Source organism: Calonectris borealis, chromosome 2, assembly GCF_964195595.1.
Source record: "Calonectris borealis chromosome 2, bCalBor7.hap1.2, whole genome shotgun sequence".
Classification (NCBI taxonomy): Eukaryota; Metazoa; Chordata; class Aves; order Procellariiformes; family Procellariidae; genus Calonectris; species Calonectris borealis.
In genome coordinates, this window is record NC_134313.1 from 79,668,051 (window position 1) to 79,908,914 (window position 240,864).

General features: G+C 39.2%; 1 protein-coding gene across 1 annotated transcript; it reads left to right on the top strand.

The window, feature by feature from the left end:
• The first annotated feature begins 4,510 nt into the window (after nucleotides 1-4,510).
• Nucleotides 4,511-234,670, top strand: ADCY2 (adenylate cyclase 2). Its single transcript, XM_075142429.1, has 25 exons — nucleotides 4,511-4,968; nucleotides 25,025-25,222; nucleotides 72,691-72,852; nucleotides 110,583-110,732; nucleotides 153,859-154,007; nucleotides 155,255-155,366; nucleotides 156,417-156,544; nucleotides 163,211-163,369; nucleotides 163,738-163,870; nucleotides 164,200-164,376; nucleotides 165,696-165,739; nucleotides 168,392-168,472; nucleotides 173,914-173,983; nucleotides 176,974-177,071; nucleotides 183,683-183,767; nucleotides 195,033-195,170; nucleotides 203,774-203,893; nucleotides 209,705-209,889; nucleotides 211,427-211,511; nucleotides 217,470-217,628; nucleotides 224,973-225,119; nucleotides 226,280-226,387; nucleotides 228,462-228,576; nucleotides 232,435-232,559; nucleotides 233,885-234,670. The coding sequence occupies exons 1-25, from the start codon at nucleotides 4,738-4,740 to the stop codon at nucleotides 234,035-234,037; spliced, it is 3,312 nt and encodes a 1,103-aa protein (XP_074998530.1). The 5' UTR covers nucleotides 4,511-4,737; the 3' UTR covers nucleotides 234,038-234,670.
• Nucleotides 234,671-240,864: the final 6,194 nt, after the last annotated feature.

Sequence of the window (240,864 nt, forward strand, 5' to 3'; positions counted from 1 at the left end):
CCATCTGTGAGGAAAACGGGGAAGAAAGGAGACTACTGAGGTATTTTCAGATCACCTGGATGTTGAGTAGTTCCTTCAGTAACCTCAGAACTTATTAGTAATTACTCTTAAAAGTTTATGGAGGCTGAATGGGGCCCAAAGTTAGATAGTAGCTTCAAAAAGGGGGAAGAAAAAAAGTAAAAGAACACAAGGAATTACAGATCAGTCAGTCTGTAATTTAACATCTTAAATAACAATGTTAAACACCTCAAGCAAGAATGTATCTAAATCAAAGGTGAATTTCACCAGGTTCTAGATGTGTGAAATCGAATGTATTTATGTAGGAAATTCTGTCCTTTTTTGCAGAGCAACAGTAGCACATAGCTGTAGTTATAAGCCTTGAGAGAGCAAGTCCTGATAACTGAACTCAGTAAAATGATTCCAGAAAGATTCAGTAAAAGAAGTTTTGTATCCCTGATGGAGAAGTTAATGTTGTTAAGTAATTGTCCACGCAGGTTTACTATTCCTCAGCCTATGGGTTTCAAGGTCAAAGGGAGAACCAGGCCCCCTGCACAAAATTTAATCCCCCCTTCTACAAGGGGGGAATGGAGAAGCCAGATGTATTGCTCTTATGGCAGGGATAGCTCATGGGTTGGTGTACCCCAAGAGCAGCACTAGGCAGGGCTTGTGGACCTGCCTTTGGCCGTGCTGCCACAGCTGAGCTCTGGAAGTGCGTTTCACTTGGTGGTCGTGTGCCATCTCACTGGCAGGGCAACTTGCCCTGCAACTGCAGCTCAGCGTAAGGTAGCCTGACGGACGTGGGCAGTGGCAGTACAGTGTCAAGACTATAGCAATGGGTTTGCTCTTCTGGGCAACTTCGGTGGCCAGCTGCTGGGGAGGGGAATGTGGCCACCAGTGGACTTGTGGTATTTTGCTCAGGCAAATTGCTATGGCTCTTTTGAGTGCTTGCTATGTTGGAGGACTGTGGGATTCAGCATCTCTTCACTGCAGTTTATCTTCTGTGGCTAGAGATGTCCTAGTGCTGAGTAACTGAGAGCAAAGGATCTGCCTCTCTTCTCCCTCTGCTGAGAGCTAGTGTACTTCCCTGACCAGAACATCCATGCAGGAGAAGACAACAGGGAAGGGAAAATGAAGGAAAGGGGTGATGGAGATTGATCGAGCCCGAGTGGCAAAGAGAGAGGTGCAGGGAACAGGAGCTTCCCCTGTATCTCCTGTTCCTATTTAGCTCTCTCCCTAGGACCTATCACAGATCCCTCGACACTAGTAATAAGCTGTGATATCGCAGAATCACAGAACAGTTGAGGCTGGAAGGGACCTCTGGAGATAGTCCAGATAGAAGTTTTCTAGGTTAATCAGTCTGCTACTGGAAAGTGTAATGCCTCTGGCACATGGTTGCTTTGACAAGCAGCTGTGGACCTCAACCTTTTGTTCTGTGTTGTTTTGCTTCTCCAGAGGGGTACAGCAGACGCTTAGCCACCAGCTGCTCAAGGAACAAATTCTTTGACGTTGTTGGAGTCCCAAGGGTACACAGTAGATAATCTCTGACAATCTTAAGTGCTAGCTTTGCTTTTTTCCCTTTTAGAGAAATAAGGTGGAATACATGGAGAACTTTTTTTCTGAAGGTCTTTGGCTTTTCAACACCAGATTATAAAATTCACTGTACCTTCCTTTTCCCTGAGGCACAGCAAACTTTCAGGTTGAGCCAAGTAAGGATGTATATTTTAGGCTACCTAGGGAAACTGGTCTCTAAAAACTTGGCATTTCAACTTAGCAATAATTGTCATTTGACTGTAATAATGTTCATTTAATTAAATGCATCCTGGGGAAAAAAAAAAAAGTGTTAATATTAGTTAAAAAGCAGAGCATTCAAATTAGAAAGTCAAATTCAGATTTAGGTACCGTGCAGTTTTAATTCCCTTGTCTGTATATAGAATCATGCAGTCGTTAACTACCTGACAGTATGGCATTTTTTTTCACTGGATCTTTGCCTCTAACTATAGATCTGCTCTAAGGATTGATGTGGGTTCTAGACATTAAGGTGTGGGGTGTTCCTAGCTGGAGTTTGAAGAATAAATTGAAAGATGCTGGTTTCTAGTTTGGAGAGGGAAAGTAGAGGGGGTGAGTCCTTCAGATCGGTAAGAAAAACAGAGTCAAATGGAAATGTAACTTGGTACTTCCTCTTGCTCAGTTGTTGAAGCACCTTATGTCTGGTCTTTCAGAAGAGAGATATGCTGAACTTATCGTTCTGGAAAGGCATGAGATACCACTGGGCAACCTTTGGGCTAATTAAGTTTTTGCTGTGGAATTATAATTTTATTTCCTGAGAAATTGCATGAGACTAATATAATGAGGAATTAGTTGTTACAGGCATAAGATCTTACTGAAATAATAAACAAATGACATGATCGTCACAGTAAACTCTTTGGAATGGCCTTTTCTGTTCGAGCCCAGAGAGGCAGAAAGTAGTGGAAAGCCATTAAAGCAGAATCAGCTGGAGGAAGAAAGACAACCGGTACCGTCATCTGTATTAACATACTGTGTCCGCTTCAAGTACTTTTTTGGGGATGGTTGTTGTATACATGGAACAGAGAACATGCTTCATTTTGCCTGTTCAGATCTTTTACACTTTTGTGAGTCCGTACAGAGTCATGTAATTATTCTTGTACTGTAAGTACAAACATATGTGATATTGGTCTTCCCACCCTTGAGAGATCAAAACTCAGATGCCTTCAAACCCCAAATATCATGATCTGCTTTTAAAAGAAGTTTTAGATTGTAATTCCGGTTTGTCTCTTGATTTTTTTTAAACTCCCCTTGTTTATCCCACTATATATGTGTGTGTGACAGTGAGGGTAGCCAACTCCATCATTTTGAAGTGACTGCAAGTAAAGTTGAAAAATTCTTACACCCACCTCTATCTTTCCCAGCAATTAATTCTGCCAGAATGTTCTCCCCACATAGATTTGTGTTCATCCTTCAATCTTATCACTGCTGCCTCTGAGAGTTTTTCGCTCCCTCTCTCCCATAACAGTGGGCGCAGTTGTAAGTTTCCACTTCTCCTCCTCTGTTTCTTCTGCCCCAGCAAGCACTTCAGGGGAAGGAAGAGTGAAAGCCAAAGAGGTTTTCTTTCTTCCAGCCAGCTGAGAGGAACAGGGGGCAGGGAAGCTCAGGCCTCATCCTTGTTTCAAACCTGAGAAATCTAAGAAGTGTAACTGTACAGACAGGGCCTCCGAGTTATATGTACTATAAGTTTCTCTGCTTTTTACACCGGTGGTTGATGCACCTCTTCTTCTGGATAAAAACGCAAACAGTGGCAGAGAAAGAAGGCAGTATTAGGTGTTAAAGGGGTAGTTTCGGTCCATATCATCCTAGTTACCTGCCTTCTCTTCCACCTAGTTAGCCCTCTGCTCTGAATCTCTCACTTACGGCCACTTATGGCAGCCCCAGATTTTCACCTTTTGTAGTATCGTAGTAGTCCCAAGTCCCTCTTGCTCCTGGCATTACTCCAGTCACCAGGAGCCACCCTTGGGACATTTAGGCCCAGTAGCATCCATGTTGCTTTGGTCTCTTCCTCTCCCTGGAGAGCTTAGGCAGCCCTGCATCCCCTGGGAGATAAAGGATGTGGCAAAGCAATAGGAGAGGCTGGAGAATGGGTCAGAAAAAGCAGAGAGGGCTTTGTCCTGTGACATTCAGTGAGGCAGTGGGCTGGGGAAGGAGAACTGCATGCATGTGCTTACAAAAGTTTAGCTGGTAAATGCTATGCATGATGGATACGTAACTTTAGTGAGTTACATGCCCAGTTTGTTTCAAGTGCCTGCTTTGTTAGGGATAACTAAGTCCTTCAGAAGAAGGAAAGCTGGGGAAAATGTATCTTATGCTGCTTCCTAACTTGAATGTCTGTTTTTGGCACAAATTGAGGTATGATTTTTAAAAAGGAGATTCAGCCTCCGGGAAAGGTAGCCATCGAAACAGACCTGCCAAGCCCTCCGCCCGTGGGAGTAATGTCAAACAGATTTTCAAAGGCATCTCCCTCTTGCGTCGGGAGGTGCTGCCACGTACCCGCGGGAAGGCGCGACGCGCCCCGGAGCTGCCCCGCTGCGCCGTCCCCTCGGGGAGCAGGCCGGGGCCGGGGCCGGGGCCGCGGGAGGCGGGCGCGGGAGCGACAAACGGCGCGCCCCCGGCTACCTGCTGCCGCACTGTCGCCGTCGGGAGAGGCACCTGCGGAGGCACCGGACCCCTCCGGGGGCAGCCAGGTCTCCCGCCCGGACGCGGGCGGGGGCCGGGCGGAGGGCGGCGGCGGGGCGCGGTAGCCGCGGCAGGCGGCCTTGCCCCCTGAGCATCTCCGGGCGCCGGGGCGGAGGGGCGCGGGGCAGGACCCGCTTTCACGGTGACCCGCGGAGGCGCCTCCCGCTCCCGCCGCCGCCGCCGCCCTTGGGCGCTTGCTCCGGGTGGCCGCCCGCTCCCCTCCCCGGCAAGGAGGAGCGAGCCTCCCGCCCCCACCTCCGGAGGAGCCGGGCAAGGCATGTGCGTGCGGGGTGGCGCTTTCCGGAGCCGCACCAAGCCCCGGGCTGGCTACGCGGCGGCCGCGGCCGCCCGGCGCACCATGCCGCCGCCGCCGCCGCGGCTCCTCCTCTCCGCCTCCCGCGCGGGAGCGCGCCCCGCTCCACTCCCCGGCTGCCTCCTGCAGCAGCGGCGGCGGCGGCGGCGGCGCTGAGGGAGTTGCGCGGGCTCTGCCCGATGTGGCAAGAAGCGATGATGAGGAGGAGGAGACGCCGGTACCTGCTGGAGCGGGCAGAGCAGGCGGGCGGCGGCGGCTGCGGGGCGAGCGGCGAGCAGTCCCGCTCCCGGGACTGGCTCTACGAGTCCTACTACTGCATGAGCCAGCAGCACCCGCTCATCGTCTTCCTGCTCCTCATCGTGATGGGCGCCTGCCTGGCCTTGCTCGCCGTCTTCTTCGCCTCCGGGCTGGTAAGAGACGCCCTCCCGGTCTGGGACCCGCACTGCCCGGCATCCCCGCTGCCGCCGCCCGGCTGGCATCGCCGCAGCGGGCGCCCTCCGCCGAGCCGAGCGGAGCCGAGCCAAGCCGGGCCGGGCGGGGCGGGACGGGACGGGGCGGGCGAGAGCCGGTGCTGCTGCTCCTGCGGAGGAAAGTTGGTGGCGGGAGGCGCCGGGGTGGCGGCGGGCAGAAGCTGCGGGACCCGGGGACCCCCCGCCCAAACTTTGCTGCCTGATGTTTTGAGGCGACGCTGGAACAGCGGCAGAGCGGCTGATGGGGCGAAAACTGAGTCAACAAGCGCAGCGAGTTTAATTCACTTAATTCATTGGCTCTGCTCCCTTCCAACTGGCAGCTTAGCCGTATTGGCCTTTTTAGTGGCAGGGTTTAAATCGCCGCACAAAAATGCAGAACGTACCGGTATCTGAAGTAACATTTCTAGGGCAAGTAAGAGGCGCCATTCCCTCCTTGTTCCCCCCCTCATTATACCATTTTCTAACGTTTGACCGATTTTCTCGAGAAAGCGTTTGGGGCAGCGCAGCCTTCGTTTTTAAGGGAGGTGAAGTTTGGTCGGTCGGATACCTTTTCTGCGTGTCCAGTGCGGGGCTTCCAGCCTTTGGGAGAAAAAATATGTCACAGCGGCAGATGACAGTCGGTGTCAGTTTATCTCACCCAGAAATCTGTGGCGTTTTGCCCTTGCGTTGAACGCAAAGGAAAAGCTGCAGAGGGCAGTAAAATTCTTGCTCCTTACAGAGTTTTCCTGCTGTTAATGATTAGAGGCAGGCTGTTTGCATTAGTGTATACTTCTGAAGTAAAGAATGGGGATTTGAGGGGTCTGAGACTTTTTATCTTGTTCTTTAAAAAAAAAAAATTCTTCTGATAGTCTTCTGGCAAGCTTAACGTTTATTAAATAGAGCTAGTGATCTCTAAGAGCGAGGATAAGTAGGTTAGTATAATCTAATGGATTCTCTTCTAGAGACACTGCACATAACAGTGTTTGCTTAAACAGACAGAGAATCCTGCTTTCTTGCTTGTTATGACCAAACTGTTGTCTTAAAAACTGCAGGAACTGCTTGCAGGATTCGCTAAACTTAGAGTTAATTGGTGGTTTATTTCCTGTTGGTATTTGTGTTAATCGTTTTTCAAGCTTTTTGTTTAAAGTGCCATTCCTACCAAATACAGAACAGTTGTAAAAGAGCTAATGTGAGGCCAGTAATGGTGATGCCTCATAATTCAGTTGTTTAATGCTTAAATGTTTCAATTTTGGAACTCTGTCTACAAAATACAGGTTCGACACCTTATCTCATTCTGGTGTATTAATTTGGGTGCTTGTCTATCAGGGCTGAAGGGACCAATGATGGAAATGGAAGCCCGTCAGATACCAAGGCTGAGGCATAGTTAGGTGTGGAGACATACATGATACTTGCTTACAGTCAAGGCGGCAGAACTTGGCCTTGACAGTGTTTAGCACTAAATTGCATACCCTTTGGTCATGGTACGATCTACAGCTTGTTTACAAGTTGCACATGCTTATTTTTGTGATTCCATTTCTTGAGGTAAATCATTTAGGATAACAACAGTGGCATAACACTGGACCCAGATCAAAGGACTGCTGAAAGTTATGGAAACAAAACTGTGAGCTGGCCAAATCTTGCTGGGCGTTACTACTTCAGAAAGAGTGAATTTTATAGTTCAGTCTGCATTTGGAATTCCAGACATACCGGAAGAGGAAAGAAAATGCTTTTAAAACCTTTTTCCTGAGCCTTTATCTTCCTGTGGCTAACAACTGGATGGGTGAGTGGAGAGAGAGGTGGGGTTCATCCTTCAAGTTTCCAGTCAACGGATGAAAGCAACTTCAGGCAGAGAGAAAGCTTGCCTGTACAGACTTCCAGCCACAGGATGTTGGGCAGAATCCTTTGGAGCCCTGCCCAGAGTTTCACCTAAAAGCGTTTTATTATAGTCTAGCTCTGGTTGCGTTTGTGATTAAAATATTCCTGAAAGTTTAGGTCTGTTTCTCCCGCACCTGAATAAAGAATACTCTTTTTATATAGCTGTGGAATCTTAGTCATTTTTTTGGTGCCTGATGATATAAAAGGGGCACGCAGTTATGAGTGCCTGAGCCACAAGAACCAATATTAATATCCTTGTCTTTATTTTGCACATCCAGTAATATGCGATTATTTTGACAGAAGATTTAATTTTGTAAAGGAGGCTCAATAGAAGTGACGTGGGGTAGTTCTGTGTAGGTCTGTGCTGTGCATTTGAAGTTAAAGGAAATCTTTCTTAACAGTTGTTTCCTTTAGATTTCGTACAAAGCAGTTAAGATTTTACTGAAAATTACTTAAACCTGTTGTGGAACCAAAACTCCAAAATGACTCACCATAACACTCGATTTGTATTTCTCACTTGTACTTCAAAGAACAGCTTAGAACGTGGAATGGGGGATCAGACATTGTTTGGAAAAAATGGATATTTGTGAAGCATGAACTGTCTTTATGTTCTAGGCTTTCTTAAAAAAACCCTGAAACCAATGGAAGTGAGAGGCTTTCCTTCTATTTTAATTTTTTATTTGGTTGTTAAAATATATCACTGTAATGTCTGAGTTGCCTTTTTTTTTTTTTTTGGCAATGTATTCTTAAGTGTTCCCAAACACAGCCAACCACACGGGGATGTATTCCACTTACTCAGCTATTTCAACCTGTCAGAATACGAGCTGTAGCCTTCCTGATTTCAGATGAAAAATTTATAAAAGCTGTTGTAAAATTACAGTAAAGAAGATTACTTACAAAGTGTGCCTGGAAATCTGATTTCTTTTCTTTCAGACAATGTACTGCTATCGTTACTGAGAGAGGTTTCTTGGGAGATTTTGCTTTTGTTTGTTTCAGAAAATTATTGTGATTTTGACCTTTGGAATTAAGCACCCTATCTTCTCAAACACTAGATATAAGACTCCCAAAGTCTGCTTGAAAGATGATCATTCAGAGCTTGGAGTTTTAAATAATGCAGTGATAGTATCAACCTTTGAATTTCCTGTGTCAAAGTATCCTCTGTATTTTTCTGTACCTGTTGTGAACTGAAAACTCTCAAACTGAGATCAGTCATCCATTTTAGCTGCTGCTTTAATCAATAGAGAGTAAATTATTTTCCCAAAGCTGTGAAAGCCTTCCAGTGCTTAGAAATGCCAGAGGTTAGCTTCATTTTGTCTCGTTATTGTCTTGTTCTTTCAATATAATATGTAGACAAACTCATTATTTGCCCCCCTCTCCCTTTTTAGTACTAAAAACTTATGACCATTTTTAGTGGTATCTAAAACAGTCTTGTCTCTGGCCAGAGCATATCTATTATAACTGCAATTTGTAGGAGAAAAAAAAATGCCATTTCTAAATTCATAATGTAAAATGTGAGTGTGTCTGAAATATCTGCAGTTGTGATGTTTTGTTTATTACATGGTTAAACAAAACTCTGACTGAAAACACCCCAGATTGTACAATTTACAATGTAAATTGTAAGATGACACCCAAATTGTACAATTTATTGGAAGGCCATAACTTTCCTTTGTCCATGTATTTTCTAGACATGAAGAGTGCCCAGTCCATAGATACAGGCTTCAATAAAAACCTACAGTTCAGGGATATCAGAATCTTTTAGCACTTGTAGCGTAAGTGGGAGAAGACCTAAGTCTGTCAAGATCTTCTTTCTGTCCCTTTTCCCAAAACTCAAGGTCTACCAATCTGCTGCCAGATATACGTGTTTTCTTTTAGACTGGCCCGTGCCCTTTGCTCAAAGACTGCAAGCCTGCTATGTGGTGTTTACCTTTAACACTAGTCTGCAGCCCTTATCTCTGTCCCGGATCCTTGCTGCTACATGTGACCTGGTAAAGCTCTTAAGATGTGGTTGTCGATGTGTTGACGTTGATGTGGAGCTGCATGCTTCTTGATGATATCATTGGCCAAGTGGAGCATGTGTTGAGTGAAAAGTGCTTCTACAATGGGGCATTCTGATGCCTTCCCTCTTCTAAAGCACCATGAGATGGCTTTGGGTTAGCTGCCTAATCATTGTCTGTGAAGCAGAGATATTACTTCAGCCTCTTCTTCAAAGTTCCTGAAAAGTTCATTATCATGCTGGTAGGCTCAGTTATGATTCCTGAACCTTTCTACTGATTCATAAATCCAAGAAATTAAAGATTGGCTGCACACCTACATCACTGACATGCCCAAATACCTTCTGTAGCAGAAATGGGAGTAGGCAATCATTCTTAAAGGGGGAGTACAATTAAGTAGGGAGGTGAATGTGCAACATGGCAGATGTACATTCTGCAGGAACTGGTTTTCTGGCATCAGACTAACTGAATTTACCTTCAGCTGATCCTGCATGGAAGTAGAGGTAGCTGCCTCATTCTGAAGGAACACATTAAGACACATTAAGCTGCCAACCTGGCTGGCAGGGAACTGTCTCTGTGCAAAGAGAAGAGGATCAGAAGAGTCCTGTAAGCCTCCTGGGGGTTGAACTGGGGTGTGCCATTTCTTTGGGCCCTTGGTCAGAATGACAGCAAATCCTCCCTCCCTCTAATTGGTCTTACTCTGTCTAAAAGAAATCCTTGCTGCTTCTGGTAAAAACTAGACATCAGACAAACCCTTCCAAATTTCCACGATCAGAATCTCATCCTGAAATGGAGGGGGAAAAGTCTTCAAATCTATGTGGAAAAAGTAGCTTTGGAATCATAGAATCATAGAATCATTAAAGTTGGAAAAGACCTCTGGGATCATCGAGTCCAACCATCAACCCAACACCACCATGCCCACTACACCATGTCCCTAAGCGCCTCATCTACACGTCTTTTAAATACTTCCAGGGATGGTGACTTAACCACTTCCCTGGGCAGCCTGTTCCAAGGCCTGACCACTCTTTCAGTAAAGAAATTTCTCCTAATGTCTAGTCTAAACCTCCCTTGGCGCAATTTGAGGCCATTTCCTCTTGTCCTATCGCTAGTTACTTGGGAGAAGAGACCAACACCCACCTCACTACAACCTCCTTTCAGGTAGTTGTAGAGCACGATGAGGTCTCCCCTCAGCCTCCTCTTCTCTCCAGGCTAAACAACCCCAGTTCCCTCAGCCGCTCCTCATAAGGCTTGTGCTCCAGGCCCTTCACCAGCTTCGTTGCCCTTCTCTGGACACGCTCCAGCACCTCCATGTCCTTCTTGTAGTGAGGGGCCCAAAACTGAACACAGTATTCGAGGTGCGGCCTCACCAGTGCCGAGTACAGGGGCACGATCACCTCCCTGCTCCTGCTGGCCACACTATTCCTAATACAGGCCAGGATGCCATTGGCCTTATTGACCACCTGGGCACACTGCCGGCTCATGTTCAGCCGGCTGTCAATCAGCACCCCCAGGTCCTTTTCCTCTGGGCAGCTTTCCAGCCACTCTTCCCCAAGCCTGTAGCGTTGCCTGGGGTTGTTGTGGCCGAAGTGCAGGACCCGGCACTTGGCCTTGTTGAACCTCATACAGTTGGCCTCTGCCCATCGATCCAGCCTGTCCAGGTCCCTCTGCAGAGCCTTCCTACTCTTGAGCAGATCAACACTCCCGCCCAACTTGATTGGGACATGTTCCATCATTCTCATCGCAGTGTCTCAAGTGATTAGGTGTCTGCATAAGGGCGTCTGCTGCATGCTTCTGGTAATGTTCTCATCAGTACTCTGGATCTGAAAAAGTCATCCGTCCACACCGAAAGGTCACCACACTGACGTTGTGGTGATGTTATATCCCTATTCGTGAGATGCTCTGTTATAACCTAATTGCATAGAATAATACAGTCATATTGTAAGTTCACTTGTACTCTCAATTTTTGGAAATCTTTTGAGATCAGCCCTGTGTTTTTAAAGCTTTTTTTGGTTCAAGAGCACCAACTGTCTTCCCAAAGTCCAAGAATACCCAAGGTCTGAAAGCATTCCTTGGAATCCTTGCAGACTGAAAGTGAGCCAAAGCATCTGCTATACTGTTTTCAAACTCCAGCATATCCATTCCCCCACAAAGAAAGTTAAGTCACAGCAGAGGTAATGAAGTAGGAAAATCCTCACTAATTGAAGGACAAGCAGAGACAGGGTTGTTTGCATGCTTGATGCTGTGGTGGTTGTGCCCAGGAGGTATCCTACCTCTTCTTAAACTCATTCTGCCAGATTATTGCTACTACCAAGATGAGGAAGAATTCAAAACAAACATTAGTGTATTTATAATGCCTTTCCTTTCCATAATTCCAGCTATAATTGAGCATACAGTTCTGCTTTCAAGTCCCCTATAAAAATGTTCCATGAGGAAATCCTATGTTTCTAATTTTTTTTCTTGTCTCTAGGCACCATAATATTACAATATATTCTTCCAGCTATAGTTGCTGGCTATTTGGCAGCTATAGTTGCTGGCTATTTGATACAGTCTCAGGATATTGCTGTCCCTGCCAAATGTTCCTTCCAGTAGTATCTTTGGTTGTCTGAGCATGACTTCTGTAGCCAGTATTACCTCTTTAGACAGGCCTGTAAAGGTTGCTGCACCTTCCTGTCTGAAGCAGGAATTGCCTAGCTTTGTGTTTGGTTTCATTCCTTGGTACTACATCAGTCTGGGCCTTTTCTTGTTTCATTTGCTAATGACACTCCCAGTACATCTGTGGTTACTTTTAATGCTGCTAAGAGCTTGTCTCATTTGCCATTTGTTTCCTTAGCAAGCCTGGAAACAAAGAGCCATCAAGATAATGAGGTGCCGGTAGCAACCTCACTTTGCATACCTCTGTTTCATTCTTCATATTGAATAACCTGATCGCTGAATAAGAACTGGATGAACCCATAGGTATGGCTATGTTGGAAAAATACTTAGCCTTGAACTGTAATCTTAATAAATTAAAGTTTTGTGGATACCCTGGCAATGGAAAGCTTATTTAATATCAGAAATTGTGACTCAAAACGGTGGATCCACAACTCCTAATCATTCCTGCAGCTGACAAAAATGACAAATAACGTACTGACTAGAGCTGTGTTTACTGAGGTGCAATGGGAATAAGACAGATGATGGATTGGGCTACGATTGTCTGCTGTCTTTATCAGTATCAAGCCAGGTATATGGATTCACAAATCATGTATTGGTAACTTCATAGTGGATCTGCCCTGGACCTGTGAATACCTGTCTGCTTATCTTGCTTAAAATTTTTTAATTGGTTTTAAGTTCTTTGTTGCGGACAAAGATATCTGACCCATTTGTGGGGATCTTATAACTCCTATAAAAATGGTGAATAGCTTTCTTTGGTTGAGCCTTCAAGAGGTCTCCTAGATTAAGGACATTAACCAGAGATCACTGTCCCTATGTTTATGCTGCAAATAAGAAAACTTCTCCTCGTTATAATGGTAGCAGTCACTGGAATCTTCCAGACTGCACCGTGCATCACTCCAAGTTGATGGCGGCATGGACATTTAACGTAGATAGAAGTGATCTGCAAATCTCTTGAGTGGCTGGCTGTGCCAGCATCATGAGAACAAAGTGCAGCTGAACACCAGTAGTGTTTCATCCTGTGCCTACATCCCCAGTCATAGCCAAGCTGTAGTCCCAAACAAGCTAAGTGCTGCCACAGTGGCTTCTGCATATTTCAGAAGAACTGAGTCACCTCAGGCCTTATTGATATGTGACGATGAGAAGATGCCAACAGGTTAAACTTCTGGTTTTGGGGATCTGGACCCCACAATAAGCGAATTAGCACAGTTCTGCCCCTTTTCCCTGCCTTCTCTGTTTTTCTTTGAGCATCACGCCTGATCCTATTGAAAAAAAACAGCTCCACACATTTCTTTCTCCAGATCTTTTATTTTTGTATCTTGAATAAGCAACCCCCGGACACTGAACCTTATTCAGATGATGCTGAAAATTCAAGGGACTATTGCACCATCTGTGCAGAGGAGTGTGAGGCTGTCTCTACACTTATCCTCCCAGTTGTCTGTTTCTCCAACTTGTATAGAAACATTTTCTTTATCTCTTCTCCCTAAACAGAACTCTTGTTCTTAATGGTGCCTATGTGATATAAAAGTCCCTTGCTGTTCCTGGTGAGAACCTGTTCCAGACTTGTGTCTGGGAGAAGCCGAGGAAGCAGCACCCATCACCACTGGCCTCTCAGCCTTGCCCTCAGGTCTGTTGTCTGAGCATCCACTTCTTCCACCATCCGTGGTTCCAGTTTTGAAGTTTCTCTAACCTGTAAGATGTGCTGCAGAGTGCAGGAGCAATGGCTTCTGGTTGTATTCTCAGAGTGTGCTCCAGAGGGCAGATGGGGTAAGATGTGCTCTGGCCCAGATGTGTTTCCCTTATAGCTTCAGGTGCAACCAGTCTAGTGTTTGATCACTGGATAGTCCCATGAGATCCCATGTGGACTGATGGCTTTTCAGAGCCACTCACTGGGGTTTGCAAAAGTAGTTAGAACTTGCTTTTTCCACCTGCCTCCTCAGGCGGCTGAACTGCGTGCTGTGGGACCTCTTGAAAAACCCAAATGCTATGGCATGCACAGTGGACCTGCCCACTGACTGGGTAAGTGGGATTGCTGTCCTTCCATTCCAGGTAAAATTTCCCCATCCATGTCTCCAATTTGCTAGTACTGTGGTCAGCCCTGCAGGAAAATCCTAGGAGGACTGATTCCCCCAGCTCCTTTTCCAGCAAGACTGAATTCAGGCTGAAGACTCGGACACCTTATTTCTCCTGAGAGGTGTGTTAGGAAAACAGATGCTCTTTGAACTTGGCTCAGCATGTGCTTGCTAGTGCTCCTGCTCTCATAGAATCATAGAATCATTTAGGTTGGAAAAGACCCTTAAGATCATTGAGTCCAATCATAAACCTAACACTGTCAAGTCCACCACTAAACCATGTCCCTAAGCGCCACATCTACACGTCTTTTAAATACCTCCAGGGATGGTGACTCAACCACTTCCCTGGGCAGCCTGTTCCAAGGCTTGACAACCCTTTTGGTGAAGAAATTTTTCCTGATATCCAATCTAAACCTCCCCTGGTGCAACTTGAGGCCATTTCCTCTGGTCCTATCACTCGTTACTTGGGAGAAGAGACCAACCCCCACCTCGCTACAACCTCCTTTCAGGTAGTTGTAGAGCGCGATGAGGTCTCCCCTCAGCCTCCTTTTCTGCAGACCAAAGAACCCCAGTGCCCTCAGCCGCTCCTCATAAGTCGCTCCTCTTGCTTTATATACCCTGGCAGGTGGATGGATTCCCTTTCTTTGATGCAGCCCACTATGGGGGTCCTTTCTAGTGGCATGGTGGTCTGAACAGAGTCTACCCTGGTCAAGACCTAGGAGGTGGTAGGTTGGCCAGACCAGTAGCTGGTCCTGTAATCCCCGCTGGCACCCCACTAGCTTGTGCCAGAAAGTTGGCTTGTTTTCTGCCCCAGTGAGTCCAGGCAATTTCCAAGCCACTGGTAGATGGTGGGATTTTAGACACTTCTTCAAGTGGCGTGATGTCTGTTTAACACTAAAACAATTTACCAGGTGGTTTTTGGTTTCTTTGATTTTTAATATTTTCTTGCCTGTGCCTGAATGATATGGGGTAACAGTACTGGTTAAATAAGCCCTCAGCTAGCACTGAATAGAAGTGCCTGGATTTGCAGAAATTTTTTTTCTCTATTTCCTATGAATGCGTCTGAAGTTTTGCTCCTTTATAGAGATGTTATTTGGCAAGGTTGTATTTCAAATGTAAGTTAACATGTTGGCTACCTTTATTTGAAATTTTATCATTATAGAAGTGATACCCATTGCAGAACGTGAGCCTGATCCTGGAGTCAAAAATGAAGTAAGAAATCTCTTTGATTTGAAGTCAGTTGAACTGAGACACGTATGAGAGTGTGGAAAGTGTCATTAGGGGAGTAAACTTGAAGAACCTTTTCTGCGATAAGAACTGTGTTTAGTAAGTAACTGCAAAACCTTAGGAAAAACTTGAAGAATAATTACACAATGACAGTATGACTTTTCAATATTAAAACTATTTTTCATGGTACCTTATTATGCCAATACGTTAAATCTGTGGAATATTCTTGCAAAATGTATTTTTAAAAGACCCGGTAGAGAAAGAAGCCTAAGCTTACCTTTTGCTTCATTAAACAGACCTTTAAAATGAGCGCTGTTTCCTCGTGCTGAAACTCGTGTGCTCCCTCGTTCAAATTTTGTGATCCTTACTTTTAAGCAAGTTCCATCTTGACATTTTTTCTTTATTACAGCCAGATTCTTAAGTTATTATGTCAGGAGTAAAATAGTGAGGGTAAGCCACCTTTTAGCTTCGATTTAAAAGTGACAGCCAAGGTATGTAACTGTCAGTATTAAATACTGAAAGAATCGAACGAGTGCTTCAGTATTTCTGACTTCCTTGGGTCTATATGGGTACAAGGAAGGCCATAATTTCACTTGTAATATGTGTTACAGTGCAGCTAATCTGAAAAACCTGTCTTTGAGTCCTGTGAAGTAAGTTATTATCCATAATGTTTAACTGTTGGAGCTCTTTCAACAATGACGTATTTTGAATATATTTAACTGCAAAGCATACATTTTTCATAAGTGTTTTACTCTATTTATCTTCGTGTGTCCACATTTTGGGATGTTGCATAAATAGCTGTGTTTACTGGAGAGTTTCTTTAAGATTATTTTAATAGTAAGAGGAGAAAGATGTGGAGAACATCTGGAAAACAAGCTAGTTATTAAGCCATATTTTTGGAGAGGAATTCAGAACTAATACACATAGAATAAAGCATGCAGGAAGGATACGTTGATCACTACATTTACATTAAAAATAATCTAATTGATATGAGTAGGTGCTAATTAGCTCTGGAGCCTGAAATAATTAGTTTCATCAAAGTACAAACTTCTGCTCACTTTGCTGCGTATTGTTTCAGCCCTCTTCTGAAGAGAACACTTAAGGGAGCAGAATGTAATTAACTGCCGTTGCTCTCTGGGACATGGTTTATCTTCTGTGGCTGCCAGCTAGTGTCACCGGGTAGGACAGTTTTATAAGTGCACCAGCTGACTGTTGTAGACACTAGTAACTGGGTTGGACCATCTTGTTCTTCTCTTTAGGCTGTTAAATGTCTTAAAATAGAGCTGCTTTTGATAATTGCCAGCCGGAGAGGATTGAGATGGTGCTGGGTGGCCAAAAGGCATGACAGTCCCGTTCCTTGACCCGCTGTGGGCCCTCTGAACCCCAGCCTATTAAATAAATGGTTGTATGCACTGACAGATTTTTTATGACATGTGGTTAACAAGATGAGAGGGTACAAATCGATGGAAAATAAATCAAGAGAGAGAAAACTGCCAATGTGGCAAATGAGAATGTATAAAGAAATAGGAAAACCTGCTCACCATTCAGGTTGGGTGCGTGGGGTTGCACAGGGCATATTTATGTACATAAAGTATACAAGCACACACACCCTGATTCTGCTAATTATGTTTTTGGCAGATATAGGTGTCTGTCCTCTATCCCATGGCATACGATACAGTAGGAATGGTCACAGACTCATGGGGTTCCCCAGCTACACATTTGCATGCAGGCAGCTCCAGTGGAGGTTGTTCCCTGTTGGTCTGAGATGGACACTACCTTTAAAAATCAAAAGAGCTGTATCAAAGGACTCACTCCATGCAGAGAAGAGAAGCCTTAAAAACAAATGTTACTCCATCAGTATCTAGCCACTGTGTTGCAGCTTTGACTGTCCTTGGAAACCTATCTTTCCCAGTTCTTTTGTATTAATTTGGAAGTGGTGGTGGTGGTAGGACCAGAATTGTTTAGCGCGTTCATCATGCATTGAGGTGGCATCATGATGTTCTTTCTTGTTTATTCTTTTCCTATGTTCCATATTTTGGGTTGCTTTTTGACTGCTAGTGAGCACCAAAGTGATGTTTTCATGGCTCTACCTACGATAAACAGCAAATATCTTAATTTCTAAGTGTTAATAGTCAACCAAGAGCCTGTTTTCATGTGTATAAAATTAGGATTGTTTTGTCTGAGCTGCATCACTTCACATACATCTCCACTGAAATTCATTTGCCATTTGCTTGCTCAGTAGTGACTATTATGAGATGCTTTTGTAATTCTTCATAGTTGGCCCTCATCTTTGACAGATTGCCATTCACCCCTTTTCCCAAATTGTTTATGGATATGCTGAACAACATATACCCTAGGATTCCTGAGGACTTTTGTGGGCACTTTGGGGCCTTTGTTTTTAACAAATTTTCCCAGGAGAGACAGATGTCGCATCACATTCCTGTCTTTGGGGCACTTTTGGGTGGAGGTTACATGTTACTACAGTTTTAGCTCTATCTCCTTTGAGTCCCATTGGCCCTTTCTGGTGAACTCTTATCTGCTTGTGGTGATTCTTCTTACATTTTATGTTCTTGTTTTTGTCTGTAATGCCTTATACTGGCGATACTTCAATTTGAGACAGATCTTCTGAAGTGTTCCCCCTGTATAGAATATTCTGGAATGAGAATTACCCCACGCTGAACACAGATACAAAAAAAACCCAACCCCGTTCTGCTGCAGTCTGTTCTTCTCTAACTGTTCTTTTTAATACTTGCATCATCTGTTTGCTTAGAAGCCCTTTAGCAGGCTGCCAACTCCTGATTAAGTTTCAAAAAGAATATACTACTTATTTTTATACTCTTAAAAATGACTTCTCAAGCTCTTTTCTTGACCTGCATTATTGAGTCTTTATATTAATCCTGATAAATTTTATGATCCTTTTTATTATCCCCCCCCTTTTTTTTTTTGAAAGATAGTTTTTAGAAGCTTCACTGCTTGGCTGTTCAGGCATTCTGGTTGTGTTTCGGTCTTTCTCAAGTCATTTTGGGGAATTGATTAGCTTTTGGCCTGTGCCTCTGAGTTTTACAGCATCTTCATGCCATCTACAAGGATTTTAATCTGTAAGCTTCTAGCTCCCCCTTTCAATTTTAGTGTTTGGGTTTTGTTTTTCATTTGTTTGCTTAACAAGCTTTGTCATTGTTATAAAGCAGCTCCTCAATAGTAATGTTTTATGAACCAGGTTCTTTCCACTTCTTGAGCTCAGATTGAGTGGGTTTTTTTGTATGGGTGTTTTTTTGTTTGTTTGTTTGCTTGTTTGTTTGGTTTTTTTTGTTTTTCAGCTGTGCATGAAACATAGACAGTGATCTCCGCTTCCATCTGCTGTTGCGATCCTTAGCCAGTCTAGCTGGGAGTCACTGAAGTATCCCTTGACCTGTTGTGTTTTCTTCTGCATTTCACAGAATCTCAAATAGTTTCCGTCCTGGTTGGATGACCAGTCCTCTAGGTCATTTATTTTGATAAGCCTTTGCTGTTCAGTCTAGTTTTTTGGTTCATAGGGACTTTATGCTATTTGTTGATTCTCCTACATTGTTAATACAAGCCTTTCTTCAATCCCTGCTGGAGTGTATGGCTTTCAGTCTTTTCTGCTTTTTCAGTATTTTGCTGATGGTCTTTTTTTCCACCAAGTTTTCAGTAAGACTATTGTGTAAATAATGTTGTTTTAACAACAGGCATTTTAGTTCTTCCATCTAGCTTCTTAGGCTTTTAGTGTTTATATAGAAGAAAGTATGCTTTCACATGGGTGTTTTATTTCTCTGCAAAATATTTAAAAAGAAATCTGTCTGTTCTGGCTTTTCTTTGCCATTTCCTTCTTGCTTGAGTTTAATCAACTTCTGTCCCTTACTTTAGTTGAGAATTACAGGTCTCCATGACATTACTGCTTCTCTTAAACCACGTACTATGTTTCTATAACCTCTTCAGTTTGAATGTTTTCCTACGACCTCTGAAGTGCCAGCAAACTCATTCTTTTCTGGTTTAGATTAAGCTACCTTCTAGGGGCTCCCTCCCTATTCCCAAAATTTCCCTGTTTCTTTGAATTTCCTTTTTAACACATTTTCTTAGTTGCTTATTGAACTTTTTTTTGTCAACCTGTCTCGTTTTGGGAGCATTTCTGGGAATGCTACCATAGTTCTCTGCTTCTTTACTAGCAACCAATATTTTGCCTCCAGAACTTTTCTTTTAACCTTCCTTATGTTACTGGTATGTGCACAGCAGCCATGGCCTTTGACTCATCCTCAGCACCTCCAAGGAGCCTTCCCAAACCCTCTGTGAGGCCTGATGTTTTTGCATTAAGCAGAGAAGTCTGTGATCTCTGGTATGTCAGACTCCTGGTAATCATTGCTGCAACAGTGAGGCAGGCGAGGTTTGCTCATGGCTATCAGGCAAACTTGGAAAAATCTGGCTGCAATTGTTTTCTACTGGGTAAGTGAGAAGATGAAGAACATCTATATGTAGTTGGACTCGCTAAAAAGAATCCACCGGCAAAAAGTGCTTGGCACTGTAGTCAAGCACATAGGTGGTCAGAAGGGTGTTCACAATACCTATGTGGCTGGTCACTGTATTGTCACTGTTAGTCCTGTGTGCTCACTAGGACAGACCCTGTAAAGTCAAAGAACAGTTCCTGTTGATTTCAGCAGAATTACTGCACTGCTGCAAAATGCCACAATTCTCATACGGAGGGGATTTTACAGCGCACATTGTTCACGACTTTCAAGTTTGAGGAGAGGCTCCAGGTGACCAGAATGTCATCTGAAGGATTTGAATGAAGTCTTACTACTTTAATAGTGCCACAATATACTAACAAATACAAAATGATCTAGAATCTGGCCATGACTGCAGAACTGCTTCTTGCTGGTTACATATGACATCACGCAGCAACTTGACAGTGGTAATGCCGGTCAGAATTACCTGATACATGCGATGTACAAATTGTTGGACTGATTGTGGACTAGTGAGGAGTCAAATATCACCGTGTGCTAACAGTGTAGACTGCACATCAGACTCATTAATAGAGAGAACTGAATTTCTCAAGACAACAGTCATCATGAAACAACTGGATTTGAGTCTGATGCTGTTACCATTGATCTACCAAGCCAAACAGGGAATGCTGAATCAGAGGGAAAAAATCTCAGGCATGCAATTACATAGGGCCTTAGTGAAAATCAAAAGCTTCGTTGACACAAACTTCAGGAAAGCTTGATTAAAAGGTACAGTTCAATTAATTTTCTGCTAGTGTCCTTGAACACGTTGCACAAAGCTCAATAAAAGCTTTTAAAAAAAAGGCACATGAGAAAGCTTCTAACCAGGCAGCTAAGCAAGAAAAACAAGTAAAGCTTTGTGTTATGAAAGATATATGGTGGGCACGAAAGGCAGAGGAGTTTTTCTAAGTTGTGGATTCAGAAAATACCATGTGGGCTTGGAAACAGCATCTGGCCTTAAAGACACTGCGCCATTTCTGCAGTGAAGATGGACTAATAATGATGGAATTGATGGAAAAGAAATCTGAGGTGGCGGGCCAAAGCTTTTCAGTTGTTGTCCTAAACGATGAGGTCTTAGATGAAGCTGTACAGCTACTTGGCCAGGAGCAGGGCACGACACCTCATAATAAAATGGAGATTTTTCCAGCTGTCTAGCAGATGGCACACAGTGCAGTCAGCCGTAAGCAAATTCACTAAAATATAAAACCATGGGGTGAGAGTCATAAGTAGCCAGAAGACTTTTGCAGCTTTTTGGCTTTGTAGAGAACTATTTCTTGAGGTGTTAGAGAACTGAAATGCTGTCCACTTTTACGAAGGGAAGGGTGATGATATGTCTTCTGAAAACCGTTCTAATTCTCTCAAGTCCTGGAAAAGGCTTTACAGGAAAAATGGGCAGTTTTTGCTATAAATTCTTTCAGTCAGTTAGTCTGGTTAAAGGAAGATGTTGTCCTGTTTTGGTAGAGAGGTCAGTAAGTTAGTAATCCTTGAGCCCTGTAACATTTTTTTTTTAACACTTAATATCTTTGAAAATAGAGGTATGAAATCATACATAGTTCTAATGTCTGAAGAAGATTACTCACTTGTTTTTATATTTACATTTAAAGTGTTTCACTGATCTCAGCAAAAAGTGATTTTAGTAGGAATTTAATATAGTAAATGGTTCAAGTTAATTCAAAGCGTATGGTGTTTCAGATCCCAGCAGGAGTCCTCTGTATATAGACTGCTGTCAAATTCCAGTACATGAAAAGAATAAAGGAAAACGTACCAAAAGAATGGGGGACCATGGTAAAAGATTTTATGCTAAAACTGGTATTTTAAATGCTGGTTTGTTCATTTTTATAGGGTACTTTGTCAAGCTGTATGGTTTTATATAAAACAGTGAAGTACTGTACAGCAGTTTTGCTGTTTAAAATTAATCTGAGGGCATGGCATTATCTGGAAAAGTAAAGAGGATGTAGAATGAGGGAAGGTTGTGGGCTTTGGAAAGATGAGTGAAAGTGATTCTTCAGATTTTAGTGGTGATAAGATTATCACACTCTGCTGAAGAATTTATGGGGGTTGGAAAAATTTCTAACAGTAGGCTTTTTAATTTCTTCAGTAATTAAAAGACAGCAAGATAGAAAACAGTCAGGAAGACAGAGCTGTCAGGCAAAATCCATGTATTGCAGGCTTAGCCATTATGTTTGAAAGTGTCATGCTGATATTTTAATTCCATTAGCTCTGGTGTATTTTAATTTCTGAGACTAGCAACAAAAAAAGAAGGAAAGTGTTTTGTTTGTTTGTTTTTCCCCCACCTCCTTGGGAAATGGTTAGGGAAACAGAACAGTTAGCCTTCAGGATTTGTCTGGGTATCCAACATCATCTTTTAGCCTGCTAAGCACACTGATGATTGCAAATATTGATCAGGAAGCTACAAGTTTTAAATGTCCTGCTCTCCAAGTTACAATTTCATAAACATTTAGCTCCTCTGAAGTAATAGGAAAATATTGTTAAAAGTTGTTTCCAAAATAAACCCTTGCCTCACAAGGCCTGCTTTTGTTGACCTGACATTAACGTGTATTTTACAGGCAGAATTGTGAAAAATCCCCCTGTACACATTAAGGCTTTCTGGAAAGGATTCAAATTGTAATAACAATTGTTTTCTCATATATTTTTAATTGCTGAATGTGTATACTATTCTGTGTTTAAATTTCAATTTTACTTCAGAATTCACACAGCTGCAAGCAGCTTGCGGCATCGGGAGCAAGTTGTTTTGTCGTCAGCTCAGAGGAGTGATGTCCCCCTGCAGTCAGTGAGGTTGCATTCACTTACCTGTGATGAGGAGCTGATACATTGTGGTCTATTTTTTTTCCTGCATATGTTTATACTAAAACAAAATGCAAAATTATGCAATAGGCAACCAGAGAAGGGGAGAAAGCAGAGATAAAATTTTAGATTTAGGGATCAAAATGGCTCAGCTAAGTGTTGAGGTCAGTGTACGCTTTAAAAAAGGAAGTTGACTGGTTAGCTGTTAATTTGGAACAAAGATTTTGATGGATTGATCTAATGGTAGAATACATCTAGAAATATGTAGCTATGTGACCATATATATGCTCTAAACTGAAATCTAAAAAAACATTGATTTGTTATGAAGCAAGATTGTCCTAGAAAGCACAATACTTTTTTTTTTTTTACTGAAATGGAGAAGAGTGCTGTTGAAGTGCATGTGGATGTTCTCGCTAGTATACTTGTAGCATGATCGTTATCACTGAAATACCTATTTGCCATCATTTAAATGTGTGGTTTTCCTGAGTCCTGGCTGCCTCCAGGAGCTTGCAGGTTCCTTCGGTGATGCAACCTTGACTGCATGGCAGATGGTGCAAGGGACGTAAAGTTGTCCTGTCACCAGTGAAGGGACTAATTCCTCTGACCTTGTAACAAGAGTTTTGCGATCCCACCTGGAAGCGCAGAAGTCAAAGGTCGAAATTAAATGCATTTGGTGTTATCTGGGCTGGCAATGGTTGTGACATTACTAAATCAATTCACTGAAACAAATTTCAGATATGGGAATGATCAAAAATCACAAAATTCACAGACACAAATCAGTAGCTCTTACTACTGCCAGTTAGGTTTTATATTCTGTCTCTTACTATGCAAGGTTGCACGTATCTTACTTCATACAGCTCTGTACTCATGGGGACACTTACCTCTATGCCTAACTTTAAGCCCATAAAGTCGTTTTCAGTACGACTACCTGAGTGCTTGAAAGCCTTAATGTGTGTATTTAATGTTTGGAAGATTAGTGGTTGCATTTCAAAGATAGCACCATCACTTACAGTTTCTCGACTCTTCTTTTGCTTATATCCCGATCATCAGTGCTGCAATAGTAATTGCTTCAATGTGTGACTTGGTAAATTTAAAAGGGAAGAAGGAATAAGAAGAGTTGAAAGATGAGCTGCCTTTTGTCAGGCAGGGTAGGGTGCGTGAAAGATGATCTGCAGTCTGCACAAGAAGATGGGGACCTGCATCATGGTGTTTCCTCTTGGTGTGAACCTGCCGGTGTCAGCACAGAGTAGAGCCTCGGCTAACGCGCTCTGCAGAGAGGGGGACCTGCGCCTCTCCTCTTCTGCTGAGATACGGGGGTTCTTGGTTGCGGTTCGGTCGCGGGGTTGGGTGTACGAGTGGCTCCTGGCGCGGGGCTGCCGGGTGCTGGGGTAGCTGCAGGCGTGGCGGTGCTGGGTTGGCAGCAAGGGGGAGAGGGCAGACCTGCCTGGTGCAGCAGGTGGGTGTTGCAATGTGCAGTACAAGGGCAGTCAGGACCGCAAGCAAAAACTAAGGAGTTTGAAGAGAGAAGGGGGAAAGAACCTTACAGCAAGTGTCGGGTTGTAAAACTTATTAGATCTGGGAAAACAAACAAACAAACAAAAAAAAAATGCTGGCAGCATTTGTAAACTTTTGTAAATTTACAAATTTATTTGTGAATTTTTAGTTTTGCTCTAACTGTAGCAAGTCTAATACACATAAGAAAGGAAAAAAAAGTCACATCAAAAAGCTTTTCAGTAAGCTGTTAAGTATTTAAGTTGAAAACCCATCAATAAACAAGATTTATCAGGGCACTAAGGAAGCAACTACAAAACTAGGGAAAAAAGAAATGTTATTTCTTTGTGCTTAGATGTCTTACAAATCATCAACTAGGTACTTTCAGATTGTTCCCGAGATTTCACCAGCATGAATAAATGGATATGAGACTTTTCTGCGTGAAGTGTGTGGTTAGTGGAGGATTTTATACTGTTGCAACAGTAGCATTTGGGGCCTGCTTTTGCAATCCTTGTTGCTACAAATGAGGCTGTTAAAATTCATAACAGCTGCCGGAATGGGTAAGGATCCTATGAGCAGACTTTGATATAGTGCTGTTGTACTTCAAACAGAGATACTTTTGAATACATACAGGAATATAAAATCAAATATTTATTCTTTTTTAATGCATCTATCACTAGATGATTTAAAGATATTAGTGTAGTAACTTCTATGTAAGTTCTGTAAATAAATTTAAATATTGTTTATTCTGAATCTCACTTCAAGTTAGATTCTAGTCCTTGCTCTGGGTGATGTTTGCGCATTCTGAAGTAAGCAGTTGCTAGGAGAAAATGTATATATGGAGTCTAGAGCCCATCCTTGCAGATAAATACTTCAAACAGAAGCAAAATGTATAGTACCTGGCAAATACCACTGTCAAAAAGGCTTTTATGGAGTTATGGACACATAGTTGATTTGGGAGACATTCTGACAGCTGCCATCTTCAGTGGGGATGCTTGAATTTCACCTGCACACCACTTATCAGAGATATTTTTTGAATTCTGGAGCAGAAAGGCTATGACTTTCTGCAGATTGGGTTTGCCTTTTAGTTCTCTCAGTGCTACGGGCCTGGTGCATCACTGTAGTGTGATTTAGTTTTCTCAATCTGCTTCAACTCCTTAATTTAGTAAAAGAAGTACCATGCAGTAGTGTGGTTAATAGTTGTTTATGAAGTTACTACTCCAAATAACAGCTTCTTACAGTGAAAGAAATCCTATTTTGATTCATCTCGCTTTTGATATTCAGCCCTGTCTTTCCGAAATCTCCGTGTGCAATCAGTTTAGGGTATGTTATTGCTGTCTGACCTGTAAGAACATTAGTTTTTAACTTCCTTTTCATTTTCCTCTGTTTCCAGGAAATTGAAGACCATGTGGCATTTTTAATAACTGTTCCAACGGCCCTAGCAATTTTTTTTGCTATATTTATCCTTGTCTGCGTAGAACCTGTATTTAAGAAGCTGCTTCGTATATTTTCTCTGGTGGTCTGGGTATGTCTTGTTGCCATGGGATATCTCTTTATGTGTTTTGGAGGAATCATCTGTCCCTGGGACCAGGTAAGACTGTCATTATTATTAATTTTACTTCATTGGGTACATTTCCAAGAACCAATCTATGCAAAAGTAACACTAATTTTTGTGGGGCATCTCATAAAATGTTTTTGTGACTAAGTGTTTGCATGCTGAGACTCCCCGCATCTATTTTATAAATACCAAAGAGACGTGCATACTTAGGATATGGAAATATTTGAAGGATTTTGCTTTTATAGTTTTAAGCTCCTTTGCATAATGAACATTTGCTTCCAGTCACCAACTTCTTTGTACAGTGCATATTTGATTCTAGTGACCAATTAACATGGCAGAAATGCCAGTTTTGTTCAAGACCGCTGATGCCATCTTCTTCAGTTTAAAATGTTCGAGCTCTCAGTGTAGGCTTTCTGTGGTCTTCAAGATGTTCTCCAGCAATGTGTGAGAAAAAAGGACTGGGAGTTTCCTTGCATTTCTAGGGAAATAAATGAGTAGAGAAACAGTGAAGTACCCTTCACGTTTTTAAAATTTTGTAATGAAGACAAAGCAAAAATATAATTGCATTTTAATAGCAGCACTTCTGAAATATCAATAAATGATGTGCAATATTCAATGCTGCGCCTGGTCGATTCTTCTGTGTTCTGCCATATCCTTTTCCTTTTCCCAAGCCTCTCTACATGGGAATACTCCTGACATAATAATTGTAAAACCCTTCAAAGGATGAAAAAAAGCTTTAAAATATATCAATATGAATCATGCTGATTCCATGAGTTTGTTATAACCTTTAAATGGTAGTGCTGTTTCTGGGGTGCCTTCTAGGTCTTTAAGATAAACTTGAAACAAATTCTCTGACTTGTTACTCAGATCTTGCAAAGACTTATGCAAATACTGAACTTTAAGCATGCAAGTAGTTCCTTTAAAATCTTTAATTCAAATTATTTAAATTACTGGTGTATATTGGTAATATTAGTTTTGGAGCCCTTACCTTTGTGGGTGACTTTTATATTCTCATTTTCTTGGAAAGTTCAGGGATTAATTAGCTGTGAAATTGCCTTCCTGGTTTTTTTTCTTGGTTTTTTTTTTTTTTTTAAAGTGTTTGAAACCACCAAACCAGGCCACACTTGCATATAATAAAAACCAAATCAGAACATGTAATATTTTTCTCTAGAGACAGATTTCACCATGGGAGTCCCTGATATCAAGTCTAGATAATTCACATGGTTTTACTTTTTTGATTTGTTTATTTTCATTGCCATTGCCAGTTGCGGGATGTCATGCTAGAATATTTCAGGCTTTCAAGCTTAGATGCAAATATTTAACTAGCCATATTGTTTGTTCATTGCAAATTCTACTGAGTTTAATTTTGTTATTTGAAAGATACGATAATGATTTTCAAAAGCACGTGGCATAAAAGAGATCTAAGAGGGATGCTGATGTCTCGGTCCCGGGGTTGTATTTAGCCTGTGAAGATGGTTTGTCCCTTGCTCTCCCCTGAGGAAAAAAGCAGGCATTCCCACAGCATCCGAGGGACGTGGCTGGCCGTGCGAGGCAGAGCTCCAGGGAGAGGCATTGTCTTCCCGCAGGTTGCCAGGACACAAGTCCTCTGATGTTTCAGCCTGCTCCTTGCTCGGCCTGCCAGCGTTGCTTGGAGAAGAGGGTATTTGGGAGGGAGCCGCACTGATGGCTCTGCCAGCAGCAGCCGGGCAGCTGCCGGGCCTAGCGCTGCGCAGGCTCCGGCCCCGGGCGGGCGGGGCTCTCCCAGCCAGCCCGGACCCGGCTGCGGGTTCGTGGAGCCCAACTCCACCCCGCAGGCGTCTGGCGGGAGAGGGGCTGCGGCAGGGGGGCCCCTGGCCGCTGCCAGGAGTCGGGGTCGGGGCCCCCGCAGCGGGACCCTTTGCTTCCCCAAAACCATTTTTTTTCCCCCCCTTTGAACAGCAGAGCTGTTTCGTGGATCACTTTGTAGGTATACTTTCGCCTAGTGCCTGTTAAGAGTAAACGACGGAAACATGGGAATCTTTCTGGGAATTTGACACCTTCCTTACACAATAGACTAATCACATGTTTTTGGACGTTTGTAAAAAAGCGCTGAGCAGTAAAAGTGGATTCCTGTGATGCTGGTGTTTTGATTGCTCTGCATCAGGAATACCTGGGTCAGTAATCAGTGTTCTCTCCTATAATTACATGTGAGAGCAAATCTGAAAAATCCTTCCTCGGTGATCGCTGACGGTTTCTTTGTTGAAGTTTTACTTATTGGGAATTTTAAAAACATTTTGCTTGGCTTATTAGGGTGGTTTTGTTGTTCCTTTATCCTTTTTATGAAAGAAAAGAAATATGATGTAAAATTTAAATTAGTTCTGTTTCAAATATGTCTTTGTCAATGTAGCTAATTAGAAAGTTATTAAAACAAAAATTAAAGAAGAGCCAGTTCGTGCACACTTGTTTACTAAACAAGTGCTTTATTTTAATTTTCTTCAAATTACAGCCTAACTTTTGTTCTGGTCCAGCAGAGTTTAAAAATACTCTTTTCATCATATCTTTCATGACTTCTGAATCCTAAGCTTGTTAAAAATATGGCATTTCTTAATTGTATTAGTCACTACTGAAAGACGAATTTTCTGCATACCATACTTTATAGAAAGAACATGTTATTCTCTCGTTTGTGCACAAGCCTTCTCCCTTTAAAAGACAGCCCCGCATCCTTTAAATTTTGGCTTGATGATTTTAATGTTCCTTTTGGCTGTTTGCAAGGGCTAAATGCAGTTTTTCTCTGTTGTCTGAAGGCACTTTAGGTGTGAACTTTTGCAGCTTTTGCTTACAATAAAAATACCACTTCAGAGGAACTATTTTGGTTATGAACTCAATATATATTTAACGTGGAGCAGTTCCCCCTGAGCCTGCAGGCACATAGCTCAAATAACTTTCACCAACAGTAGAGGGCTGGAAATGAAGTGGCTGGTCAGGGCCATTGTTTTTTTGTTAGAAACCTGTGGGCTGATGTGAAATAAGTACAAATCGTAATTGGTTTGAGCTATCTTTTTGCTGTCCCTGCAGACTGCTTTTATCTGTCTGCATTTCCTTGTCTCCTGTTCGGCTGCCGCTACAGCTTTGGAGAGAAAGCTATTATCAGGTAGGCATCTGGCCGCTGTTTGAAGGGGGAAGGCAGCACAGCGGTAGATGGCTACTCCGTCCCTTGGGCCGGTCTGCGAGCCCCACGCTGGCTCTGTAATTGCCTGCTGAGCCTGATCCAAAGGCTGTAATTGTCACTAGGCTGCGTGGGCATAATCACAAACCCATCTACGAGAGGAGCCTGGATATTTGCACTATCAACCGCACCAACTAACTTACCTCTTAAGTTAGTCCAAGCTCCCTTACTCCTCTATGTGGACGATGAAGGGAAGCAAGTACATGGAGAGGGAGATGGAAGGTGCCTTAGTGAGGCAGTGGGTGGCTTTACATGAAAAAAATTAGGACAGTGATGGCAAATCTCTTTGGTACCTGACAAGCTTTTTTAAAGAAGTCTGGCAACCCTCTCTTGTTGCTGTCAGCCCAAGCTCCTGTCACCGCCAAACTTGGCAGAGGAGTCCCTGGTTTTCCCTGGCGGCCTGGGGGACTTGGCTGCTTTGATAGGACCTTCACGCACCACACCGTGTTACAGCCCAGGAGGGCGGCTGGGCTGTCTGGTAGGAGTTGTGGGACGCTTGGCCAGGGTTGGTAGGAAAGAAGTAGAGCAAAGGAAGTCATGAAGAGGCTCAGAGAGAGCAATTGCCTGCTGGCAGTTCTTTCCAAATCTTAGGTGTGAGCAATGATGCGGGGAGATGGTTTCAGTGAGGAAAGGCCCAAGGACGATGCTTAGGAAGGTCCGTGTGGAAATCAGTGGATGGTGTGTTTGGTGGAGGGCCAGTAGTGCAAGGCAGGCACGCTGAGGAAGTCGTGCTGGTGGAAAAAAGTGATGTGTTGATTTTGACATGTTAGGACTTTTCCCTATTATAGAAAGGAGCACCTTTCCTTATAAAATGTAAATCCAGTACCTATCTGTAGAGTTACATGCCAGGGAATGAATTTAAATTAGTTTCCTCTTGTTTCACTGACAGTGTAGTTATTGTACAACAGTCGCCTTTCCATGTCATCCTCTGACATGTCTAATACTTCCTCAGCCTTTTATACAGGGTGTATGTAAATATGTCATAGCACGTTGATATCAATGGGTAAAAAGATCTCTTAAAGCATACAGCGGATGATATAAAAAAAGAGAGTAATTATACAGCATTATACTAGTCTAATGAATTCTATCATTGCTGGATTTTGGTATTCAATTCTACTTAATTATAAATACGTTTGCACAGCCCAGGCACCAGATGTGTTCCTCCTTGTCTATATTCAGTTACAGCACAAAAATTACTTCAAGCAGGATTTGACACTTCTGGTTTCCGAAAAAAGTTATCCGTAGAGTGATGTGTTTAGAATATATGTTTGGCTATTTTAGCCTAAATGCTACTTTTTGAGCTGAATCTAAAGCACTTTTTTTGTTTTGTTTTAATGTTTTGGTATGGAATGGTTCAATTCAGGCCTTGGAGCTGCCCTGGTTTACGAAGTGCGGGCAAAATTTTCTGTTTTAGTATTTATAATTCTCATTTTTTTGATACTTTCCTGGCACCGAAGGATATCAGTCTTGTCGTGTGCTGAGGGGTGAGGGCCTGCACAGAGTTTCTGCGGTTGTGGTAATTAGCTCCTGTATTAGGCAGCAGGGTGAGCCGATGGGTCCACAGAAAGGGAAGAATTTTCTTTGTACAGAATTGCATCGGGTCCCATTGCTTGGGACCTGCCTTATCTAAAGTCAGCCCTGCCATAAGTTATTAATAACGTGTTGTGTGGTTAAGCAGTGCAAAAAAAAGGAGTTAGACATTTGAGAAGGAGAGCAGGGCGGGTGTCAGTGAAGTCCCCGCAGTGCAGGAAAGCGAGGATGAGTTGCTGTCAGCTGTACCACCGGCTCAGGGGCCGGAGTGCGGGGAAACTTGACATTTTTTCAAGTTCAAGATTAATCAGACTATCAGGAATGAGTATCCCGAGCAAGGAACTAAATCTTGTAGGAGCATGGTTCAGCACCTTGTAGGTGAATAGTCACCTGAAAAAGGACACAAGGAAAACCAGGAGGCTTGTAGGAAAGGGGAAGATACTGTCCAGCAGATGATACTGTGCTTTAGGAGTAGGTGTGATAGAAAAGGAGGAAACTCACAATCCACAACCCACCCCAAACCCACAATCCACAATAAGCCATATTTGCCATTATATTTGAGGAAGGAGAAGAACAGATGATTTTTATCTTAATATTCATTTTTTATAGACATATAAAGTCACAGGCTTAATAGCAAGACATTTAAATGTGTTTATTAAGTGTGGTAAATGTGCTTATCAAGTGTGGTATGGCTATATCTGTACAGGAGAGAGGATAAAGCTGAGCTATTAGAGACCTGCCAGTTAGTCATTAAAATCAGTAATATAGTAGATTAATATAGTAAAAGAGCATGTGGAGCTTTGGAACACCCTGTTAGCACTCAGGTGCCATTGTTAACCTTTGATATGTCATGGCAATGCATTGTGATAGAAGTTCATGGAAAGAGAACTGATTTCTCTTTTAAATAGGGAAAGCAGTTTTGTTAAAAAAGAATAAATCTGGGTTAGTGCCAAATGGAAGACTAGAAGCACTGCTAGAGGACATGAGCATTATTAAAGCAACTGAACATATAGGCGAGGGGAGATGGCAGCTGGTGTGACTTCAGAGAGCGTCAGGCGGGAGGAAGATTGCTGGCTGAATTTCTCAGGGAGCTCTCTGGGGAATGTTTGCCTTTATTAGTGCTTTTTACTAGTGGTGGGGTGACAGAATGTCACTGCTGTAATGAAATTTGTTGATGACCCAGTTAAAAGATTCCTAATACAGCAAAAGATCAGAATGTTATGGGGAAGAAAAGCATGACCTTGAGGACTGCAGTAATAGCAACGAGATGAAATTTAATAATAGGAAATGTGAGGTACCTGCATTTGGGAACTAACAGCAGAAACTTCAGCTATAGGCTGGGAGTTCATCAGCAGAAAATGAGCAGGGATAAGCAGAATGAAGAGGAGAAGCATTAGTTGGTCACTGGGTCATTAGGATATGCGTCCAGAAAAGACTCAGTTACGATGGCAGAGTATCCAGCTGAGGATGAAGCCTCACCGGGATCACTATGTACATTTCTGGTCACCTGCATTCAAAAAGATAAACTGAAACCGGAACAAATGCAGAGAGTGCCAAGCGGAATCGCCAGGAGAAAGGAGAGTTTTGTGAGAGGAGATGGGAAGAGCTTGACTTGGGTATAGATCAGCAGAAGAGAAGAATGCTGAGTGATGTGACTGCCATCTACAGATAATCTGTGGTTGCAAACATCAGATTTGAGAAGAAGCTGCAGAAGATAAAGGATTATTGACACATACACACACCCCTAAAAAAAAAAAATCAGCCAGCCATTAATGAAATTTAAACTGGAAATTAGAATAAACCCCTCAGCCATTAGGGCACTGGATTTGTGGAGTGGCTAATATCCTCAGGATAATAGGGATTAAAATAATGAATTGGTTTTACAGTGGAATGCTGACCTTAGCTGAGAGTCATTCAGTGTCTTTGATAGCAGGGACATCGACTTCAGTGATCCAGGAGCATCCTTTTAGTTCTTTATTCCTATGAACTACTTACATCTGGGGACTACTGAACTAGTTTAAATGACAATTTACTTTGACCTGTGCCTGAATTTCATCTAAAAACTGAAGAGATGGATTTTCTGAGTTATAAAAGTTCACGGCTTTTTGCTATTTAAATGTTTTTTATCCTTCTAGCATTCTTCTGGAGCAGTAGTCTCAAAAATTATAACATAATAATCTTGCTGTATTTCTGATCTCTTCAGGCATTCGTTATAAGGCTTATGAGAGAGGTTTAATGTCATATAAAGTAGAAGAGACTGAATGTGTCCTGCACCTTTATCAGAGGAACCTGACGAAACCCTTGTTTCCCTGCTAGTTTATTTTCTTTACTCCATTTCCTGTAGTGATTTTTCCATCTCGGAGCGTACAATTAAGTACAAAGGCTGAGCTGATTGTAGATTTCATTGAGATTATTGCATAGTTTGTGTGCAGTATGATATTTGCCATGCAAGTCATGTGAATGAATTTTGCTAAGGGAAGTGTTAAGGTAACTCCATCAAAGTACAATAAAAATGTGAGTCTCAGATAAATATGCAAAACCAAATGTGGCAAGTTTTCCTTCTGATGGGAAATAACACTTATCAATAAGTATAATTAATGTTTCGGAGAGTACTGAAACTAAGCAATACTAATTTCAAGTATCATCATATTGTTCGGGTGTTGCTGAAGTCAAGAGACCAGATGACAAATGGAAGTTAATAATTTAAACCATTCATAAAGCTTCTTATGTGCTTAATAATTGATTTGACATTAGGCAATAAACATTCTAGTAATTTCATAGTACATATTAGTTAACAATTACTTGTGTGATGGAGCTACCAGAGAACCATTAAAGAAGCTATCCAGAATTTCTTGTTATCAAGTATGATTTAGGGTAGTCAAGCCTTTACCTTTCATTGGAATTGTTTTCCACTCAGAAATGTGACAGTTTACCTGACTTCCAGGAGGAAGGTTTTGGCATGGCACTGCATGAGTCTCTTGGTTTGAGCTCTTTGACTTTGCTTACCTGCCTGCCATGGAAAAGCTTGTACCTGTACATGGCCATTGGATATGCTATTTTTGGATATTTTTGTGAATTAGATAATGAAGGGGTGTATCATCATAGATCCTGACCTTTGGTCATTTTTCACCATTTGTCTGAAATCTGTTTCTGTTCGCAGGTTTCCAGTGCTGTAATAATTCAGCTAGCGAGCTGTTACACAAAGAAAAAATAAAACAGATGGTGAAAATGTTACCTACAAACTGCATAAGAAGACTTCAGTTTACTTGTTTGAGGGTGTTCCCTGTTTCTGTAGCTTTTATGGAGTCTTAGGCACAACTGTGGTGCTAAATAAACGAATCTTAGTATCTGGATTATCAGGGGATCACTTCTCTTTTAGTCTAGGAAGCAGGCAACAGAATTTCCCCCCATGTGCTTGCAGTTTGTGGTACGCTGGCTGTGAAATACCTTTCCGTTTCACCTGCCAGTATACAAATCTATAATGCTATGCAGATATTAGAAACATTGCTTACATGAAATTAAGCAATATTTGAAAGAAAGCGATATGGTCTGCTGGTTACAACTTTGTTGACAAGCAAGGTGCTAAGCATACTTTTCATCCTGGTAACTCCATGAATAAGGATGGGCAGGTTCAGTAATGAAATGGAAATAAAATATATGAGAGAAATATATCTCCTACATTAATTAGTCACAAATATTTGTATTATAGTGGTCTTCTATTTCTGGTTACTAAAATTAAAAAACTTGATCTTAGAACTGAATTTAAACCAATTTTGTGGCTTTAGCACGTCTTAATTCTGATAGATGTCAGAAAGAGGTTTTGTAGCACAGAAGACATTTTAAGTTTTTTAGTAGCATTTACAATTGATTCGTCAGTGTGGTTAAACCCTCTAAACCGTTTATAGAGTTTTACAAAAGTAAGAGATAAAGAGGGAGAAATGCAGTTGATGTAGTAAGGCTCACTCAATAGGAGTTGTAGAAGATGTATGTTTAAGTTTTAAATATTCATATATAAAAATATAATTTGTAAAATCTACATGAATACATTTTTGCAGATATCTTAAATGCACAAATATAATTATGTCATAGAATTGTGTTATTGTATGATTCCAAATGTGTTTAAGTTCAGGTTTTTAAGAACAATGTATAATTAAAATGTAAGTTATATAATGAATAGATAAATTATAAATTGTAGAATTACTGAGAACTAGAAAACAGATGTGCTTTCAAGAGATTATTCGTGTTCATTTAGTGATTTTTTTTGTTTTGTTTCATTTTACTGTGTGACAAAATAATGTTTTTGTATACAAAGCACTGTGTGTTGGTTGTTTATTGGGGCATAGCTTTTATGTTTATATTGGCTTAATTCAGCAATAGGTTCTCTAGAAAAACAGGAAGGAGAAAAATAATGGACCAAGATAATAGTCAATTCTCAGAAAACATTTCAGTGTTGTAGAGGAGAATCCCAGAAGTATTTATCTTTTATGGTTTTGCTACCTCTTTAGGTAATGCGTGAGACTGATTTACAGGTTGATATGAGAAGGGCTGAGAACAGGAAAGGCAAGAGAAGTTTGGCAGGTTTCAAAAGGAGCAGTCTTTCAAAAGGGAACCAGTAAATATCTGGGAGATCGAAATCGTGGAGAAGGACACAACATCCCAGCTTCATTACTGTGGAAAAGCTAAGCCTCCTGGGTCACTATCACAGGAACTTAGATACCAGTTAGGACCATGTTTGTCTTTTAAAAGCTTTGTTTCTTCTGGAAAAATAAAAAGTGCTTGAGTGCTAAGAAGCAGCATTGACTAGACTGCCTTAGCCTGACCACGGTAGTTGTTACTGCTCATCCTCACACAAGGAAGAGGCACAGTCACCCCAGTTCATCTGAACTTGCAAGGTGAGAACAGTGAATATTAGTAGTGCAAGTGAAAGCCCAGGCTGGGCTTCATTGGTTTGGGGAATCTGGGACGGGGATATGTTTTTAAAAAAAAAAAAACACAACACAAAAAAAAACCCAGAACAAACTGAAATGGTAGAGGTTTCATTCAGAGCAACCGAAAAGCCAAGAGAACCGCACACAGCCCAGTGTCTGTGACAGTGGGAGAAAATCCTTTTCAGTCTATCAGGGAAAGAAACCCACCCTCTGTCCCTCCACATACATGCATTCACAAGGCTTAAAAAAAAAAATCATGTTTTCATGCAATGCAACATGCGCTGTTGTGCCAGTTAGGAAAAACGTTTTCTTTTTGTTACTATTACGAAGCTTCATATTGATAGCTTAAAATTAACGGTAAAATAGCATATTTATCAGTAGTGTCAATTTTGTATAATATCTTAAGTTCTTGAATGATATTGTTCTGGCAGAGTTAGTTTGAACAGTTTAAAATTTGACTGCATATTAATTATGTTGGATTGCATTTTTCTTATTTGCTTCTTGTAAATCCCGTTTTAGCTAAGTTATATATGTATATAAATTCTGTATCTTACTTTTCAGGGCATTATCTTTGCTTAAGTTGCCAAACCTGAATCTCTTCTTAAATGTTCTGATTTCTGTAACATTTGCAAAAATTCCTGCAAATATCTTTGCTTTGCAAGAATGGTATTCAAGATGGCAGGTGGAGTGATGACTTAGACAGTAACTACAATCTCCCTGTCTCATGTCTTCATTGCAAAGTCATTTGCATTTTGTAATCTGCAGTGTCTCTTTCCACATGAGTGCTTTCTAGGTTTCTTCTGTGTTGTAATATCCCAATTTGTGATGGTTTCTATAATTTATCAGTTTGCACATTTGTAGTATGAATGTCCTTTGACTATTTTCTGCTTGTTTTAGTTATTTCACAATTCCTTTGTATTCCTTTTTCAGCACTTCCTTTCATACATTTCCTCCTAAGTTTGCATCACCTTCTCATATTTACCATGACAGTTGTCTCCTCTCCCACTTATTAATGAAGGCAGCCTTTCTTCAATTTAATACACTGTTATTTTTCACCACCCTATATTCTTTGTCTTGCAGACAGCTGTAGTCTTCATGACAATATTTTTTGCCTCATTCAATACGGATGAGTTTACGTAAATAACAATTTTTAGCTGTCATTAGCGACAATGATAGTGTTGCAAGTTCAAATATCCGAGGGCTCAGTTAGAGTTCTGTCATGTTCCCCTTGACCACACTTACAATTCTGCCCCCCCAAAAAAAGAAAAGAAAAAAGCTGTGTGGCAAGGTTTTTTTCTCTTTGTTGGTAATATAAGCAAGCAAAAGATTATGGCTTTATCTTCCAGATTCTGTTTTTGTTTTGTTTTGTTTTGTCAATTTGGGATAGAATTGATCCTAAGTAAATAGGATTGTATTTCTTATGTGACAGTATTGTATACATTTTTCTTTATCATGCTGTTGTTAGTCTTGATCATCAAATTTTTTTCCAAATAATTTGCAGTGATGAAGGAAATGGATTAAACAGTCTCTCGTATAAAGAAGGTGAATATCTAAATAAATCATATTAAACATACATGTGCTTGAAAACTTCTACTTTCCATAAAGAACAAAAAAAAAAGGTCTTATTGCAATTAAATGAGGTAGAGATTTGAGTAAGTCTTTTTTTCTCCTGTCACGCTCTGATTACCCATTATGACTGCATATGTTACCTAATGACAGTTCCTGTCAGTGTGTACATATTACTTACACACATATATAAACAAGTGTAATATGGTGTTTTAAATGACTTTCACATAGAGGAGATTACAGTCTTACTTAGATACACATGGATGCTTTTTATTTTCTTCTTGCAAGAACCTGAATTTACTCAGCATTTAGAAACTTATTTAAAAATATGAAATATGATTTGGGGTCTTTGTCAGGTCCAATGTGGATAAACTGCCAGGTCTACTGGATGACCCAGGGTATTGACAAGGGAAGGAAAGTATGTTGTCTGCATGACATTAATTCGCATATTAAATTCCATTAAAAGGTCAGGTTGGTGCACAAGAAAAATTGGGAAAGATCATGTTTCTTTGGTCAGATGCAGACTGGAAAGCAAAATTCTGATTGATAAGAAAGCCCCAAATGCAGAAAAGTGCAATAAATGCACATTATCGTGTGTGAATCATGTTTATTTCTATACTACCACATAATTTGCTCTAGATGAGCACAAGAGTTTCATACTCATTGGTGATGTAGGCAGATGGTTACAGGATATATTTCTCCACAGGGGCCAGCAAAACAATCTGTACTTTAATATCTCTTAATTCCTTTTCTTCTCACCTCTCCATATTTACTTTTAACCACATTTCAGTAAGTACTACTTTTCTCAAGCTATGTGAACATTCTGCAAACAGCATTTTACAGTATTGCAGGGACATGTAGTGGCCACTGAAGCTACAAGTGGAAAATCTTTCTGGATCCACAGAATTTGCAACGTTTCTGTGATTCATTACTTCGCTAGCGGTAGTGATTTCACATAATGGAGAAATGCAGAACAAAACAGCTTTGCCTCTTGTGTTGTTGTAGGGTTTGTATTCGCCTTTTTTTACCATGCTGAGCAACCACATATCATAGGGATTTATAAATAAAATGGGATTTATTTAATAAAATATCAGGTTTCAGTTTTCAGTACTTTTGCAATTGTGTTGCAATTTTACATGACAGTTTTTTGGGGTTTGTTTGGGTTTTTCTTAACCTGTTTTATCGAAACAGAGTGAGATTGCCAGGCCCTTTGTTGAGGATGGCTGCAGTCTCAGTGATAGTGGGAGAGGACTGAAGTCAGGACGAAAGCCACCACCACCGTGTCTGGCTTCTGCCTCCCGCTGTTCCCATGCAATGAGACCTGTGCCCACGGGCAGATGGCTGCCATTCGGGGTGTGCAGGCTGAGCACCAGGTGCTGGAGAAGTGTTGGAGTCGCTGCGTAAGGTTGTCAGGGAGGACGGAGCAAGCAAGTTAGACTGGCCACAACCCTTCGGGGTTGATCCCAGGTCCTGGGGTTTCAGTACTTGGAAGAAGCCGCCTAGAATTGCGGTGAAAGCTGTGCGCCTCCACTCCTGCAGCGTGGAGATCGGGGCATGCAGGCGAAGTAATGGTGCCTAGTGATTTTTTAACAGACGGCTTTCCCCGCTACTCTTGTGTTTTCCTTCTTTCTGGGAGCTGGGAAAGTTGGTCACACAGTCGTGGACAATAGATGGTTCCTGGGCAGCAGCGTGGAAGGAGAATGGCGGCAGGAAAAGATGAAGAAGAAGGGTTGAGTTAAAACTGTAAAAGAAATATAATCCTTAGTTAGGGATAAGTTAGTGTAACCCGATGGTAAATAAAATCCCCGGTTGGGTAGGCAAGGAGCAGTGTGCGTTTTGTGCGTACAGGAAATAGACTTTAAACTCTTGCTATTTGTATACTCAGTGGCAATGGATAGAAATGGGATGGCAAACAACAATCTGCAAAAATACTATAGGAGTTATAAAAATTGGAACAATTTTGAAGTACAGAAGGTCAACAATATTGTGTATTTCAGGCTGCTGTGTCTTACTGTCATGAAGCTACAGTAAGGTTTCTTGCTGTTAAGGAAATTGCTCCTTAAATACACCACATATCAAGTACTTTACATACTGAAATTTATCTTTTATATTTTTAAATACAACTTAACGCTTGGCACACTAATATTAATATGACTCTCCAGGTGTTTGAGAAAAAAATAATGCTAGCAAGAGGGGGTGTGTGTTTTGAATAGATTAATTTTAATGCAGAATATGCATAAGGAAGTCATTCTTTTTAGGCAAAGTCTGTTGTTGGAAGTCATGAAATATGAAGTAATAAATTAAGCTTGTCACAATTTTAGAATATTTTTTAAAGCAAAGAAATTTCTGGGGAAAAAAAATTGTCTAAAAATGTTCTTCTTATGAAATATAGCTGAAAATGTGATGGCTTCAGTGACTTACCAGTAATAAAAGTGAAGCTTTTGCTTTTCCCCCAGTTGACTTTTCTGTATTTTGTTATACTTTGAATTAAAAAAAAAAAAAAGTTTACAAACCCAATGTAATGGTTTTTAGTGAAGTTACCTTTTCAGTATCCCCTTAACTGGCAAAGTATCATCATCATTATTGAACCATAGAGTAGCTAAATGATCTCCCAACACTTATTTAAAACTGCAGTGCTCTAACCCTCCTTCACCCTGAGCAGTCTTAACCTTGAGATCCTCCAAAAGAACCCATCACCTAAACTGTAACTGCACAGTAAAGGACTCATAGCTGTGTCTATGCAATTAAAATGTTGCTCTAGCTAGGTTTCTTCTTACTATTAAGTAGATTACTACTTGAAGATCCCATTTTTCAGTTCTCAAACTAGTGACGCTTTCTTAGTGTCATTGTTTTTCTGACTAGAAATATTGGAGTATTTTTAGTGTTGAATTAATTTTACGGAACTTTAATATTTAGGGCTATACATTTTTCATGACTAAAGCCATGAGTTAGGGAAGAGGCAGCACTAGGCAGCTGGTGGGGTGAGTAGCGCTGGTGCCTGAGCAGGCAGAGCTGCCAGGCTGCCCTGTGGGAGCCCAGGTCCTTGTTATCCAGAAATGTCTTCTGCTCCTGGACTCCCACCCCTTTTCCTTGAAAGCTCAAATGTCTCATTCATCCAGCATACTCCAACTCCTATATCCAACCCCTTCTGTTCCAAAGGATCTTGTAAATTATTCCCAAACTTCTCTCTCAGTAATTCTTCCTGTTCCTTCCATTCTTCCTTTTTAAGTCCTCCTGGCCAGAAACCCCATAGTCAAGGTTCCCTGCTCCCGCCTCGGGCCATGTCTCTGTCCCTTACTTCTTAGCCCCTTAGGCTCATCCTCAGTTTTTGCCACAGTTTTGTCTGCTCAAGCATCAATGCTACTGTAGTTTCTCACTCCACTGTGACATGGTATTCCACTGCTTGCCAGCAGATTAGCAGTCTTTAGTTGGTCTTTAAAAATAGCTGTGCCTGATTTATCAGGTTGGTCTTCAAAGAAGCATAGCCACAACTTCTGCTCTGGTGTAAATATCTCAGAAGTGTGTTATTTATCAAATCATTTTGGGCAAGATTCTTGAGGGCAGGAAAAGCAGTGGGACACAGCAGGTCTGTTCATGATGCAGTTAAACTTGATTATAATTTCTGAAACATTTGAAATTATTAATTCTGATTTTCAAATTATCATCTCACTAATTTTCATTTAAATTTGTAGGATAGTGCATACCTGAAATATTTAGGCAACTTTCAGAGTATGCTAGTTTACGTCTCTCAGGTTTTGTTAAAAAGGGAAGGTTTCTACTATTAGAGAAAAAATAATACTAAAAAAATGTGGGCAGTTAAAAAAACTTTAAGGACTGAAGTATGTAATTTCTGTGAATGCATAAAAACATCTGTAGTAGAGCAGATCAGAAATCATTATGCACCACCACTGTTTTGTGAGAGCTTCTTCCCCGCCTCACTGCCTAGTAATTTTACGGTGGGAAGTCCTATCTGATCCCGAAAGTCTGGGAATCACTGACAGTGGACCTTGTCAACACAGTAAATTAACCCCATTATAATATTATAGTTAGCACACTGATGCAGCCTCTGGTACTTGAGTTAATTCAGGTATAGCTGAAGATAGAGCTGAAGCGACTGTCTGTTTCTACAAGCCTCTTAGTATGCAGGACCCCCAAAATGGGGCAAGCATGATGTGAGACAGTGATTCTTTCCACTGATGTATCCAGAGTGGAATCTTTCCCAGAATAGCATCTCTGATCCAATCTGTCTATCCATCCTCCTAGCGAAAGGCTTTGTTCCATCCCCAGTCCAGAAAACTGGCTTAAAAGCTATAAAGAAGCCTCCTGTAAGATCGTTCTCGAGTTCTTCATCACAGTTTAAACCTCTTGCACTGAGAAAACAATGTTATAAAGGTTGTAATTAGATTACCACAGTTAGAAATTCCCAGATGATGTATTGCTGTTGTCCACTTTGACGTTTACACAGTTTTAATGTTGACAAACTACCGTAGAAGAGCTCAGTTGAGAGTATGTTGCAATCATTAATCCATTGTGCCTGGACAAGCGTTTTATCATGATTATCAGAAGATATTTGCATGAATACAGGCAAAAGTGACATGTGATCTGGCCTCTTTGCACTCAGGGGGTAATGGCTTTTCAGCTTACTCTAAGGGAAGGGAGAACAGCTGAGGAACCAACTGGAACAATTCCAATGTTCCGCAGGGTCTGAAGCCAAGTAGGAGATTTTCGCTGGAGCGGCATCTCTTCTGAACATTCAGGAATGGCAGTAGTTCAAAGCCCTTCTGTGCGGTATCTCATACCCCTGTTTTGTCCTTTTTGAATTTCCTGAATCTTAGTATGATATTTTTAGATGTAATGCAATACCCGGTCTTGCGTTACACATGCTTATTTTTATTTTAAATATCTGACTTTCCTTGAATTTTGGAGGATGCGTCATGTCCCCATTCATTTAATAGGTCATCATGAAATTAATGCTAAGCAGGGATCATTAAAGGGGATATTGTGTGTGACGAGTGGAAAGTTATTTTTAACCACAAGACTGAAGAGCAGTCTCTTCTATCCTAGTCCCCCAAAAGACAAGAATGACTCATTTACATTTCAGATGAGATACAGATACCATCTGTTACCAACTTCATTCAGATTTGTGATGAAGCCTTCAATAGATTGCTTTCAGATGAATAAAAAAATGACAGGTTATTAAATATGTCAACAGTAATGTTTGCTCGGCTCCGATTACACTGGGTTTTCAAGAGATAACGTATTTGGCCAAATTGCATGCCATATTGCAATTATTTTTTAAAATGTTTTATTTATTTTTATTTTTATTTCAGTTCCTTACAAACAGTAAGGTACACAGAAAAGCCTTGGTCTCGGAAGCCAAGAAACGTTGAATGCTATGCTTAGTGTCTCAGCTTCCCACTTGATGTGCTTTGATGGGAGAAAGATCAATTTACCACTTGCAGAATATGATGTTTAATAAGATACCTTCCCTCTCCCCCGGAATAGTGCCCTTTTTTGAGGTAACATGGCATAGTGAATTACTTCATTTGGCATCTTTTGTATGTTTCTGTAAAAGAAGCAGCTTTTATGTCTAAAAACTGCTGTTTTGTCTATATTGATAGTCAAAAATGAAGGTTTTACCTGTAGGAGAATAAATTCAGCTACTTGTAACAACAGCTACAATTTTGATGGAAGTACTGGAAATTCCTCATTGGATCGTATTGGTGGAGCACCAGCCGTCACGAGCGTTTACCTCAGATTTTTCAGGGAGTCCTCGCGAAGCAGAATCGATCACTTGTCACAGCAGCGTTTCGGCAACGTCCTACTTTTGCAGTTCAATAGCGGCGTAAAATCTCCAAGGGCCGCTTTGAGATGGATCAAGGTAATGCTGTAGAGAGAGTATTCCTGTCAAGTGTTGATTTGGGAGCCTGTACAAGGTGGCAAGCCCAGACGAAGGCAGAAGCGGCAAAGAGCGTGCAAAGCCTGTGCGGGGCAGGCTGAGGAGGGACCGTGTGGTGCTGTTGGAGCTCGGGCAGGGCTGACGAACCGGCAGCGATGTCGTGCGACCAGTGCTGCCACCGTTTGCCTGCCAGTCCGCTGATCAGGAACTGGCTCCGGCAGCTCTTCCAGCTGGACAAGCCTTTGCGGCTGCGTCAGAGATGTGTTCGTGGTGTTGGCTGAAATAATTAAATAGTGTAGGAAAACAGATAAGAAAGAAATCGGAACGCTCCCATTTGGCTGAGGTTATCCAAGGGGTGATTGCTCACCTGCAGCATAGTTTTGCTAGTAGCAAAACATGTAAACTGACAAACTGGGGAACAGAGTGGCTGGTCTGATGCACGCCTGTGCAGCTGGTTATTTGGAGGACAGCTATAGTCATAGAATCATTTAGGTTGGAAAAGACCCTTAAGATCATCGAGTCCAACCATAACCTAACACTGCCAAATCCACCACTAAACCATGTCCCTAGGCGCCTACATGTCTACACGTCTTTTAAATACCTCCAGGGATGGTGACTCAACCACTTCCCTGGGCAGCCTGTTCCAGTGCTTAATCCATATGTATGTGAGAGAAAGTGGGTATGGAGAATGCAGTATGTTTTAGATCAAAGGATGGTGATAATCAGCTTCTGTGCCATCAGTACAATGAGAAAAGGAAGAGCATGTTTTATCCTCAGTGGTACTTGAATTGTTATCTGGAGCAAGAAATGGGGTACCTTTTGCTGAATGAGGGTGGGGTCTGGCTGCAATCACTGCAGACAGACCTGTTCTCCTCTTCTGTGCCCCCCGTGCAGCAGGCAGGCGTTGCGCTGCACCAGCCCCAAGCAGCGTGAAGGAGCGTTGCGTGCCACTGGTTTGCTCAGCGTTAGGCTCGCGGGAGTGCTGGGGGCTGCCGGCTGCTCTGCATGGTGGCCCGGGGGCACAGCGGGGAACGGGCCGCGGGGCATGCCAGAGAGCGGTACAGCACGGGGGTGACGGGGAACCTGGTGTGTGTATTCCCTAGCAGAGGAAATCTTGAGTGGTATTTACAGCAGCAGGTACTCAGTCTAAAGATACTACTGTGGGAGAAGAGCACGCATTTCTGGAGCTGTATCTCTGCCTCTCTTTAAGTGTTACCAGCACTGATCAGTTCTCACTGCTGGTGGAGAGAGCACCGGGCTATGGAGGGTTGGTGACATGCTCTGAAGGTGGGCATTAACATGTGTAGCAACACACAAAAAGTAATTCTACTTAGTGTTGATTGAAGTGAAGGTTTCCCTCATAGGATCCAGGCTAGGACATCGCCACCTTAAAAATGACACAAATGAATACTTCCAGTATAGTCTTGGTGAGTGTAAGGATGATCCCCAATCACTTACACAGTAGGAAAACACTGAATTTATTTAACTGTCTTCATATGATACTGGAGAGTGATGATAACAAACACACAAGTAACCACACGCATGGAATAATATATACATATTTGCAGCACAATCTTGACCCACTACTCCTGTCAGATGCATCAGAGCCTTGACTTCAGTCGTACTTTGTGAATATAATCTTCATGTAGATACACATTCTGTTTCCGACTGCAACAAAAGGCTAAATGAATATGCACATTATTGAACCGTAGAGTAGCTAAATGATCTCCCAACACTTGTTTAAAACTGCAGTGGTCTAATCCTCCTTCATCCTGAGCAGTCTGTTAGGCGGTCCCCAGAACATGGGCATAGATATATGATTTATATATATCTAGCTATCTGTACTTGATTGGAGCTTCAGAACTGTTAATAATAGCTAGAGATTTCTTTCCTCTAAAGGATAGGGAAGGGATTCAGATGGAAACAAAATGATGAATTGCCAGTCAACGTACAGCTTTTCTGTCAGTGCCATAAAGATAATACTTGCTTTGCTAGAGGTGACCTGTTTTTTTTGAAGTAGAAAGGATGGAGGAAATTAACATATATTTTACAGGTGTATGATTACAAGGAACAAATTAAAGTAACACAGAGAGGAATGTCTTCTTTAAATGTGGAAAAACTGATTATGTAAATGGTATTTGGGTAATGCAGTTTCTTCCCCCATACCAGCACTTCAAAGAGATACACCAGCACTGCAGGATAAATGGGATGAAGCAGGCACATATTCCGATCTTCCTCCACCCACCATCCCCCGCTTTAGTGTTTCTAAATGTTCATTTGAGTACTTCTGAATTCTCATTTTCATCACTGAACAAATCTAAATACAATCCAGGAACTATCAGCAAAATAACACGTCAGAAATCAACCTGGAAACATCCTAGTAGTTATGGTACTGTGAAATCAACGTAATGGAGGCTAGAATAATATTTTGCATGTCTTTCAGTTATGTTTGGTTAGTTGATTGACCCATGTGAAAGAACTACTGCTTAGTAGAAAGTCTTGCTGTTTGTGCTGCCTTACATCACACTGGCTGAATTGCTACAGGAGGGACACTCTCCGATGCAGGAGGAAAGCAACTGATGTTCCAGATGCCAATTTGAGTATATATTTGCATTTTATGGAACAATGTTTCTAAAGCTCTACATCAGGGTTTTTAAAGCATTCCTGTTTGAATGCTTCATTTGGCAACAGCAGCAGCAGCTCGAGGAGCCTGGGAGTGTTTATGTGCCATCCGCTGTTTCGGAGCCCTTGTTCTGGATTTGTCAGGAGTTTAGCAGATGAAAAATTAAGATTGAATGATTATTTTGATTTCATAGTCACATACTCATTAGGGGAATACACCTGGCCTTTGTTCTGTGCTACTTAAAGAATAAAGTATATGTCATCTGTTTAAAAAAAAAAAAAAATAGTATCAGGAAAAAGAAACCTATCAGAGCTTTCAGGAGTTCTAAAATAACTAGCTACCTGAAACACCAGGTAGCTGTATTCTGTGTAACACAGAATTTTCCACTATGTGCTCATAAGTCCTGTGCCATTTAAAGCGTGGTATATTGCTTTTCCCATATTTCCCAGTTGTCATTGCTGCTCCCTCTGCCACTACAAGCATGAAGGGCTAGCATCAAATCCTCCCATCTTCTTGTCCCCATTCCTTACAGCCTCTGTCAGGTGCAACTGCGTATTTTCAAATTCCAAATATCTAACTATCTACATAGATATATAATGTCTAGATAGTTTCTAGATATCTGAATCTGAAGAGCTGTCAAAAAGAGTCAAAGATATCCTCTGTCTTTAAAATTCCCAGGCTTCTTTCTCTGCCTTGGTGGGAAATTCCATTCTGCATTCTTCTCTTAGGAGGTAGGAAAAAATTCCTGATTCCCCTTATCATAACTGTTGCTTGAAGCAACGTCAAAGGTTGAGGCTTTGCAATTACCCGTTAGCTAGTAGATGCTACTGGAGACGGAGAGACCTTTTGGTTTACAGTTTTTAAGTAAAAGCTGCATGCTGACATCACAGAATTGATCAGAATTCCTAAGTCATACGTAGGTTATAAAGATCATCACAAATGAGCCATAAGATGCCAGCAAATCAACACAAATATGTGTTTATTTTAGCGAAAAAAACCCACAAAAGAGACAGAAAATATGACATTGAATAAGGACCAGGTATGACTGGTTTCTTCTTTTACTGTTTCTAGGTTTGTCCTCTGTAGCTGCCCCCTTGTACAGCCCAGTTATGTTTGTGTGAGCAGCACATACACTTTATTGCAATGTAACGTGTTTTATGTATGATTAACTTTTATCTGCGTATCCTTTTAATTATTTTACCTATTGATAAAAAATACTAAATACAACCATTCAAAAAAAATCTTTATATTATGTGATGTATTTGAGATTCCTATTTTAGCAGGACAGGTGATATTTTCTTGCAGATAACTGGTCAGTAATGAAAAACAGGACTGCCAAGGAATGCTTTCTTCAAGAACCACATTTTATCCTAAAAAGTGCACAGAGAAAGCAAGCAAAAACTACCAAGAAGTTTGAAGTTTAAACAATTATTCTGTCTGAAATTTCTGACTGATTTTAAACATCAGCTTTTAGAGAAAACAGGACTGCAGATATCATTTGAAGCTGGTTTTAGAATGCCAGACTTAAAATAGAGTTGTTCCCGGGCACTTCTGCAAGGATTTTGTGCATTCAGAAACTTGAATTGTTCAGAGAAATTGTATGGGTCATTGCTTTGCCTGAATTCATGTACGCTCTTTCATAAAACTTACAGACTAAATCTCGCCTAAGATGGTAGCCTCTCCCTCTCCCAAACCCCAAACCACTAAGGACTGAATTCCTCTGTAACAAAAGACCAGTGTAAAATATGACTGACTTTGAAGTAGATATTTTACCTTGTATTTAAATTCGTGTTTCATGAGCACTGAAGGCCAGACACCAAGTGTGTTTAGACTGATACGCTGCTCTAGCTTTATTGAGTGGATACCATACTGAAAGATGCTATACTAGAAATGAAAGTCGTTAGTCATGAAAACGGGGTCAATGAAAGAAGTTACACCAACAGCAAACATTTATGAGAAACAGACATCTTTTCATTGACCATGGGCAGCTGCAATCCAGACAGCAAAATAAACAGAGAGGACTGTTAGTGCTTGGTATGTTCCTGGATAAGACTGACTCTGTTGCTAGTATATATTGATTTAAATCTAGAGGACGCTGAGGGAGGAAAAAACCAACCAGGACTGATGACAAAACTATTTTAGAACTCGTTATGAGTAAATCAGTAACGTAATTTTATTTCTGCCTCAGTGATTGATAATTGCTAATTTTCCCCCCAAACTCTCATACTATCAATATGCAGGCATGTTATACACATGCTCTTCTTCTGGACAAGTATTACCATTTCTCAGCTTGTTCCAGTTTATGGTAATCAGCATGGCTTTTAATCCCTGTATAAAGAGTAGAAGATGACTTGTGCATAGGTCTTTTCAAAACCAGAAATGGGCTCAGCAGAGTTTAAAATTTTTAAATATGATCTCAATGTTGTTTTCCCATACGTAAACAGCTCCTGAAGTTGCTAGGGGATGTTTCACAGTTGGGAATGAGTTTGGCCTCTGCAATTGCCAATAGGTGAGTAATGGCTTTGTGAGATAAACCATCCCTATAAATATGTTGCCTGTACTGTAAAGACATCTGGGAGCCTTCTGCAAAGCACTAGATCTTCCTGTTCTCCTAGGAAGGCCTGTAAAAGAGGTTTCTCATTTCAAAACAATTATTATCTTGCAAAATATGGCTTCTAAAGAGAATATCCTTATGGAATTTGATATGTAAATTAATAGTTTATTGATTCATTTGCAGGCTAGCATAAGGGATAAGAGAAAACCTGGTTTTCCCTTCTGTTGAGCAAATAATCTCAAAATGATATGGATTACTTAACAGAAAACAATCCTTTTTTGCCTGATTGTGTAAATGTGAATCAGGCAAAGAATTGAGCTTTGCTTTTCTTTTACTTAAAAGAAAACTGATCTATGTGTTACAGATTTTTGTTACCTATTTTTTGTCAGTGTTGAAAAATACGTATTGTATGGCATCAGTCATGTGATCACAACTGGCGTTAGTAACGGAAGGAATACAGAAGTGCAGCACGTGTCAGTACTGATTGATCTTACGGTTATCATTGCTTGAATTGTGTTGAAAGTAAAGTTTTTAATATTTTCAGTAGCTGTGGAATTAATTTTTTTCCAGATTTGCATGGAATAAACTGGTACTCTCGATGGACAGCTGTCTTTCATACGTGAGGGGAGAACTGATTTATAACTGGTGCTTTTACTGCTGACGAGAACTTAAGTAGGAGGTTTCATATGATTAAACCTAGGCAAGTTGTTTTGATATTTTCTGTATGGTCTGCAGGGTACTTAAAAATAACGTGCTGCATAATACTCCCTGGTTTTTTATAACTCTAATTACTAGGTGAAAAATCTCCATTGCTTAAATGTTCAGTACATCTTAGGTGTCTACATAGTAAAATCACGTGAGTGTTTTTTGACATTTTGGCAGCCATTTTTTCTCCAAAATAAGTTTTTCTGAGCCTTGAATGGGTAGAAGTTTCTGTTTCCAAAGCTTATTCTGATATGGTTGGTGATGGTTGAGAAGGTTTGTTCCCCATTTTGTACACCCCTGAAGTTGTTCCTGGCTAACTGATACGGTACGGCTGGCTGCAGATGTGTTATATGTTTGATAATCTGCCTCGGAGATGAGCTATCATCTCTCTCCCTGTATGTTTCCTCAAACTCTTCCCCTCCTGGGTGGCCTCCTGGGCCCTCCTGTGTTTGAATCATTTCATAAACTCTTTAGTCTTGTCTTTGAGAAGTCAGAGTTTCATTTTGACACCGGGTTGAGTCTTTCTGCAGGTTAGCATTATGATCTAGTTCAGATTGTTCAAAGCTCTTCTGAGGCTACTCTCCATGTTTCTGATAAATGACTGGCCATTGCAACGTTGCCTAACAGTTTCTTAAATGGTCTTTGTTGTTGCTGTTCTTGAGCAAGAAGAAGGCCTCAGAGAAAGAGAGAAAGACAAAGAAAGCAAGCCAGCCTTTATATGGTTTAGGCCTGAGAGACTGTATCTGATTTACTCTGTGGTACGCCTTGTAGACCTGATACCCATGGTTGAATCCTGGCCGAACAGCATATTTTGGCAAGACCTGGCTGCGTATCGTTCTTTCCACGTTGCCATTTCCTTTGGAAGGAAATCCAGACACATGGGGAAGGAGGGAGCTGCAGTGCACTCTACCAGGAGCAATGGGTTTATCTTCCCAGGTAGGCTCTAGGTGCACATCTCTTCCACTCAGCACGGCGACTTTCACTCGGGTGTACATTGTGCGTGCCCAGTAGCTGTTTTTCCAAACGGACTGCTTGAGCTCTCTGTCTTCGGAGTTTGTATTGTAAACTGGGAATTCACTTTCAGAGGTAGGAAATACTGATTTCCTTCAGTAGAAGAGAGCACTGGAAGGGGGAAAAAGCCCTGATGTTTTGGAACATTCACAATGTTGGGGAGAAAGATGAAAGATGAGCTGAAAAAACGTGTGTGGGGTTTTTTTTTAGAAAAGTAAATAAATAAAGGAAATAAAAGGCAAATTTAGGAAAAGGAGAGAATGTAAGTATTTCTAATTTTTGTGTCGTAGGATTCTCAGTAAAACAGCTACAGACTCTAGCACCAGGCAATCCTAGCTTTCACCTAAGAAGAATAAATCCCTCGCCTTGATAATTGCAGACAGAAGAGCTAGGACAAAACAGTATAATCTGCATGTGAGTAAACCAGAAATCAGGAGGAAGGGAGTCTTTTTGTGTGTGTGTGTGTCTGAAGCAAAGCCAGTCTGATGATTTTGTTTGGTTGGTTGGTTTGTTTTCTGGGTGGGTTTTTTTCACTGCTTGGGAAGCAGTACAGCAATAGAAAGATAAAAGATTATCTTTGGTTTGGCAGCAGCAAGATTTGTATGAAGAGCGCTGAGCCTGAGGATGCAAGGACAGTTCAATAACATGCTTGGGAAAGGACAGTTTGGGAAGTAATCGGAATGTGCAAAAGGAGCCTGGTCTATTGATAAGAAAAAACACCCACCAAAAAACCCCAACAACTGGGACCGTTTTCCCTTCTAAATCAAGTTTCATCCCCTTCCAGAGGCCTTTTTTCAAAGGACAGCCTAAGTAAGCATACTAGTACAACTGTACTGCCACAGAAAGAAAAGTGTTAGTTGCATGGATGAAAGGCCCTATTTAATTCCCTACCCTGCGAATGAGCAACCGTACTGTGCCACTGCATTGTTCATCCTTTTCCCACCTTTCATAAAACAGTACAAAACATAAAGCATGGCAGCAAAAAAAGAAGATGGTGGCATGCAGCATGTTTAACTGGACTCCACAGTAGTTAGTGATTTGTCTTTACTTCACAAGTAAATCAACACACCATTTTTCTTGATTGCCATAAGCTGTAGGCAAGACATTGTCTCAGGAATGGAAGTAAGAGGAATGTTTGCATCAGCATGAATTTGTTCTTGGCAGAGATGCATGGGGAGCTTGCTGGCAGAGTGAGTAACTCTGGATGCCGCATCTTAGTTCCTTACTCTTGGAAGACATATGTGGAAGACACCAATCTGAAAATGAAGCATCAGTAGAATTTTGCATCGCGTTAGCACACTTTTTTTGATGAAAATTCCAGTAACATTTCATTAACGCGCACATCATGAGTTAAAATTGCTGTTACAGAAGAGCATTTGTACTAGAATAGTAAATGGAAGCATATTTTAGTATAGGGCTCCTGCAAGACCTTGATAATTATGTTAAGAAAGCATTTCACCAGTCTTGCACAACTTGATTCTTCTCACATATCAGTGGTAGCAGGCAGCTGCGCTAGCGTCAATAATGCAAGCATTCACGGAGTCAGTGTAAATAAGGAAAAGAATCGGGTCGTCCGGAGGATCCATTTCACTCCAGTGAGCACTGTGTCTTATTTCAACAGTACATACGCACTGTAATATTCTTGTGGCCCTCACAAGAGGATGTCTCTGAAAAGGCCATTTTTGGGAGGTCGTCCACTAGCTTTCCTTGCATACGTTAGCATGGGGATGTGCTATGGAAGAAGACTGAGGGTTCAGAGAGGCGATTTTTATACCACCGCTGCCGAAATGTAAATACGCCGCTGAATTGGCAGCGTTTGGGAAGCTGCTGCTCTGATTTCCCTCGAGGAATGAAGATGATCGCATTGAAGAAAGCAGAGTGGTGACCCTCAAGACCCTTTGCTCCCCTCCTCCTGGCTCCTTCTCTGTTCACTCTTCAAGGCTCTTTTTCTCTCCAGGCATCTAGTCTAACAGTTTGTCTGGGGGGGGTCTTTTTTCTGCACAACTCCCACCGCAGGTTTTAATAGTGCTTCTGTATTATTTAGGCTTGCTAGCTTTTTTGAATGGGGAAGTGTGTCAGAGAGAAGACAAAATAGACTAGAAATGCTGTAGCACTGTCTTCTTGTCACTGTTCTCATTTTTGGTTGGGAACAACTGGTAAATGGGGTTCTAGAGAAAGACAAGTAAGATAAGATGTTTGGATTTTGTTAAGAAGTAAAAAAGGTCAAATTTTTGATTGCTAGGATACTATAACACCTGTCTTAAATAAGCCTGTGAATAAGTAAATTACTGTGAAACAATTTAAATGAGAACAGGAGAGAAACCATAGTATGTGCTGCTGGTAACTAATCTTGCCCTCACCCACGTCACTTACATCACGTGATGTGACATTTCTCTGGAAGTACTTTTAATTGTGTCAAATAACCTGGCATTCTGACAGCAATGTCTTTGTTTATCCTTGCTTTACAAATCTATAAAGAAAGAAAAAAAATGAGAAAAGCATTGAGAAAGGTGTAAGGGAGAGAATGCTGAAGAGCTGTATTACTGTTCCTAGGGAATTTTAGCTACCTTTCCAACATTACTGCCTTACATTAATTCTTCAGAGATGAAAGCAAATTTCTCTTCAAGATTTCAAGAGTTGGAGTATAAAGTGAAAATTCACTGATTGAAGTGCAAATCCCATGTGGTTTGAAAGTTCTTGTAAAAAAGTTAGGTTTCATAGAGGAAAATTAAAAGAAGAATCCTTTTAATGAAAGCAGAATCTATGTTTGAGGCTTTTGTTTGACATATAGACTGGCGTTTCAAGAGAATATTATTATTGAGCGGAGATGTGGGTCCAGATTTGAAGTTGGCAGTTTAAATCAAAAAGCTATTTACTATCTCCATTAAAAAATAGTGACCATTGATTTACACATTTAATAAAAGGAAAATAACTAACACATCAATTGGTAGCTAAGGAAACAGCCTTAAATCTGAGACCATTTTCTGGCACTACATTAATTATTATTTTTCCATCACCTCTCCAGAGGATGGAATTAATGACACATCAGGAGGTGTGAAGTGTTTTATTTCTAAGGTCAGTGGACCTACTTATTTGTCTTAGAGAAGTGCTTAAAGCAGCAGATTTTATTTTCTCCAAGGGAAACCTTTGAAGGAACAATGCCATTAAAAAAACCCAACAAAGTTTTAAATTATTTTCTTAGTTTATTATTAATGTAATCAAACTGAATTAGTTTTGTAAACAATGGAATTTTTATTTGGATTTTCATTTCCTTATTTATTAAGATCAAAAGGAAAATTTGAAAGTCAGTTTGACTTTTACTTGTTTTAATGGCTCATTTCAGAGTTTCTGGACAAACAAGGTCACATTGATAGACTATTTCACCTTGAAAAGTCAAACAGATTTCTTTTAAGTTTGTTTCTACAGCATTAGTAGGGCACTTGTCATAATTACTGGGCTAAATGAACGAGACCTGTGGCTTTGCCACTGTGGAATATATACCCAGTTATGGTTTGCTTGGCTTAGCAAAGCTTTACTTAACAAAGACTTTACTTAGTCCTTTCTTAACATTGATACGCTAGTTGTCTTTATTTCTGCTCTGTAAAAACTCTAGTATGGGGTTTCTGATATGGAATTACTCATCCGGGAGTGAGACTAGCTCACACGATCCAGTAGGAGGAGCTTTTTGTTATGAATGAGAAACAAATACATCTGGAGCCCAGGAACCTCACTGGAGCTCAGTTTGGGTGCAGACCGCTGCCTGCCCAGCGCTCGTTCATTTTTAAGCTTTTCTGCAATACAAATCACTGAAAAGTGGCGAAGTGGAATGTTCCAAAATACTGGGTTTTAATAATTTTTATTTAATTAAGTAGCGCTATGAATATGTAGTGATATTTATTACTTTTTTCTAGCCTCATAATTAAATTATTATCACTCTTTGTTTTCTGTTTCTGGCCTTAATGGAAGGCTTTTGTCCTGTTTAGATTTCTTTTCCACGCCGCTAGTGCACGCAGAGGTATCTGTGTTGCAGCATATTTAAAAGTGTAGGCATTTTTTGTGTGATAAACAATTCTTCTGCCTAGTGCTGACAGGTTTGTGTGGGAAAGCGCTCGAGAACTTTTAACTGGCTTACTTAGAAATAAGTTCAAATATTAGCAGAGCTATAGACACTTGTAGATATGTATTTGCACATTTAATTATTTATTTAGTACCCTGTGAAAAGGGCGATTCCGGGTTTTTTATTACCACTCAGAACCTGTGTCTATCCCTAGCAGAATTGAATGTATTCAACCTTTGAACTGTGACAGTAGATATTGCTAACCCATCTTAGGTAGCTGCCTAAGAGCTATAAAACCTATCAGTTCTTCTCCATTTAAAACTTCTACTTGTGATAGCATATGCAGAGCTCTGTCGAATATCTTTAAGGTATTTTTTCTGCAAAGCATGTGGAATATTGCAAGACAGATGAAATCATTTAACATTATTAGTTACCTGAGTACTGCAGAGGTTGCCTCGATCAAGGTGGAGCACTGGAAACATTTACAGCTCTGTGGGCTGCCTGTCAGGCTCCACATTAGAAATGGTACTGATGCTCCTCAGTCTCTTGGCAGATCATCAGTGATTCTTTTGGTTAGGCAAAATTTGGATGTTTGATTCAATAAGTGTTTCCAAACTGAAATGGGAAGAAGTGTGAGGAGAGAAGATAAAAAATAAAGCATACTGAAAACGATCGGTTCTGCAGAAACTGATGTACTGTTTCATTTATTCCAGTGCCTAATCCTAAGTATGTGAATAAGTCTGTAGGCCTAAGGTAAAAGTATGGGAGAAAGATAAGTGGATTTAAGAAAAAAACACTGCACTATATTGCAAAAGAAAAGCATTGTTGATAAAATTACACTCTAGCTAATGCATGCTGTGATTTCTCATTCATTTTAGACATACAACATGGTTTTCTCCCATCTGGTAACATTTTAACTTAAATGTTTTGACCTCTACTGCTCTACTTATTTGCATTCTGAAGTTTTGAGGGGTTGTGCCTCTCCGAGCTTCGATTTCACCTTATCTATGATTTCTCCAAGACTTCTTCTAGCTATTGCCCAGCTACCAAAATGAGTTTAATGAGCATACTAAAATATGCAAAGTCAATAAAATATAAAAATGAACAAGTTTAGAAATTTTAGTTTGACTGCCTGAATCCAAATCTGCTCCTAACTTATCAAACTTGATTCTGGTCTCATACTATTGTATATCAAAAATAACTCCCCTTCTACCCACTTAGTATAACCAGGTAAGTGAGAGCAGAAATTAAGCCTGCACTTTTTCCCTCCCCAACGAGATTTTCTGTTCTGCGATTTGTGTAAAAGTAAATCATGGAATAAAAAGAATTATTATTTCATGAACAGTGGCAAGTATAGTATCTTAAATGTCATTTTGAGATAAGTCAAGCTTGTAAAACAGCTCAACTATAAAGTTTCAAAGGGCATGAGAGATTTGGCTTCTCGTGCGTGGGGATGGAAGGGGACTTTGAACTCTTGCATTCTCAACATTTCCTAGTCCTATTCAATCCCATCTGCATTAAATTGTATCTTTTTTTCCCCATTATGTAGTATGAAAACATCTGTCAGTGTGGCAGCAACAGAAGAACGGTGCCTTTTTTTTTTTCCCTTTCTGTGGGATGTGTGCTGTGATAAGAGTCAAGTTAATTTACTCTGTTTTTTTAATATTTGATAAAGATACACTGACTCCGGAGGGCATAGTTTTTGTATGTTGGGGAAAAAAAAAAAATCTCTCATGTTGATAACACTTGAAAAGAGGAAGGAAATTACTGAGAAAGAAGTACATCAGTTCTATAATTTTACATGACAACAAAGGAAAGCTGATGTATTCCAGTAACATTGATAGGGACGAAACGAATTGGCAAATTTAATCCTTTAGGCCATGAATCTCCAGGATGCAATCTGAGGGAAAATCCTTGCACACATCTGCAGTGATATCACTGGACATGGTACTGTTAGGCTTTGGTGCCAGGGGCCAGTAGGGTTTTCCTACTCTTTAAGAATTTGTGTGTTGGAGTATAGTAGAGAACATATTCTCTCATATGAAGATGTAAATGAAAATGCTCTGATCTGGAAAAGAAGCATTTGCATGGCTTTTATATACACTAAAAATGTCTCAGGAATAAAAATTATAATGTCTGTGGTAAAAAGAAAATTATAATTGGAATAATGATAATTTCACCTAGAAATAAATGAGGGGCTACATAAATTATCTTTTTATTCAACTTCAGTACGGTGATGACAAATATTGCCTGCCTTGCAAATGTAGTTAGCTTTCTCTTATGAGAGCTGTTTTTTAGAGAAGCAACGATTGTAAAAGTGCCACTGAAAGCCCCACTTTTTATAGTAGTCTGTTTTTAAGTTTTAATCCTGTCATCTTTAATTCATCCTTCTTTCCATCTGTACCTAAAGCTTTCACTAAACTATTCCTTTAGGAAAAAACTGCTTGCAGAGATGGACTCGATGCAGAATAATGCTGAGATTCGTCCATTAGTACCTCAAAGTGTAGAAAATTGCATCTCGGAGCTGTGGAGTTCTGTTTCAGATTTCTGCTGTCATACTGGCGAAATAATTACAGTGTCTGTAAGATGTGTATAATTAGATGTTGTAATGGGAGTTCAGAAGTACTTCTATGAATGTTTAGAAGTATGAGTATGGGAACGCTGAAGTCTTGTGATACCTGATTTTCTCTCTGCTTCCCCTTCTTGGTAAGTACTGATGTATCTCTTTCAGATGCTGTTAGGGTGTACTGGCATACACTGGCTTGTTTCAAGCACCGAGGATAATGATATTTATCTAACCTGTCTGTGCCTCTTCAGTGCTTGCCATTTGCTAAATCACATTCGTGATGTAGCTGTGTTGCACCTTAAAATAGTAGCATCTGTAAAATTTGCAGATACGTAACTAACAACGGATTTGAACATCCAGTGTATTAGAATTAGTTGTTCTGTGTCACCCGCTTGGCATTTTGATGCAGCTATATTGCTTCCATTGACGTCCTTAGCATGAATGGAAAAAAAACAGATGTGAATTATGATTCCTGATGCAAGGGACTAGATTAAATAAACTGAATTATCTTCATAGGCACTCCAAGCTTGCTGGAAGACTCTTGGAGGTAAAGCCATTGCTCATGTGTTTCTGAAGTCATTGGTCTGTGCTTATCATGATAAGACATCTCTTCCATACAAACTCCTGCTGACCCAGTTTCCAAGCATTTTATCTAGCTTGACACTTACTTTTATATTCTCTGGAGTTGTACTGAACAGTGTGAGAGTGTGATTCAGTATCTCATTTTTAAGGATTACCACTTTGGCAGGTTTTTGCCAGTTACCTACCAATCGCCCATAACACAATCCAGGTTAAAATAATTGTAAAATAAGTAATTTATTTACAAAATAGGAAAGCAGAAAGCTGCACAGTTGCAGATGTTTTTGAGATGGGATACAGCAAGTAAAGGAAGATACCACTTAGGTTTAGTTATCCTTAGATCAACTCCAACGCTTCTCTCATTCTGTCTGGTTGTTTGCAGCATCCATCTAATCATGTGGCTGGGCATCATGTTCTTATGCACAGGAAACCTGTTCTTACGCAAACTCTACGTTTTTATTCATGGAACAGAAATTTGATCTGGACGTGTATGTTTCCTTTACACCCAATCTGGCCTATGGTTCTGTTCAGATTCACGTCGTCATCCTTTTCTCCTTTCTTGCCTGGATAAAGCCGTTCCTACCTGATGGCAGAGATGATAGTTATTAAGTCCCCTCTCACTGGACTGTTGAAAGACGCAGTGCTGCGTTAAATTATTAACCTACTAATTGCCTGCCTAGTATGAGGTGAAACACTCTCCAGTCAGGGCAGTGTTCATGCTCCGTGTATAGTCTTTTCAGTCTTTGAATCTTATATTGTATGTTACAGTTGTAGCTTGTCAGTCTTGCTTTATCCAGTCATTTAAGTGGAATTAATACCTGTGGCTTACTGGTTTAGATTAGACACAGTGATAATCAGTCACTTTGCTATGGCTGACCTTTAACCTGCCACAAGAGCGGGAGACAGTTGGCATGCTAATCAGTAGAAGCAAAAATATATCCCATTGCTCCCAAGTAGTTCCCTTTTTTTTTTTCCATCTGAGAAAACACAAAGAAAAACAGAGGAAACATTTCCCCCTGACCTGAATGAAGCTTTCTTTATGCTGGGTGTTGTAAGATTCCTCTGTGCCACTGATCAGGCAGCTGAATCCATTCAGGGAGAAGGCATGAGGCAGCTCAGTTTGTGTAAGAATACATTGGCATAGATTTGGTGGTGGTGGTAGTGTGTTAGTCCTCTGGATAGGCTGCCTGGGAAAGAAATGCAGGATGCAGGACCTATGTTTAGTTTAAACTTTAGTTTATTTCTCGGGCTTATTTAAATGCTCGGACCTTTGAATTGACTGCAGAAATAGTTTTTTTCACTTCAGCTGTCATGGAGGTAGTGTGGAGTCCAGCTGCTTCTGAAGTGCACGGCATATTTTTTTCATTTATTTTGTTAGCACTAAATCAGGTCAGCAAGTGACTTTGGATTTGACATAGAGCACTCATTTGTAGTTGGTCGGTCTCCTCAGAAATATCTTGAGAATATCATCTCATGACTGTATTCTTCTTCTACAAGCCATGCATGGTTTCCATTGATTTCTATAGTATGATCCACAAACATTTATAGGAGGTAGCATTTAGCCATATCTGTTAATGTGGGTATTTGTGTGCTTCCATCTATTTCTGTGCGTGTGAACAATCCGACAGCGAAAAAAAGGAGAGAAGATCACTACTGTATTGTTGTAATGACTGCGAGGAGCACGTTTGTACTTCATGCTTCTGTTGGAGTGTCTCTTTCGTCATTGCGCTGTCAGCAGTATCTGGAAATTCTTGCCTTTATTTTCCAGCTATTTTTACATGGGTAAAGTTGTGTGGTTCCATTGAGTAAGACTGTGGCATAATTTAGGTGGAATGTGACCATTTGCTTTTTAACTCTTTGCGAATCTTCTAATTTTGGCAGTTGTTTTCTTCCAGTCATATCTACTAAGATCAGGAACTTGATTAGATTTGGGGGTCTGGATTCAATAGTGATTGGGGATTGGGTATGTCAAAAAAGAGATGAAAAGTATTCCTCTCCTTTTGGGGGAATTGCCTTGTTCTGTTCAGTTGCAAAATTGAACGTCATTATTGATAATACAAATGTTATTTCCTACTATAAGAAAAAAAATTAAAGAACAGTTCAGGTTTTTATGTTATATTTCTCTGTTTAAAGCTTTTCTTTTAATTAACTCATCACTGTGTAAAAGCACATACAATTTTGGTAAACAACAAGAAATTAATTCAAGATTTGTTATTTGAAGTAGTCTGAACTTTAGCTACCTTTGAAACCAGCCAGGAGGTTGGACTGGATGACCTCCAGAGGTCCCTTCCAACGTAAATTATTCTATGATTCTATTAAGTGGAGAAACATACCTAACATTTCATTGTTTAATTCAGATAAATTTTCCTGTGATGTGTGTGGTATACACTGCTTAGACACATTTCACTGTAAAAAGATGCTATTCTGATTCCTGGAAATATGTGACACGTTTTCTGGGATGTTGAGTATGCTGTTATTTCCTTTGGGGACCCAAACTTCCATACAAATTGTTCCACTGAAAACTTTTGAGGAGAAGAAGCTTTGTGGTGTGAAAGGTGTGAAAAGGAAGGTGTGAAACAAAATAGCACAATCTTTTCAGTGAGTAATGGCTGGAACCTTCTGCAAAACAACATGTAAATTAGTTGTTGATTAATTTTAATATTTGCAACACAGTGATACATGAAACCCCATGCTTGTTAAAACAGACTGGAATAACTTTTTCTCTATATTCATCCTGCTGGGATTAATTTAGTCTACCACATTTAACTAATCCTACAGCTACATAATGAATCTCTTTGTAATTAGAAGATAGCTACAATTAAGAGTTGCATATGAAATCAGATCACTAGTCCATGAGTATCTGGGCTTGCATTATTCATTAAATCAATAAACACTTTATAAAAATAATTACAATATTTAGAATGTGAAGGACTCTGTATTTAAAATCAGGATTATTAAGATCACCCAGCCTAAGGGTGTGCTCCACTGCTGCTCTCTATTGCAAAATTGCTTTAAATTCTACATAATATTGTTTTAAATACAGATGTTACATTAAAGTAGTATCTGTTTATAATTATTTACCTATATACTGAAATGACCAGGATTATATTTTTCATTTCCATAACAGAGTGTGTGTGTGTGTGTGTGTGAAATATATCTGAAAATTTCTCAGTAACAAAGACATTATCTATATTATAATTTTTCATTGATTTCCACATCGCTATACTCACAATTCCAAAAGAAATCCACAAAAAACTCTGGAGAACAAACCCCAGCTGCATGAATGCAACAAGGTTTGGATTTAGGAGGAAAAGAAGCTCATTGTGAAAAACCTGGGCTGAGAAAAGCATTTGACCTTGAACAATACACAGGCAGGAAATAAGAGAAGTTTGGGATGACTGTGCTAATGGTGAATCTGCTTGGCTGTCAGGTTAAATTCAAGCCTTAATATAATTTCTGTGTAACTTCTTTCCAGTTTAATCTTCTTTCTTCTTTCAGTCTTTACACAAAAAAGACCAAACCTCTGACAGACCTTCTCAAGTGAAGGCCTATCTATGTCATCAAAACAGGTCGAATTTCTGTGAATTACCATGAAATTATTTTACCGACATCTTTTTCTTGAATTGCAATTGAAATTAAATCCCTATAAGAGAAAGAACAGCTTTGATCTGTAGGGACGAATTTAGTAGGGATTAGCGTTCCTCAAAAAGGCTGTTTGAAAAATGGGGCAGTGGGAAATAAATTTATGAATACCCTCTCCCTCTTTCTGTTTTGCTTGGGGGAATGTTATGAGTAAAATACATGCCATTTTCACATGTCAAAACTGAAAAAGAGATGATGATGATGATGATGATGATGATGATGATGTGACGATGATGGTGATTACTAGGTTTGGTACACGTGTCCATTCCTACATTAATGTTCAACCTTTGCATCTACACCTATGCCTTTTGCCCTGCCAAAAGGTTTGTCTGGAGTGAAAGGGGAAAGGAAACCTGGGCTGCCTCTTTCACAACAGCAGCACTTTCTTCACAAGGAAGTGGCATCCAGGCTGCTAGCACTGCTGCTAGGGTTCATGTAAAGGTTGTAGTCTTAGTGGCCACCAAAACCTGAACACTTTCTGAAGCTGGAAATCACTCTGTGGTTTTCAAAAGTTGAGGGGAAAAACAATGTTGTGTAAAGGATGTTGGGACAAGTTCATATGCACAAATATTTATTGGCAGGGTTTGTAGCTGAAGACATGCATTGACTCTAGTGGTGAAGAAACAAAAACAAAATAGGAGAGAAAAGGGAAGGGACAAACTCTCTTCAGTGGCCAGCTGGAAGGAGAAACATGAGGGCACCAGACGACATCCTAGTCCTCTCTAGTGCAGTGAGTGGTTCTCCCTGTAATACTTTTCCCATGGTGACTATATGGTTTTCTTCAGGACCTGCTCAAACTCCCAGATGACTGTTCCTGCATGTGATGCTCTTAGTATGTCAGGGGCAGGTGCTGCACACTGCTTATTGGGTCCCCTAATATAAACCAAAACCCACAACTGAAGAGAGGGAGAAGGGGAAAAAAGAGGTGATACCCACACCAGTGGCAATCCTTTCCCATGAGAACCCACCACAGCAACACTGTTTGGGTTGGCATGTGCAGATCTATGGGCATAACAGCCAGGGTTGCAAATAGAAAGCTCTGAGCAATACGAAAGGCTGAGGTCCCAAGGCCACTGTGCAACAACCAAAGTGGTAATCTCACCCTATACTGAAGTCTTTGGGAATGTATCGGCAGATAATTTGAAAATCTTTGGGAAAGGCAGGTGTTGCAGGGGAATAAAATAGATTTTTGTGTAAGTGCTACAGAACCTGTCTTAGCCTCCTTGTTGTTCCCCCCCCCAAAGTTTAGATTATCTTAACATGGTTTTGTTCACTCTTCTGACATCATACACTTCTAGGCATATTGTTTCTATGATTAATAAAATTTTTCAAGGAGGTGTTATGTCCTGTTTTGGCAGCTCTCCTAAAGAAGAAGTCTGTTTCCTTCCTTTCTATTAGCATTATGCTATTACCACTCTGTACACAGTCACAGTATGTCATGGCAGTCATTGTGAGGCTCCTTTCTTTGGCAATTTCTTGTGTTTCTTCTCTGGTTTGCCCAAAAATATATGCTCAGGAAAAAACATAATTTGCAAAAAAACAGCCATTCAGGTTATCAGCTTTCTTTAAGTGGAGTCATGCTGCTCAGTCATTTCAATTTACCATGTCTTTCCTTTGCAGCAGATTCTGTCTTGAGCTGTTAAATGACACTATTGATCTGTGCACTATTGGTCTGTGCAGAGGAAATCCAAGTTTCCTATGTTTAAGCTCCTCACTATTCTGATTTTTTCTACCAGATATACCCCAACCATGACCCTTTATCACCCCTCTGGTTATTTTCCCCTCATTCTGACTCCTGCCACAGCAAATGTCAGCTCACCGGAGATGTTGTCCTTTGCTGACCCTTGCATGTCCCAAGAAAAGGAGGCCTCCTGCTCTCTAGAGAGTGACTACTCTTCTCAGTGTTATCATCTGCATGCTCCTGCTTGGTAGTCGGTAAGGTCAGGAAGAGGCATGCCTTCCTTCCATGGGAAGTGGCTGGGTTACTGGGTACCATATCCTGGGTACTTTTTTCTCTCTGAAACATCTTGTGCACCTCAGCGGGCAGAGCTGCAGTTACTCTGCTGAGCTGCACTACATTTTTGCTTCTCACCATAACCCCTCCTTTTCCCTTCTTCACTTTCAAGCATTGCTCTTGGTGGGTTCTCTGATAACCACAAACATAGAAGATTTCCAGAGCTTCTCGATGTGTTGTTAAGGCTACTCTGATGGTTGCAAAGTTCACGTGGGTCAGTATGTCAGAGGCATACATCTGTCAGGGCTTAGACTTCCGCAGGGTTTTGGGTGGTACTTTGCTGGACCTGGTCATGTGAACATGCTCTAGGCTACATTAGGAAGAGCCGTGCCAGCAGGTCGAGGGAGGTGATCCTTCCCCACTACTCAGCACTGGTGACACCACATCTGGAGTGCGGGGTCCAGTCCTGGGTTCCCCAGTACAAGAGAAATATGGACTTGCTGGAGCGAGTCCAGTGAAGAGCCACAAAGATCACTGAGGGACTGGAATACCTTTCATTTGAGGAAAGGCTGAGAAAGCTGGGGCTGTTCAGCTTGGAGAGGAGAAGGCTCAGGGGGATGTTATCGACATTATTTTTTTTTTTTTTTAAGATGGGGAGAAAAGAATTGCATGAACTATTCAAGAAATATGCACACCATGGATTCCTACAATGTCATTGTGACACTTGATTCTTTTCCTAATAATTGCTGCCCTTTTATTTACCTTTTCAACCACTACTACCATTCAGTTTTTCAAAGATCTGCTTGTAGTGACTCCTGTATCTTTTTCTAATGTTGTAGTAACTAAGGTGAGGCCTGCTTTTGTAAATGTTCAGTTAGAGTTGTTTTCCCCATGCCTGCTATTTCGCGTTAATCAATGTTGGATTTCATCTGCTATTTTATGGCCCAGTCACCTAGTGTGAGGCACTTCTGCAACTTTTCCCATGTGTTGTTGCTTTTGAATACCCTGAATAATATTAGAAACCCATCAAACATTGTCACATCACTATTCCTCTCCTTTTTACAAAACATTTAGGAAGACATTGAATAAATCCTCTGAGTCCTCCAACACAGTCCCTTCAGTGTAAAAATTGACCATTTATTTGCTATTTTTCATTTCCTATTTTTACCATTTACCAATCCAATTTGCCTCCAGTTCTCTGGAACTATCCTGGTATTTGGAATGTACTGAAAATCAACATACATAATCCAGAGCTCTTATAAGATGCTTGAGCATAGTTTATTGGACTCGCTGTTTAAAAATGTCTCAACATTAGTGTCTATGGGCTTTATATACTCGTGCACTAATATTTTGGAACAGAAAACTGTACCACAATTATTCTTCAGTGTAATGTAAATATATCATTTAGCTTTTCCCTTAATAGAGAACAGCCATTTTTATTTGATGGTTCTGCTTTTCCTTTATTATAATTAACAGTTTTACATTCTCTTATAATAGTTGATCAAATTCACTGCTAGACTTCTTTCATGCCTAACATGCAAAAAAACCTCCTTGGATCCTCTGAAATCTTCTGCCTTTACTAGCTTATTGCAATTCTGATTTAAACTAATTGCAGTCATTGCTAATATTTTCTGTGTATGTGCAAGCATGCATGTTTTAGCATGGACTTTCACATCCTTTCTAGCCGGTAAGGTTTTTATGCAATTTACGTTTTTTCCCAGTTGTGTATGTTTCTTTACTTTTAAGCTAACTTTGAAAATGTTTTCAATATATGTTCTCATTAGACTCCTCTTAAATTTGAGGCATAAGTGCTTGAGTGTTGTAAAATTAGCTCCCTAATAGTCCAAGTGAAATTATTTTTTATTGCTTTGGACTTCAGCCTGTTTACATATACTGTATAATCATTTGGATCTCTTTTGCTTTTCCACTTTTAAAATACATTAATTTAATTGCAGTTTACTTTAGAATTGTGTGCTGCTATGTAGTATTGTTCTGAAGACGATGCAGCATGGGCTTTGCCAGAGTTAAATATGTCTGGGTTTACTTTTACTGTGGCACAGGAAGACAAGGCTTTGGTTTTAACAATATGCTCTACTCCCTTTCCCACTGGCCATAGATAAAAAAACATTTTAAGAAAAATTATTAAGATAGCATTAAAGAGGGTATCGACTCTCCCTTTTAGAGAAAATGCTAGCTGCGATGATCAGGAATTATTATTGCTTTTGTAGGTTTCTGATCTTAATATTTATGGGCAAAACACAATAGGGAAGAATAACAAGGATGAAAGATGTATTCTCTACCTCTGGTGCTTTTCAGTTGTCTCATCACTGAAAAAAACAAAGGCATAGCTTATTGTCATCTGATCCAGTTGGAGACTCAAATCACTGCAAACACATGCAATTGTTGGGCTCTATAGTGCTTTATGAAGTTGCCTTTCTGCTTGCAGGGACTTATCAGCGTCGTAACAACAAATCTAGCCTCTTGACTAATTAGACTATACTGTGCTTGAAATAAGGCCGATGAGATACAGCAGAAAGAGGAGAATTAAGTGAGGAAGGAAGAGAATGATAGTACAAACAGGTGTTACGGAGTGAACTACGTTCTTTCTTTTCTGAGTGTGTTCAGGAATAACCTCAAAGCTGGTAGAGATGATGGTAGCTCAGTCCCTATTTCTGTCTCAGGAAGGACCAAAAATTGTTATGGATTATTGGGTCACTGCTGATGGTCCTTGGGTTACTGCTTCCAGATCCCATATCCCTCTTACTGATCCCATTCAGTGAAAGAAAAGATTCTTTGACACAGAAAGCAATCAGGCAGTAGACAATACGCAATCAGATTATATCTTGATTATTTCAAGTATGAATTTTCCTCCTTCTTCTGGAGTTTTTAATCTTATTGTCATATTAATCTGTGACTTCAGAAGCACATTTGAAGGTCCCTTATTGCTCAGTTATTTTAAAATATCTGTTTTCCTACAGTCAACTTGGTTTTATTCTATTCTATTTTGCTAATGGTTGTGGTTAATTTTTTGGCAGAGGTTGTAATGAATGTTTGTTTTCTGATGACATTTAAACCCAGACCACTACACAAAAGAAAGGGATTATTAGTTTGAGAGTTCTCCGTGATCAAGAAGAAGACATGATTTACAGGGCTGTTTACTATCTCTATGATAATCATTGGAAAATAAAAGTTTATGTTTGGTAGAAATGAGTGAAGTAATAATTTATTGTGGACATAATTTTGTGGAGTAAATAACAAGCAAATTCTTCCTTTTTGATTTTATTCTTGAGGTTTATGATATACACAACACTTGAGAAACATTGGTTTTATATAAATGAAAACGTAGCTTCTTGTATATTTGTGCTGGTTTTGGCTGGGGTAGAGTTAATTTTCTTCACAGTAGCTAGTATGGGGCTATGTTTTGGATTTGTGCTGGAAACAGTGTTGATAATACAGGGATGTGCGTTCTAGTTACTGCTGAGCAGTGCTTACACAGAGCCAAGGCCTTTTCTGCTTCTCACATCACCCCACCAGCGAGGAGGCTGGGGGGCCACAAGGAGTTGGGGGGGACACAGCTGGGACAGCGGACCTCAACTGACCAAAGGGATATTCCATACCATAGGACGTCATGCTCAGCATATAAAGCTGGGGGAAGAAGAAGGAAGGGGGGGACGTTCAGAGTGATGGCATTTGTCTTCCCAAGTAACTGTTACACGTGATGGAGCCCTGCTTTCCTGGAGATGGCTGAACACCTGCCTGCCCATGGGAAGTAGTGAATGAATTCCTTGTTCTGCTTTGCTTGTGTGTGCAGCTTTTGCTTTCCCTGTTAAACTGTCTTTATCTCAGCCCATGAGTTTTCTCACTTTTACCCTTCCGATTCTCTCCCCCATCCCACCGGGGGGGGAGTGAGCGGCTGTGTGGGGCTTAGTTGCCGACTGGGGTTAAACCATGACTATTTTATCCTGTTGTTGCTGAAAGTTGAACTTTCCTCTCACAATTCCCTTCCAACTAGTAGATGGTTCTACAATGCTTTCTGTTCATAGTCTGCTTGGACTTCCAGTTCTTGTTCTGAATTACCTTGCTTTGTTTTAAAGTCAGGGATGATACTGTGTTCTAACTGATCCTCTTTTCTTTTCTTCTTTTCTTTTCTTTTCTTTTCTTTTCTTTTCTTTTCTTTTCTTTTCTTTTCTTTTCTTTTCTTTTCTTTTCTTTTCTTTTCTTTTCTTTTCTTTTCTTTTCTTTTCTTTTCTTTTCTTCTCTTCTCTTCTCTTCTCTTCTCTTTTCTTCTCTTCTCTTCTCTTCTCTTCTCTTCTCTTCTCTTCTCTTTTCTTCTCTTTTCTCTTTTCTTTTCTTTTCTTTTCTTTTCTTTTCTTTTCTTTTCTTTTCTTTTCTTTTCTTTTCTTTTCTTTTCTTTTCTTTTCTTTTCTTTTCTTTTCTTTTCTCTTCTTTTCTTTTCTCTTCTTTTCTTCTCTTTTCTTTTCTTTTCTTCTCTTTTCTTTTCTTCTCTTTTCTTTTCTTTTCTTTTCTTTTCTTTTCTTTTCTTTTCTTTTCTTTTCTTTTCTTTTCTTTTCTTTTCTTTTCTTTTCTTTTCTTTTCTTTTCTTTTCTTTTCTTTTCTTTTCTTTTCTTTTTTCTTTTTTCTTTCTTCTTCTCTTCGAAGTATTTTTTGACTCAGCATAAGAACACAAGGAACTTCCTGCAGGGTCAGACCATGGTCCATCTAGCGCAGTATTCTGTCTCCGAGAATGGCAAGAGAAGCTGCTGTTAAAAGGCAGCACACAAGCTTGATCACTTTTTGTGGTCTGTTCCCTTCATACCTTGCCAGCCTCCACAGTTGTGTTAGCAATGTCAGAAGGTACATTCTGCCCTGCCTTTTTATTATTGGTTTATGGACAAGGTGTCCATGAATTTATTTAATCTCTTTTTGAACTTGCTGGTACATTATGACCTCCTGTGGCAACAAGTTCAAGAAGGTCACTATCTGCTAGATAAAGGTGTACTTTCTTTTTATCTGTTTTAAATCAATCTTCTACTAGTTTCGTTGAGTGTTCTTTTGTTCTAGTGTTGCAGGGTTTGGTGAACAGCAGTTCCACCTTCACCTTATCCAATGCTTTCATAATTTAAGCCTTTTTATAGATGTCTCAGAACAGAAGTTGATTTTGGTATTCAGTGAATTTTTTGTTTTATATGGGTAGCTTATTTTGTTCTTTGAACATTGCCCGGCTTTTAGAAGTCTGAGTTTGAAGATTTGAGGTCAGGACTTCAGAAGAAGTAGAATGGCAAAGACCTTTATGTATTTGCAACCTTTACTCTGCCTACACAAAATTTCAACATATTGTTTATAGCTTGTATAAATACCCTTCTGACACCTTAATACATACACTTTATTAAATCATGAATATAGTATTTGTAACTATTTTATAAGATTAGTAGGTCCTGCCAATTATGTTATGAAACCTAGTTACTTATTTGGAAAAACTAGGGTGTTTTCTTTTGTGCGATTATGTATACACACAACATTTAAAATCAGTAGCTGTAATCCAAGTGTCTTTCCAAGGGAAAATTCTTTAATTACCTGATTAATTTTTACTCCCTTTACACAGTAAGGAGGAAGCTGATCTTGAAAAACCTCTGAAAGTGATCCTGGAGTGGGCTGGCCCACTTAGTGTGAATATTTGTAGTCTAACAGTTTAATTATGGGAACAGGGTCTTTTCTGGTTACACAGTGAAAAGCTAGCACTACTTTCCTAAGTATTTTGCTGTCATTACACTTGTGTATAAGAAGTTGTCCCAAAGAACTACAGATATTTTATTAGCTGTAGCTTCATTACTACTGTCTGTGTCCAAAGCAGTGCTTTCCCCGAACTCATACAGAAACAGCACATTTAGATTTACATGCCTGCTTCAGTGCCAAGATGTCATACTCCTCAAGGGGAAATTCTGGTCAGAGTAACATTAAGTTGAGTGAATTTTACATATGCCAAGCCAGTTATGATTAACCATTTAACACAACCTTAAAAAGGCTGTCTAGCTGGGAAATTGTAAGTCATTATTGGAACATAATTTGTATAAAATGAATGATTAGTATCTTTTTGTACAGTTGTTTTCAGTGTCAAAAGCAACATCCCCTGTGGTACCTTATATGCTAGGAAAGACAATTTTAATGTGTAAAACATGTTAAACTTTCTACTCCAGATACCCTTCAGAGTTAAGGCGATGCCACTCAGAGTAGAAACCAGCGACACCAGGGTGACAAGGTTCGTGAGAACAGTTTGGGTCCACGGGGTCCAAAAATGGATTGGGTCCATAGGTTGTGTCCACTGCAGTTTGTGCCATCACAGTCCAAACCAAACCTTTCCAATAGCAATGTCTGTGAACCACCAAGTATTATCAACTTCATACCAGTTCTCCTAGATAACAGTCACCAATATAGGTCAGAGGCTGAAGTGGCCAACATACATCTGGAGATGCTGAGACAAAAATGCCATCATTAAAAATATTCAGAAAGGGCTTGATTTAAAGAAGGAACTACTTCTCTATCCTGTACAGCCAAAATCTTTCCATTTTGTAAGATGCATAAAGATGCTTACTTATAGTTCTATGTTGTGTTCTGTGACAAGAATGAGTGTTTGTGAGTGGTTGTGATCATCAGTGATATCCCATGCCATGCTGTCATTATACCATTTGGTGTCCAAGTCTGTCTAATGGCATCACTACAGCTATCTGTATGAGAACTTTTGCTGCCCTTCTGAAAGCAGCTGCACAAAATCTGCAGAAAAATAGTCTGTTACATACCCATCTAGACAGCCACACTATGGCAGCTCATCATCCTTTAAATCGCTGTGGAAAAGAACTGCTTAGATAGTAGATGAAAATGTGGCACTACTGAAGTGTGGGAGAAGAGATACCCAGAGCAGCAAACACATTCAGAATTTGCTAAGCTCTGACAGTCAAGAATGATGGGCAAGAGTCCTGGATACTCCTCAATCAAAGCAGGAAAGCCACATACTGCTTTGTAAGATGTTACACCAGAGTTAACCAAAAGCAATTGCTACGTGCTATGGTGCACACCATCAATGCCCAAATACTCCCCATCTCCAAGGTACGGATAACATAAACTCATCGAAAAAGTCTCTGACAATCAAATTCCTAAAGCAATCTAAGTTCAGATCAGGACAAAGAGCATGTTTCACCTAGGCAGTCATAGTGATGACTCACATCAAAGATTGCTTCCAACACAGTTTCAAAACAGCGAGAGGCTTTGTGGTTATGGCACACTTTGGTGGAATAAGATGCTTTTTATAGTGTCAAAAATAGTGCACTGTAAATTAATACTATGTTTGCTGACGGGTACACACACCAAGTGCAGAGTGCAGACACGCAGTGACGTGCGTTAGCAAGTCTCGCAATATAGTGGCGTCCTTCAGAGCTTGGCATCGCTGCTTTTTAATGTTTGTATCAGCAATATTCTGCTAATTCTTACAAAAAGGTCATGAAAAGGGTCAAGGGCTGCTGTCCATTCTGCAGACTGTGACTCAGTCCAGAAAGCCTGTCTCCTCTTTCTACCTGAAGAACCACCCAACTCAGAAGCCTTTGAGTATCGACTTCTACAGTATCAAACTTAAATACAGTGACATTCTGAAATATGTTGAAAGGTCTCAAGCCTTACATACTATGTATGTCCGCTATCAAGATGAAGGGTAGAAGCACCTTATTTCAGAGTACTTGGGGAGGATATGCTTGAGCCATGGTGAAATAAAAAAGGAACCTGTGATATACGGAGCTCTCAACTCCTTGAGTCATTAGACCATTACTGGAAATAAGAGAAAAAGAGTGTGGCCAAGAATCAAGAACTATTGACAGGAGCCATTCCTATGTACATTTTGGATGAGAGTTTCTGTCTTAGCATTACTGATACCTCTCCTGCTTTGCAACAGCATTCTCAAACCCAAATTTCAAGATGCAAATAGAAGAATTGACACGTCAATTTGTTATAAAATATTCTGTAACACAGTTCCAGTCCAACTCAGCTTGTTCGATGTTGAATGGAGAATTTGAGGTCTGAATATGTAGTGTCAAGAGGGGTTGAAACTTCTAAAAATTCTCTCTGTTTATAGTTGTGGAAGGTTGAAATTATCCATTTATTTTGACGAAGGACAGTAGTGGGGTAACTTAAAGAAAGGATACTTGTTTACAGCAGTATAACAAATTTGGAGCTGATACAGCTGATACCACTGGAAGCATTGCAATATACCAAAATCTTTTTTACATGCTTAGTAGTCTGTTTTATGTCAAAGTTGAAAAGCACCAGCATCATATTATATCTTATATCTACTAATGAGTTTTAGTAAGTACCTAGCATGTACCTCACAAGTGGGGTGGATCATTTAGTCTCGCTATAAAGTTGAACCATATTCAAACACAGAAAATATGCAAGTTCTATTTTTTGGAGACAAGATAGTTAAAGAAGGATAACATTTTATTTTCTAATCATAAAATTCTCACAAATACGTAAATGCCATCTTCCCCCAGTCAATTAGGAAGCTAAACTTAGAAACAACAAAACCTTGTTTTCATGAAAAGTCACTGGGACTGGAGGCATTTGAAATCCTTCTTCCAGGACTAGGGTCCAGGATTCTTTTTCAAACCATTTTTTAACTGGAAGCATGTCTTAGGCAGCTGGTCTTACATGCTGGTAAGGTATTTTGCCTCTGGCATCCATTCATCTTATGCCTATATTAGAGGACCTTTCACATCCCTTGTTGCTGCCTAACTCATTATTCAGGTTTTCCCCAAACCCTGATGCCTGTTATCATGACAGAAGAAGATGAGATTGCTTTAACATGATTTGTTCTCAGCAAAATCACATTGGCTGTTACTTAGGTTTTTCTTAACTTTCAGAGCTCTTGATTAGGAATTGTTTTATTATTTGGTGTCTTATTGCTCCAGGAATTGAAGCTAAACTGACCAGTTCTTAATTCCTTAGCCTTTTTCCCAGCCTTTCAAAGACACATGCTGTGTTTCTCTTTTCTAGCCTGCTCGAACTATCTATGTCTTTCCCAAGTTTTGAGATTATGAGTTAGTTCTCTCAGTATCACAGCTGATTTTTCCCAGCCAGGACAATTTGAAAACATCATACTTACATAATCCTTCTCTTACCTAGACCAAGTTTGTACACCCTTTTCTTTGCTGTTGGTTTTACTAACGTCTGATCTTAAGTTAAAAATTTTAGGGGGGACTGAAACTAAACAGGTATCAAACACTTCTATCTCATTGTGCTATCAGCTAGTAGATTGGAAGAGTAGAGAAGCAAAGTTTTCCCTTTGCCTTTTTGTTACTTTATTTTCTTATTATCCTTCATGTCTTTTGCAGTTCCGTTTCATTTCATGCCATTGAACTTTTTGACCCTTGAGCATACGGGATGGTTGGGCAGCATCAAAAACAGTATGTGTGATCAGGAAGAAGTTGGATTAATCTTAATGGAGGAATTGGAGAAGGATGAGTGGAGAACAGAAGTGAACAACTTCTCCATCCAATTCTGTCTCCATGATGGAGAGGAACACCTCCACTGTCTTGTAGATACACATAAAGTAGGGTTCAGTTTTGACTGTAGAATCATTACATGCAGGTGTGAAGAAAACAAACTGACAATAAGAGAGTGAGCAGCAAATTATTATTGCTTATACCTGCTTGGGAGCTTTCTGAGTTAAATACTGTGTGTATACAACTGTTAGATGGTGAATAGGCTTGTAAGTCAACTAAAACTGATGGAAAGGTTTACGTAGGGATATAATTATATGCAAGCTGGCACATTTTCAGAATTGCCTACTTACTTATGTGTGCAAAATCTGTGTTCCAAATCTAGTTACATTTTCTCAAATATGTGGTGGTTTGGAACATATGCATAGCATCAAATATATAATATTTTGTATGTATAGCAAAGGAATCCTTTTTGCTGTTACAGGGTGGGTTGTGAATTTGGAGAGTTTGTTCCATAAAGTTAGTGTGGATGCTAGTACCCTTTAAAAGAAGCTAACAGTAAATTCTGCTTATGGGCTGTGATTGTCTGAAGTTGTTTTTCGTGTCCAAATAAATGTATTAGCTTAAAATGTAGTGTTTTAATAGAAATTGACATACGTCATGTAGATACACATGTAGATACAATCTTATTAAACCAAAATGCTTGGCTGAACTTGGGCTTTTTTGTATAATGTCATGTTATATTAAATTGTGACTTTTTAGTGCATCAGGATGAATGAAATCTCTCTGCATTGAAATTCAGGCCCTGTGGAGGTGTTTGGCAAATTTTTTTGTAATGCAATTCACAATCAGAAACCACCAGTCCCAGAAGAACTACACTCTAACTGTAAACAGAGTGTTAATAAAATTAAAATTTGAAAAGATAAATTTGAAGTTAAATTTGAAAAGTTTGGGGTATTCTCAAACTATGATGTAGTTTCTTGAAACTGCACTTCTTAAATCAATTATAATGCAAATTTTCCAACACTTTTTAAAATGAATTCTTCCTAAATCAATTTTCTGCAGTGGTTAGCAGTAACTTTCCTGTAAAAAAAGTGATGTGTAACTTTATGCTGAAGACAGTTCAAAATTAAATGCTACTTTTTAAATGTTATTCCAAAGTGAATTTGACATGCTTCTTTTTTGTCTTGCTGTCTTGCACAGGTATCATTTTTCTTGTTCATTATTTTTGTGGTGTATACCATGCTGCCCTTCAACATGAGGGACGCTATAGTTGCCAGCGTCTTGACCTCTGCATCTCATACGATTGTGCTGAGCGTCTGTCTATCAGGTACAGCTGTTGTAAAGGAACACTTGGTTTGGCAGGTAGGTGCTTTGTGGAATTAATGATTAATTGTGCACTGAATAGTCTGGTAAATGAGCCAGGAGTGCCTCAGTGGGTGCTTGGGAGTATAAACTTATTTTTATCTTCATTTCTGAATTGCTACAGACTTAATTTACAGGTAGTCCCTTTCTAATAATGAGGATGTCAGTAATGATATGTCTTGCTGAATCGCACACTTAAGTGGTAGAATCTACAGCCCCGTAGCACTTACCAATGTAAAAAGTAACATTGCTAAAAAAATTATGTGATGCAGCTGTATTGTGGTAGGTGCATTACCACTCTGGTATGTAAACCACATTGCTCCTCTCCTCACCTCATTAAAGCCTAACTTCCAAGACCAAGGATTTTTTCCAGGTATCGGTGTTATCTTTGACTCAAAAAAGCATTGTTCCTTTGAATACCCTGAGGTCTGCTGGGTTAAAGATCTGTTGTGAAGACATTGCCCTCTCCAAGTCTGCTGTAGGGCTTGTCCTCCTTCTGTAATTCTCAGCCATTTATAGGAATTTTACAGCTTCCTCCTGGCTGGGCCCACTGATTGAAAGGGACTGGCTGGCTCCAGACTCCATGACATTTAAGGAACCCATCTGTGTTTGCAGTTGGGTCTTGGCTTGTAACTCAACTCTGATACTTTATTAATCTTTAAAAATCCAAATATTAGGACTTATTTTTCCTTACTGTTTTGCAGAAGATCTTTTAAATGGTGAAATACTACAGTTTTTGTTGTAGTACTGTGATGATCCCAGCTGTCATTGATAGAAATCTGTATTTTTGAGGAAAAATTTAGATATCATTTTGAAAAGCAAATACATGGGTTTTTTTAATATAGTTATGTCATTTTAGGGAAACAGAAATGTTTTAACTTTTGCATCAAAATGACACTGAAGCTTAAAAGTAAGTTCATTTTTATAAACATACCAGTAGAACAAGGAAGATAGACATCATGCTATTTATTGTGAATATCATGAAGAATGAAGCAAATAGTTTCTACTTACCTTTTAAGTTACTTGAGCCTTATTTCGAAAAACATTGTGCCTCAAAGGACAACGTCAAAATTGCAGTGATTTTGCAAAAGTCATGCTGTGTAAGTTGTTGTTCAGGAAAATACATTTTATTTTCAGATATGGCTGCAGATCTGTGTTATATGGAATATTGAAATTGAAGTCCTGTAAACAAAATATGTTCTAAGATGTAGTTCTCTGTAGAAATTTTAAATGGTGAGATAAGTGGGTTTGTTTTTCTCTTGCTGATTTGGGTTAATTGTGCGGTTTTTGTGGAGGTTGCCTAGTTGTCTTGTATGTTAAGCAAGGACTGTGGTCATCTGCAGTCAATGTAGTATTTTAATACTTCAGTAATACAGTTATTGATAATTGTAGTGGAATAAATCAGGGAGAATGTTATTTTTGGTTTTATGTCAACCTATGGCTTTTATTCTGGGCATAGATATGCTGTTAAAATAGTATTGTTTGCCACTCCTTCCCTGAAAGCGTTTTGGCTTAAAGTTGCTGTTTGCAGAATTTATTTATTTTTCCTGCCTATCTTTCTAGACCATTAAAATTTGGTATATCTAAATCAGTACTTTCAGAAGATGTTATATATAACATCAGAAGATGTTATATTTTTAGACGCATCATGTCTCCAGAATCAAAAGAAATAAATCATGGGCTGTGATGTACAGTTAGTGTCTTTCATCTCTTCTGTAATTTCCTGTTTTATTCAGAAAGAGTGGAAGTCTTTGAGCAATGTGTAAATTTGTTAAGAGTATTTAATTTCCAGGATGTTATTAATTTTCTATTCTCTCTTTGTAAAATGTATTAAATGTTCTGAACCGTTTGGCAGTTACTGAAAGTACTGAGTGCACTGCATTCTTACAAATGTGTGGAAGGGACTAAATGTCACTATCACAGTTCATTTGCCCTCTGTGCACTTTTAGATTACTATTGTTTATACTTTGGAGTGCAAGCAAAAAAATGTTTGGTTTGTGTTCTTTCTTTTGAAAATCGAGACCACAAATAAAGGATTAGATTAGAGATACTGATTACACTAAAAAGAGAAATAACATTTGTCAATTATATAGGTCAAGTTGGTATAGGATAAGTGTGTGTAATTAACAACAACAACAAAAAAGAGCTGGGATATAGTTGTTTAAAAGGACCATGCTATTGAATGGGGTTTTTTTTTTTGAAAAAAACTAAAATATATATATTGGTGAGGCCTGGACTAAAGCTGCTTTGCAGAGTTCAGTCACTAAAGCCCAGAGATGAGGAACTACCAGCAGACTGAACTTGGAAAGCTTAGAGAAACAGGTTCGGGGCTACGTAGAGTAAATCTGGCTTGCAGAGCTACACTTAGCTTTGACAAAAACGGATTATTTTGATTTCAGGGCTGCGGATTTGTCTCAACAAAACAGAAAAAAATACATGACAATGTTAGCAATGAACAGTTGTATTTTCCTTCTGGCATGGATTTTTTTTCCAGAGGACAGATAGAGAACCAGTAGTATGCACTTAAGAAGCAGAAAGACAGTGGTATAACAAATCTACCTGTAGGTAAACATCAGATATTATAGCATATATCCTGTATATATAGCAAGTATCTTTCTGTATAGAGTGCCTGCATCTCCTTTATAACTACTTCCTATTTATTGGAAGACTTTGATTAAATCTTCTCTGAGCTTTCTGTTCTCTTGGCTGAACAAACCCCATTCTTTCAGTCTTTCTTCCTATGTCAAGTTCTCCTGCCTTATAATGCTTTTGGTAGCCCTCTGCTGGACCCTCTCCAATTATTCATCTTCCAGTGACTCTGGTTGGCATCCCATAGCCTTTTAGAAGTTAATCATACCTTCAGTCTATCAGTAAAGAAAAATTGATGTTCAGAAGCATTTGCTTATTTTGAGATTTGGCAGAGCCTATCTTACTGGTTTTATCATTCCTTTTGTTGTCCTCTATAAAGTTTAACACCCAAAATTAGCTTCCGTAAAGCTGAAAGGCTTAGCATGCTCTTGATTATCCAGTGGTGGTTGCAGTCAGAGATACTGAGGTTAGAAGCCTCCTGCTGGGATAAAGAATCCTTCAACACGCTCTCTGCTGGTTACATGAACAAGTTTCTGTTTGACCTATGCATGTCTTTTGGGGGGAGGCAATCCACCTTGTTTAAAAACTGGCAATGATGGAGATTATCTTCCAGAAGCCTTCATATTTTTTCCACAGTTGTTGACTGTCAGTGTTAAAATTTTATTCCTCTTTCCTAGTAGGGATTTCTCTAGCCTTGTCATCCAGCTTCTGGATCTCACTTTTTTGGCCAGTAGGCTGACACACCCAATAGTATCCAATTTCTGTTTCTCCCATGGGAGTAGTTCTCGACTATCATGAATTTGCCTCATAACCTTTTTGTCGGTAAAATAAATGAGTTGCCTGCTTTTGCATTAGCTAAGCCTTTCATCACTTTCACGGTTCTTCTTTGAGTTCTTACTTGTGCTTCATCAACATCTTTCTTGCAATGTGGACATTGGCCTTAGAGGAACATGCCAGGAGCAGCGGCAGCAGCGCCAAATGCTAATAGGGGGGTAGGTCTACAAAGGGGTTAGTGTGCTGCAGGGCTCAGCATGGAGAGATAGACTCCAGTTAGTCTCTCTCGCGGTTCTGTAGGAAGTTTAATGCACAGCTATGGGATCTGTGACAGGGACGAGGAAAAAGAGCCCTGTGTTCCAGTCTCAGTTTATGAAAAAGTAACTGTGTATGTATGTTTGGTTCTTTTTTCTTCTGAAAATTTTAATCCTAACCCTTACAAGGCACACGGTCTGGAATACAGGACTCTGCCCCCTCTTTCCAGGTGAGCATGCTACTGCCAAGCAGAGGATGTTCTGTGTGCTCCTGGGAGCCTGGTGGTTAGGACTGCTGCAAGAGAACATGACTCTAATTATGGCGTTAAGGCATTTGGCTCAGAAGACTTTTGTGACTTAACATCCCTTTCAGTTTTTGCTGGAATGGAAAGTATTTCACTGCCGTCCCTTGCTATAAACACATAACCTGTTTCTCCCCAAACCAGAACAGATTCTAATCAAATACTTGTGTTTTTCCTGCTCTATTATCAACTGCTCAACCATTCTGATCTCATAATGGGTTGATACTATCATTAGAGGTAATTTTTGTTCTTAATTTGTTAAAAAAGAGCTAACAAAAATCATTAAACAACCTATAACCTTCCATTTTTCTTTTTCCCTATGTTATATATGAGGAGTGTGATATTTTTATTTTAGTCTTTTAAAAAAATATTGTTGTTTTACTCTCTCAACAAGCAATTTTCTTGCTCTTATAATCCTTTTTCATTAGCTGTGGCTAAATGTTTTCCAAACCTTGGCTAAATCACTACAAACTGTCATTCATGGGGTTTTTTTTTGTTTTGTTTTGTTTTTTTCTTTAAACTAGTGTTCCTTACCTTTTTGAATTTTTTTGGCAGCTCCTTGCAGCACTGTAAAAGAGGTCCCTTTTGGAGGGAAAAAATTGTAACTGGGCAGCATGCATGTGTACATATATATATTATTTTATATTTTTTCTTTGGACTCTGATCAAGAATGCAATATAGCAAAACCAAACAATTTGTAACAACTTTCATGTAAGTAGTGTTTGGTCTTTGCTTGTGTGATCAGTTCCTTTCTGGTAGCCTAGTATAAATCCTTATTACATCCTTAGATAATATTCTGTCGTGGTGGACAAAAACAGATGCTAAATGAAAATGTTGTTATTTTCAAGAACGTTTGAATTGGGAAATTCCAAAACTACATCCACAAGATCTTGTGCATTTACCATCAGCTAGGCTGAGGTCTCCTATTACAAAATGAATTTATCCTATGTGCTATGGATAGCTATCACATCTTATGTGATCTTCTGGTGTATATGCACTAACTTTTTCAACCCACTGTTGGTTTGTTTGTTTGTTTTTTTCCTGAATAGGCCATAGCCATTGATTTTTAACTTAGCAATCAGGCAAATCTTCCTGCCCGTTTGAATCTCTAACTTTCTTGCTGCTAGTTTGAATCTCTAACTTTCTTGCTACTGTGTTCCTGCGTAGAGGGGTCGGTGGCCCAGACACCTCCTTTTGGGGCCTGATTCTGCGGGCTGCAATGGGACCCTGCCTATTCTTTGAAAATGTTGATAGATTAAATTTTACGGACACTCTTCAAAGTTAGGTAGATAATTTTGATAGCAGGTGGCAGGCCTTCCTCTTTTTGGCTACTCACAAGCCTGCCGTTGGGGTCCTAGTGGCTGGATCATTAAGTGTTTCAACCCTCAGAGCACCTTCAGCAGGTACCCCCTGATGAACAAAAACCCCTCTGCTGTGGCTGCCTTTGCTGTACCGATTCTTCGAGACTGTCCCAGGTTCCCGCCAGCAAGGCGAGCCTTCTGGCTTGCCTTGTGTATCTTCTTCCACAGATGGCAGTTATACTGTTCCCCATCTTTTCTGGAGGAAGCAGTGGTTTTCTACTCTGTGGGGTTTTTTGTGAAGTTTAAAATATAAGATCTGCTGCGTGTGTGTTTTCTGTCTGGAAAATTCATGTGTTTTGTCAAGTGAAACCGGTTAATCTGATACGATCTGTATTTGGGAAAAGTGCGCTGCATTTGTACACATGTACACAACACACGTATGCATATATATACAGCTGGCCACACAGGCTGACACACACAGCACTCACACAAACACAAACAGACCCAATGGCCTCATCCTGCTCCCCTCTCCGGCTAACCAAGGTGAAGGTCTGTCAGTGGATATGGTACATTGCATATATCAATGCACATGTACCGTGCGGATCCCTCCAGCAGCTGGCCTCAGCACCCAGTCTGCCCAGTAAGCTGCCCCTGGATCCCAGTCTCCCCAGTTACTGGCACCTGGACGTGTGAGCCCCACTCCAGCTGCTGGTACAGCCCCCCTCGCTCGCAGCCATGCACACACACGTGGACATCTTTCCGGCAGTCTCCCAGGTCACGTCACCTACCCGCCAGCGCCCACACGCTCACTTGCACACCTGCACTTGCTCCAGTCGCTCACACAGGGGCCCCTGTGGACCATGGCCATACCCCAGTTGCTGCACAGAGACCCCATACACACAAGTTCACACAGAGTCCCTCGCCAAGAAAAAGAGTTAGAAGTGGAGTTTAATGAGAAGACAGGACAGACTGCAGCGGTCAGGCGCAGGGCCTGGCCAGGCCAGCGTACCAACAAGTAACCTGTTTACGTGCGACTGACTCCTTTTATCCCCTTGTCCCTCTATTTTCCTTCTATTTTGTTGTCCCTCCTCAAACCACCACAATCTCCCTTTCCCTACAATTGGTTCCTGCCCTAAACATCCCATAATAAGTCTTGCATTGCCCTGCATCCATCATGTGTCCCATGCCCCTGGGCAGTGACCTCCCTTAGTCCAAGAGATGATCTGGAGAGCTGTTCCTGGTGACCCATGGAGATGGTGTCACACCTGGACGCTGGGGCTGAGGCTCCCCTGGGACAGCCTGGAGAGGGGCTTGGACAGAGTGTCCCTTCCTCTGGGTCCATAATTTGGGTTCCTGCCTGCCTTTGTGCCTCTGTGCCCCTCTGGGCTTGTGCAGGTGGGCTGATGGCTCCTGTGATGGGACTGGGAGTAGCCGGGTGTTATTCAGGCTTCCCCCGCCATTGTCTCTGTGCTCCTCTGCGCGCGCGTGTGTGTGTGTGTGTGTGTGCAGCTTTTGATTACTTAACCTAACAATAATTAAATGATTATTTCTGTCAAGATTCATGAGATGATGCTTAACACGTGCTTAGCAATTCATACTTAAGGGAAATCTCTAAAAGAACATACCATATCTAAATTACAAATATTTCCATAGATCTAATTATTGTTTTCAGAGTTAATAGTGCTTCTTATGCTTCTATATCTCATCAGCCCCTAGAAGAATATATAATTGACAGTATCAGATAGTGGACCAGATTTTCAAAGACAGGCAACTTTGATATGGCATCTATAATATACATTTAGATGTTCTAATCAACATGCAGCATATAGGCATATACCTTTTGTTTAGACCACTGATTTAAACTCATCTGTTAACTGAACATCTTTAATAGGTGATGATATTTACAAAAAAATGTTTTTTCGTCAGTGTTCACTGGCTAATAAAAGAAGAAAATGTACAGCTCTAGGGCTCAGAAATAGAATAGAAGTTGGTTTATGCAGTTATTATGCAGGACAAGAAAAAATCATGTTTATTAAAAAAAAAGGCTGGAAAAAAAGACCGTGTCTTTAAGTACATTCATTATTGTATAACCCCTGAGGCTGTATAGCTACAGTGAAAGCGTAAATCACATAGGGATTTTAGTAGTCTGAATGGCTAAAAGCTATTGCTGTGGGTTGAATTTATCCTTCTCCCTTTTTTGAAGGAAATGGGGAATGGTTATTCGTGAAGGTAATGCAGCTTAAGCCACTCTTGCTTTCTCCTGCACGGTTGCACGAAATGAGTTGCTGTTATCCCTGCTGAAAGGGTGGAGGGCAGTAACTGCTACTGAAGGAGGGAGACTGTATTTCTCGTAGCAGCAGCTATTGCTGTCCCATCCCTTGCCCCTTTTTCCCTTTGTTCTCCCCACCCCGGCAGCAGTCTGCCTCACCACGTTGTGCAGCAGCTGCAAACCCGTTTGAGAGAGGAATGCTGTCCTGCATGGCACAATACAGTAGGCATATTTTTTATTATTGCACGTGTTTCTTTACTCTTGATTTTATTCTTAAATCTAGGCAGATACTGAAATGCCATCTGCTATGGTTTTTTTAACTAATTTTTACAGTCTGCAGGTATACTTTGGGTTTCACTGATTCTTTAAGACAATCTACACAGTTTGGATATGCTTATGAAGAGCCCACTTGCCTACAAGTGTATAGATATGTAGGAGAATGCATAATTGCATTTCATAGTATTCAAGCATTAACATCTTCCAGAAAGTCCCCTAAGGCTAAAGAGAAGACCTGCAATACTTAATGCGATGCAAAATTGAGCAAAGGCTGAGAATTGCAATGCCATGGTGAAATGAATCACGTGTGCAGGCAGCCATGTGGGTTTTCAAAAGCAGCATTTACCTGCAGCCCAAAATCAGCATCTACGAAATGCATAGAAAATAGTTCTGGTGAAATGTGTAGGAAATCATCAAAGCACAGAAGGTAAGTAATAAATGTCTCCTTTTTTTAAAATCATGGAAATATCTCCATTTAGCATTGATTATTAAGCTTTACTGAAAGGGTCAGATTGCCTTTTGTGTCCACTCCATTTAAATTAATATTTTTATCAGCAACGAATTTCACCTGAATATTTATTTGTCACTCTTACACTACTTTAGCTTACCTTTCTTATCCTAAAAATGACAAATTTTTTTAGCAGTTTTAACTTTCCAAAATATAAATTTATTTGATGAACAAGGCCACAGTCCTTCAGCATATTAACTAAATTAAATAAAGTCTATGTTAGAATGCTCAGTCCTAAGGCTGCTATACCTCCAAAAACTTGAAACCGTTAAAGAGGTGATTGAAAATTCCAGTACTTCTGAACTGGAACAGAAAGCAGCATGCTGTACTAGCTGTACCTTCCTCTCTCGCATAACATTGCTGGAGCAGCAACTAAACTCTCATCGTACAGAGTACCTTTTGCATGGGAGTTGTATTCCATATCCTTTTAAGGATGACATTAACATAAATAACTTACCAGTGAAAGGTTAAGTCTATACATTCAGAATTTTCTAATACTGACCTTCCAGGTAATTTTTCTAGAGTAAAGAATCTTTAATTCCTTCAGTTGAGTTAGTTTTGCTGTTTTCTTTCCATTTCCACAGACGTTGCCTAGCCTTTTCAGTTATATAGTGGCTTTATGGCTTGGTATTATTTGTCAAATTTACTTCTCTTCTTATTGCAGCTGAAGCATAAAATTCTGGGCGAGATACTCACTCTAGACATGATGCTTTGTCATTTTATGTACTCGTAGAGTTATCATCTATCCCTACACATTATTTTCAAGAATTCAGTAGAAGAAAAATGCCTTTCACTATCAAGATGTGGATACATTTCCCCATCCTGTCAGACACTTTTAATGCAGTATAAAATAAGAGGGATCAGGAGCACAAACACCTTTTTTTGCGTAGAGAAGCCTTTGATAAGTCAGAATCCAGCTGACATGCCACCCTCCCCAAATCACTGACTTCCCAAAGTTGCAGTGGTTCAAGCCCCCATCTATGCAGAGACACCTGCAATAAAATGTGATCTTTTTGTTTGTCCTCTGAGCCTCTGCCGTCCCCTGATGCTGAGCTGCTGGTCAGGCAGCAGAAGGCATTCCTCTTCCAGTCACCTTCCAAAATTTGCACTCCTGTGCATTCCTGCCAGTGCTCGCTCATGCGAGTCCTTGAATAGCCCTCAGCCCACTTCTACTATGTGTTGGTCCTCAGTGTGTTTCAGTAAAGCGCGGGCTACAAAGCTGTCTGGGTTTTAATTAATTACAGCCTCCAAGTGCCAATGTTGTAAGTGCTGTGGAAGCCTGCGATGGAATCGGTTAATGCTCCCAAAAAAGCAAGCAGAGGCCAGAAGCAAATGAGGTAACACAAACTTCTGCCACATGTATATTTTTTTCTTAGCAGGAACCGCTATGCTGCTGGTGGAAGGGGAGCCGTTCTCTGGCCCTGGAGCTGGGTGGCACAGCACAGCTCACGTTTACCTGCCTAAACTCTCACCCTCCCTTCCTTCCCCAAACAGGGTGGCCAGGTGTCAACTTTCTCTGAATAATTCCTGACATGTTCTGTCCCCTAAGACGTGTCAAGGCTCTGGGAAAATGTTGGTTGGCCCAGATCAAAACGGTGCTAGTGAGCAAGATAACAGCTATTCAGCAGTGATGATCATGGAGCTCAAAACTGCCTTCCAGTCTTGTTTGGTTTACCAGCGGAGACACAGCTGGAGGACATCATCTGCAATCCCTGAAGTAATTCTTAATTCTTCCCAGGGATTGCACCTTTGGTTATTACACAGCATATTCTTTCCCTTCTGCAGGTACACCTGTTACTGCCCACCCAGTGAATAGCATCAGTATTTGTTCTGTGTGGGCCTGAGAAGGAATCATGTCTCTCCCATGCCTCTCACTAGTTATGTATAATAAATCGTGTTTACCTGCTGTCAGTTTAGGCAGGTTCTGGGTGTACTAAAGACTATATGCTGCGTGTTTGCTGCAATGGTCACCCGCATGAACTCTGCTAGCTCTATCGGTTTCTGAGTGGGATGGTATTAGTTGCAGCTCGAGTTTGGCTCCTCCACTGTTACTAGTTTTGTTCTATAAGTTTTAACTTTGATAGCAGCAGTCCGAAAACAGCATAGGCTGTGGTTTGTCAGACATAAAGTTATGTTTGTGAATCTATTTGCAGTTTTATTTTCTTTGTCCCTTTAAGGATGTATTTTCTCATGGCTGTGTAGCAGTCTATTAGCTCAGAAGCCACAAGAACTCAGGACACAGGCTTGAAGTAAGCAAGCTGGCTCTGCACCGAGCTAGCTCAGGTCCTCGGGCTTTGGGAGTTCAGGCTGCGTGAAGGCACTTACGCTGTTCTGGAAACACAGAGCTATACTGGGGTACGTCTGCACCTGAACCTTAGGCCAGCTCCCATGTCTTTGGATGTACAATAGCACAGTTAATCCACAGCTCTCTATACTGTTTTAACAAATAATTTAGACTTATCAATGTCGAAAGAGTATAGGTCTCCAGAAGATTCAACTGCTTATAGATGCACAGAACTAAGACTCACAGGTGGTCAGTAATTGAGGCCTGAGCAGGGCAAGTAACAAACACCTGAGGAAAATCACCCTAAATGATCCCAGCAGATGTTTGTTCTCAGTGCTGAAGAAGGAAGCAGGTGGCTTCCACATCCTTATCAATCTGACCCAGAAAAAATTTTCTCCTTGATTCCTAAGCAAGAATAATTGGTTCCACTCATCTTTTAAGTAGGAAGACTTCCATGCATGCAAAAGACTAGCTATTCAAGATCCCAGTGCCTGTCCTTCCTACAGTTGTTGCCAGTATCTGCTACTTCAGAAGAGGATGAAAAGAAGAACTTAAAAGTTCATCTGACCAGTTTTAAACAGTTTTTTTTTATTTCAGCCAGTTCCCCTGCAAATGAGTAGCTCAGACTCTGAAGCACGAGATTTTGAGTTCCTCAACACAGACGCACTCTTGTCTTTTAGAAGCCAAAACTGAGTTTTGCTCTGAAGAGATTTTCTCTGTTTGTTTAAAAGATTTCTAAGGGCCACCTTTGAATAATCTTTGTCTTGAATACTGTCTCACTCTGTATGGTCTTAATTCAGCAACGGCTGTATCACAGCAGCATTTGGCTGTCCTATTTACTATCATTATTGGCCACACTTTGTCCCGACTCGTAGAGATGAGATCATGCCCAGATTTTTTTGCACACTGGAAGAGATTGTGTCCTGATAAGCATTTACTCACATACATACTTCAAGTGAAACTGTTTGGATTATTCAAGGAGGTTTGCAGCAGCTTCCATGAGAGCACATCACACTCTCAATGCAAATATGAGGTGTGCAATAATCCTGTTTCCTCTAGTATGTAGGTGGTGAGATGGAGTTTCAGCTTCTGTTGGAGGTCTGTTGGGGTTTTGCTGTTGGTCTCTGGTTGCTGACCTTTGCATGCACACACACGCACACTTTCTCTTTCTGAGAGAGATGTTTTGGATGCTTACTCACTGCTTGGCCTGTGGAAAGAGTCATTAAAATTTGGTGTGTGGAAAGAACAGCCCATAGTGACAACAATAAATGCTCCCAGGCTGTCTGCCTGCGCCAGCCAACTTGCACAGGCCAGCGGGCAGGAACAGGGAGAGGAGATGGTGTGCTCCCTGTGTGACACCCGGGGAGGCTGTTGCTGTAGTGACGGTGTCCTCTGAGCCTAACTGGGCAGGGAAGTGGTGGCATTTCAACTCCGGTTCTTTTGCACTAACGTGCTATTTAGGTCCACTCGTTTATCAGGTTTAATTAATTTTGTAACATCAAATCCACTCAGGTTGGTTAAGACACTTAGGGCTTGTCTTGGATTCCCCCCCGCCCCATTCTTTTTAGTAAAATAAGCATAGGATAACACTTTGAAAGTCTTAAAAGAGCAGAAATGGTCACGATGTAAAAAAAGAACATGCAGCAAAAAGGACAAGGGGAACAAGAAGAAACAGATAGAAATGATCCGTGCAAAAATGGTGATAAAAGCATAAATGCTAATAAGTAAGAGAAGTGGAATGCTGAAAAATAATAAGGCACCTTTGATAATGCTCTGCGTTATTTGCTCTAAGATTTTGCTTTATTAGCTGTTCAGTCATCAGTGATGACACCTTTTTTCTTCTGCTATCTAGCGGCTTAGACAGTGAATGCTTTCCTTGGGGTTTTGGCTAACTTTCTCATCTCAGTTCAGTTTATGGATGCTGCACTGATGACCTCTGAATGCAGAGATGATTCCCTTTCTACTGTTGTTGGTATTGACCATGTCACTTCAGAGTCTCTTGTACATGCTACGCATATAGTCCCCTAAATCATTATCTAGTTATTTTCTCTCTGCTACATTATTTCAGCATCCATTGAGCTGCATTAGCTAAAAATATTCCTGAGTCAAATCCTGGGCTTGCACGCGAGCAGAGCTGGCCTGCCCGGGACAGTGGAGGAGCAAGCAGCAACCTTTGTAAACGTGTTCTGAACCCTCCCTGGACCTATCTGTATCGACAGTCCTGCGCTTTGTCAGTAACCTTTAAGCTCCTGCTCCGTTAGAGCAGAGTGCAAATAAAGATCCCACTTTGTGACACCCCTTTCCTCAGCAGAGTCAGTGTTAAACCCAGCTCTGCATTTCAGCTGCCTGATGCAGGGCTTGGACGCGCGACTGATGCTGATGGGTCTCGAGTGGCAAAGCTCTGCTGCTTTCCCTCCTCTGATGAGAGGAGACCACAGTTAGGCAGCAGAAGATGTGCTGGAGAGCCATGTTCAGCTCTGCTGGATCAGCCCCAGCAGTGACTCCAACCCTCCTCACGCTGCTACTGGACTAAGAAATCATGGCAGCTGCACCCAGCCGGTCCTCTCTGGAAGAAACATGCCCCTGCTTTCACAAGAGATTTGGATACTTTCCTTGTCACAACCTTCTGCTGATGTCCATGTCTGTACTTTCCAAACTCCCCTGACTCTTCTCAGATTGGATCAGCTGGATAGACTGTTAGGTCTATGTTAGTTAGCAGCTAATCTGCAAAATTACGAAGGAGCAGGGAAACAATGACAGAGGAACCCAAATGACCCAAGCAGAGCAAAAAGGACACCCTGGCCCAGCTCCTCACTGGGCTGTCACAGGACAGCCATTAGCCCCAGTGTCTAGGTGTGACAACCATCAACCAGGTGAGTCAATGGGAATGGCTCCCCAGCTGACCCTACAGATGGAGGGAGTCACTGCCAGCAGGCTGTGGGTCTCATTATGGGATGCTGGGATAGAGCATGTTTGGATTGCACAAGACTTACTGTGGGATGTTTAGGGGAGGAACCAAACATGAGGGAAGGAAGGGATCATAGTGGTTTGGGGGAGGAACCAAAGATGAGGGAAGGAAGGGATCATAGTGGTTTGGGGGAGGAACCAAAGATGAGGGAAGGAAGGGATCATAGTGGTTTGGGGGAGGAACAAGTGTGGGAAAACAGAGGGATAAGGCGATAAAAGGGGTTGGTCATGTGTTAACAGGCTGCTGGTCAGTACAGTTATCTGGCCATGCCCTGTGCCTGGCCCATGCTGTCTGTCCTGTTGTCTTCTCAACCTCCATTTCTAACTAGACGAAGGGACTTCATATTCTGTGTGCATGTATATGCATGGGGGTCTGCGTGCAGCACCCACGGGTCACCGGGGCCCGTGTGTCTGTGGTGCAGCAGCTGGAGAGACGGGAGTGCATGAGAGGTCTCAGTAGCAGCTGCAGGGCAAGGGGCCGTGGGTCAAAGTGGACCGAGAGTGGGGGCAGCTGGAGAGACTGTACTGCATGTGTATTTTGTGGGTGTGTGTCGCAGCGTGTGTGATCACCGGTCAGGCCAGACTAGCTGGTGAGTGGGAGACGAGCCCGTAAGCCTGGGTCGGGTGCTGGAGAGGCCAGAGGCTGTGTGGCTTGGCTACTGGAGGAAGCAGGGGGTCCAAGCTGGACCAGAGAGACGTGTTTGGGGGGGGGGGTTGTGATTCAGGGGCCAGCTACTGAGCAGACGGGGTATCTATGGCCAGTTACTGGAGGGATACATAATGTATCTAGGTACGTATTTTGTGCTGAATTGCTTTCATCCTGGTCAGCCAGAGAGGGGAGCAGGACCAGGACATTGGTGCAGCTTGTGTTTGCCCGAGTGCTGTGTTTTCGGTCTGTGTTGATCTGTATGGCTGGCCATGGATATATGTATATATGTATTGTATATATGTGTGCCCACATGCCTCACAACTGGATGGACATGGGGACGTGGTGCTGCAGCGGCTTCGCCTCTGTCAGGCTACCGGATTCAGCAATGTCCAATGTAGACCAGAGCCATATATTTGCAAATAGAATTCTGTATATCTTTAAACAGCATTATGGCTTTTGTGTTGGAAGTGATTTTCTCAGTGGTCTTGATGAAGATTTAACTTTCTTCTCTTTACAAATGAATGCTTTAAATGTCTTGCACTCTCTTTTGGTCACTCGTAACAAAACTAGGTCACAGAATTATTTTCTGCCTAAATCAATCAGTATGACCACGTGTACTATGTAAATAAAACCATATACTTCTCCTTGATAACTGCACGTGATATTGTTTCTTTTATTAACATGGTTGTGGTTTTAAGTTTGTTGTGGTCTCTTTCCACCTGCAGAAATCTCCAGAGAAGGGATTCTGCTCTTTGGCACCACTTGAGGTGACGTACGGTCACGTGACATGGGGGCGGTTCCTTCTCTGGGCACCCTTTTTCTCCATATTCACATGCAGGATGTGCTGAGCCCTGAATCCATAAGCCATGGCCATAGTGAGAAACATTAAACTTTCATGTCTCCTCTTGGGAGTTGCAGGCATAGGTATTACTGTATGACGAGGTGATTGATTTTTCACTATACATTTGCTGATCAGTGTCAGAGTTCCATGCAACCACAGTAGTACCAGAGTTAAAAAGAATGAGAATGCTGCTCTGTAATTACTGGACTGATATGATACCTGACAGCAAAACACTGCCACAGGCAGGCCTTGTAGGTGTGCAGAGAGGAGGGACTGTGTATGTTGAGGGGAAGGCTTTCCTTATGCAAACTGCCAGAGTGGAAGATGCTGTCCCTAGAGAGATATTGAGCATCCATTCAGGTGGTGGGGTATGTTTTCTTTTCTCTTCACAAGCACTGAAAGAAATGTAAGGGTAAAGAGCAGAGGTGAGGCCAGGCTGTTAGAGCTAAGCCAGAAGTGTTGTTAAAACTTTTTGAGAAACAGATTGACTACTAAAGCCTCTGAAAAGGGATCTACAATAACGAATGCTCCTTCCATCCCTAAAATGACTGACATGGTTCCTTCTATTCTTATTAAAAATTGGTATTACTTGTTAGATAGTCTGTGACAGCAGTGTCCAGATTCTCATTAAAGCTAGGCAGAATTTCGATGATTTGGTGTGAGGCATAATGGGGTATCTCAGGGAACTGAGGAGCCAAGAGATAAAGCAAGAGTTGGAAAATCCATGGTTGGTTGCCTTAACTGCTTCAGGGTGAGGGTCCTCTGTACCTGCGATGCTCTTTTGCAGTCACAGTGCATGCAGTTAAATTGGCTTCTTTTGCACTATGGAAATAAAAATAAATCCTCCCTTCTCAAAAACTGTTACTGGTGGCCTTCATGTTGGTAGCTTGGAAAGTGGCACCTTTTGGTTCATATTGGCTACAAACTAGCAAAAGTCAGAAGTCTACCACTTTATTTTAGCCTTCCAAATTTGATGTTTTCCTTGTAAATTGCTGGAAGTTTTCTCCCACTATTTATTTCTTCTTTCTACTTCCCTCACACCCTGGTTTGTAATCCATTTTTGCTTATTTCTTGTAATTTCCTGTTTCTTACAAACCTATTTCTTACTTCTTTTTCTGATCTGGCAGGACCTTTTTTAGAATTTTTTATTTAGGGTTTTATTTTTTTTTAAAAAACCTTCAGTATACTGCATCTTGCTTAACATCATCTTCTGTCGAGGAGTTCAGCAGTTAACTCCATTATCAGAAGAACCATCTTTTGCTTGTTTCAAACCTGTTACCCTGTTTGTTTCACCCAAGTCCCCCAGATTCTTACAATGGAAAAGGCTGAACAGTTGATCTCAGTTCACCCTCTCTAGGGCATTTATGATTTTATAAACCTCTGTCACACCTCCCCTTTCATCTCTTTTCCTGGCTGAAGAATTGGAAATTATTTATCTTTCCCTATTCATTCTATACCTTTGATCTTCCTTGTTGCCTTTCTCTGATCTGAAAGTTTTCCCTTACACAATATGAAAGCACAGTCTGTAAGACAGAAAATCCATTAACACTTCATAGCATGCTTGTTTAGTAAGGAAGTAGGTCATTGAAAATTCTGATGACCCTGAATAAAGAGAAAAAAAATGAGCCTGATCCTCAAGGCAAGAGCAAGTTAGCGGAAATGTTACTAGTGAAGGAAATGAAAAATTTGTGACCTGACCCATGCAATTTTGAGGTGAAGACTTAGAATATTTTGCCTAACAAAATGCACATGCTTCTGTGGTTTGTGAAGGAGGCGCAAAAGAATTGTTATGCATTTATTAGAGTGAAGTAAGAGAAATAAATACATTCGCTTTTCGTGTCAGAAGTTAAAATGTACGGTCTTTTTTCATTAGAAATAATTCTAAATGAGAGAAGAGTGACTATGATTATACTGCATTATGCTAAAACCTGAGCAGTTAGGATTGTTTCCACAGGGCTGTTGCATATTGATTTTTATCATCATCATCATCATCATCATCATCATCATCATCATCATCATCATCATTATTATTATTATTATTGAATTATTGTTATTTGAACAATGCCAATTTAAGGATTGGGAAGCTGAATCTTTAAAAAAAAATTATGCTTCTATACCCATATTACTTGAGATGTCAAAAATGAAATTCCATATTTCAGAGCAGGCAAAGAATCCTTCCGACTAGGAGGAATAATTTGATATTCCTGATTTTTCTAAGATAACTGTATTCCTCTCTTAAAAAATTGTACCTACCAAAAAAGACATATAAATGGGCATGAATTTAAAAAAAGAAGAATTGTGGTGTATCTGAATGATAATGTAATTAGTGGCTCATTAACTGGATGCCAAAAGAAGGCAATGATAATTGTGTAGCTGCTGATGAGAGAATTTTCAGAATGCATTATGGATGTTGTGCCTCATCCTGACAAATTCAGTTCACAAAAGACTGAGCAATAAGCAGCGTCTCAAAGGGGTGTTACGTTTCAGATATTAGAGTCTTCCCTTAATAAGCGTCCAAGACATGGATCAAAGTAGAACTGCAGGGTGTATGGCTTGAACCTCATACATATTTCCTTGAACTCAGGCTTGCAGATCTGTTCGTATTATGGATACCAGATAGTTTACCAGGTAAAATTCATGATACATTCTGTGGAATTCAGCATTTTAGCAGTGAAGAAATGTTTCCCATTATATGAGGTCTTGGCAGTATTAGTGTGTGTGTGTGTGTGTACATATAATATGCAAAATTATATATACAAAAAATATATATAAATATATATATATTTATAGAGATAAATATATGTATTTTTTCCCTCTTCCTACACATGTAATTTTAGTAGCAAATCAAAGGCTCCGGACTGTATTTTGAGAATAATACTTCCATACAATACTGTTGTGTTTCAGCTGTGGCTAGCAAGGATTTTTGGTTAGGTTTGTGTGTCCGTACCTTTCATTTTAGTTCAGCTTAACCCCCAGCTGGAATTAGGCACATCTGAATACCATAGGGCGGAACCCAAGTACGGAAGTCTTTCCTCGCATTGTTGTTTGTCCATCAACCTCATGCCCTTTGCCATGAGGTGAGCAACAGACTATCAGGTTTGATTACTCATGGCTTAAAACACAGACCACATGATGAATGTAATGTTGCCTCTGAGAGTCAGATTATCTGGAGGGGGAGGATAGGCTTAGATGAGCAAGTAGTGTATATATCTCCTACATAGATTGAGAGTGTTGATGTTCAGTTTTCTTTCACTGCCATTTACAGCATTTGGCGGGGGGAGGTAGCAGAGGTAAGGGACAGTGCTAAACCCTAGCGTACATGAGAAAATAATTATTTCTCTTTAAAAACCCTAGATATTTTTAATACTTGGTAAGTCTCCTGCACTCTTACATTTACATAAGTAAGCTTCTGGAAAGAGAACAGCAAATACGATTAATACTGTATTGCGGCAGCCAGCTTTGCCTGTTCTGTTGTTTTGGATGGGTTTTTTTTCCCCTTTCCTTACAGTGTTGTAGAGAATCAAATTAAAAGACATTCAACGGAAGTTAATTCTCTTCAACTTTTTAAGAAGTTTGTTGAGCTGGATAAAAAAATAAATCCAAAGCTGTATTCAGTTACATAACTATTTTAAACTTCTGTGTTTTCTAAAGGTAGAGCAGTGATAACGTTTCATCAGTGCCAAAGTGCCGCGGTACATTGCTTTGGGATTCAGAAGAGCTGAGCTGTATCTCTGGCTTTGTCTCTTGAAGTCCTGTTGATTTATTTGAAGTCCTTTGAAATACATCTTTCTGCTATATGCCTCCATTTCTTCCATCTTCCATTATTGCTAAATGCTGATTTTAATATTTACCTTCATACAATTTGACTTCAAACATGCTATATAATGTTTGTAACATGTTATAATATTTTATTTTGAGGAAGATTATTGCAAAGGAAAAGCCAAATCGGGAAGCGGAAAAGAACGCCTTGTATTTGCCCGTATTCTTGTCTACTCTCAACAGATCTGATGAGTATCATTATTGTGTATTATTTTAAGATCTTTCATATGGTACATAAAGATTCATCCTGCTTTCTTAAAGTTTTCTAAAAATCAATAAAACTTAATGGGTTTCCTTACTGTGATTTTGTTTGTTGTCTCCTTCTGCACTGTGGGGAATGTAAATAGTTTTCACCTGGAACAGGAGGTGCATTGTATCATCAGTATGAGCCTGGACGTTATTATAACTCTTACTTGTCCAGGGCCAGAAAGTGCCTTAGGGTCTTAAGTGTGCCGATCAAGCAGAAGTAAAGGCTAACGTGTAGATTACCAAGCCAGAAGTAGCTGCGAGGATCATCTGGTGCCGTAGGTTATAGTCTTGTATAGCTTAACTGAATCAGTTTTCATTTGCACCCTAGCAGTGGCTCCCCCACTCTGAATCTTGGCCTACCGTGGGCCCACAGTAGTTCCTGTGGACCACCATCCATCTTTGTTATCGAACTTCTAGTTTAAAATACCGTAAAATCTGCTTGCACAGACGAGCTCTGACCATCTTACTGTAACTTTGCAAGATCGCTGTAACAAACAGCCCTCTTGCTACAGCTGTGAAGACAAGCACTCCTACACAAAACACCTTAGGAAGTCTGTCTTGCTGTCTGCTAGTGACACAAACTGACTCGTAGGCACCGAGCCAGGGCTGGATCGATAAGCAGACCAACCGGTGGTGGGTCTTAGAAAACCTGTGAGAGGCTGGGGCTTTTCTGCCGTGTGAGCTGCATCTCAGTGGCCTTGATTTTGAGAGGAGGAGTTGCTTTACTGACTTTCTCAAAGGCGAGGCATGGGCTCCAGATGGTTGAGACTGCTTCATGAGATGCATACAAACTCAAGGAGGGGGAAGTGATTGGCAGAAGGAAACAGAATGAGAGGAGTCGGAATAAAACAATCTCCCGAGCTGCTCGCTGCCAGACGTGACTGTAGTGCAAATAGGCTATTTCAATGTAAATGAACTGTGACCAAATTTTCAAAGATATTTGTGTGCCTAAAAGCCACTTATGAATATTTTATACAGTGCTTTGATTTCCACCTGAGTTAAGTACCTAGACATTTTTAAAACAGATTTCCCCTTGCCTTGCCATGAACTGTGAAGTTTTAGGAGCTAGTACTGCCAGAGCGGGGCGCGCGACCAGCAGGTAGTGGTCCTGAGTGGGCCTTTTGGTCTGAAGACTGACACAAGAAGAGGCTATTGGGGCTATGAAGAAAGGCTTACATCAAAATGGTTGATAACCAGGGGAAAAAAGAGTAAGAAATAATCTTAGGCAGCAGCCTGCAAGTGTTGCTCAGATCAATATTATGTTCTCACCTGACAAATCTCATAAAGGTTTTTGGCTCCCCCCCATGCAGTAAGTGTTGATGGTGATTGCCTTTGACAACCTTTGAAGCAGCACAAAAAAAAGAAAATCTGTTTCTGCTCCTCTGTCATGGAGCTTCTAAAGAGTCTTTCTGTATCCACTTTGACACTGCTATACCCATGCTTTAAAATCCAGATTGATTTGTTTCTCTTAACACAGAGGAAACTTGGTTCTATCTTGTGAATGGATTTTCCCATCAGAATTAAGGCTTGGAGATGTTTGCTATGATCTAGGTCATGCTGACCTTAATTAAAGACCAAACACCACGTGTCAGGTAAGGTCACACACTATTTTGATAGTCCCCTGCTGCAGTAGTTCCTCAAAAAAATAGCAACTGAGCAGAGCATAGGCAAGCTAAAAGATATGCAATTAATTTGTTTCCAAAACATCTTTATTCAAATGTGATTTAAATTTCCTCAGTTATGGCAACATTTCCCATGATGTGATAGAAGTTCCTGTAACTACCATAAACACTCTAGATGGCAGACAAATCTGGAGTATTTAATTTGTTTGTTTGTTTTTTTAACAGCAATAACAGGCATGTCTCGTCTAAAATGCAGCACATGAAACTTAGTTGTTTGCCGCCTACTCTCCCTTTTGTGGTTTTTTTTTTCCCCTGCAGTTCCTGTATTACATGCTATTTTCTGCAGCCTGTAATTTCTTCCTTGCCTGGGGACCCACTCTGGCACGGGATCTGGGCAGACTGCCTGGGGATCCCACGAGGAGAGCGGGCAAGGCACTGTTACAGCAGAGGAAAGGGCACTCTCCTTGTTAGGCACCACCTTCTCCAGCTACCTTACCCTGCGAGCCAGCAGGCACTGGCCCACCCCATCATGTGGTGCAGAGCAAGATGGTTGACAGCTCTGTAGTTTCCTAATTTTATTCTACTTTTCCTGTCGTGGATGTAAGGTTGTTAATTTTCTTTGAAAAATAAGGACCTGTGGAGAAAAGAGGTTGTTTGATGGGGTGGGATATAATATTTTTGATATTTTGAATATCAAACTATTAAAACAAGCTGACAATATCAAATGTGGAAAGCATAAAAATAATTTATGTGAAACAAAGTATTACTTTTGGGAGACATTTAGAATCCAGGATTCATCTTACAGCCATGTCTATAACCGTAAGGCATTTTCTTAAACATGTCCGTGACAGTTTTGGTGTTTTTATAACCACTTTGGTCAGCATCGTGTTTCAATCTGAGCATTGTCTTTAAGACAGTTGATTCGCTTTCAATATTTCTCCCAGGTATGAGTAATATAGAAGCTAATATAATGAATGAAATAATTTCTGTATTTTAAAATTTCTTACATGTTCTTCTGCTGTGAGATAATTTCTCAATAATTCTAACAAGTTTTTTCACTGTCCTTATTCTGTATATTTAGTTGCACCAATCTTTGTATTCCCTTTGTGCTTCAGTCCTTAATTATCTATCTGATACTAGTCTCTAGTTGTGGTAGGAGACTAATCTTTTCTTTCATCCATAATAGAAATTTTCAATGGATTTCCAGCTACTCGGCTATAGTTTGTTTATTTTTAGATGTGTTTTTAACCATATGAAATGATAATGGGTTGTGTTGTGAGGTGCATTTTTTTTTTTTTAATTTTTGTTTGAATTGACTACTGGTGGTTGATTGGATTTATCCATTGAGCATTTTCAAACCGACTATAAGCATGTTGCTTGTGATAAGCTCTGTATTGAATATTAAATTAATGTTGAAAGACTGGTAAAGGATCATCTAAAAATCAGATTAATATTGCCTACAATATAAAATAGCAGGCAAGCATACAAAGAACTTATGAAAGAATAGACTGCTGAATAAAAGTTCATTAAAGCAAGCTAGATCTTTTTTGAGATGGTTTTAGAATCAATTTTAATTTGCTTTTAATGCATAGTCATTAAATATATTAATGAACTGTTTGAACTCTGTTTTTATTTCTTGCTAGTTTAATTCCTGCTAAGCTCTTTCTTTGATTCTTCTTTGATTATTGTGGCATTTGTTTAAAAAAAAAAACTTATTTTAAGCTCCATTCATTTAATCATTTATTGAACACATATAGCAATTGTTCACTGGCAAGAAGTGTTGAAAATGTGCTAGTAAAATTTACATTATTTTAAAAGCATGGAGGAACTTACTATGTCTTTTTCAGCTAGGTTTGACTATTGATTTTTAAAATCTGAATAGACCAATATTTGGCACCCTCTCTTCTGATTTTTAATAGGTGTGTGCCCATCACAAACACCGGATAGTGTCATTTCCCTGCCTATAATCTGCAGCTAAAACTGCTCTTGGAACCCAGCTAGTATAGTAGATCCCTTTGAAATGCACCTGACATCCCTCATTTTACCCATTGAATGCCTGGATTATCTGTAAAGAGGGCAAAACATAAAGGTACTTCATTTATAGCAGTGCAGCTTTGATACTCTTTGTAAACAAAGAGAATTTTACTCCATGCTTACTTTCCAAAGTCTTATGGTTATTTTTGTAGGGTGGGAAGGTAACACAAAGTTGAAGCTACCTGCTCAGGAAAAGCAACTGCATGGTGTCTACATATACTTCAAATGCAGTTTTGCTGCCTCAGTTCTACCTCCGTTTAGAAGACAACAATTAGTAATGTTTACCTCCAGTAAATTCTGACTGTGTAAAGCACTTCCAAGCCTGGATAGTTTCCAATATGGCAGTGGTGGGATTCAGGCTAAACTATACTCATCATCCTGGAGTAACTCTTCTGTAAGAGAGTGTTTTGTACACCTCAAACTATGTTACCTCAAACCAAAAGTGGGTGACCATGGTGTACAGCTATAGCTGTGTCCCACAGAGGGTAACAGCATCCCAGCATGTTCTCTGTGACACCCCAAAGGATATCTGAGAGGAGAATTAAGGGGAGGGGAGTGGTAATAGGATTGAGAGTTACCTGCACTAGAGCATGGGATAAAATTTGGGAAGGGTTGCTAGGACACTTAATGCTGTAGTGTGCTGGCAGTGATAAATGACCACTGCTTTACTGTTGAGTTTTGTGTCCTTGGTCAAAGAAGTATATTTTCTAAGGCTTTAAACTTTGGGTTTTGGTCTTGCAGTTTTGTGGTTAGCCATTTGCCATACAGATCCATCTTGAGTTTTGTGTCCTTGGTCAAAGAAGTATATTTTCTAAGGCTTTAAACTTTGGGTTTTGGTCTTGCAGTTTTGTGGTTAGCCATTTGCCATACAGATCCATCTTTAAAGGATATGTATTACAACTTGTAACACACCAGTGTCTCTCAGCTATCAGTAGTGCTCATTAGTTGCAGGCTGTGCAACTAATTTGTAGTTTCTGTGTTTTAGTATACAGCAACACAGCTCATTGTTTACTAGAATGATGTTTTGTTTAAGCTTTTACCAAACTAATAAAATAATACTTTTTAAGCAGGATGTGTTTTGATTAAGATGAAACAACCATTATTCATAAATGAATACTTTATATGTGATTTGCTTCTTAGGATTTTAGGGTTTCTTCACAGCAGTATTAACTGTTTGATCATTTAAAAATATTTAGGATAAGTTAGGTATATTTTTTTTTTATAGTTTTAGAATTTTATCTTTTCTGATTTTAAATAGGTTATTTGTTTTCCCAATCTGTATGTAGCATTTATAACATCTAAATATATTTATATGTATAATAACATTATCTCTATAGTTTGCCAACATAGCATAAGATACGGCAGTTACACGGAAATTAATGAAAGATTTGATGACTGTATTAGTCATTTTATGTCACTTTTTTTTTTTAAATTGTTTCAACATATCTTGTAATTTGGCCTTCATAACTCCATGCTGGCTAATCCCAGTCACCTTCTTGTCCTTCATAGGGTTGGAAATAGCTTCTGGGAAGATTTGCACTATCGTCTTCCCAGGGATCAAGGTAAAGTTATCTGCCATGAAGATAGGAGTGACATTTGCTTTCTCTCAGATCTCAAGAATCTCCCCTGATCACCATAAGCTTTCAAAGATAATTGAGAGTGGCCTTGTGGTGATATCAGCAAGCTCTCTCAGCTCTTGTGGTTGCATCCCATCATGTCCTTGAATTGGACCTTCAACTGCAGCTCTACCGAGGTCTCTAACAACCTAATGAGAAAATAGTACGCTAGGTCTTTTATATGTGAGACCATCTCCAAGCATTCTGGTTTAGAAAAGACAAAGAAAAATCTATTGATCTGGTATGCAAATGTGAAGAGAATATAAATCAAAAGACAATTTTTGATGTGGAAATGGCAGATTGCTTTTGGAAAATACACCCTTTTTTTAACAAGAGAACCACATTCATCCCCGATATAACATTGCTGATTTTTGTGGTGATGTTGTAGGTAAGACATTGGCTCAGAATGCTTCTCCAGTTTCAGAACTAATGAAATTCATTTTCTGTGGTAAACGCTTGCTAAGAAAGAGAGCACTTCAATTTTATTACTGTGTCTCTTTAGGATAAGGACAGACACTAAAAGACATTTTCATATTATCTGAGAGGCTGTAGCTTCCCAAACCAGAATGGGATGAAAGAAAGAATGTTGAGATTTTGTTGGAGGAGAAAATACTTTTTCCAGGAAATAATCTCTGGGGGTCTGTAGCAGTGCTTGTACAGCTAGTGTGCACTGCCTTGGTGTGTTTTCTGCAAACATTTTTCTATTATTTGGCAGGCAATAAGTATGTTCAGCACAGCGCTAACTATAGAAACATATACACATTTGTAACCGCAATGGGGATACACGTGCTCTCAGCCACACAGGCAATGTTGGAAGCGCCACAAAACACCAAAAAAAAAAAAAGGCATACAACTGTTTTCTTTGTCAGCCTTTGAAGTAGTTTTGATGAAGATTCTTTCAGAGTAGGAACAGAACAAGAGTAACAAATATTTATTTTCTGTCAAGCGTAAATTCCTTTTCTATTCATTGATATTTTGCTTTGCATCTGGGTCTGTGTTTGCCTTGCTAAAGATGGTTGCCTCATGCACAACTTGCGCCTCTGTTAGCACTGATTCAGGATTCCAGGACTGATTCAGCTTTTCAAACTTTTTTTCAGTGCTGCCCAGCTAGCTGTCTCTAATAGCCATTACTCTTGCTGCTGCTTGCTTTTACTGAAGAGTGACTTGTAAAGGACCACTTTGAAGCAATTCACTGTCCGCTTTTGTGTTACCTCCGTGGACACTATCTGCTCTACCTGCACAGTTCAAACTGGGATATCTTTCTTCTCCTACAGAAGTGAACAAGTGGAGTTGGAGGAAGATGAAGAAATCTGTCGGAAGACAAAAGAAAGTCACAATTTTGAATGTATACACAACTGCAAACCAAGGAAACCCCGGAGCCACCAACTAAAAAGTCTAAACAAAGTGATTGAATTAAGGAGCACTGACAAAACCCAAAGCAGGAATTTTTAAGCCTTGACTAGAAGAAGCAAAATTCCTTACTCATTGCAATCCTTGCAAGCCATTACTTGTTTTGTCCCTCTTCTGGCATTTTAAGCAATGAAGTGTTGGGGTGTCTTCTACCTGTCCTATTGTGTGACCCTTACATGAGGCTCCCCTCATGCCGGCTTGAGGCCAGCATTTAAAGAGCTCTCCTGTGAGCTGCTGATCATATTCTTTCTCATGCTTTTGCTTCAAGAAGTCCTGATGGCAGGGGCCAAACCTGTCTTTGTCTTCTTGCAAAAGCCAGACCTACTGATGTTGCCCATCTAACTGGCCATTCAGAGCCTGGTGTTTACCTCGTAAATCCTGTCTGGTCATTTTGAAGTCTTCTGTTACAGTGTCCATAGCTATTTGCCATGAAACCTGTTGTTTGGCAGTCTTGGAACATCTTAATCAGCTTTATGTGTAGGAAAGAAGGGAGAAAACCCGTCTGTTTTTGGTAGGATCTGACAACACATAATGCACTGAATTAGCCACTGTACTAGCCTCCTATGACACTAGTACCCAAATACTAAGTTCTTCAACTTTGTGCCTGGATATCTAAGCTGCGTTTGTTTGCAGACTGTCTCAGAAAGCTGCTTGGAGAGAAGTTCTGTGCAGAGTGATAAACTTGTGCTGGAATGAATTTGGGAGAGAGGGAAGAGCTTAGGTTAGCCTGTGTTGTTCTTCAGCATCCCACGGCTTGTAGAAATGTCTAACAAGCAATGGGAGTGGGGAAAGAAAAGAGTCAGTTTGTGTGCTCTTTTAGAGACATTGGATAACTGGTGGTTCCTAGCTGCGATTTTGTCGCTTCCTCAAAGAGGAGAGTAGATTGAAAACCTTTTTCTGCAGAAGGTGGTGAAGGCGGTAGCCGAGTTTGCTGATCAGATTGGGGTATTCAAAGTAGAGATAGTAAGTGCCCATTGTAGAGAGCTGAGAAACATGTGAAGATGTTTAACTGGTGAGTAAAACAGAGCAGGGACAGTTCTCTAGCCCCAGTGGCGGCCCCCAAAATTCATCTGAGATGAATGTTAAGTGAGGAAAAATAGGGAAGGAAAAATTAACTTAATGTGTATGTGGATTTACAGATTTGGGAACCTGTGTTTACAAGATTGACTTACATAACTGAGATTCCTGCTTCCCTGAGATAGCACGTTACTTCACAACATGTGGATGCTCCAGCACCCTTCTCTGCTCCAGGCCTTTTTTAGTGTAGTATTACTTTAGATCTTCATGACATGTTGTCAAATCTTTCTAATGGCAGGCTGTACTATTAAAAGGTAGGTTGCAGAGTGAAACTTACTTTGCTGTAGAAGGTAACTTGTATTAACAACTGAAACTGGTGGGTTTTGAGTAGGAATTTTCTTTTTGTATGGGATTATTTTTTTTGTGGAGAATAAAAACTGTAGTCATTCCATACAGTAAAAAGCCCCACAAGTCAAATGCACTTTCTACATTGTTCATATTGCTTCTTAGGAGCACCTATGATGTAATTTTTCTATTAGCTTAGAACATGCTAGGTTCAAAACAGGCATCTTTTATAAATACAGGTGGGACATGAAAAACATTGGAGAAGGGAAATTGTTTCTTTATTTTTTGTTGCTACATGTACATCAGAATTCGTAAAAAGAGATTGTATTTTCGTGTGACTATTTCTATTTTATCCATAGTGTTCCAATACTATTTCAATCAAATTTGGGAATGAAGTCAGAAATTAATAAATATAATAACAATATGACTATATTCATCTGGAAATTGGAATATTCTTTCCGTCATATTACTGGTAACTTCTCTTTGTACGTAGGAAGGCCTGTCGGTTTTTGCAAAGCATCATGATGTATTTCAATAATAGACTCACAACTTGTCTTTTCTAAAATATGTAGAAATGTAGTATACAAACTGTAAACCAATCTGTAAGAAATGTGTTAAATACAAAATCTGCTAATAAGGCAGAGCTGTAGGTAATAGACAAGGTTATAATGGAAATGGCATTATTGCCAGTTTAGTGGACTTGTATTTGTCTTCATGTTCACAGTATTAAACCCATTTGATTTTTAAAATACATTCTTTGGAAAGGAAGACTTTGTCATGTTCACTGCCAGAATTTAATTTCCCCCCCATGCATTCAGAACCTAAAACCTGCTTCTTGTATGGTCCACAGAATTTGTAGGTTCATCCCTGAAGCAAAACCTCTAAAGAACATTTTGAACCCAGGAAAGAGTAAATTAAAATATAAGCCCTAAAGATATTTCACAATCTGTCAGAAAATGATAATATGGAAATTAAATTTTTTACTTTAAATATTACATAATCATAAACAGTTTTAAATTGTAATTCAGTTAAAATAACATTTGCCTTAGACGCACAGTAGTCTAACTATAAAAAAGGTTGTGGAGCTACCTCGATTCACCTTGTGTCTTGTGCCTGTTGTAGTTGCAATTTTTACTGCTAGAAAAAGTCATTCTGCTAATTAGCAACGATCTGGCATGCTTTATCAGCAATTTTGGAATCTATTTGCTCCACTGAATTTAATTAGCCGAAGTGAAAACGTTTCATCTGTGCAAATGTTTTTTAGGGTGTTGCAAAATACCTTTCCATGCAGTTACACAGGTCAGATGATAGGAGTTTAAAGAACATATATCTAAAAGTATGTAATTTATATTAGATACCATCTAGAGCCATGACAGTGAACAAAACCAATCTCCCCTTCCTTGCATGCTCAATCCTTCTTTCAGGAGTTGAGTAAAAGGACTTCCAGAGAGTCTGTAAGGCCATTTGACATCCAGGTTATAAAACTATTCAGGGAGGACAAGGCCATTGCAGAGAAACAATTTCTGTATCCCTGTTCAGTGAAGAAGAAACTGAAGAAATTCCCACATTAAAATCCTTCTCAGAGGGATGAGGGAAGGAGGGCATATATAGATTGGTCTGAAATAGACCTTGACTCCTGAAGACCATAAGGTAGCAAACACGAAAATAAACTTTAAAAAAAGGTTCTAGAAAGGGTCAGGGAAACGATAAGTCTGTAAACTCAATGTCTTCATGAGGCAAAAACTGAAGCTGTAAGAATAGAGAATGGGATAAACGCATCCTATTTTGAAAGAAGTAAAGGAAAGTTTTTTCTTAAAAACGTCTTGAAGTTGCCTGAAGGCATCAACAAACACGTGGATGAGGCTGATTTAATTGATAGCTCTACTTGGATTTCCAAAAGGCCTTTGAAAGAGTCCTTTTCCTAGGCTTTTTCAGTGAACTGAGTAGCTGGGAGGGAAGATCCATGCATGGATAAATAGTGCTTTAAAAGACAAGGAACAGAAGGTAGGAGTGAATGGTATGTTCTTATATTCAGACTTAAAGAATAGAACAAGTATGGAAAATGTCTCTTTCCCAGACAAGTACCTCCATTTGTTTAATCATTGCTTTCAGCTAGTTTAAGAATAATAGCCTATTCCTAATAACGCTGTGTAGTATTTTAGGTGTCTATAATGTATAATCACATATAGGGGTTGTCACTAATACTGGTATGAATGTGAGGTACTGTGCTAACTTTTGAGGTGTTAGTCAGAATATATGCCCACAAACCATGTGATTTAGAAAAAATTGGTTCAGGGTGTCCAACATGCTTCACACTAAGGCTTTGGAATAGAAAGTCTGACCTGACTAATGACGTCTTGGCAGTTTTGAGGCATGAAGGAGAGAAAATGGCATCTTTTGTGCAAAGATGGAATGAGTTGGCAGCAGCAGCATGAAGAGGTTTTAGCATTTACTTCATTCCTTCCTGAATGTAAACCAAATTAAGTACTTTCTTTGTCCTGACCTGCTGACTCTTGATAGCATTTTCCTGACACCAGAAAATTGAACTTTAAGGTTTCCTGAGAGTAAATTTTCCTGTTAGATGCCTTCCAATTAAGAATTAACCCAAATGCTGATTGGAGGTCTCAGTATAGTTCAAAATGGTAACCAAGGTCTTAAAAAACATTACAAACACATATAAGAGCATCATCATTAAAAACTTTGGCTCTGAGGACATTCTGGAATCAGTTTAATCCAATTCTGTAGGTCATCGCTTTCCTTGGTTATACACCACTATTGTTATTCTCCCTTCTGCTCCACACCATTCTTCACGAAGTAAGTAGCCAAAGACCACTGTTTCCTAGCACAGGCTGCCAAATTATGAAAAATGAACTTGATAAAAGTTCGTCGTAGTCATCAGACAGGCAGAACAAATACTTGAGGAATATTTCCTATTAAAAAGCTTATCCAGTTCATTATGAATACTGATAGAGGAAAATATTACCTAAGAAAAACGTTCCTATATAAATCATAATTTCATTTAATTAGAGATCATAAAAAATACTATTTCAAAATGTCTAATTACTGTTGTCTATCAATTAGATTAAAACACATATTAATTGCCAACAGTTTGCAATGCAATAGAAAAATTATGTTGAGTACATGTTCTTACTGTAATTTATTCATGTAATACTCAACTGTCTATTGATTTTAATTTCATTATATGTTGATAACTGAGAGTATGTAGCATATGTAATATGCAGTGCAGTTACACACAATATAAACCACAGCGATTGGGGAAGAAAGATGAAATCATCATTATGGTTTTGAGGGTAATCTCATTTTCAGTTAGGCATGCCAGAAGTTAGTACATTAATAAAGAGCACATATGTGATTATCAGTTCATTTCTCTGTTTGTCCTGCCTTCTGCTGGTAGCTTTTGAACCTATTGATTAATTTCTGTAAAACTTGCCAGAAGGGGAGATGTTTAAGGATATACAATATATGAAGAAATTTCATGAAGGCTGGTAGATAGTACAGGAGAGATGATAGCCTAGTAATACTCCTGTTGAGGGAAAGGAAGGAGAAATCTACTGTTACACGTTTAACTTGGCAGCATGTTGCTGGTCCTGTAAGTAAATATATTTATATTACAGATTTTAGTCTTTTTTTAAAGAGTAAAGCAGATTAATTTCTTGGAAAAGACTGACGATATCTCCAAAATCAAACATAGGATGAAATATTTCTGTAATATATCAAAGATTGATGTATTACCCTGTAGATTTTCTTTTTTTTTTTTAAGTAAACTGTTTAAATTTTATGGTATTAAATGCCTTTTTTTTAATATAGCACGCTAGTACTCATTCCTATATCAAATCCAGGACCTAAAAATGAATCTCAGTCTTTTGTGGATTACATTTTAGTTTTTAAGATGGATGAGGGTATCAGTTGTTTACAGATTCTGCTTCCAAAATTCAAGCCAAACCCAAAGTTACTGTTAGTTTTACCTAAATATATATATGAATAGATTTGAATTTTTGGTTTTGTTTGTTTGTTTGTTTCAATTAATTGTATATTCAAATGTGTTTGAGCAGTTTTAGTAGTAAAGAAATAAAATGATCCCAGAGGCGCCTGTAAACACAGAAAGAGCTCTCTGCAGGCAGGAAGGGGAGTGGAGTGGCTGGCTGGTTCCTTCTGAATGAAGAGAGTATGAGTTCCCCTCTGGCAAGAAATTATTTTAGATTCAAAATATGAAGAGTCATTAATTAGAGTCAGTGATATTGATTCTGTATTACACAGAAGTGATCTAAAGGGACCATAATTCTGATTCTTGTTTCTAGTGTATTTTTACTGGTTTTGATTCAAGAGCTTACAGTTTATGATCTGTTTTCATCTACACTGGCATATAGATAGGCTCTGTGTATGCACAGAGCTGAATAAAATAAATCCTGTCATTCCACAGAACAGCTTGGAGCTATGAGAAACTTCAATCTGTAATAATGATAAAAAGAAAATCACGTCAAATAACATAGATATTACAGAAAAGGAGTATCCTGCTGGTGTCCACAATACTCTGATTGCAAAAGCTACAAAGAGAATTACACATACAAATTAGAAGACAGTGTCACAACTTCCTGGCTTGTAAAATTACATCAATTCCCCTTCCACAAAGGGATTTTTTAGGAAGTTTAGTTTAGCAATGAAAATATGGAGCAGTTTGCTGACATCTGGAGTAATGAGTAATTCAAACTCTTATTTTTTTGTTGATTCTCAGTTATTTTGAGAAATCTTAGGTTGTTGGGGTTTTTGGCATTTTCTTTTTGTTTTTAATTGGGTCGTTTCTTGCAAAATTGCAATTTGTTTTTCTATTTACCTTTCTGAAAAACTTTTGAGATTCTCCTTGATATAGACAAAGGTCTGAGGATACTGGTGCTTCCTGTTTCTTTTCTTCATCTGTAGTGTGTTCTTATTGTGGCCTCCATGAGTATTTAAGGATTTAAATATCTTTTACCTTTCAGAGTACTAAATATAATGTTGCAGTCATTAAAGAAATTGATTTTTACTCTTAATTCCTGAGGAAGTAAGTCTGCAGTTGCCTATATTCTGTCTGTCCTTCAACCTGTAATGTTCTGTACCCAAATAAATTTCATTCATGAACTTGTACCATCAGCTCTGAAACAGAAATAGAAATCCAAAAGATTGTTACATTCCTTTATGAAAGACAGGAGCTTTCACGATAGAGACTCCAACTTAGTGATGTCACTAAGACAAATATAGAAAAAGGCCAGTTGTTACGCGGTGTAACAGCAGCTGGTGGACCAGGGCACCACTTGATCACTAGATTTAGTGCTATAGCTATAACAATCTTTGCCCTGTTTGAGGAGTTGGAAGTATAAGTAAGGAAATAAATGGGCAAAAGGATACAAATCCATAGGAATCCAGACTTCATTAATTTTGCTACTCCCCAAACTGCTTGTTTTTGAAACAGTGGTTGCCATATGGGCAACCATCTCCTGTTTTCAATTCTGTCATTCTTCTTGTTAGCTATCACATAGATATTGCTAACACTGAACTGTATTATAATGATAGAACTCTTGACTTTGGACCTCCATAGGAAATTGGAAATGTGAAAGAAAACAAATCAGCATCATATTACTGGCCAGAGCTCCATGGGCAAGAGTGTTCCATGGAATAGCTGGAAAACCTTCTGAACACATGTACTAAAATAATGGTATTTGGTCACCATTTGGTACATGGTGACCATGCGAATGACTAATTTACATGGTGGCTAATTATTTCCTTTTTAAATGCTGCTTTTCAGTTTCTTTTAACTGTACCCAGTGTTGTTCTTTCTAGCTGAATTTTGTCTGAATCTAAAACTGTACACGTTCCAAAGAAGTACACACTTGTTCCCTAGCTTGGCTAGTCACACCACAAACCATCAAATGAAAGATAAAATGGGGAGAGAGACTACTCATCTTTGCAGAGCTAAAGAATTTGCACCTTGGCAGTGACACAAGAATTCTTTTTTCTCCCATAAATTTCCATGTAGATGTTATAAATTATAACCTTTCTTGCCCACCCTTCAGCTTACATTTCCTCAGCTTTCTTATCCAGAAGAAAAGTAGAATCTAACTATTAAAAAAGTAATTAATTGTTTGTGTTGGGGGGGGATGGGTGGTAAAAATTCTGTTCATGCAAGAATTGCAGGAAGGATCTATACAATATCTAAGAGGAAAGAAATGCGACAAAGTAACTCATAAACTGGAGGGTTTCCACATAGGGAAACTCTGTAGACAACTGATTTTTATATTCAATATTTGAACAACAGTTAGTAAGATATTTAACAAATGATTTATGCTTCAGTTCAGAATCAGCAGCCTATATTATAATTCTTCTATTTTTATATAGCATAATTCTTCCTTGTATGCATATACCTTTGTAGGCAGCTTTCATCCGTTGAGCTAGGAAGATGCACCATTACTCTGTAAGCTATATAATACACTACATTTTCTGAGCAACTCCGTGAACTTCAGTACTCTCTTGAGAAATTAGTCATAGCTACTCATCTTTGTCTTCATTTGGTTTTAAATACAATCTATTTTGATAGTTAAGCACTAGACTGCGGATTACTTTATATTCACTGATACTAAAAAATACATGTGCTTGAATGTAAAAACACAATTTAGAAAATGCCCCATTGCCTGGAAGGGCATACAGTTTTCTGTATGTCAAAAGAGATGGAAGAGAGATCAGGTATGACAATGTGCCATAACTGATTAGAAGTACAAGCTGGTACTTGGAGTACCCAGAGATACTTCCTGATGGTATCTTGGTGTTCCTTGCATTAATTTTTGACTCATATTTAGATCACCTTCTGCAGACATTGAATTTATTCATTGATTAAGCAGAAACTTCACCACAGTGTACACTTAATAGATATATCTAAAGGGTGCAGATGGCCCAGGAGATGGGCTTGCCTCTCCACTGACTGTACAAAGAGCTTAGAACTTCTGCTGTGTGACTCAGTGTTTCCACATGGTGAATTGAGTGGGAACTTACTAGAGTTTATGTATATTGTGGTTTTTGTTTTTTTTTTTTCATGCAGTGTCTGTTTGTAAAGGAGATGAACTAGGTTCATGCAACACTGTCTTCGAGGTCACCTGGGTCTTTTTTTGCTGTTGAGTTGCCTTCGTTAGTTACACCCTTTTCCACAGCTCATGCTTGTCCTCCTTGGCAGAAGCCCTAACCGTGTTGTGTAGTCTATTCAGGTGCCCCTTAATTCCCTTATAGAGATTCTTGGCTACAGTTTTATCTGCACAGTTGATCAGAGCTCTCGCAGCAAGATGCAGAGTTTGTTGCCAGAAGAGCCACTGCATCTTCTCTTATTATCCAGCATTCGGGGGGGAGGGAGGCAGTGGTGGGGAGAAAAAAAAAGAGGAAAAGAGAAATCACTGCAGAGTCCTAGCCTAGAGAAATGACAAGACTGGTCTGACTCAGAATTTCATTCCAAGTGCTTCGGTTCAGGTAGGATTCACAGCATGGGATCTTCTCAGAGCAGGTGGCTGAACTGGAGGAACTTTTTGTACGATTGCATACTGATTAGAGTATTTGCTTAGGAAGTGGGAAGCTCAGTTACTTTTTTTGGACTGAGGAAAACTTTGGACCTGTTCTTTCTAGGAGAATGCCTATGAGACTTTAGGGCAAACCTGGGATGGCGCTTGTCTCCAGCTCATATGTTGAAACTGGACCACAGTTCAGAAGAAAATGTAAGACTTAGGAGAAGAGAGATACTCAGCAAGAAGTATATAGGTTGTTTATTTTGTTTAGTAATGGTAATTGCATTATCCATTGAACAGTCTATTGACAATATGTATTTCACTCAGTAACTCTTCAGTGACAAATACACCAATATTCACTCAAGCTAGACTCCATACAGGCTTGACTGAGTTAGAAACCAGTTCATCCATTTCTTGGAAATTTTTTCTAAGTTAATACCCTAGTGACACATTTCTGAATGAACTCCATGCTAGCCAAAAGAATTAACGATGTTTTGAACACGGTTTCTATCTATATATTCACTTATACACTTACGTGTTACGTCTACACTAAGTATGGCAATGGCTGAGGTATCTGAGTTGTCTTTGAACAGCCTAATTCACGTACTGGAAGCCAGCACAGAGCTTCATGTGGGCTGAATTACCCCACTGAGAGTCTGAAAAGCCTGGTTAATTAGCTTCCTTGACTGTCAGTCACTTGTTTCCATCTATTTTCTCACTTCAGCTAGTTCAGTCATAAAACTGTAATCTGTTTTTCTATGGCTGTGAAGATGATACTCATCATTTACTCCTCCATCTACCTATCACAGTATACTTTTTTAATTTCAATTGGTTATATTCCTGAAGTTTTGCTTTAAATAGTCTATAACTTTATGAAGCTGGACAGTACATTTAGTAAGTTTGTGTGCGGCTTTTCGACAATGATCCATACATAGAGATGATGACAGCACACTGTTGATTTCAGTTCAAATCAGTGTTCATTTTGTTCCTAAACCTTCCCACTGCATATCTGAGAATTTTCTATGTCCAGCAATCTTTATTTTCAGGCATTTGTTCTCATTTCATAATTTAATTTCAAAAACCAGCGGTGACTGCCAGTTGGAACACCCTACCCCTGCACTGTAATCTCTCACGCAAGATCTTTGTTCACGAATCCGTGTCTTCTAAGAGTACCGTGACGTTGCTGACATCAAAGCAGAATCAAGCAGTTGTGATTTACAAATATATATAAAAGTATTTTGAGTTCAAATGTTTTTCTGTTCACCATCATCTCTTATGGTTTTTTGAATTATTGGCTGTTGTGAAATGTTTCATTTAAACTATTTCTTATCCCTCTACTTCATAAAAGAGGTTCTTTGGAGAAAGTGAGAAATGTAGATTTTTCTCCTTGTTTTTACATTTATGTATTTTAGAAAATTTTAAGAACTCAAATGATGTTTTTAGAAACGTTATAATGCCATGATCTTAAAGTTTTAGGGAAAGAAAGAAAAGTTTTATCAAATTGAAAACATCAATCCTTTTTATGGCAAAGGTGTATAGTGCCTGCTTTTAGCTTTGTGGAACCGTGAGAGGTGAGATGTCAAAGATGTCACAGATGGAGGAACAAGTATTGCCTGTAATGATGTTATAATTTGTGAGAAAAATAAAAGCAATTTCTTTAAAACTGTCATATTAAAGTGTGCATTTATAAAAGGAGCATTAACACTTCATGTGTTCTTTTGTGAATAAAATGTATTCCTCAAGGAGATGGATTTCTGTTAACAGGACAATTTCTTTCTTTTCTCTGAACCACTGTAGCATACTGTCCAACTTTTTTTTCTGACATCTCTGGCTCTTTCACTACTAGTAGTCCACAGAGGATTGCCTGGTACATAAGTACACCAAAACCAACCATGAATGATCACTGGGGAAATCTATCATAAACCTCATGGTTAGATTAACTGTGGAGAATTAATGGAATTTTAGCCTCCTTCCTTCCTCCTTCTCTTCCAGACCATGAGCACTATGACATCATGTAGTATTTGTAATCCAGGGTAGATGATACACTAGGGCCTTACGGATAGAGACCCGCTCTGATCAGATTGCAGCTGTATCTCAACTTCAGTTCCTTTTTAATATTATCTTTTTTTATTGAATTCAGAATTGGTTTCATTACTCTACTGTGTTTCATCTGCTCTGAGTGAGCTAGGATGGGTAAATATGTCTCTTTTTGCAGCAATAAATTGGGGACAGCTGAAAGCGCTAGCATCACCACACAGTATTCTGTCCTTTTCGACGTTCAAGCACAGGAGAGGCCTGCCTCTCTCCTCTCTTTACTTTCTCTGAAATGTCCCAGACAATTAATAAATAAAACTGGATTTTTTAAGCAAACTTGTTTCTCGTGTTGATGTGTTGTGTACAGTGAATATCTGATGCTGTAAGTTTGACCCTAAATTTCATAGATTAAGTTTTGTGGTTTAGGCAAATGCAGTGTTTTGGTAGTAGTGAAAAGTATATACTAGTATATACTACAGATCTCCCTACTTAAACGTTGCTCACCGTCATCAAGGTTAATATTTATAGCCGACTGACAGATAGTAGTGGGTTAGGCTGAGATAAAATGCAGGTCAGGCTGTTGATGTAGGTGAATCTTGTCACCCCTTAATCATATGGCACTGCGAAAGAAAATGTCTTGCCAAAAGATCGTGGCAATAACATGGCTTCTGATGTTATTATTAGGAGCCATAGCTATTGTTTTCAGGTAGGTAGATCACGATCTCACCTAATTAATACCCAGCAGTGGATGTATAACATGAGCTGAATTTCTGTTTTCAGAAAATGTATACCTCATTGAATAGGCAAACATGTTATTCGTTATCATTCTTATTTAATCCTAAATGAAAATGGTATTATTGCTTGGGATTTTGCCACTAATTGTGAAGGCTGTTGGAAAGGTGAACCTTTGCTAGAAGTCAAACACAAGCAAAATACATAACTGCAGCAACCTTTCATCTCAGGCTGGGATTATGTTCTCTTAATTTATTTATATAAATTCCCTGACACTTCTGTTTTTTTTTAACTCCCTAGATATTGGCAAATGTAATCATTTTTATCTGCGGAAACTTGGCAGGAGCATACCACAAACACCTTATGGAACTTGCATTGCAGCAGACATATCAGGACACGTGCAACTGCATCAAATCCCGTATCAAGTTAGAATTTGAGAAGAGGCAACAGGTAAAGTCACACCCATGTCTGTTTTGCTGTTTTCACACTATCCCCCTATTCATCACTGTATAATCCAGTTTGCTAATGCAAAAACATTTACTGAATTACTGAAAGTTACTTAACGAAATATGCAGTCTTTTGAACAGGGTTGTGCACAATTTCTGTCTGAATATAAGAAGGTATTATAATTGTGTTGTCAAATACATGTTTTCTTTCATTTGTTCTATGAAAATATTTTATCATAAAGAAAGTTGAAAATGCTATGTAGGTTGTGTTTGCATACTCTTTTGTTGTCCTCATTGAATGAGCTGTGAGATGTACATGTGCGCTTTGGGAATTGTCAGTTCTTCATGCCCAAGACCAATAATGCAAAATCACTGCGAGAAGATATTACTGCACTGTTTTTGAAAAATATTTGAAACTACAATACTGATGAATCATGTGATATAGTTCTAGGGGTCAGGTATGTTAAGAGGAGCTAGGGGAATTGCATAATGAGACTATCTGTCATTTATTGTAGCAGTTGAATAAAAGGCTTCTCTGATTGCTTTATATAGTTCTTTTTCTCTTTGCAAGTTCTGTACAGTGCCTATCATCCTGACAGATAGGTGCTTCATTTAAGAGAATTTGAAATACAAATTAGTTCATCAAGTAGTAAAGAAGATAGGTGTATTTTGCTTTGAAGGTCACCAGACTCAAACTTCTACGAACTGTTAAGGGTCAGAGAATAGAGCCTTCACTGACACATTTCTGTTGTCGCAAAAAGTGCATGTAGATGTACACCTCGTATGTCCCAGCTGACCTTAACTGTCATGTCTGTCTCACAAATACCTGCAGCCATTTTAAATGAAGCTTTTCAAGATCCATCACCAACACTTTTTTGCAGAAAAAGCAAATGGTGGTGTGTGTTCAGAGGGCTAGCCTTATTCTGCTGGGCACTTGGGTTGCATGCTGGCTGAAGATGCTGCAAAACGTTTAAGGTAATTGTAAGGAGAACGTTTTAGAGTAAAGGTAGGCTTTGATGGTTAGATGCAAAATCTGCATAAGGTACTATTGCAGGATAGGTTGTGTAAGAGCAGTCATTTATAAGTTTCCACCTCTGCCTCCATGAGCTGTGTGCAGTGAATCAGTAGGCTTTATAACTGATAGTACACAATGCATATTTTACTATCTGTTGAGAGTATAGGCGAGAGTATCTCTAAATTAGTTCCAGTGAGACAGCTTGTGAGTGCAGAGCAACCAGTGCCAGGTATCTGGGAGCAGTACCACTCCAGATTGTGGAGTCTGCAATGATGTGGGGCTGATGTGATGGCTTCTAGGCTCATGGTGGCTTTGTAGAAGATGGTTAATACTGTTCTCTGTGCTTAGGCCTCAGCAGCCAGAAGGATGTATGCAGACCATAATCAAACAGCGTAATTCATAGCAGGCATCAAGGTCTCCCTTATTCAGGAGAGCCCTGAGCTCTGAGCTTCCTGAGCACAGTTGTAAGGGCCCAGGTTTCTACTGTTGGTTGCTTTTTCCTATAGGCATAGGAAATGCATTGGTGTATCTGCCAGAATCAGGAGGGTGTGTTGCCTGGACACTGTCAGCAGGTGAACTCTAAGGGTAAGGATGCTGATTGTAGAAGTCAGTAGTTAGAAGAGACATAGTGCTAGCTGGTGGTTTCTGTAAATGTGTATTATTTGCTAAACACTACTAATTTCTATGGAAAGACATAAGTAAGTAGTTTTGGTTTCCTGGCACTTCTGAAGGTCTTGCAAATATGGTTGAGAACCTGACAGTGGAGGGAACAAAAATATCTGGAATTCTGTGCCAGATGCTTCCTTTTTGTGGTTTGTAGGAGTTGGGTTTCTAATATGCTGGAACCCAGCAAGATGGAAAGCAGCAACAGCCATCTTTCATTGATAAATTGTGTTGTTGTTACAGAATAATGAAGGACGTTTTATGTAATTTGTTAAATATATATAAGTATGTGTTGTCATATGTGTGTTTTGATAGAAATAAATATATCAAATTAGTTAAGACATCTACACAGCTCTAAGTGTATTGGAGGTCTGGATTAATAACAGATGGATCAATGTCTCATTAAATAGAAGTAAGTGAAGTGTTCTATGAATGTTAATGATCTTTTTGACCTCTAGTGAACCATTAGCTCATCAGATATTCTTATATAGATTTCTTTAGCCTTTATCCTCTCAACCCCATACTATGTCCTTTATCTTGTGTCACAGCTTTTCCAGCCAAAAAGACAAGGAGGTACACATCCTTATCACACTTATGAATGCTAGATATTTAAATGTGAAAAGGTAAATGAGGATTCATTTGATAAGTTGGGGTTTTTTCCCCAGGGTTAACATACTTCTTTGTTTGCAAACTTTAGTTCAGAAGTGGATGTACTTTAGTCTGTCTTTTAATAGTGCTTGTTTTGCCAAGAAGGTACAGAAAATCATCCACGTTGTTAGTATTCAGGGAGCAAGTCAATCATATTGCTGGCTATGTTTAGAGGATTGGGATACATTGGAACAGTAGGAGCAGGTGCGTTTTAAAAAACATCGAGTTTGATCAAAGCCTTTATTAGGCTGTGGAAGGTTGTAGCACGACCCTTGATTCTACATCTCTTTAACAAGAAAAATTTAATTTACTTCAGTGAGAAGTAACACAAGCTACTTTTATACAAGTGCAGAGCGTAGGATATTCTTCTAAATGCTTAGGGTTCCAGATCAAATTTGCAAATTTGCCCAGATCGTGGACATCATGTCTTTTATAATTGTTTTGGGAAGATGTACAATTTATATTCCAATTTATTCCATGGGTTTCCTCTTATTTTGTTTGAAAGTACTCCAATACAAATGTAGCGAACTGTTGTTTTTCAGCTGGGTTTTTGTTTTGTGTCTTTGAATAGCCTTTTTGAGAATACCATTTTGATTGTATCAATAGATAAGTCTATCGAATTACCACTCAACAATTATGCCAAAGAACTCAAGAGAAACACCAAATTCATTGTTTTCAAGTGAGACCAACGTACATTAGTATCTGGTGAAATAGGGGTGTGCATATATATATCGAGGTACAAGTCAGACATATTGTACCCACACCAGTGTGTATTTCTGTTAGGGCACAGCAAAGGCTGGCTGCTCCCAAAGGGATGGGAAGCCATGGGTGATGACACCTCCCAGCAGGGCAGGGGCCTCACCAGCCGAGGCCCTGTCCCAAAGCACAGGGTGAGCTGGGCAAACCCGGTTGCTGGCAGCCAGGGTCGAGCAAGGGTCCAGAACACCAGCCAGGTTTGTGGTGAGGAGGCAGGTCTGAGGCCAAGCCAGGAGGTCAATCCACAGCTCTGGGTCGGGTGAAGGCCCAGGTGAGGTTGGTCAGGGCCAGTAAGACCAGTCAGTGCTCCCAGGGCCTTTGCAATTTCATATGATGTATGGCACAGGAGTCGTGCTTAGGCTTGGCTGGGGTTTGCACTATATAATGCGTGTTTGCCGGCAGGTGTAGATGTGTGGATATTTACGCGTATTACGAACCACACCTTTATGAACTGTGGTTTTGTAGTGCTGTGTTTGATAACACTGGGCACTCTGGATTTTATTTCCAGTAGTGTACTTTGTTGTGAGAGCCACTTTTAAACTCCTCTGGTAAAAGGCAGTATTTTCAGTGCCCATTTTGGTGTTTCTCACACAGCTTTTCTATCTTTTCAATGTATATAAGAGAAACATGAAATTATTCTGACCTCTATTAATTTGCAGCCTTATTTCAAGATATATATTTAAAATAGCCTCTCATAACGTTATTTGTCTCACTGATACAGCCTGGCTGACAGTTTGTAGGGGTAATGACTCACTAACACTGAGTGCAAGATCTTAACGCTGACAAGCAGTTAGCATAATTGGTCTTCTCTCTTTCTTCTGGTGCTTTTCATCATGAGACATAGGAATATACACTGAGAAATTCTTACAACATCGCAGGGAGATGTTTGTAAGGTGTTGGTGTTCAGTGAGTTCTCTAAAATGCTGTCTTTGAAAAGCAGGCAGTATAATGACGGTTTTAGAAACAACACTCAGGTAGCAGATGAAAATGAATGAGGTTTCAAATCATTGAGTGGGATTTTAATTTTTTCACCGAAACATGGTGAAACAATACCATTCATTACAGGAACTGAAATATTTCAAAATTGTTTTCAAATTAATCTAAAACAGAGAAACCTCATACATTTCTGAGACTTGAGGCTGCTAGTAAAGAACAGAAACATTTGAAATATATTATTTGGAACTAATATATAAAATGTGATTCCTGTAAGTTCAATTAATGCATTTTAAAATGTAAGCTACTAATATTTTCATGAACAAAGAATAGTTTTTCTAAGGGCTTCCTCATTTTCCTTTTTTTTCCCACATAACTTGAAGGCTAGTAAACAGGAAAAACAAAAAATAGTTTTGGTCTTTTAAATTTTAGAATCTATTTTCTACTCCAGGCATGTTCGTACACATACACATGGGTGAGGTGTCAATCCTTTCTATTAATCTACGTCATTACCAGAATTAAAGTCTGTTCTGAGGAAGAACTTAAGTGCCAAGTTCTGCATGGTAGACCATATGGAAGATGGATAGAGTATGCAAATAGAAACTGGAGAGAGTCCACCGAAGGGCTACAGGGATAATTAGGGGACTGGAGCTCATGATAGATGATGAGACTCAGGGAACTCGGGATGTTTAGCCTGCAGAAGAAAAGGTTTGGGGGGGACAGCTAACATCCACCTACCGCCTGAAGGAACTTACGGAGAAGATGTGATCAGATTCTTCTCAAAGGCACACACTGAAAGGATGAGAGGCAATAGGCACGAGTTGCGACAGGGCAAATCCTGGCTGGAAGGAGGTAAACAATTCTTCCTCAAGAGAGGGGTTAAGCACTGGGAAAGGCTGCCCGGAGAGGTGGTAGAATCTGCATGCAGGGAGATTTTCAAGACTCAACTGGACGAGTTGTTACTCTTCAACTCTTGTTGTGGGCAAAAGGGAACACACTATAAATACAGAGCTCAGAATCTATTATTAGTCTAATTGAAGTCTTAACAATCTAATGAAAATACAACAAATAATTATTAGTAGTATTTCCGTTACAATAATAATAACAGTCACAGTCCACATTATCTAATTAACACAGAAAAGCATAAATACAGCTAAAACTGTTATGCAGAAAATCTAGTATATCCTCTTTTCCTCTGGTATTATCCTCAGTCTTCTGTAACCATGTAGCCCTGGAATACAGTACCACCATTGTATGTGCTTTGTACTGAGTTTGCAAGGCCTCAGGGTTAAGGCTGTCTGATGTTTTTTTGACCTTCTTGGAGCTTTGTTTTTACTTGATTTAGCTGTAACACCATTCTTTCTAATGACAAGGTGGCTATAGCTAATTAATTTTACTTTTCTTATGGCATGGTACAATCATAGTTATTATATAGATAATAGTAAAGAACAACTATTCTGTGAAGAATGAAATATTTACAACTGTAACATAATGTGGAAAAATACAGACCTGGCGTCATAGTGGAAGTCTTAAGAAATGGAGACACAGAATGCGGTGCAGAGGAATACAGGCATGCGATAATCAGAGATGGGGCACAGGCTTGGCACTGGAGACCCCAGGTCTATAGATAGTTCACCACTGGTCAGTTAAAGAAATGCAGACCTGGACCTGGACGAAAGTGGTTTTTAGGGGGAACAAAGAACAAGTTCTAACACATATAAAACACCATATATATTAAATTTGGATGTAGCATGGACTTGCAGATGAACAAAGAAAGAGCAAGGTATAAATGCGTGTTATCATATACATAAAAATTACCCCAAGGATATCCTAGATTGAGGAAGAAGTAACCACCAGCATCAACATCAGCATCATACTTCTCCTCACAATGGACTCCAGATGCTGATGACTCGCTGAAAGTCTTCTCTCACCACCACTGCCAGGCTGAAGCCACCAACCTGAGGACCCACAGGAACAGTTAAAGCATGAACCTTTTACCAGAAAATGGTTTAGAAACTAGGAAGTGTATGTATAACAATTTAAACTGTATTATTACTATTGGGACTTCGCTTTTTTAATATAGAAGTATTTATTTCCTTATTTGGTTTTCTTTTCTTTCTTTTTCTGTAATAATTAGAGCAGGAATAATAATGATTCTTGGATTAGACTATTAAGATTTCAGTTCTACTAACAATAAATATAAATTAACAATAAATTCTTGGCTTTATATATGTGTGTGTGTGTGTGTGTGTGTGTGTGTTATCAGGTTTATTTCCCTTTTGTCCCTAAACAAGATTTTGAGTGTTAGGCTTCGTATGTCCCTCTGGGTCCTAGGGTGAATGATACCGATGTTACTTGAGCAGAAAGTGAGGGTGTCACAGCAAGTTGTCAGTGTCCCAAGTTCTTCATCAGGAGGAGGTAAACACTGGTGTTTTGGACCCCCTTCCTCATCAATTTTATTCCACTTGGGGCTGTATTAATAAGGTTTCCTATCACAGGCTGCCTCCTTCTCCCTTCTTCCCCGGCAAAGATCCTGCCTCAGCCCCGTGACCCCGGAGGGGCTGTTTGTCCCGCAGTGACTAGGTAGGGATGACAGCCCCCTGCCCCGGGCTGTCCCAGAGCAAAGCCAACACAGGAAAGCCACAGGCACATGGCCACCAGGCAATTGCTGCCATGACTGAAAATCAGGCCAAGGCAAGCTCAGAGAAGTCTGGAGATCCTGTGTTGAATACAGAGCTCGTGGTGTTACGGTAAAAATCATATTTTCTGGGCTACAGAGGCCCTGAGCGACTTCATCTAGTTTTAAAGTTAGCCCTGTTTGGAACAAGGTATTGGACTATACATCTCCAGAGGTCCCTTCCAACCCGAATCTTTCAGTGAGTCCATGGTTTTCTTTAATGTCTTTCCTATAGCAGAGTGCTGTGAAATACAGGAATACTGTGATTTCAGATAGAGAGAAATGAAAAGCCAAGTGTCCCCTTGAATCATGTCCTATAATGGCAGATGAATGTTTTTTATGTCAACAAAAAATCCTATCAGGTACTACTGAAATTCTTCCAAGTTTCTAATACTGACTCTTTGCTTACAGAAATGTAACACCAGAAATACTGCAGCCATTTTCGCTCCAACTTATTGATGAGTATAATAGTAATTTTTCAAGAAGAGTATATGTTTGGTATCAAAAGCTGAGTGATTTGAAAATTACATAGGTGCGTTGTCACTTCATTACATTCAGGTTGCCCGGTCACTGAAGAAGTTGAAATGGATTATGTAGGCATGATGATACTACAATAAGAAAAATATTTTCTGATATCTACTTAAGAGTCTGCAATTGATTTTCCCCCAAGGTTCAATATGCCAATAAAAATCTAAAACTTTGATTTCAAGAAACAGCTAAAAAATGTTCCTGGTTCCTACCTGGAGGCTTAGAAGTACTTCTGTTGATTCTGCGTTTTAGGATTGCTTCTTTATTATTTTCATGCTGCATCATTTCACATAAATGGTATTTTTAAATAGTAAATTTGTACATATTGGTAGATTTAAAATTAACAGTATTGTACAAAAACCTTCCAGATACAGAAACATTTAGTGTAGACTGTTGACAAAAAGTAGGTCACTTGTTAAGGGTCCAAAATGTGAATTTAAGAACCTGCTTTGGGCATTAATGCTTGATAGTCCAGCTGTCTTATTTTAGGTTTTGAGCTATGTCGTGTTTTAGAAAGTACATTTCACTGATAAATTTCATATGGCTAATAACATAATAATTTTACATCATACATCAGTCATTTACTGGTGAAAATAGACCATACAATATTTATGATACCTTTCAGCTTTTGCAGTCTCAGTTATCCTTCTTATGATATGGTAGCTGTTTAGCACTGTTACTTCTATTTATGACTGCCTATAATGTTTTTAATAAACATTAGTGGTGATTATAGTGTAATGCTACATGTGAAAGAGGTAAAATACATGTGAAATTTAGCATTAGCATTCTACAACCAAGTAGGAAGCCTGATTTAGCAGAAAAGGAACTATGGAGGATAGCTTAAAGTAGAATACTTTCGATTGTATGCTTCTCTATTCTTTGTCTCTAATCTAATGCGGAAGAGTGTTTTTAAAAGATTTACTTAAAAAATCAATGTGTCATATGCAACTTTTCACTTTTAAGTTTGTCAGAAAAATTGGTAAGTACATAATAGCACCACAGGTCAATCATTTTAAAATTACAATTATTCTTTTTATATTGTTCTATCGATGTTGGTGTGTGGTGGGTTGACCCTGGGTGGTTGCCAGGTGCCCACCAAAGCCGCTCTATCACTCCCCTCCTCAGCTGGACAGGGGAGAGAAAATATAACGAAAGGCTCATGGGTCAGGATAAGGAGATCACTCAGCAACTACCATCATGGGCAAAACAGACTCAACTTGGGGAAAATCAGTTTAATTTATTACCGAGCAAATCAGAGTAAGATAATGAGAAAATAAAAACTAAATCCTAAAACACCTTCCCCCACCCCTCCCTTCTTCCCGGGCTCAACTTCACTCCCAATTTCTCTACCTACTCCCCCCCGAACGGCGCAGGGAGACGGGCAATGGGGGTTGCGGTCAGTTCATCACACGTTGTCTCTGCTGCTGCTTCCTCCTGAGGGGGAGGACTCCTCACACTCTCCCCCTGCTCCAGCGTGGGGTCCCTCCCATGGGAGACAGTCCTCCATTAACTCCTCCAACATGAGTCCTTCCCACAGGCTGCAGTTCTTCACGAACTGCTCCAGCGTGGGTCCTTTCCATGGGGTGCAGTCCTTCAGGAACAGACTGCTCCAGCGTGGGTCCCCCATGGGGTCACAGGTCCTGCCAGAAGATCTGCTCCAGCATGGGCTCTTCTCTCCACGGGTCCACAGGTGCTGCCAGGAGCCTGGTCCCACGCGGGCTTCCCGTGGGGTCACAGGCCCCTTCGGGTGCATCCACCTGCTCCAGTGTGGGGTCCTCCATGGGGCTGCAGGTGGGTACCTGCTCCACTGTGGACCTCCATGGGCTGCAGGGGGACAGCCTGCCCCACCATGGTCTTTACCATAGGGCTGCAGGGGAATCTCTGCTCCGGTGCCTGAAGCACCTCCTTCCCCTCCTTCTTCACTGAACTTGGTGTCTGCAGAACTGTTTCTCTCACATATTCTCATTCCTCTCTTCTGACTGCTGCTGGTTTTGCACAGTTTTTTCCCCTTCTTAACTATGTTATCACAGAGGCTGATGGGCTCGGCCTTGGCCAGCGGCGGGTCTGTCTTGGAGCCGGTTGGTGTTGGCTCTGTCAGACATGGGGGAAGCTTCTGGCAGCTTCTCACAGAAGCCACCCCTGTAGCTTGCTACGAAAACCTTGCCACACAAACACAATACACGGTGGTTCAAAGACGGTTATTTTGGGCCTCAGAAATTGACACTTCAGAGGTTGGTAAAATAGAGGGATTTCAGTTTCTGTGCTTGTAGTCTTTGTTTACTCTCACAAATATATTTAGATTTTTGCACTGATGTTGGGATGTGGTATTCTGCTGCCTCTTCTACCAAGACGTCTATACCTTTGTGATTCTTAACAAGAACGGTCTTTGAAACATTTTTTTCAGAAGAAACTGCTGTTCTGAATTGGACAAGTTCTGATAAGGAGATGTCTTCAGAATGAAATTTTGGGCTTGTCCCAGTTCACCACCATTTCCCTACTAGAGGTATATCTACAAAGCCTAGTGCACCAGGGCTAAACGATCTGTTTTTCAGCTCTTTACAGCAAAGTTTTGTGTTCTCTAAATATATTCTTAAGGATTAGTTTGTCATAAAAGTGGTGGCTACTACGGAACAGTATTCTTTCCACTTTCTGGAACATACATTTAATTTCTGAATATCTCTACGGGAAAAAAAAAAAAACATTGGTGTATTTAAGTGCGTGTAAAGAAATCATGGAGAATAATTAGAGCTCTCCTGGCATTATTAGTAGAGTAAATGAAACTTTAACCATCATTCATAGTGACTCTGCACTAGCTACTGGATTACCCCAAAGATTTTTCCACTTCTTTAAATAGACTAATTCTCTTAATAGCATCATTGCATACGCTGTAAATGTATTGCTGACATTTATTCTGCTTTAATAGTGACTATACTGTTCATTCACTTCAATTGTATTTGGAGGCATCTCGATGTAGTCTATTTCATGCTGGCTTTTATTATTCATTAAGAAAACAAGAAAAAATGGATTTTAGTGTTTTCTTTTAGGGGGAGATACTATACAAGTTTAATACATTCTATATTTGGTAATAACAAGTATTTCAATGCAGTATTACCAAAGAAATATCTGTCATTTGTGGCAAAGAAGATGACGATATTTTAAGTGAGAGGCACCTAGAAAGCATTAAAGTGGATGGATTTCTTTTTGATTGCTTTGGATATACCATAAAAATATAATATTTCCCAGTTGTTTTCTTTTTCTTCTTTTTCCACATCCACATTGGATTATAACTCTTGGACCCTCTTTTTTAGTGCTGCAAACATTTCAATAAATGCATTAGGCAGTTTTCAGTTGACGTGGCTGCAATTGCCTTTTTTTCCTCTCTTGATTCCTTTTCATGCTGCTTATTGGTTCAGGTGATGCTTTCATAGTGCTAAATGCACCACTGTGTTTTTTGAAAAAAGGTCTGAGACAATAGACTAGCCAATAAATGTAATAGCCACTAACAAAATGATTTCCTGCTCCCTATGACTTGTGAGCCTCAAAAACTAACCGTGGAGCATTCTTTGCACAGCTCATGTTGACAAAACGGATACTCCAGGCTTTTATTATCCAGGTCAGTTACTGTGCTTTACTCTTCTGTCACGACCAAGACCTGTAGATCAAAAAATAATAGCAAGGGTAGTGATAGGAGGTACAGAGGCTTTGTATATGCCTTGTGTAAGGTAATGCCATGCTTTTGTAAGGTAAAAAAGATATTCAGCTCCTTGCCTGCAAATGGATCGTGTACTACATTAGCATCCTGCATGTTGTTTAAAGTCCTGGAGTTATTCTTTCATAATAATTCACTATTTCAAAAGTTGTTTAGGAGCTTCTGCCCTGTAGAGATGGAGTCGTGAAGAGGGGTGGTCGGTTAGCCCTCTTCGTCTGCAGCTTTTCAGTTTACCCCTTTGGAAAACTCCAGAGGTCCATCCAATGTGGGATACTGCCCTTTTGGTGCTTTTTTGGGGATCTGAGAAATGACCTTGAAATTTGTAGAGAAACACTATTGACAGAAGACCACTTTTCTTCAGCTATTTTCCGATTTTTGCTCTGCTAAATTGTTTTTAGGAGCTGTGAGAGATCCCTTATGTAGAAATAAGGCTTGTCATGTTTTGAAATGTTATAACCTGTGCCTTTCACCCCAGGGAATGTATATTTCATTGTTAGGAGGAGAGATACCATTATTGGAAGTCTAGTTATCTACATGAAGACACTCATATTGTCCACTATTTTGGAATGAATGGCTTAGCAAATGCCTTGCGCAAGTATCTACCGCACAGGTCAATAGAGACACTGCAGTTCTTGCATGTAGTGTTTTTTCCTAACTCAGGACTTCATAGAGAGAAAAGGTCATTTACCATTTTGCAATGAAGTAGATGAGATTTCAGCTGCCTCTCTATGTGTTGATCTGCAGTAATTTATTACATCTAACATCCTCAGATAAACCGATGAGTCATGCTGCTTTGTTTTAAGGGTAAAATGTGTAGTTTAAGCAGATACTAATTGCCACGTTTTCATAGATATCCTGATAATTCTGATTAAATATACAGCTGGCAGGCAAATGTTAATTTTTGTCATGCCACCTGCGATTTTGTCAGCCACATCACAAAAACTAAAATTAATAGCTAAAATGTAGTTCTTTTTAGAAAGAGAATGTCTTTCGACAGCAAGTCCAAAGTTTTCAATCGTTAATTATTCCCATAATAATTTGCCTCATTTTTAAATTGCCATTTTATTTCCAGTTAAAAATTATTTAAATCCAGCTAGATCTCTTTGTCCTTACTTTGCTTGCTATGTCTTTTTCATCTCTCTACATTAAAAAATATTCTCTACAAGTAGGGATTACAGGATATTGCCTACAGAAAATACACATAGATTTTGATAACCCAGAGGCCTCTTCCAATCTTATTTTTTTTTTACATACAGAATTGCTTGGTCATGCCATAAATATCCTTACAAATAGCTTGAAATTCTTAAAGGGTTCTCTGTAATGAAGATTTTCCAGGCATCTGATGATTCTTCTGCCATTTTACTGAATTCATTCATGATTTCTTATATCATTTTTATAGCAAGCATATCTGAACACACTGTTGTCAATAATGCTCTCAGTGAATATCCTATAAAGAGGTAAAGATCCATAAAGAAGTCTTTTTACAAGTCTATAGGTCACATTAACCTTGTTAGCAGCAGCATCATGCTGGGAGATCCTGCTTGTTAGGTTAAGTACCATGAACTCTATATTCTATCCAGAATTATTGCTTTCCAACATACAGGCTTCCATATTGTAAATAGGTGTTTTGATTCTGAATTAATTCCCTTTGGGTATTTTAAATACATTCTGTATTGCTGTTCACAAATAGTTCTGTATTTTTCTAACATTGTTAATAATCCTGTTATTCTTTTTGTCACTTCTAAATATTTTTTGTTCTTCAAGTGATTGTCCATATGAACATTCATATTGGCAGTGCACATGTGCTAAACAACTTAAGTTGGGGATATTTTACCCCTATGTGCCACTGTATTCTTCCTCCTTGCTCTATTGTCCACAGGTTATAAGGGGAAAGGTGTGCTTACTGTCTTAAGGTCTTCTCAGCAAGCTGGCTAAATTGGGACATCTTTTCTGGAAGTTCATATCCTTGTCAGTGGCCTAGTTAGATATTACTTCTAACTCTTTTCACATTGACAATTAATTACCTTTCTCTTTTTGTAGTATTCTCTTTCTTTCTTCTTCCCTCCAAACCCTTATCTACGTTTAGCATTTCCCTGAATCTGAAGGGCTTCAGACTGCAGCAAACACTCCTAGGAAAAAAAGATAACTCTAGAAAATATACTGTTCGCAGGTGCTTTCATACCAAGTGGTAGATGTCAAGGTTAGAAGCTCACTCTGCTACCTTCTAGGATCTCAGCTGGTTGTGTGCAAGGCCAGCTTGATAGTAAGAGCTCTTGTAAAGAAAGCTGTAAGAAGTTATAGTAGGGTCTCCTCGCTTCTTCCTTTAGGAGCTGCCTTTTTGCTGAAGCTCTCACCCTTGGTCCCCACCTGAGCTACATTGCAGCTGCACTGCAGTCATGTTTGTGCCATCTAACTTGTTGATCTGGACCCTGACCCTGACCCACAGACTTGACTTTATGGCTTGACCTCAAACCTGCCTGTCACAATATACTTGACTGGAGATCACTGGATTGTGGTTTACCCTGGTTACCGTCTCCAGAGATGATCACAGAGTCATCAAATCATTTAGGTCGGAAAAGACGTTTAAGATCACCAAGTCCAACCATAAACCTAACACTGCCAAGTCCACCACTAAACCATGATCCTTACCCTGACTTGCTAACACAACTTCATAGTTCTTGGTGAGATCTTGAGTCCTGCCTCTTAGCCCCCAACTCTTGGGGAGTCCTGTGACTCTTGGCCCCCAACTTGTCTTCCCTTGCAGAACAGCCTGCCCTTGCTGCTCAGTGACAGTTAGGGAGACTAATGCTTCATCAGCTCGTCTTCAAATGAATTGTACTTTGACTATTTCTTGGATGTTTTATCTAAACCCATCTTCTAGGCAGAAGAAACAAACATCTTCAAAAGCATTTTGTGGGTCTCAGGCAAGGGTTCAGTCTCCTGTGAAATTACAGGGAAGGTGTTCCTCCATCACTATCACTCCTTTTGGCCTTGCCAAATTCCTGCCACAAAAGGCTCCCTTCTAGCTGTGGTGAGTCTACCCCAACTTTGGGAGGTCACAGATCATTCAAGGAAAGCCAAAGACAGAAGGAGATGTGAGAATACCTTAATACCTATCAAACAGTGGCTACCATGGATCTACAGGATAATATTGTCATGCTGGACGTGCAACTCTTCCATCGCCTGGTTGTTCTTTGCTCCAGAGCCAATCCTGATGGACTATCTGATGTTTACTTTTTTGCTTATCCTCTCACCCCTAGAGTATTGTGCAAGACACATCTAAGGTAATTTTAATTGTCCCAGCACAGACAAGGCAGCTGATTTCAGGACTTTCTTCATCTGTTTCTGCACACTGTTGTGAAACTTGGCATTGGACTAGATCTCCTTATGAAGGAAAGGGAGAGAACTCTGCATCTCATGATCCAGAACCTGATAGGTTTGGGGTTTTAAATGATGTGAATGAAGAAGATCCTCATGGCTAGAACAAGAGTCCATAAAGTTTCTATGGGTGGCAATGTACTTTTTTTTGATTGATTTTATTTTCTGTTAAATATTCAGTAATTATTGAGGAAGTCCCTCTGCATTTGATTCCAAAATATCTTTGAGAATTAAGATATCCATTCCTTATCTAATCAGGAAAACTTCATTTCAGTTATTTTGGGCTTGCACTTGCAAAACGATGGAGTTGTTAAGATTTTTCTCATCTGCCTGCAGGATGTTTTCTTAGCAGACTCATTTGGGTTTTCCATTGGACAAAAATCTGATATTTGTGGTGGGATCTAAACTTGGGTTTGATTAGTGTAAAAGGAAAATCATCTGACCAATAGCTTCTTGTTTCCTCCTCAACCTTTTCATGAAATAAGCTGTGCTTTTAGTGATGATTCAACTACAAATATAGAAGAGGTAAGGTCAGCATAAGCAGTCCCAATTACACTAGGTTTTTCACAGCAGGGTCAGACACTGAACACAACTGAAGTTCTGCCTAGTGTTCCATTCTTGGTAGGTTTTATTTCACAGATGCCATTCAGCTTCAGCAGAGGCAACTCTTCGTAGAAGATATTGAAATGTCTTTGCCTTCTTAAATACAGTGTAATTTCTCAGAAAGATCTCTTTGGTTTTCCTTTATAAAAAGAAACCCTTTCCTTCCCTTTGGAATGGTCATTGGGTTCAGCAGTTTGTATTTAAAGACAGTGTTAAGAATATGACAGTCTTTTCCTGTAGGCCACCAGGCTTCTCTTCAGGCAACCCCTTTCTATTTGAGGTATTGGTTAGAATCGTGCATGTGGATGCTTACTGAAATGAGAAAGAAAAACTACTTACTAGTAAGTAGAGGTTCTGTGAACTGCGATGCCCTGAAAGATGTTCACAGCCTGTGTGCCTTGCTGATTCTCAGAGTTATGTTTTATGTTTTGTTATATTTTGTTTTTCTTTTAAATAGTCTTTCAGATTGAGAGGAATGTACTCAATTTATATGGGGGCAAGGGGAGGTGATATGGGCATGCTGATACTGTTGCTGTTAGAGCTAAAAGGTGCATGTCCAACCTCAAATACTTGGGCATATATGTACCTACAGCATAGTTATGTACAACAGCTCTCAAAGAATATGGACATTGAGGCAAGTAGTTTTTTGTTAAAAGCATTAAATTTATTTGTTCTTCCATATTATCAAATAGCTTTAAGGAAACCTGTGATGTCTCAGACTCAGATGCTACTCAAAATACTCAACATAAAATATGTTTCTCAGTAAATTGCATTTTAAAATCTCCCAGGAAGTTGGATTGTAAGCCATTCAATCTGCGTTACTGTGCTAATTTTTAAACCAGAATGTTGAATCAATGTTTGGATAAATCTAAATTATCACATGAACCATTGTCCTTATCGTCAACAAATGTCCTCTCATTAAAAAAAAAAAAAGTCTGAATGCAGCAGTAAAGGAAACAAACTCAAAAATTCCAGCTGCTTTAGTTCTTGAGGTAGCTCTGGTTGAAATGAAGCTTTGTGTATGATCGTAGTTGAAAGTAAATTTGACATCTTGATAAAAATCTGCTCAACCTTTTTAAAATGCTGTAGTGGTGACAGTAAACACCCTCCCTGAACTTCCTCTCCCTGTATTTCCTTATTTCGCTGAAACCTGATACTTTCCTTCTAAATCCTTATCAGAGCCACTAATGAATTCTTTTTGGCCTCCTCCAGTTTTAATTTGTTTTCCGATGACAGAGATTCAAAAAGGAATAAAGAGGAAAAAGAGGAGAGAGAAAGCAAAAGTCCACAGATTTACCTACATACCACTTTTACATTCACCTCTTACGTATCTACTGAAACCCATTTTGTGAACTTAATTTGTTCCTTTTAAAAAGAGGGATTTGTGTATAACTGAAATGTTCAATGGATTTTCATGAGCAGAAGCAGAATTGTAAAGTAGACCCTACTAGGTCGGTTTTCAAAATATAATTTATAGAAGGTTCTATTTCTACTTCAGAATTTGTTTGAAAAATGTAGAAAAAGAAGTCTCAAACTTGAAGAGGTTATTTAATCCTTCTCCTCGCTCGGTGGCAGGACCAAGTATACTTGAAACATCTTCAATAGATGTCTGTCTAACCAGCTCTTCAAATTCTGGAGCTTTTACACCTTTCCTAGATGATCTGTTCCCCTCAGTTTTTATCTTTGGGGAATATTTTCCCTGTTGCCCAGTTTAAAAATCCCATAATGCAATCTAGGCCCGTGAATGCAATTCACAGTGGATGTGAATAAGGTTTATTCCTTTCCTCTTTATTACAGCCTTCCGTGCACCTGAAGGCTGTTGCCCTCTCTCCCCGCAGTTATCCCTTTAACAGAGCAAACAAGCCCAGTTTCTTCCATTGTGGCTTGTAGGCCATGTTTTCCAGATCTTTGATATTTTGTGTTGTCATACTTTCTCCAGTTGGTCCAGGTGGTTTTCTGTAATGTTACAACGCTTTGGCAGCGTTATGTTTCTTGTTAAGTTCAATTTGACATTTCAGAGGACCTTGGAATATAACGTGCTATTGCCCTTACACCTTTGCATTTCCCAAAGTTTGTTTAAAAATCAAATTACTGGAGGTCAGATAGAATCAGCAATTAAATCTGTTCTGTTGTCTACCAGTGCTGGACTGGAACTTCACTGTTTAATTGATCCCTCACGTCTCCATTCTATACAGTAGATTTCCTACTTTCAGAGTGTAGCTACATAAACTACCGTGCACTTAATTGAAATACAGAAGGTCTTAATTCAAGGATAAGTTATTTTTGCTTATTTGCTGTAACCAAAATCTAAGAGAAATATGTAGTATTTATCCTTTTCCTCCTAAAGTGAGAAAATCTCCTCTGGCACTTTAAACTACTGTAATTTAAAATGCTTTCATGTATTAAATATTTTTAACACAATTCGGCTGTCTGTGTAGGACACTACCCCAATTAAGGAAAAAAAAAATGGCTGCAACGCTGATGTCCTTTAGTCGATTACTGGGAAGTCTGCAAGATCCCTGAAATCCTGTACCCTGGAATTACAAGGACGTATATTGTCTCAGCCTTTTTGTAACTTTAGATGCCTCCCTCTTAACACCAGGTAGGGCTTTTGTTGCAACTGCTTGTATTTGAAGGCTCTTTCATAGTCTTATTCTTTCAAGTGTGTAAGAATCTTCCAGTTCTTCTCAAACTAACTGTTGCCTTTCTCCTGCACTGTTATTTATATCTAGTGCTTTGGATTTCCTTTTCACTAATGGAGTAATGAAATCTGATGGAGCAAAAAATTGCAGCTGACTTTTCCCATATTCATCACTTTGAATACCTAAAACCATCCTGTAAATAACTTCAAGAAGCATTCCTTTTTCTCTGTCCTTTGCATTTGTGGCGTCCTTGGTCTTTGTCAGACATTCTTGTTAAAAGGATCTCAGAATGCATTTTATACTCTTAAATATCATTCTATTTCCTTCTTTCATCTCTCTCTCTGCCAATAAATTGGTGTCTTCTTCCATGCCTCTTTTCATCTCTTGGGACATGTCCTACATTCCTCATGTATATCTTTCTTCTTTTAAAGTACATTTTTTTCTGTACAATCTTTCAGTGAGATCTTCCACCCTATAAAAACCAGGACTGGTTTACTCTTTGAGAACGTATCAGTTTCACTCCTACTCCTGTATTCCTTTTGTGTGATTAGTCAGATTAGTACTTGTAAATATTTGTGAGTGTCTGATATGCTGGTCCTATTCAAACTTTATTCACCTTCCTTATCCCCTCTTCTCATTTTTTAGATGGCTATTAATGGCCATTCAATAAAAACCTCAAAAATGTAAAACAACCTGCCTGCTACTCCCCCCTAGGTAGTCTGTGCAAAGAAGGATAAACTCTGTTGAAAACACTAAAATGCAAAAGCTAAAGTCAAGTCCCAGAATACTCTATATTCTCAGCCTTTCATGGGGGCTGAGGAACTGCTTGGGGAGATGAAAGTATCTTTGCCTGTGGCGAATACAACAACAGCAGAAGGTTTCAGCCCAACAGTATGGGCTGGGTAAATGTCGTGGGCCATGGTCTGTTATGGATTATGATACAGCATGAATAGGCGTGCAGACACAAGCTTGCTAAGCTAAGTTCCTTCTCAGTTCTTTAACTAAGCTAATCAGAGAAATCCCATAAGGAAAGTAAGCCTTGATTTAGTATTAAACATTGTATGTGAGCATCCTTGCTTGGTTAAAAGGGGAAAAAAACAACACAACAATAATGTTACCTTTGAAAAAAGGGAACTACACAAAAATCAGAAAACTGATTGAAAACAGCATTTAGGATATAACTTGAAAAGGCAGGAAGGAGACATGGAGACTATTTAAAACACCACATGAGAGGCTCAGAGGATAAGTATATTTATTTAAAATATTCTAAATAGACCAAAAGAGAGTTGTTGAAAAGCAGAGTAAAAGAGATTGCTAGGAATAAAAAGCATAAGAACAGGCACTCTAGGACAAAGGAAATGACCATCTAGCGCAGTATCTTGTTGCTAGCCAGTAGCCTATGCTTATGAAAAAGAGGTAAATATAATCTTAGCATATAGTGATACTTTCCCAATAATCTGTCTGAGTACAAGGAAATCTGTGGCTCAGTTACTTAATGAACCAGAATTGATGTTGTTGCATTTGAAAGTGCTTGACAAATTTTCCTGTGAATTTGACCTGTGAATTTGTCTACTCTTTTTTGAGACAGTGTAAATTTTTGACATCCACAAGTCCTGTGGAATGCTTTTTCAGCTCAACTGCATATGGTGTGAAAAATAATTTCCTTTTGTTTATTTTAGTTATTGCCTGCATAGTTTTATTTGATGCCCACTTAAGTCAGTCTCAAATAGTCTAAAGCCCAGATCACTGTGTGTCAATTTTAAAGTTTCTTCTTCCTTGCTACTGTCATCGGATTTTTCAAATTCAGCAGTTATCAGCTTTCTCATTATAGGTCATCGAATGTGACTGCTTAAGCAGTAAGACTGTACCAAATCTGTGTAGCATTTTTTAATTTTCTGCTTTTAGCAGATAGTGGAAAATTATTCTATTGATGACTCTACACAGGATAATGAATTTTCAGGCTTTAATGATGGCTGACAAGCCCAAACATTCTTGCAGCATTGAATAGGAAGATTCCTGTAGTATTTAGAAAACAGTGTAATATTGTGGTGGGTTAGCCATGGCCCACACCAAACTCCCACCCAGCTACTCACTCACTCCACCCCCACCCCAGCAGGAAAAGGGGAGAAAATAGGAATGAAACAGGGATGAGAAAGCTCATGGGTCAAGACAAAGATGGGGAAATCACTTACCAATTACCATTGTGGGCAAAACAGACTCAACTTTGGGAAAATTAACTTAATCTCATGCCAAATAATATAGCTTTGGCTAGTGAGAGGCAAAAAAAGACAGATATTAAAGCCACACCTTTCCTCCCATCTTTCCCAGGCTCAGCTGCACTCCTTCACCCCAACTCCTCTACCTCCCCTCAAGCAGCATGGGGGGGATAGAGGGGTGGTCAGTACATAGCAGTTCCTCTCTGCTGCTGCTCCTTCCTCCTCATGGTTTTCTTCTGCTCCAGCGTGGGGTCTCCACAGGCTGCAGTTCCTTCAGGCTTACCCATCTGTATTGTTCTCCATGGGCTGCAGCGTGGATATCTGCTCCAGCATGGAGCTCCTCCTCCTCCTCTGACCTTGGTGTTCCCTCTGCTGTTTCTCACTCTTTTTTTTCCCTTTTCCACTCTCTGTCCGGCATTTCCTGCCCTTTCTTACATGTGTTTTCCCAGAGACACCACCAGCTTTGCTGATGGGCTCAGCTGTGTTCTGCAGAAGGTCCTTTGCAGAACCACTGACCTCTTCCCACAGAGGCCACCTCTGCAGCTCCTCTGCTGTCAAAACCTTGCCACCCATGCCCAATGCAAACATAGGTATCACAGAAGAGAGGGGGGGACTGTAATGGCTGATAGTGATGGGGGAGGCTGGAAGAGAGCTCTTGGTGACACCTGGTGGGTATGCTGTCTTGTGTGTCCTGTGAAACCGTGGCCTCAGTGTTCTGAGACCTTTCTACAGCTTTTCACAGTCCGTCTTTCTCCTACTTATTATGAATAACTTTGTATCATCAGAAAAAATTGGCCCTGATAATTGTTCCTGTTCGTTTTGTCACTTCACCTCTAAAACCTCTTCTACTGCGACATTAATTTGTATCAACTTCTTTGATTCATACCCCAGAATTAATGGTTTTGCATCTTCCCAATCTCCTCTTGTTGACAGGAATGAAAGAAGTTACCTAGCTTTTTCGCAGTCTTTCTGCAGTGCATCTTAATCTTCCTTTGGACCAACCAACTCTGGTTAAACTCCTTGATAACAAAAATCCTTTGTTTCTATTGCTCAAAGAAAGTTGCTTCACTGGAACTATTTTGCATGCCTTCTAATGATTTTATGCTCTTCTATATTTCCTATGTTTGGAAAGAATGTCAGTTTTGGAAGACTGCCTTTCTCTTTCATAGAATCATAAAATCATGAGGTTGGAAAAGGCCTCTAAGATCATCGAGTCCAACCGTCAACCCAATACCACCATGCCCACTAAACCATGTCCCTAAGCGCCTCATCTACATGTCTTTTAAATACTTCCAGGGATGGTGACTCAACCTGTTCCAAGGCCTGACCACTCTTTCAGTAAAGAATTTTTTCCTAATATCCAGTCTAAACCTCCCTTGGCGCAACTTGAGGTCATTTCCTCTTGTCCTATCGCTAGTTACTTGGGAGAAGAGACCAACACCCACCTCACTACAACCTCCTTTCAGGTAGTTGTAGAGCGCGATGAGGTCTCCCCTCAGCCTCCTCTTCTCCAGGCTAAACAACCCCAGTTCCCTTAGCCTCTCCTCATAAGACTTGTGCTCCAGGCCCTTCAACAGCTTTGTTGCCCTTCTCTGGACATGCTCCAGCATCTCCATGTCCTTCTTGTAGGGAGGGGTCCAAAACTGAACACAGTATTCGAGGTGCGGCCTCACCAGTGCCAAGAACAGGGGCACGATCACCTCCCTACTCCTGCTGGCCACACTAGTTCTGATACAGGCCAGGATGCCGCTGGCCTTCTTGGCCACCTGAGCACACTGCCAGCTCATGTTCAGCTGGCTGTCAATCAGCACCCCCAGGTCCTTTTCCTCTGGGCAGCTTTCCAGCCACTCTTCCCCAAGCCTGTAGCGTTGCCTGGGGTTTTTGTGGCCGAAGTGCAGGACCCGGCACTTGGCCTTGTTGAACCTCATACAGTTGGCCTCTGCCCATCGATCCAGCCTGTCCAGGTCCCTCTGCAGACCCTTCCTACCCTCGAGCAGATCAATACTCCCGCCCAACTTGGTGCTGCCTGCAAACTTACTGAGGGAGCACTCGATTCCCTCATGCAGGTCGTTGATAAAGATGTTGAACAAGACTGGCCCCAGTACTGAGCCCTGGGGAACACCGCTCATGACCGGCCGCCAACTGGATTTAACTCCATTTACCACAATGGGCCCGGCCGTCCAGCCAGTTTTTTACCCAGCGAAGAGTGCACCTGTCTAGGCCGTGACCCGCCAGCTTCTCTAGGAGAATGCCGTGGGAGACAGTGTCAAAGGCCTTACTGAAGTCCAGGTAGACCACATCCACTGCCTTTCCTTCATCCACGAGGCGGGTCACCTGGTCATAGAAGGAGATCAGGTTAGGCAAGCAGGACCTGCCTTCCATGAATCCGTGCTGGCTGGGCCTGATCCCATGGTTGTCCCAGACATGGCTTGTGAGCGCCCTCAAGATGAACTGCTCCATAATCTTCCCCGGCACCGAGGTCAGGCTGACCGACCTGTAGTTCCCCGGATCCTCCTTCCGGCCCTTCTTGTAGATGGGCGTCACATTGGCAAGCCTCCAGTCGTCCGGGACCTCCCCTGTTAACCAGGACTGCTGGTAAATGATGGAGAGTGGCTCGGCAAGCTCCTCCACCAGCTCCCTCAGTACCCTCGGGTGGATCCCATCTGGCCCCATAGACTTGTGAGCGTCCAGGTGGCGTAACAGGTCGTTAACTGCTTCCTCTTGGATTATGGGGGGTTTATCCTGCTCACCGTCCCTGTCTTCCATCTCAGGATAACTGCTCTGACTATCAAAGACTGAGGCAAAGAAGGGGTTAAGTACCTCAGCCTTTTCCTCATCCTCGGTGGCAATGTTCCCCCCCCACATCCAATAAAGGATGGAGATTCTCCTTGGCTCTCCTTTTGTCATTAATATATTTGTAAAAACATTTTTTGTTGTCTCTCACAACAGTGGCCAGGTTGAGTTCTAGCTGGGCTTTTGCCTTTCTAATTTCCTCTCTGCACGACCTAACGAGATCCCTGTACTCTTCCTGAGTTGCCTGCCCCTTCTTCCACAAGTGATAAACTCTCCTTTTTTTCCTGAGTCCCAGCAAGAGCTTCCCATTCAGCCAGGCCGGTCGCCTTCCCCGCCCGTTCTTCTTATGGCACATGGGGACAGCCTGCTCCTGCGCCTTTAAGACTTCCTTCTTGAAGAACGTCCAGCCTTCCTGGACCCCTTTGCCCTTCAGGACTGTCTCCTAAGGGACTCTTTCAACCAGTGTCCTGAGCAGGCCAAAGTCCGCCCTCCGGAAGTCCATGGTAGCGGTTTTGCTGGCCCCCCTCCTTATTTCACCAAGAATCGAGAATTCTATCACTTCATGGTCGCTAAGCCCAAGCTGGCCTCCGACCACCACATCTCCCACTTCTCTGTTTGTAAACAGCAGGTCAAGCGAGGTACCTCCTCTGGTAGGCTCCCTCACCAGATGCGTCAGGAAGTTATCTATCTTTCACACGCTCCAGGAACCTCCTAGACTGTTTCCTCTCTGCCATGTTGTATTTCCAGCAGAAATCCGGAAAGTTGAAGTCCCCCACAAGAACAAGGGTTAGCGATTGTGAGACTTCTGCCAGCCTCTGGTAGAATGCTTCATCTGCCTCTTCATCCTGGCTGGGTGGCCTATAACAGACTCCCAGCAGGATATCTGCCTTGTGGGCCTTCCCCCTCATCCTTACCCATAAACACTCAACCTTATCGTCACAATCGTTGAGCTCTGGACAATTGAAACACTCCCTAACATACAGAGCCACCCCACCGCCTCTCCTTCCTTGCCTGTCCCTTCTGAGGAGCTTATAGCCATCCAGTTGCATATGCGATCCTTTAGAAATGCTCTAGCCAGAGTGGATCATGACACGTGCCTTCTATCCCAACTCCAAGCTATATTGGCTACTGTGATCTTTCAAATGTGAGAAGACTGAGGGAAAATAAAGATATAACTTGGCTTTGTTAAATTCCCTTTGCTTTATAGGTCACGTCTGCTTTTGTGCATGAGTCAGTCTGTCACAGATACCTTTAATAATGCCCTTTACAGCATTGAAGGGAACCCTCAGGCAGCCCAGGGCTGATATGCTGCAACAACTGGGGCTACATTTCTTTTTTTAATTAATTAAAAAAAAAGTCCTAGTGCTCATAGGAATTATGTGCAGCTGTAACAAGATCCACACTGACAACACTTTTTAAAAGCACAATTACAGTAAAGAGGTTTACTCCAGATGAGTAACTCTTCATCTCTGATTTTGCAATGCAGAGACTGCTGGACAAAATCTGTCTCTGAAGAATGGAATTTTAAATTAATAACAACTCCATTTTCTCTCCATATTTACAAAAAAAAATTTGCACCGGTAGTATTCCCTCATTTTAAGATATTCTTCCTGGTTATTTTAAAATACATCCTTGCATGGTCATCATATGTTAAGAATGAACATTTGTTTTCTGGTACCATAGGGAAAAAAATATGTTCAACTTGTTATGGTAGTTATAAAAATAGAAGGCGGAAGTGTTAATGTGCCTGGGACTGTTATTGTGACATACAAATACTCTGGAAATATGTCCAAGGATGTCTTTTTATTGCTCTAACAAGATAATTTTTAAAAAATCACAAGCTTTTTTTTTTCTTTTCACAAGCTTTTGTTTTTCTTTTTATATCTTTTTTAGACGTTAAATCTTTCTTTTATATGTAATCTTCTGTTACTCTATTAATATATGCCTTTCTAATGAGAGTTGATTGCTTATCTTGTGGGTATCCTGTGATAAAATTTTTCTCCATTTTCCTCATTTTGTGTAAATGGAGGAGCTAATTTTTCTTCCCCATATGCATTTTCTAGAGTTCTTGTAAATTAATTCATGCATCTTCAATGAGCTTGAGGAACAAATGATATGTCATAACCCAATTTAGAATCAGTAGCATATGAATAACATATTGCTGTTAGCTGAAGTCCCATTAATTTTTGCATATAAAATGCAATTAAATATTATTGTTGTTGTTAGTAGTTTTTCCAAGCTCTGTGCAAGGTTTCTCAATGATGCCAACAGGCTATCATTAAAAGGCTGTGTAATGCTATAAATAGATGTACTGTAACTTGCTCACATAAATCATTGCACCACAGTTCCTTACAAAATTTTTTCATTCAGTTAAAATTATTATCCAGCCTGCCAAAGACATAAGTTGTTGCATAGCATAGCATACATTAGCATTTTAAAGATATGACTGGCTGAAGGTGAATTGGTTGACAGGTGTGAACAGTATGAATGAAGACGCACCTAAGAGAAAAGGAGGCGGCAGCGCCATAGTGTAATAGGTCTGGAATGCAAATATGGATGCAGTAGGTGAATCTCAGGAAATTCTGATGACAGCTAAGTATATATCCCATGCATGTTTGGGATACCTTAAAATGCAGACGGTTGTAAGATCTGCAAAATTTATGATATACTGTCAGGGACGTACTTAAAAAAAAGAATCAGGTCAGCTTGATGCTTGTTGAAACTTTGGTAAAAATAAGAAGTGTACGTTATGAATATGTGTGGAAAAATAGCCACCCATTTTGAGGAAGAGAGTGACTTTTCTAGATTATGATAAAAATGTAGAAGCCATGTGATAAGCATCTGTTAGTCATAGTGGTGATTTACAGTGATTTCCAGAAAAAGCATGTTATTGTTTTCCATATTAGTAGGAGTAAACTAAGTGATCAGAGTCTCAGTGACAAGATAAAAAAATCCAAAGCTATGGACATGGATAAGTACTTCAGCCCTTTTGGGATCTTACGTAAGCAATGAGGCAGGACAGCTAGACAAACTGTGGACTGTGGAGAGCCATGAGAGACGGTGCAAATTTGTAAGAGACGGAGGGAGCTGCAGGAGTGGCCACGACGTGTGCCACTACTGAAAGTAGACTGAAAGTTTTCAAAAGAGATTCAACATCCTTTTAACCCCCAAAATCACATTAAAATGTGGTCCTGTTCACTGACATCACTGTTAAAATCAAGAAAGCCCTAACAGCACGCACCAAAGGATTTTTATCCTCTACAGGTATCACCAGATGCCCTGAAGGTGACTCTGATCCTGACAGAGCATTATAAGGGATCCCTCAAACCTTGTTTCAGCAAGCTTCAAGTTGATCATGAATTGATCTAGTTCAGTTGTACTTCTCAGATTTAAAAACATGTTAACATATGAAATCCTCACAGAAAATGATGACAAGACATCCAGAAAACTCTCTTTAAATCATAACGAACAGCTGTGGTGCAGGGGCAAAGTGGAAAGGGATGTAATGTGCACACACAAGCAGATTTCAAAACCGCCTTACTCAGGCTATGGTTTCAGATCTGGAAAAGCTGTTGCTGGTATAGCCTGGGTACCTTTGTTATGTGTAGGAAGGGCCAACAATTTAGTCCATGAAAGTACTTGACCAGAGTTCTCCCCACTAGCTTCTTGTACTCATTTCTGCATCCTCCTCCTGTCAGCTTGTGTAGCCTTTGTCCTCATATCCCCGCTTCAAAGGGCATGCTTCCACCTCTTCTTCTGGGAGCTGAATTCATTAAGAGATTTACCATGGAATAGTAATTTTCAAGCAAGATTGGTTTCTTTAACACTCATGAAAAATCTGATACAAGATCAGCATATGGTTCAGTCACTGTCTTTGTCTAGTATATCACATTTTTACTGTTAGAGAAGAGCTGCATTGCTACTGGATTCAAAAAGAGAACCATTGCCAAAACTCTTCTGTCTCTTCTTGAGCATAAGCATAGACTCTACTTACCATTGCCGTCTTTTAAAAGTGACTCACTGCCTTCCTCCCTTTCCAGACATAATATCTGAAACTTTCTTTCATAAATTAAACTCTTTACCCTAAAAATATCACAACAACTAGTCATTTACTGCAATGAGACACATTTTCTCCGAGAGGAAGAAACAGTGGGTAGTGTAACTGAAAAATCTAGCATTAGTTGACAAGTCAACTTTATTATTTCTGAAGTGCATAAAGTCACTTGCAGTTCTCCAGTACAGTGGCTTATCTTAAATGATGCTGGAATTTCAACCTGTTAATATGGGTAGGTAATAAGACATATTTTTAAGAAGCAGGAAAGAAAATAAAATTACTGACATGATGCAAGGTTTTAATTCCGTGGAAATACACGCTTGAGTTGGTCAGGTGCTTAGCCTAGCCTTAATGAATGAATCAGTTTCTTAGTCTGAAAAGCCCACATATTAAAAAAAAAAAAAATTAAAATGCCCTCTAAAGAGTATTTTATTTTGTGAGGCAGATTTGGCATTGGGAACATTCTGGCATCAGCTGCAGGATGAGCACAGTGACAGCTACTTCTGAGTCACTGCCTGTGTTAACGTGGATGCAGGGTTGTTTACCCCTCAGTGAAAGATGCACTTTTGAGCAAATTAGCAAACAGCACTGCAAGGGCTGCTGTAACTCTGCCCTACCCATTGCTTTGTGGTAATTATAACTGATGCAGTGTTGCCATTCTGTCCCCATTGCCACAAGTTCCCATCTGTCTTGTGTCCGATACCTCTGTCGGCAATACCTATGCAGGAGAATATGCTCGTAAGTTTTCTTCATTCAGCAAAGGATGATTTTAGCTTTTCAACTGTAGAGCTGTGGTGTTGGGTTAATTGCTTTTTTCAAAGGGACTACACATGATGTAGTATAACTTACATTCGAATGTTACATAGTATCCATTCTTGAATACACTGTATTATTGAAATGAAAGGATTTTTATATATATACATAAGAGTATTGTTTTAATGAGTTACAGCAGAATAAGAAGATGGCATGGTAGAGTTTTGTTAATTTGTGTTTTGATTTCATTTTAATTTCATTATGCTAGTCTCAGCTTTAAGAAGTCTGAAAAATACAAATTTAAGGCATTCTGTCACATCTGTGCCCTTTGAACTTTTAAGTTGGTATACAGTAGTTAATTTTATAAATCACAAATAGAATGAAGTTAGACACTTGTTCAGAAAGTATCTCTAGTCATGCCTTAAACACACTTAAGTTACCCACTCTTTTAAGTCCTGCTGGCTGAATTCAAGTGCCTGTTGATACAGAATGTAAGTGCATATAAAAAGAAATAGTAGAAGTTTTAAAGGACTAGGCTGTGTTGTGTAGCTTGCCTGCTTTGTCTTCTTGGAAGTATATTAAAATGTTAAAAATCAATCATTAGAAAGCTACTTTCCTTCCACCGTTGAAGCAAAGTATTAATTTAGTTGATTCTAGACCAGCTAGTTGTTCTCAATCATGAGAAAAAGAAAAAAAAAAAAGGAAAAAAAAAGAAATAGAAAGGCATTCAATTTAATCCATTCTTAATATTTAATATTTTGTTATCATGAATGCAAATTGGTAACAGAGTAATTTTAAGTAACTGCAAGAGCATCTGAAATTTTGCTTAGATGAAAGGGGATACTGAAAAATTTTTAAAAAAAAATTATCTTTTTGGCAAATTAAATTAGCCTTGAAAAGAGAAATGTTACTTTAAGTTTAACAATTATTAGAAAGAAGCGTGAAGTATTTTTTTAACTGTATAGAAATGAACTGATTTGTCTTTTTCAGAGTAAGTTCATATTCAGGAACTATGCCATGTGATTCCCCATAGTAAATAATTTTTTTTTATGCTTCTGCATTCATTGTGGAAGAAAGGAGTTTCCCACATTGATGGATGACTCATTACATTTATCTCAAAGTGAAGTGTGAGGAGGAGAGGTCAAGGAATAGATAAACTAAATAAAATGAGCGGTAATAAATCCTCATATCTGTGTATTCAGCAGAGAGATCTAAAGAAACTCGGGAATGAAACAGCTGAAATGCTGCTGCTACCTCTTGTGCGGAGTCTCCCTCCAAGAGTTGTGCTCAGGTGGCAGGATAGGAGGGAGGCAACTGTGATGCCAATTTTGACAGAGCTCCAGGAGAGACCAGAGGATTACAGACTTAGAAACCCAATGTCTGTTTTGGGCATATTAGTGGAAGTAGAATGTAAGATCAGTGCACATTTGGGTGAGGGTGATGTATGGAAGAAGAGTCAAGACAGCTTTTGTAGAGAAAACCCAAGAATTTTCTGAAGGTTTCAGCGATCCTGTGGGTAAGAGTGATCCACTTGATATGGGCTGTCTGGATTTCTGGAAGGTAAGATTCCTCACAAAAAGGTCTTGAAGAAAGTAAGCACTCATGGGACAGGAAAAATGTCTTTGCGTGATCAAATCTTTTTAATTTGATTAGTTCTCACCACTGAGAAATTTTTTAAAAAAGTATTTTTTAAAAAATTCCCTCTTATGCCCTTTTAATTTTCTTTTATGCTCAGATTAGTTTTGAAGTAGCTTTCTGCCTTGCTCCAAAAAGCAAAGATTTGAGTGGAAGTTGCTTATCAACCATGAAATATGTACAAGTCCCTGAAACAATAATTTGTTGTTGGAGCATATTCCAGCAGCCTGCAGAGTGTTATTCACAGAAGTGCTTTAGTGTTGCATAGTACACCATAGTGTGGAGATCTGTCAGCATTCACAGTAAGCTTTATGCTACCAAAAGTAAATCTGTAAATAAATTTGATTTGTTACGTAAGATATTTTTAGGTCTCTATTCATGTATAAAATAAAGCCTGACTTTGCAAGTATACAGTTGGTAGTTTATGTACATTTCTAGAAGATGAAAAAAATACTGAAAGAGTAATTTTACTGGAATTCATAAGGTACAGGTTTGCTGGGTTTTTTCTCACTTTACTGTAGCCAGATATATTGGTTCATGAAATAACATGGATGTTGAGGGTAGGGCCAATTGTTACTGTAAAATTAACAACAGGCATTTTCCTTGCTTCTTCATAAAATTGTTTCTGGCTAGTGTTTGAAAATAACAACTACATTTACTGCTACATCTTGCAATGTAGCTTGGGCTCCAGCTTTTGGTATAGCCCCATCTTTCTTGTTGACCATTTAAAAAAAAAAGCAAAACCATCAGATTTAGGTAATTGAAGGTATTTGAAGGTATTTTAAATCTGGCCAGCTGGCACAGCCATTTTTCCTTTCTGTCTCCTATATCACACTGAAGAAACATGATTTCCAGTTCCTCCTGGGCCATATTTTGTTCCTTTCTGTTTACTCCCTTCTTCTGCACTGGAAGGAGAAACATAATACTGTATTGCTTACGTGGCTGGATTTCTGTACTACCTGAATGGGAAAAGTACATCTGGGGAGTCATCCTTTCAATGTGCTGCTGTTAGATACTAGAAACAAGCATCTGAAGAATGCAAATGTAAATCCAAAAGTTGTGTTGGAAGATGCCAGGTGGCTGGTCTGGGTGTCCTGAATCCAGCGAATTTTGCCCTGCTGGAAGAGCTGTAGGTTTGCCAAAGAAAGATGGACCAGTTGCGCTGAAACAGCTGTCAGTATTTCAGCATACAGTCTCAGACCAAAGCGCCAGGCTTCTTTGGAGACTACACAAGGAAAAGTATACAGGAGAATAGCAGAGGAACTGATATCATACCAGACAGATAAGATGCAGACCTTTATCTGACAAGCGTTAAATAAGAATTGCCTTGTGTATGTGCAGTGTCATTCTTTGAACAGCAGTTGTTATGAGCTAAGGGATGAGCTTTTGCAATGAAAGTTTCTCTTGACTCGCCCAAATATGAAACAACCTTTTGCCCCCAAATAATTTATAGAATTTGCTCATTGCATGGGCTGCAATCAGTACAGGAGTAGGCATAGCTGCAAAGGCTTAACCTTGCTGGATCACTGAGAGAGTTTATTCAAACTTTTAACCACACTTGGTATGACGGAGCATGAGTCATACACGTTCTTGGGTGGAATAGCTGCCAGTCTCAAAAAAATTGGGTTTTATTTACAGCACAGTTAACTTATTTAGAATAAGTTTACTCTTGAACCAAGGAAAACTCAGAATTGCTGATGAAACAGAGGAAATACCAAGACTTGAAAATAAACCTCTCATTGAGTCCTTGCAGGGCAGAGTTTCCTCCAGCCTTCTTCTAGAAAGCCCTTCTAGTTCAACAGCTTCCAGTGGCTTCCAGCATTGAAACAACCTCAGCAGGTCCCCTCTGGGTCTCTAGGAAGTCTTCCTGTCACCTTCAGCTTGGTTGACAGTCTACTCTGCAGAAGTCAGTTGCACTGCAGCAGAGTAATATCCCTCTGCTTCGTGCTCTCCCCCTGCTTGCTCCATCCTGTCTTCTGAAAGGTTCCTTCTGCTGCACCTCTCATTGGCTCTCATTTAGATGGATCCACTTGACTCAGAGTGCAGCATTTGGAGAATAACATTTAGCTTTCCTTTCTTCCCTTCCAGTCACACCCCTTGGGGTAAAAAATATTTTTTAATACTGAGATTGTAAACCGCAACAAGCAAGTTCTGCAATGACCCAAACCAAATATACAGGACCCTGTTCTGTAGGAAGGCCCTGATTCATCAGAGCACATCAGTGTATTTAGCACGTTCTATGGATTCTTGGCAGGACTTAGCATTTGCATGTTGCTAAGCTGTGCTGGATGTGGCAATGCAAATGCTGCTGAATACAGCTATGAGGCTGTCATGGGGAGGACGACCATTTTAAGGTGTGCCTTGGAGGCTTCACCAAATCAGAATTGAAAAGGAAATTGGCTCCCTTTGGCTTATTAATAACAATAGTGTGCTAATAAAAATCAAAAAGTATATTTTATAGCATTTCTTACTACAAGTGGCTGAAAACATACAGAAGTCTTTTTTTTTTGCCATTTTCTTCAAAATTATATACTGTAAATGGTGGGAACAGCAATGCTAGTGTGAAAAAGAAGTACATATTCTGTAACCTTTGCTAATTTAATGCAGAAAGTTTTTAAGCAATAAAAAAATTTCACCAAAAGGACTGGAACAGGAGCCAAATATGAAAATAAGCATCCTGTCACACTAAAGATGTAAATTTTAAGTTCTTTCTCCCTTTCCAGGAATTATGGTTCCTGTATGCTAAATAGTCAGCATTATGTGCCTATATTGCTGAGGTTTCAGTGATAAATGATAAATTATGATCTTGTGAACTAAATGGTAAAATTTTATCAGTTATTATACATACTCAGAAAAGGGTGTGTCTTCAAAATTACCTCCTTTCATTTTATCTCTTTGAACAACAACACAATCCTCATTGTCAACATGTTTTTCTGATGGGTAGATGTGTTAATCCATGTTTAAAATGTGGAGTTTCAAAATTCATCAAATTAAAGGCATGGAGTATGTTGATGATGTATGCTAGAAATTATCAAAAAGGATTCTAGGTAAAGAAGTCACAAACCATTTCCAAATTCTAAAAAGCTTGGAAGTTATTTAAGTGCAGTAATCATAGAATAGATTTAATTCATCCATGTCATATTTGCCATTAGAAATAACACTGCCAAAATCAATCAGCTGCAGCTTTGGTGTTTGTTTTTTTGTTTTAATTCATATTCACATGCACAAATGTGCTGGCATCAGTGTGTAAACTGGGATTCCAAAACAATAGAAATAAAACGTGGCACTGGTAAGAATTAGACCCATTTAAAACTCCTCGACATGTGAGGCTTTTAGATAGCCATGAGTCTGGACCTAATCCCACAAGAGGACAAACTGGGACCCAGCTTTCCCTGTGTTGAAGGACATTTGCCAAATGTCTCCACTGGATTGTGCCTCCCATGAGACAGAAAGAGGGAGCGCAGCAGCCCTTGTGCAGGAGCCCGGGGATTAGGGAATTCACCCGGAGGGCTGCGGAGACAGGAAATCTAGTACATGCTTCAGTGATTGCTAAATTGTTTCATTTTGGAGTGGATTAGCTTCACCTGAAAAGGCTGCTAGGGCTCTACCTCCAAAATAACTTCATACTCCCTGATAAGCATTTTTCCTTGGGGATAGGAAGAGAGAGGCGGTCTCTTTTGGCAGAGGACTGTTTTGAACATGGGTCGCTCATGGAGCGCATCGTCTGACCCCTGGATCTCCTGTTAAAACATGAAAACTTATGGAGCTGTCACCTTGTTTCTGCAGCACTGGTAGCTATGGCTATGTATGAGCCTGTGTTAGCAGCTCAGGTAGCAGGGGGCTGCGGTGGTGAGCTGTGAGGGGGGGGGTCGTGAATTGCCACATGCCAGTCAAAGCTACCTCCAGCATACCATGGGCCACATGAAAACAACCATGGAAAAAATGCTTTGTGTATAAAAACTTACCCGCTGAGCACCAAAACATTATCTAATCAGAAGCCTATGGTGCCCCTGCCCAAACATGCTTCAGAAAGAAACAGACAGCTGCTGGAGGCTTGAAACAAGCTGCTGGGTGTGGGGGACTCTCTGCATCAATAGAGGGTATCTACACCCCTGAAGGGCTGCGGCCCATGGACAAACCACACTGGAGCAGAGATGCACCTGCGGGCACTGCAGCCCATCAGTGTCCCAGGCTGGAGCAGGGACACTGAGGAGAAGGGCAGCAGAAACCATTAAGCACAGAGCAGCAGGAGTGATTAAGCACAAAGTGGCAGAAACGATCACAGATACCATCTCAATTTCCTACACCGCCTGTCGCCTCGTCACAGGGATTTTGATGGACTGAGTATAATCCACAGCAAAAATAAGGAAAATTGAGATTGGGAAGTGTGGAGGATAGATTGTGTAAGTATTTGTCTCAGTGTTTATTTTATTCTTTTTTTTTCAAAACTGCAATCAGCAATGAGAGGCTTATTTTTGTTTGCAATAAATTAATTCAATTAAAATTCCCTGGCTCTAGACTGTTTTGCCCATAATAGAGTCCCAAGCAAATAAAGGTGCCTCCTAGCAGCCTGGAGCTAAGCACCTGGTGGCTCTGAGTACAGAATTGTAAGCAATATCCTTTTCTGGGCATTTCTTACTTATGTGGCCTCCCCTTTCGGCTCTAATTTTTCTCGGTCGCATTTTTAGGATTCTGATTTTCTCTCTGCGTTGCACACACAGTCTTAGTGCCTGTCCTCTTGGGATCTGCTTTCCCTAGGTGACAAGGCACTTTAAAGTCTGGTATTTACCACCACAGTCTTTCTGTGGATCAAGCTTGAGTTTCTTTCTGCATCCTTATATGCATAAATACCTCTGGAACCTACCATAGAAAACACTTTAGAAATTGTACACACAGTAACATGGAAAATGCTGTTTAGGAGTTTTAGAAAATAAAACCAAGATAATTCTGAAAAATTTAACCCTTGCTATGATTTATGCTAAATTTTGTTTTGTGAAGTTAGGCCTAGTAATAAGTGTTCATGAATAGTTTATCATGTATCTGCCGTACAGTAAGTTGTTGGTTTTTCTCCTAATCAGGTTCCTCAAAATAAAGAGAATTGGTTTTCAAACCTCTGTTTTTCCTGTTTATTTTCCAGTGGGAGCAAAGTTTTTAATTTAAAACTTTCTATATTTAGTAGCTAGTGAACATGATCATTAAAGAGCAATGAGGAGATTTCTACAAGATACATATTCTGTGAATAAGCAAGAGAAACTTCCATTCCCGAGATAGAGATATAATGCAAATCGTTCTTGTTCCCTTTTATTTAGACCATTGTAAGGGAGCAAAAGGTCTGCTTATGAATGCAGTAACAGTGTATACCCTCCAGACACCTGCCTGTTCTTTGATTTCTACCTAGGGTGAGTCAGCTTCCCTGTCTTCAAGGCTAGGAAGTGAGCTGCTGAATGAATGGTGACGCTTACTGCTGCTCAGAAAAAAGGTGTTAAAATATACAGCTTCCGTCATTAAAATTTATCATCGCTGTTTCACAAGTAGGAGGACAGATCCTTACTGTAGGTTCACTTTTCATTTAAATTTCTTGAATTAACTTCTGCTTGAATAAACTTCTCCCTCCATTTAAACAGGCTGTTGTATGGGCCAAACCTATGGTTACCTACCTCTACTTTTGACTAATCTAATGCAGAGATTAAGAGTTTTGATTCATTTTTATTGCTGTCTTGCCCTGCTTCTGACCGCTCTGTCTGACCCACTTCGGAGTGTTTATGAGCTCCCGATGGGCATAGTTCGGTGACTGATCCTTGGTTTTGATCCTTCTTCTGTGTGGTGACTAACATTTGATCACACAAATGTGTGGTATCTGTATGGTGTCTGATAAAATATTGGAAAATTACCAGTGAAATACTGAAAGAAATCCATTCGTGCATGCTTAGTTGGTATTCTGTAAGCAGACGGCTAAAACATCAGCAGGCAAAGTCTGAGGTAAAAAAAAACAGTTTCACACTAACTAGAAGAGCATGGAGGAGCTATGCTGTCAATGTGCTTCAGACATGATCCTCTAACTTAAGTGCAATGCTGTGCCCTAGAAATGCTTTTGGGTTTACTTTGGATTTGATTTCAACCACAAGGTTTGACTCTAGACTGGGCAGCTGAACAGGAAACCTCTGTCTTTGGGGGAAAGGGCTGCATAGATAGATACTTTCAAGCGGTACTCTCAAATAACTAACCTGACATGTCCCACGGATGGTTTGGAAGAAGGGAAAGACATGAAGAGAGAGCTGTGTACAGTTTTGTTCATTTCTAGTGAAAAAATAACATAAAACTCTTCTCATCAAAATGGGAAATGAGATGTACTGGAGTTAGAGGGTTCAGTGTTTAAAAGAATCATATTGAGCAAATGCCAGCATTGTAATACTTCACCATTACTAAAGGCTGATATAGTAATAACCGTGTTAATGTCATCAAACAGATTCTTTGCAAAATGCCGCTTCTGGCTATTCAGCTGTGGTCTTGAGATATATAAAACTTAAAGCAAGAGTTAGCAGGATCAGACTAAAGCAAACCTTGAAATTGTGTCAATTAATTAAGCTCTGGCTGTGTATGTCGTTATGTTCTGTTTTTACTCTACTGTTTTGCTGTTTGATGACTCGGCTCTTGAACAGCCGCAAGATAGGCACGTATTCTGAAGGTGTAGTGAACTTCATTTGCAAAATTAGTCATAGACAGCCTGCATATGCAAACTGTAATCTATGTATAAACATTAAGCATCCCCTAAGTTCCTTGAAGGAATTTATCTTTGACAAATATGTGGTGAGCCTGTGCATTTAAATGAGCTTTCAGACCCATACACTGAAACTGTTGCAGCGAAGCGGTGCTTTCAGGTAGCTTTAGTGTTATTTGGAAAGGAAGGTGACCAGCTGGATGTTAACTGTGTATTGGCAAAGTTATTCGGCAGCAAATGAGCTGGGCACACTGAGGGTGCAGAATGGTGCGTATTTAGCCTGAAAACCAATACGTGTATTTCTATGGAAAGCCTGGGTCGGTTGTACCATTCTTGCTAAGTGAGCAAGTCATGCCACAGATGTTTTGCCATTACAAAATGATTTGAAGACACCTTGCCTCCTCCTGGAGGCTTGGCTGGAGCTCAGCGCCAGCCTAGGGAGGGCAGCCCCTCTCCCCTGGGCAGAGGCTCCCGGGCAGCGCCGCGGGGGGCAGATCCCCGTCTGGCCTCTCCGGTGGGAGCTGCTTTTCAGCTGCAGCTCTGCCGCTCGGCCTGGCCTCAGCTACAGGTCCCGTGAAACCGCCGCCATGTCTGTGCCTGGCCACAGGCCCCTTGGTCCGGCCCCAGTCCCCGACCTGCAACTGACTTCCCGGGCCTCCCTGGGCCTCACCCTGGCCCTGGCCCAGTCCCGGCTCCCCCGTGGACATGTCTTATCACCGTGGGCTGGGCTGGTGACCTGGGCCCTTGGCGGCCATCCCGGGCTTGCCCCACTTGCCTGGCCCTGGGGCTGGGCCCTGCCCCGCTGGCAGCCCCCACTTGGGGCTCCCTTTCTCGCTGGAGAAGCCACCTCACGCTGCTCGCGGACATCTACAGCTTGTCTTCTGCAAAATATCTTCATGAGGGAGTTCATGTCCCGTGGCTGGTGAAGCAGCAAGGACTGAGAGCATGGTGCTCTCATTCTGCTTGTGTGTATTGATTTTCTGGTTTTGGTATCGGCTCCTGGCATTGCCAGCCTTGAAATGTCACCTACAGGATCATGAAGATAAAGAGTCTTATGGTGCTGTGCTTGGGGGATTTGAAAAAACTCATTTTCCACAGGGAAAAAAAAAAAAACACAGCATAGATGAATGTTGCTAGCAATGGGGAGCCCTTTAGGAGGCTGTTAACGAACAGACGAAAGTTCATAATTCTGTCATCAGAAAATACGTCAGCTGTGGTGTAAAGCCTGTACTAGCCACGAGTGAAAGCAAAAGCATCAATTAAATATGTAAAAAAGAGGTTCAATATGACAAAAGTTGTGATAAGTAGACTTCTAGATGTCAGGAAAAATTCTTGCCTGTTTTTGTCAAGGCCGATGACAGCACTTTGGAAGTATTCCAGGGAAAAAGCCATCCTAACAAAGGAAGGGGCTGCGACTAGATAGGAAGAGTATAAACAATCAGTATGAAATAAAAGATGTTGCTATGATGGTTTTGTATTTGGAAAGAAATAGAGTGATGTACTCAACAACTTTGTAGGAAATCGAGTCATATGAAAATGTTTTTCAGTTTTTAATGGGAAACAGGTGTGGGTTAAGTAACTTTCCAACAGCAGTAGATTTCAGTAAGATGTTTGATGCAATGATGCTGGTGATCCTTATTAAAAGTTCTGACACCGCTCCCCATCAAAAGGGCACAGTCTAATGGATTTTGAGTGAGATAACTGGAAATTGTCAGTGGAGATGTTCAATGAATTGACATGTGTGTTGTGTTCTGCAAGAACCAGTTCTCATCCTTTATGCTTATTTTTTATTAATGATCTAGGAGATATGTGAAGACAATCACAGACAGTCATTTTTAAAGAAAAGCCAAATATTGGTTTGATAGTAAATACAGTAATACAGAATACTTTATAAACTATATTCATCAAGACAAGGTACACCTTTATAATAACTGTCTGGAAAGTCATAATTCTAAAAGCAAACAGTATGGGTCATAGCTAGAAAACTGGAAGGCTGCAACTTTGAAATATTTTGGAGACATAGCAGGCACGGAACTCCTGAGATGTTACAGCAGAAAGTTGTGCAGTGTAAATTATGGACATATTGAGGGGAATAGGGCAGGATGGTATGTGTGTGTATGTCTTTGTTTACTGGAGCACAATGTTAGGATTTGTGTCAAACGAACTTTCAAAAAATGTTTGAAGGTTGTTGAGGGTTTAGAGAACAGAGTGTAGAAAATACTTAAGAGCAGGAGATTTATGGAGCTAAGTCTGTTTACCTGATCAAAAAGAAAATTAAGTTGTCTGATCAGTGTTTAACTTTACAGAGAAAAGAGTGTGGACATTAATCTTGAGCTGAGAAAGATATAACAGGACCAAGACTTCAAAGTAAGAAATACAGAACACATTTTTAACAGTTTTTAACAGTTCAGTTGATTAACCACTAGAACAAACAGCTAAGGAGTTGATGAATTCTCCATCTCTTGATGTCTCTGTAATCAAGATTGAATACCTTTCTTGGTGTGTATGAGTAAAATGCAATTTATTGGTCTCAGTACAAGTAATAAGGTTGGTGGAGGTTACTAACATAGGCTAAATTGAAGGGGATAATAGCGCCTAATTTTTAAAAACCATGTCCCCTCCCAGTTAGGAGTCCAAGTTAAATTTAAGAAAAAACTATTTACAGCTGTTTATCCTAGTAGGTGTATTTAAGAGGATGTGCATCAGATCTGGGTAAACAGTACCATAATTTGCCAAACAAGTACCTTGTTGATCACCATCTCTATCAGCCACATGGCTGATTCATCATTGCGTGATCAGGAATCACAAGATTCCTTTCTTGTAGGTTATTTCTTGGTACATTTCAAGGGCAGCTGAAAATTTTATTTTATCCATGTTTATTTGTAAACTTTGTGAAGCTGGATGCATGTATAGGCTAATTGCTTCTAGAGCTCTTACTGCTGACTTATTGACCTGATTTGTAAAACTTGCTAAATAGATGATTAGACATATGCCACAGGAATCTGAAAACAAAGCCCAGCCCACAGAAAAGTAGAATTCAATATTCAGTGCCCTAGATGACATGGTAAGGGACAAAAATATCCCTATATGGGATTATAGGGACAAAAATGTCCCTATATCACTTCATTGACCTACATACATGTAGTTTTTCTGCAGACTTCTTCAACATCAGAAGCTCAACAAGAAAGATGGACATTTCTTCCAGTAAGACCAAAATTTGGACCTGCAGTTCCCTCCATAGACAATGGGGTTCCGGGGGGGGGGGGGGGGGCGGAGAGAGAGAGAGAGAGACTTGCCCCCTACAGGAGTCTGGTATTAGATTCTGTGAATTGCCTTGAAGGACAGTTTCTCTCCATTGAGAGTCAGGCACTAAGCTAATTTTAATGTAGTGAGCCCTATCAAATACCTTTGTTTCTCCTTGATGACATTCTATTGTCTATATTATTCAAGAGATCAGGCTAGATGGAAGAATATTTGGCCTTTAAATCTATAAATTCTTAGAATTATTTGTGCTTCGGTAAAGAGAAGAGTTGATAGTCATGTAACCTTGTACAAATGAGTGAATCAGAATTGGTAGTTTACATAACAAAACAGGAATGAGCAAATAAATAAAGCATTATTGCCTCAAGCCAAGAAGAGTTTGATTTGTGAAATATGCACTTAAGAAAATGTACTGTACCGAGTATTTGAGGCTTACTACATAACAACAGCATGACCTCCATCGTGCAAGATACTGCAAATGCAATTGCCACCTTGCAAAAACCAACGCAGTCCAATGATCTTTAACTGAGATACGCTAACTTACTCTAGCTAAACAAACATCCTTTATCAAGCTTTAGGGGAGTGATGAGTAACTGGCAATGACTGCTAAAGTCATGTGTATAATTTAGGGAAAACTCTGACAAGGAAATCAACTTGGATGTGAGAGTTTGAGAGGGCAGGAACTCAAGAAACAGTTTGACACATACGACTGAAAATCCTCAGTTAGAGAATCCAGGGAGAATGACTACTTGCTAGCCATCTTCTGGGATCCAGATAGACATGTTCTGAGAAGAGAGGAGTACATTATAATGTTGTATTCAGTATGGCTTGTGTGCTCTGTCTTTCAGCCCTAGGACTTAAAGATCTCAGCTACAAGTGATCTGAGTGTGAGGGGAAAGCATAGCCCCAGAGAACACGAACAGTCAGGAAACAGTTAGTCTTGTGTGCATGAATCACATACACCGGCTGTAAGGTCATGTTGGTAATATTTCAAGGAAAGACATTTGTGAGGTGATTTTGATTATTGCCATAGCACCGCAGCTTCTCTTTCACCAGAAGTGGGTACTGTTATTTTTAGTCTGAAGACTTTTTAAATTCTGCATCTTGACCTGCATTGAGAATTACTTTGTTTTTTTTTCTTACAGACTGTAGCTCTGAGAGTGGCTTCTCTGTCTACTACAAATAGACAAGTGTTTTGTCTCAAAGTCAGTGCCTTGTGTGTCATTTCACCTAGGTTTTGATGTGTAGATTTTCTATCTTTTTGAGACAATAGTACAGAATGTATTATCAAATAAAAAGCCATCATAAGCAGCAGTCTTGATTTGTTATGTTCCTCACACCGTTACAGTCTGCAGAAATTTCACTGCAAACATCAGGCACTACAATCTGATTAGTAATTGGTTTTGATCCTTCCACTATGCTCTTTTTAGTCACCAGAGATGACAAAACATGAAGGAAGAGGTGTTCTTAAATGCTTTGCATTTCTTAGGATCTTTTAGCAGAAAGAGAGGGAACAATCTATTTGTAACCATTTTGTATTTGGCTACTGACCAGCCTAGCCACGGTCTTCATAAATAGTTGAGATTCAACTTCTTTCACAGTTGTCTTTTAGTGAAAGAAACCAAAATTAACAATCTGCGTGAAATGTAATATGTGACTTGATAGCACATTATCACACAAGTGGTAGCTTCAGGATTGAAACGTGAGCACCTGCGTGATGGAGAGGGTGGCTGAAGCGTTTAGGTGTAGCTGGGCATGGCAGGATATTTTGCAGTGTGCTTCACCAATTGCAGTTCTCTAAAACCACCTTTGGTCGTAACCTTCTCTTTTGTACAGTGGAAATGGAGGAAGGAAAACATTCTTTGGAGCGAAGTTCTGGTATGGTGACAGCTTCACCAGGACGTTTAAGCAGAATGGGATAGTGGTCTGGCCTGGAGATAAAAAGGAGGGGAAACGTCCTGTCTCTCCTGCTGTTCTCTACAAAATAAAGGCATTCTGGTTTCCCTTTCCTTTTATGATTCTTTAGCTTGTAGTTGACTTTACGCTGCTTCCTACGAAAAATTTTTCTATTGCTTTTTCTATTGCTTTCTTAAAAACTTTTGTTGCTTTTCTCTTTGACCTTTTGCCAGCCTCTCTGGGTTTCAAAGACATAAGCAGTAACCTGGACGTTGAGTGTCTGCCTCACTGCGTGTCTGGAATCGTAATGGAATCATAGGAAGATAGTGAGCTAGCTGGCATTTAGTAGCCATTGTACAACAGGAGCACAGTGATTGGAGCTAAGAGCACTCACATCTTTGTTAACTATTTAATGATAATTATTAACAAGTGCTGACCTGTCCTGTACATCACAAAACAGCAATTTTTTGTTAAAGAGCAACTTGCAAGGGTAAGCTTTCGTTATGGAAAAAAATCCATTGGTTTTTCAGGCATTCTTTGTAAGTTAGAAAAATAGCTCCACCAAGGACCAGTGGACTACATTAGAAATGAAAATACATCAGCCTCTTGGATGTGTACTTGCTAAAATGCCTAAACATATTAAATTAATCTTGCATTTAAGAAATAAAGCCACTTTATGGGGCTTTACCTTAAGTATGCTTTACTTATGCTTTACCTTGAACGTTTATGGTATGCTTTACCTTGAACGTTTATTTCATAACTCATCTTACTGTTTATGTGATATGCCTTAGCATGCAAAATAAAGAGCAGTCCAGACATATGTGAATCAAAATTATGTTTAGATCTCACTAAAGTGAAAAAAAAAAGAAAATTATTAGTTAAATATTACTTAGCAAAAAAGCAAGATTCTGTCTTGATTCTTTGAAATAGACTTTTTTTACAAAGTGCATGCAGAATCAGTTTCGTAGGGACTCATGTAAGTTAATGCTATGCTTACAGGTACACAAATGCTATGGGGAATGGGAAGTCTTCATTATACATTACAGAGATAGATAGCCGAGGTAGCTGCAAATATCAGAAAGTCTATAGCCCTGTTATTGCCATGCTCTACTCAAGGTCATTAGACCTGAACAGGAATAATTATCCCAGGCAGAGCATTGGATTAATGGTTACACTTCTTCTGGTACCTTCATGAATAGAACTGCAAACTCTGCAAAAATGCATATTGTGAACCGAAGGGAATGCATCACTGTGAGTAACACCTGCAGACCGTGCACGTTTTGAGGTCATCATTTTTTCTGTTTCTCTCTCTGACTCTGTCATGGGCTTTTACAGCTGCCTTCCCCCTCCTCACTGGTTCAGGGTTCTGTTTTTTGTGCTTAGCCAGAATTAACCTCTCCCCTCTGCCTACAAGAAAATGGGAAATTCTTGTTCAGTTTTGAGGTGGAGTATGATCAAAGCAGGAAGGGGTTTTTTGCAGAGTTCTAGCTATTTCCTTGTGGATTCAGTTTTCCAGAGAAGTAGGAACTCAGTGAAAAGCAAATGGGCAAAAAAAATGGGCAAAATGGGCAAAATTAAAATGTACGATGTAAGAGAGCTTCACAAGAAGACCATGAGTATAATACCAACACAAGATAAGGAAAAATATGTAAGTTTTTTTTTAAAATTTTCAATTTCCTTTTAGTTAATATTTTCAAAAAACTTTAGTTTGTCAAATGCCATATTAAAGTAAGGGGGGAGTATGTATCAAAATAGTCTGCAAAAGTCCAACATTTTCAATATGTTGTGTCCTGATTTTATCTTTTCATTTTCAGTCTAACAACTGCTAAAACTATGACTAAACATTTAAAATACATTAAAAAAATTATTTAGTCTACTCTTGCCTGAATTGGACTGCATTTCCCTGAAGTCCTTGAAGCTCTTTCTTTATTTGCTAATCTGTGTTTCCTGCATCCTACTCAGATACAGAATAAATTACTGTACATAACTTCTTCAGATATTAAGTTTAGCTTACGCGTTTTCTAATATGCACAAAACCTTGAAGAAGTTAGATACTTGGAAATGTGTGTATATCTCTGTCAAGTTCTTCAAGGAACTGATTAATTTTGGAGGCCATACCAGGCAAATGCCTGAGTGCAAGCCTCATAAAACTATCTAGGGTATTGACAATAGCGTATGCCTTGCACAGTATTGCTTCCACGCTAATTTCGTTCTCCTTAAAGAAATTGTGGACATTTCCTTTTAAATTTTAGGAGCGTCTTCTACTTTCTTTACTGCCTGCTCACATTGCCATGGAAATGAAAGCAGAGATCATTCAGAGGTTACAAGGTCCCAAGGCAGGCCAGCTGGAAAACACCAACAACTTCCACAATTTGTATGTCAAAAGGCACACCAATGTAAGGTATTGTACTATAATAAAATGTATCAACAATGTTCAGAAAAATTTTGAGAAGAAAGTGTTAAGAGACCAATTAAGAAAATAATTGTTTTAATATGTTTTTTCAACAACTTAATGTTTAGTATCTGTTAATTTGATCAAATGCTAACAATTCTGTGTTCTAGAAGAGCAACAAAGGTGATAATACAAAGGGGTTGTTTAGAAAAAGCCACACATTAACAGGCTTTCTTCATAATATCTTAATTTTTCAGGTTAAAGTACCGTGTATACTAGTCAAAATTGTAATTCGTGTCAGTTATATTATTCTGAATTTGTAATTTTCTTAACTGGAGCAATCTCTCAGATTTTATGTGATGTAAATGGAGGCAGTTGTATTTTGTTGTACATAGAGGCATATGTATTTTACACAGTACCTGAGATAAAATATTCTGCTGACAAATACAATTATTTATTAATTATAAATTTCTATTAGAAAAATAATTCACTATTTATTTCAAATATTCTTTCACTTTTACAAGTTGTTTTTCCTGTTTTTTTTGATTGGACAAGTTAATTTGAATGACATTCTTAGAAATTACATTTTTAAAGCAAGCATTGCAGGACTTTTGAGGAAGTTCATTTTCACTTGTGAGCACAAATATTTTTTCCTTAGCCTGATTCTATGAATTGGTCAAGTTTTCTTGGTGAATAGAAACATAGTGTATGGTTTGAATATCTTAGCAATCCTCAAGCTTTAATTTAATAGTCTGAGTAACAAGTGAAAAAAGACTTCCATGCTGCTTATCATTGACAGGTAAATCTAGACAGAAAATGTCTATAACGATAAAAAGTTATTAAACAATTTCTGATAACAAACATGTTTATTGAAATAATTGCCATTATTATATTGCCAATTTGTGAGTAGGAAAAAAGCTTCTATTTTTTGAATACACTGTAACAAATATAGGTATAGAATGTCTATAAATACTTATAAATATAGGTATACCTGTAAAGGTACTACCTGTGAAGGTAATACCTATAAAGGTAAAATAGATATATATTACATATAAACATAACGCCTGTAAAGGTAAATGTAGGTTTACTTATAAATATAGTTATATTTATTGCTCTACATTTAGCAGTGGCTATTTTGCATACAGGCATACCTCTGTGAAGTCCAGAATGCCTACTTTCAGGTGTTGGTTTTGATTGATAAATCTGAGTTCTGCAGAAGGAAACTGTGAGCAAGTTTCTGTTCATTTCTGTTGTAGCATCTTGTATGCTGATATCGTGGGATTCACTCGCCTGGCTAGTGACTGCTCGCCAGGGGAATTGGTGCACATGCTAAACGAGCTGTTTGGCAAATTTGATCAGATTGCAAAGGTGGGTTTCTACTGGGCTGCTACAGTTAGTTTAAATAAGTAAGTCATCTTTAAAATATTTTTTCTTCTTGCGGACTCTTCTACCTACAGACAGCATTTCTGAGGCTTTGGCAGGAAGATTAGACTTGAAACGTGAAGAAAAAATCTGGCTCTGGTCTGAGTGTAACGGTGTGTTTCTGCCAGTGTGACAATCTGTGAAACCCAAGATAGCTCTCTCTAATAGGACCAATAGAGACAGCTCATGGAGCCCTATAAAGCTTAATGGAAGGTGAACAGCTCTTTAAATAGATATTTTACAGTAACAAGGATTAAGAAACTCAAGACAGAAAACTGATACGGTCAGTTTTCTGATCTCTGGAAAGGCATTTAAGAGACTGGAGGACAAAGGGAGACAACATTGAGTGAAGCAATTTTAATTACTGACCACAGCCTCTTGATTACTCAAGAAAAAATTCAAATATAATCAGCAGATTTTCTTCTGTTTATTTAGGTGCCATTTTTATAAAAATTGCATCAAACCTCATGCTATGTGGTTTGGTGAAATCAGAAACACTAAAACAGATAAAAATTTTTGGTGGTTTTTATTAGTTCAAGAACTGTTGTCTAGTATTGGTTAAAAAAACCTAAAATCTTTGTATTGCCTTAGAGTACAAAAGGTAGAAATAAGATTATGATTGCTAGTTTCAGGAAGTAAATGTGAAAGGCTAGGTCTTTTGATTTCATATCTCAATCAAAAAGACTTTATTTAGATTGAGTACATGATACTTTGGCTCAGTTCTTTAAGCAAAGGTGTGAACAACACTGCAGATACATGTTTTGCAGTGAACTTACTTCCTGATTTTGCCCATTAAGAACCACAACAGATGGAGGAATCATCCATACAAAACTCTCTGACAGCACTTCTTTTTTAGCAAGCCAAATCCTTCTCTACTGAAACAAGCTTAAGCAGAACAATTTTGCTAATATCTTTTAAGTCAGTCTTTGTAACAGTAACCCTTCATTTATGTAATTCAAGTTGAAAGTGACCATCTCACCTTGCTTTTTGCTCCAGGAAAATGAATGTATGAGAATTAAAATCCTAGGTGACTGCTATTACTGTGTTTCCGGACTACCTATATCTCTTCAAAATCATGCCAAGAATTGTGTGAAAATGGGACTGGACATGTGTGAAGCTATTAAGTAAGTGCCGAACTTTTTGTTAAATATTCAACAATAAAAATTCTGTCTCTTTTCTATCTGTAGCTGTGCTGCTGGTTGAAACATTCAGACCTGCAATAGTTGGTGTGTTTCACTGCAAGGTCCAGCATGGTTACCTTGATCTCAGCCTCAGCAAAGAAATGTTTTAAGATGTTGGATTGTGCCAGGCTATCTCGTCACTACACTATAAAGATGATTAAGGGCCTGCAGTATTGCTCATATGAGGAAAGGCTGAGAGAGCTGGGACTGTTCAACCTGGAGAAGAGAAAGCTGAGGGGGAAAAATCTCATCAATGCATTTAAGTACCTGAAGGGAGAGTGCAAAGAAGGTGGAGTCAGGCCCTTTTCGGTGGTGCCCAGTGACAGGACAAGAGATGATGGGCACAAACTGAAACACAGAATGTTCCCTCTGAACATCAGGAAACACTTTTTTCACTGTGAGGGTGACTGAGCACTGGCACAGGTTGCCCAGGGAGGTTGTGGAGTTTCCAGCCTTGGAGATACTCAAAATCCAACTGGTACGGCCCTAAGGAACCTGCTCTATCTGGCCCTGTTTTGAGCAGGAGTTGGACTAGACAATCTCCAGAGGTCCCTTCTGACCTCCACTATTCTGTGATTCTGTGATTATGAGATGGTAAATATCCCAATAGACATCACTTAGGACTTGGGAGGCTTTGCTTTTTGCAGAGGCATGATGCTGCCACCCACCTGTTAGTCAAACAGCTCTGTGAGAGGCCAGAGCTCCTGGCTCCTGATGAGTTTGGAGTTTGGTGGTCAGGAGCAGTTGCCCCTCCACAATTAAGATGCCTCAAGCCCTGCACCTGTGGAGTGATACTGAGCGTGTCTACCAAAGACATTTCGGCTTACAGATTCCTAGGCTGAGAGGCCTACTTCCTATGTTGATAAATAAGCAATAGAATATGCCTGTCTTACGAGACCCCAGCTTTAGGTTTAGTTTCAACTTTTCCATAATTAATTTTTTAGATGAGGACTTTCTAAAAAGTTTTGTCAGTTAACACGTTAAGACACCATTGAGAATTCTGTGCTTATCAGCAGTATTTTGGATTTGTGAGTTACTGTATTTGTCCCTTACTTCTTTCCCTTAATCATTGTTCTTGTTCTGTCTTTGAAACAGAAAACAGAACAAGGTATTTGAGAATCCTAATGTGATTGCTTTTGAAATAGCGGTTGTAACTTACTTCAAGTAACTCAAGTAATAACAGGAGGCTTGATGTGATTGTGAAAGAGGAAAAAGAAATATGGTTGTTTCCGATGGGTTAACGCTTGTAAGGCATCTGAGGATAAAACTAAAGGCATACTTGAGAAATCCTCTAGCTTATTACTGAAGAGTAGATTGGGAATGGTTTATAGGCAACTGTAGCAGTTCTGAAGACGATGGGACTTCAAAGAAGTCTTGCGAAAGGGCAGCTTTACTCTCCCTCATCTCTTCACCTGACTGCTATCCGAACTCTCAGTGCAGAGTAGAATAACTCTTTTGTAAGCTACCTGCCCTGGATGAGTTTTGCCACCAAAGCTGGACACATTTCAGTATAAGGGTACTTAAACCTAGTTTGGATGTCTGCACATCATGCTGAAGGGTCTTAAACCTGCCTATCCAGAAACTTCAGCTCAGTATTGTAGTTTATTTGTTAAGCAAGTGTCTGATTCTGTTAGCTTATTTAGAAAACATTTTGTGAGGAAAGGACAATTCAAAAACCTTCCACTTCTTTTTTTTTAACCAAATTCAGATAATTCATTGTCTGTAATTCATACCTGAAGTTCTTTCTAGCTTTTAGGAGTTAAAATAGTGTAAATGGTTACTTATAGCAGTTGTCGTTAATGGCACAAATATCTTTTCTGTAGGAAAGCTAAGTTTCCTTTGACTAAAATTACAGTATATCTACGTGAGCTACACTTTGCAAAAATATATATCACGTGGAGGTCTGGATATTTGGTAGTCACCTGTGTGATTTGTTTTTTTAAACAACTGGATTTTGGTTTTAAAACTTGGTATGCTCTTCTGTAAGTTTGGGTTCCAATTTTGATGGTTTTGCCCAAACCACATTTACCACTGTACAGGTAGCAAAGTAAGCAATTACCTCATCCTTGTGAGGTCTATGTGTGGTGTGCACCTCATCATGAAACGGAAGTTATGTTGAACAGTGTTGTCTCAGTGATTAACTAAACAGGCATACAAAAGTGAATCCTCTAATACTTAAATACTACCCTCAGATTTGTGTAATTGTAGTCACAAGAGGGTTTTGGCTTTCATTCCCTGGTCTTGTGATTCGATCCAGGGTAATTACTGTACGGGTAGGTTGATTAATGCAAATTTCATTCTTTTCCTTTTAAGGTATTCACCGGAAAGGTGTAGTATTTGTGGAAACTGTGATTTTTATCTCCTTGCTTTAGGGATCTTTTGTAAAACTAACCTCAGTACAGGAATCAGATTGCTGCATTTTCTAAAATGATTTTTCTTCATCCAGATGTGGTTGTACCTTACATTGTGTCCAAAGAAATGTATTTTTTTAAATGGTACTTGGAGTACTTCTTGCCACGCATTAAAATCTACAGATTTGGTTGTTTCCTCAGTTGCTTTCACTGGATGCTTTCTCTTTTTCATTTAGATAGACTAGAACATTATTATAAATACACCAATTGCTTCTCTAGCATATTAGGAACTAAAGCTGACATCCCTTCAGTAGAGCAGTAGGTAAAAGAGTTTCTGTCCCTAAGTTCTGACTCCTCCCCTGCTTTGGGGGTTGGCTTAAAAATCAGGCTGATGGAAAAACAATGCTAAGCTCAAGCCATAAATTGCCCTTCACGAAGAACTGAAAGTATAATTTTACACATCACAATGCAATGTTTTACTTGAGCTCAGAGAGCAATCTGTCAGTTCCTTACACTTCAGAACTTCCCGATTTCCTTTGAAATAACTTTCTGCTCAAGCTGCTATCAAGTATATTCATTGTTAATGCTGGATGATAAGGTCCTCCTTGGTAAAAGCTGCCTTATAGAGTAGAAAATTATCTTTAGTTGTATAGCACATTCTGATCTGACTTTATTACTGTAGTCAGAATTCACAACGCTCCTGTGGACAGATGCCTGATTATCACAGCCTGTTTACATCTCTGTAAGAAGTGAGGAATCTGTACCCCATGTTTTGAAATGCTTTCAAAGTATTATGTCAAGTGTTGCAGCCTGCAGGTGAATAGAAATTACTGATTATTAATCATCTCCATATTTTGTTGTGTGATTGCTGCATATTTGTGTGGAAGCGTGTCCTGAAATATTTCTGTAGCCTGTAAAACTAGAAGTAGTAATACTCTTGCTGTTGGAATTGTGTCACTCAATACATGTTTGACTCACTTGGTCTAAAATATCTTTTTTGTCAGATAGGAGTTTTTCTTATATTCAGTCATCGATGTGCAAACTGACCCCTCAGTATGTAAGTTACTGAAATAAAGCAGTTTGCTGTTTATATTAATGGTTCTATATAGATTTTACCACCTGAATATAGTTTCAGTTCGAGTTCTCTTTGAAGCAAAAAGGAGGAATTCTACCAAATTGCCAGGTGATCTGTAATACAAGGCTTATTCAATCTTGTTTCCTAATGATGTGTAGCTCCATTTTGAGCAATTCAGCCTCACTACGCTATGGATCGTTTCCATTTAAACATGTTTGCTTCTCTGCTCTATGTTCCAATGTTTCTTATAGTCTGCAGCCTGCTTGCCCAGGAGTGGTATGCTCACCTTATCAAGCCATAGATGCCAGTGCTACCTGTGATGTTGAGAGCTGGTCACCTTAATTGGGTGCTTTAAGGCTAGAGCTTATCTGTTAAGGCAAAATATGTTTGTGTATGAATATATGTGCTGTTTTCCTTCAGCCCAAACTCCACCTCCTTGTCTGTCTGGTGACTTCCTAATTTACATATTTCTCAGCCACAGATTCTCAAAGGCTGTCTTTGATTTGGTAGCGTGAAATGAGTTCCATTTCACAGGAGAATGAAAGAGGCTGTTGGATGAGATGGTTGTACCAATTTGAAAGCTAGATACAAAATAAAATAATTTTTTTTAGGTATGATTTCATTCCTGTAGGTCTGATCCAGAAAGGAACCATGCTTTTAAAGCTGGCAATTTGCAGGGAACTAGGTGCTTAAGGCTCACTGAATGTGTTAAAGTGCTTAAGACAGGACTAGGTGAGTCTTTGATACATTAGTTCAGAATTGCCGATGAATAAAGCTCAGATAAACAGAGTAGATGACCTGAAAAATGGGCATCCTCAGATGCCTTACAAGCATTAACCCATCAGATACAATCATATTTCTTTTTCCTCTTTCACAATAATATCAAGCCTCCTGTTATTACTTGAGTTACTTGAAGTTACAACTGCTATTTCAAGAGCAATCACATCAGGATTCTCAAATGCCTTGTTCTGTTTTCTGTTTCAAAGACAGAACAAGCACAACGACCTGAACTTTTGCTTGTGTGCAGTGAAGTTGCTACAACTACTTGCAAGCTAACCATGCCTGTGAAAAACATAGAATCCTTACAAACTCAAATTTCAGGCTGCAATAGGAAAAATGCAGTCTTGATGAGTATTTTGACTGCCCAGCCAGAATGGGCACACTGACTGTGGTGTGTTGAGGGAAACCAGAGAGACCATGGGAACAGGAAATGAAATAATAGTGGGAAGTTTCAGATATACTTGTGTAGGTAAGGAAGGTGTCCTATGGGGATGTGATAGGCTACATTCTTAGATGCATTCAGTGCCTGCGTCGCCATAGCAGTTGTTCAGGGAGTACAGGAGAGAAGCAGTAGTAAACCCTAATTTGGTCCAGAGTAACACTTCTAATTTAAAACCTTCCGAGGTTTCTTTAATTTGTGAGACAGAAGAGAAGATTCAGTTCTGGAACATATTCTACTTGCTCCCCTCCTTAACTCCTGAGAGCTTATCATAAAGCAGATTTTATGGCTTGCTCTCCAGAATATGGCAGGGCAGCCTTTCGACAAGCCCTCCTAGAGGATAAATGTTCCTCTTCCACCTTGCCCAGTTTTGTAAAACACTTTTTTTTTTTCCAAAGTGTTAAGCTTGTGTCATATTCCTTGTGCAAAGCAAAGTGGTGTTTGTCATTTGCTGACTGCTTACAAAGATTCTTTACAAGCAGTTCATTTTCAAGTGTGTCAGCTACAGGAGAGCAGTGTAAAATGGCGAAGTGAAAAGAGGTATCAATAAACACTTCATAGAGACTGAAGGAATTAAAAAACTTCTCTCTTCTTTTTAATAACTTCAAAACACAGTTTAACAAAATACTTTCAGTCATGCTCCTGTTATTTTCATTTCCCAGAAAAAGAGCTCTTGAGAAAGACTGCTTACACATAGGATTTACCATGCCAAATTAAACCTGTTAAGTCGTATGTTCCCTTTCAAAAAAAGAAGAGAAATAGGCCAGTTTAATTCTGTAATTCAGAAGGTACAGAGCTGATGATTCTCATCATTGAGACTGAAGATGTTGCTAGAACTATGAACCTGACTCATATATGGGAGCCATTTGGGTTTCTTATTCTGTAGTTCCTTCCATTAACACCCTGAATTCCCCTAAGATAAATGTATGTCCATGTTCTTTATTACTGGTTAGGTTTTGGTCCACATGAGTTAGGGCTTTATTACATAAATCCAGTTAAGTTACGGTCTTCCCATTTCTTAGAACTGTATAAGCCTGTAGACATCTGAATTAATTTTGTAACTCTTTACACATGTCGTTAGGTACCCATATGACATATGCCTGAAAATGTTCTGGTTGTTTGACTTTAGTCACCCATCTGTGATTCAGAAGAGCCTCTTCTGGAAAGATTAATGGCTATCTTATGTGTAGAGCTCTTCTGATATTTGGGTTGGGGTGAACAAATACTTCAACTCTGTCTAAAGTCACTGGAAAGGTCAAAGGTCAAAGGTTTAGCTGGACAGCGAGAGTGGCCTTTCATTCTTTGTATAGCACTGGGTACAGCGTTCACTAACCATTTGGAAGGCTGTGGAGCCTATGTTCTCCACAGGCTGAATGGCACTGAGCCCATATCCCCAAAAAGTGTATGCACCACCAGCCTGTAGAGTATCTTGAGGTGCTACGTTCTTCATCCTTCCTCTCAGAGCAGAACCATTTGCAAGCAGGCACGCAAGAGTGATAGGACCTGACAGAAGCCAGATATGAGAAGGTCTCCAACATAGATATTAGGGTCTTCGGATAGAAGGGCGCATAACAGTAGTTCCAGATCTCCAAAATATGTTTGTTGGACTGTCACTGCATTAAAAGCCATACCAAAGGCTGCCTGTACAACAAAAAAAGTTTCTAGGTTCTACTATGAGGCCGAACATTTCCACTACTTAGTTCAGCCCTCCCAAATAATTTCAAATGAATATAAAAGAAGGGACTTCAGACACGGACCTGAGAATTAATATTTACTGCAAATAGTTGCAAATATAGATAAAAGTAAAGGTGATATAAAAAAGTAATCCTAGCATAAAAAGAATGGAGGCAATGCTGAAAAGAAATAAATGTTATCACCATTGTTACTGCTAATTTGACTGGTAAATTAAAAGAAAACAAAGGCCCTATTATGTATATTAACACAGATTTTCTTCTCAACTACAGGAAAGTGAGAGATGCAACTGGAGTTGATATTAATATGCGCGTAGGTGTGCACTCTGGGAATGTGCTTTGTGGCGTTATTGGGCTACAGAAGTGGCAGTACGATGTGTGGTCACACGATGTTACTCTCGCAAATCACATGGAAGCTGGAGGAGTCCCAGGGTAAGAGGCTTCTCTGTTAACCTTCAGACACATGGATTTTTGTACCATGGAGATATGCATAGGTACCATGTCTTCAGCCATCAGCCTTCATGGAGAAGCCTGAACTAATTCTTAGTGCTGCCTTTAAAAAAAAAAAAAAAAAACAGGCACTCAGCATTTCCTGTGATTTAAAGAGTATTTTTTTGTGGATGGAAACCTTTAGATTTATGCCCATTACAACTTCTAAAAATGAGATTAGAGGGACTGTAAATGAAGTGAGTCACGTATAAAAAATATATCCAAAAGCTAGTAAAAAAGGTTGATCAGGTTCAAATTATGCTTTTGATTGGTATTTGTGATTCTGTCATTCTTTTAAAATATAATTTCAGCCGTGTTCACATCACCTCAGTCACCTTGGCACATTTGAATGGAGCTTACAAAGTGGAAGATGGGGATGGAGATGTGAGGGACCCATATCTGAAAGAGCATAATGTTAAGACTTACTTTGTAATCAATCCTAAGGTTAGTAGTACTTTTATTTTGTGGCCAGTCACAGTTATTTTTGAGCAGGATCACTAATCTCTTTATTGAATAATTCACTACCATAAGATATTGGTCAGAGCTATTACTGGTGCCTGCAAATACATAATGTTGGCATTGCAAATCTTTCCTGCTCTTCAGAAATATGTCTCTGATATTTCCCAGCAATATCATTAAGGATTGCAGGTTCTTAGCATCTCTCCATTTTTAAGTTCCTAAGCATGCAGATATGTGGTACCAGATGATGCATTACTGCTTCAAAAGGTAATGAACACCAAGGCTGATATCACCTTTTATTCTCTGTCAACCAGGGAGAGAAGCGAAGCCCTCAGCACCACATTAGACCTCGACATACTCTTGATGGAGCCAAAATGAGAGCTTCTGTCCGCATGACCCGGTACCTGGAATCTTGGGGAGCAGCCAAGCCATTTGCACACTTGCACCACAGGGACAGCATGACCACTGAAAACGGCAAGATTAGCACAACAGTAGGGGCCTACTTATGTCATTTCATACAATTTAGCAATACTTGAAAGGAAAAAGGTGCTCACTGCTAAATACCTGGTTATTTCTGATAGAAGAAGATACATGCGTTTGTACAGGGCATAAACCCAGTGAAGTTGCTGGGAGCTTTTCCACTGGCATGTGAGCTTTGGATTAGACTCTAAGGAGCCATGTCTTGCTATAAGTGCATCTCTGAATTATAAGGAGTCCAACGTACTTCTAAAATACACAATTTGACCCTCTGAGCTTGAGCCCCAGTCACAGCACAGAGAGTGGCTGGTGTTCACCTTGTGGAAAGACATTTTGAACATAAAGCCAGAGTGCAACACCTTTGGGAAGGAACACTTCTAATATGGAGGCGTTCCCTGAGATTTACTGGCTCCTTAGCCACATTCTCTATTTGGAATATTGCCAAACCTGGAGCAAAAGCTGTGAAGTTAGAATATCCCTGTGGTACCTGGAGGGGACTTTATTAGAAGACTTCTCTGGGAACCAAATCCATACTCACTGTTAACATCTACTTTTTGAAGGTGCACTAACCACTCCTCAGCTGTGGCTGATGACCTGAGTTTCACAGTGCTTTAGTGCAATGTTACATCTCTTACACTGAACAGAAAAGATTTCCTTCTAATTTTGCTAACACTATTTTACTGCTGTCAGTAAGATGCTGTCGGTCCACAGCTTGTACATTACATTGCACCTTCTAAAAAGTGCAAACATAAAAGTACATTCTAATAGTTTTCGACATTGGCATTCAGTTTTGTTCCTGTTACATATGAGAACATAGGATTGAACCACCTAGCCCATCTTGTTCAATAAATACAGTGCATCAGAATGTGGATTGTCAAAGTACCCAGCCATCGCTATTATTCACAAAATAAATGTGGCTGTGATGGCTGCTGTTGCTTATTGATAAAAAATAATGACGCTTGCCTGTATTTGGCCACTCAGGTCTGTTTTTTTCAAAGACACTTAACGCTGGGTTTTGCTGAAGCTGGCAGGAGTTTGGGCTACATTAAAACAGTGACTTTGAAGCAGTGACTTTCTAGTAAAGCAAAACATTCTTGGATTGGGACTATTGTATTAGTCACTTAGTATTTATAATGATAGATCAGTTTGTCTCCAGGTCACTCCATCTTCACTCTTGGCTGGATTTTTCTTTTAGACAGTTTTAATCTAATGCTAAAAGTATCTGTATTGGAAACTTTTCTCCTTACTTGACCCTGTTTTCAACACTATTTTTAAAGCAACTTAATGTTGTCAAAGTCTGTTATAGTTCATAGGTATTTCTTTTGTTTTTTAGGATGTTCCCATGGGGCAATATCATTTTCAGCGTTGCAGAGAGAGGTAAATTAATTTTAAAAAATCACTTATTCACATAAAGTCCATATAAATATGTATACATTCATATGCATTCATATGTATATAAGGCATGCTTTCAAATATTGAGGGCCATTTCTCACACAAACTTATTTTTTCAGCTGATACCTCTTATATAGAGAATGGCTATGGAAACAGATTTGGTAGACATGTTACTTATGAATTGCGAATACACGTCCTGCTAACAAATAGCATTATTCTGAATTAATTTAAGTATGTTGATGGGCTACTATTTGTTTCTCCTAACAACCCAATTACTCTATCAGTGGGGAGAAAATTATATGCAGGAAAATGGAGAGGACGCACAGAGGGGTAAGAAAAGGTTAGATGGAAAGAGCTTTTAATAATTTGTGTTACAACAGGTAATAATATGTACTAAAAGAGACATTTTATATATTTTGTTAATTGCTTTGTATTTGCATTGTGTTTTATTATTTCAAAGTCTGTAGTATGTTTGCAGTAGGAAACATTCAAAAGGTATTTTGCAGTCTTTCTGTAGTCCTGCTGCTACACAAATTGTTTACAAAATCACAATAGCTTTAAGTTTTCATTCTCCTGTTTGGTACTTCAATGAGTAGGGCAAGATGGTGAGAAATGGAAACAGCGTTGAACTGATCACTTCTTTAAAAACACCAAGAATTTCTAAATCAAGAAAAGAATGACATCTGTTTAAAAAACAAGCTTAGCACTATCAGAAACCTGGAATGGTTAATTTTTATTTTAATGACCTGATAACACTTCAGATAATGTCTTTCTTGCAAAATTAGAATTAACGTTAGAAATACCATGAAATCATTTGAAGAACCCTTTAAAAATTTGTATTTTTATTGTCTTTGGTTATGCAAACAAGTCATTCTGCCCGTTCCTTCCCCATCTCTCTGCTTGGTAAATGTCTCCTCAACAAATCACAAGTTACTGGAGAGCTATGCAATTACCTAAAATATTGCTAAATTCCAGGAGATGAACAAGTTTTGAGTGAATATGCACGATATTAATAAAAACAGTTTCTAATTTTAAAACTGAGCATTTACATTTGGACAGTATGTCAAATGTATGGTAAAAGACATATGGTAAAAAGAAAGATCATTGGACTGTGGTATTTGCAAATAATGCAATTCTTTAAGATTCTGAGATGTTCTTGCTTTTGTGTTTCTAAATTTCACTCCAAAATAGATCCCAAAGGTACAAATGTTACCACGTGTCTTGATACCATATTATAGAAGGAGTTTCTAGAAACCATTGCTGGAGTCTAATATCCATAGTGAGGCATATAACTAGGATTCTCAATAAGCTAGGTAGTTATTCAGCTGAAATTATAATAAGCACTTTGAAAATCAGCATTTTATTAGAATATGAAAATGTGGGGTTTGAAGCCTGACTGTAGACTTCTGTTTTTGACCGTCTTAGCTCTTATCTAGTTACATGATAGTCTTATGTTGTTAGGGATCTGCCAAGAGAATTAAGTGTGATTAGATAATGTCTCCTCACCTGTCTAGTTATTTCTCCTAGGCAGATTGTTTCATATGTGAAAAATAAGTTGTAAACACTTTCTTATGTAAATTCTATAGCATTAAATAGGCATAAAATCAGTTGGGTTGTTTAAAGTTACTGCAAGTACACTAATATAATTTCAGTATGAATTTAAATCCTGCAACAGGTTATCAGTTTGGGGGAAATAACCCAAAAAACTTGATGTTGAAGAAAATCTGTGTTACCTTTGACAGGGTTCAATTTGTAGGTTAAGAAGATTTTGGTAAGCAAAGAGTCAAATTTCAGATCTGACTTGACTTCTTACACAACACTCTTACTAAGTTAGATTTAAGTTTTCAAGAGGCAGAGACATAATCTGGCAATATTTGAAATATTCCATTTTTGAGGAGAGCACAACTGCTGAAAGGATTGATGACGTTTGCAGTAACGTGTTAGCAGAGACAAACCCATTCTGATGATCCTCTGTTGGGTTCATGCTGAGTCCAGTGAAAAGAAAAGGTCCTTTTTTTCATTGCAATTGTGTTATAAGTTATAAATAGATAAACATGACATATGTTTGAAACTAATTTCAGACTTGGTACTCAGTTTTCTTATTAAAAATAATAAAATATTTCCAAGAAAAGAAGAGTTAGCAGGCTTTTGGTAGACAATACTTATTATGCCTCAGTGCACAAGCACGTTATTGCTTATCATACAATTCTGACAAATATTTTTAAAAATAACTACAAGAAACAGAAATGTTTTATGAATTTGAGCATATTCCCATTCTTTCTCATGAATTCGTAACAGTGTGAAGACTTTCCTTCAACCAGAATTTCTTGAACTCTCTTGGTTTGGTTTTTTTTACGAAATGTTTTCTTGTGTTTGTTTTTTAAGTGCTCCCTAGTATATAAACTCTAGATTTTGTGTGTGTGTGTGTGTCAGACTCTGTAGCTTATGCTGTTTTTGTTAAGAACTTATTATGAGGCTCAGTGTGCCTGAAGCCTACAGCTGCTATTGCAGCATAAATGTTAAAAAATTGTTATTATCCTCACAAGTTTGTGCCAGCTGTCACCCCATTGTTTAAAGTTAATGTTTATTAAGAATGTAATGATTTTCCAAAGTAACTTCCCACATTTTTCATTTCAGAACAAAATCACAGAAAAGAAGGTTTGAGGAGGAACTGAATGAGAGGATGATTCAGGCCATTGATGGAATCAATGCTCAAAAGTATGTTTTTATCCTCTGTTGTCTCCTTCCTTCAACTTTGACATAAATCTGCAACAGAGGGTTGTGTTTACTATTGCTCACTCCCACGTGCTCACAGAAGTCTGAAAACAGTAAAGGTGTCACTAATACTGGCATAGAAAGCTCTGCACATTGTGAAGATAGGCTGTACAGTAACATTTTCTACTATATGAGTTAAGACAGTGAATGTGAATCATGGTGTGACAGGGGTTTTGGTTTGTCTTCATGGCAAAGGGATTTTTGCTCTGTAACTGTTCATATCTGTACACTCATAGCCATAACTCTACCGAATTCTCTCATCTGAAAGCAGAGAAGTAAGACACAAGAAATAGCTGGGTCAGGAATCAGAATTATGTGAAAATTGATGCTTCACAATTGTCACAGAAACATCTCCTCAGAATTAGAAACTTTCCCTAAAATCATATTTTAATATCTCTTTGTTTCAACTGGTTGGTTGATTTCTTAGAGAAGGCTAAGCTTGACGGCATATTGAAATTGTTGGGGCAGGCAACATGGCATGTATTTTTCCTGTGTCCTAGGAAGAGCTGGAGGTGGTATTGATGTTCTCCGCTTGCTGGTGAATAGATAAGACTGAGAGAAAAATCAATACCAGTCCAAAATAAGTGTTCAGATTTACTATATTTATCTGATGAAATAAGGGAATTGCCCTTCAAAAATGTGGACAATAATTGTGATGAATTACATGTTCCCCCCCCTACTTCTGTAACTCAGAATCTTAATCAGGGGATTATTAAATGCTCATATTCACATTTGGTTTTTTGCATCTGATAGTCCTATTTAAAGGTACTTGGCTTTAGGAAAGTATTTTTCAGTTATTATTTGTAGAAAAGAGTGTTGATAGTTATAGCTCGTACAAAGAATACAGTGAAAGGTCGTGTGATAGGCAGAGCCTTTTGATTATACTAAAACAGCTATATAAATTTTGGCAGTTTTTACGTGTCAAGGTACACTTGCTTTCATAAGTGGATTGTAAAAATGATGGTTTGATGTCAAAAGTAAAACATCTGTATAAATGCATTAAAATAAAGCATTGGTGTGATCAGACTGTATGTTGTTTTATCTCAGAGAATCCCCGTCTTATCTAATTAGTGCATAAAATTCAGAGAAATTTGGGGATAAAAGACATTTGTGTGATAAAAAAGGTTTCCGAAAAAGTTTCAGTGCATGTTGTGAATTACATGGGGAATTGCAGAAAAATAAGAAATGAGCTTATATATCAGAGAGGCTGAATGCCACCTTCCAAAACTAGATTGTCTACCTATCCCTGCATTGATTTGCTGAATGAATCACTTAAACGATATTATTTAATTGGGTACCTGAGAATAAGTTGTGAAAAGTGCTGATTCCCCAAATGGCAAGTCAATTCAATAATATTTTAACCACGTGAATGCTAAGCACTTGGAAAAATTAGATAAAAGATTCCCTATATTTAGGACACAAAACTAATCACGTTTTTGTTTTCTTTAAAATTGTGCGGGTTTTTTGTGCCTCAGTTTTTCACCTATAAAATGAAAGTAACACTATCAACTAATCTAATTGAGTGGTTGTGAAGCTAAACCTTTTGCTTTTGTAAATCAAGAAGAAAACTTTTAACAAAATCTATAAGAAAACTGGTATTTCTAAATGTTTTTAAGTGTAAAGTTTGAATTGTATAGCAAATAAGTCTATGACTGAATGAAGAAAATTAGAAAAAATTATTGCACATAAAATATGGTATTAAAATTACCATTCTTTTAACCTTTTTAATTAGAAAATTGCATGAAAATAGTTCAAAAGTAAACATTTATTGTACAGAGCCATTGTTTCTTCCATCCTGAGCTGTCAGCACGGTCTGATTTTTTCATCCACATCATGGTTCTTTGCCATATGTCATTCTACGAAAAAAGTACCTGGTTGCAAGCAAATGGTCATAATATGTGGGTCTTTGGACATTACATGCCCAGGTGTTTAACAGCCAGTAACTGGAAGATAAGGGAATGTAGAGTCTGGATCTTAGTCCAAGACAAAGCTGTAGTCCAAATGAATCACTCTTTTTAGACAGTGTAAAATAGTTCAGTACATATTGAAATGGTACCTCAGGTTTTTAGAGCAGTGTAGCGTTTTCTCTGGGCTCCCTCACTCACTGCTCTCCTGCCAGTTCACAAGCAAGCTTAGCTTTCTTTCCACAAAACTGCCAAGCGCCACATGCACACGCTGTCAGTAACTCGGGGCATCTGTGTCCAATTCCTTCTTCTGGAATGCAAATGAAACTGCGGCGTCAAAAAGCAATAATTGAGAGTAGTAGATTTAGTTGGCAATGCTCCTTGCAAAGTTGCATGAGGAAAGTTATGACCTGTTTATTCATTATTATTCTGTTAGAGCACTACATTAAAAGATACGTAAATACAGATTTAAAAGAGCGAGTGAGGAACAAAGAGCTTCTGTCTCTCAGCTGAGTGCCTTAGCCATTAGGGTGTAACATCATACTTTCTCCACATGTTTCTTTTCCCTGTACCTTGAACAAAGTATTCCTGGCTGCAAAGTGCCCGTCCTGCACAGGAGGCGGATGAGTAGCCCTAGCTATGCCACCCTGAACCGTGGTGGTTAGGGGACTTCTGTAGGACATGTGACGGATGGATAGCGATCTGCTAGCTAAATGTATACCTGCAGGGGGAGCTGAACTAAAGTTATTTGCTCTTTGATGAGTAGGTTACTATGTTAAAGAGACACACTCTCTTTCCTCTCTTTTTTCTTTAAGTCATGGTGGCTGCTATGTTCTGTGCATAACTCCTTGCTGTACGTTGTGAATCAGTACAAGTCCTATCAAACCACACACTTCTGTGGATACAGGCAGAATTCAGCTGTCTGTCTGTGTTGTTCCTTGAATTGCAAAAGAATTGAACCAGAAATTTGGTACCTAGCTTCCCAGGAGGCATATCCCCACATACTTGCAGATACTTTGGTAACTTTTAGGCTCATCAGGGAGTCAGGCTGTAGGCAGAATTTTTCAGCATTTATCTCTGTGCCAAGGGTATGTGACTTTGTGGTCCCTCTTCTGTACTTTCTCTCCACTTCCATTTGCCTGTGTGACACTGTTTCCCTCATCTCAGACCTCTTGGCACCTGCTACTTAAAACCAGTACAGTTTTTTATGAGCTTTAAAGTAGAACAAAAATCTCCTGAAAACGTGAGCTTGTAATGTGGAGTATGAGGCAGCATTTGCTCTAAATGGCACTACGGGCTTCACATGCTATCAAGTGTGTACAGACCAAATTAGGCCTTTGGGAGTAGATCTGCAGACAGAACTTTTTAGCAATGTGGTAATGGTAATTAAATAAATCTGCCTGTCATATACCATAAGAAAAAAAGGGAAATTAGTTAACAATTTGGAAAAGCAGGTTACTTTTTTTCAATTTTTATAACTAAATGGAAAAAGACTTGCACTTAGTTTCCACAGTTTACCAAAAATGTTCCACAAATTGAATGTTTTCTCCAGTAGATTACAGCTGCGCCCAAACAAAATCATGCTATATGTACAAAAACCTATCATATCTGTTTCTTCTCAGAATTCTAACTGTGATCAGATGCAGATGTGAGACATTGCATGGCAAACTGGGAAATATATTTTTGAATTAAGCATACCTAGAACTGAATATGTTTTCAGCTCCTTTTTATAATTAAACTGATTGCACAGGAACAGGGACAGTCTCCCAGGCAAGAAAACAAATATTTTAGGTTTCACAAATCAAAGCTAATGGCTTACACTCCACTCTGTCCCCTCCTGTTCTCCCAGGACCTTAATTTAGGATATATTCCACTGTGGTTCATTGCTACTACTTATTTGCATTGCGGTCTGTCAGTTGAGACATTCCGTTTTATTTAGAAGGCATTAGCTACACTACCAGCTCAGAGACTAATTGAAAGTTATTGCTGGAAAGGTTGCAAAAAAATCTCAAGCCCTGCTATTATTGTTCAAGTGCAAATATTTTATGTTCACAGAAGTAGTCTGCTTAAATATTTTTTTCAAATTTGTCCAGTCCCCTTGAGATGCAAGGAACCTAACCCTCTTGAAATTCAAATATTCTGTTTCTTTTCAAGTGTCCGTTAAAATAAATGTAGACTTTCATATTAGAATCATAGAATCATAGACTTATAGAATCATTTAAGTTGGAAAAGACCTTTAAGATCATCAAGTCCAACCGTTAACCTAGCACTGCCAAGTCTACCACTAAACCATGTTCCTAAGCGCCACATCTACACGTCTTTTAAATACCTCCAGGGGTGGTACCCACCACTTCCCTGGGCAGCCTGCTCCAGTGCTTGACAACCATTTCAGTGAAGAAATTTTTCCTAATATCCAATCTAAACCTCCCTTGGTGCAATCATTTCCTCTTGTCCTATTGCTTGTTACTTGGGAGAAGAGACCAACACCCACCTCACTACAACCTCCTTTCAGGTAGTGGTAGAGCGCGATGAGGTCTCCCCTCAGCCTCCTCTTCTCCAGGCTAAACAACCCCAGTTCCCTCAGCCGCTCCTCATAAGACTTGTGCTCCAGACCCTTCACCAGCTTCGTTGCCCTCCTCTGGACACGCTCCAGCACCTCCATGTCCTTCTTGTAGTGAGGGGCCCAAAACTGAACACAGGATTCGAGGTGCGGCCTCACCAGTGCCAAGTACAGGGGCACGATCACCTCCCTGCTCCTGCTGGCCACACTAGTTCTGATACATTAGAACGTTTCATTTTGTAAAAGTTATATCAAGCTTTTGTCAAGATTCACTTCTTTTAAAATAAATTTGTCATTTCAATGCAAGTACTTATTCTATTTTGTATTTCTCATCTTTAAGCAGGGAAGAAGTTTTTGTAATCAGTAAAAAGTTCAAAATCTACCTCTAGAGTACAGAGTCATGGTCAAGATACTAATAGAGCTCAAAGACAAAATCACTCCACTTCTTTTAATAATGTTTTTTACATTTTTGTTCGGAATAGGAGTTCATAAAGAGTAATTTACCTGCCACTCTTGCATATTGTAAAAATGCTCTTCTTAAAGACACCTTGTGAAGGACTGTTTTTATCTCAGGTTCTCTTCTATGCACTGGATATACTACAGTATTTTGGACATGAGTGGAATATCAGTGTCAGAATTACATCATATAAATCTCTCCCTTGATTTTCCTTAGGAATGATCCACAGAAAAAATGGTTCATCTGAGCTTTTGTTTCATGTGTATGTTAGCGATAGAAGTCAAAAGGGAGAGAGGATTTGTAGTTTCCACTTTTACTGTCAGTGCAATTCACCATATACACTGCAATACACAAGAACTTGCTTTCTTCAAAGGGATTTTCTTATTTTACTACATTTCAGTAATATAAAAAGACAGGACTACTTTATTCTTATGTCGGTTATAATGTTCCTTTTTTCTTCTAGGCAGTGGCTTAAATCTGAAGACATTCAAAGAATATCACTTCTTTTCTATAATAAGACTCTGGAAAAAGAAGTAAGTTATTTTCACGGTTGATTCCTCCTTTGCCTCATCCTAAGTGAGGCTTGTATCCCTTGCTTTTGTAACACAGAGCCATGGCCACAGCACCTCTCCTGCAGGGAGAAGTGCTCAAACCTTACAATAACATTTTAACTCATTTATGGAAGAAATTTTATGAATGTGATGTCTGAGACTGCTTTCCTGTTTGTAGGGCTCTGCAGTTCACTTGAATTTCTTGACATTTTCATGGTCTCGCAGAAGTGGGAGGAGGGTTGATAGTCCAAATTTGATGTAACTGGAGCAAAGAATTCCAAGTTCCATCACTTACATCCTCAAAAGGCATTTATCAAACGCCACTGTTTTTATTTTTTTTTCTTTTGCCATGTCTCAAAGACTCCACCTGTAGTAATGATAGTCTTGTAATGATATCAGTTGCTCATTAGTTTTCTCTATAGGCACTTGATGCTCACAGTCATTCTGGGGAAACAATACTATAAATGTTTTTTAAGAAAAATGCCTAGCTGTCTTGGATGCAACACACTAAATGTTCTTCTGACTAATATGTGTGATAAAACGTGTTTGAGACATGTATGTACAGATGGAGTAAATGATATTGTTTCTAGTCCTTGGAGTAATGATCAGAATGAAAGATTCGTCCTTTTCAGGTGACTGTCATGACTGCTAGCCTAGAAAGTCAGGCCTTTTCTTTGGTTTATGGCCTTGTAGAGCTTGAGAGTATTTCTACATACTGACATAGCTTCAGCAGGAGGACTGGAGAGTTGCCTCTTTCTGCTTTCTCATAAGCATAGGGCAGCTGACAGCTGAATGCTGTCCTTCAGGGAAGTAAGACGTAGGTTTGACCACAACTGGCTGTATAAATGAGTGAACCTGATGAGAGTGGGGTAGAGGAAGTATTACCATACTGTGTTCACATTGTACAGCATAGGTGGAGTATCCTCTGGGTCCCATGTGGTGATCAAACACATATTTAATTATTATTGTAGATATCTTTTAATTCAAAGCATCCAAAATAATTTTCAGATTCTTTCACAGCTCAGCAGAATAGTGTTCTTATGGCCAGCTGCCAAAGGCATGTGTTGTATGCCCTTGCCAATGCATTAGGATGAAAAAAGTTTCAAGGCTTGTTGAGGCTGTTTAGAAGACGGCATAAGAGGGAAGAAGCTAGACCTGGTGTGGTCTCATCCACAGTGTTTAAACAGTACACTGAGTGGATCAAAGGTATGCCTAGGAGCACATTCAGATTTTAATGTGTGTGGTACTAATCGATAACTTTGGAAAGAGAACTTGAGAGAAATCCATCATATGTGCACTTTGGACAATCAGGGAATCAGGACTTGGGAGAAAATCAGGGAGCTAAGTTATGCGGCTGTGTAGATGCTCCCTGTAGGAGTCTAATCTCTTTTAGACTGCAGAATGCTATGGAACGGCAAAGAACTAATTGTTCTTTTCGGATCCGGCTTTTTAATATCTTTCTTCACTGCCTTTTAATGACTCACCAGTCCAGTCCTGACTTTAAAAAACTCAGTAAGAAGTCTGCTTTTGATTTAAACAGGAGCTTTTCAGGCCCTGTAGGACCTGAAAGTACAGCAAGGTAATAAAGGAACATAATTATTTAATCTAAGGAGTGAGTTGCCTGACTTCATTGAGAAATGTCTGGAGAAGTGTGAAACACTGAAATGAATTTACAAGTGGGTTGGAACTTTTTGAGATTTTAACAGCAGCTCAAGGTCCAAAATTGTTGGACAAGACCATTAAGAAACAGCAAACATATTCAACAGGTGGAAGAACAAAACTTGCTGCAAATGTACCCATTGAGCAAAGTCATATTTGTGCCTTGAAATTCAGTTAGGTATGTGATAAGAATTGCTTTTAATTTGTCATATAATCGAAAACTGAAAAAAAGCTGTTGGGTTGCTAAACTCAATTTCTGCATGTTCATGAAAGTTTGGTGCACCAGTTTCAAGGGCAGAACTTGGCACTAACCACAAAGACACAGCTGTGTGCTTGCAGTTAGAAAGCACAGCTCATGCACTTTCCATTTTATGAGGTTTGCATAAATTTGTGAAAATAATTTTTGGTACATTTTCTTTTAATAATCAAATCTTAAACTCTTACCCTTTGAAAAAAACTTTGATAGGATAAGTAACTTTAATAGGCCCAATACTTAGGTCATTTCCCTTTGAGTACTCAGTTGGTTTCAATTTAGACATATCTATCTCAAATAGCAGAACAACTGTGATAAATATTTCATTACTTAATTCTTATGTCTCTAGACAAGCTAATTAGAGACTCATAAATAGATTTTTTTTCATGACAAAACAGATCAAATTGACTCTCTCCAAAGAATACCAAGTGTTTAGTAGTATCAGTGGACATATGAGGCCTTTTAACACAGATGTAAAATATTTTAATTGGAATAATAATATAGCCCCAGTAAATATCAATATGATTGCTAGCTATGCTGTTGGAAATAGAACATTTATACACATCTGTAGCACATTTTACACTTTGCTGCTTTGTGCGCTCAGAATTTCCCTGTCTAAATGACTATTACTTTTTTTATAACTGTTTTCAGTATTTATTAATAATTGAAAATCAGTTTGGGGAATTAGTGACTAAGAAACTCGGAATCAGCTAAGAGTGGTTGACCATTCCTAAAAATATTTTTTAAAATGCTTTCACTTTTTTTTTTTTAATTACACTTTCTATAATGAACTTGGGATAGTCCTGTTCTGTGGAGGAACAAGACAAAACCATTTGATGTGGCTACTTAAGCTGTTCTTCAAGAAATAAAAGGATTCAATACTATGCCTGATAATCCCTAGCCATAGGTGAGTGGATGTGAAAGTAATTGAACAATAGGAAATTTACTGTTGCTAAAGACTGCCTACACATATCTGCATCCTTAAGCTGAAATTTCAGTTGGGTGATATTTTATCTGCTTTGGAAATTGTGTTTCTAACGTTTGCTTTTTTTTCTTCTAGTATCGAGCAACTACTCTGCCTGCATTTAAGTATTATGTGACTTGTGCCTGTCTTATATTCTTCTGCATTTTTGTTGTGCAGATTCTGGTATTGCCAAAGTAAGTGGTATTTAACGTGTATTCATTCCTATGTATTTTTGCTCATTCATGTAAAAAATAAAAAAGTATAAGTAAAAAATTTTAGAATTAAGATTACAGAGGTCAATTCATGGAAATTAAATTGAACAGAGAAGACTGAGGATTTCAGCCCATTTTCAAAGTTATGCTTGTTTCTAATTTTAAATACTGTCAATAGCATGGTGCCAAGCATTAGTATCAATTCTTCTGGACATTAGGAGAAATTTCTGGACATTAGGAGAAATTTCTTTACTGAAAGAGTGGTCAGGCCATGGAACAGGCTGCCCAGGGAAGTGGTTGAGTCACTATCCCTTGAAGTATTTAAAAGACGTGTAGAAGGGGCGCTTCGGGACATGGTGTAGTGGGTATGGGGGTGTTGGGTTGACGGTTGGACTCGATGATCTTAGAGGTCTTTTCCAACCTTAATGATTCTATGATTCTATGATTCATTCATTTTAGTTTTCCTCTTTGCATTTAAAAATGTGTGATGATGACAGGAATGAAATTCATATGTGTAAAAAAAAGTAATACAAGCTATACGTTTGTGCAACTAAAATATATGTAAAATAAGTGTGACAATTGGATGTTGAAGTGGGACAAAATGGATTGCAGAATTGGGACTGTGATTAAATAAAATGTATTTAACGTATTACTGTGATAATACTGCTCTATTCAGCATGTGAATAGAGTGCTACTATTCATAAAATGTCTCTTTTTAAAACTAATTTAAAAATATTATAATAAATTGCTGGAATAATTATTTTTATCAGAATGTATATATTATGAGCTAATTTATATTTGTGCATTTAAATCAGCTATCTTTCCATCTGTGCATATTCTAGAAAGGCTGAGAAAACTGGAAGACTGTTCCAATAAAGAACATTTTATTAGACTTCTTAAAACGGAATTTTGCTGTTGATTGTTTACATAGTGGAAAGTTGATATTTGTTTTATAGCAATTGTTTCCAAAGCCAACACTGTATATTCCCTGTGATACAGTATTTCTTCACTCATAGTCTTTTCTCCAGTGCGGCGCTTTCAGGAGTAGTATTTGTAACCTCAGTTGATTGATCAGCCTTGTGCTGTAGTACTTACTCACATTTTAATTCAAAGCCAGAAGGAACTGTTAGGTCATTATAAATTGACTTGCCATATTGCAGACTCATTTTATAACATGTAAAAAGTTTTATGGACTTCTATCCAGGTATTACAGCATTTTCTTTGCAAAGAGTTTCCTAGCTAGTTTCTAACATGGAGACACAAGCTGCAAAAGGACACTCTTCCAAGAGTTCAGCAGTATCCTGCACATGGTTCAGTCTGACCTCAGGCATTACTATTGCAAAATATGATATTAAGACTCATGACTAATTTTATTTGTCATTTTGCATAATGAGTATATTTTACAAGCTCATACTGTATTTTGATTAGTACAGGAACTAATTCAGGGAAATTCATGGTTTGTGATATACCAAAACCCAAACTTGGATCTAACTAGTCCCTTCCAGCAGTATGACTTATGAATCTGTTTTTATGTTTTGATGTCAGTCATGAAGATTAATCTAGATTTATCACCTGTCATACATGTAGTAAGATGTTCATTTTGCTATATCCTTATTATGTCTCTTAAACCAATTGTGTAGGTCATTAAATATATCAGATGCTTGAAATTAGTGAACTCTAGGGAGCTGTATTCAATTAAGGGAAGTGTCCTCCAACTTGTAAAAGCATATGCTTATATTACATGATCTCTTTCTAACATCAGAGCAAAAGACACATGAGATTTATCATTTTCATTACCAAAATGTAAATTATCTTTTGGTCCTTTTATAGGGCTGCATATAAAATTATAAAAGCAAGAGTGTAAAATCAGGTATTACCAACATGAATGGTATTCAGCTTCAAGGGGTCTGTGGATTAATTTAAGAGATGCAAAAATGGAAGACAGAAAGGCAAGGTACTATACAGGCATCTGCATCTTTGCTGGAAAACTGGGAGCATTGCAAATAAAAAAAAAAAAGTTGAAATATCATCAGCGTATGTATCACCACAAATGTAGCTTAAATTGAACATACTCCAGTGCTGCGAATGTTATTTCCTTCCAGCAAAAAAAGAAATAAATAAAAAATAAATAAATCATGGTTTAGTCTAAAATTCTATCTAGCCTTTTTGTTTTCTTCCAAAAATTCTACAGGATTTTTAAATGTTGATCTAATGAAGACAGGGAGATAAACTACATCTGTCATTGGGTTTTATTGATTCACTATTCCATTAATCTGGTTTTGCAGCAGTGTAATATCATTGCTTTCTGTGCAGGCACACCACCTGCTGCTTTAAAGTAGATTTGGAGATATTTGATAGTGAGTAACATCCAGCAAGTTGCAAGTAATAAGTAATATCTCCACGATCATGAGACATTTATTTCAAGGCTGAAATAATTTATTAATGTTTTAATTTTCCTGGAGTCAATAAACCAATGTGGTGTTTTCATAATAAACTTCACACAAAGTGGTAAATATAAATTTAATCAAGTAAACAATATCTTGGGGTGAAATGTATCATGAGGAGTAAGTCTTTATTGTGACATTAAAATGACAGCAAATATTTATCATTACATTTCCTTGGAACAGGCCTTCAGTGGCTCTCTAGCATTCTCAGTTTACCAAGTGACAGAAGTATCTCTAGTAATTTGCGACAACCCTACGCTCATTATTTAGGGAAACAGTCAACTAACATGGAATTGGTAGTGTTATATTCTGAAATACAAACTGAATTGATGAAAGTATATTCCTATTGAACAGGAGTTACTTCTTGTACTATTCAAGTACAAGGGATTTGTTTGGGGCTACATTTAAGATTCTTCCCAAGTCTTCACTCTCTGATGCTGCTATGTTCAAGAAATTGTGTCCTTTTGTCCTGAGTCATGCCAAACTAACAATCATCTTGTTCTACCCATTGAAAATGGTTAGGAGGCCTTAACACAGTATTTCCAGTCAGGCACAGCTAAATTTCTTCATAGAAAAAGTAGTACTTAAAAACTTTGTCTGAAAGCGTACATGTAAAAATATAAGACAGTATAAACAAAAGAAAACCACCATTACTAGCTATTTTTCTGCTGTATCTGATGTAAAAAAAAAAACAACTCAAGTGAAGTTATAATACTCAAATGATTTTTCTTAACACTGAAACTGCCATACAGTTAGTCTACATAGCCATTGAATCCATAGATGGCTTCGTGAAAGCATCAATCAAATTAAGAAAGAAATAGTTACTATTAGATACAAAAAAAATCTGAATTCAGTATTGCCTTGTATAATTGTCATTTGTAATTTCTTCGTTATGATTTTATCAAGAGAATTTGCAATCAAATACTTCAAAACATGAATGTTAATTACCTGGCAAGCTAAGGAAATTCTCTATGTCCCGTTAAGGGACATGTGCCATAAGTCACATATTTTCCTAAAAGTTACAAAAGTGCAGAAGGAATACCATTTTTTAGTATCATTATTTTCATAATAATTTTTTATTTTTCAGTTAAAATGTTACCAACAAGACATAAGTATGTATAAATACAATTTTTTTCCAATCTCACCACCTGATAAAAATGAATTATTCAAAACAGATATGTAATGATGAAACCAGAAAAATATGAGAAGGATAGCCAAGATCATAAATTATTTAGACTTGAAACTATCTGAAGCCTGGGAAGTTCTCATATTGTTTCCTCAATTTTAAACTCTGTCCCTCTGTAGGTTATTGTCAAGGGTTGTCCTGTCAGGGTTCCTGGTGGGGCACCATAGCAGAGAGCAGACCTTTCAGAAATGAGGGCATTCCCTGAAGCATAGGAAGAGGCAGGTAAAAAGTTAGCTGGCTTATGGGATCCCGAATCTGTCAATGCAATGCATTTGGTGACTTGTGCAATGCTTTTGATGACTCTACACAATAAAGGTGAGATTAGTTTACTGTAAAGACCTGTACTCTTTTGTAATGTTCCAGTGACAAAAGATAAATGCATGTTATGGCTTTCCTATGGTTGTTGCCTCAAATGAGGCTTGTTTATGGTGGCGCTTAATCTTTAGTATTTTGCTTCCCATTTTCAGCCCACTTCTTTCCTTCTAGGAGCATCATGAAACTATTTCAGCTTAGCCTAACTGAAGCAGAAGTCCTGCTGTTCCCAGAAAAGAAGGGGATTGGGGGACCAAAAATCTTACAATTTTTTTTCTCTTTATTCACCACCCACATCTGGATTCCACTTTTCCTTTTCCTTATCCTCAGTCCTTTTCTCTTTGTCCTGATAATCAGAATCTTGTTCACCTTGCTATGTAATTCTTTTTCTTGTACCACCCCAATAACATCATTGATCATGTAAAACAGCTACAAAGACCTTTTGTTCTTGCCCGTTGCCCGCGTGATTAAGTACTCTTCACATAAGCTCCCCTTATGCCATGTTAATTTTATTTCCCTGGCTCTCCAGTTTCTCTCACAAACATCTTCATTTCTTCTTCCACAAAGATGCACTCCAAACTTGACTCATAAGGCTATTCTTATGTTGAATCATTTCTTAAGGTGTGCACGCTCCTTTTTTGTATCCTTCATATCAGAAAAAGAATAGCAATAGTTTGAAATGCAGGAATGGTTACTTGAATCTTACTGAAGGACATATATGATTGGAAGTGTTTATGCATATATAAAAAATAAGCCTGTTAATTATATTCCTTTTCTTTTATCTCTTCTGTTGCTTACTAGATTTTTAATTCCTAAGAGTAGAGACTGTAGTTTTACATACACTGATGTACGGCTTACTGTCTCAGTTTCGATGAGAAATTCTTGGAGAATGTTTGTTCATAAGCAATAATGATTTTCAAATAACTTCTAAAAGAAACATTATTTCAAGATTAATATATGTTGTGAATTGCCAGTTGTATGTTTTTCATCAGCTGTTCACATCGACCCAAAATCTGATGAATACTTAGCATATAAGAGGTTATCTGAATGATTGACAGGGAAACTCATAAATTGCTCTCCAAAATGCTTTTAATGGCAGCAATATGACATCAAATTGGTTTGTGAAGTTAATGCTTTTTTGTTCTTTCCTGAAAATAGCTTCTATAACACTGTTATTGAAAGAGATCAAAATGTTTTCCAATATTTGTACGTAACCTAAGGAAATTGATCCATAGAGTTCTACTCCTCAATTTTTAGTATTATAGTTTCTAAAATGTATGTACTTGAATTCACATGGCATCTCTGAAGAACAGAGATGTATGCTTTTATTAGTATTTTAATTCTGAAGCATACGTTTATGGAGGAGCTAACTTAACATGTAACATTTATTATGGTTTTGTGGAAGAAGCAAGGGATATAAAACTTATTTCTAAAATGTCATGCCAATATTTCTAGCATATAAGGTTTGATAAAACAAGATATTTGCTGGTGCTCAAAGGAGTCGCGAGATATTTTTTAATTCTGTAAAAATGTCAAATCTGTGGTTAAAGCTGAAAGCAGACGCTCAGGTGAGGGAATTCATGACGGCATCTAGTTCCCTTGCTTAAACAACTCAGTTGGTCCAGAGCTTCTGATCTCCTCTTGGCATTCATTAAACATAATTAAGTCCCACTGCATCTTTCCCTAGGCAGCCATGCTAAGTAGCTCTCGTACGGTGCCTGATGGAGCAATTACACTCTACTGTGGTATTCGTATAGAGAGATTTCCACATTTGCGGGATGAAGGCATGCACGGATTGTTTCTGCATCCTTGTTTCTGTTTACTGAGTATCCAGTGATGCTATTTTGACTAGACTTTCCTATTTATAACACACAAGAAAAGGATGAGCTAGAATGCTGAGTAAGGATGATTTCAGGAAGAGTATAGGTTACTCAATTTTTTTTCATTTAAAGTCTGCTCTTGTTTTTTCGTTTCTTCATGGTGTTTATTTTTCCTTCCTATCCTGTCCTCCGATACTTCAGAATCTGCTGGCCAGCCAGTCAAATCTGATAAAAAAATGGAGTTTTCAGAGGTGTTGAATCCCTATCTATTCATGAAATAGCAGTCACTGTATTTAGGGCCCTTGCTGACTGAGAGACTGCAGCATCACAGATATGACAGGTTCTAGCTGCAAGACACTGAAAACTGGACATCATTGTCCCATGCTATTGCTTTTCCTACCTTTGGGGGGGAATGTACACTACCAACAAGTTTATTTTGTGTATCTATTAGACTCTTAAATTATAAAATCAGCAGCATAAAAATAAAGCAATAAGGATTTTCTTTAATACAGGCTTTCTAAAGTAAAAACAAAACAAAACAAAACATTGCTGCTGTTAATGCACTTTCATTTAAATTATTTGTGTGGAAATTATTATCTTCTCATGGTAATAGTTTTGCAAAATGAGAGGTAAAGCCAATTCAAGCATTCCTGAGTTGAGAAAATGGCAGGAAAAAGGCCTGTCATTCTGGTAAGGACTGGAATTGTTTTTCCATGGTGTTGATGTTTGGACGTTGCAACTTGCACATGGTAATTTTTCGTATCATCAAAGAAAGGTCATGCTACAAATGTGTAACAGAGAAATTAATACATGTTTTCTTATTTCTCGTAGAACATCTATTCTTGGAATTTCATTTGGGGCTGCATTTCTCTTGCTTTCCTTCATTTTGTTTATCTGCTTTGCTGGACAGCTTTTGGTAGGTATTCAAGGAAATGTAATCCAATAGTTAATGGTTTCTTTTAAATAAAATGTTCTGATTTTGCCAAGTCTCTCTGCCTTTGCAGAGTACCAGTTAAATGAGAAAGGCTTGCACACTCAGGCTTCTGAGGACATTGTTTTGTCCATGTTAACTTACTATAAAATGTCCTCATTTATCTGAAAAACGGAAAATGCCAGTGCAGTGCCTGTCTGTACCTACACTGATATTCTCTTTCCCCCATGTGAAGCTGGATCCTCTGAGAGGTTTGCATTATCGTTTGATTGATTGTCTTTTCAAAATTTTTGCTATTCTGCTTACAGGAGGTGACTCATCTTATGAGTGCTTTAATTTGGGGGACTGTGTATTTGTTTAAGTCTTATATAAGAACATTTTCTGAGTTTACAGAATATTTCACGATAACAATTTAATTTGATAAATAAAAATGTTATAGTAAAATTCTAATTTTGCCATTTAGTGGTCCAGGTGTTTATTGTAATGCCTATTAGTGTAGCCAATAATATGCTGAATTTGAGAATTTAATTTAATTCAAGATTTGGACAAACCTTTCAGCATTTCACAATGTAATTTACAAGTATTATTTTCCTTTCAGTCATTCTCAAATAGATCCAACATATAACTCCATCTAGAACAAGGAATTTGAGGATTTGTAAGAAAGTGAAAGCAATTTGAATTTGGCATGTAATCTAGAATAAAACTATCTGTATACTTGTCACTTAATCCCCACTTCTCCTTCTCTATCTTTGCATTTTTCCACAAGCTCCCATGGAGAAAGCTGAGAGAAAGATCGTTTATAAAAAAGTAAAACATGCACATGGGAAAGACAATTACATCACTATGCAGTAAGGAAAGGTAGCCTGGCAGTTGAAGCAAGAAATAGAAGAAACGGGATTTTGTAATTTCTCCCTTTTCCCTTGTGGTGCTTGTAATTAACCAGGACATATTTTTAAGAAAATGTAATTAATCTACGCTTCAGCTGTCTATCCAATGAGGTAGGGATGTTGCCACTACTCAGGAATTAATCTGAGATATAATGCAACAGTATTTTTAAATATTTTAAATCCTTGGAGTGAGGTCCTAGAGGTATTGCTATTACTTAACAGCAAAAATTAGTTATTATGTAATGTCATGCTTGATTGCTGTTTTTTATTGACATCAGAGTAAAATGATGGAGTCAGAGTACTGCTGTTGAATAAGCAATTAAAAAAAAAAATCTTTCAAGGAAAAGCCAGCCTTTTTCCTGTAGAAAAAAGAGGTGCCAATGAAATGGTATCGAGAAGTGTTGGGACATACACTCTCCTGGGGCTTTTATTTATAATGTAGGAGGAATACAAATGTATTTTCCTGCATTTAAAGGGATGGCTAAGCAAATATTCCAAGTCAGAGTTGAGGAGTCGTGCCACTTGAATAATATCTAACACCTACTTTCAATGCTGTTTTTCCTATGTCTTGAATGTACTCTAAATACTTCCCAGAAATGAAGACCTATTACTGCATTTCTGTTGACTTGCGAGATGTCATGTTCTAACCCAAATAGCTTGAAGAGGAGCTATTTATATCTATGTCTTTATAAGTTCAGCTGCTCTAATGCAGAAGCTATGCTGCTAAGAAGCCTTTCAGCAAGTAAGTTATGACCATAGTTGATGCAGCGCTGTCTTTTCTTCATGAGCATGGACATAGTTCTGTAAGGTGATGGGTGAGAGGCAGCTAACAAAAGAGGCAGTAAGTTTATCTTTCCCCTGTCCTCTCCCTAAGATTTCTTCCTTCATGTCAAAATCCAAGTATTGTTTTGCGGCTTTAACCACAGTGACACCCTATGTTATGTTTCGGTAGCATATCCATTGCAGTATCTGACCCCTAACTGTAAATGTTTTCTCTCTAGAAGAAAAAGCCTGAAATTCTCAAGCAAACAAGTATCAATATCTGAGTTTTAACACTCAGAGTTTTTATTGTCAGTGTTAACAGAAATCAAGCTTTATCATCTGTAATCCCAACTAGGTTTGAGTTTGGTGTGGTTTTTTTTTGCTAATGTGGGTTTTTCCCACCTCTTTTTCTAAAAGGGTACATTTTAGAATGCATGTAGTAAATGTGGATGTGCTTGTGTGTACACACACCTGCATGTAATGACAGAGTTTAAAATCACCAAATATCTTTTAAAAATGCACAAAAAAAGAAGATAATTTTTGGGGCCTGACTGACCCTGACGGATGAACTGTGGTGGGTTAGTGTTGGCTATGGGCCAGACACCCACCCAGCTCTTCACTCACTCTACCTCCTCAGCGGGATGGGGGAGGAAAATAGGATGAGAAAGCTCGTGGGTTGAGATAAAGGCAGGGAGATCACTTACCAATTACTGTCACAGACAAAGCAGACTCAACTCGGGGAAAATTAATTTAATTTATTGCCAATTAAAATAGATTTGGGTAGTAAGAAACAAAAACAAATATTAAAGCCACACCATTCTTCCCCCCTCTCCCAAACTCAGCTTCACTCCTTCGCTCCAGACTCCTCTATCTCCCCGCAGGCAGCACAAGAGGGAGTGGAGGGTGGCCAGTACATAAACATTTCTCTCTGCTGCTCCTTCCCTTCACACTTTCGCCCTGCTCCAGCGTGGGTCCTCCACATGCTGCAGTGTGGACATCTGCTCCAACATGGAGCACCTCCTCCTCCTCCTTCTCCTCCAACCTTGGTGTTCCCTCCGCTGTTTCTCACTCTTTTGGTTCCCTCCTCCTCTCTCTGCCCAACATTTTCTGCCCTTCCTTACCCAGGCTCTCCCCGAGGCGCCCGCCCGTGGCTGAGGGGCTCAGCCGTGCCCTGCGGTAGGGCCGGAGGAGCCGGCTGGAACCGGCTGTGTCCGGCACGGGGCAGCCCCGGCCGCGCCTCACAGGGGCTGCCCCTGCAGGCCCCACCACCAAGCTGGGCACCTGCACCTGGTACATAAGCTTGCAGCAGTAGTCAAATATTTACATGACTGTTATGAGGTGTATAGAGTGGGACCTGTAGTGCTGGCAAAGACAGCAAAATCTAAGTTCTTGTTAGAACACCTGCTGTCACTGCATTATGCGCTTGTCTCAATACTTTGACACGTTGTCCTCTCAGTCCCCACCGATTATAAATGGCTGTCACCAGCATAGAGTAAGTCACACAAAAACCAACTTTGAACAAGTTTCTCTGTATGATTTTCATTTCATTGGTAAATGAAAAAAAAAATCCAGACTGTAATGCTAAAATTACTAGCTCCTATGGAATTTAATTACAATATTGTAAGAAGAGATTTGTGCTCACTCTTTCACTCAGTTTATTATTAGTTGATCTTACTCTTTGGCAGCACTGCAGTGCAGTCCAACTCAATCTGTTGTGAAGAGATAATATCAGCCATTAAATAAGAATAGGAACATTTCCATCAAATGGTGCAGCAAAGTGGTAGCACAAATAATAACGAGGTTACAGACTTCCAGACCCTGCCTTTGCGGCGTGACATCCCCTGCCGGTCTTGGGCAAACCGGCCGAGGGCAGGGAGGGCTGACAGATCTCATAGGAACAGTCGTTTGCCCATAGGCCTTAAACCTTCATCAATCCTAGCTAAAATGTATGTCCTGAAACTTGAAATGGATTTGTATCTTTTGTATTCTAAATATTTCTTTGTGCCTATGCATTTTTTTTTTTTACCTTTTTAGATAATCACAGTATTTAGAGTTAAATCTTAAGATTATGAGTATTTTTGGTCTTAAAGATCCTTTTTGGTATATATTTTCATATTTTAAATGTAGGCTATTCTTTTTTATTAATTTTGAATATCTTCTTTGAATTTTCCTTGAGAGGTTTCCTTCCCAAATTACATGCAGCTAGAGGACAGTGATTGTCTTTTAGCTCATATATTTTCTGTGTCTCTTTTCTTTATCTTCTTGAAGTATAGATGAGTTCATAGAATGAATGTGAAATGCCTCAGATCTGGTAACTGTTAGATGTGTTTTACCTCCTGATGTGAATGCAAGGAGGCAGACATCTGGTTACCTAAATGATACATTGGAAAATGTAATGCAATCAATAGAAAAAAAAACATAGTAAGCATGTAAAGGATAGATCTCTGTGGTAGCTGAGGTAGCCTGCCGAAAAATTATTAGTCTCAAGCAGATGTTCTTTGTGCATTGATTTAAATACAGTCTCAAAAATTTCTTTGTATTACCTGGGACATGCATGCACTTAATTGGTACCACATACTCTTTGTGCCAGTTATTTTCCATTAATATGAAACGGCTTTTTGTTGCACATGTTTGTACCTTGCAAACCTATTTAGCTACTTCAGCTAACAAGGAAGATTAGAAGTAAAAACATTTCTTTCCTATCATCTCATCTGAACATGTTTATAGTCTCTGTTAAATACCCAATTGAACCATGGAATTAGCAGAACACAATACCAACAAAACAAACATCAGAAAATAACTGGCTCCACAGTTGAGAAAGATGCTCTGATTTGAGGTCACCGGAGCATGTAACAAAGTCCAGCCAGTATGTGAGCAGTCCTGTCCCTGCTAGAAGAGAGCGTGTTATATTTGTTGCATTACACCACACCACTGTATAAAGAGTGATACACGATCTTTACCTTTGTTTGCAAGGATTTGTATTTTACTCTAAAGCAATTGGCATTGGTACTTAACAGTCGAAAAGACTGTGTACACTCAAGATACTTAAAAGCTCTGCAAGGACAGGAATATCAGCATCAGCACTACTTGGAAATTATTTTTGACCTGGCGTCTTACCTCTGATGCGAGTGTCTCTCTTAATGCAGGTACGAATGAAAGATCAAGGCCCTTGAGTTTCTTCAACAGTAAGGCTTTGCTTGTAAATTAAGATTAAAACAGGGATGGGGGAAGGCAGGGAGAACTCAGAGAGGCACCTACAGAACTCACTTTGGCACCTACAGCAGAGCCCATGAAAGAGGCTCATCAAACCTAAAAGTCATTCTGATGAGTCTCTAGCACAGGCACTGTAACAGCAAATCCATCATCACTAAGTTAAGTACTATGTTCAGACTTCAGGAACTGTTAGAAATGTACTGATTTCAGTAACAAAAATCCTTCTCCTTACTTCTTCTTGAGTTTTATGTTTATGACATGTTATGTGATTGTGACCAACTGAAGAAGTTGCCTAACCTGGCGAAAACCACAAGTTTCTTATATCTGTTGTGCCAATAAGTTCTCTTTTAATATTTTTTGATGAGTGAGACTACCTTGAATTTTTTTAAAAGCCAGCAATTCTGCCTTTTAGTGTCTTTGCCCAAGATGAGATAGTAAGTTACCTCCAAATAAAGAGATATCCAAGTATGCTTCCTAATACCAACAGTCCAGTATGCAAACAATTTTCCCTACAGTTAATTAATAAGAAGGACGAAAACAGAGAGCATCTCAGGATTCTAGCTTTTGTCAAACCAGTTGTATCCAATATAAATTGAGTAGACTCTTCACCTGGATGCATTTTGTATGATTCAAAATGCCTGGCTTAGATTTACAGGTGCCACCATGGAGTTCAAAAGCTTGGTTACAGTACTCATTTTAGAAATACTTTGGTTCTTTTTATCAACAATAGGACCATTAGAAAGTATGTAAAGTATAAGCCTGTGTCTCTATGCAAAAATCACCCTTCTCCAAGCTTAAGTCAGTGTAATCATCGTCAGCAGTTCTTTGAATTTGAACTTTGGTGTCTTCTTCAAGTCTGAGTGAAAATGAGCATGTGAAAAAAATCGTCATTTGGGGGCTTTTTGTTTCTCTTGATTTCATTCTTTGTAACATCGGTATTAGTAAAATATTAAGTTGCATTTGAATGCAACATGAAAAGAACAATAATAGAACTATAGAAAATGTGTTTCACTGGCTTTCTGTAAATAAGAGGTCTTCAGTCAAGATGTTCCAAGCTCTGCTAGCACGTGAAGAAGTGTGACAGCTCTTGCGATACTGTCTTTCATCTACAACATAGCTATCACAATTAATTCTTGCACCAGTTCCTTGATCTCACTCAGAAAGACAGCATTCATTTTGTTAAATGCTGAAGTAGGTTTCTGTGTGTGGAAAGACAACACAGGATACATTTTAATAACCTGAATATTCAAAATAAGTTATTACTCACTATCATGCTGAGCTGTCATATCAGATTTAACACGTTCAGATGAAAAGGTAGTACATTAGTCACCTTTCATACTACAAATACCTATTATTTCTAGTTGGTAAGTGATAAACACTGAACCATATTCTGCCAGCTCTGCTTAGAATAAACACAGAAGCTAATGCTACTGAGATCTGATGTCTTACCCTTCTTGCATGCTTTCTAGAAATGATTACTTTCTTCCTTTCATCTCATACTTCTTTTTCTTAAGAAAATTGCAAATGAGACATAACATTTACAAGAAAATGTATTTGACATAAGCTAATGAATCAGCAAAATAAACGTGTATAGTTCTGCAGTGCTATTAAGAGTCTGAATTTAATGATCACCCCACCACTCCAGTTCTGCTTCCAGGAGTTCCCTAAATTTTCAGCAGTACTGAACTGCTGCAGATGTACTGTCTATGGACTGGATTTAGGCTGCTCAAAAGTGAAATGAAGTTCAGCAAATCTGTTAATTCACATAGAGAATTACTGATCAACAGTGTATTCTTTCTGTTTTCCAAGGAATTTCTACTCAATGGTTTAAAGATTTTTAGTGTGAATCAGGGTTTTGTCACAAATTTTCCTTTCAGGAGCCTCATTGGCTTAACCTATGTAGGCTGCTCTCTCTGCTATTAGAGAGACCTGTCATCTATTTAACAAACCAGGTGGGCATGACAGATGTATTAAATAAACAGTGGTCCTTCCCCTCCAGAACTCAGAACTGTGCATTAAACAGCCTGTCAAGAAATGCATCACTGAGTTGTGGTGTGCTTCTGTTTTACAAGTGGAAATAACTACAACTTCATTTTTGAAGTTGCAGTCTAACAACACTCACATTTTTCTTCAGGTCAGAGCCAGCAATATCTGTAATTTTAGCAATAGCAGCTGGAAGAATGGAATCTCTTTATTAATTAATCACACTGGCTGAATGATACATTGTTTCCTGAAATTTATTTTATTCTCCAGAACTTTTCTTAGTGATAAACTTGCCCAGAGAACATAATTACTTTTTTTTTAAATGGAAGCAGAAAAATAACTTTTTAAAGAAATGTCGAAAATCAGTCCAATTAGTTCCTCCTTGCTAAAATCCATTAGCAAAGTCAGGTGATATTGATCAAAAATCTTGTAAGCAAAAGAAATTTAGACTTATTGCAAGGAATTTTGGTACAGAAGTTACACAAGTCTGTTCAAAAGTGTACAGGTACTTGGAAAACAATAAAGCAGTCCTCAGCAATAAATGCAGTTCTCAACATGGACATTGCTAAGTAATCTCAGCAATTCTGTACTGTAATTTTTTCAATTATTACTTTAAAAAAATTAAGAAAGGTTCAAATTTAACAACTGGAAGCGTTGATGTTAAAGTAGAAAAGTCTGAGAAATCTCCATCAATTGATGCCAACGTTCGTGTATTTAGATGTTGGGATTGAACAGAGATTTTCTGTGTGAAACTTAATTTTATCTTCAGAATTAACATAACACAAGTTGTTCATTTGTGCAGAGGAAACCATCAATTTACATTGCTTAGCACTAGAAAAACATGAAAACATCTTTTTTATGACATTGTTTTGCATCTGTTACTGAGCTATGTTTTTTAAAGTTCTGAAATTGAAAATGGGATCTGCTAGAGCTTGTTGAATCCAGTGGAGTTCACGAGCCAGGGGAGTGCTCCTTCCTGGTCCACTGGAGCCCAATTTGATGGAATTAAAGACCCAGGGGATCCTCCTGTCCCACTCCCATCGATTGGAGGCTGTCAGTACGGTGTCCCAGGTACAACCAGTAGTGAGGCTGAGCATGTATTCCCAATAGGCACACAGGCATATACCGTATACACAGGACCAACGACACAGATATGCAGAGAAGCAGCTCTTTTACCAGCACCCACATAAAAGCAAGCAGCAGTCATGTAAATATGAACAACACTGATGGTCTAGTTCCTCCTTTCTGGCTGATCAGGACTGAAGTTTGCTAGTGGAATATACTGTCATCATCCACAGGCACACTCGCGTTTGTGGGTCACTCAGTATGGGCTTTAAGTTGATACAATATCCATGCCCAGCCTCTGCCTCCCTTACGCAGTGACTGGCTCAAACCTTGGGTCTCTCCAAATGTAGATCACCTACTTACCAGCCAGTCCAGCTTGAAGTTTCCTAATGGTTATGTACACACTCCCACACACACCTCATGAGTCTCTCCAAGGACTGGTCTGAGACGCTTCAGTTGCTGGCACCCAGGCCCTCCGTTGCCTCAGACATGTAAGCGAGCTCTCTCCAGTGGCTGGCACCCATCCTGTGCTACTTGCCATCTAGTCCAGCATGAAGTTTGCTAGCATTTGCACACATGCAGGCTCAGAATAAGGACTGCACTTACACAGAAGATGGTTAGGGATAGGTTTTAATAAGAATATGCAATAGTCTCATTTAGACAAGTGTTTACATGCAGCCATTTCCTTTCATCCCCTCTTCTCCATTTACCTATGCTTGTTCCTCCCTGATCTGCATTTGTCCCATCCCCTAAACATCCTGTAAGTTTTCCACATACCCACAATGCCCTTAAAACATGCCATAATGTTACATGCCAAATTTTACACCATCTAAAGTTTCTCTCTGCTCCATTGCAAAATTATCTGCCCTGTGCCAGCATACTATCCTTTTAGGCAGTAATCGCCCTTAGTCTGCAGGGCATCCTGGAAAGGGAGTTTTTTTCGTTGAGGTTTCTTGGTAGGTTTCCCATCAGAAACTGTGGCTGAAACGGTCTCCTTCGATGGTCTTAGGAGCAGCAGATTCAGTGGCTTCTGTTCTTCACTGATTAGGTTACTTTGGTTTCACCATCTATAATTGTCCTTTTGATCATCACCAGGTCTTTGTGTTTAAATTGATTAGCCTTTAGTCAGATAACCTAAAAACAGTAAAATTCATAATAAAATATATCTGGTTTAGGTCAGATAATTAGCTTCTTTTCTTGGAATTTCTTATCCTAAAGACTTTCCTTGAACTGTGTAGCTCCCTGTAACGTAATTCAGAAAGGAGAACATGATGTACTGCTTTATCTATATAATTTCTTATCCACTTTATATTCCTCATACTTTCTCAGTGTTCCTGCCTAGTTTTGTCCCTAATCCAACTTAAACTATTCCAGCTACTTCTAAACTTCCAAGAAAATCACAGAACAATGTAGTCTTCAGGATAAGAAATTCCAAGAAAAGAAGCTAATGATGAAAATAAATTATCTGGCCTAAACCAGATACTTTTTATTATGAATTTTACTGTTGTGGTAAAGCTCCAGATGTGCTATAACAAAGGCAATGAGTAATTTAAGGCATGATTTCATGACTGGTTTAATTTGCCATAAATCCAAGCTCCCTGACTCATCAGGTTTTAGGCAGACTAGACAGATGAACGATCATTTTCACACAGATCCATTCCCTGCATCCAGTTGAATACTCCCTTTCTGTAGCAACAGCAGCAATCTAGGCTTTGTGCTTTTTACTTTTTGGCAAGAATGACAAAACTTTTCTAAAATCTACATGTGGATTCAAATTATGTTGAAATTTGCTATGTACTTAGGGGTGGAGAACAAGGTTTGGAAGTTCAAAAAGGCATTTAAGCAGGAGTTTCTTACTCAAAAATGCACGTCCCTTGAGTTCACGTGGGGTTTTTTTAATGTCCATCCTTGAGATTCTGGTTATTGTTTTGACCTTCCTGAAACTGACTTCATTTGCGCAGAATCTGTCCAATTCAGTATGCAAAACTCCCTATCATAAAAGGAAACAATATGTAAAAAAGCTCTAGATATACAGTGGACTTGTCCAAATAGTGTGTAATTGGGAGGGAAATAGTTATGTGCAGTATGACAAAGACCTTCATGTAAACTACATCACATGTGTTGGGTAATAGTGTAATTTAGCGTGATGTGCTATAGCTATTGAACCTGAACTAATAGATAAGTGCTGTAAGTTAAGTCCTATATTTGGTAGTTTTTAGTGCTTGAGTTTTCATTTCAGAGAATTCCTGTGCTTGTGTCTCTGCTGATTGCTGTGGCTGGGGTGAAAACAATATGTAAAGTGATCTCTGATAATATTAAGTAAATAGAGAAAACGAGTTGATAAAAAACAAATGCTTTTGTGGGACTGTCATGTTCCTTAACTTTTCATTGCCTTTTTTACAGAGGTTTCAGTATAGCTGAAATTGTCATTTGGAAAGGGCACAAGATGCTTCTAGGCAACCTTACCTCCTCATTGCTAAAGTTTGGGAAAATTAATATTTATTGGATGTGCCCCAAATTGTCATTTATTCTGTGTGAGCATCTTGTGCCTCTAGGCACTATGCATGTATGAATGGAGGCTGTTGCAATGTGTTCTTGGAAACAGGTTAAATGAGTCAGAGTTTTTTATTGTTAATTTTTGCCACTGTATAAGAAAAAATTTCTATTCACTAAATACGCTTTGTGTCAAATTGTAAGTCTGATTGTTGTATGAAATGCTTATTTGTTTTCTAAATCGTTTTAGGGAAGGTTGATTTGCTTTGCTGAGTTACCTTTCACTTAAAATGAATTATCAAACAAGTCTCCAAACAAATGAAAGAAAAACCCAGAAACCCCACTATTTTGTAGACTGCCAGGCATATATCAATGTATACAGCCTTTATCCTGCGTGAGGAGACCTCTGTCTGTCAAAGAATTTGCATAATCATTATTTACGTTTTGAAGTTTCCAGAGGCTACTAAATATTGCTCTTTCAGTTGAGGTGGGGGAGGTCAGTTTGTTTGCTTGTTTTTTACTGGTATTAGAGGTAATGACACCACTGTCAACTCTGTATTTGTTATTATTAGTAATATATATTGAATTATTAATAAGGTACTTGCAAATTATAATTATTTAACACAATTGATATTATGGCAGATATTTTAACTAAATTTGCATTTAGTCTCATGTATAATCATGATCTGTAACTCTTATGAGAATATAATAGTTGAATACTTCTGTACAATGTCTCAAGATTAATGCTGCCCTCAATCTTGAGCCTTCTTAATTCTACCCTTGTTTATAGTATTTAAATATATTAAAGCTATTTTTGTTTTATCTTTTTTAAACTCTTTGCACTTAGCAATGTAGCAAGAAAGCATCAGCTTCATTGTTGTGGATCCTGAAATCATCTGGAATAATTGCAAACCGTCCTTGGCCACGGATCACTCTTACATTGACAACCACTGCTATAATATTAACTATGGCTGTATTCAACATGGTAAGGGAAAAAGGGGTAATTTTTTCTTGGTTTTTTTTGTTCTTTTAAGATCTTTCTTTTTGTTCAGTATTTGTTTAGATGTCAAATTTATGGCTTATGGTTATGCCAGGAACTTACATGATAGTGATTGCCAGAGACAGAAATGTAAAGCAGAGCAAGAGAAAACATACTGTATAATGGGAACCTCTGCAAACAGGATGCTCAGCAAGAGCTCGAATCTTGGCTAAATTTATTAAAGAAAAATGTAATTTATAAGGAATAGAAGATAGTTAAATCCCAGGTTTGAATTGTTCAAATCCCTTGCTCATCTATGCATTGCTTAGAAAAAGAGTCTTGTTCAAAAAAGGAAGTATCTCCTTATAGGATGCATGGAAGACTTTGTGCAAAACGAACTAAGCTTTATTCAGATTTGTGATGCTCCTCTGCTGATCACAAAATTATCATAATGTATACATTATTGAATTTCACGTGCTTGTCTTTTTTTTTTTTTTTGAAAAAGAAAAAGAATTCAAAGTTACATCAAAACTTCAAAAGTACTGAACTACAAGTTTGTTAGGGCTAACCTCTACTTTAAGAATTTCCACCTGTGCTTTTCTTTTCTATTCTAATAGGGAAAATCCATGTAATTCTGTTATTCTTTTGTAACTATAGCAAATACAGAGTAGATCTGTCATTAGTCTGCATAATGCCTGAATCTTAATGTCCTCATTTATTCTGACGGATGTGTTGTCTAATGGGGTAAGCAGTATATGGGATCAAAAAACTTCCTTTTTTTTGCCCTGTTGGCTGAGTCTGGTTCTATTTGTAAACCTGTGAAAGTGTTCCAGATCAGTTCTGTATCTGCAAAATGGGAACTGTAATATTTATTTAGGTAATGTTTTCATTACAACATTAATGCATAGATATTAGTCACATTTCAAGTGAGTGAGATTTGAACTTCAGTACTTTCGAAATTGCAACTTCAGCACTTCCTTGAGTTGCTGGAACTTTTGTTACTTGAGGTTCATAAAGGACTTAAAGTTTGGTAATACCTACACTGTTTTATTTTGTTTTCCCACAGTATTTCAGGGGACCCTTAGTCAATCATTTGTTACAGAAAGTACTAAACTTGTCAGGATGATGTAATGATGTAATGTGGGCTTTTAAATGTGAACATTTGAAATTTCTGGTAGAACCTGCTCTGCATTTTTTCTGTTAAATTATCCTAGTCTTGTTTTTATTGGTTTTCTTTTCAGGAAAGTAGATATTTTCCTTTCTTTCTCCTGCTTTTTTAAGGAGAAGGGATAGACTGAAAAATCATTCCATGTTCAAGAATTTAAAATTCAGCTAATTGAATTTGGTGTATAAGGCTGGTAGAGGAAAAACTCAAAGAAGCAGTGGAAAATGAGAAAATAAGCTCACTTTTTAGCAGTGAAGGCAGTTAGCAATGGGAAAAAATTATTTTGAAAAGTTTTTGATTCTCCATCACGTCTCAGATGAAGACTATATGCCTTTATGAAGGATAACCTTCAGCCAAGCAAAAGTTATTTGGCATACTACAGGACAAAACGCAGAGATGGACTAGCTTGTAAAATGTCAGTCAGATTTGGCTTTCTCTTATTTTGAACTATATAAATGTATAAGATGAAATGAAATAACCTACTTGGGTTTAAAGTATACTTTGAGCTAGAGGTCATGCAACCATATGGTTAGTTATTAAGCTAAAAAGTGTAAAAGAAGATATGGTCAGCAACTGTTTTTTCCTTAGACTGAAGTTCTACTATTGTGTACAGCCCACTTCATTTTTAGAAGAAGTTTTTAGTTTTATTGGTTCAAGTCCACTTTTATGTGGACTGAATGTTACAGTAGAACTTAATAGGCTGTATTTTAAAGTCTTCGTGCCTTATCAGTAATGTCTGCAGTATTACAAATAATCATGCTCCATGATATTCATGAGATGATAATTTTAAGTACAATTCCCACCTTGAAACTAAATCTTAATAGTTTGACTAGAAAAAATGACTTTAAATGTGATTGTGAAATTTGCATTTCCTTAATATTAATAGCAAATTGTGGGAGAGACTCTGAAGTATCATTATTATATCTCCAAGCAACATGTACTTAATAGCAGAGTCCATTAACTGCATTTATTTCCATGAACACTTTCAGTAGAAAAAGGCAAAATGTAGCCATTAAGATTTAATGGAGATAAAAAGCGTCTAACCATCCCACACCTAATAAATCATAATTAAGACCAAAATGTCAAATAAAACTCAGTCTTTATGGTCAAGAGACATTAGAAAAGAGTGGGGTGCAATTTTATTTCAAATTAGCTGTTTCAGCAGACATCTGAATCTAGTCTTCCTGTTTGAGAGATATAAAGTCATGATCAGTGGAGGGAAGTTAAAAAACATCTAATGTCACATAATTATCAAGTACTTCTTAGCTGAAGGGAGAGGGTGACTAATGCTGCTTCCATTCAGCATTAGATCTGGTGCCATATATAGAGCAGGGCAACAACCAATGGCTGAGAAAAACTGTTTTTGCGAAGCTGACCTGCATTAAACCGAACATGAGAAAGTATATTGCAGGGAACAATCCAGACATCTCAGAGAGACAGTAGGACTGCATGACTGCAAAAAGTTGATTCTTGGAAGCTGAATGAATGACTGCATACAATACATCAAATGATTGTGCCTCACCATCCTCTGGGATTCATGTGATCTCAAGGAACATGGCATGATGAAGGAGCCCTGGAACAGCTCTTTGTTTCAGTGACTTCTGCATCAAATGCAAGAATGGTTCTTGGCACAGCAACAGGATCTCAGGGCTATACTCTCCCAGGAAGGTGCCCTAACTACCAGCTTTCAGATTCAGGATCATAGAATCGTAGAATAGTTTGGGTTGGAAGGGACCTTTAAAGGTCATCTAGTCCCCTTCAAGTACTGACAGGCCGCAATAAGGTCTCCCCAGAGCCTTCTCTTCTCCAGGCTGAACAACCCCAATTCTCTCAGCCTTTCCTCATAGGAGACAGGTTCCATTCCTCTGATCATTTTTGCGGCCCTCCTCTGGATGTTATTTGCTTTCCTGTCTTTCGTCCAGTGGATTTTGAACAACTGGACTATTTCCTTTGAAAGAACATGTCTTTAGAAATGTGAAGACTGACAGAGGTTTGAGTATTTTTGCTCCATTGTTTAATGTACGTCTGTGAGCACGAGCTGCCTTAAATGATGCAAGTATTGGCCCCATATTGTTCTCCCTCTAGTCATGGCTGAAAACCTGTGTTTTAATAATGACAAATAATTAAGCAAACCTGCTTTCATTCTTACAGCAGAAAGTTGGTTTCCCTTCCTTTTAGTGTAGCCAACGCTGTTAATACAGTTGCTGATCTTGCTCAGTGCTGTATTTTTAATAGGCAAACTCTTTGGCAGATATGCTCTAATTATATGTCCCCACAGTGCCTAGCATATTGAAGACCCTGTTTTGGAGGGTGGCTAATGCATTTCTTTTAAGAAGAATAAACAGACACTGCCTAGAGCTTGACCTGGCCTAGGAGTTGGAAGGAGAAAGGGGAATGCACAGCTGCAGTCATGTCATTTAATTCCTGACTCAGCTGCCAGACCAACTGGCATTTTTCAAAGGAAGCGGTAATATGCATTTTGAGAAGTTCTCCTAAGTCACATGGATATTTGGAGGGTTGGTAGAAAAATGAAAAACAAAGAAGAGGAGTCCTGCATGTTTGCCTTGGAGGTTCAAACAAAAGAGCAATGCTGAACAAAAGCATCATTGCTTCATTTTTTTTTGTGTTAAGAAAAATGTAAATCCTCTAGTTCAACCTATGGTACCAGACTTACATGCTTCTGCCATACTTAAAAGTATACTCTTCTCACTCTGTCTTTCGCTGAACAAAAGAGTAGGGCACAAACATGAACAAGTTTCTTCACAACAGCACTATAAAAACTGTAGACCACTGTGTCTTGAGGCGATTGCATAGCTCTCCTGGAAAGGCAGAAAATTAATTTATAGTTGCGTGTATATATAAGGCAAGGAGGTAGTGGGGAGAGAGAGGGATGGTGACAAAGATGTTTTTTATACTTTTCTTTATAGTCTTCGCATGTCCATTTCCAGTATAATTTTGTATAATAAGGAAGAGAAAACAATGATGTGATCTAATTAAACGTAAGCTGTAAATTCAATTGAGCTGCACTTTTTGGTAGCATGCCAAACCTTTGCTTTTGCTGCTTATGTGTTTCCATTGATTAAGTACAGCTCTGCTCTGGAACTGCTGATCCTGGAGCACCTTCTTCCTAAAGAGCTTACTTCTGGGCTGCGGGGTTTCTTGCTGGTGTGCAAAAGGGCACTTGTTAGTGTTCTGAGGGTAGCCTTTGGCTTCTTTTTGCACAGAAGATGATATTAGTATTTGTCTTTACAGATGGCTACTGCATGACATCATGCTACCACAGGTTGATAACCATAGTTGGCACTTGAATCAATTAATTTTGCCTTTTACTCTGTGATTCTGTAGTTCAATGGAGGGCTATTTCCCAGCTTTCTGCCTCCTGCCCACCTGTCACGGGGTCAACCCATTCACATAGTAACTATTAAAACTTTCCATTTTATTGTTTATTCCATAGTTGTTTAATTCAGTGTGCATTTGATTACTGCACTTAATATTAAATTCTGCCACCTTTCCTTCTTTTCAGTAGGATGCTATTTTATGCACATTAATATGGATATCAGCAAGCCCACTTGCTTAGTAAGGTGAGATACAACCCATTCAGCTTGGCACGTTTACATCGGACCATGTTCATTGTGACGCCTTGGTTCTGGTGTGTTATGGATTGTAGAGAAGGGTTGAAAGTACCTTGGTGAGAAAGTTGGCTTTGTTTTTAGTAAGATCTAAACTACTGTATTGTATAGTCTTTTGCAGATTTTTGGTCAGATAACAAAAGAGATGCACTAACTTGCTTACCCTATGTTGCAGAGGAAGGGTTTGTCACCACAAGGCTCCTGTTGAAAGAAATAGCAGCACAGCAGGTATTTTCATCATGTGAGGCAAAAAACTCACTACTGAAGATTGCAGATTATACGAACACAAGAAAAGAAAAAGCTGTTAGAATATATGAAGTTAAAATGAGAATTTAATGGTAGTGTGCTCAGATGTTCCCTGGCAAACATTGGTATTCATAAAAAATATTGCTTTCATTTGAGTCATTTGAGTAGGTGTGACTGCTTAGTAGGACTGAGCTGTCTCTTACAAAAAAATACTATGTTGAAGAACAATATATATCTCCAAAGCGTGATAGCAGATGTAGATAACTGATGAGAGACAAGAAAGACAAGTACAAACACATCATTCAGAAATAAGTGTTGTTTGGCTCATGGGAGATGACAACATTTCCATATCCTTTTTTTTTTCCTTTCTATATTTATGTATTCATAGATATCCTACATTTCATATAGCATTCTGTGTATACAGCTAACATTTATAGGTCAGAATCTCAAACCCCAAATTAAAATGCTTTAATAGAAATTAATATATATTAATATATATACACATATATGTTTATATAATGTAATTGTGTTTGAGTTCTTCATGGTATATAATCTTCTGTTCTGTGGACGTGTGTGGGATGGGATTCTGAAATTAAATACAGTTATTTCATGTTTGCAAAAAAAGTAAATGCGCTACTAGTGGGATGTGGACACTCTTTTTGCCCATCCTTGGCAAATGACCTGGTTAACAACATCTATTAAGATGAGAATGTCAATTTAAATAGTTGGGGGTAGGGAAGGGGATTAAATACTTAAAGCTGTCTGGAGGGCCTTTGCCCAAAATTGTTCCTGTTAAAGAGGAAAACCAGCATCAGCTGGCTTAAACAGTAACCAAGGGACTTCAGAAGGGATTCTGAAGTAAAGGAAGAAATAGTGTGAGAAGAAGTATAAAAGAAGCATGGAAATCTGTAACAGGAGGCAGAGACTTGTAAGTGTAAACAGCTGACTGTCAAAACCTATTTTGATACTGCCGTAAGTCACCCCTCCGGCATCGTACCTCTGGCATCGTACCTCTGCCTCGGCCAGCGAGAGCAGCCTCCCGGTCGGATACTGTGAGCTGCCTGCTCTGCAACAGCGCAGGCTGTGACAAGCAGGGACCCACACTTCAGGTTTGTCTGTGTCCGTGAACTCGCGGGGTGCTTTCTCACTAGCATGTGCATGAACAATTTGTAGAGAGTTGCACAGGTGCACATAAAGCTAGAGCACCCACATCTCCTTACAGGACGGGTGTGCAAGTAGGGTAAACCACGCTCCCACAAGAGGGAGCGTGTGCATTTAATCCACACGTCCTGTGAGAAGGGGCAGATATGCATATAACTCTGTGTGTGTACATGATTAGAGCTCTTTGCGATTAGTTATAGAAGGGTGTTTCAAAATCTGTAGGTGTTTATTAACACTTTGTAGGGTCTGGTTTTGCAGTTTATCTGTTGTATTACTGATACTGATCCTGACTGTTTAGTTCACTGGTTGCGGGTTAATTATGTGTAGTTGCACATAAACAGTCAGAGAAGCATGTTAGTGAAGTGCAACTGTACCAACCAAGGTGAGTGCCAACTTCTTGTAAAGCAGTCTTGGTAGCAGGTGGCATATCTATCGCCTTCGCAAGTCCGCAACCGGTCCTGCTTCTGTTGAAAGGGCGTTACAGAGATAATGGTTTCAAACTCTTCTCAGCAGTGCCACAAAACATATCAAGGGGCACTGACCACGGGTGGTGGCTTGGGAGGTTGGATAGTCTTTAAAAAGAAAAAAAAGTCACTGTTGATTTAGTACAGTGCTGGGACACGTTGCCAAGGGGGATTGTGGGGTCTCCATCCTTGGAAGTTTTCAAGACTTGGCTATACAGAGCTGTGGCGGACCAGATCTAGTGTTAGTTAGTAAATCAATAAACTATTTTGATCCACATTTGCTTACTCTGAGTGAAACTGAGCAGATTTTCTCTGGGGCAGTAGGTAAAGACGGGGATGGGGAAAGAATTTATAGGTGAGTTACAAACTGGCTACCTGCAGAGAACAACGGGTGAGAGGGAGGCAACCTGTGGAGCTCTGCAATGGTCAAGCCAGTGTGGATTTTCATATACAGTGTATGAGAGGGACTGTGAAATTTGCTAATGAAATTAAGATGACAGGCAATGTCTATGAGGGAAAGATTGGGATTTTAGAAAGGAAGAAGTCAGCTGAGGATTTGAGTAAAAGAACTAGGATGAAAGAACTAGGATGAAATTTAGTAGAACAGAGCGCAAGATTATGGTTGGTCTGACAGACCAGTGACAAGAAATTCTGATACAAGTTGGAAGCTCATCAGATGGACATGCAATGAGTTCAGGATTTTAATTAATTATGTGGGTTTAATGACAACTCAGCTGAATCACAGTAACCATCCATGTGACTGCTCTTCCCTCATGGTAAGTATAAACCACATTTACTTAAGTGAGTCCTAATGAAGGAAAACTACCTCACATTTGCTGAGCATGATGTCAATGTGCAGCAATGTGTTAAGCTGCTATAATGTCATGATCTGTCTGAGCCCCGCTTACGTGAGATACGGTGAGCTATGAAGGTATTTTAGCTGTGAGCAAAGGAGCTGTCATTCTAGGATGTATGAAAACATATTTTCTGCAGAATTAGTATTAATGCTATTGCACAACTCACTGACAAAATCTGGGAAGGGTGTTTGCAGTTTTGGTCACCTAGAACGTTGAATTGAAAGAGGTATGTACAGAGGGTGACTACTGGAATGATCAGGGGAATGAAGAGCTTTTTTTCTGCGAAGAAACTAGAAAAACATAGATTGCTGAGCACAGTGAAGGCTGAGATGGCATTAAATATTGGCAGTGTAGATACTAGGGAGAGAAAGGAGCTATCTGAAAGCTAAAGGATGAGATTAGCACAAGAAGAAAAAAAATATGGGAACTGGCCAGGAATACTGATCAAACTTAGAAACAGTTCTTAGAAACAGTGGTGAGATTCAAAGCAGTGGAATTAATGCAGTGAAATCTAAGTCCTTAAGAAAGCACTGGATCAATACATCAAAGGGTACTGTATGATGGTGGTTATCTGTGACATCAACTGGCTGAATTTGATGACCCAGGAGATACTGGTTCCACTCTTCTGTTTCAGTAACTTTAGTACCAATATTATCATCATCGTTATTATGAGAAGGATTACATCTGTGTAAATCAACTTCAGTAAAGACTTCTTACTCTTTCTTTAATTCTTCCTGTGTATGAATAGGAGGTTCAGTTGAGGTAAACCCAGGAATTATATATATTGAATTTATTTCATCGTCTCTTGTGTGTGTGAGCTTCTGATATATGAAAGTAACATAACAAAGAGTCTTTTGTCTTTTATTCAAATAGAAAGTGTCAGGTGGAGGTTAACAAAGTTGGTTTTGTCTAAGCATGCAGGAACAAGTAATCAAGTGATGTCATTTTCCCTTTTCTATTTTAATTTGCAGTGAAATACCAAAGTTAAATAATTACTGGCAAGGCTTTGTCCGCTTCTCCATTTCTCTTCTCTATTTTGACCTTAAACAGCTGACAAGCTAATGGATTATATGTTGTTTTTCTCTAGTTTTTCCTGGATAATGCTGTGAAAGCTTTTCCCTCAGTTCTTAATTCATCAAATGCAAGTTTTCCTAATTCGAGTAATCAGACACGGTGGTGTATACAAAACAACTGTTTTTTCCTACCGGTAAGTTCATTTTACATTTCTTTGTTTGTTTACAACAATTACACTAAATTGACTGTTGCCGGATCTCCTTGAAGTTAAACACCCACCAGTTTTTAAGACTGCAGAAAAAGCTTGATCAGTCCCTGCAACTGCATTTGAAGGAAGTGGGAAGTTAAAGGAGGTACTTCCGAAAATAGAGGTTTTAATGAATGTCAGATTAAAAAGCAGGAAACAGCCTGATAACTAAGAAGCATAGCTCACCCATGCCAACAAATGGGCATTACGAGATATCAGGAGAACACACAGCGACTGCAAAGCAGACTGTGCACTGAAAGCTCCACATCGCTGTCAGTGAGAAAACGAGGTTGGTCTGCAGATGGGTTTCACAAGGACCAGTGGTAGACCTGAAAATATTCACCACTTTCATCATTGACCTGGCAGTAAATGTGAAATCTGTGATTGTCACACTTCTGTCATGCATATTTGATTAAGAGGTGGGGTGAGAGGGTGGAAATATAACAGTTGTGTACCACTATATAAACTGTTTAAAAGATCTGAACTGATTTGAAGATGTCTTGGTGCGAACAAAAGCACAGTGGCACATTCCTGCAAAAAATGGGATCTGTATCCTAGAGAGCAATGATTCTTAAAGGGATTGCAAAAGATGTGCAGTTGAACATAGCAAGCTTTATATTGTGCCAAAATAGGTCAATAGTCTTTGGATGAATAAGCAGGACGCAGCGAGAGGAGGAGGGAGATTATTTTATCTCTATGCGGAACTGATGAGACTGGTACTAGAATGGTGTACGTTGATTTCCACACAATATGTTTTACTTGAAACAGCTATTCACTATGTCAAGCTAAACAATCCTAGGCACACACAAAAGCAAGATGTTAATTATGTATAGAACTCTTCTGGAAAAAAACAGTTGTAGTACTTACGAACTTTCAGCATCTCCCTGATAAAGTGGCAGCAGAGCATGAGTTTCTGTTTCTCATTTTCAAATTTAGCTAACTAAATACCACCAGGTATGGATAGGTGCCTACGTCTTCTTTTGGCCTTGACATCAAGTTATCCTTGTTGTCAAAGAAATTATGCAGTCCTCCCAGCCTCTGCATATGTTCACACTCACAAGCACATAGAAATAAATTGTTCCAATGCTTATTTATATTTGTTTGCTTTTCTAGTTAGCAGGTTTTCTAGTCATCTTTTTTTATATTACTTGTTATAGTTTTGAACATCTTGAAAGGTATTTTGTTTTCTTTTTTACCAGTAAGTTCTCCAACAAGCAGCTGAAGGATACAGTTTTCATAAATTATACTTACTACTAAGATTGAATCTGCTGTTCTTAAAAAAAAGAACTTTGTGTGTCTTTTTCCTTTGTTTTCCCAGGTATAACTAAGATGTTTGTCAGCTCTTCACGTGATTGGCACATTTCTAACAATTAGTGCTTTATAGATTTTAAATTATTAAAATGCATTCTTTCAACAAAGAAACTTTGTCTTTGATAAATTGGCACAAAAACTATGTTAAAATGTCACTTCTGATAATAATAAATGAAAAGATTAGGTTGGCTATAGTTTTTAAACACTTTTTCCCTACTTTTGTTATTAAACAGCTCTCATGCGCATCATTTTAATCCTCAGGCACTGCAAAACTTCTAGCTTGAAAAAGCTACAAATTCCTTTCGAGTTACTACTTTTGATCTTTTTTTTTTTTTTTAAAATCTGGAAGTAAAATTATTCTCTCTTTATTGAATGAGATACTGAATACTTAAGCTGACAGATGTTTGTTTCCTTAAATTCAATCTTTTGAATCTGTGTGTTAGCTTTAAGCTTTATTCATGCAGATAAACTCCCTGTGATTTATGATAGTGGACCTGACAGATCTATTGACTATGCCATCTAAATTGAGTGAATAAGAGATTTTTGAATTATTTCAGCCCCAGTAGAATTTAGTTCATTTTGAAGCAAACTAATTGATTCTCCCCCTCCTCCACCCTCCAAAATAACTTTTCTGAGTTGTATTGCTTGCTTTCTTGCTCTTTTTAAAGACTTAGGAAAGATTACACAGTAAGTTTTAGGGACTTTGCTTGTGTTTAGTTATTGTTTAGTTTTGCTATGATGCTTCTGTAGTTTCCATATGATAGAAGTTAGGCCTGGGAGATTTCAAGTCGTGCATATCTCTTCCTGTGATAAAATACAGTGTGGTATCAGTGCTGCCACCTCCACATGTTAAATAAATAAAAGTCATACTGATTTCTAAAAGATGCAGTTTTGGAATACACTTTATTTGACTAGGGAATTCCAAAATTACTTTCTTCTCAAGTTTTTCTCCATAGACGTATTGGAGTAGAATCCCTTTTTACTTTAGTAAAGATCTTTATAACCACAGACCTGTAGGTCTTAAATTTTAAGAGAAGAGACCAAATGCACTGGGCTGGAGGTAAGATCCTAAGGGTGTAGTGCACCAGTGCAAAGCACTGGGCCGGTAAGAAAGGCACTCAGACTCTGTAAAGTATTGGTTAAAATACCATTTATTGGAGCTAGCACAGGAAGAAAAAAGAGGGTAGACGGAGTTACATCCCTTCAGATGCTGGGAACTCTGAATCGTGCAGCATCGGATGGTGCTCCAGTCAGGGACGGCATGTGGTGCAGATCCCATCTGTGGAGAGGTTACCCAGCGTTTTCCTCTTTTGAGCTTTTACAGGATTTTCTTAATAGGAAACAATTTTATTCATCATTTCTGCTGTCAGACAAAAACGATGTCCATGAGAACTTGCTGCTGCACTGTTAGATTAAGTCAAGGCCACAGAGGTGGCATAACTGCCGCTACCAAGTGGGAGCTGCCTGCAGACTCCTTGGTTGCAGTAAGGTGGCTGAGCTGGCTGAGGTTATCCCACGGCCAAGGGATATGCAGAGCACAGCATGGACCTGCACCTGCTGAGGTTCCCTGCTATGTGGATTGCTAACTCTTCAGTGTTGCATGTCCAAAGAAGGGCAACAAAGCTGGTGAAGGGTCTAGAGCACAAGTCTTATGAGAAGCAGCTGAGGGAACTGGGGTTATTTAGCCTGGAGAAAAGGAGGTTCAGGGGAGACCTTATCGCTCTCTACAACTACCTGAAAGGAGGTTGTAGCGAGGTGGTGTCAGTCTCTTCTCCCAAGTAACAAGCAATAGGACAAGAGGAAATGGCCTCAAGTTGTGCCAGGGGAGGTTTAGATTGGATATTAGGAAAAATTTCTTCATTGAAAGGGGTGTCAAGCACTGGAGCAGGCTGCCCAGGGAAGTGGTGGAGTCACCATCCCTGGAGGTACTTAAAAGATGTGTGGATGTGGTGCTTAGGGACATGGTTTAGTGGTGGACTTGGCAGTGCTAGGTTAACGGTTGGACTTGATGCTCTTAAAGGTCCTTTCCAACCTAAATGATTCTATGATCTTTCAGTCATGGTCACTACAAAGGATTGGTATCACTGCAACTCTCTGCCTTGGAAAAAGTCTCAATGCCTGTGTAGTCTGAGCCCTTTTTGTTCCCCAGTAGATTGTACAGAGGTGTAGGATGAAGCCTGAAACAGGTCTTCACTAAGAAACAAGCCCAGTATACCTGCACACAAAAGCTGTAATTTTTTCCCAGCTGGGCATTAATTCCTCTGTAGGAAAGTTCATGTTCATCTGATGAACTGAGAGCAGACCACTTGGCCCAGGAGACAGGCTGCCATTTTTCTGACAGCTTGCAATTTTTGTGCTTTGACAAAGACCAGAGCTCTTATGCTACACATATGACAGTAATTCCACCAGTCCTGATCTTCTGTATGGCTACTTTGACTGTTCCTTCACCAAATTGTTACTGTTTTCCAGCATCTTGCCTGCTTTGTAGCTGCATGCATCCTTCTGAGAAGCTAGCTAAAATGCCAGTTACCTTTATTCCTCTGCAGTATATCTTTTGGAGCATTTTGTCTTGCAGTTCCTCCTCTGATTTTTTTTCAAGGCTTTTGCATTAGTCTGAAAAGCTGAAAGGGTTGGAGAAGGAGTCAAGGTACAATACTTTAAGTGTCTACTAAAATTTGCAAATTCTGTTATTTAAAAGGGTGAAATTTCTGTTCCTTTGACAGGAATTGAAAAATTCGTTTGCAGTGTTGAGCACTCAGAAACAATAGCCTTGAATATATGTAAGATACAGTTGGAAAAAGGTTTATTTAAGGTGGCATTTTCAAAAAAAAGCTTCATAACCTGGTGTGGCTGTTCAAGTAGAGTTGCCTACAGACTCCTTTCCAGATCTGCTTGTTGCTTACTGGAATCTTTCATTACAATACACAATATCGGAGTCTGCATTCTTAAATGTGTGGCTATGCTACTCTTTTCTAATCCATCCTTCCTTGTTTGAAATCTTAGCTGAAAATTTCAATTTTCAGAGTCGATTCCACTTGGAAGTTTCTTGGTCTTTGTGAAACTGCATCCAGTTGTGGATTCAAGACTGCCTTTTGTTTGCTTGTTTCTTTTTGGAAAACTAATTTCACAAATAGAATGCCTTACAGAGTAAAAAATGGATGCTGCTACTTTTACGTAACACTGAATTCGGAGTGTGACCTCCTGTGGAATGCAGGCATCAGAGAAGTTTTATTTTTAGTGATTCTGAACAGCAGCTCTTTCTATTTCTTATGATGTCAAGCAGATCTGCAAGCAAATTACAGTAACGGCAGAGATTCAGATGGCAGATCAATTCTGTCTGATGGGTGCTGTGAAAATTATTCTTCTTAGTGATCCTCCAAAATTAGTATGCAGTGATTCAGGTTCTGTCAAAAGTACTGCCATCAACAAGTCAACAGTAGTCTGAAAATAGCATATTTAGAAATAGAATGCTTTGTAGTTTCAGAAAAGATAACTTCCTTACAAGGTGCAGGACTGTAATTTTCAGGAAACATCTTTGGCAAAGGTGCTGTATGTTAAGGACTAAGATAATGATTCTAGTGAGAATGTATTATTCCTGTTTTAGCATTAATTTTGATGCCCTAATCCATTTCCAGAAAGTATCCAGAGAAAATATTTTTACAGGAATTTAACTTCAACCATACATATTTTTGTTGATATATATGACATAGGAAAGAAAAGGCTTTTTTTAACAATTTAATGTGTTCTCATGTAGTCATAACTCAACAGGATTTGACAGAAGAATTTTTTTATATTTATATTATGCATAGGCCATGTTAGTAATTTTATATTCTTCATATCTTAGCTTTATTTCTAGAGTTTGCAAAATTGTGTATCTATGAGGTTCGTAACAACTATGTATTGCATCAATTTATAAATACTGCAACTATAGGCAACAAAATTGTTGTTTGCAGATCTTTAGACATTTTACCGTGACCCTTATGCTAGTTATACATACAGGGTAGTTATTGAACTCAAGCATGAATGAAAACCGTACAGTGGCACAGGAATAAATCTTTTGCCAGTCTGCCGGCAGTAGGCCCTTGCATTAGACTTCAACACCAGCAGTGATATCCCACGAATAGGCACTCCTCGCTACTGCAGATGAGTAAATCAAAAGTGACAAAGGGTGAAAACTAGGGAGGATGAATTAGGAGCATACTCTGGATTTTATTGAGTTTTGAGTGAATTGGAGCCTAGTAAGAAAAAGGGTCTATTTTATGAAATAATAACATCTGATTGTTATTGTCTGTCTGTAAACCATAATGTCCCAGGTTGTGATAGATTCCACGCTTAAGTGGTCAGTCAATAATTTGTTTTTTATACTAGCCTGAGCATTTTATTATGTATGATTTCCTTCTCAGGAGCCAAATTCTAAATATTTTCCATTTGATTTTTCTTTGCCAGTATTTTATATACAGCTGCATATTAGGGCTCATTTCCTGTTCTGTTTTCCTGAGGATAAATTATGAACTGAAAATGGTGATAATGTTGATTGCATTGGTGGGCTACAATGTTGTCCTTCTGCACACTCATGGGCCCATGCTGGATGACTACAGCAAATTTATGTATGCAATGGCACCTCTTAGAAGGTAGGTGAATAACTCCAGTCCTTCTGAAATTAATAGAAATTAAATACTACCTATGGCAGTTCTTATGTCATGGAACAAATTTTTTTTCTATGTCTTTGGCTATATAATCTACAAGTCACAATTTAAAATAATTGTCATGGTGAGTTAATATATGATTTAATGTCGCACCAGAGCGTTAGAATAAAATAAACAAGCCTGGGCAAGGTGTTTAAATCACATACTATAGGAAATAGAGTGTGGTTTAATTTGCATTTTTGTAATAAAGGACATTAGGAAGAAATAATCATTAAGGTTGTTAAGGCCTAAGGCTGAGCATAATTAAGGCTGTTAAAGCATATTTGCTGCAAGGCAAAGAAAATCAACTTCCTCAGAATTAGTACATTGTCTTAAAACTTTACAAATGAAGTCTTAGCTATTGAAAAAATTAGTAGACCAACAGTTTGGGGTTTTTGTGCTGTGCTTGCAAATTTGTATGTTAAATTTTCAGTGAGACTGCTGAAATCTTTGTTATAGGTGATAATATATTAAGACAAAACTATGACTCTTAAGTATTGCTGTGTAAAAGAATTTTGGACACATGCAATTTCTACCTCATTTTCAAAACAAAGAGGTGATTCTTTTCTATGTAGGCTGAGTGTGCAGTGCACATGCCACAACAGAAAAAACTGAATATTTAGAGCAGAGTTTCAGTATCCTTTTTCCTGTGCTGTAAACTGCTCAAGATCTTTAGGACACAGAGACAACCATGGAAAAGGATCTGAATTAAAAAAAAAAAAAAAGTATGTTTTCTTTGCTCTTAAATCTAAAGATTAAATAAACAAACCCAGGTCTTTATGTTTCCATTGCATTAGTGGAACAGATATCTCTGTGATGGGATGGAGAACCATGTGACAGGTTAGATTTAGCATGTGCTTCTGGGAGCCTTGATTTTGCCAGTCAAGCTGTGTGTCTGTTGGTCTTTTCTTTCCTAAATCTCTCACCAAGGTTCTTCTTTCAGCAGCACCAGTAGGAGAGTGCTAGTGCGAACTGTTTCCCACTACCTCTAGTGTCTTTTCCCAAAGCAGAGTTTTTAATAAACTCTGTACAAGATCTAGTTTATGCCTCCTGTAATTCTGAGGTGAAGAGGCATCTTGGGAGTTAGGTGCTTTAGTTTCTGTTTCTTCACATTTATTGGATACGGTCAAGTTCTCCATTATGGAAGTAGTGTTATTACATGAAAAATCTCTTTTTAATCTGCCTGCACAGAATAAGCACCAAATGTTCTCCGTTTGTAAGCAAACAAGGATATTATTTTTACTAAATCCTCATCTTACTACTGGACTTCAAAATGTAGGCACATTTGCACAGAATGTAGCAGAAGTAATTAAAGGTACATAATGGAAATAATAATATTTCATCAAATACTAAAGCATATCATATTTAAATGGTCTTAGTTTACATACCAGAAAGTAGTATAAATTGTGGTCTTATTCTTGTGCTAAAGTAATTTTGTTTTAACTTTTGAGTGGCTTGCTTTACTTATGTTTTTATTTTATAGGCCAGGAATACTGAAAGACCTGAAGACAATGGGCTCAATTTCTTTGTTTATATTCTTCGTCACATTACTGGTTTTGGGTAGACAGGTAAGATGCACACGTCTCTTCATCTACATCAGTGGACACAATTCCAGCCTCCACATGCAGCCTCTCACCTTCTCGAACATTTTTTAGATTTTCTGACAAATACCTTTATTCCGTTCTGCCCCACACCCTTGCAAAGAAGTGTCAGAAGCATCTAAAAAGCTCTTTTCTTTATTACCTTCCAATATGCCCTTAAAACTCACCAATAACTGTCATTGAGACTGTAGACATTATGCTGATAGTGTGCTGTGACTATTGCTTGTCACGCTGACCAATATTGTCTCATAGCTTCCTAGTGTGCTCCCATCTGTCTGCATCCATCTGCTGTCTCCCTAGTTGCTTAATTACAGGCTATTTTCTTCACAGTTATTACCATTTGATGCAGACACAGAAACAATGTAGCATGCACACGGAAGTGTACCACATGCTGAGGCCACACTTGCTCTAAAACTATGACCCAACAGGAAACTACTCTGTTTATTACCCAGTTGTGCTTTTTCAGTACAACCGTGATGTCAATGGTCTTGCCCTCTACGAAGTTGAGGGCAGGTGCAGGGCAGTTCTCTCTCTAAATCCTCAGGTCTGTCCATGATCCATGACTAAAAGCTGCAATTCCAGCCCATTGTGCCAGGAACAATGCAGTGCACCAGACAGGGCTCTGAGATGGAAGAGGCAATCCATGGGATATCTCATGAACAGCCTGTACCCCCATAGCCTGCAGCCTTGGGAAGGACCTTATCCCATATTGTCTTTCATCACTCATTTACATTATAATTTCCTGAAACATAATGACTGTCATTTAAATTGCCAAGCAGGCCCTGCAGGTTACTAGACAAAAAAATTCTTATCTGGCAGCTTCTCCAGTATTTGCTGTAGTGGGGAACATACTTCCTGAGTTAGAAATAAGATTCTGCCTTGCTGCCAGCACTGTATTAGAGTTTGCTCATTTGATGACAGTAGCAGAGAGTGGGGCTGGAGCACAGCTACTTCCACTTGGAAAGAGGGATAAATACTTCATGGCACCAGTTGAGAACCTTTAGTCCCTGTCAACCAAGGTGTCAGGTGGAGGCGGTGGGCAACACCAAGTAAAAAGGAGATAAGGAACCTCATCTTCACTGGGCAAGGAGAGTATTTCTTTATGGGTTCAGTCACATCAACAAGAAAGGTTGTTTTGCATACAACAACTGTGTGTGTGTTGTTCCCTGTCACACCAACTGAAAAATGATCCTGTAATGGAAAAACTCCTTGTTTTCAGAGCTGTAGGTCCAGGATCTTTGTCATGATACCACTTGTTTGTGGCTCTTCAGTCTGTTGCCTTTGATTTTCCTGCTAATTTATTGTCCCTTAAAGAAGAAGAAGAAAAAAACCTTCGTGTTTTCAAACACTCTCAAGCAAAGTCTAAATGATAACTAGAAAATGTTATGGACTAATTTTAATACATACCTGGTATAAGACCTGCCATTTTAAGTTACTGTTAATGATACTGGCTGGTAGCAAATGCTTGGGAAAAGAATAGGGGAGTAAGTGAACCTGCACAGAGCGACCCTTCCAGGGACATATGCTTCCCACCTTCTGCCAATCAGCATTTCTGTGGCAACATTTAGTAGCTATCGGTTGCACTGCTTTCTGTTACACTGTCTGATCCCTTTTTAACCCATTTTATCTTCCTGGTCTTCCCAACATTGTCTGATAATGAATTTCACAATTTGATAAAAAGTCATGTGAAAGTGTCTGTCTTCTTGTTTGTTTTTAAACTTTCTGCTTGCTACTTTCATTGAGTGGCACTTGGAGAATGTTGTCGAGCCATCTTGGCAGTGTAGGCAAGATTCTTTCCTACCCTTCTTCCACAGAGGGTAATATACAAGTAATTTCTCTGTTTGTTACTGCATTTTTCTACTTTGCAGATAATAACGTGTCTTTTCTCTTCTCTTAATATATTATTTTAGCAATGCTAAAGATAATAGCCACTGATGAAAAGGGTGGTCTTTCCATTTCCCTTAAGCTGGCATTGGTGCTCCTCTGTCCCCAGAGTGAGTAACCAGAAAGTTCATCTAAACAAAAAGTGAATGCTTTCCTACAAGCCTAGCTCTGTGAACCTGCTCACTACTGATCAGAGACATGCCTGTTCTGATGCAAAAGCAGGAGGGGGAATGTATGTCTCTGGTTGAATGGGGATGAAGAGAGGGAGAGCTAGTATATCATTACAGGTTATATAAGCCAACTTAATTCTCAGGTTCAACTAATACTTCTAGCTGCACAACCAGCATCCCTACTGAAAGAGGCCTTCCCTCAGCTACTCATTCTTATCCTTGTATCTTCTCATTTGTACTGGCACAGCTGCCTGTGGAGCTGTATAGTGGCCCAAAATAGGGAAATGATCTGGCTTAAAAATTAACCCTGGAAAAATGGTTGGTTTTCAGCCAGATCTATTTCCTGATCTGGTTTTGTGGTGTGGCTGCAGCAATGCTTGTGCCAAAAGAATGAGCATGGGATGGGAGTGAACAGCCAGAAGTGAGGTGGAGAAAGCAGAACTTGTTTTTTTGATGGTCATGCCATGGTATGGCACTGAGATCAAGTGACGCGTTTCATTCTGCATGCATGCTGTTAGAATTATTTGAAAATAGGCTGGCAGCAGGCAGACGGTATGTTGAGAATGGCGACTCTTGCACCATGCCCAGGCATTGCCCGGGAGAATGGCATGGGCTAGACTGTGTAAGGAGTATGCTCACATTTAATCACTATTAAGCATTAAATCTCTCTTATGCCCCAGTTTGAATTACCAGTATTGACATAGCCTGTGAATTCCTTTCTCATCAGTACCTAAAATTACACATATCCCGGTACTCTGTAGGCTAGGTGAATATTTTGTTTTCCCCATGATTGATTATATTGTGTTTAACAACAGTGAACTTCATTGGCTGTTTTACTGCAATGGCAACTGTTTATGGCAACTTCCCTCAGCCATGAAAACTGTTTATTTGTAGTCTCTGTTCTGTTTTTTAGTGAGCTTTTATTCTGTGAGAGGATCCTTCTCTTCTTAGATAATGTAGTCTTTTCAAGAGCCTCTTCTGAAAGAATTTAATGAAAACTTATTTCAAATTTCACTCCTATTCACATGCCCATTGACTTCTTTGTAACAGAAGGAGGCATGTTTACAGAAGAGGTGTCAACTCTTCCCCATTGTATCAGCTTTAGCTAATATGTCTAAATAGCTCTTTTTCTTAGCGTAGTTTTCTTCCAAAGTACCTTGCTCTATCGTTCCCAGAGTCACCCCAGTTCTTTTCCAAAGATTTGCATTATATCCTTACCATTTGTCAGTTCTCTGACACTATGGCTGTTTTGAATGATCAGCTCTCCACCACAAGTTTCAGACCAGCAGCTTTTCATTTTGGTTACTTTAGAGCTGATGACTTCTTGTTGATCAACTTAATAATGTGTTCTAAGACATCTTCTGCTGATGCTCTATGTTGAGACAGTTTCTCAGACTTGCTGTCTGTAAGTAATGGCTGTGAGGTGGAATCTCCTTAGCTCCCTCATCTGAATGAAAACCCAGGTTTAATTTCTAGTGATCTTACCTGCTTTAGTGCTGCCTTTGCTGCCCCTTTGCTGAATGCCATAGCATTCATCTCCCCTGACTCCCCATAGTAGACACCTATGGCATAGGCAGCTACTCTTCAGCTGCTTATCTTGACTTTCTATATGACATTCTTCCAGTGGAGGAGAATCAGTTCATTGCCTCGCTCAGGCAAATATTGAAAATAAACGCAGGTAAGCGTCCCACCAGAATTAAAAAATATAAATAAACCCATCTCTGTGCAATCAATGAGACATGAATCAGTTCTTGTTGCACTTAACTGCTTTTGCCCAAGAAGTTACTACTGATTTGAACCTCTGGGGTTGCGTTGCATTGCCTTGCGCAGATGCATGGTAGTCTCTTGTCCTGGAGGAAGCAAATTGCTCTGTGGTGCCTGGAGGAACCTGAAGGCAGTGTCCTTCATGCCTCCCTCGCTGTTCTACTATGCTCACCTGCTGGGAAGTGCTGTCAAGTAAAGCAGCATAAGGTGAAGAAGGAAAATTTTGTATCTCAAGGATATTGTGCCTGCAGACGTATAATGGCCATTCTGAGATATTTTCATTCTGATATGTTGAATAGGTTCTGGAGATAACATGTAAAGTAGGAAACAATTTTGGTTTTCATATGACTGCAAGGCTACAAACATTGAACAGGATCTTTAATGACGTGTATACTAAATTGGCTAGATCATATAAACAAAAAAAACCCCATGATCTAAAGTAAGTTTTAATAAAGTAGTGCTTTTTTGTTTTTAAAAGTCTGACTAGGCATTTTGAAATATGATATGTTGACTTTTTTAATTTCAAAGCAAATTGTAGAATACATTCTGCTTTATTTTTTCTGATTTCTGAGTTCTCTGCCATTTTTTTGTGGCAGCCTAAATTTCATTCAATAAATAATAAAGTAGTAAATAAATTAACTGTTTAATATTAGCTGTTAAAGAAGAAATATATTTTTGAAGACTTCAGCTTATCTAGCACCTTTTCTTTTCAATACAAAGTTGGTACAATGCATGGATACCTAATTTCAGTTTTATGCCAGGCATCCAGTTTACTTTTGTCAATTTATGTGAATAATTTTGACATCCCAGGTTTTTATTGGATTTTTTCTGCACGAGTACAGTTGGTGGCATTTGAATTTATCATCTATGTGGGGAACTTAGATGTATAAATATATAATATACATATTTAAAAGCTTACCAAATTATTTTAATACCATCTTATTTCAACTTTCTACTCTAGCTTTTTGCTGTGACCTCAACAAAGTATCTATGAATCATTTTGAGCTGGGACAGCCACTGTCCAATCAGAAGGACTACTCTCATTTTTATGTGAATGCTTACTGACTGCTAATAATACTAGCTAGCATTTTTAGGTTTTTCTATAATAAGATTGTCATCATAATCATGTTCTCCTGGTTAATAACATATCTTCACTGAGGCTGCATGATAGCGTTAAACCATTGGACTGCTTTGAAATAGCTCTTGATTTATATCAGCTCAAATGAGATAGTCAGGCCAGTGAGGTTTTACTGTAGAAATAATGCCATAGAATTTATGACAAAATATTGAAAAGAAGTAGAGAGCGCTCCACAAAAAAAGCCTTTTTATTTATTTTTCAACATCTTTTTAATGAAATCGGATCTCCAAAAATACTGATATTCCAAGAATGTTATACATTTCCATATAGTTCCATTTATTGTTATTGTTGGAGATGTTAAAAAACAATTATGAAAACTCTGGGACAAAAAGAAAGGAAGGACAAAGTATTATAGAAAGCAGTGTAAACCAAAAACAAAACAAAAAAAACCAACAAAACTAAAACTGGGTTGACCCAACTGACTGGACCATTTTTTATAATCTGATAATGATTTGATAAACTGAAGGCATACTATATCAATAGGCTGTTTTTTCTTGTAGTGCCCGCTTTTTACCACTCTGATTGCGTGACGTAAGTTCAAGAAGGTAAAAGTTAGGGTCTTCCTCAAATGCCCATTATTGTAACTGAAATTCTACACTTCAGATAAATAAGACATCATATTAAGTTGCAAAACTGTAAATTGTTTCCTTAACAGTGTTAGATTTCTACTAAAGCCTGAGAGTAAATAAATAAATCTTCCATTGTTTAAGGCACCTTTCAACTTTATTTTTTTCCTGGGCCTTTTTATGGGCCTTTTTAGGGGTGGGGGGTGGGGCTAATAAGTTTGATGAAATGTATGTCACATAGTGCGTGCTTGGGTTTGATTTCTGTGGAATCTGGAATTGTTCTTGAGTGGCCAAATAATAGCCTTGTAGGGGTGGTATACTGTGCTTATTTTGTCTCTTAAACCTGTACTCCAGCAGGACAAGATGCCTATTGTTTCTTTACCTCTGTGTCCTCTTGTAACAGAATGAATATTACTGTAGGTTAGACTTCCTGTGGAAGAACAAGTTCAAAAAAGAGCGGGAAGAGATTGAAACCATGGAGAACCTAAATCGGGTGCTTCTGGAGAATGTGCTTCCAGCCCACGTAGCTGAACACTTCTTGGCAAGAAACCTGAAGAATGAGGTCAGCCATCTCTGTATATTCTCTGCTCTGTAAGAAAGCAGCGTATCCTGGAAATACCACTTAATGCTGATTTGAACAGTAGGTCCATACAGTGAGACTGTAGATTTACTGTCACTTTCATTCCCCTTACCTACGTGAAAGGCTTGCTTTACAGCACTGAATGCACCTTAGTACCTTGAAGTAAAAAATGTGAAATTATCTTAAGTGGCACTTTGCCTTTCCAAGGAGGGGAAAAAAGGGTGAGGAGGAAGAAGGAGATGGTTGAATCAACATGGATTTAGATTTAAATCATATGCATTCAGATACTTTTTTCTTTGTGATCAGAGTGGAGCTGCATCCAGGTTCTGAATTTTCTTCTGGTGACTGGAGACCTTGCTTACTGGAGTGAAAATTAACCTTTTCTATGAAACAGCGGCTATGTTAATTCTGGAAAGAGCTTCTCAACATTGAATTACCTGTTTATTTGCTGCTTGTGGACCTAATCCAAGCACCAGAAAAATCAGCCAAAAGACCCCTGTTGACTTTGGTGGAAATTAGATCTGCTCCTAATATTGCTTTACAGTTTTAATAAAGCAAAAAAGGATGAAAAAATAAAAGCATTTAGAGAGAGTAGCAGTTTTAGAGATCTTAAGTGCAATAGTTTGAATTACTTGTGCATACCAAACAATTGTTCTAAAACTGACAAAAGAGGCAAGAGGGCAGCTTTAGGGATTCATTTTTGGTCTCCTAAGTCAAAAAGGACAATGTCTTCCCTTTCACTGTGGTTTGCATTAAGCAGTAGTAACCAGTACTTTATATCAGTACTTTAGCACTACCTGCAAATATTCATTTGGTAGCTCATGTCAAATGAAAACTGCTGTGGGGTTCCTTTGAATCCAGTGAAGACCTTGGCTGGGAGCCAGGTTGGCTCAGCACCAGTTCTCAGTTCAGGCATTAAACACAGCAAACCATCAGGAGATTGCTTTCTCATTTATGTGCTATTCTATCTCAGCTCCCCAGCAGAGCAACACCATCTGCTCACCTTTGTATTGGCAACTGGATTTATATTGTCATCCCTCAAGATTCTTAGGTTGGAATGAGCTTTAGTAAATTTAGTGAAGATCAGAAATTGGAATGTGCTGAGCTCTCCAATCTATCATGTCAGCCAAAGTAAAAATGATTTGACATAATTTTAGTGGCATCCCTTTAAAAAAAATAAAATCTGGAGTTGTTTCTTGTTTTGTTTATCTTTAAACACAGTTTTCAAAGAGGGAAGAACCTTTCAAACCCCTGGAAATGTTCAGGAATATAAGCATCTGTCATGTCTTCAGATTTGTTTCAATGTCAGCAAGGATGTGTTGAGCCTTAAAGGACATTCTGTATGTGTATATGTGTATATACCTAAGAATATGTTAGGACAGATCAAGCCTTTGTTTTCTTTGTGTGGATATTTAGGTAAACAGATACTGAATTGAAATTTGCCCGCATTTTCCTGAGTTGCAAACGTTCACGTTAATATAGTTTTGTGTATATTCTTTTCTGTTTAAACCAGATTTTGAGATGAAAATTAATCTAATGAATGAATAGTCTGTTTCAGAATACTACTTCTCTTAGAATTTTATGCATGCAGCTGTATGGAGAAAAGGGAAAAGAAAGTATGCTGCTGAAGAACAGGCAGCAGGAATGAAAGGGGAAAAAATGAGTGGATGAATGCTAACTGGGAGTAGTCGAACTGTACTTCTAGACAACCAACAAAGGTCTTTTCATAACAGGATACACATTGACTAATGCTGATATGGTAAAAGCAAAGTTACTTCAGAGCAGACTGTAATAAAGGTTTGTTTGCTTTACCAGAACCTCTGGAACTGGGTTTCTGCTTATAGTCTGCATGCTGGGTACCAAACAGGGTACTTTCCAGTTGAGAGAGAGAAAGATAGGAATAAATATAAAATCAAAAGCGGAAACGGGGCCAGGATTAAATGTATCTGCACCTGGCTTGTGTAGCCTTTTCCTTTATGCTGTTAGCATCCAGAACCCTATTAGTAAAAAGTGCTCAGGAGCTTTTGTGCTGTAAGGTAACTGGCAAGCACATTACTGAGCAAGAGGAATCCTGTTTCATTAGCTGCAGGATGGAGCCAGCACCCTACTTCGAGCAGAAATTCTGCCCCAGAGAAGCTGACCACCATACCCTTCCAAGAAGTAGAATGGGACCAGTTTGCCTCTTCCATCCCAAGAAGGTCTCCAGGCACTGAGAAGAAGAGGGGACAGTAAGGAGAGCCAACCAGCAGAAATTCAGATGTTATCAAAGGGGAAAAAAGAAAAAAGAAAAGGGATTGACTGCAGAAGACAGAACGATTTTTTTCTTGTTGTTGAAAGAAGCAAAGCCATTCCTTCCTGGAATGGTGTTGCATTTAATTTTCTGATTAAACATTTTGGAGAGTACTGTTTCAAGTGAAGTACTCATAGGAAAATTAAGACACCCAATTGCTATAGCCTTTATTATTATGAATGATCAAAATAAACTAGCTGGGAATGCCTCCTTAAAATTCTCTGATATTTATTGTGACAGCCACAATTACTACTCCTCTGGTTATAAACAGTGCCATTTGTTGTTGTTTCTGTGTTGGTACTACGCTATAGAGCATTATAGAATCATAGAACAGTTTGGGTTGAAAGCGACCTTTAAAGGTCATCTAATCCAACCCCCTGCCATGGGCAGGGACATCTTCCACTAGATGAGGTTGCTCAGAGCCCCGTCTGATCTGACCTTGAATGTTTCAGAATTGGGGCATCTATCACCTCTCTGGGCAACCTGTTCCAGTGTTTCACCACCCGCATTGTAAAAAATTTCTTCCTTATCTCTAGTCTAAATCTACCTTCTTTTAGTTTAAAACCATTCCCCCTTGTCCTGTTGCAACAGGCCCTGCTAAAAAGTCTGTCCCTATCTTTCTTATAAGTGCCCTTTAAGTACTGAAAGGCTGCAATAAGGTCTCCCCAGAGCCTTCTCTTCTCCAGGCTGAACAACCCCAACTCTCTCAGCCTTTCTTTACAGCAGAGGCGTTCCATCCCCCCGATCATTTTTGTGGCCCTCCCCTGGACCTGCTCCAACAGGTCCAGGTCTTTCCTGCGCCAGAGCTGGACGCAGTACTCCAGGTGGGGTCTCACCAGAGCGGAGTAGAGGGGCAGAATCCCCTCCCTCGACCTGCTGGCCACGCTGCTTTTGATGCAGCCCAGGATACGGTTGGCCTTCTGGGCTGCGAGCGCACAGTGTCGGCTCATGTCCAGCTTTTCATCCACCAGTACCCCCAAGTCCTTCTCGGCAGGGCTGCTCTCAATCCCTTCCTCCCCCAGCCTGTATTGATACTGGGGGTTGCATTAGTGGGGATGGATATTGCCCCAGTATTAGAGGGGAAGGAAGAGAAATGGGACACTGTTGCTGAGCGTTAGCATATCACAAGTGTTCACTTGTGTTCATTTATTTTTGAGGTGGAGGAGAGGAAGGAGTGATAACTCTGGTTATAGAAAAAAAAGATTTGTGTCTGTAATTGTAACAGTTGGGCATGTATCCCTTTTTTATAGGTTAGTTGTCCCCATACTGGGTGGACAGCCAACAGCATAAAGCACACTGATCTCCCTGTGTCACAACAGCACTTTTATTTGAATCTCTGCTTCTGTCTTTTCCTCAGTCATATTTCTCTTCCTGATGACTGTGCATTGTGCAAGTTGCCATGATTTATTCTGGGCTACACTTCTGCTTTCAGGGAAGACAGCAAAGGCACTTCCTAACAGCTAATTAGGGTTCCACGTTTAATGTCTGTAAGACAGGCATTTTTTTCAGTGGCAATCATAGTAAGACAGGAGTTGCCACCCATCAGCAGTCCAGTCAACTGCAAAGCCCAAGCAGTATCCAGTGTTAGATATTTCAGCAAATGTTCGAGGAACAACTGAAGATTAATGTGCTATGCACTCTTCTGCTTTTATCTGTAAATGTAAGGGCATATTTTGCTTCTGCAGATGCTTTTTATACACTTCCTAGTTATGCATTTTTCTAGTATTCACATAAGCATTCAGGTTTTTAACCCTCTAAGCTCTTGTCTTTCATGTTGTTGAATAGCAATGGCATATACGTTTATATATCTCGTATGCAAAACATTTTTCCTTATTCTACTTTTAAATGTTCTATTTATCTTTTTTATGAGGTGGTAAAATGAATCCATCTTCTACCATCTCTGCTTCATATTATTCAGTAATATCATATGCCTGCAGCACTGCATAATTGGTCTCCATTTCCTGTAAGGGTTCAGTTGTAGCTCTTAACAGACCTGTATTCTTATGACTTGAAATTATATTCTGAAATAAACCTTTACATGGTGTTAGTTTCCATGTGCTATTTCAGATATAGCACTGGGCCAGTATCACCTCTGTGCCTAGATTTTGTCTGTTTCACAAACTTTACAACCAGTATCTCATCATTAGTGTAAATCTGGCACGTTCTACATTCTCAGGATGCAAAATCAGCAGGACTCAATAACGCAAATAAACCAGCTGCTATCTAATGTTTATATGGTAAATTAAAACAACTTTTTTTTACTAATTAACAGAATCCCTAGGACAATAGAATTGTATATTAATATTAATTTTAACTGTACTATTATTTTGGCTGGATTTAACTTACCAGATTTTTCAAGCTTTTTTTTTCATATTTTTCAAGGAATATGAACAATTTTTTTTTCTTTAAATATTTGATCACAGTTGTATACAACTTGTTTATTTTGTCAGGTCAAGTTTCAAAAATATGTGTAATAATCCGTGTTTTGAGTATTAATTGTCTACATTCTGTTGTAAATACCCTTCTATCTCCCTCCAGTCTTTTATATAACACTGTAAATTTCCCCTTCTGTATTACCAAGGCCCTGTATTTTTTATGCAGTCCTCTTTTAGTACCCAGCACCATGTGTGTGGCCTGAATTCCTTCACCCAAAATTGAAATCAAGTTACAGGGAAGGAGACTTGAGGAAATAGAAGGAAAGCTGAGTTAACTACAGAATGTAATCTCTGTACCTATTCTGCTAACTTGCCTATGAAAAGCACACAGCACATCAGTTCTTAACTTTTTAGTGTATTTATATGCAAATGTTACTGTAGGTTCAGTGTAGACATGCCTGAGGTAAATTTGAAATAGGTAGATGTGAAGCAAAATGCAGACTGCAAAAGCTAAACATTTGAGGAGTGAGCCTGTAATCTTCTTCTACTGCTCCTCTTAACTAATTTCAAGCTAATTTGAGTATATCTGCACCGAGTCTAGGTGCATACATACTCAAGACAGCCACCAGTGTTCGTCACTGCAGTATTACAGGGTGGACCTGGGTTTAAGTGTGAGAGACTGGAGCAAAGAGAGGTCATTTTGGGCCTGAGCTTCTGAGTTTCTCAGAGTCATCCCGTAGAGTTTCAGACACTCCTCTTGAGTGCCTACATTAGGAAAAATTACCTCTTTAGCCTTTTTTCCGTAACTGACTGAGAGAGGAACACTATCTGCGGTGATTCTGCCTATCTGTCATTAAAATGACCTTCCAGATAGGCACATCTGCTGTACTGACAATATAGGACACATAGGATGACTGTGCTCTCAAATCAAATACTTCAGTCAGGCGCTTAACTTGCCTAAATTCAGTTGACGTCATCCAGCCTCTCCCCACCATTTGATTACTTTATTATAGGGATTAAATATATTAACCAGGTGTTTATGGAGACGGATAAAAGAGATGGCAGAAAAATATTATGACAATATTGGTTCTTCATGAAAAACTCTCTTGGCAAGAGGACAATAGAGATCCAGAACTCCTTTCAAGTTTAGTATCAATCTGACAGTGAACTCATTGGCTTGGACGTTTTGTTTCGTTGCTTTTCATTTGCACAATCAGGTCACTTTAAAGTGATACTGATTTTGTATATATGGCTGTAAGCTGCATGTCAGGTACAGATGGGTGATTTCAACCGGCTCAGCTTTAAGAATATAAATAATAACGGTGAATTGCAATGATATATTCCATCCCCACTGCTCAGAGGCATGGTGGAGCTTTAGTGATGCTCTGGTTATGGAATCCTTAGAAAATAAAGGGGCAGAAAAATCTAGTAATAAATCATCTACTTCCTCCAGCTGCCTGTGTTCCTCCCTGTCCACCATTATTTTCATGTTTGCCCAGAAACTTCCCTCACACTTGTTCTGGGATGAGGCGGTCAACAGTTTTCCCATAGTTCTGCTATTTTTCAGTTATACATCACCAACAGAGGTTCACTATGTCTGTACAAATCTGTGTAGAGACACACCATATTTTTTCAAAAAGAAACGTACCGCCAGTGAAATTGCAAAAAAAAGCTTCAATAAATAAAAAGGGAAATAATATCTGATGCTTCTTGAAATCACAGGACAAATCCTATTCATCTTATTCACATGAGTATTGAAATCCTTGTTTTACTCAAATAATAACCTGAATAGAATTTGACTTTATAGTAGCTTACAGCATCTTTTATTGCTGTGGTTACCTTTGTGCATAAATTTTTTTTTTAAAGTATTAGTTTAATAAATATTCTTTCTTTCCTTTTTTTCAGCATGTGAATTTATCCTGAAAGAAGAGATATTCTAATGTTTAAGGGCAGTGGAGAGGAAACTGAAGCGGGGGGTGGTTGGTCATTTTTAGCACCAGAATCTTCCTGTGGAGCAGAGATGCTCTCATTTCAGTGGTCACAGAAGGCAGTGGAGAATCTGACATAAATAAGTTTTAGTTCAGGTGACTTCTTTCCCTTTGCCTCAGCACCTTGTTATGGAAAAGAAATGACAATTATTTTGTCCTGTTAGGTATCTTGTTATTTTAGGTTAGGAACTATCAGGATTGTGTTGCATTTGTAGTGCATTGGGTTTGTGATTTTGGTTCAATTTTCTAGTTATTAAAATAACACAGACAGCTAATAATAAATTAGAGATTATTTTGCAAAATATAGTTTCAGCCATGCAAGCCAGACCAAATTCTCTACATTAGAAGCCTCAGAAATGGGCCCTATCTAATAAATTAGTGAACATTTTATGTTCACAGAGTTAATGTTCAGGGGGAAAAAAAGGTAACTTTAAATCACTAAAATATTTTCAGCTATATACATTGAATCTCTTTAACAAACAGGTTTATACACAGGTTTAAAATTAATAAATGCAACTAAATGCAAAAATTACCCAACCACCTTCTTAAGGCATTCCAATCACTGCAATGCCTCCCTTTTCAGAACCAGGACACTGCCTATTAATAAGGAAACTTTTATTTAGGTCTGGGTATGACAGATTCTTTTTTCTCTATTCTGTTTTTTTTTGGACAGGATCTATATCATCAGTCATATGACTGTGTCTGTGTCATGTTTGCCTCTGTTCCGGATTTCAAGGAATTTTACACAGAATCTGATGTTAATAAGGAAGGCTTGGAATGTCTCAGGCTGCTAAATGAGATCATTGCTGACTTTGATGATGTATGTACTTCTAACAACAATCAACATATGGTTTCAATCTTAATAACCCAGGGTATGCAACAGTAAGCAAACATACTTGAAAGGGAGAGTGGAAGAGCTGTCAGAAAAGAACTTTTGTGTGACTAGTCACATGGAAATTACAGGGAGTATTAAAGGAAAAAGAGATTTATGTGGGATAAATCAGATATTGATCTGACATCATACTCAATTGCTTTTGATTCGCTATAATGAGAATCCTATGTGCATATCTAATGGAGAAATTTTTGCCCTTTAGCTGCAGTTCATGAGGCGGTCATATTACATGCCATATATTAACTACAGTTTCTAAATACTAGTGCCTAAAGTCAGGTACGTAAGTCTACGTCCCCCAAAATGATAGAGCTTTGTGTTATACTGGATCTGTGTTGCTCTCATTATACAGAGCGTTGATCAGTTGATACATGAGCAACTCAAAGGATTGTGTAAGTTTTAATATTCCATTCTCTGAAGTTACTAGCAAGTACAGAGTATGACTACAGATGGATTGTGAAAAGGCAGCTGTAAAAGTCTCACTGAGAACAGTATTTGCCTTAAAGAAGGTTATTAGTGATGAAGATACCAAAAAAAGGCATTAAGATCATGTCATGACTCAGAGAGCACAATCTGAATTTGCGGATCTGCAGCTATAGCGGGTATTTTAGCAGCAAACCCATTTGGAGACCATTGGATTGTTCAAAACAACCTGGGATATGAACTAAAATCCTCGGATTTTAGTCCTATTGGTGGACCAGCCATTGGCGTGGAAGAGATGCTTACTTTCAGAAAGCTGCTCAAAACTTAACTGTTGGCTCTCATGGCGACTCAGTTCCAATACCAAACGAGTGCAAAGTCCACCGACTTTTAAGAGTTCTATGTACAATAAGGTGGAATTTATTCTCATTACTATAAATTTAGTCCCTTTATAATAAAAAGGTATTTTAGCAGACAGAAATTCCCTTTCCTTGGAGGCTGTAACCATTGTTTTATCCATCCTTAAGTCCTTCATCCTGTATATATTTGTGAAGCCATTTGGGGTCTATTAAGAGACTGTTCTAAGAATTGATGCTCTGAATGCTATTAGAGTAACAATTCTGTTAGAGTAACAAGGCTGTGAATAATGAATAACCATCCTTGTTTTACAGTTACTGTCAAAGCCAAAATTCAGTGGAGTTGAAAAGATAAAGACCATTGGAAGCACTTACATGGCAGCAACAGGATTGAGTGCTACACCCAACCAAGAACAGTGTCAGGTACAGGAAAATGTTCCTGCTTAATAAAAAACATGTTCAAATGAAGGCTAAAATTCTGTTCATTAAACTGAAGGTTATGTATAATGTTGTGGCCTAGTTTTTTTCTTATTAAAATAGATTGTATTGTATTAGACAAGTGTATACTTTTGTTTAGTAGTCTCTGTGAATTATTGTTCTTCACATTGCAGTTTGAAGATGCCACCTCTGTATTTGCTAAGTCTACAACAGGCCTTCTACTCTAAATACAGTACAGCATTTTATTCCTACATACTGCAGCAGAACTGGATTTATAGAGTGTAGAAAAGACTGCAAGAATGAGTATTTTACATTGTAAGCTGGGAGGGCTGAGTAGCCGTATTAGCCATACACTTACAGAACCCTCAGGTTCAGCATTGAGAACATGTTCCTTTGTTTCTAATTTACTTAATAGGGTAGGATTGGGAACTGCAGTCAGTAGAAATGAAGTTCAGAGGAGCAATTCATAACTTTCAAATAAAAACCTTGCTTTTGCCATGATCTTTAGAGTACTACAGGTTAGCAACAGAGAGACAGCAATTATGGATCAATACATTCTCTGCTAGGATTGATGCGCTTTTGCCAAACTCACGTTCCTTCTAGACAGAAGCAATTAACGCCCGAAGTATAGACCCTAAGGATCCTGAGGGCAAAAAAAGAATTATTTTAAATTAGCTCTGACATTTAATACAGGGAGGGGAATGAAGGAAATGCAGAACTGTAGACTGGAGATGAGAAGACATAGAGGAGCTCTCAATTACAACTAAAATTAGTGTGTGCACAGGAAGAAATTTATCGTTTGAGTTATTTCCACAAACTGTGAATCAAGAGATCCAAGTTTTAGTGTTCCTTTGGTGATTTAGTACACGTTTTCAAAAGAAATCCACCAAAACTCAGCAGCCTTTAGTCCAGATGCCCAAAGATCCATAGATACTGCAGTACCTAGAGCAGCAGTGACTGACTGCTAGGCATACTGCTGGGAACAGCCCCCAGCTTAAAACAAGCACCCAAGGAAGACTAAGTGCCTAAAGAGGGGCTCTGAATACATCAACTGAACAGGAAACCATCCGTCTTAGCTAGGAGTGAACTCCAAAGGAAACAGGCTTCATTCATCTAAACAGCTGCTCTGGCAAGCACCACTACTGTCCCACCTAGGCTGATGCATCTACTCTATGAATCATCTCCCAAAGTTGCCATCTGTCCATCTCTTCTGTCACTTTGTCTCAAGAAATGAGGAAGATTCAGTCATTTCTCATAGAGATCAGTGAGTCCATCTCTTATGAAATCGTTCTCTTGTTAGGGTCCTACCCTGGGCTGTGGGAGCCCAAAAATCAATTTTCTCCTCAGCCTGAGAGGACTCAAACTAGTACTTAGAAATCAGGCTACACTGTTGATGTATGAGGAGACATTAAGTCTATAGCCTTTATAAGTGGTATAAGCTCCAGGCTGGTAAATTAGGGGGCAGACGATGGGTTGCCTTCTTCCTTTCTTCCTCCTATATTTTATTCATTTTCAGGTCTAGAAGTTCTCAGAGATGCTTGCTTATCTACCAGATAAGATCAGTGGAGGAACTCTTAAAATTGTAAATTTCACTGGAGCTTAAGCATTAACTAGGGTGCTGAGCCGTACAACAGTGAGAGGGAGGAGTCTCTGTGGGGCTGTCCACAAGCATTATTTATTATTAAAGGACATAAAATAGAAGCAGACACTTAGAGAAAACTAATGAGCAAATCCTAGGCACACATAGACATTGAGCGTCTGTGGGATTAGATAGCAGCGCATCGGTTATTTGAGAATCAAAACTTTCGATTAGACATGTTATCTCTAGACTTCCTGATTGTGTAAGTAAAATGCATCCTGGTCTATTGGCCACTGTTTGATCTAACTGATGCTAGACAGGGCACCATCTTCTACATTACTTTGCTGCTGCCTGCTGACATTAGGACATCCCTAAGGGTTTAAGTGCTTTCAAGTGTTCAGCACATTTTGGTTGTATTGTCACAGCAACTGAGGCTAAGGAAAATTATTTTATTCTGTTTGTTTGGCTGTTTAAATTCAGGAACCTGAACGACAGTATATGCACATAGGAACCATGGTGGAGTTCGCATTTGCCTTGGTGGCAAAACTGGATGTCATAAACAAGCATTCATTCAATGACTTCAAGTTACGAGTAGGTAAGTATCACAGGATTTTTATGAGAATATCATGGAGGAGGGGGAGAATTCAGTATGAAGTATCAGCTGATTAAAGTGTTAGTAGGACTAACCAAAAGGGCCATGAAAGTAAATAGCACTATCTTTACCCTGTTTAAAGGCAGCCTATGTGGTATTGCCTGTGAACCATAGGTGCTGTTGTGGCAAGGAGTGTCTCAAGGCACGACTCAGAAAAGGGCAGTATTCCTCAGTAAATAATGGTTGAAAAATACATTCCCATTGCTCTGAATTGTTTTATGGTAACTCTATAATAATTATTCTGGAGGTTGTTAACCGCATAAATTTTTTAAGCTTCTCAGTACCAAAAGACACAAGAAGACTCTAGACAGGGCTTTACAAAACCGTGTAAATAATTTTGGAGGACAAGAGCTATAAGGGGTGGATTTTGAAATATTTTAGATGTACTAAACTCAAGCAAGCATACAAAAAATGCACCCTTTCCTTCCCAGTGTTAGACAAAGGAGGATATTTTTCTTCTTTGTTATTCTGTGGTTGTTGACACATAAGAGCATGACTAGTTGTTTATATTTCAGCTTCTAATTGCTTCTACTTGTGCATCATGGTATTTTAAAAAAGAAACAGGCAGCTGCAGTAAGCCATGGAAAGCATGATGAAATAAATTAATTCAGAGCTGGTCAAGAACCATATGTTCCAAAATGTTTATTTCCTGATAGCAGTACACAGCAGTTTTACAATGCAATGTGTAACTTGGAAAGTGTGAAATGAAAGCAGTAAATAAATATTGGAAACCCATAAATCCTGTAAACATGTCAGAAGTATTTGATTTCCAACAGTTATTCTCCTGTCTTGTCTTTTTCTTGCTGTGCCGCTTGCTTTTCCTTTCGGCTGCTCCTCTCACGTTTATTTCACAGTGCCACCCACTGGCAAAACCTGCTATCTTCTGATTTGAAATACTCATGTGTTCCTGAGAGCACTCCTTTGCTAGTATGTTTTATATTCCTTGCTAGAGTTAAAAAATGACAAAGCAAATCTGAGGTATGCTTCCTTCTCAAAGTGTTACAGAACTTGATAGGTTTAAAAAAAAAGTATAGAGATACTATATTTCTGTACAGAATAAAAGTTCTCTTCTTGCCATAGATGACACATGCCACATACTTGCAAGCATACTTGTATCAGCAGTGTCAGTACAGATAAAGAGCTGCTGAGTGTCAGGCCTAAATCCGCAAATTGATTAAAGCAATACTGACTCCTTTGAAGTGGGGATCATGAAGCAGATTTTCTAGGGGAAAAAAAAGATACCTACTTGTGATTTTTAAAGTGTTTGCTATAGGTTTCAGAGAAGTCAGAGTGCTTTGCTTCATGAAATGAGGAATGATTAAATCTACAAAGGGACACAGGCCTCAAACTGGCACTTTTGTCACCTTAATCCAATATAGGCACCACCGAGATCTTCACTTCCCATCTTAACTTCACTACTTCTTCACTTCCCACCACCACCTGACCATGAAAGCATCTGATATCCATAGCAATTAGAGCCACAGAAACATTTTAGCATCTACCTCTGACATAATCCCCGCTTTAAACCCAAACTGCCATTTGTAAAAGCCTTCCTTGGCCAGCATCTAACCCCCAATTGTTGCAACTCACTAGAGGTCTCAGCTTTCAACCTTCATTTTCTGTGAGTGCCTGAAATGCTAGTTGTGCCTTAGGAGGTACGCAGCCTGAATTTGTCAGGCAAGGGAGGGGAGCACCTAGATTATATTTCAGGTATTCCTCCCCTTCTGGTAGCTAAAGTGCTTGATTTATTAGACAAGCTTAGATATGCTTTTGCAGCAAGTTTTGCACAGGTACTGCTTTTTTTCAGAACAGAATAGAGGCTGATATGTTGTTTTCCATATAGCTTCACGGTTAGAACATTTATCTGTGTTGTAGGTGAACTTAATTTGGTTCCTGCTTTTGGCTGAGGCTGCTCAAGCATGGGGATCCCTGTTCCCTGGAGAATGCTATGAGCCCAGGCTGTAGGATACTTTGGAATGAGATATTCTCTGTTTGTCCTGCTGAACAGTATTTGCTGAACAATATTTGCCTTTTCATGGAATAATTAAATGTCACTTTGGATACAAGAGAAAGAGATGGATGGTATCACCCTCTGTTAGAGCATTCACCTGGACTGAGAGTACTCCCCTTTCAGCCTTGCCCCAACAAACATGTGTCATGCGAAGGAGATCCGCACTAGCAGGAATGACATAGAGCAGCACATCCCAGAATGCCTGAGTGGCCAAAACACATTCCTAAGAGATATGGGTAGAAGTCTCCTCGAAGGAGGAGGGATCTGAAGTTGGGTCACCAGCCCCTGAGGTATTACTCAAACCATCAGCAGTGGTGGTTCAGGAAGGAGGTAAAAAAAAAAAAAAGACACCTCCTGCCCATTGTATTTTGTAGGAAAGTTCCACTGCACTGCCCTAATTTCTGGACCATGGCAGAGCGTATACCACACACATCTCTTCCGTATTCCCTACTAGCTGGCTTGGGCTACTCAGCAGATGGCTGTTGTGGATTCCACTCAGGTCCCTAGTGCTTTCTACACGTTGGATGTCATGAAGCAGAAAGGCACACCCATGACTTGGGTGTTAATGCAGAGTGTTGCGAGGCCTAAGACCCTTTCTGCATTTAATCCCAAATGCTTAGACAAATATTTATGAGGTTCTATCTGGTATCCTTTAGGGTTTGCATATTTCCCCAATTTTCTAAATTTAACTGCTACAGTCACTTTTTCCAGGGTTTCCAAGTGGGCTTATAGTGTTGTTGCCAGCCCATGCTGCCATGTTACATATGATCCATACTAGATGAGCCAGCTTTGAGATGCCTTCCCATGCTACAATCACACTTTCATTTCGCTGCATAGATATATCCCTAGTGATGGTTTCTGTCAAGGAATTAATAGAAGTCAGTTATGATCCACTGATCTGGAGATAATTTTAGAAATCCAAACTACTCACTTGGCCAGGGTTTATTTCTCACTAGGTCTAACTTGGCTTTCCTGCTCATCGGTATGTATAGGTACAATTATAGTATATTTGATGCTGGTTAGCGATAGTGCTTTTGATTTTGCCTCCTGGTTTCCTTCCCTACTAGCAGAGTACAACTCACTCCCTTTACAAACATAACATAGGATACAAACTTACTGCAAGATAAAAAATGCCCAGAGTCTAATGAGGTTCTCATAGTCATACTATGTTGTTCTTCACTCTTACAGTGTGCATTTCAGCGCTAGCAATTTGTTACTCCTACTCCATGCGTAATCAAATTATTTGAATACATATATTTATATTGCAGTTATTTAGGACCATTCTATGAGCCCAGCCTTCAGACAAGGCTTCAACTCCTTCCAACTCATTCACATTAGTTTATTCTACATTTAAGACGCAAAGAATACTGTAAAAGTCATTTGATTTGGCCATCAACTAATGCAGAGAGGAGAAGTCCTTCTCACTACAAATAGAAATGAGAAGAAATTCTTCCATATCTGTTTTCCCAGAAGCTGCTGCTCTCCCACAGAGTGCTCCTCATGCTATCTAATAAAGGCAGTAGCAGGTTATTAGGATACTAATGGTTTAAAATATCAAATTTACTCAGGATGGGACAGAGCTGTAAAACTAAAATTAGATGAACTAACTTTTGGCATTTTTATGACTAACACCCTCCTGCTGTAAATGGTTGATAAAACAGTTGTGAATAGGCCATTGTTTGCTGTACTCACTATTCAGCACAGGCCAAATACCATGTTCATTGACTTGATATGTTACCAGATGCACTGTGTGTCCTTCTTTTTTAATGTTAAGTTCTGATGTTTTCCAGGTATCAACCATGGACCTGTAATAGCTGGAGTAATTGGAGCTCAAAAACCACAATATGATATCTGGGGCAATACAGTAAATGTGGCCAGCAGGATGGACAGCACTGGTGTCTTAGATAAAATACAGGTAAGTCTTGGGTTTGTGCTAGTATTGATCTTAATCCTTTGAGTTTGCTCCTTAAGAAACATCATATATTTGTACACTAAACAGGTCCGTGTTTTGGAGCTAAGGATGCCTACAGAAAAAAATTACCTACCAGCTGTATCTGTACATTTCAAAAGAATTAGACCTTGGGTAGGAAAGTAAAGAAATAAAAGAAAATTATAGGGAAAATGGGAGGAGAATCAAAACTTTGTCTTGACCCTACAGAGGAATACAGTGGAGGAAGTCATGGGTTGCCTAGAAATGCATCCCTAGATTAAGAGAGGATTTGAGGGAAATCACGTTTTCGTGAATTTCTAAACTTGTAAAATACTAGCTACCTTATCTCTGAAGGACATTCCTGATGTTGATTATTTTTAAATAAAGGAAATGACCATAACTGCTGTACATCAAGTTAAATCCATAAAGCAATCATGAAACTTCCCTTTTAATGAACCATGCTGATAAATAATCTTTATAGATTATTATCTGTATAGATCATAGATAGAACTGTACAGAAAAGACCTTCAATTTACTAACTTTCCAGTGATTCCATATTCAGGGATCACGTTTTAAGTATCTGCCTAGTATGCTGCCTAGCACTTTGGGATCCCAGCATGTGATTGAGCTCTAAATCTATGATTGAGACTATGCAAAACTAAATAATAGAAAAGTAGAGTTACCAACTGTTGGTCAAAACTGAAAACAGAAGGGATGTCAAAGCAATGACATCTACAAACAGTTGCTTGCTTCACAAAGAAACACAGACAGTCTGAGACAGCTGATGCTGTTGAACAACCTCTGTCCTAGCAGGCTTTCACCTAAAATGGCAGAACTGCCTAAAGTTTGGTTTACTGCCAGTTATGTGAGAAACTGGCAACAGCAGCTCTGACAGATGATGCTAATGTCTTACTATCACTTCATTCACACAGCCTTAGTATTTGCAAAAAGATGGGGAAGCTTGGGTCTACTGAAATGAAAAACAGCTCCTGAAGTTGAGAAAAATGCTATATGAGGAAAAGCATTGTCCCTAGTGCCATTTGTGTATCTACGAGCCCTCTGTTTGCAATCCTAGGTACGCAAACGGTTATACCCCTTTTGATACTTGATGTAAGCGATTAGAATGGGCATCCAGCAACAGACTATTTGGAAGCTCAGGTGCTCAAACCTCACTTGAGACCCTTAAAGGCCTTATAATCATTATAGCAAAACCCTTATAATTGCTCAGAACATATGTTCTTTTCACATTCTGGAAGAAGATTCTGCTTTGCTCTGTTATCAACACTGGTTGCATTACTGTATTGTTGCAGGTTACAGAGGAGACGAACAATGTCCTGCAAACACTGGGGTACATGAGCACTTGCAGAGGAATAATAAATGTAAAAGGAAAAGGAGAATTGAAGACATACTTTGTACATACTGAAATTACAAGATCCCTTTCACAAGGGAACGTGGCATCTTGAAGAATGCTTGTATGTGTCATCAATACCTTATTTTCAGGAAAGTATCACGCACTTTTTAACTACATTTTGGCCCTTAACATGCGTGCTATTTTCTGGTATGTGGCACTTATTTTAATATGGCTGCAGAATAGTCCCATGAGCCATCATTTTGCACCTTGATATTCCTATATTCAAGGACAGTTGCGATATACGCTATAGGACTGGAAGATTATACTGCAACTTGCACTGTTATTCAAAGACAAGAAAAGAAGGAATAGGAATTAAAAGGAGGTAACTCATCCTGAAAGGACTAAAAAGAGATGTTAGGGGAAAAAAGGCAATAAAGCTAGGGGTGCATACTATTTTCTGATGCATGGTGTTTTCTGGAAAATACAGTCGCTCCCCAATAGCATCTACTAATCTGGTATTAAAGTATACAGTATTTGTAAATAAGTTTACTCTGTCCACACATGATTTGGATGTGATCACCAGTTGCATCTCATAGCCGGGGACACGTTGGGTGGCTTGCTGGCATTCTTTCTGAAGAGAGAGCTAACAATGCTGGAATAGTTTTGTACAAACGTGTCAAATGTTTTGAAGCTATTGTCTTTTGTAAGGTTAATTCATTAAAAGTTTATATGTACTTTGCCTTACTGTTGCTGTCTCTTAGTTTTGCTTCCTTCCATGGCTTCTGTCGCTCTAAACCTGCGCGTCCTCTGCTGCTGCCGCTGCTGCTTTTTATTGAGCAGTTAGATGTTGAGGCAAGCTATGGCCAGCTATCTCAATAGCCTCAGTCACTAATATCTGCTAGACTTGCTATTGCCTTTCAGAAATTGAATCATCTCTATTGTCTTCAGTCTTGGGTGGCATCCTAGGCACTTTGCAGTCATTTACTCCCTAGGTGACACAGAAGACTTACCTCAAATCCATAAACACAAGCAAAGTGGCAGATACTGGAGACAGTAGCAGTGTTGCTACTTTGCAACGGGCCTGCAATGCTTGAACAGCAACTAGGAGAAGCTGTACAAGAGAAGAAATGTTTTGTTTGTTTTGCATTTTGACAACTTCTTTTGCCCTTGCATGCCTTTCACTTAACCTTTACGATGCCGGATTTCATGGGATATTTAAAATAGTCTTATTCATCAGGACATGAGTATGAGCAGAAGATACAAAAAATGCTATTTTGTGGATATTCGAGATCAATTTAAATCCTGTTGAATTGAGAAGTTTCACACTTGCAGAGTTTCATAGATGGGCCAGGTGAAAGACTGAAAAAGCAGGTAATTGTATTACCTATGCTTCTTTGAAGCATAGATAATAAAGATTAATTTTTGCTTTGCTATTATCAGTACTTGAATATTCTTTTAGTCATAGCCGCCTAACAGGACCAAAATTAATAAAATCCTCCTATTTAAAAAATAACACATAATTACAAGATTTTTTTCAGACTGATATCATATGAATATAGAAGTCAACTTATGCACTCTTAGCTCTGGCATGTTATTGAACTGTAAAAGGTTTTCAGATTTCTTATTCATTAAACATATATTTACATTTGTATTGCATTGGTGTCCTTTCAGAAGGAGTTCTCAAAATTGTGGGTCACAAATAAATGGCATCAGGCCACAGTCTCACTGAGTGTGGCACGGTTTACTCACAGCAGCCACCTGCCTGTGAGCAAATTGAAATGGCAGTAGGTTTCAAATGCCTACATTAGCAGTAAAACAGACAATCTGAATTTTGATCCCTTTAAGTTATTCTAAAAGCAAAATGCAAGTTATGTCCCACATAACACACTTGACTTTTCTTCTCACCCAGAGCTGGAGACTTTTGATCAGTAACTCTCAAGATGGGTGGTCAATCTAATAAAAACTCATTAAACATGTTGTTGCCTTTATTATTTCTTCCTTTTAATTAGTAAGTTAAGATAAATATTTTCCAATGGAATGAAAGACTTTCCAAATAGCTCACATGGCAGCAGAAACAATGTCCCAGACATTGCCTAAAACAAGCTATCACTTAGCTATGCTTAAGACTTGTCCTAAATCCCTCCTCTCCACTTACTACAAATCTGTCCTAGGAACAATTAAAAAAAATTATAAAATCTCTTAGACTTTGAACGTAATCTGGCCCTTAAAATCATTCTGGTATTATCACAGGTCAAAGCAATCATTTCTTACTGTGGATGAAAACCCTTTATGTAAAGTTGATTATATTATACTGTTGTATCTATGTGCAGCTTTCAGGTATAACCTGTACATTCAAGATTTTGCTTTTCATTTGTATTCCTCCACACTTTAGGCATCAGCAGCAAACCTTGTACCTAACTCGATAGCCTTGCTTCTATGATTTTTATAAAAGTTAAACAATATTATATTTCTGTAAGCCATGAAATGTTAAAACATTTGAATGGCCATGAACTGACTGGTCCAATGAAATATAAAGAAAGATATACATGTGCCCTCCAAAAGCATGTTGAAAATGCCCTTGTTCAGACCACTCATGTTTCACTGGTGTTCTTCTCTCATTTTGTAGTTGCGTTCAGATTCTTGCAGCCAAATCCTGTAAAGAACAAGAAAGCGGGCAAAAGGTGATTATACATGCGGTATGATGCCCAGACAAAGAAAGGTGCATACCCTCCTTTCTCCAGCCTTCAGTTACTGACTATAATTATTATCTTTCTAGTGCCGAGAAGCTATTTGTATCCAATAAATACTTCTTGTCTTCCAATGCATTTTACATCTACTGTTCATACTGTTTTATTTTTCCCCTGTCTGGTTTGACCCAGAGTTCTTGTATCCTCTTTCTTCCTCTCCCGCAGCAATTTCATCTGCCTCAATAACTGGATATAACTAAGACTGCGCACATATCAGTGTGTAACTTGAAAAACTTTATGATAACCATACAAACCAATATTTGAGATGCCATCACAGTAAGGCTCAAGTTCTACCACTTCCGTGTTGGTGCCATAGTTCATAGGTCACTAGCGAACCACAAAGAATGTGACTTCCAAAATACAATGCAAATGTATTTCACACTGCGAGGCAGCAGCCAGAAGATCAATATAAGAGTGATTCACTGTGGTCTGGGAAAATGAAATCCAAATGGGAACACCTGGGGAGCCTGCTGGATTTCTTTTTCAAAATCAATGCTTTGCTCCAATTTATGGAGGGCTACCAATGGACAGGAAGAAAGATTGGACCTGCAGATATTTTTGTAAACTACAAAAGTAGTTGGGATTACCTGTAAATTAATGCTATTTAGCTGCTGTTTCTAAAGAGAGACATTAGCATCATATTTATGCTGTGTGAAAAACATTTTTCATTCTCTTTATATTCCTTTATGATTCCTCTATTTTGTAAAATATCTACAGACCTTCCCTTTTTCCACTGAGGCACAGGTAGGAGTTCAACCTGCTCGTTTCTAAAGCGACAGCTGTGCACATCTGAAGGTCGAGCTGTTGAAAGTCTGTCCTATTTTGTTTTCAGAACCTCGTATCAGGACAAATAATTAGCTATGTTGTCAGGATGCTTTATATAGCAGCAGATTTACTGTTAAAAGCAATGATTACCTTGTCCTTTGAGATGGCATTTTCCTATTGGTTGTACTTCTGTATAAAGGTACTTTAATTTTTCATTTTCAGATAGCAGATTCTCCTTCACCTGACCTAGATACTACCCTTCAATACTTTTTACAAGTGGACCCCAAACAATTTTAAGGCTAGGGGTAGTTTTAGTTTTCCTTTCTTGTCTAAAATAGTGGCGTGACTCTGGGGAGGATACAAATGTAGAATGAGATATATGTGCCTTAAATAAAACATGTAATTAAGACAGCATTTTTGTTCCTTGAAGTACTTCAAATTCATGTGGATTTGTCAAAAGTGGTGTATAAATCAATTGTAGCTGGTTCACCCTAAAGTTTGCTACATATTAATTTTAAACATTTTCAAATTTAGGGGCAGGAATTATTGAGGTCAATTTAGTTTTTAGTATGTCAAGATGCAAGATAAGGATATTTTAATCCTCTTTACAACTATGAAGATATGAACCCCGTTATACTGTAGGATGCCACTGTTCAAAACAAAGATTCTGCCAAGAATTGTTTGAGATTTTTTGATGGAGTATTTTTCAAATATATGTGTAGCCATTGAGATGCTCTTCATGAAAATCTCAGGCAAAAATGCACATGAAGTATTTTGAAAGATTGACATTCCTGGACTAGAAATTTTAATGTTTGCATTCCAAAACAGTGTTACAAATAACAATTGTTATGAAAATAATGTCCACCTCATGTATAAAATTGTGTATTTCTCTACTTACCAAGAAGGTTATTGAACAGAATATTCATCTGACTTATTGAATTGGAATATCTATTCAGCAGGTTATCAGTCAGCATACAAATAATAATTGAAATTATATCAGTTAACCAGTTTTCATTTTATAATTGTTTTCAAATTATTAAAATAAAAATAATTATAATTATTTGAAAAGCATAATTCTCTAGTCAAGCAGTTGAAATTGTAGTCACAGGCCAACCAGGAAATATTTGCAATCTGCTGACCAAGGCTCAGTCATAGTAATTGTGTAGAGAATTACTTGAAACAACAGATACATTCAGGGAAAATTAAAAAATGTCCTGAGTAGCTCATGAACAAAAAAAAAAAACCCTGAAGATTGCAAAAGGTGTGGTGACTTCTGCAGGTGATGTACAGTTGTCTCTGTCTCCTTCAGAAAACCTCTGAAGAGCCTTCCAGTTTGAGACGGGAGGTCTGTCACTAATTCAGGGTCTGGAAGAAACAAGCACTTGTGAGAAATGGCTGGTTTGGACCAAAGCTATGGTAGCGGAAAAGGGACAGAGTTTTTGAGCCATTTTTGTCAGCCTCTTTTTCAAGGGCCATCAGATGCAGCATTTGTTGGCAAAGGCTGTCTCTCCTTCATGGATCAGCTGAGGGTCAGGAACGTACAGCAATCTGATACATGAGGTCAGGACAGCAAGGACAGGAGATGAATTGCAAAGCCTTGATTTGAGGCTAGCCATCTCAGCTTAAAGTGACACGAGTTTGAAACAGGTACATCAGCTTGTAGTAAAACAGCTACTGTGGTTTTTCTGCCTATCAATGACCTGTCCGATTATATGTTATCTGTCCTCTTGTGTCTATCCCATCTCCAGCCCCCTGTTGTTGCCTCCATCCCATTTCCCCCTCCCCCCTTGTTACCATTTGCTTCGCAAATTCCTTTTAGGAATTTTTTTGCAAAGTTGTTCCATAAGCCAGGTTGACATTTCAGAACATTTCAGAACAGTGACCCTGCCTTTGAAACACGTTTATAACTATAAAAGTACATATCAACATATTTGAAATTCAGGAACCTTAGCAGTGGAACCTGAGGAGTATATTGCTAATCCCTAAAATGGCAGGCAATTGAACTTAAGTCCTTAAGACACTGAATTCAAAGCAACTTTTAACACTTTGGTCTCTGAGCTCAGCTGTATTTGAATGCTTACTTTTGACCTTTAAATTGCTCCATCACCCTCTCACAACTGTTTACATGTTCATATTTACATTACTAAGGAAACAGACTGACCTCCAGTGCTACTCGATAACAGGAACATACACCTGACAGTAGCATAGTAGCAGCGTATGATCTAAGTCTGGTTGTTACTGAAACAAAAATCCCTGGGCATTCATATCCTGCTTCTGGGGAGTCTGCAAAAGGTGACCAGGAAGAAAAAGCCTTTGTAAGATTCAAATAATTCCAAAGGGATTTATACCTTTATTGGGAAGGAAAAATGAACTGAAACCCATCATTTTAATTTATTTCAGATGGGTAGTTTAGGACAAATCCGTAACAAGCATCCAGCAGTATTTTTGACAATCTGAATTGCATCCAGCTGGTGCAATTCAATTAATGCCATCTTGAATGTTAATCAAAATGAGCTACATGTGAACAGTAGAAGGAATGTTTCTCTGGAGAGAAACATTTCAGATCTGACTTCAGAGCTCTTGCCTAGCTTAGTTGGGATTTCTGGCAAACGGTTTCTTGTGGCTCTATTTATAGCTGCAGCTTCAGCTGAGCTGCTTTTTATAAATGGCCTTGCTATCTCTTGGTGGTCGGACTAAACTACAAAAAAGCACTTGCACAGTGGCATACATGTCTCTGCGTAGGAAGCTGATGTAAGGCAGCTGTTGGATTTTCAATTCCACTGCTCGCTTACACTGCGCTAATTTGGCTAATTTGCAGAAAGAAGAGGACTCTAATTGGTAGAAGGACGTTATTAGATAAGCAGATGGGAATTGTCACAAATGATTAAAAAAAACCACCCACCCAAGACTGTAGAGTATAAATACCTCCACACGGCACTTGAAAAGAAGCAAGAGGCTACATTATTCAGTGTGTTAGTGATGGGAGAGTAGCAGCTGTATAGAGGGATGGGACTTTTACATCAGTCGACCTGAATTATTGCATAGGTCCATGATGCCCAAAAGAATTGGTTGTGAAGATCTCTGGTACCCTGAATGTTGGGGCTTTTTTAAATGAATCTTGGATGTTCAGTAAAATAAGATGCCTGCAAGACTGCTGTTGTGAAATATACTAGTAGCAATAATGATAGTAATGCTGTACCTATGGCACATAGTTCTGCAACGGTGGTTGCAGAAAAGGAAGGTAAAACAAACCAAGCTAGTCACACATCCCCAAGCATAGTTACGTGTATGTATTACAGCAGGATAACCATGAGGAAACTAGGAGCCAGGTGCTACAAGGGTAGAGCAGTTCTGGAGTCAATCTGTTGTTAGAGATTTGGACCTGGGAGACACTTACTTTCAGTGTCCCCAATACGAGTGTTTGTGC

Excerpts from the sequence above, each read along its gene's own strand:
- ADCY2 (XM_075142429.1), top strand. The coding sequence starts at position 4,738 with ATGTGGCAAGAAGCGATGATGAGGAGGAGGAGACGCCGGTACCTGCTG. Across the intron at positions 72,853-110,582 it reads AGGAACACTTGGTTTGGCAG|ATATTGGCAAATGTAATCAT; the intron begins GTAGGTGCTTTG and ends TTAACTCCCTAG. Across the intron at positions 173,984-176,973 it reads ATAAGACTCTGGAAAAAGAA|TATCGAGCAACTACTCTGCC; the intron begins GTAAGTTATTTT and ends TTTTTCTTCTAG.